This window comes from Thunnus thynnus, chromosome 5 (assembly GCF_963924715.1).
Source record: "Thunnus thynnus chromosome 5, fThuThy2.1, whole genome shotgun sequence".
In the NCBI taxonomy this organism is placed as follows: Eukaryota; Metazoa; Chordata; class Actinopteri; order Scombriformes; family Scombridae; genus Thunnus; species Thunnus thynnus.
In genome coordinates this window covers 6,991,863-7,236,654 of record NC_089521.1, presented here as the reverse complement: position 1 = coordinate 7,236,654, position 244,792 = coordinate 6,991,863, and the positions used below count along the sequence as shown (strand labels likewise).

General features: G+C 39.1%; 4 protein-coding genes and 1 long non-coding RNA gene across 6 annotated transcripts; 4 read left to right on the top strand and 1 right to left on the bottom strand.

Moving 5' to 3' along the window:
* Positions 1-38,546: 38,546 nt before the first annotated feature.
* LOC137182600 (polypeptide N-acetylgalactosaminyltransferase 18-like) lies at positions 38,547-222,462 on the top strand. 2 transcript variants are annotated; one of them, XM_067588927.1, is made up of 11 exons: positions 38,547-39,227; positions 130,070-130,277; positions 130,442-130,608; positions 137,744-137,930; positions 161,742-161,939; positions 164,465-164,579; positions 175,095-175,280; positions 177,530-177,667; positions 187,383-187,478; positions 203,349-203,516; positions 218,002-222,462. In XM_067588927.1, exons 1-11 carry the CDS (start codon positions 38,984-38,986, stop codon positions 218,146-218,148), a joined length of 1,854 nt encoding a protein of 617 aa, XP_067445028.1. In that variant the 5' UTR covers positions 38,547-38,983; the 3' UTR covers positions 218,149-222,462. The 2 variants fall into 2 exon arrangements, with proteins under 2 accessions (XP_067445028.1, XP_067445029.1); XM_067588928.1 differs by having other exon boundaries at positions 38,549-39,227; positions 203,352-203,516; positions 218,002-221,913.
* Positions 116,441-117,850, top strand: LOC137182601 (uncharacterized). The gene is made up of 2 exons (XR_010928353.1): positions 116,441-116,682; positions 117,393-117,850. It is a non-coding gene; the product is annotated as an uncharacterized lncRNA (long non-coding RNA).
* A 7,258-nt stretch (positions 222,463-229,720) lies between the features above and the next one.
* Positions 229,721-231,377, top strand: LOC137182598 (UPF0434 protein Mmar10_2939-like). Its single transcript, XM_067588925.1, has 2 exons — positions 229,721-229,993; positions 231,233-231,377. Exons 1-2 carry the CDS (start codon positions 229,803-229,805, stop codon positions 231,375-231,377), a joined length of 336 nt encoding a protein of 111 aa, XP_067445026.1. The 5' UTR covers positions 229,721-229,802.
* Positions 231,378-231,595: 218 nt separating this feature from the next.
* Positions 231,596-231,885, top strand: LOC137182599 (phosphatidylinositol N-acetylglucosaminyltransferase subunit Y-like). Its single transcript, XM_067588926.1, has one exon. The coding sequence runs from the start codon at positions 231,596-231,598 to the stop codon at positions 231,806-231,808; it is 213 nt and encodes a 70-aa protein (XP_067445027.1). The 3' UTR covers positions 231,809-231,885.
* Positions 231,886-233,000: 1,115 nt separating this feature from the next.
* On the bottom strand, positions 233,001-238,138 carry LOC137182597 (inactive protein tyrosine kinase pTKL-like). Its single transcript, XM_067588924.1, has 4 exons — positions 237,994-238,138; positions 237,530-237,641; positions 234,256-235,702; positions 233,001-233,246 (listed from the first exon to the last, which is right to left on the bottom strand). Exons 3-4 carry the CDS (start codon positions 235,696-235,698, stop codon positions 233,085-233,087), a joined length of 1,605 nt encoding a protein of 534 aa, XP_067445025.1. The 5' UTR covers positions 235,699-235,702; positions 237,530-237,641; positions 237,994-238,138; the 3' UTR covers positions 233,001-233,084.
* Between the last annotated feature and the right edge of the window lie 6,654 nt (positions 238,139-244,792).

Genomic DNA, 244,792 nt, shown 5'->3' with positions numbered 1-244,792 from the left:
ATTTCCATGATTGAGCAAACTCTATCCGCTGAGGAAGACTGTAAGATGCAATGGAAAGATCTGGAAATAGCTAATAAGTGGACCTTGAGCTAGGATTATTTTGTCAACATAGTTTAATTCTTTGAGAAGTGTATGACAGAGAGAAAAACCTCATTGGTTAAAGTGCTGTGTGGAATCATATTGGTGTTTGAGATATTGGTTTTGTATTTGAATAAAATTGTTAAGAAGTGTAATGGTCTGCTTAAAGGGGTACCACCAGCGATTTAGTATTGCACTTCCACACAATGGATTTCCCATAGTGCAACCAAATGCTTGCCCATGTCTTCCAAACTCCATATCCCAGTATGTGACACAGGCTTATGTATAGTCTTCAAACCCAAGCTGAGATAACCCTGATGACATCATTTTTCCGTCTTTAAAATGTTCCCTCTAAAGCCACAGAAGACATATAAGAGGAATCTTTGTTGTTTTTAATTTACAGTAGTAAATGTTTGACAGTGTTCAATAAGCAAAATCATAATTTTGGATAATTTACATAAAAATGGTCATTTGGGAAATTACATTACAGAGTTGTAGAATTACCCCAGAAAGATGCTTTTAAATTATTCCATTATTTTGAAGAACATATTAAGGAGAATTTGGTTTTGATTTTTGCCATCATCAGACAACTGCGGTTCATTGTAAATCTAGTGCAAATAGGTTTTATTGGAAATCTGAAGGCTATTTTTGCAGGGTCGGAAAATCAACTTAACCTTCAAGGAATGGTTTCTTTGAGTGTACAGCTCTGTGCTATAGCAAAGGTTTTGTGCTTTATGATGTCTCAATGAAAATGCTTGTCAGGAGTGGAGTTTTATATTATATAAACACAGCACTGAGACATGTAACAAAAGAATTGTAGTGTAAATACAGGGGTCGGTTAAAAATACTTAATATATTATAATAACAATAATAATACATCTTCCTGTTCTGTATAGAACTGGAATCTAGTTGTTGGCAGGATAATGTAAAGAGCCTCTGCTTCCTGTACGTACATTATATATATATATATATATATATATACTATCCCAGCTTGTCAACTTGCCACCACAATAAAGGGGTAAAGGGTTCAGATTGAGTCTGTAAATTATCACAGCACCTGTATCTGGGGCCAAAAAGAGTTGACATAGAGGAGCAATTATCAATAATTACGAAAAAATAAATTTCATAGATTGTTTTGGCAAAATATTCTTAACTCAAGCATCTCGTGGTCTTCATCAGCAGATGGAGTTTATTAAGCTCTCAACAACTTTCACACTCAAATTATAGAAAATTTAGAAATTGTAGTTTTCTTTTTAACCCTGGCCTGAACATAGAAAAACATAAGCATAAATACATTCCATTTCAACTCTACTTTCTTTTTAAAGTAGACTGGACTATTATTTTTTCATTTCATGTATGGCAATGTCGGTCGGTCCACCACTTTGGTCCAGACTGAAATATCTCAACAACTATTGATGGACTGCTATTATATTTTGTAGAGACATTCATGGTCCCCGGAGGATGAATCCTAATGACTTTGGTGATCCTCTGACTTTTGCTTTAGTGCCACAATTAGGTTTAGGTGGTGGCACATTGCCAGTATGGCTGTAGGGATGGTGATGTGCAACTATCAGATGGATTTCCATGAAATTTTGTAGAGACATTCACAGTCCCTAGAGGATAAATTATAATAACTTTGATTTATAAATTGAATTATAATGACTTTTCAACTAGCACCATCACCTGGTCAAATTTAATTTTGTCCAAATCTTTTTGTCTTCCCAAATACCTTCTGACTCATGACATTCTCATCAGCCTCAGCTGTACTTTGTATTTGTGCTCATTTTTCTCATGACAAATTGTTGATTTAAAAATGTGAAAAAGAAAATAACACACTGGAATGAAAGTAAAATACACATTGCCCACTTCAGCCTTTACACCTTCTATCCAGGGATGCTGCTTTGTGGGACCTCTGATAGCAGCTCATTTGACTCAATTGGCTCAAGCAGGTTGTTCCGGGTCTGAAAAGTGAAGCCAATGCAGAAGTGACTTAAACCTGCGTTCTCTCTAATGGCAAGCAGTAGGCGACTCCACTGGCTCCAAAAAGAAGTCTGATTGTATAGAAGTCTATGAGAAAATGACCCTACTTCTCACTTGATTTATTACCCCAGTTAACACTTTCCTAATGAGTTTATGGTCTCGATTGCTAGTTTCAAGTCTTCCTCAATACAGCATGATGTTGATTTTGTAAATTATGGTATAATTTAATTTAATTTTACAATAAAACAGGGTATGCTTTAGGGTGTGGCTATGTTGTGATTGACAAGCCACGACGACAATGTTGGTTAAGTAACATAACCATGGCGTAACCCCAGATTCACAGAGTATAGAATAGAGCATGAAAGTTAATTGTAACATTTTGGTCACCTAAAAAACTCTTGTTCAGCATTTTTGGTTGTACTAAAATATCCTCTAAGGAGACAGATGTTCAGTTTTTCCAGTAAGTCCATTTTGTTTTAATAGTTTTAGGCCTGTTTTTTGCAAGCAAAAATTAGTATTAGCATTAGCATTATCACAGTTAACAATAGACTGAAAATGCACTGTGCTAACCAAGCTAGCAGCTTGTGTTAGGGTTAGCTCCACTCTCTCATCCAAATATGGTCACTTCTCATCACCTCTGGCTCCAAAAATCCAAGATGATGATGGTCAAAATGCCAAACTCGAGGCTTCAAAACGCAAGTCCACAAACCAATGGGTGACATCACGGTGGCTACATCCCTTATTTTTATACAGTCTATGATTTGGCTGTATACAAATAAACTCAGTCATGTTCTGTGGTCCCTGTGAACCCCTGGGCCCTTCAGGATATCCCCCCAGTTCAGGGCCTCTGCCTCATAACACCAACCCCTGCTGTGTCTTTGCTCTTGTATCACTCAGACATGCCTGCTGTCACAGCCTGTGCAGTGTTTGTGCACCCCATAAGGAGCTGCCTGTATACTGGGAACAACTGGTAACTGTTGTTTGAATCCATATGACAAGTAGTCAGTATGTCTGGCTGAGTTGTCTTGTCTTGTTCGTCCCCCACAGACCTGCTTTAATCCTCTGGCTGCTCTCTCTGTGTTTACAGTGGAAAAGACACACTGCCGACACACAGATGATGCAAGCCCTCACTGTCAGGGAGAATTTCATCTGTTAAGAAAGCTTTTCAACATTTCAGAGCCTGCCAGTTGTTGTGGCTGTCAGTAGCTGCATAGCAACCGGAGGAGCCATTAGACGCTTCATGCAGTACATCTAACTAATAAGGGTGAGGGGCATAGAGAAGAGGGATGTTTGTGCAGTCTTGTCAAGTTCAGTAATGACTGTGTATTTGTAATAAGCAAAGTCATTTGTTTTTGGTGAACCCGTTTACCTCAACATGCCTTGTCCTGTTTCCCAGAATGCCTGTTAACATTGTCCAGAAAACAAGCCTTTAATGGAGAAAATTGAGTCTCTGCCTCAGAAGCTCGTCTGAAGAGGTTACATCAAACCCTGTTTACCGCAGTCCATATGGATCACTGAATCAAACTTAGCTTTGGCTGGATGCATCTGCACATGAAATAAAATAACCTATGTTAGGATATTCAGTCATTCACGAAAATGGGCTCAGAATTGTAAAAGACATTACCAAATTTTAAGTGTCAAAGCAAGCTGAATGTTAGATTTAATAGTAAGAGGAAGTTTACTTTCACAGCATTTCCCCTTCAACAATCTGGAAAGAAAAGCAACACTTTTGCAGGACATGGAGATGTGCCTTTTATTGTAAGATTTTCTCTAAATGATGCTATCAAGGCTCATTTTACATAATGCACAGATTAATTAAATGTAAACATAATGAGTATTGTTTCTGTTTCTTTTTGTTTGGGCCTCTTTCTGTGGTGACACCACACAATATTATGACTAATCCTCGGTTCTATTCTACACAGATTTGGAAGATTGGGATGGATGTGATGGATGGATGTTAAAATTAGGTTTTTCTCATACATCCTCCACCACATAATTTAGTGAGAAAATGCTGTCAGACTACACGTAGGAAATCCTGTAGTGCTTACGCCCCACTAACACTTATTTAGCATTTATAAGCAGCATATACACAATTAATAAATGGTTTATAACACATTATAATGTAGTTGTAAACAGATCTAAGAATATTTGACAGTGTGCAGAGATCAGAGTTATTTATACTTCACTCTCTAGGACATCTGAGCAAACTTCATAAACTGAAGAAGGCCATTAGATGTGAATGAAAGCTCAGACAGAAATGTAGTAAGTGGACCTTGAGTTAAAATGTTAGTCAAACTACTGTTTTCAATGTCAGGAATGAAACTTGAAGCTTTTGAACACATTTATAAACCATCACTCACTGCTTGTGAGTGATTCCAACATTTGTATAAAAGCTTAATAAATCTTTTTCAACACACTGGATTTGTTCATGTGTGCAATCAAAATTCATTAAATATGATTAGAACTATGTTATACTGTGTTATCAGGCAGTCATTCATTATCTGTTAATACACCATTTCTGTACTGCTGCTTCATAGTTCAAGTTATCTTGTGAAAGCTGCTCACAGCACCTGTGTGATCCCATTATAAAATGCACATTCTCAACATGTACCATCCATACATCTATTCTCTGTATCCGCCAGTTGTGTTTAGGGTCACAGAGAGGCTGGAGCCTCTCTCAGTATGCATAAGATGAGAGGCAGGACAGGTTTGAGCAGGGTCGAACACATTTATACTGACAGTGGAAGCAGAGATGTTTGGATTAGTCACGGTTGACAGATGATGGTAGTCTGTGTGAATGTTATTCAGTCTTAAAATACTAGTGTGAAATTGGTTATTATTATACAGGCTTTGGGAAAAAGGTTATTATTACATGAAAATAACACAAAAGTAGCGCTTCTGTCCAACCCTCATAGTCTGGATGTTAATGTGCTGTGTGCTGATTAAACTTGTAATTTTGTCAAACTCCATGAGACCATGTGTTGCATTAAAGTGTAATTTCTGGCCAGGAAACATGATGCTTGTACCAATCTTGCAAGAGATATTTGGGGTAGCAGCTGACCATTTGTAGGCACATTACTCAGCCTTTAGCGGTCCCGGATTGACATGCAGCTCAGAATGTGATTGAAACATGTGGATCTAATGGAGATTTATGAAAGTTAAATATATTTCATGGAGCACAGGGCTGTGGCTTTTACTTAACATTTTTTCAAAAATTAAAGTTTACTGCTAGAACAGCTGATAACAGCAGAGAACAGAAAAAAAGTCTGTCTGTTAAAATGGGACTAGATTTCTTTGAAAAGTTTTGCATTTTTGAGATTATAACATTTACTTTAATGGCATATAATGAATATATTTTCAACATGTGACTGCTTTTATGCGATCTCCTGAACTGTTCTGTGCAAAAATTTTAAGGCACTTTAGATTTTTAGATTATTATCCATAATGCAATACCAAAAGGCATCTGATCCCAAATTTATTCTGCAGCATGACAACGACCCCAAACATCCAGCCATAGTCATAAAGAACTATCTTCAGCAACAAGAAGAACAAAGAGTCCTGCAACAGACAGATGGTCCCCACAGAGCCCTGATCTCAACATCATGGAGTCAGTCTGGGATCACATGAAGAGACAGAAGCAGCTGAGACGTCGAAATCCACAGAAGAACTGAGGCAACTTCTCCAAGATGCTTGTAACAACCAACCTGCCAAGTACCTGAAAAACTGGTGTACCGAGAAGAACTGCTGCTGTTTTAAATGCAAAGCTGCTCACACCAGATGTTGATTTCATTTAGGGTTCCTCTGTCTTCTGAACTTTGTGTGAAGCTAATTGATACATAAAAACTATTCATGGCTCATCATTTATTTTTGAAAGCATCCTCACTTTACTTTTAGTGCCTAAAACTTTTGCATAGTAGCCTTCTGTATATTTCATTGCTATATGCAATTTTACAGTGCTCAGTTTTGAGTTGTGTGTTCAAATATAAGTAGTGTGTGTCTAGTGATTTATAAGTCAAGCTCTTTCTCTCCTCTCGCTTCATAATTAATTAGTAGTCTTCTAATTACAGAGCCAGCCATAAGCTCATGATCCCACATGCACCCGCTTAATCACACATGTACACACAAGCACACACATTTGGCCACTGCCATGGGTTACAGCACACAAATTTGAAGGACTGAGTAGATAAAATCAGTGACCCTCAAGTTTTATTTTGTGTGAGTGTCTGTATGTGTGCATGTAAGATCTGATAGATTTCAGGGTCCAGAGTGCCAGAATGGGACAGTCAATATGTTTCCTATCAGACAATGAAGTATCCCTCCATCTCTCTCCCTCTGACTCTACAGATGTATGAAATCTACTGTATAGAGCTTATATATTATGTAGCATTGGAGTCTATGCCACGTCACACTGAATTATGGGTATTTTAGGGGTTAATTTGCCATAATTGTCAGCAGATGGTGTTTGTTCACATGTGGAGCAAATGATACAGGTGCTATTTTTGGTCACATTTTACTACTGATTGTCAACTGAAGATGGAGAGTGTTTAAAAGAGGAGGCAACACAGATAGAAAGGAACAGCATGTTAGATGTTTCTTGAAACTGCAGGAGAGATTTGTAAAGGTATGAAACAACACATTTGGTTACTTGTTTGAACAAACACGCATTGCTGTCTTTTTTCTAATGACAACAGCCTGCCATTAGTCCTGTTTGTTCTTGGAGACCACTGTTAGCAAACTTGACCTTATTTACCTCCCAACAGTTTACATTACACATTTGGAAAAGAGTGGCTTGCAAACCCTAATCTTTACTGGGATTTAAAACAGCCTTAAAGCTGCACTAATCAAAATTTTTATAATCAAATATTCAAGGGGATCAAATTGTGATGTGAAATATCAGAGGAATGACTCATAATTAATCATTATCACAGATGCTGCTGTTACCCTCTGTGTTTTTTTGTTTTTTCATTTTAGTGTCTTTCAGTTAATTGTTTTTGTTTTACGGACCACAAATTTCTGTTTGTTTTACCTTCAGCCCTCTCAACTTTGTTTGCAGCAGCATCAGACAGCTGTTTTCAGCAAGCCCTGATACACCCAGTGTACACCACCTTGCCAGCACCAAACAACAAAGCTAATAACTAGCTAAAAAGCCGGATATTTATGAGTTGGTAGAGGCCAAAACAGAGCTGAAAGGGGACTTTGTCAGGTGTGCAGAAACATGACCCCAAATGAATAATGTTACTCCTTGCCTTCTATTTGCTAACACTCACCATCACAAATTTAGAAGTTGAAAAATATGTTATAATTGTGTTTATGTTTTTTTTTTCCTGCTGATTCCAAGTGCCCAAAAGAAAAAGAAAAAAAATGTAATTTTGCAGCTCCAGTGTTTCATTCAGTGCTGTCATTTTTCTGGTAATGACCATCTCCACTTACTCCTGTTTGTTAAGACCCAACATCAGTTTTAGCGAACTTGACCTTATTTTCCTCCCAACAGTTTACATCACACATTCAGAAAAAAAGGAGGTTGCAACCCTTTTCTGGGATTTTCACTCTGAATTCATGTCAAGATTTTGAACAAGATTAAAGATGGGAGAACTGTCGGGTATATTCATACTGTGGCAGCAGATGTTTTAAAAAGTCATGTACTTGCTCTTTCATGCCAGAGTTCTCTTTAGTCACTACTGAGTCAAATCTCAAAATGTTGATAAAAGTACTGATCAGATCTGCTTCAGTTAACAGACAGAAACAGGTGACTATAATCCAACATGGAACACATTACCATGATGTAATGGCTAATTGTGATAAGATAATGATGCTACTCAATATTCAAATTACAAACCGAAGGTAAACAAATCAAACAGAGTAGTAATCCAGAGAATTATGCTACTGATGACAGTTTTTCACAGGTTATCAGAATTGTGTTACATCATATTTACACATCAGCCAACTCAATCCTACTGGCACTCTCAAATTCATTTAGCCTCTCCTTTCTTTTCTTTTCATATCTAGTGTCATTTGCTAAATCAGATATGCCTCCTTCTCCCTTTTTTCTTTCATATTTCCATGCTTTGATTGATTGTCTGTCTCATCGTTGCGACATCTACTCTCGCTTTGAGTTTCCGACAAGATGAGGACTGGATTTTCCTTTTACACTTTGGCAGCACCAATTTTCCTCTCCGATGAGATGATGTGAAAGTAATTGCACATTTTCTTCCGCCCTGAGTGTGAATGTAATACTTGGTTGGAATAGCCAATGGGTAGCAGAAAGGGTTGATTGCCTTCAATCAAGTCCCTATTATATAAAAGTTCCCCTGATCAACATTCAGAGAAACTTAATTTCTGGAGTGACCCATGATAGACAGGAAATTCACAAATCTTTGACATTATGAAGAGGAGACCAAGCATTACAGGCCCTTGCTGGTAGTTTGGTATTTTGAAGCCCATTAACTATAAATCCTGTATACTGAAAGTGATTGCTGCAAAGCATAGCATGCAATTTTTAACAGCTTCAACACACATTCATTTGTGTTCATTATTTGTGTTATGACACAAATAATTAACACAAATAAACCCACTGACTGTTTTAATCACATCCTTGACCTCATTCTAGCATATGGCATCAAAATTGAAAATTTAATAGTCTTTCCACAGAATCCTTTTTTATTGTACCATTATTTAATAACTTTTGAATTCCTATTACAGGACTACGCACCATTAGACAAAAATGTCTTCACTAGATGTCTATCTGAGTGCTGTAACTAAATTTAAGGAAGCATTTCCATCAGCATTTAATTCAATGCCATATCTCAATACAACAGAAGACTCTTATGCTAACTTTAGTCCCTCTCAAATTGATCATCTTGTTGATAGGGCTGCAGGCTCATTGCGAATGACACTTGACTCCATTGCCCCTTTAGAAAGAGGGTAATAAAACAAAAGAGGTTAGCTCCATGGTATTACTCCCAAACCAGCGAATGAAATCAAACATTGTGAAAAATTGAAAGGATATGACGCTCCACCACACTGGAATAATCTCGCTTAGTTTGGCGAGATAGTCTTAAAACTTATAGGAAGGCCCTCTGTAATTCCAGAGCTGCTTATTACTCATCATTAAGAGAGGAAAATAAAAACAGCCCTAGGTTCCTTTTCAGCACGTTGGCCAGACTGACAAAGAGTCAGAACTCTATTGATCCATGTATTCCTATAGCTCTCAGTAGTGACGACTTCATGAACTTCTTTAATGATAAAATTTTAACTATTAGAGACAAAATTCATCCTTTCCTGCCCTCAACTGGCACCAATTTATCTCCAAACACAACCTAAGAATCTAAGAAAGCTGTAAAACCTGATATATATTCAGAGTGTTGTCCTTTACCTCCCACATAAAACCAATTTCAAGGAATGCCTTTTTTCACCTACGTGACATTGCAAAAATCAGGCATATCCTGTCTCAAAAAGCAATTCCTTATATTGCAGTTCCTTATTATCAAGCTGCCCTAACTCTCTAATGACCCTCCAGCTGGTCCAGAATGCAGCTGCACATGTACTGGCAAGAACTAGTAAAAGAGATCATATATCTCCCATATTAGCTTCTCTGCACTATAAAATCTTAGAATTTAAAATCTTTCTCCTCAGCCACAAAGCCCTTAATGGTCAGGCACCACCATATCTTAAACAGCTCAGAGTAGCCTATTACCCCACCAGAACACTGCACTCCCAGAATGCAGGCTTACTTGTGGTTCCTAGAGTCTCTAAAAGTAGAATCTCTCCTGTGGAACCATCTTCCAGTTTCGGTCCAGGAGGCAGACACCCTCTCTAAGTTTAAGAGTATGCTTAAAACTTTCCTTTTAGATAAAGCTTATAGTTAGGTCTGGCTTAGGCTTGCCTTGGACCAGCTCATAGTTATGCTGCTATAGGCCTAGACTGCTGGAGGACTTTCCTTGTTAGACTGAGCTTCTCTCTTCTCATGTTGTTAAATTCCCCAGTTTTTGTGCTGTCTCATCTTGCAGGTTACAGGATATGGGATGCTGTGCATGCAGCGACCAGCAGGCACAATTCTGTGTCTGTGTGTTTGTTTGCACAAGTTTTTGTCATTTTTTAAGATCTGCAACTAATCCCATTGAATGGACAATGCATGTGTCAATCTTTTTCCTCTTCTTTTCCCCATTGTAGAATTCTTTCTACAATGGTATAAACCCAACAACATGAGATTTCAGGTGGCAACTCCCCTTAACGACCAGTCTGTCTTCAGTATCCTTAGGAGTATGATGATGAGTATGATTTTTGGAGGGTCAAGTCCCGAAATAAGGACATGGGGGCAGAAAGGAGGGCTATGCCATAGACTGAGAAAATTACGCCTTTCTCAGATCCCTCTACTACTATTATTCTGGCTAACATGCATTCACTTTGAAACAAAACAGATGAACTAAAAGCCACAGTGCCTTTCAAGCATGACTACAGAGATGCCTGTATTATGGCTCTGTTGTAGTCTTAGCTGACTGACAGAGACACTGTGGGTGACTTAACCCACTTAACACTGTACCCTGAAAAAGATGCTGCACGATTTCCATCAGTACGTCACCTACCCCACGCACCATAATAAAACCCTGTATTTATGTTATGGGTCCATTAAAGGTGCATAGGAATCCATAGCCAAGTTACCCACTGGGTCAGCTGATCATAACTCAGTGCTTCTTGTTTGTTTGTAAAACCATTCTGAGAAGCGAGAAAACACACTGCACAGTTTGGAAAGTATTTACTGACTTGTGCTGATATACCTTAGATGAACTCACTGATGTTATTAGTTAGTATATGTCACCTTTTGTGAAGACATGGTAATTTCAGTGAAATCTGTTCAAATGTATCCACATAATAAGACCAGCCACTAAAGGCCCCCATGAATGAGAAAAACAAGGCATTTCACAAAGGGAATTCAGTTGACACAGACTGCACAGACTGCAGCGTGAAATAAAATGTGAAATAAGGAGGGCAAAACAAGACCATAAGAAAAAGCTAGAGAGAGACTTGAGTACAAATAATTTAGGGTCTGCTTGGGATGAAATTCACACAATCACTGGCACGCAGGAACTTAATGAATTCTATCTCAGGTTTGATGTTCTGGATTTTGCAAATGAAATTGAAGCTCTGAGGTTGGAAACTGCGATGACAGGGGCAACAGGACACATCTGTGTCCCCTGTTAGATATAAAGTACACAAATGACTGCTGTAGCCAGTATGAAAACAGACACATTGTTAAGTTTGCTGACGATTCTGTTATTGTCAGCTTATTGGAGGAGGAAGAGACGAGCCATGGTCCAGTTGTTGATGATTTTGTTGCTTGGTGTGATACTGCCTTTTTACAGCTTAATGTAACCAAAACCAAGGAGATATATGATTTTAGATGATTTTCAATTTACATGATTACCGTGATGCCGAAGCGAGAGTGAAGGGGGGTGAAATAATATATCCAGTAGTAGCTGTAGTGTGCACCAACAACCACCAGGTGGCACATTTGAGCAGTCCAGATACAGTGTCTGTCTGTCTCTCCGTAGGATAATCAATACAAACCATCCATGATACAAACTGGCGACCATGCTCGGCAAGCAGATGGTGAGCAGAAAAATGCTGCAAAACTGTTTGGGAATGAGTCACAGCACTTATATTTTCTGCTAGGCCTGTTCAGCATACTTACGTTACACAGTCTTAATTTCATAATGTTATGATATTTAAACCAACCATCCGTCAACACAGTTTAGACCTCAATATATGAAACATGGAAATATATTCAATATATTCAAAAACCAGATCAAACAACTTGGAATAATATGAACATATTGAGATTTGAAATGGATAGCATCCTCCAAAAGAAAGCTTTATTTGCCCTGTTTTGCACTACACAACAATATTATGAACAGGGTGAGAGAGCAGGAAAACTGCTGGCACACAGGGTGAAACAACTCAGCACACAAAATATAATCCCATTGATTGTTAATACGCAAAACAAACTAATTACAATTAAAAAAAAAGAAATTAAAGTTTTTTGGGACTTCTACCAAGAACTATATTCATCACAGGGGGAGGTTTCTATAGACCAGTATGAGCAATATTTTCAACTTTAGAGGTATTTCCTCATCCAGTAGGGACCTACTGGAAAAAGGGATTTCATTACACGAGGTCCAAGATGCAATAAAAAGCCTTAGGTCAGGCCAGGGCCCTGGAGATGATGGGTATCCATCAGATTTTTATAAAAACATTCAGTGATATACTTGCTCCTAGGTTATTGACTGTATTTCGTTCATTGGGAAAGGGCCTATTCCCTGCAAGTATAAGGAAAAGTTTGATTACAATAATCCACAAAAAGGGAAAGATTCCCAGTGGCAGCTATAGACCCATATCATTAAGAAGTGTACAGGGCAAGATACTTGCCAAAATACTGTCAAACAGATTGGACAATATATTTCCCACAATAATACACCTTGAACAATTAGGCTTTGTCAAAGGCCGATCATCTGCAGATAATTTCAGTAGGCTTCTACATATAATGTGAGGAAACCCAAACCCCATTGTGGCCTTGTCACTAGATGCTGAGAAGGCCTTCAACAGGGCTGAATGGGGTTTTTTATTCTACACATTAAAGAAATTTGGTTTTGGGCCATCGTTCCTAGTATGGATTAAGTTATTATACATGGACCCTATAGTGTTAGTACTATGTGATGGAATTATATCCTCTCCATTTCATTTATACAGGGGCACGAAGGAGGGATGCCCACTCGCTCCCTTCATCTTTGCAATTTCCCTTGAGCCTTAAGCTATTGCAATACAAAACAACTCAAGTATTAAAGGGGTCCTAGCAGGCCATCAGAGGCATAAATTGTACTTGTACGTAGATGATATACTTCTGGTCTCATGCAACCCACAAACCACTATCCCGACAATAGGCTCTCTGATTGATAGTTTCTCATACATATCTGGCTACAAAATTAACTGGACCAAATCAGAGGTAATGCCCATATCCAAAACCTCCGAATCATTTGGCAGTGGATAGCTATTCAGATGGGTCCCCTCAGGTATGGTGTACCTAGGTATTAAATTTATGGGACATTAGGAAAATGATGCAGGCTAATCTCAAACCTATCATACGAAACTTGACTTGACTCCCTTTTACATAACTGGAGTAAACTGAATATATCACCAATGGGTAGGGTTAACTTATTAAAAATTATTTTAATACCAAAGGTCCACTACATAACATTTGTTACCACTCTCTCTTCCTGCACAGCTCCTAAAAGAATATAATAAATGTGTTGAATCATTTATATGGCAAGTCTTAAATCTTTCATCATACTCTCTTTAAAAGTTATACTCTGATAGCACGGGACTCTCACTTCCTAGGTTAGATTGGTATGATTGCCCTGTCTGGGTGGAAATTGAAGAGGAGATACTCAAACCCTTTCAGAGTGAAACATTTGTTATGCTGACAAGTTGGTCTTTGGCGGTTCATAACCCAGTGTTAGAATTTTCAAGTGAAAGTTGGAAAATGGCACACAGTTATGTTAAAAGTAATCCCTCATTGACATCTGAAGCATCAGTATGGTTTAACTAAGATTAGAATGGACAAAAAGCCATTCCGGTGGTACCAATGGGCTAAAGCAAGAATCCTGCATCCGAAGGACCTATATGAAGATGGTTATATGGTTACCCTTGAATATCTGAAACAATATCACAACCTGGCAAATACAGATTTCTGGAAATATCTCCAGTTCAGGCACTGTCTCCTTTCAATTCTGAGATCAGGCCCTGACCCAGTCACTGAAATTCAAAGCCTACTATGACATGTAAGCCTTAAAAAGGTGGTGATTCAGTTTTCCATAACCTCATCAGAGACACCAATGTACCTAAACTTGATGGTCTTAAATTGGCTTGGGAGAGAGATATTGGGTAATATATTGAACATGTCCAGTCACAAGTCAAGTCACATTTATTTATAGAGCACATTTAAAAAACAGCACAAGTTGACCAAAGTGCTGTACAGAATAAAAGCAGGCAATAAAAGCAGAATGAAAAACTAACAAAACAACCACATAACATATAGCACAAATCAACAAACATAGCTGAGGCATAGAATAAGAGCCATTTCAAGTGGCTCCAAACGCTAAAGAATAAAAGTCCATTTTGAGCCTGGACTTGAAGGAATCAATGGAGGGGGCAGATCTGATAGAGAGGGGGATGCTTTTCCACACTCTAGGGGCTGCACGAGCAGAGTCGTGGTCATCCCTGTGCTTAAGATTTGTTCACGGGCCAGTCAGTCCAAGTCATGGGTGATGAAAAAGTCATTTAGAATAAAAGTCTTGAAAAGTCTATGATAGAGATCTTACATTGATCAGAGCCATTTTTGCCAAGGCAGGAGTAGATACATTTGAGAATCCCATGAATGAATCCCATCTCTTTTGAAGAGCAAAGCCCAATCCCAGAACAAGTTAAAATTGAGAGCTACATGCAGATTGGAGCCCAGTGTGCAGGCTGAGAATGTGGCTTAAGTGCTCAGCTCAATGTCCAAAGGAGGGAATGGGGCCACAAATAAAAACAGACTTTCCAATGTCCTTTTAAAATGTTAAAAAGACATTAAAATGATTTTTGGTGCGCTCACACTGCCAACAGAAAGTGTCATTTGTCCCCACAAGCAGCACTATTCATGTGATGGAGGTTGCAAGGGAGGGCAGTAAATTCAGCAGTTTGTCCAGAATGACAGGGACTATGGTACCAGGGAAACAGCATGTGAAAGCATTAATGAAACAGATGTCCCTGGTTATGGAATCTCCAATAATTGATGTGGTGGGGGGGATGAGAGGACAAGGAGGTGATGTGTGTGAGCTACCTGGACTGGGCAGCAGGCACTCCGTCTGCGATGAAGACAGCGGTTCAGGTTGAAGGGTCTGCACAGATGGGCAGGAGCATGGAGGCTTGGCCCGAGGAAGACCTCCCAAGCGTCTGTTGACAGCCTCCTGCAGCATCCTACGGCACTTCGTCCCAATTGTGGAGTAACAAGCTGCCCGATCTGTGCTGGCCACAGGTGGAGGAGACACAGTGGTGATGGAAGGGGCCATAGCTGGAGTGGTTTCCACTGGCTCAGGTGGAAGCAGGACTGCAGGGGCATCACCAGGGTGGACCGGAGCGTCAACCATCAGGGATATGAAGCAGTTAGAGAGAGTTAAAGGAGGTGGTGGAGAAACTTTCCCCCTAACCAAATCCCTCCTTCGGCTGCGAAATATGCTTTGCCTGAGCAGTAGCAACGGAAATAAAGCTGTCGATCAGCTGATCCATTTTTGGAAGTTCTGTCTTCAGATGTTGGATATCCTCCTTGAACTGTGAGTATTGATGATTGCAGTCCACACACACAGCCATAATAGCTGAATTCAGTTCAGGAATAACTCACAAAACAACCGATCATTAAGATCATGAAAAACAGACAAGTGCAGAAGACAAGTCCTTAAAACAGCTTCAATCTGTGTCCAGTGATTAAAATCCTTATCCAGTTAAAAGATAAGGTTAAAATGGCCAATATCTAAAAGTGTATTGAAATAGATATGGCCTAAAAAGTCAAATTCTGACAGAGCTTCTGGCGGGTATACACAGACACCAACACATGCATACAATCAATGCCAAGAAACTGTCCAACCCCTCCCAAAGAGGCAAACTGTAACTGAACTGACAACGGAATGAAGCTGTTTTGGGCTGGCACACCCCCGCCCGAGAAGGCCAGACGCAATTCACCAAGTATAAAATCTTAATTGTTACTATTTGTCCCCAAGCAGAATGGCTAGACTCAAATTAAGAAATGATGATTTATGTTGGTGTTGTCATAATGAAGTTGGAACAGTAGGACACATGCTATACGACAGTGACGTGGTCAAGGGTCTATGGAGAAAATGATATATTTTATAAATCAACTGTTCAATGTCTCCCTGGCCAGGAGGCCAGCCTTATGTATGTTGAGTATTATTCCTAAAAACTGCAGATTCATGGTTTCAGTAAATGGTGCTGCCAATTGGCCATGTTAACAGGATGCAGAATTATTATGAGACAATGGAAAACGGTCACACCCTCATCATTTGAGCACTGGATCGAACTAATGTCCAACATAGCAGGTTATGAACAAGTCATATTCAGACTCTCAGGACTGAATCAACAAACAACAATGTCCAAGAACTGATCTCACATCATGCACAATAAATGTCAACAGATAAAGCATTGTCAATATATCTACGTAACTTCTTATTTCTGAAATTTTTTCTCTCTTATTTTTCATTTTATTTATTTATTTTTTAATTAGTCTTGTTTTATTTATTCCTTTTATTATATTTACTCTTTAAAAGTATGCTGATAAATTTACTTTTTTGCATTGTACTGCTGCTTATTATCAGTATTGTTTGTAACATTTAATTAGCTATGGAGACAGAGTTGGGTAGGTGGGTTGGGGTTGAGGGGGTGTTCATAATATGAAACTGCCCTGAGAAATGTCTCAAAATGACAAAATGTTGCACACAAATATCAATCAATTATTAAAAACAGGTTTCATCACAAACAGATTTAATGTGAATTTTGTTGGGTTTTTTACATTTACATTAAAACCACAAACAATTTATTTGCAATTAATTGCAATTTATGTGCTGTAAAGGGATACTCCAGCAGTTTACTATTGCACCTCAATAAAGTTGAGGGACTCACAAGGCACAGATTAAACAAGAAGAGTCCTAGTTTAGCGTGTTAGCATGCTAACATTTGCAAATGAATGCTAAACACACTCTATAGTTGAGGATGATGGGAATCTCAGTTTTGCAAGTGCTGGACAAATTAAAAATTTTACATGGTGGTGGTACAATTCATCTTTAAGGGGAACATGAGTTCAAGACATTCCATCCAAGAGTTGTTGAGACATTTGACTTAAAACCACAAATGTCAACCTCATGGTGGAAAGCCTGTAGGTTTCATTATCTGGGAACCATGAATGTCTTTTGTGCCAGTCCATCAAGTACATGTTGAGACATTTCACGTGATATATGAAAACTCTGACCTGCTGGGCACAGCAGGTCAGGGACTGTTCGTTATTTATCTGACTGTTCGTTATTTATCCGAGAGAGAGGGGTGGCTGGGGTGTGACTTTTGTTGCTTTTGTAACTTGACTCTCCCCGGAGTCACAAATATTTTTCCTTAAGCCTTCCTGAGTAACTGAGGGAAAATATATTCACATCAAAGGCAGGTAGTATTGGGGAAAATAAAAAGCAAAGACTGACCTTTTCCAACCATTATGTTTAATAGCAAACCATGATTCTTAAACCTTGGCACACAGACACATAGATACCTCACAGTGCACACACAGCCAACATTAGCGACATGTACATATTAATAATGACCGTTTCCCTAAATAAACAGTAACATACACAACAGTGACAGCAGCAGCCAGAATATCAGCTGGCACAGCAGCTAATATTAGATTTTAAGAATTTATCCTCTGATGATCACATTAATTAAAATTACTTCAAAACGAAATCCTGTAGTTGAAAACAGCCTTGGTTTTCTGCACCAGATTAGCTCTTGTGAGGGTCTTCCTTTGCCGATTAACTCCAACTTTTCATGAAAAGTGAATCTTAAAAGAGGCATGGATTATCCTCACTAGCCATGGTTACTCCCAGTTTGTTTATCTGTTTTTTTCCTGCTAGCTTGTGATTGGGTCCGCTCCATTTCAGTGTGCCGGTGCACCGCTTAACACGTAATGGTGAAGGCCAAGAGAACTACTGAAATGGAGAGTAATCTGTCATATAGCAGCAGCAACCACATAATTGTCAGCTGAAAAAAACAAAAGCCCTGGTAGCTTTCCTAGCTGACAAATAATTGCCATAATGTTCACAATATCATTCATCAGTTCTCTGTTATCGATCTCCTTTGACTTGTTTGTATTTGTATGGGCCATGTGGTCGTGGTGACGTAAACGCCGCTCTGAACACTGAAATTTGGAGGTGGATCTGGCGTGTCTGTCAGCTACGATAACTGTCCAATGGTGTGCAGACTCTGCCTACTCAGTGCACCATAGGTGTACCAGCATGGTAATGGTGCAGACCCATTCACAGCACAGAGCGGGCTGAACTTATCATAAAGTGGCAAACACAAAGCCTGCACATTTAGGGGGAAGATATGGTTATGAGTGGTCAATTTTACTGTCATTTGAATTACTCGGCTGTCTGTAAAATTATAGCTGGACCACCAATCACAGAGCTGGAAGCAGCATTTTCTTCCCAGCAACTGTGGAGGCACAAAATTCTAATAGGCTGACAAAAAGGGCTTCTTTCATTTAACCTTTCACAATCCAAAACACAAACAGAATAGGCAGGTTTGAATGGTTTATTTCCTCAGAAATGTTCTTGCACCACCCCATCCCTCACATAAATAACGGACAGTCCCTTATACAGCACTCTTCTAGTCTTCCGACCACTCAAAGCGCTCTACACTGCATGCCAACATTCACCCATTCACACACACACACTCACACCCCGATAGCACAGCCAAGAGCAATTAGGGGCTCAATATCTTGCCCAGGGACACTTCGACATGCTGAATGGAGAAGACAGGAATTTCTTTATCCATCAAACAGTCGTTGAAATATTTCAGTGCAGACGAAAGTGGTGGGTGGACCGACCAGCCAACAAACCGAGTGACCAGCACTCAACAGTCTTGCCTCTAGCATGGCTAAAAAGCAGGGTTTTCATGTCCTTGTATGGGTCCAGCTCCAAAAACACTGGCTTGTACATTTTCCATAATGCTTCCAATAACATGTTTGGTTTGCATCTCCATACATGGTAAATGCCCACATCTTTCAAACTCTATATCCTGAGTTTGTAATGCAGTCTGCTGACATGCCCTGATGACATCACCAAGATGTCATCAAGGTTATTTTCTCAGACTTGACAATGCTTCTCCACAACTAACCTATGCGTAAAATCAGTAGAGTCTCCCTTTAATGTAGCTGCAGTGCCAAAGTCAGAAATTTTCAAGTTCTGCAAATAGTGACTTTAACTACATTTCATGTTACGTTTAGAGACGTGAAAATTCAAATGAGACACAAGCTGCAATAATTCCCATTAAAAAATCACTTCTAAAATTTGCAGTTATATATATAATATATTATAGTTAGTTTTATGAATTATCTTTTTATCAGACACGTTTTAATGCTTTTGGTGTCAACTCACAGCTGTGAAATTAAAATCTGATGGGTTTTTAGTACTGTCAAAGAAAACAAAAAGTGTGTGTTGTAATTCTAATTTAGTGATAAAATGTCATTGTACATCTACTTAGTTTCAGTTGCTCCTGTAAGCAGTGGTGGTAATTACACTGGCTGACAGTATAAAGAGATTAGTAACATTGTTTAAATGCGATTTGGCCGTTATATGGTGGAGCTGGGTGTGACAGAGCACCACATTGAATAGGAAGGTGAAGAAACGCTGCAGATCATTGAGCTTTGGTTCTTCTAGGGCTACTGGAGGGGCTGGAATGGGGTTGCTCAAGGCTCAGACAGTGGTCTTAAACTATGGTATTATTGATGGTTTAACTGGGTGCTAGCCAGTAACTTTTTACTATCTGCTGGTAGGTGGCGTATACAGTGGGTTATTTGGGAAGTTTGTTCTGCTGCTACGAGCAACAGCTTTCACATTACACATAGACATTTGAACCATTGGTCATCTGAAAATATTGATTAATACAGCTTTGATGACTCCAAAAAAACCCACAAGACATGCTGAATATTTCTGTTTGTATAGTATAGAGTGCACTTGACAGTCCTCAACCTGCTAGTTTATATGCACAGAAAATAAACATGATGAAATCGTCGTGTGGATGTAATGATTTTATGAATTAGCATTCAGTGTGTGCTCCTCAGATTAATTATTGTAATCCTCATTGTCATTGTCTTAATGTAAACACTCTACACTTCACTTTTAGGACCTATACAGGGTTAAGAGATTTTTGATTAGATTCACGAGTTGCATCACTATGAGTGTGTGTTTGCGTGATAGATAGTTGTAGAATCACGTCACATGAGAGAACAGCAATAAAAGGGGTGAGGGAGAGTTTTAAGAGTGACAAGGGTAGAATAAGACAGATTGGGAAAGACAGCGCAAGAGAGAGAGAGAGAGAGAAGGAGAGTTTTATGTTAACTCAGTCAACCTTTCTATGAGGCTCTAAAGTGCATCTCCTCTGACTCATAACAACTGCCAGTATCAGAGCCTAGGGAGCCAAACAAAGGACTCTCAGTCAGGTGTCTGACTGAGAATAAAGATGGAGAAAGAAAAGAGGTGTGTATGCATGTGTATGTGAGATAGATAGTGATAGAGGGAAAGACAAAGTAGTCCCATGTGCAGCATTTCTCACAAAGCATGAGGACTGTGGGGAGGAGGTTGAGTTTGGATGAGACAGTTCCTCTGCAGGGAAAGTGTGAGAAGAGGAAAAGCAAAACCAGTGGGACCTACACTGAGCTCAGCCAGTTGTGACACACTCAAAATGAAATTCATTATACTGAATACCGTCATGCAAATGAAGGACTGGGGCTCTTGGCAGCGTACATTTGAGATTCTGCACTTGAGAGACGTGACTCGTGTATGTTAAAAGAAGGGTGTGACCACTTTTCCCCTCACTGTTCTCTCCATCTACATAAAATATCTATTGTGCATTTTGTTACCCTGTTCTATTCAGATGAATTTATTTAAAAAGTAAACATCTCGGATGCATAGAACAGAGGTAAAGTTCCTGTCCACCACTGCAGATTCCCAGTAGCAGTTCCTCTAGCTTGGTTGTGCATTTCAGTGAACACTTTGACTGGTGCACAGGTGGGAAGTCAGTGAGGGATCATGCACTTGTCGCTGCCCCAGCATCTCCTACTGGTTGGTTGGGGCTCCTACACAGTGGGAGATGCAACTAAGGGGGATAGCATGAACTGTACATCTTCCTGATGAAGTACATTGTCAGCAGGTGAAGAGAAGCAACTGCATGGTGAGCTTGTGTTAGCAGGGTCAACAGAGGAAATGACAGTTACTGTTACTTGGTTTCTGTTCCCATGTAGAAGGGAACAGTGGAAGATTTACCACTCAAATTTTGAGGTATTTTTTCAAATAAGGGCACTTTGATTTCACACACAAGTAAACAAAAGCAGGAAGTGTATTTTTTTTTGTCGATGACTGTCAGTTCAGCTGGCTGAAATGATGACTGTCGCTAGCACATTTAATCAGCTGTAGCAAGCTAATGCCTACTCTGTGAGTTGGTTTTGTGTTTTTCCAACTAATTCACTTTAACACAAAGCTCTGTAAAAGGGTCTTAGCTAGTTAGCCCTATTATAGTACAGTATTATGAATATAAATGTAATAAAAAAAAGTTATTCTTTCTATTTGGATGCCAGAGGTTAGAGTTATGCTTTGTTGTTTGTATTTTCAGACTGTTTTTGGAAAGGCTTTGAGAATGAGGACTAGCCTATGTGGCAAATGTAACACTATCATGGGTATTGACTTTGTTAAGTTACTGGAGTGTAAACTTTCCTAAACCAATAAAAAGAGCAGCACAGAAACGCTGCCGTTACTCAAAAAACTCTGATATATTGGCATCTTGGTCTTCATTCAGTGGATGTTCCAGATTTTTCTAACATACCCTGTAGTCCTAAAATATAATGTAGTTATCTAATGATATGCTAACTCATTAGTTCGGAAGTAACACTAGGATACTACTGTAGGTATTAAGCTGCTTATCTTAAAGCAGATAAACAAACTGTTTAATCCATTTCTTATGCTTTTTCCCTAATGTTTTTAGTTTTGGAAAGGCTAAAAAAAAGACACCACCTTTCAAACTCTTAAGATAACGAGTATCACTCTAATTACAGCCCCATGCACACCACTGTGGCAAGTGGAAAAATCCAAATCTTGTCAGGCTCGCCACCTAGAAATGATTGAACAATTTTGTTTGGGCTAAGTGTATAGTGAATGGTTAATTTGACATTCTAAATTGGGATAACATATGAAATTGTTAATTTGCAACCTTTTCCAAAACACATTTCAACCTTCAGAGAACAAGCATGAACTTTGCAGTTACATGCAGGTTATACATGAGAGGATTTTAAGAGCATCTTTCATTAGATTTTAAAGTAGTTTAGTTTGGAGTTCAAAGTTCATTCCTAACCTTGGAAACAGCAATTAACAGAACAATTATGTGCACCATCATTCATGTTGTATGTCAGGAAAATGTAAAATTAAGTGGAGTGTAAGAACAAACCACAGATATTGTAACATTTCTGGTGAGGATGGTGTCTGTTTTTTGACTTTTTGACATTAGGCTAATAGGACAAGAACATGATTACTGAGACAACTTTGTCTTTCTGTTTTCACAATGGAAGTCTCTCTGGACTGATGAAAAAGATAGAAGAGACAATCCATTGTGGGTTTCATATAGCAGGTTGCTTTTGCTGGTGATAGATGTGCAGGGTGGGGGCATACTTCACTGTATCTAATTAAAATGACATAGAGTAAAAAGAGGTGTTGAATCATGCTTTTTCTTCTCCGTGGTAATGAAGCTGTCCTGAACCAGTTTTTTTGCCGTCTATGTTTTGACAGCTGAATAGAGAATGAGATTAAAATTTACTAACAATATATCATGAAATTCCCTTTTTATCAAAGATTTGTCTGCATATGTAGATCTATCAACAATAGCAGGCCCCATATTTAGTTATGCACAAAAGCTTCTCTGATTCAATATCAGAGGAAGACTTATTTTAGAAGCCGAGTGAGAAAAATGACATGTCTGAAGGAGATACAGGTATAATCACAGAATATGCAGAGACAAGGTACAAAGTAACACAATCAACACCAACATACAAGGTGCCAACAAACACAAGTATCAACATACTGTACCAAAATACATGCAGGACATACTGTTGATAGTGGATCATATATTATATCAGTAATAACATGAAACAATAGCATTATATGTGGGGCATGGACATGGTTCCATTATGAGTGCTGAAAACTGTGCCAACAACACTTAAAATAAATTGGATGGACAAGCAGGAATCCAGCAACAGTTCCGGGTTTCCTGTCAGTTCTCAGGGTGAGCTGTGGATGGTGGTGGAGTGTGAGCAGGACCAGTTGAGTAAGTTGACAGCTCTTGGGAGGAAGTAGATTACGGTCCCATACCCAGGGTATACCCAGGGTATGGGACAGTAATCACTAATCCTCCCAGGGGAGGGCTTCTTGAACAGGTTTCCTTGCAGTGCTAGACTGACAGCAATCCTGCCAGTCATTGGCTTCATGTAGCTCCATTCACAGAAGCCATTTGACAGCCAATCACCCGCTCAGTGGTACAGACAATAGGCCAGCGCTTAGCTTTTTCATGTGGAGAACCAGATTTTGAAGTAAGATGCTGCTGCTTTCAATGATGTATAGCCAGGAGTTGGACTCTTATTGGTTGGGAGATTTTAGTGTCTTAAGGAGAAGATGTTTTTCTGGGCCTTCTTGATTAGAAAAGAATGTTCTCATCACTTTAATTGGGGTTTGTAGAACATGCTCATACCTTAATGTCAAAATACATTGTTTATCAGTGACTTCCAAATTGATCCATTTGCGCATTTTCTAATTTGGCACCCTATCAGCAGGATGACATGCCCAACAAGGCCTTAAGCTACCTAAAGAATAAAATAGGTAATTTGTCAGGGACTTCCAAAACAACTTCCAAATGAGTGACATGAAAAAGATTCATATGTGTCTGAGTGTTGTCCAATTTGCCACCTCCATGGTTAAGGTCTGGTTCAGTTTAGGTTTGGTTTAAGCTGCTTTTAATCAATATTTTGTATTTATTAGGGATCTAAACTAAGTGGGGGAAAAAAACAAGAACGTATATTGATTTCAGTTTTAGGGCTGTCACAATAACCGCAATATTGCAATACCATGCTTTAGACAAGCCATGCATAGTGGATGGCAAGCAATCACCAAAACCACACTACATTTATGTTTTTTCTTTTTTTGTGAATCTAGGCCCTTCTTGTTTTATACATCAATGTGTGTGTATTGAATATTCAGCGGCTCCCCCAGTCAAGCGTCTCCTCTAGTTTGGCGGCTCCGGAAGATGCCGCCCACCGCGAGCAGCGTTTTGCACACTGAGTCCTCACTTGTGGGGCTCCAGGCTAACAAGCTAACCTAGCACCCAGCCCTCATAACTGAGCCGGGCTCGGGGTGAGCTGACAGGGAGCTGATGCTGGTGCTCAGTAGTTAAAAACATGTTTGTATGAATATTTGGTCCCAGTTATATGTCTAAACTCTCCCGGGTCACCATGCTGCCAAGCAGGCTGCCATTTAACCCGCGAGGTAAAGTAGTTTTCTACCAATCATACAATTTAAAGGCGTGTTCAGCCAGACTGCATTCATAAATCCCAGGTGTAAGGGGACCCAGCTGTAGGCCAAGGTTGTCAGATAACGTAACGTAATGTAATCAGACTCACATACCATGATTTTCACACACACAAAAAAAGGCACCAATACTGCATATAACGGCATACCGCACTGTTGAGCCACCCTAAATCAGCGCAGGTGGTTCAGTTACCACCATTCCTCCTCTGGAAACACTGTGATAAATGGTGAGGTGGTTAGAAATTGTAGTTTTGACGGCAATACCAACATGATCTGTAAGAAATCCAGCAGCATATTTTTTGTTTCATAAAGCAACTATGTTTCATGTGGACAGGACTTTGATGTCATTGTTTTATTGATCTTTTATTGAATCCATTCTTACATTTTCCTTCATTTGTTTGTATTCTTCTCTTTCTGTCAAACAGAAAAACATTCTAAATATGTTGGTATATGTCTGCAGCAAAATCACTGATGCTCAACAGAAAAGTCTGTTGTTTCTGTTTAGTGAACAGCTGTGAAAGAAAGCAGAGTCCATTCAATATGACAGCTCCTATCCTCTACATCCACTCTTTCAGATCTTACCTTCTGGCTCTCTTTTTTAAGTCCCCTAACTCTGTAAACTCTATGGAAAATGTGACTTGAGCACAACCCCCTTTTGTTGTATAAAAGTGTTTTAACTTGTGTGATCTCTTTACCATTCATTCCTGTATTGTATTTAATGTGTTCATGTGGCCTGTGTTTTTATACTGTGTTTCAGTGCTGCACAACCAGCTGCCCTTTGGGCAGAATTAAGTGATTCATTGATTTATTGAACAATGGGTCAGATTACTATGTGTGTAATGTAAAAAGAGGGTGTAACAGAGGATTATCACCTGACTCAGGTGCAGTTCCCTTCAGTGCAGAGTTATTTTACTTCTTCTTCTTCTTCTTCTTCTTATTATTATTATTATTATTATTATCATTATTATTATTATTGTTATTATTATTATTATTAATAATATATATATATATATTTATCATATTGTTGTTGTTGTTGTTATTTTCTGTGAAGAAGCTCTGATATAACCATTGTGCATTGACAGACAAAGTTAGCAACTACCTGGTGAACATAGTGAAGCACAGCTTGTTGTTTACAGCCTGTTGTGCTGCCCCTAAGTGACCAAAAAACCTATTAATGAAGGATTAAGATTAGGCAAATAAAACTACTCAGTTAAGTTTAGGGAAAGATCATTGTCATAATTTAAAAAAAAATAGTGTTGACACTTGGTAGGACCTGTGGCCTCAAGTCAAACCTAAGAGGCACTGTGGCAATATAACTACTTCTGCCATTGAGAAAGTGCAGTCAGTCATTATTCACATAACCAAATGAGATTTTTTGAGGGTTTTTTTTTTTATCATTAAAAAAAACTTAAGTTCGTTTAAAGTTTATGAACAAATGACAAATGCTGTTGTTTTTCTGGTGAGGACAGTCTCTTTTGCCTGAAACAATTCAGTCCTCAATATATGAGACATTAATCTTGAAGTGGCAAAATGGGTGACATATTTCAGACACCAAATGTCATGTAGTTTGGAGTATGTTGACATCCAATCTGGTGGTAAATTGATCTACTAGTTGGAGTCTACTCAGTGCCCAGGATGGTGCCTCTGCCTGCAATCAATTTTACAGATGGTTGATAGGGAGAACAGACAAGATGTATTGAACTGGACTATGGACTATATTGAAAGTTCACGTGGAGAGAAATGAGCATGTGAACTTTCATGAGCATAGAGGTATTTAGGTCTGGCAGTCAAGAATAGCTGTGTGTAAAGAATACATGATAGGTACGATGAAGTTAAAAATGGTGTGTTGAGGTATGAGCGTAGAGATGGTGAAGTCTAGGTGGTAGGACTGCAGAGGGAATGGAAGCTGGAAGAGAGATAGATCCCTGTGGTGCACTGCCCTAAAGCATCTTATTTCAAAAACTCTATTTTTACACTTAGCTGTCAAAGGGTGCAGGGATGATTTGGCAACCAGTTAATGGAGAGCTACAAGGCTTGTCTGCTCACTTGTACTGTACAATTTTTGAGAAAAAGCGGTGACGACAGCAGTACTAATGGAGGCCTGATTCATCATAGGTGAAAGGCGATGATGGCCACTGCTGTGCCACTAGTCATATTACATCCACTGTAGCCAGCACATCAGAGCCGATTTAGAGACGAGGATGAATGGGCAGAGGACGGGAACAGGTAAACAGTCTGCAGCTTTAGTGGGGAGAAGCATGAAGGATGACACACACACATACTAATGCACATTCAGAAAGCTATAATGCCTTGCTCACCCCACAGTCACCACAAACATACACACATAGATGTATACGTGTATACACATACACATTCATGGTGTGACAGGCGTGAAAGCCAGCTGTCTGCCTCTAATGGGCTCTAGTAGAATAAACCTTTCTTGTGAAACAGTGCCAAAGGGGAAAACAAATATTTAAGTTCCCAACAGGATGAATTGCAATCACTTTGATGATAGCCTGACTTTTCCTCTAGTGTCATTATCAGGTTGAAAAATGATTTAGGACCAAATACCTGCAAAACTAATGACCATCAGTCTCTTTGCCTCCTCCGCTATTTGCCTTCAGCTGAAAGCACATTTGTGGCTAAGTACAGCTTTACTGAACTGCTAGCTTGGCTGTACAGTGTGTTAGCATGTTTGTCTGTTTGTGACTTTGAGTCTGAATGTGCTCAAGATATTGTATATGCTGAAACAAATCCCCACTAACTTAAATAGTTAGACATTTTGTGGAATAAGCTTATTCGCTTTCTTGCTGACAGTTAGACGACAAGATAAGCACAACTCTCATATTGTATCTCTCCATTAACTTATATGAAGCTACAGCCAGGAGACGGTTAACTTAGCTACAGGTGGATGGAAACAGGGTGAAACAAGTAGACCTAGTTTCTACAATTTCAGACTATTTCTTGGCTAGGTGCAGTTGGTTTTAAAGGGGCAGATGAGAGAGTGGTATTAATCTTCTCATCTAACTCCTCAATAAAGTAGACAAGTGCAATTCCCAAAATGTCACATTATTTCTCATAAATGAGTACAATCTTAAGCTATCATATATCTTTTGTGCTAAAATGGTACCTTGCAGTTCACTTTAAGAGAAACAAAGATTTGTTAGGATTATCAACAAAGTAGAAAGCAACATCTGTAAATGAATGAAAAGTGCAAATGATTCAAAAAGTGAAAAAGTGCAGAAGCTCAAATTTTTCAATAAAATTGAACATTGTTCTCATACATATAAACATAAAAAAACACTGCACAGTTACCACCTAAGATAATAAAAAGATGGCCTACAAGATCATAAATTGTGGAAGTATCGTCATGTTTTTTTATTCTAAAAAAATATTGAATGATTGAATGACACAATGATGTAAAATAAAAAAATATTATGAATTTATGTATGATTTAATATACTAATATAAGACTTAATTGCCATATAATCTGATTAATATAAATGATGAATAGTTCATTGTTCTCAAACAGTTACAGTATGGTGTGATATCCCAGTTTCCTGGTAGGAGACATGATATATATGAAAAGTTATACATTTAAAAAGTTCAGAACTGGGATCAATGCTGAATAGAAGCAATTGACATAAGTGAAAAGGAAATAGACAGACAAGGAAATATGAGTCCACAGAAAGAAACAAAGAAAGTATGAGAAGAATATCCAGTGTATCATTATTACTGTTTGCAACTAGACTTGATATTTTAAAAAATATGAAAAAATAAATAAGATAACATGAAGAGATCATTTTACATCATTTTTCAATGCTACTATTTCTATAATGTCTCTATGCCAGGAAATCAAATATAGCAGCAGGGCAACATCACTCAACTCAAATACAAATCAAGAGCTTTTCATTTCATTAGACCCCACGACTGATTGCAGAGCTTTCAGCTCCACAAATTACTCTTCAGTATTTGGCAGAGACTCAATTCTTATAAAACAAAGTTCCCTGCAATTCCCGAGGGCCCAATTTCAGAAAAGGCCTGCACGTTAACAAAAGTACAGCTGTCATCACTTTTGATAAAGCGCTTTGGCAAATCTCTTCGATTTATTGAATGATGTTTCAATTTAAAGTTTAAATTGTAAAAAAATACACAGATTATTTCAGAGCTGAATTTAATTTTAGAGTAGTTTATCACTCAAACAGCAATCAGAATGTTTCGTTTGTATATTTAACATCAACTATAGGAACCATTTAAGGGATTAATGGTGAAAATGAGCTATATCTCTCAGTATGTGGAGATGAGGACATAGCGATATGAATACACTGATTAATTATTAATAATAAACTCAAGTGCTCATTGACTCTTTAACCCTGTGCTCTGTGACTGAATGACACTCATTAGTGTAGGTCAACATGTTTACTAGTGGTAATCAGGGTTAAAAGCTTGTATATTTGTTATGTAGCCTATTTATTGAAGCGCGAGGAGCCTTCCTCCACCAGTCAAACAACACATGGTAGGGCGGATCAAATGATTACAGTAGCTATAGCCTTCCAACAATGTGTGTGCATCATTAACCACACACCCTGTTGAACTGTCCTGGAGAATAAGTCTTGTGCAAAAAACATTAGAAAGACTTGAAACAGTTAGTAATGTTAGAGCTCATAGTATGACATTAGCATGAGCTCCGGGATAGCTAGCTAACTGGAAGAGCTGACAGATAACTCAGTGGGGTCTCCACAAGTATTACTCTATTTTACTGTACTTCTCCTCCATACCATGGCAGGTGTCCACACTTATTCTATTGCTATTCACTCATTAGTAGGAGAATATATCATAACATGCATAAAAAACCTCTGGAGAGTAGTGCAGTGCAACTTCACTATAGCTAAGTTATCCACTAGTGCCATAACTAATAGTAAAACAAAACAATAATTTTCCAATGATACATTTTGAATTGCTGTACAGTTAAGTACCTGCCTAATTGTTCGAAGTCTAATTAATTGCCAAAAGGGTAAAACACAGTTATGCACCTATCAGTAAAGGGTTCTCAGATGTCACCATGTAACTTAACATGACAAAGTTAGAAAATAAGGCTTGCAATATTTTATGCACAAATCCCATAAAAAGACCAAAAATAACAATGGATTGATTCTATTAACAAGTATTGTGTTTGTAGCCAAAGCCTGATATTGCTTTTTCCTCTGTGCCATAGAGCGCCATTGTTGTCCAAAACCTAAAAACCACGTCAGTTAGCCACAGTGTTGCACTGACTGACTTGTTCTTTCATTATAATGAACACACACTGTATCTTACTTTGAGTCAATCTCACAAAGACCATCCTGCTGCTGTAAATAAAAAAGTACCAAAATGTGTATTAGTCACCTGTTTAACTAATGTTTGCTCATAATAACAGTGCCCAGCTGTTTAAGGAAATTAGCCTTTTTAAAAATGAAACTGTATACAGTACAGTCAAAAGTTTGGACACTGTTTCATATTAAAGTGAATGGGAAGGTGTGTCAAAACTTTTGACTGGTACTGCATATAATATATATGGGTACACTAAGCCTATATGTAAATTACCATGAGATAAATTCTTATTGACATAGAACATTGCTTACAGTGGGCAGCCACAGTGTAAGAATCTAATTAACCTTTCTTCCATAAGACCAGGCTTGACAGCAGCTATCCCCCTGTCCAGCTGCCTTAGGCAACCAGATCTGGACCACTATCAACCATTTCATGCAGTCTATTTGCCGAGGCAAATGACAGCACAGCTGTCGCATTGATTAACAAATGGTAAACCAAGTCATATTGAGAGGTTAACTTTTAGAAAATACTACAATGACAAAAATAACCATGTTCAGGCTTTGTATAAACATGCATATGTGTAGGTGTATACACATACATACATACATTCTCTTACTGCAGATCAAATATAGATATAACTAGTAAAAATCCGTTGCCCATGTGTAAATTATCAATCCAAATATCAGTGATTATGGGGTATGGGGACCATTGTGTCAACTTTGATAATGATGAGCTGATATCTATTCATTTCTAGCCACGCTGGCAGCTTGGCTCTAGAGATGGCACTGTTGGTTGGTCAGTTGGTCCATCACCAGAGTGTCAATGAAGGTGATGGGAGGCAGACTCAGACACTTGTTCAATGCCTAAAAAAACTGATTTATTCACACTCAGTTTTTCCCCTGTAATTGTACAGGCCTGGTGGGCCATCGGGCCAATGAGAGGCCCCACCGGACCCAAAAAAACTTTTCTTTAATGCCCAAAATAACGCCAAATATCCATTCATTCGGAAATCAATAATCATTTGCATTTGAGAGCCTCTGTGCAGCACTGTTCTGAAACATGAGTCAACCTCTATGTTGTTGCCTGGGAAACTCTTGACGTGATGTGAGTGCCACTGCTGTCGGAGTGCCTTTAAATTACTGCAGAGTAAGAGTGCGAGCGTATGGGATGCAGGTTAGCTAATGGCGCCACCTAAAAAGAAAAAGCTCTGACGCAGGGTACAAATATAACCAAATGTATTAAAGTTTTTCTCCAAAACTCTGGAGTAAAACAAAAATACATATGGGGAAGAAGGGAGAGTGACAGAAGTTGGAGAAGTGAGAGGGGCAGATAGGGGGGGAAGCTCAACCTTATTTTTATGCAATAAATGCAGCTTATTAAGTCATATATTTTTTGGTGCGTACCACCAGGCCTGAAAAAAATTCTAGGGGAAACACTGTTCAGACCCATGTAGTAAGTAACAACACGAGCTGATCTATAACTGAGGAAACTTGGGACTTAAAAGACAAGCATGTGAAGAAATACATCAAAGTGTAATGGGGACACACAGTCTCACCCACTTAACATTTAGGTACCTACTTTCATGGTTCCCTGGAGATGAAGTTTACTGAATTTGGTGGTCCCTTTTTTTATTACTAAATACCTGACAAAGCCTCTATGAGCGTTTATGATAGCCCATATGGCCTGAGAGATTCCAGATTGAGAAAAGGGACCTTGAATTGATCACCTTATTTGGAATTGGAGTGAGTGATCATGGACTGACCTTGTCTTGTGTCTTTGTTATCTCTAGTTTTGGATTAATAATTAAACAGATCCTTGATTAGTCATCATTGCATAATGTACAGTATTTATACAAGCAAAAACAAATGAGGCATTTCGTGATTTGTTGCACATGTTGACATTTTATGTACTGTTACTGGTAAATGAAGGAAAATGTGATCAACACATATTTAGACAACCAAACAAAGTGTTTCACATCAGATTCATGAGCATAACTCTATAAAAACTTCCAACATGAGGGGCAACTGATCTGTTCTTGTTGACTTTTTCCTCCGAATGTCCTTAATAGTGATGCAGTGTTTTGCTATAAAGTGGAGTAGACAGTCTATATCTGAAAGTATGACTCTCCTCTTCTTTTCACCTTGACTTTTCATAGGTAATGACAAAGCTGTTTCTATCTTTGCTGTACAGAGAGCCTCAATAAACAGCTATGCCAGCCCAAGGACTCTATCAAAAATTGCTTGACACTCGCTCTTGCCCTGAGGCTTTTGACAAATTCACCAAAAGACCCTACAGGACGTCCTCTTTCATCTCCAACATCTTGGAGAAAGTCTTGTCCTTCTACTCAGGTAGCAGCACTGCCATTTAGAAAGGAAAGGTTTTTTATCTAACATGAATGTTAAGTGTAGTGGGTTATAAAGAAAAGTGTCTTCTAAGCGCAACAGTGCTGCAGGTTAGGATGAAAGATCTTTTTGTAAAACTCTACTGGGTACAAGATGCCTGGGGAATTTTCTGATAAAGATGTAACAGGGCTGTCTAAAGCATTCCTGCTTTTATTTTAATTTCACATTAAGTCTGTGTTGCATAGCAAGTCTTAATAGATAAGCCAAAACTAATGAAGCACAAGTCAAGTACTTAAAATAAAGCTGGCATTTTGGACCATTGTCCAACCTGGGCTGCACGGCACTACTTGGCCATTCATCTGAGCTGATTGTGCTATTAGCTTGCAGCGCAGGGGGCTGCAGCTCTCATCCTTTCTGTCAGAGCAAACACTTGTCAACACAGAGGGCTTTTCAATTGATCCATCCACAAACTGATTTAATTAAGCCCTTGTTGCAGCCAGGCATGGCCCCACATAATCAGCTCGATATTGTCTGAGCAACTCAAAGAGATGGTGTCCACTGATATCAAACACAGTGCTCCCCTGGCAGCCTTCTTTAAGTCTTCTCATGGTGAAGTGTGTCATGTCATGAGAGATCCAGATGCATGCAGCACTTGCCGTGAGCTTAGTTTCAGCATGTTTTAGCAGTCATCTCTTCTCTTACAAATTGTGGCTTTAAATCTTTAAATACAATCCTATTAGACTGGAAATACTGAATCCACATGAAACAAATTCCCTGTACAGGTGGGAGGATCCGCATGTTTTGTTTTTTTAAAATCTCTGAACTGCTGCTACAGTAGCTGCATAATCACCCAACAGTGTACCAAAGGCTCTAACCCCCTGTTCACACATCCAGACTCAAAGTGGCAGGCCATGTCTTGCCTCTCATTAGCCTGAAGCTTGCATCGTGTTTAGCATTTAGCACATAATTCATATACCCAGCTCCGATGGTATGTTTTTTTCCCCTGCCACTATACAACAAAGTAGTTCATTTCCTGAACAATGTGTTTCCATGCATCACACGTTGCTCTTATTCAAGTCCAGGTAGCTCATTACAGTTATATCATGGGGAATCGGTAAGCCACTGACTGTGACAGTTAGCTTCTCCTTTGTTTTTTGTTGTTGTTGTTTTTGAAGCACTTTAATGTAGTTGAGTAGAAACAAATCTGTGCTTCTGTTTCTGATTAGTTGCAGTTTCCAGTCATCAGGGGACATTAGCAAGTTTGTATCTTTCTCACTGAATTTAATTTCAAAATAACACCCTGGCACAACCTACCAACCATGAAGTTGGAAATTGAGAAAGGATACAATTTTTGCTAATTTTATGCTAGTTTCAATTGGGGAAAAGTTGTTTTCAACTCCAAGGACTTAGCTCCAATTGGGCAGTTATTTTCTCCCTTTTGGGAGAAAACTGCAAAACTATTTGAAGCATTTGAATGCTTCTTTTTTTCTGGATTTTAACTTCCTCTTAGACATGTTAAAAGAAACTGTTAACGGGTGTGTGGAGATGTTGGACTTAACTGAACCGAACATTTGCTTGGGAGGGACACAAACGTGAGGCTGCTGATGATGACAGCTAAGCAGAACCACTTTGGGCCGTGCATCCCGCTTGACTTGGCCAATCACTCCAGCACAGCTCTCTCTGTCTCTCTGGTGTTTTCTTTTCTTTCCACTGAGCCATCGGCCCAATTTGTGTAACGATTCTCGGTTCTCCCGATGGCCACTCCACCATAGCACACAATGTGTTTTGGTGAGAAACTGTGAATGAAAACATAATTTTTGTTTGTTTACAGAAAAACTCCAAGGGCTATCTTTAATGCAAAACACGTCTGTGAATTTAAGGCTCATGAGAAGCAAGAGAGAGTCTCCCACTTTTAGTCTGCATGTGTGAACAAGGGGTAACTCTAGACTTTAGGCTGAATGAACAAGTCTTTTTGATAAAACTGAGCCATGGAAAATCTCTCTTTGATATTCCATCTGATTGCCTTGAAGCTGCTCATTAGGTTCACTTCCACAACTGTGAGCATGAGTTACAGGATGACAATGACTGGCCCTTTTTTTGAAAAAAGGATGTCGTCATGCTGCACATTCTGAAAAACACACTATTTTTGCTTCCTTTTTTGGACAAAAAGAGAGAGAAGAAACATGGAAGTGAGACAAACAGACTGATAGATAGACAGACAGTCAGTCAGACAAGATTGAAAGCAGCATAGAGCAGAGAGCCTTAATATTTCAGATCTAATGCATTATTTATACCGTAGGCAAGTCGGCTGAATCTGCCAGAGTGCTCTTAGGTGAATGGAGAGTTTTCAATTCGGCGCCACATGTGTGTACGTGTGTATTTGCACGTGTGTGTGTGTGTGTGTGTGTGTGTTATTGGCGAAGCAGTGGATGAAAGACAAAGATGAAAGCAGCAGCCCAGAGGCTTTAACTGTGAGATCCATCTGTTGGTGGTGTGAAACTCTGAAGTAACTTTAGCTCTCAGGTAGACACCCTAGGTGGCCAGCGATCGGATGTGTGTGAGTGTATTCATAAGAAGCCAGGGAGGCAGAAAGTGATGCAGATGAGAGGCTTTTGGACAAAGTCATGAAGACTCATATTTACTGTACAGTATATACAAACACATCGAGGCCGCTGATATACTTGCTTTTAAATACGCGTTCACCTCATTTGTCCTGTGTTCCTTGGGAGTGTTGGTTGTGCACGTCCTCAGAAATTAACGCTACATGTCCACAAGATGCAATTCAAGTGAGGTCAGCAGCAGACTCGGATCACCACAACAATGGCAGATAGTTTTGAAGAGAAACTCACAGAGCTCGTCCACAACTGTACACACACAGTTCACAAGCAACTATGTGAACAGTCATGCTGGAATCGTAAGTTATGTCTATGCGTACACCTTGGTAAAAAGCAAGAATACCAGCAAATTTAGGGACTGTACAAAAGTTTATTGAGGTGGGAACGGGAGCTAAATTGTATGTATTACTTTTTTAAAAGCAACATCCTCGCCAGTATTATTCATATTGTTTTTGGACTGTAGAAAAAAACTGCAAAACCAACACCTTTCCCTTTAAATAGGCCCTCCAATCTATTTAGGCAGAACTACATTTCTTGCAGGGGTGTCCTTTCCCTGACACCAATAACTGGCATATGACAGTTTTACTTCTATCAGTTAACATTATTTACACACACATCATCCACACCATAGTCTTCACCATAAGCCAAAACTGAGTACAAAATCACATACATACTAAACCAAACATTTAACTCAATACAATAAATCCCCCCATACTTGAGCCAACTCATAACATCACTGGTGATGTCAGCAGGGAAGTCATTGGGTGACCTTTTTGTCTCCTGGAGAGTATGGTAAAAAACAAAACAAGCTGATATATGAAACTCAGGACTTAAAAGGTATAATATGTAATTATTCCACATTAAAATGTCTAAAAACAACTAGACCTATGTTATGTATTATCCCGAATGTTTCCAACAATTTTCAAACCCAGAGAAATCTGTAATTTAATCAAAATAACGGACCGTTTCATTTGGTCGCATGTCAATTGCCTCATACCTCCTCTACCAAAGAGTAAACACGCACAAGATACATACGGCGGCGCTGTGTTTGTCCGCTACAATGGCGTCTACCAAAGAGTAACTTACACACATACAAGATAATACATCGCGGCGTTGTGTTTGTTCCACAGAAACTGTTATAAATGGACTTTTACTCAGTTTTAAGCCACATTTTCATGATAAATTTAGGTCGCTATTAACTATATCTTTTAGCCGGAAGAAGGATTTTAGTCATTGTACGTCTGGATCTTAAGTTATCAGATGAATAAACCGGGCAAACGTTAGCAGCAGCTCGGCTAACAGCCCCTCCAGGAAGTCCGGTGGTCACCAAACATCGTCAGAGAAATATTGATTTTTTTTTTTAGGTGAAACAGCTCTAATTAGTATTTTTAACGATTTTAATCTGCGTGTACGTTTGTTTTGGAGAGGAGGAGACCTCTGCGGACAATTCGGCTCCCGGGAGAAACCGGCCGAACGTCTGGATCTTAAGTTATCAGAGAAATAAACCGAACAAGTGTTAGCAGCAGCTTGGCTAACAGCCCGTACCGGACGTCCGGTTGTCGCCGTACATCGTCGGAGAAACACTGATTTTTTAGGTAAAACAGCTTTAATCAGTACTTTAACGATTTTAATCTGCATGTACGTTTATTTTTGGAGAGGAGGAGACCTCTGCGGATAATTCGGCTCCCGGGAGAAACCGGTCGAACGTCTGGATCTTAAGTTATAAAAGAAATAAACCAAGTGTTAGCAGCAGCTCGGCTAATAGCCTGTACCGGACGTCCGGTGGTCGCCGTACATCGTCGGAGAAACACTGTTTTTTAGGTGAAACAGATTTATTCAGTGTGTTTACCTGTAATCTCCGGGTCCGTTTGTTCTCGAGAGGAGGAGACCGCTGCGGGTAATTCGGCTCCCGGCAAAAACACCCCAAATGATTAACACTGGAGTAATCCTATCCCGGTGAAGCTGGTTATTTCACACATGGATGTATAAAGAGAACTGGATACAGCGTCAGAGACGGGCCCCGTTCATTCCTATGAAAGTTGCTCAGTGGTGCATGAAGCAATAAAAAATCAACTTCCCGGCATGAAAGTACCCGGATCTTCCGCATTGTGCGGCCCATAGAGCATGCGTACTAGTGACTTTCGCTCGTCTCTTCCATGATTTAACAACGAAGACAACAACTCCCATGATCCTTTGCTACTTCACACCGTCATGACACTCCGTCTTTTGTTATCGCTTTGATTGAGAGACCCCTAGTGGCTGAAATTACATATTGTGCGTTTAAATCAATAAACAGTAAGTGAACATAAAATCATTTTCTGTTTTGATTAAACCATAAATGCAGATCTAGATATAACTAAACAATGTTAAACAAAAACAAATGCAGGATAGTATGTGAAAGCAATGCTACAAACATATGTCATACTGGCTGAAAACAAACAAATTGGAAGTATGGAAAGAAATACATCAAAGTGTAATGGTGAAAAATGGTGTGGTCTCACCCACTTTGTCACACCATTAATAATTAAAAGAGCATAAAGAATTTTAGATCATATCCTCATATTTAAACCTTGTTATGTTAATAGCACAATAAGTTTTCACATAGCCACAAAAATGCACAACAGAAATGAAATTAGCTATTAGCAAAGTTATGTCAAACATAACAAAATGATGTGTCCTTTTTTAACTCAGAACTACTAAATAAACAGTTATTACTGCTGTCACTGAGCTGGCACAGGTGCCAGCTATAAGGCTGCTGAAGGACTTAAACTCCACAATTTTTGTCACCCAACCCCAGATTCCAAATATTAAAAATAAATTTGAATTAGATCTGATGATGTTGTAACCTGATATGTTAAAAATAAAAATCTGGGATTAAAAAAAGTGAAATGTAAAAATGTAAAATGTGGTTTGGGGTCTCCCTAATCCAGTTGCTGAGAGGATGTGTTGAAAAAAGGAACAGTATTAAAGGACGGGTTCACTATTTTTCATGTTTGCCTTAAAACAATATTCAAGTGTCCAAATGAACAATGAAATAGGTTTTTCTTGCTGTAATCATTCCTCCTGTTAATACTGCCAATTAAAAGATCCCCTCCAAATGCTTTTGCAATGTTAAAAGATGTGCTTAAAAGTTTATCTAATGTTAATATGATGCGTCAACAGTCCGAGTTAGTTAAATCAGATGGACATCTTCCAAAGTTAGTTACTTTTTAGAATAAAATTTTCTCTTTATTTCCTTGGACAGTGTTTTCCTGTTTCCACTAAAAAGAAAACAACTTTGAAAGATATCCAGTTTATTTGACAAATTCAGATGGCTGATGCTTCGTATTAGCGTCAGATTAATGTTTAAATACATTTTTGCATTGAAGGAGGACTGTGGATTTTGGCTCCCATCACTGAGGCCAACACTGAACATGCATAAGGAATGGATCTTTTAATGGCCAGTATGAACAGGAAGAATGATTACAGCAAGAAAAAACAGTTTCAGTGTTCATATGGGTACCTCAATATTGTTTTAAGACAGACTTGAAAAATTATGAACCTGTCCTTTAAGTTACTATTTGGTGTTTTGCCCTTACAGGTGCTGTACATCTGTTGTACTACAGAATCTACAGTGTTTGAACACACTTTCATACCACACACAAACCTGTACACATGGTCTAAGCGTCACAAACATACATTAACGCACACAAGACAGTCCACCCTTTACATAAACGCACTTTCATTCCAGTTACCTCACTGTGCCTATTCATCACTTGCTGGGTCGATGCACTTCAGCTTCTTTGCTTTGCCCTCCTCCCTTCCACCCTCCTCTGCGTACTCCAGCTGTGAAGGGGGCGGCAAAGGCAGGCAGAGCCCGCCTCCTCCCCGCCTATTGGGCTGTATGAGGACTACAGGCTGGCGGGGGGCGGAGGGGAGGGGTGGGGGGTTGCAGCGCTGCGTCTGACAGCTTTGCAGCGGCTGAGCGCAGCTTGACTGACCGGCTGCTCAGCGGGAACTCTCCCTCTTAGTGCCAATATCAGAAATACTAATATCACGGCAGGGTGAAGCTTTTAAAGCCTCCGGAGGATTAGCTATACCTCAGCCCGGAGCTGAGAGCGCACAGGCGGACTGACTCCACACATCGCATCGCTGTAGTTTCATTTAGACACATTTCTCGAGTGCGTCTTCTCCTCCATCCACCTGCCTGCGCGCGTCGGGAAGAAGAAGAAGAAGCCCATGGAGGGATGTCGCGATGCTGTGCACAAGGAGAACTAAAACTTTGGTGTCGACATGCGTGATCCTGAGCGGCATGACCAACATCGTGTGTCTCCTGTACGTCGGCTGGATCACCAACTATGTGGCCAACAGCGGTCCCAAAGTTGCGGAGAGCGGCGGCGAGGCGGAGAGAAAGTTTGAGGAGGACAGTAAGGGGGAAACCCTGAGGATTATCGAGAGGCTGGACAGGCTGGAGAGCGTCGTCAACGAGCACATCAAAGGTCAGCACATTGTGGTGTTATTACGGTGAAAGTTTGAGTCCATCACGCACTCGAAGCAGCATCAGATTCTGGTCCTCACCAGCCTCTAGACAAAATACATCTTAGCCTTCTAATACTTACTTTACATCACCAACTTAACTCCCTGTAGCAATATCGGGCTATATATATTACAGTATTTTTCTAGTCATGAAATGATTAGTTAATTAATCAGTGCTTCAATGAATCAATTAGTCGAGCAACATACAATTAATTGACAGTTTTTAAAGTAATTTATCAAGCAGAAAATTCCAACATCCTCTGGTTCCAAAAATGAGCTTTTGCCTTTTCTGTTTTATATCATTGTAAATTGAATATCTTTGGCTTTGAGGCTGTTATTCGGACAAAACAAGCAATTTAAAGTTGTCACCTGTGATGAGCACTTTTTAAAAAGGCGATCGAATGATCAGTTATATAATCGGCTCACCTGATGCCAAAAGTAAAACGTTTATTTAATATGAGTGATGATAGTAGGGTGAAGTCTCCTTTTTTGAAAACAAAAAAATATTCCTTTGAATAGCAGACAGCTGTTGTAACATCCCAAAGAAATATTTAAGTCCTCATAAAGGAATATCATAAGTGAGTTCCTTACACTGGGATATGCTGTAAGACGGCTGCAACTGATAACTTTTTGTCTGAACTCAAAGGTATTTAGTTTGATACAACAGGAGACTGAGAAAATCAGAAAATATTCACATTTTTGAAGCTTGAACCAGAGAATTTCTGGCAGTTTTGCCTAATAAAAGATTTAAACAATTATCAAAATAGTGGATTCATTTTCTGTCAATCAAACCATCAATTTATCAACAAAACATTTCAGCTCTATACTGCATAAAGCCAAAGTATTCACCGGACAAAAGAGAAACACTTGATGATTCTGTAAGATTAGGAATGAGTGAGACGGTCACTGCAGGGCCACACAGACACATAACGTGTTCATAGAGGAGCATTGCTGGTCCAGCTTTATTGTTGTATAGTAGTACTGTTGTTTGTCACCATATTCACAGACACACAATATTAACCACGATAATCAACTCATCAGAACATTAAATGAGGATTTTGATGCGAATGGTGTCTCAATTAAATTCATTGACCTTTAAGTGTTCTATTTGAATATGCTACTTGTATTTGCATCATGACCTATTTACAGCCCTTTCTGGCCAGCTCTTTAAGTCCAACCTAAATTCAGAAATCAGATTAGGTCAATTGTCTAAGAGTTAATCAGGTCAGAGTTGGACCCGGCAAACTTTTTCACGTCACTCAGAATCTGCGAACATCTTCTTCACGACACTACACAAGCACTCAAGATAGTCTGTTTACGGTTTTGTTCATTGATAAAATGTTGCAACAACACACACAGGACTAATAGTACTCCCCCTGAGTCCTCTGTGTTTTAATTACCCTCCTCAGAGCTGTACATCAATGAGTCAACACACATTAAGAAGTGGGACAAACTCTTCCTTTATCCTCAGCTAAATGGGACAGTGCATGATTCACTAACTGAACGTAGGAGAACATGCACTCAAGCGCAGCACTGAGATGATTAACACTGGATCACTTTATGGTGAGAGCTCTTCTCTAATGCCCAATAGACAGTAGAGAACGCCATTCCTCTGTAAGATAAGGACCATAATTTATCAAACATCTCTGAGAAAGGCTGTTGATCCGGGATTAATTTTCTGTTTCAGATGAGCTTGTTGAGAACATGCAGGCGGATGGGCGTCTCTAATCAGAGAGGCTAAATTAATACTGTTCAGAGGGAAAACATCATTTCAGATGCATAGATACATAACTGCTGACATACAGCCATAGACGTCACACTTACAGTGCACATGCTTTGCACGTTTTCTTTTAGATAAGAAAAAGATAAGGCTTTGCATCATAATTTGAGCACAACAAACTTTTAAACATACTTTTTTTGCTATCAATAAGATGGTGCTGATTCTTGACAGAATTCGACAGTGCTTAAACAGTCATTTTAAGTATTTTGAATATATGCAAATGACATACATTTCATTAATCAAACAGACAGCAGCAGAGCCTTGAGTGATATTTCCCTTTCATGTACTTATTAAACCCCCAGTCCTAATTAATTAAATTTTTTGTATGTGCCCAGATGGAGAATAATCTGTATTTTTACCATTGTAAATGAAAATAGACACTTTTTGGACGTCCTCACAGTTGGTGAACCAAGCTGTTACTGCTGCACTTCGACTACCTGCATTCTTTCTGCCCTTGTATCAGTTGCTCAGGTAATGAGGGGACGTAAAATCTACAATAAATCCAAATGTGAACAAAGCCAGCTGTTGGGTCACAGTGGCAGCCTACAACAGGGGGCACTCTGTTTCCACTCTGAATGGGAATTTTATAGTGGTATTGTCCCAGTGGTTCAGCATCAGTGTCTTACAAGTGGTACATATGGATAGAGAACATTATCTTGTCCAGTATGGTAAACAGTCAAATGCAAACTTACAAACTTGTACACATACCTGTACGTGCTGCATGATGTTATGATTGAACCGCACTACTATCAGTGTTTTCTAACACAGTACTTTGGATCCTTTTAACTATGCAAAGTGCAGCTCCCCATTTTGCAGAGATGTTGGTATGATACAAAGGATGCTCATCATTCACATGGAGAACAGCAGGCTGATGGTGTACTGAACTGTTGAGAAGTGCTAATGGAATCTGCATAGGCTCCGGGGTTATAGCGGGTGAGTAAATTTAGCCTCCGGAGTGCTTGGCGCACTCCTCTCCTCCACTCTGCTTGGTCCTCGGAGCCGATGCCAGATTACATTATCAGCCAGGGGCTGATGTGTTTATGTGTTTATGCTTTGTCACTGATACAAAAAGACCAGACTGTGAAGCCGACATGCAGCTATGAATGAGAATAATTCAACGTTACAGGTAGGGAGCACAGAAAATATAAACTGTACTTAGATAGATAGATAGATAGATAAAAACCTTTTTAGTGATACTACTTTCATTGGCTGTGAACTGGAGGCTGACGGACTGGGTTTGTGATGTTTGAATAAGGGTTATATGAGCATATTACTAATAACTCTCAAGGGCTAAATGTTCTTGTTCTTTCAAAAGTCCATGGTGATGTCACCTGTTAATGCAGTAGCTCATGTCGTGTCACTTCATGAGAAGCCAAAACTTTGTGTATTAGATAAATAAATATGACATCATGAAACAACTATTCATTTTAATAGTTTAAAAAAGAGTTTTATTCAAGTTTGTTTCATTACATAAATGTTGATTTCAAAATTCCCTTTTTCACAAGTTTTTATTTAATAATGGCTAACCCTTTTCCCTTTTCCGCTTTTAATATGATAGTGTCATTTTTCATGACAGTGGAGTTATCACCGCCCATTCAGCTGTCAGCTTGTAATGTCCTCAGCCTTTCTCAGTAAGTTCAACAGTTTATTAACTAGCTAGCTCCTGTTGGCTACAACAAACAAAGAGAAAGATTGTGTGTTTGTTGTCCTACAGAGTTTTATGTGTCTTTTTCTGAGGAACACCTTTAGAATCAAAACTCATCCAGAGGTAACTCTGAATTAGCCAGCTGCTGTTAATACTGGTTTTGGTGCTGAGTAATAATCCAATCTCACAAATCTGCCTAGTTAGCTGGCAAAATTTAGTGGTTGAGCCTGCTAGAATAAGCTGTGATTGGCTGAAATATAAGGCTGCGGTGAGAACACCACTGTCGTGAAATAAAACATTGGGAAAAATTCCATTATTAAAAAAAAACATACTTTTTTAAAAATACCTTGCCCACCCTACCCTATGAAAACAAGAAAAATGAAATAACATTTCATAATGATTTGACTTTTAATCATTTCTTAAATAATTTTACAGTTTATTAGTTGAGTTATATATTTGTCTCTATGCATTATTTTCATACATTATTTTCAAGCACAATTCATACAGTAGAGGTCATTCAAAGTGCTTCACATAAAAACAAATAATAATACACTAATAAAATATAGGAATAAGGCAAGAATCAAGAAAAATTAAATTGAAATGAAAAAAATATGCATTTAATTTATTTATGTTTTATTTATGTGCTTTACAAAGGCAGCAAAATAAAACAGACGTCATAAAATCATCAGGTTTTAAAACGAAAACAAAAAACAATCTTTGTGTATGAAAACCAATTCAGTGTAGGAAAAAGCAAGAATAAAAAAAACAGTGTAGGGTGGATATTCCATTCGGTTAGCTAAGCAGAAATGAGACGTCCTGGCTCTGCTGAAGGTATCAGGTGGCCCCTCTGGCTGGTGCCATGTTACATTGCTGGCTATGGCGAGGCCGAGACTCAGTGAGGAAGAGATTCAGGTCATGAAACAGTACATATTTTAACACGTTTGTTTACAGTCATTCATTCCCACATTGCATGACTGTATAATTGTAAGATACACATAATTAAGAGCAGAAGAATACTTATTTCTACAAGACAAAATGGATTCTTGGCTACAATGTCTCATCTGCATCTTCAGAGGATCTGCCTCCTCACATGTGATGTTGTGTTTTGATCCATGTTCTGCATTATTTGTTTCTATCCTGCCAAATACAAGTCTTATTTTTAGTAGTCTCTTTATGAGTCGAACGCAATGAGAGTTGCAAGTTGATCCATGTTGACAGTCTGCTGAAGAGGAGGAGTGTGCAGGGTGGACTTCTGAGACCGTGTGTGGGTGTGTGGGTGTGTGCGAGCGCTCATGGTGTAAGTTGCGTGTCTGGCGTGTCATCAAAGATGTATGGCAGTGGTGTGAGATCTGATGTTGATGTCACTGCCTGCCTATAGAGCCTGTGTATCGTTGCATGAAGAATACTGTCACTGTAAACATTCTGACATCAGTCGGTTCAGGCTGCCTTGACACTGTAACACACAGGTGCACAGGGACGTTGGAACAGAGAAATCAATCCTGTTGCCTTTTTTGGCTCTGTGCTCTTAGTTTCGCTGCCAGTTGCACCCTAAGATGCCTGAGGATGATACAAAATAATGCAATTTAGTGGAAGAGTAAGGAAAGAAAGAAAACACTGATGCAGGTGGACATTCAAAACTGCTGGATTATCCCAGATATAAAGGGGTTTCATATTAAATCAGGGGTGACTTCTGCTCCTGTGAATGTTTAAGACCTCCCGTCCCTCACTTCTCATCTGCACTCTCACACCACTGAAATTGAAAGGAAATCTGCCAGGGAGGGTGTTTCAATTTGGTGACGAATCCGCTTCTATATTCTTGTATGCGTCTGTCAGATGGAGGAGGTGTGACACTCACAATTCCAGAAGTGTCACTTTCTTTGGATTAAAGCTTGATGGCTTTGTTTCACCTCCTCCATACGGTTGCCTTGCTCTGATCCTTGACAGCATTGTGCAGATTATTAAGTTCTGTTTCAGGGGAGCTCATCCCCATCTCTTTCTGGTGGAGATATTTAAGGCAAGATCCAAAATTAACTTCTAGCCTCACCTGTCTACAACTGGTGACCTAGAAAATTGTCCTGGAAAGTGTCTTTTTTGCTGGAAAAAAAAATTGAATCTGAATTAGACAAAATATTGTTGCTTGTTGCTGAGGAGTAGGGCTGTAGTCAAGTTATACTATAGTATAATGTTCAACTAATCAATTAGTTGCGCGGGGGGGGGGATAACAGACGTGATTTCTTGGTCTTGAAACGCTGCAGCATTTACTGTAGTCTGCACTGAGCATTTACTGCCAGACTGACAACTTACTGCTAACCTTTTCTTCTGCTCCGCTCGCATTCACCGCCACTTTTCTGCCACTCACTCTTTCCCAACCGCTACACACACATATTACGCAATGCCGTATTCCTTAACTGGGCTGCGCCGACACAGAGGTTGACTCATGTATCGCTGCATAGAGGCTCCCAAACACTATTGATTTCTGAATGAATGGATATTTGGTGTTATTTTTGGCATTAAAAAAATTTTTTTGGCCTGGCCTCGTTGTTATAATTATAGGAGAAACACTGATTGAATAAATGTTCAGTACGTTCAGTAAACGATGAGTACAGTTAGACCTAGCAGTCTCCATTAGGTTGGGCGAATTCAAAGTTGTGAAAACAATGGGGGTGTTTTAAATATACCCCCGTTTTCACAGGTAATTTGTTTGTCTGTCTCTCCCGCCACAGGAAATAATGGATTAATCCTGGAAGGCTACTGATGTAGCACTTTTCTTCTTATGAAAGTAACACGGTGATTATTCGACCAATGAGAATTTGGTCAGACAGGAGCATATCGACCAACTAATCAACCAGAAAACTACAGCCCCCATCTCTGAGTTTTCTTTTTTTTCAAGCCAGTCAGAGAAATTTGAGTAAATGCACTTTTTCACTTTTCTTCCAAAAAATAATTCATTGTTATACTGTAGATGTAGCACAGGTTTACGACACCAGCATGCACCAGGTAGCTGCGAGGCGCCATGGTTTACTGTCTGCTTATTTACAAACAGCACCATTTGATCTGATATTCCGCCATGCTGTAGTGTTCCAGGCAAGATTGTCATATAATTTTAAGGTGGTGTTGTACAGGTCTGTAAAGTCTGAAACAGAAAATTCACTTTTCTTGTGGGTAGCATTCAGTTTGCATCTTGGACAACTGCAATCTGATTACTTGTCTCCACTCTGCCTTTTTGAAAACAGTGGCTCATGCCTGCACGAAGCGATCCTGACACTAATAATGTCTAGAGAATCTGGAACCTGTACCCATGGCCTCAGCCCTTTCTTAACCATTTGCAACATAAACTACTTGATTGGTAGAGCTTTAGAGGGCAGTGTACCTCCTGGGATTATGTGCTCCATTAGAGGCTTAGTCCAAGGCAAAAAAAAATAGTCCTTCTCTAGAGCCATTGTTATGCTTTGATTTTATTGACCCAGTGTGTCTTTGGTGGCCAGTAGGGACAAAGTTTAACAAGTGAAAGGTAACCACTTAGTGTGATCAATGACCTTTACTGAGTTGTCCATCTAAGACACATTGTAGTGATTGTAGTGCAGAGGAGGTTCATCCATAGAGGTTCTGTCTAACTTGAACATAAGAAAGTAGAGATAAGTAGCCAACTAGTTTAAAATAACATGATGCTGTGGGTTGGTTTTCCTCTTACCCTCCCCATTTTTTTGAGTCACCAGCTGCCACTGTTGTAGTAACATTTGCTGCTTGGTTGTAATGTCAGACCTCAAGTGTCAGTATTCCTATTTCAGTTGCAATCAGGTGTTATCATTTATTGCAAACACAGTCAAATATAACACCTTGCACAATATGATACAGCAATAAACAGGCAGGTATGAACATTTTAGATCAGATTTTACATCAGTGTGAGTAATATAATAGGTGATGTTCAGCAAAAGTCCTCAGAGATGCATGTCAGACTGAGTCAGAGCATTGCTGGAGTGTCAAAGAGATTCTCTACATGAATAAGATACAGGATGGATCAAGCTACACGTCACATCAGTATCATCACCATCACTGCCCTGGAAGCCCACACGGATGACGACAGTTTTAGTTCTCATAAATAACCCCTATGATGCTGTACTGCACATCCAGCCTGTCTCAAAGTAAGAAATGCAAGAAAAGACTCAAGGCCAAGATGGAATTAAAGAGGAGTTTGTGGCTCTGCTGCACTGACACAAGATTAGAGATCAACTCTGTTGACTTTGTGCAGGTTGATTCTCCAGGGATATGGTTCAAAACTGTGAGCAGCTCTTTGAACTGAAACTTGTTTGGCTGAGACAATGTCTGGAATTGGGGATGAGGTCAGAGCAGCTGAATGTTCTTTTAAAAATTCATAGTCATACTGCCACAGAAGGCCACTCACAAGGATGAAAGGAAGGGTGACCAGATCCCAGCAAACCAAAGGTGGGACAAAAAGTATGTTTGTGTGGGTCACGTTATGAATGCTGAGAGGTAGTCTAAAATTTTGATAATATGTCTATCTAAATTAAAAAATAAACATTTTTATTCTTCCCATTAGCTTGTAACATATTCTCTTTGCCCTCTGGTTGATTCAGTAGCACACAATAGACCGTGCAGGTTACAGGTTAGGCGTTTAGCATGTGAAGGATTTAACAAATATATTTTATTTGAATGCAACTTTCCTAACTCCCAGGCTAAGTAAATACAGAAAGCATAAAAGGAAGCTAAAGTTTCATAGTTCTCATGGTCTTATGCAATAGTCTGCTTGCACTCATGTATTCCCTTTTTCTATTCCAATAACCGTTAAAAGTATTGTGCTTCTCTTCAACATTGAATCTGACTAAACTATATAATAAAAGAGAACAGACAGGTTGCTGACATGGGATTCAAGTCATGGCTTCCGTTCTTTCAAGTATACTACTGGTGCTTTAAAAAGAGTATATGGCATATAAAATTGAGGGCGAACCCAGGATAGTATATCCAAAAAAGAAAAGTAATACATTTAGATCAAAGAACTTTCCTATGCCTCATACACTTTGTCCATCCTTAAATTAAACAGATTTTCACTCAGTGGTTTTCCTGCTCTTACACTTTAAGTGACCCTGCCTATATTATCTCTAACAACAGATATAACCAAATGGCATGATTGTGCATTCCAAATATTATTATTCAGACTTTTCTACTTTGTCCATCACTGCAACAACTGCAGGCAGGTCCTCACAAGTTATGCACTTCCAGCCCCATCGAAAGCACCTGGCTGAAACACAAGAATACCCCTGTATTAAAATCTAGCACCACACTGGAGGCCCACAATATTTTATTCTATATTCTAAACAAAGTTCATCTTACCTTAGATGTTCTCCTTGACTTTATACTTTTTGTTTGAGTGTGCAGCTTACAATGAGGCTTTCCCCTTGAGTGCATAGGTGTAGAATTCCTTACAACTGTATCCAAGTTTCACACTTGTGCGTGCACCGGCTCCGTTGGTCAGTCCACGCTGCCTTCATGAGGGAAAACGCTATATCTACAGAAGCATTAGTAAAGGGGATGCTGAAGGGAAAGGATGCAACAGCAGTCATATTTGGTGTCCTTGTGCCTCAAAGCAAGGTTGACCACTTCTCCACAACAGGAGTTCTTCTCTCCACAATATCCTGCTGGTGTGGCAAAGTCACACAGTATTCTTCATACAGTTCATCCATGTCCAGTTTCCCCCTTATCTGGAGGACCTCCACCGCATCACCAAGATGGGACAATATGCACTTGCTCCTCGGTGCCAAGCTTTCAACACTCTTCTGGTAGTTGTTGTCTGAGAAGTCATACTACTTTTCAAGGTAGTTGAGTGCAGCCTTGTAGAAATTGGAAAGATGATGTTTGATTGCTGCTGTCTTTTGGTCTGAAATCATTGGATGATAGCACTGGTCTCCATTCCAAAAAAGGAATCCATCTGTCATTGCTTAATTTTGAGAGTGAACATAATCTTATATAGCTCACAGACAGTCCTGTCCTCTTCCTCCAATAGCAGCACAACATCAATGAAGATCTTCGGCAAATTCTTGAGGAAGGACAGGTACACCTGTAGCTCAAGGGCTTACCCATCACTGTCCTGATCCTTTTTAAACAGTTGTCACAGTGACTTTGGGCACTGATCCTCTCCCAGTGACAAGAAATAGCTCTTGATAGCTATCCAGCCTCTTGACAGCGGGCCATTTTTGTCGATTTGGAATTGAACCATTGGTGTTTTTAATTTTCTCAAACAATTCTCCACAGAGGCAGGTGCAAGCACATCTGTAACTATGAGCGCTTTTGTATGACCACATGACATTTTTTTGAAATCTCTGAAAAAATGACTGGTGCTAGCTTACTACCACAGTCTGCAGACCTGTATGATTGGGAGTGCTGCACAGTGTGGTAAACGCCAGTTATTTCAGCTGCTATTACCTTATCTGTCTGGCAATCATCTTTGGGTTACAGTAGGAATTCATCCATAGATTGGCATTTCTTGTGAGACTCACACGTACTGTGTCACTTCATGTCGCATTCCCCCACATGTGGCAAATTTCTTTGCTTCACACTGTTATAAGTAGTTTCCCAGTCTTCGTTGTAGCTGTATTTCTTTTTCTTAGTGGTAGTTTGTGGTAACTTGCAATTTTCCCTGTTGGGCGTAGCGTAGGCAGCAAAGATGGTGACAGGTTTACCTGCACTTGATGTGTGCAGTTTGATTGACATCAAATACAGCTGTGTGATGACAGCCTTCCCTGCTTTCTTCAGAACCATTGGATAAAAGCCCCATTTTAGAAAAATGTCTGTCATGCAGTGGTTTGACTTTTGAAAACTAGAGCCAATAAAAGTGCAGGACATTGTCTCAATATGTGGGATGTGGGACGCGGGATAAAATTGCTGTGCAGTCTCGCATAAAGTGAGACACCAGGTCTCCCTAATGAGAGGCGACACAATGAGCAGCATGTTTGTGCAGGAAAACCTGACCTTGACCACCTTGAATCTCAGTTCTTGCATCATGACACATTCATAGATTCATAATGACATGACAGCATCAATTATCTGGATATTTAATTTAAATCTGAGAGACTGTGAAATTTTTTAATAAAATTACATTTAATATTAAGACAAACTCATTATGTTTCATTTGGACCTAAATCAGAAAGCCTTCTTTTTTGTTTTCCTCAGAGCTTTTAAAAAATGTCAAGAAATTCCCAACTGCTTGTTTCTTTTTTATCTTTAAATGTATGTATTTATGCACAAGCACAAACAATATTACCATAGTTTTAGGTTTGCATAGATGAGTGCAAGATGGTTTCTTGAAGTTATTTTCCAAGATCAAATCTTGGAAAGGCAATGATGAGTTATCAGGGGGAGCCACACTATCAGCCTCTTGGCATTTTGTCTCTGCAGCCAAACTACCTCTACACAAATACTATATTTGTAAAAAAATACATTATATTTATTCAAAAAGGCTTTGTGGATGCAAAACAAAGCACGTATACCACCATTCGTCAGCTGATTTTACATGATTTGTCTTTTATAAGTTATCACAAACTTATCCAAACTGTCATTTGCTACTCTACACTTTCAGTTCAGATAGTGTCAAAGTCCACTTCAGGCAGCAGCCTGAAGCCAGATTTGCTGAGATTAAATTCTCATTAATTAATTTGCCCACTCCAGCTAGTGTGCACCTGCAAGTTAACCATCATCGGGTCGTGTCAGAAACTTCCAAAATCCACATTCATCCTTCTTGCTTGGTTGGTCACACCTGCTCAGTGTGTTAGAACAAAAGTTTCTTGCTCACTAGACTGATGAAGTCTGTCTCAAATTATGGTGTTCATTTATATTCACAAAGTCAATTCTGCATTAAAAACTGTCATGGATAATTGGTGAACTAAGCAAATCAATGAAATTATAGAGCAGCTTAACACTCTGTTGTAGCTTGAACATGACCACTTCACATATTCACAAAAAACAACCTCCTACCACCACCACCTTCACCACATTCACCCCAACACCACTGTCACTCCTGCCCCCCTCACAGCACAGACCCTTTGTCCTACCACCCCCTCACTTCACCTGCCCCAAATACTGTCAATCACATAGTCACTTATAGTTCTGGATGACCTTGATTTCCACTATCTGTAGCGGTCAAGAAGAATCAAATGGAACGTTCCACATCATTCTGTGTTAGTATTTGTTTATAAATGTCTACAATATATTATAATATTAATATATATATAATTATTATTATACATACAGTATAATTACAGCAGCAACAAATGATTTTTTGGCCACTTAGAGGCAGCAGAACAAGCTGTAAAGGCAACACTGATGTATTATTACCTTATGAAGTGGATATGGCTAATGTGCAAGCATTTGCCTATTTACACATCCAGCAGACATGGAGCAACATTAGCATTCGTTTGGAGTCCTGTCTCTGTCCACCTGGCAAATGTAAGTCCAATATTCACTCTTCTTTTTTGCTCTGTTTTGATCTCCACCAACCCCTAAGAGAAATGTTTTGTTTGCTAAATGCTCCACTATGTTCACTAGCTAGTTGCTAACTTTGTTGGTCTGCTGTTTGGTGCTAGACAGGTAACGTACAGTGTTTATTGGAATTTTTTCACTGCAGTTGCCTGCTGTGACTTGAAATGAGGTTGTTGAGAGTGGTGAGACTGAGCCAAACAGCAAATTGTGGACTGTAAAACCAAAACAACGAGGTGAAAGATGCTAAAACAACCGGTACAAGTAAGGGAAACGGCAAAGTCAGGTGATAATTCTCTGTGGGTTTGTCACTATGAGCGACATCTTTTACATTACACATAGACATCTGGTCCTTCATTCATATAAAGTCATTGATTAGTGCAGCTTTAATTAACTCAAAAAAGATTTAGTGTCAGGTTCTCTTTAAAGTACAAAAACAGTGAGGTTTGTTTGAAATTGAAGTTTCCTTTATTGCTTTTAGTTGTGTAAGGGAATCTGACTTGGTATGTGTTTAAACCATGAGAAATACACATAGGACTTGTCGTGATTGAATAACATGTTGAACCTCATTAGCAGAGTACACATCCTTCCAGTCAGTTCCACTTTTAGCTTCTCTTTTTAGTCGCCCATGTTAAACACATAACGAGTCCATAAGTGCAGGTGCTTTGGTTGGAAATGCAAAGCAGGCGACTGCACTCTTTAATGGTCCTGTGAGAGCCACGAACAGGCTAGTTCATTAAAGAAGGGAACTGTTCCTATGGCGGTCAATATCCATCCCTGTCACTTTACACACATGAACACACACCCACGCACACTCACAGGAGATTTCATAATGGATTTAACCCTCACTGCAGAGACTCTGTGCAGTGGTTTGTGGCTTTGACTTGACATATATGTGCACCCTGGAATGTGAACAACATTGCACATGCACACACACACAGGAGACATGACAAACACACACACACCCACTCACACACACACACACGCACACACACACACACACACACACACACACACACACACACACGCACACACACACACACACACACACACCTCTTCCACATACCAAAAGCAGTAAAGTGCAAGCTGCTAATTCAGCCACTCATGCATACACTTGTCTCATCCCATAAGCAGGAAGTGTGTAAGGAGGTATGTGTGTGCCTAGTACAAAGACTCAAAAAGGCACACAGCCTTTGTGAGCCTGTCTGCTTTTAAATCAGTGTGTGTTCGTGCACATACACACACAAGTTCTCATACAGTCTTTGCCCGGCTGCATACATGTCATCATTTCTAGGAGAGGACTTTCTCATGAAGGAGCCTGTTCACATTTCACGCACAATGTGTCCAACATGGAATTCAACACTTCGTGAAGTTGCCACTGTCACTCACTGTCTTCTAAATCCCATGGTGCATTTCCCTGAGGCTGCATTATGACACCGCAGGGAGGCTTTCCTCAGTGCTGCCCCACAGCTAAATTCCTTCAGCGAGGCTTTGGGAAGACTATCTCAGGCTGTAAGCCTCATAAAGTTGTCATTTGGGGGCTGCCTGACACATTTGGTGTCAGGTCTCTGCTTAAAGTAGCGTTTTTCAAGCAGTGGATGGGCTAAAGGAAAATAAATATGAATGCACAAATTGTAGTGAAGAAAGAAGCATCAAGAGTCAATGACATACTGTAGAGTTAACGTGCAGGAGATGTGGTACTAAATTTAATTATTCCTTGTTTTTGTATTTAATCATAAGGGGCAAAGGTGCACAATTTGCTCTTCACTGTTTCTATAACCAAAAGATTGTCTGTGTTTTGTGAGGACCTTGTTTGAGATAAGCTGCAATATTCAAGTCAAGTCAAATCAAACTTTATTTCTATAGCACATCTCGTATAAAGGGAAATACAATGTGCTTCACATAAAATGACAATACAATCACAACACAATCATAAAAGTGCAAGTGCAGAAGATAAATATGCATCAACAGGTTTTAGTGCAGTTATACAAGAATCAGTGCAGAAAATACAAATGTCAAAATATATAAAACACACACACAAACATACAAAGAACATACCCATAGACTGTTATGAAAAGTCATGTTCTTAACCTGCTTTTAAAAGTATTCAGTGTTGGGGCCTCTCTCAGGTCCTCAACAGGGCATTCCATCTACTTGGGGCATAAATACAAAAGGCAGCCTCCCCTGCTTTAGAGTTAGTACAAGGGATGGTTAAAAGACCACTGCCTGTGCACCTGAGAGTTCTTGCTGGTTTGTAACTAATTAGCATGTCTTTTATATTCTGAGGTGCAAGGCCATTTAAAGTTTTGTGTTGAATATTTTAAAATCAATTCTAGTTTTGATGGGGAGCCAATGCAGAGATTTAAGAACAGGTGTAATCTGTTCAGACTTTTTAGTTCCAGTGAGAACGCGTGCAGCCACACTTTGTAATTAATTGTAGTCACTGCACAGCTGATTTTGGGAGGCCAGCGAATAGACTAGTAGTCTAGTCTTCTTGTTATAAATGCATGGATTAGTTTCTTAGAGTCTGATTTTGATAGAAAGCCTCTTAGTTTTGAAATGTTTTTTTGGCAGTGTCATCTGGCAGCAGGGAACAAAACTTTCGGGTGCATGCCGTATTTTTCAATGAATATCTGCAAAAACCAAAAATGTGAGCCTAAAGATGAGGATGAGGATTTTTGGCGTCATGGAAACACCACGCTCAGCACAGCAGGGAGTGGGGAGTACTGATAATAACTTTTACTTGGGAGAGGCTTTCAGGTGAGCAGTGTGGCAGCAGGTTTAAATTTCATTTTGGGAAATGTCCTTATTAGCTTTCTCACCAAGAGTTATATGAGATACCTGTTTCACATACACTTGGTAAATATTAAGTTACCACCAGCAGCTGGCTAGTTTAGCTTAGCATAAAGACTGGAAACAGTGGGAAACTGCTAGCTGGGCTCTGTCCAAATGTAACAAAATCCCCCAACCAGCACCTTTTCAGTGCACTTATTAACACATTATATCTTGTATGTTTAATCTGTATAGAAACTGAAGTGTAAAAGCAATAAGTTATGGTTTTACAGAGGGCTATGGTTGGACTATTTCCTGGCCCGGAGCAGTGACTTCCTGGAGTGTTATCATACCGTCAGATTACCATATAACACCACGTAAAACCACATCTTATCACTTTGACACTTTGGTTTTTGTACGGATTGAAAAAAACAAAATATAATATGTCAATTAGTGAGCTTTTCTGTCACTGCCATAATGAAAAGGATGTACCGGATAAATGCCGCACTGAGAACAGTATGCCATGTGAGTGTAGCTGCAAACTCGAGCTGACTTTTAATTAGCTCACAAGCTTTGCTTCAGATATGTTTATAGTCAGTGTATCTGACTAAAATGGCTTGTGTGTATCCATCTCTGAAAACTGCATTGGTTATATCCATATTTGGAAAAGAGATGTATTTTCTCAGTCTGTGTTGAAACAGTTTGGGTTAGTTTAGAGGTTTCATATTGGTGGCTGTTGCTCAGTGGTCATATCGTGAGGCTTAGATTGCTGTCTTTGAATTTCAGTGTGCTAGTTAAATGCCTCATTTAATCTGTTTGCCTATGTGTAATTATTGTCTGTGACTTCGGTGTGGGATCAAATGGGGCTGATCTGAGTTGGACTTTATGTGTCTCTCTTTTGAGGTTGCTGTGAACTGGCCACAGCACAAAGTGTGTATGTAGTATGTCAATAGGTGTGTTGCCAATGCAAGCTCTCTACAAATGCATATCATTTTAGCTGTGTAGTGTGTGTCTTATTAAGAAAAATAACAAAGTACTGTGCATTATCATGTAAGTAAACAGGAGTTTGATTCGTAAATGTACCACAGTTCATCAAATCACACATTTAAGTATTGTAGTCACCACGTTTTGCGCTGTTTATCAGATATATACCACCTAAATCATCCTCTTCATTCACTGCCACTTGCTGTTCCTAATTCTGCCTTTCCATCCTGTTAACATCATTGGAGATTCACTATTCATTCCCCAGACTGTAATTGTACCTTCACTTCTGCTGCCCCGCAGCCAAATACCAGCTTCCAGCTCTTTGGGAGGACCTTCACACACAGATTTCTCTCCACGCTGGGATAATGTTGTACAGAAAGTCAAGGAATATGCAGGCAACTTCCCGGGCTCTAACTACTGTTGTCCAATGACAGAAACTTGGTGAAATGTACCCTGAGGCTGTTCTTCAACTTCTCTGTGGGTTACTTCATTTTACAACCTTATTTTATGGCATTTCACCCTTAATTTAAAAAAGTTTTTATTGCATTTATTGCATATAAAAAAGCACTTGTCTCATCTGCTTAAACCACATCTCTAAGCTGAAACAGGATCGTAGTTGTACCTTCTCTTAATTGAAACTGTAAACTAGCTTCAGTTGCTCAAATAAATCTGGTGTCACATATGAACCACCCAGATGAAGTGACAGCTTGAAACTTAAGAATGAAATGCAGACAACCTCCTGAGTAGCAGAGTGCTCCATTAGATCATGCAGAGTGTGAGACAGAAAGTGTCTGAAACCACTGAGCCACCAACATGGCCTGTAGGACACATTCCCTGCTATTGTCCTAGATTTATTCTGAAAAGGGTTTAATTTTTATATTTCTGAAACAACAGGGGTCTGTTGGACATGAAATGTACCATGACACAAATCTGCCTCTGGTCTGAATTTGAAACTGATGTATTTCCCCCTCAGGCTGCTCTGCAGAGACAAAGGCTTTACTGCTGCTTCTCTGTGGCTTACTTTAAGGTTTTTTTTATCTCAGGAAAGAGAAAACTCACATCGAAAACATTTTTAAACATTTGCAATTCTGTTTTGTGAGGCAGTAATCCGCAGAATCTTGTTTTTTATCTTCAGTAAACCACTTCACAAACCACTCTTGATGTTTCTACCAGACACAGGGGTCAGATGTATAAATGATGAATATGCACAAAAACAATGCATACATATGGTTTTCAAGAGTGAGTCTTGTGTGATATAGTGGAATGTTTTTAGATCATTAAATTTCAATGATTATGCATGTATATTTTATGCAGTGTACACAGGGATTAATAATATGTCAAAGTCAAACAGTGGCACACTTATATTGATATATTGATTACTTTTCTGTCATTTGATGATCCTGATTGAAATATCACTGCTGATGATTGGTTACAGGTACATGTAATGAATTAGCCTTGGTATTTTTGACGCCAATACAGATATCAATGTTACTGTTGCAGGCCACAGCATTTCAGGACTTTCTGTAAGGCGTTGCCTCACAAGGTAAGCATAAAAGTTAATTCTTGATTTTGGGAACAATGTCACATGGTCTTAATTAAGATTGAAGAAAGATGTGAAGATGAGGATGATTGTTTTGTCAATGCTTGTCTTTTCGTCCCCACAGCAGGACAACAAACTACCTGTTGCTCATGAAAAAGTTAGCAAGTGTACTTTGCAGGTGCAGACACAGTACAGTCCAAAAATGGACCTGGATAGCAGATTTGCTCACGTTTCTGTTGATACTACAATGGGCGGACATGTTTTTTGTGAGTGTGTATGTTTCACACAGACCAGGAAAAGACAAATGTTATATGATTTTATATGATGCAGTCCCTCACAGCCATGCAGACTTGAAAACTAGAAATTATATAAATAAGGCCAAAGTCAATGCCCTGATGCTTACCTCAAACATATCTTTAGCTTGTCTTTAATGTAGTTTCTTGTTACTCATTATTATTATTGTTACATGTGAATCAACACTGATACCAATTTGTCTGTGCTAATATCTGTAGATCGTTTCTGATGTTGGGTTCTACTATAGTCAATGCTGGGTGTAACAGTCAAGTGTATTCATGACTGCTCTGGTGGTTTTACAACACAGATAATGGCCTGAGGGCTGTTCAGCAACCCCACCTCCCTCCCTTCAGATCCCCCCAGTCTCTCCATGCCATCAAGTTTCAAAAACACGTTTGATTATTGAATGCCTTTAGCCTGAAGGATAGCCTACATCCCAGTCTTTTAATGTACACCACATATCTTTGTGGTGGCTCGTTCTGAGCCTACTGGAGGAGGCTGAGGATTGAGGCAGATTTTCTAAAATGAATTCAGAGGACACACAACACTTCCTCTCTTATCAAAACAGCTGTGTCCTATAAAGTCAAACTGTGGCCGAGCTTTAGTTTTTTTATATAAACTCCAAAGGTAAAGCCCCAAATGCTGTTGAATATTATTGTATAGAGGCCATTTTTGTAGCAATAATAATACATTGTTGACAGAGGGAATTTATTCATTGCTCTTCAAGTTAAATACAGAGACAAAGCTCTGCCCTTAACTCAAAGCAATCTATTTTCACAGAAAGATAAGCAGTGTTTGTATATGTGTGTGAACTTATTATTAGAAAATATCTAAAAAGTTACTTAAATAAAGTTTAGGCATCACCAATGTTATTACAGTTCATCCTGTGGCACTAGAGGAAAAGTCAGGCAACCACCAAAGTCAACATTGTACACGTCATCTGAAGGTGTCTTCTCACCCAATGCTAGGCAAATTTTACTGGCGGTGCAATTGCAAACAAAGTCAAATGGAAAGACGTGATTGGGTGTGATTAGATGTAAATTTGCCTGAGGCGTGGCAAGGACGTGTCCACACAAGTTGAAAATGTTTTAATTTGAGTGAAAAATTCAGGCTTATCCCAGGGTTTTATGAATATACAGTACCAGTCAAAAGTTTGGACGCACTTTCTCATTCAAGAGAATGGGAAGATGTGTCCAAGAAGAAATTGAACAGAGAAGGAAGATACTGGTGAGTTCTGAGATCAGTCAGAGGCTGAGCTGAACACAAACACATGGTTGATGCATCCATTTTTAACTAGTTTACAGCTAATGTTTTCATAGTTATGTTTGTGGTGAATAAATAAGGACTGCATGTACAATTGATCCCCTGTATAATTGTATAAGAAACTCTCAACATTACAATTTCTTAGTATGTGTAATCAGACTGGTATATGTGACTCTGGGTAACTCCTGTTTAGTGGATCTCCCACAGGTGTTGACTCTCTCACTGTGTTCCAGTGAAGTACTTTGTGCCCTGAGGCTGTTCTGTTCCAATGTGCAGAGATTTCGGTGCTACAAAGCAGCTGCCTCTCAGCCAGACAAATGGCAGACTGCTTGGACACCGAGGCCCGCGAACTCTCTCACTTCTACCTTTTAAAGTATGTCTGGACTCACTATATCCAATCATTTTCAGAGAGAAGTGTTCTGAGCATTCCCCGTTTGTTGTTTTGTCCCGATCACATCCGATGCCATGTCTGTTTGCGTTTTCGTACCCACAGAGAGGCCTCTATGTTCACATTCAGCAGAAATAACTGAAACTGCATCAGATTTTAATGAGGAAACGCTCATTTCCATGAAACTACATCAACTCCTTAGTTCTTGAGGTTATGGAGCTCATCTAAATACCACCAATGAGTTATGTGCAGACATCAAAACATTTTCTAATTAGTGCATTAATTAGCTAAATGAATTACCTCATTAGCATAGCTGGTTATGTTCAATGTATCATGGTGATTATAGTGGCATATGAGACAGCTTCAGTGTTTCTTGTTTAAAAAGGACATGGAGAGCAAGTTCCTGGAGACTCAGTATTATCTGCTACATTCAGACCTCAAGACGTTTTTAGAGCATGCTGCCATATACTTTTGAGTCATATTCACATGCTTTTCAGATTGAATGTATGTATTTTTAGACCAATTTACTTGTGGTTCAAATGCATATAGTAACCACTGTTAACAACTCTTTGCAGCTTTAAAATACAGTCAGTCCTTGCACGAAACAATACATAAATCAGACAGTGTATATCCCAGTGGAGAAATGTGCATTTTAGTTTCATAATCTTCATACAGCGAATGTACAGACAGGTGACAAATCAAAGGAAAAACTGGTACAGGCCTGAATGCTTGACCCCTACAGTGAGGGGATCTGCAAATCATCATCAAACCATCACTGCAAATCAAAACAAAGCTGCTCTTGATTCATCACATTTATCCTATGATGGAACATTTCTATCCTGATGGGAGTGGTCTCTTCCACGATGACAATGTCCCAATTCACAGGGTTCAAGGGGTCAGTGAATGGTTTGATGAGTATGTAAATGATGTGAGTCATATGACTGTGGCCTTCACAGTCACCAGATCTCATCTCAGTTGAACACCTATGGGAGATTTTGGAGTGACGTGTTAGACAGCGTTCTCCACCACCATCATCAAAACACCAAATGAGGGAATATCTTTTTGAAGAATGGTGTTCATCCCTCCGGAAGAGTTCCTGAGACATTACAGCAGCTTACTTGATGATCCTAACAGAGTCTTGCTCTCCTGATGGCTTAATTTTTGTCCCATCATCATATTCATTCCCTAATAGGCCTATATTTTGGAATTAACATATTTCTTTCTATCAGATATGCAAATATATTTTTGACCTCTTTCGTTTCCTGTAAGTCAGATTTCACAGTGAGCTGATAAAATGCAGCAGAAGAAAATTTCAGCTCTTCCTGCGGAAAAAAACTCACTTTAAAATACAAGGATATCACTGCATACAGGATTTAAATTACAGAAAGAGTAGCGGGTTTGCCAAAAAAATATTAGGTTATTGCACTCAGTAATTATTTAATTATATACGCACTCCAGACTGATCAGGATAGGTAATGTTAAAATCACCCAACCTCCCTTGAGTAATAAATCCAGTCCAAATGGGGCTTTAGTTGATACACTTAAATTGGGGCAGCTGTGGCTCAAGTGGGGCAGTGATGATAAACTGTAGGCTTGGTTGTTCGACATGAACATAGGATGACCTGTGAATCAAAGTGTTGTTGAGCATGAAACTAGACCCCAACTTGCTTCCTATGTGGGTGTGGTGGGGGGAAATGTAAGTTGCTTTGGAGAAAGGGGTCTGCCCAATAAATGTAATGTAATTCATCAAATTACCAAAAACCAAGTGATACACAGTGTACTTGGGGCTTTTGTGGCTCCAGAGGATCTAGGGAAAGAGGTCAGGCTGCAATTTAGGACTTGAAGTTTTCACAACGCTGCCTTGATTGAGCAGGTCTGGATAAAGTCAGCTTTTGTTTTATGTATTACTGTTCTTAAACAGCATACAGGCCCTGCCAGAGAAGACATACTGTATGTTTGGTTCTGCAGTAGTAAAGTTTCCAATCCTCTTAGCTGTCCAGAGCTGAATTATGAATGATCTTGGCAAAACCTGTTTGAGTTTACAGATTGCTGTGACTTTCACAGAAAAACGCAATCCTTGAATGGGGGGATGACTGAATGTAATGCAACTGAAATGAAGCGAGGTGAGTCAATGTATAGGCTATTGTTGCTGCAGCAGCACTGCTCTGTGCAGCTTTGCCCATTCCAGCTTGACTAGCTGTCACTCACTTGAAGGGTTACAATGCAATCTCTCTGCACACATGGATTCGGGATCGCTGCAACTTCCTGAGGTGTGAGGTGGGGTATGAGCTGTTAGTGGCAAATTGAATCCGAGGTGAAGTGAAATTTAATTCTGTTGAAGGTGAATAGCGTAGAATAGGTCACAGCACAGCACTGAATAGCTCTGCTGTACTTGGAGTTGATTGGCTGCTTTACAAAGTAGCATTTCACGTATGAAACAAGCATGAGAACATCTATTCCGAGATCCTTTTACCTGTTCACAGATATTCTGCCTATTTCCTCTGATAGAGGGAACGAAAGGGCAGCAGAGATTGCAGAATTATTTCAGTGATGGAAATTTCTCAGCAGCAATCATCGTCAAACCACCCAGCCTTTCAAATGGAATGATGAAAGAGAAGTGGAAGGAGAAGTTGAAGAGAGAAAGACACAAGGGACGGAGGAGGGGGGGGTAATTGAGAAAGAATAGTGGGAGGAGGCATCAGGAGGATAAACCGATTGAGAGAAACAGGGATGCGGAAAGAAAGGAGGCGGTATAGACAGGAGAGGGATGTGTGTGCGTGTGTGTGTGTGTGTGTGTGTGTGTAGGGGACAAAAGAACGAGTGTGTGTGCCGAAGCGATCAAGGAAGGAGATAAAGAGAAAAAAAGGAGAATGGAGAAATTGAAAGAAAGAGAGAGTGGGAGAAGAGTTTCAATCTGTCTCTGGAGAATTACCTTTCTTGTTGATGCTTGGGCTCGGAGATAATCAGGTGTTGCAATTCCACTTCCCCAAGGATCCCAGGAGCAGATTACAGAACAATAAGCCCCTCTCTCTCACACACAACCTCTTTCTCTCACACACACAGATACACTCTCACCCTCCAAATCTGAGTAAACAGAGTTGTTTTCACTCCTTGTGTCCATATTAATGTCTAAAAATCTTTGGGGAATATGTGAAAGAGGTCAATGTATCTATGTATGTGTACAGTCTGATTGCTCGTGTGAAGCATGCGAGCACACACCTGCAGCGCAGTTATACATGCAAGTGTGTTCGTGGGCGTGTGTTTGAAGCAGCAACAGGAGAAAGGAGTCGATCAGTGGTGTTTGGTGTCTTCAGGGAGAAAAATCCTGCCTGCTCAGCCGAGAAGAACGCACACACACACACACACACTCCCATACCTCCCCGTGGCTGACTGTGAGATGTGAACAGCAGGGTGTCTTTTTGCCTCTGTAATGCGAGTGTGTGTGAATGTCCATGTGCAGTAATGTGTGTGTGGTTTGAGCACAAAAGCTGTAATATTCCCAGAACTTGTTTGGTCTCCGCTGTGCATCATGTTTTATTCCAGGTTAGAAAACTGCATTGCTTAAGCTCAATAATGAACTGCTGTTGCTTTAATGTTTGGCTGTGCGCCTTGAGGAAACACTTGCGCTCCTCTGCCTCTTCTTTGTTTTCTCCCTGCCTTAATAGACCGGATAAACATTACACAATTTTCTCAATATTCTTTGAAGCAATTATTTGAGAACTTGCAGTCCAAGCCTTCTTTTGTTGCTTGGTTTAAGAAGTAAGAAAAATATTCCAATATTTCTTTCTTTAAGAAAATTTTTGTGACGTTTTGTCTTTTGTGAGGTTGGGATTCAATTTTCAGTTGTTTAATACAGTCTTTTAATTTCAAGGTCAAAGTTTACTTTCCCAGAAGGGGAAGACAGCAAAGGTTACAGAGAGGGAGAGAGACACTGATTTGTACCCAGGATGCCACAGTTACATAGACACCTCAGCTAATTAAGCCACCATGACGCCTTTTAACTGCATCTTTGAAATTTGCGGCTTAACTTGGATTTTACCTCGTAACGTTTCAAACTCTGCAGGGCTTCGCTGCACCATACTGTTTATCATGCCGACACCTCAGAAATAGATATTAAAATATGCTGAATATGAGGGAGGAAAGATCCAAGACATATAATCACTTCAAATTCTTTATCTTAGGTTACCTAACTGTAGGTTAAAATTGCACTAATCAATTCTTTTATATTATCAATAGATCAAATGATTTAGTGTAATGTGAAAGGTTTCACTTGTAGTGATGAACCCACAGAGAATATCACCAACTTTGCAGTTCCCATCAGCTCTACAGAGGTTGGTTTTCGTCTTTTAGCATATTATTTTGGTTTTCCAGTCGCAAACTTATCAGCCTCATTCCCAACAACTGTGTCTGCTGAACATGAAATAAGAATGTTTTCTGACATGTTCGTTTAGTTTGGTATAGTTTTACATTTAGCAATTTTCTTTCTTCTTTTTTCTTTTCATTTTTCTCATTCTGGGACTATATTTCACCCACATATTACTGAAGGTTGTTTTTATAAATCAGAACTCATCCAAAAATCATCAAAATCAAATCAGAAGTCATACTTGCTCCTGAGAATAACTGGAATACATGAAACACCACTCAACGCTGAAACACCACTGTCTCTGTACGAACTCAAACAGCAATGAAGGATAATGAAATCACACTTGTCAGTGGGTTGAAATATGAGGACAAGTTCATAAAAATGAAGTATGGCTAAGTCATCGTCTCAATCATCTCCACAGATGGTGCTGTCTTTTTCTCCTAAAGAGATTCTTATCTATCTAAGACTGAGATCAATGTGAGGAGACCATCCATCTCTCCATCTTTTCATCTGGTGTGCCTGCTGCTAAGGTCAAACTCTCCTGATGATAATCTGTCTGCCTACCTGCCCGTCTGGCCGTTGTTGGAATCCGCCATGGCCTCTATTTCCTCTACCTGACAGACAGTGGATTGTGTGGAACCGCAGTGGTTTATGCGTATGAAATTGGCCTGTTATGGCTGGGAATGTGATTTAAAAGGGCATTTTAGGTCATTCGAGTCTTTCAGATTTAATAAAGTGCCAGTGGAGGAAACTTAAGTCATATGATTCAGCCTTGCAAACTTCACCAACGGAGATCTCTTCTAGGTGAATGGGCAACCCAGAGTACTAATATACTTTACAGCTTAGTAGATGGGGAAAAGACAACAATGATGTGTTTAATTTGTGATCTCTTTCTTCAGGAACTGAATATGTATAGCTCTGTCTTTTAAACAACAAACAGAGAACAAAACGTGTTCCGCTAGAGTGGTTTCTTAATGATAGGCTCAGTTTTTCTCTCTATCTACCAGACTAGCACAAATCTCTGCTACCTCCACGTTCTTCACGTTCAGAATGAGAGCCAAAGTCCACTGTAACTGGAAAACACATTTTACAAGGACATCTTCTGATTTTAAGTGCCATTGGAGAAAGCATGCCTTGAAACATTACTTCAACATGCATAAACGTCACTGAGCGCCATAATTTCTATAACGATGAATATTTCCATCTTAACTTTGCTCCCGTGTGGAACCTAATCGGGCAGAGAGAATGAGGTGACCACCAGATAGATAGAACCACAGCAGGCAGGATGAATGTTCTTATTCAAGAGGCATTATAGGTTAATAGCTTAGCTTTGAGCTAAATAAAGAAAATAAGTAAAGAAGACCAATAGCAGGAAGAAGATAGCATGAAGTTAGTACTTTAGAGACTTAGCGAGTTGCAATCCTCAACAGGTTGGCATACTGAGCACGGAAAACACCTTGCTAATGAGGGACACAGGTTTAAAGGAATAGTTCAACATTTTGGGAAACATGTTTTTTTTTTAAATTTCTTAGGAGACTTAGGTAAGGTCATTGATATCAAACTCATGTCTGTGCGATCGAGTACAGGGCTGGGTATGTTTAGCCTAGCTTAGCAGAAAGACTGGAGGGAGGGGGAAACAGCTAGCTTGGCTCTGTTCAAAGTGAAAAAATACACCTACCTACAGTTCAAGAACAAAATGAATTAGGGTGTGTCTGAAACTAGTGGGAGTGCACTAGTAGCCACAATGTGGGCCGGCAACAGCAATGAAAAATAGTGTAGGTGTTACAGGTCCCAAGCGTGGGAATAGATGGAACATAGCTGGATAAAGCTGTAAACAGTAGTAAGTAAATACAGCGTGTCATGCCTTTTCAGCAACTGTTTGCTTTATGAGTCAGAACAGCACCCGTGCCTTCAAAATATGGTCCCCAGAGGAATCACAGCTAAATACCACCTATTGACATAAAAGAGCATAACAGGACATAAATAGAATACCTGAACAATACTACTGTGGTGGTCCTACATTTGTACATATACATATATATATATATATAAGTATATGTATATATATATATGTGTGTGTGTGTGTATATATATATATATATAAGTTTAAAAAATAAATCCCCTTCTCACCCCCCTCCCATGGGGGGTGGTGGTGTGTCTTCCTCAAGCTCGGGTCCTCTACCAGAGGCCTGGGAGTTTGAGGGTTCTGCGCAGTATCTTAGCTATTCCTAGGACTGCACTCTTCTGGACAGAGACCTCAGATGTTGTACCTGGAATCTGCTGGAGCCACTCTCCCAGTTTGTGGGTCACAGCCCCCAGTGCTCCAATTACCACTGGCACCACTGTTGCCTTCACTCCTGTTCTTGGTACATGCCGTGTAGGGGCTTGTCCCTCCATGATGGTTCCTCCTCCTCCTCTGCATCATCGGGTTTCTGCTGCCTGAGGTATTCACTTAGCAGTTCATCTTTGGGGGCCATATGTCCATATGTGTGTGTATATATATATATATATATATATATATATATATATATATATATATATATATAAATTTAACTCATAAAATCCCTTGTTTTATGAGTGTCACATAGGCTACTGATACAGTAGTATATCAGGCCCAAAGCATGTTGACAGTTCATAATGACTGCTGTTGCATGAACCTTTCAGCAAGTGGCATTAGAATTGAAAGTATATCAGTTTACTGTTATAAATCAGTAGATTTTTCAGTGGGCCAAAATTATTTAACCCATAGTTGTTCTGAATTCACTTGCTCTCTCCATTAACTGTCTATCAAATATTATTTGGGCCATACTAAAATGACATTGAGTCAACAGAAAATATGTTAAACTACATAACTGAAGTGGCGCGTACTTTGAAATGATTTTTATGTTTTGACACCTACCAAGCAAGAGCATTTTAAGTTAGTTTGTTTGTTGTTTGTCAAGTGCTTTACTGAAATATTTTGACCATATGATAATATCTAAACCTTAAAAGGTTACATAAAGGTGTCAAAAAACAGAGAAATGAACAACAAACATAAAGATTCAAGATTAAACCATATGCAGCATGGAAACAGCAAAAGCCTCAAAGGTATCTAATTATGTTGATTTTTAAGAGGCTCAGGTTGCCTCCAGTCCTGTGGAAAACACATCTTGAATGTTAACTTATGCTCACCAAGATGCTAAGACTTTTGAATTTTGTGTGCTGTCACATGCCATAGCCAAGTCTTAGGTTTATACTAGTTGCTCCCTTAACTCCACAGCCAATAGTTTGTCTTCTCAATAAACATGCCACTGTATGATTCAGTCATTCTCCATTCTCTGTTTTATGGATAACAGTTCCCTCCTCAGCTGTCTACCATGCTCTTTTCTCCCTCTCTCATCTCTGCCTCTGTCTCCCCCTCTTCCTTTCCATCTTCATCCGCTCCGCTGCACCACACACACAACTGAGGACGAGGCAGGACTGCACACTTGCTTATGAGCGAGCTCTCCGATAGCAGAGACACAGAGAGAGACATAGAGGAAGGGCTGTGATGGTGGATGTCAGCAGTGATATCAAGCATAGGGTGGAGTATGGCCAGCAAAAGCCTCCAAGGAGGGGGCAGCAAAAGGTGCAGACATCATTACCTTGCAAGCCAGCTGGATTCGCGAGATGCCGACATCACAAGATCACGCGAGAATCCGTCCTGTCAGGCTTCAAGTTATGTGCTTGGGTCCGAACCACCAGTGGTTTGGATCAATCAGCGTCCAATGAGGATTCCCACGTGATCTTGTGCTCTCGCAAATCCAGCTGCCTCACAAGGTAAAACAGTGATAGACAGATGGTTCACCCAATCACCTGCCAAGTATTTTTTGAAAGTGCCTGCCCTTTTCCAAACAGTTTCCAAGGACGACTTCTCACCTGGTTCTGTGTAACAAACCATCTGGTGTGTCAGGTTACATTGACTTCATGGAGTGGAGACAGTCCTCCAAGATGGTGGCAGTGGCACCACAGACCAGGGGGCACAGGACCCTTATTGGACAGAGATGGCAAAGGTTAAACTAAGCCCATAATAAACGATACAGGGCACAGTAAAATAGGATTAGATTTGAAATAGATCAACTAAGCATTCCCCGCTCAGTGGCATAATAGCATTAATTGATCAATAACAACTACAGCTTACTGATGGTATAGGCTACAGAATCATGTAATCAGGAACATAAAACTTACTATAAAAGGCCAACAACAGCAATAAAATCACAAAAGTGATAAGAAAAACTGTTTCTTACCCCCATTCAGAAGAGCTGCAGCCTCCTTGAAGTTGTGTTGAATTTTCTCTGCAGTCTCTTCTTCCATTCTCCAGTGAACTTTTTGGTCCGTCTCAATTGCAAGCTGAATCAAATGAGCTTACCTTTTGTGCAGTGTGCTCCTTTTGTGTTCACTGAACACATTCTTCAGTGTTGAGAATGAATTTTCACATGTTGCTGTTGATTCTCCAAAGGTAGGTATCATTGGGTTTTCATTGGCATAGCTGCCAGAGACTTGCAGTATGTTCTCAAAATGTCCTTTGTTGTCCAGTTTTTATCTGATAAAGCTGTTTCATCCAGCAGAAACCAACATGCCACAGCAAACTCCGCTTCCTTAAACTCTGTCCCTGTTAAGTCCAGCAGTGGTCTCACTTTGTTTGCATCCATGAAATATTCACTCCCTGGGTGTAGGGTGCACAGGGCCTCTACTTGTTGGCTATTTCTTTCGTTAAATCTTGCTGACATTTCTCCCACTACAGCATCCTTGGTACTGAAATACAGTTTTTTACACTCCGTCTTCTCTCCCACTTCTTTCTGACCAACTGTTGTATCCACCACATAGTCTCTCAAGTGACTAATTTGTCTTTGTCATTTCTGTGGAGGGGCTGCAGGAAGTTCTGTGATTTCTCTCTCTTTTGTGAATTTCTCCCAGTCATACTGGCTGTCGCATCTCAGTTCTTCCACACACGCCAGGCCACTTTGGGCCAGTCTGACACCTGTGTAGAGGTCAGTGGCTTGTGGTTGGAGCAGAGTGTTAGGGGGATCCAGCAAACTCAATATTTGATGTGCCATACAGACAATGAACTGGAGGCTGGGTTTGGCTTCAAAAACCCTGTGGCCTCAATTTTCACCTCTGTGCCACTGGTTTGGGAGTCTTCGATTTCACAAAGCAGGCAGATAATGTTGTTAAAGGATTTCATGATCACTGTCACTGGTCACTGTTGGTCAAGCAACCGTTTCAACTTCTCTCCTGTGTAGAGTGCAGCTACAGTAGGTTTCCCGAAGTATTTGTAGAGAAAGTTACATAGACTGAAAAAGTTCTCCAATGTGTTCTTAGATGACATGGCATGCCCTATTACCAGGTGAAGCTGGTGATTAAAATAGTGCACGTAAGGCACTTCTCTCTGTAATTCTTCCTGTAAGATTTTCTGCATCCCTCTATGTACCGCAGACATGGCACTTGCCTGATCAAAACACTGGCTGAGAACCTTCTCTGTACTTATCCCACCATCTTTCAACTGTGATAAAACCAGTATCGTCAGAGACTTGGCATCACATTGCTTACTAGTTGCCATCAATAAAAGTCTCTCTAAAAGTCTCTTTCACACTGTTATCTTATTATATCTTATCTAATTATATTATATCTTATCTGTTACTCTTATCCACATAGCAAAGCACAATCGAGATATTTTCACATCAAGTGGGGTCTTTAGTGCCATCAACTTTTAATGTGTGTTTTAAGTGTACCACATATCCCCAAAGTTCATTTTGTTTTGTATGTGATTCAATATGTATGTGGCATTGGAGGGTATAAGGGCATCATTGCTAAAAAAAAAAAAACCCAAAAAAACACACTGCTCCCCTCATCTTTTGAGTTCCAACACATCAACAGCCTTGGAAAGGCAGCTGGTTTACCGCTATAAATTCAATAATGTCCACAATAGCTGACAAATATGTGTGGTTTCTTTCAAACTGTGCTGCATAGACAAGTGTGGAAATCTCAGTCCCATTTGCATCTCGCACACATCTCTCCTTCCACACTGCTTTTGATTTCATGTGCTCATTGCTTGAATCATGCCTTTCCAGTCCCTTATTATGCACAAGAGCATTGCACCAGTTGTTGTAGCCAGAGGTGGTGAACGCAACATCTGCACTGCCATTTGATCCAAAATTTCCACAAGCGTGGTAAAATATAGCAGTGTTTATGCGGGTATATTCTAGTCTCTTTTTTTAAACCATGAGCTACAAAACAAATGCCTTACCCCACTGTATAAATGAGTTTGGTATTTATTTAGGCACACCTGCATAGGCTCTTCTTTACCTAGGTCGTCTGGCACTTGTTGAAGTTGCGGGCCAAGGGGTGGGGGCGAGTCAGGTGGCGGGAGTGAGCTGGTAGTAGGTGCTAAATTTGAGATGGATAGGCTAACTTTGGCTGGAGTCTTTGTAAGACTTTGCTGTTGGTAATGTTGGTAACAGCCTCCCCAACCATTTTCGAATATCCATGTTATGATATTTGGGCAGTAGAAAAAACTGCATATCACTAGTACACTGAAGTTGTCCAGCCAGGTTAGAGGCATCCAAGCACAGACTGATGCAGTCGCAGACCTGCGCTACAGCTGGGTATTGGTACTCGATACCTTTAAGGTACAGACTGAAATAACCCAGAACCAAGTAGTATCAAAACTTCTCCAGTCAAATGATACCTGCATTCGATCCTTTTTGTACCCAGATCTAGAAAAAAAAGTCTATTTGTGTGGATTTGCTCGCAGCCAATCACTGCAAATGTTCTTCAATTTAATGCCACATGTGATTGGCCCACTACCACATCAGCTGCAACCTATACAGTCTGTGGTGATAATTCTTCATTTTACAGTTTTGTACAGTTATTTAATAAATATTTCAATAATTTGGACACTCTCAAAATGTATTTGTGTAAAAATCATTGGATGGGGAGTGGGGGAGTGCTGGCATTTTATGCAACTGAATGCTTCCATTCACATGATGGGTATCAAATGAAGTAGAAAAAAAAATGCATGATGGTTAGACCAACCATCATGCAATACACTCAGCAAGAGTTCCCACTCACCACTCACAATTAAATGATGACACATTTATTATTCTAATTTCAACTGAGGGTGCAAATTACTAAACTGAGGGTAATGTGCATGCTTTTGCACCCTCATAAAACCAGGCCTGACTACCTTCACCTCTAAAGCAGCTAAGAAATTCAGATTATAAACAACTAAATTACTGGTTAAACAAACTAGATAAAATGTGTTTACATTTAGAATATTTTTAACTTTGGACAGCACCAGGCTGTCCTTTTCCCACTGCTTCCAGTCTTTAATGCTAAGCTAGGCTAAGCTATAGCAACACAAGGATGGATGTCCAAGACGCACATCATGGGCGATGAAATGAGGTCATCAACTTCCACTTTCACAGACACAAACACAACATTTCAACAATGTGTTACTACATAGGGCAAATTCATAGTAAACTGCTTTGTGAACTGGGGGGAACTGAGGTTTTCCATATCAGGCTGTATTATCTACTATTCATTGTTTCTTTGAGGTCAACTTGAAAACCACTGAATGAGGAATCATTTTCATTGATTGTTTTGAGGCTATTTCCTTAGGAATAACTGACCTTCGTTGATTAATATTGAGTTAACCTAAATTTAAGACATCAAATGATACATTTGATCAGCCAACTGTCTCTATGGTAGGGCACATTATTTGAATAGACTGAACACATCTTGACAATCCCAGTGTAGTCTGTGTGACACTAATCAGTCTCTGCTAACCAGAGGAAATGAGAAGCTAAATCCTGCTTAGTGACATATTTCCTTTTATGGAGGAAATATGATCTCCTGTATGAAATTCTCACTGGAAATATGAATCCTCTTAATGCTCCCTTTATCTCACACATTGATTTTTGAATCATTTTCATATTCGAAACAGGATTTTTCCATCACATACACAAAGGACCCTCAAGAGGGACACAGCATGTAGAATAATTGAAGACCTTGGTTTGTGACCGTCCATTGTGAATTTCTTATGAAGAGTATGAACTCCTTATAATGGTGGCACAATGGCCCAGTCATTAGCTCTGTGGCCTTGCATTTGATGTTCTTCATGATATAGTGATACAGTAGTCCTTGGTCATACAACTCAAGTGGAGGATTGTAGCTATGGAAGAAAGTTTGTGTCTATCTGTGTCTAATAATCAAAGACGTGTATTCATTCCTCCTTTTATTTTACTGCCCATTGGATTAATGAATTCCATTACCTCAAGGCCTACTTTCTAGCTGTTTCAGAGTTTTCAATCACATCTCAGGGTCTTCTTCAGCAAATCGAAGTTGGATGTTAGATCATGTGACAACTGAGCCAACTACATGACACTTGACCCAACTTTATGAGGATCTTAAAAGTCTGAAAGCTTAAGTAAGTGGACCTTGAGTTAAGATTATTTTTCTAATTTTGTTGTCCATTTCTAAAGTCTGAATAAGGAGCAGTTATAGCACACACACACACACACACACACACACACACACACACACACACACACACACACAGATAAACATACTTTACAGTTTAATGTTTTGTAACAACACATTTATTCAATGTAATAGACATATTTAAGATAATAATAATAATGATAATTTAATATAATATTTCAACAAAAAATTATGTGTTTGTCACATTCTCCAGTGCATAGCTCAACTGCCTATCCTAATAAATAGCTCTTTTTTTTCTTGATGTTCATCAAAAACTACTGACTCACAGTGAGGGAAAATTGCCCAAAATAATCAGAGGTGTTATTCTGCAGTTACTATGAATGAGCACATCTTACATCTTTTACATAAACTTGATGTAGTATAAAAGAATGTAAAATCATTAAATGTGGCACACTCCAAAGACAGTGATGCAAAAAATAAGTTGCAAACTTGTTCTTGCCAAACTACTTCTACCATTTAATCAGCACAGCAGACATGTTTCCCTGCCAGGACTGCCAGCGGCAGCGGCAGTGCAGCTTTCCTCCAGCAATGCTAACAGCAAGACTTCACGAAGTTCAGCTCTCGTGATGTAACAAACAAGTAAAATGTTGGGTTTTTATGTTTGTCTAAGAACATTTTGATTCATCTGGAGCGACGTGTTGAAACAGTCGGAAAATTAAAGCATAACATAAGAATTTTCACCAGCACCATTAGTAAATACTGACATCAAGAGTACTCCAAAAAAAAAAGGAAGGTCAAAATCTCTGCACCAGAAAGTGAGAAATGGTGACATCAGTGGAGTTACATTATGAAAAAACACAGACAATTTGCTTTTGTCTAAATAAATGGTGTCTGCTTTCTTCTTACGGTTATTTTGAAGGTTCCTCCTCAACACAAAGTTGAAGTAAATCCAACACATCACAATCTGGATGCTAGAATTTTGAATTAATGACTTCCTATCTCTGTCTGTGTTGTGCTCAAATTAATTACTTACGTTACTTTGTCGTTAATAACTGCTGCTTCCCTGCAAAGTGGACTGAAAACAAGGGAGAACATAAAGCACAGCAGTTGCTTCTCCGTGTTACAGGTGCTACTGATCTACAGCACATTCTTCAATTTTTTTTCAAAAGTTGTTGTATTATTATACTATTTTGTATTTAGCATTATTTGATTACAGCCAGTGACAATAAATGCATAGAGGTACAATAATAGTTTAAGCCTCAGTAAAGTGTACTTATCATGTCGACGTACACAATCATGTTCCCAGTCTGCTGTGTCTTTTCAGATGAATTTCTCCCTATTAAAATGTAACAAGATCATTTAAAAGGTAATTATATTCCCCCTGTAGGTCAACCATAATGGGCTCTGTTCTTGATGTTTATGTGCTCTTCTCATACACTGTCATGGGTCACTGCTCAAGCTCATCTCCATGTTTTTCGCTCTGCCTGTAAAATGGATTTTATACTGTGAGGACAGCAAGATAATAATGTGATATGCACAACTTGGAGGATGCTAATGTTGTTTGATCTGTTGAAGTGTGTCGCTGCACTGTATCTTGTTTCCATACAAATTAATATTCATGCTGGTTAATGTATAATGTGATGTCAGTGATGGGCTTTGGATTTCATGCTTGGCTGAAATTCACATCGTAACGACAAATGAGATGATTTTTTTTTCTTCTTATAAAAACAAGTGAGATGCAGATGAACTGCACAGGCTGTCCATCCTTATAGTATACTGATTGCTTTCATACTGTTGTGATAGAATATTTAGGGTTTTTTTTTTTAAGTTTTCAGAGTTGGACAGTAAGACTCAGACTATGGTATGCTGCTTCTCATTGTGAGTTTTTTGTCACACTTTGTGGCCCTGCAGAAAACCTTCAACCTCGAAAAACTAAACAAAAAAAGCTCAGAAAAAGAGGTTGATGTTCTCTCTGTGACCCCCTCTACACCTTGCATTAAAATGTGTTTTGGGTGATTGCAATCAGATAGTGCTTGACCACATGAAAGTACAGGTGTAAATCCTCCCAAGACGCATTCAGGATGGATTGTGATCTGATCCAAACCACCTCCAGAGGTGGTCAGGGATGCATTGTGACCACATTGAATACAAGTGTAAATGCAATTGTGTTGTCAATCCACATACAACTACGTGGGCAGAAATATGTAATTGCACGCAACTGTTCTAAGCCATGGAGGTCGCAGCCATTAGCCAGTAAGCAAGCTAAGGTACTAACAAGAAAGCAGCTAGAAAGCTATGGAAATTCAAGATACTCGTCAGTGAAGTCAAGACAGGACCAGGGCTGTGTCTGAAATCACTCTCCATTTACTATATAGTGCTCTACATTTACCCTTGAGTGTCTCAATGCTGAGTGTGTAAATATATCCACTGTATAGCGCCTTCAAAAATTCCACAATGGAATGAAAAAAGTAGCGTTAATGGCATGTACACTACTTTCTGCTGACATTCCCACAATGCAATGCTCCGCATGTTAAAGATGTGAAAACTACTGTCACGCAACTCTACATCTGATGGTGACAACACAAAATGACGATGATTAGTTAGTGTCCGAAATCTTGATTTGCTGCTCACTATTGAGTAAACTATTTTTGTTTATTATATAGGGAGTAGTGAATGAGTGAATAAGGGAGTGATTTCGGACACAGCCCAAGTGTCGGCTTCTTCCCCCGCTTTGAAAAGCAAGCAAACATCCATAAAATAGTGCAGCTTCACGGATGGCTACCATCTTTTTTTGTTGTTGTTTATTTGGACCTGCAAAATGAGAGGAGGATGTGATGTTCAATTATTTGAGCTGGACAGAGCAATCAGATGTCCCCTGTGTCCACGGAGATCAGATCTCAGGTTAAATCATATCTAGATACAATCTGGATACAACACTCATTTTAATGCAAGGTGTAGAGGGGGCCTGTGAAGCCTATGTATTTTCTGACATTTTGCAATGCATCATAATGCTTAGGTTTGGTCCCAAGGTCAAGGGAGATACTTGCAGTTACAGTTACAGTAAGAAAAAAGAAGGAAGGAAAGGCAAAATTGTCAATGCAGGGTTCTGTTAGAAACCAAGGCCAGTGCCCAGCATATGGGTACCATTTGAAAAGGTGGAATATTGATGGAGAAAAACCATTACTTTATTACTCAACAGCAAAAAGTGATTTGTTACATTACTTGTCACATTTTTTACTTTCTGTGACTTATACAGCATTCTTGCAGTGTCAACAGAATGGACAGAACAAGAAATCCTGTCCTGTTATTTCGACTTGGTAGGAATGGAAGGCCTCCACAACCCCATGCCTTACCCAGCACCACTGATGGGTGTGTTCATAAGTCTCCATTATTGCACTTGTAACTACACCCAATAGTGATGTCACAGGGTCCTGGAGTACACCTGTATGTCACTGCAGCAAGGTGAGAAGTAAGACCACTGGAGGCCAGCAAAACTGAGATGTAACTGTTTAAATAGCCTAAAGTAGCTACTTTTGCTGTTTTATATATTTGGATCAATCCATTAACAAGTAGAACCAGAAACAAGTTTATTATGCCTCTGCGCCAACGACAGCCATGGCCAGAGGCATTATGTTTTCAGGTTGTCCTTCTGTCCATCCATCCCATTCTCATGAAAGCAATATCTCAGGAACACCTTTAGGGAATTTCTTCAAACTTGGCGCAAACGTCCACTTGGATGAACTGTATCGAATTTGTTGGTCAAAGGTCAAGGTCACTGTGACCTCACAAAACACGTTTTTAGCCATAAATCAAGACACTTAAAGGGAAATTCTGGCATTTTTCAACCTGGACCCTATTTTCATATCATTTGGGTCTAAGTGACTTATGAGGACAAAAAGTTTTGGAATTGATCCAGTAATGAGTGAGCGCACTTCAACCGGCAGCCGCGAAACGGGCTGTAATGTAATCCTTGGGTGCATTTGCTCCCATCAAAGTACGTCCACTTCTTTTTGCCACTGACAGGCTCAGATTGTTATTTTAAGTGTCTGACAATGAAAGTATAGACAAGAACTAGCTGCCTATAGCAGCATTATGGCTAACTTTTTAGTTTCCTTATAGTCCAACCACGGTGAAGGTCAGTCTCATACATGTAAACAAACCGGCATGCTCGGATGAATATGTGGGTGACTTACATACTGTAATTCCTCACACAGTTACGGGTTGAAATCACGTTTCAACGTTTTTACCGTTTGGAGCTGAATGTTTGGTCTAGCAAGCCTCGCTCTTTCAGGGCTCTACGCTCAACGTTTTTCCCATGGAGTACATGTGCTCTGAAATGAAAAAAATTAGGGAGACACAAAGAAAATCAGGAGAAAAACATTTAAGTAACACAGAATTTAATTCAGTAATGGGCCGATCTCTGCAGTTTATCTTTCACACCAAGTTATTGCTATGTCTTACTGTCTCTAGCCCATTGCCAGCTATCACCTGCTGCTCTTTCTGCTGTGTGTGGGTGTGCTCAGGTCTTTGTCACAGACTCAAATTTAAATACACTGAGGGCAGCCTGATACCTGATTTGTATTCTGAGGGAACACCATTCTCCAAGGGGAGCATCAATGTGAGAACAGGAACTGAACGGTCATTCACCTTTTTGTGTTGGACCACAGTCAAGAAGTAAATTAATTAATCAAGAACAGTCCTCATTGTGCATTTTAAACTAGACCTGCAAAGATTAGTCAATTAATTGATTAGATGATCAAAAGTAACTGAACTGTGCCACTACCCTCCGCTTTCTTATGGAGGCGGTGAACAGACTGGTGATGGTCAGATGTAGTTGATAGCAAGAACAAATGCAAGCAAAATAACCGGCCATGCGAGCATCTGCTGTCAGACTCTCCGTGTCTGCACTGGAAACACAGAGTCCACTGGAGCTTAGACAGTCACAACAAGCACATTCATGGCCCTTTGTAAAAGTTTCTGTGTCATACCTGTGTTTTAGCTGAGCTAACGTTAGCAGCTAAGCACTGTGAGGCTGTCTGGTGTGTAAGTCTGGGGGAGTGTCAGCTGCAGCCCTGCTGTTTATCATGTTTATGTTACTGTCGTCAGCCCTGAATATCTTGTTAAGCTCTGAATAAAGCACAGCATAGTTAGTTATTGGCTCATGTGTTATGTTTATTGCCACAGAAAACGCTAATGCTACCAGCAGCTCTGTGATGGGCACAAACTGAGGCTACAGTTATAAGTGTGCTGATATTTATACTTGGCGGCATTTCTTTTCTGTCAAACTAATGTACTGTTAATAAACATTGTATATTATCTACTATTAAATACTAGTTTTTGAATGATTAGCAGCGGGGGGAAAAAGATTATGGTAGGTTCTTTATTCACACACTGTACTTGTAAATTATTTTTCTGGTTCACACATCTCTATTTTTAGGGGCAAAGGCGAGTGGAATACTTCAACTGTTGAGCCCTTTCTTTTCATCCAGTTGATTCTGTGGAGATGAGACAGTCTCCAGGACAATGATGTTGATAAACGTTGTAAATCCGTTAGTAGAAGTTACACAGATGGGATTTTACTGTCATCCATGGATGACAGCAACAGCAACAGTCTGGCAGCAACAGCTCTCACTATGTAGAAAAGGTTTTCCTTTTCACTCATCAGGAGGGCAGTGACTGAAGGAACACCAGCAGTTTCTCTGAGGTAACGTTACCATACTTTGTCTTTCCTGATGGTCCTGTTGCCTTTCTGCTTCCATTCTTCATTTTTCCTCTTTCAGTTGTTTTATCTCCTCTCTGTGTATTCTGGCTCAAATAAATATGGTTGGCCAGTCAAAGTGAAATGGCTTCATGATCATCCTCATAATAGTCCTTGGGGTAATCCATGATTGCACCTAGTTTACTTCACTTTAGTTTCCTTACAGTCTGTGAATGCTTCATACATGTAAACAAACCGCACGGATGAATATGTGGTTGGTTTGGTTAGCTGGCAAGCTGTCCTGAATATAGATCCGTACGCAGTTAGCCATAATGCTGCTACAGGAGGCTAGTGTCTGTGTTTTCTTACGTTGTCAGACACGTTTTTTTCTGAACGTTTTTCACTGCGCTGAAAATTTTTTTTGTGTGTTCATAAATATTTTAATTTCAGAGCACATGTACTCCATGGGTAAAACGTTAGTATCAAGCCCTGAAAGAGCGAGGCTGGCAAGACCAAATGTTCAGCTCCAAACGGTAAGAAAAATGTGATTTCACGTAACTGTGTGAGGAATTACAGTATGTAAGTCACCCACAAATTCATCTGCACACACCGGTTTGTTAACATGTATGAGGCTTACTTTCACCGTGGTTGGACTGTAAGGAAACTAAAAAGTTAGCCATAATGCTGCTAGTTCCTGTGTTTGCTTTCATTGTCAGACACTTATAATAACAATCTGAGCCTGTCAGTGGCAAAAACAAGAACTTTTGGTGGACGTACTTTGACAGGTGCAATTGCCCCAAAGGATTACATTGTAATTTCGTGGCTGCCAGCTGAAGCACTCTTGCTCAATATTAGACCAGTTCCAAAACTTTTTGTCCCCATTAGTCACTTAGACCCCAAATGATGAGAAAATAGGGTCCGGGTTGAAAAATACTGGAATTTCCCTTTAATGCTTTAGGGTTCAGGTTAGCTTTGTGGTTAATTTGCCATGGGTTTGTTGCCAGTGTCTAGCTAGCCAGCTAACAAGACACAACATGTAAATAGAACAACTGAGGCTTCTGGTAGAAGCTAATCACTTCCCCTAAGCTCTGCTCTAAGCTAACGTTAATAAGCCTCAGACTTCTTTCCTCCGAACACATAGAGACAATATTCATTCAATCTTACTAATAAACTTCCGGTAAGACAGCAAACAAGACTAAACCGCCTAAATGTGTAAGTAGCCTAACTAGTAGCAAGTGTTACTGGGATTAGTAACTGTACTGCATTTTAAATTGTTTTGCCTCATGCTACTAGTAATTATTAGTTACTGAGTCACTTTACACACACTATTCTACTCCGTCCTCACTTTACAAGGCTTCAATGCAACATTCGACACAACAGACCAAGATGTTTTGATAAACAGACACCATGTCTGGCATACTGTTGCTGTGGTTTTCATCATATTTCTCAATTTTTTCGTTTGTCTCCATTGCAATATTGTCTCCCATTCAAAACCTAAAATTGGGGTGTCCCAGGGTTCAATTCTGGGACCCTATGATCTTCATATCAATAACATAGTAACAGCTACTATTGATATAACAAGAAACTGATCTTAAAGCGCCAACACCACTAACAGCATTATATGGAGTCAAGTGTACCACACAAACAAAAAGATGCAGCAAAATGATTAAACCACAATAGACAGTGAGAGAGAAGTCAAGAGGAGTGATGGAATGGAATAGAGAGAGAAAGAAACAGCTTTAGTCTGTCACATCATCCACACTTTACAGTAGTAATAGCTACAGTAATGTAACAATGAATTTAACAGCAAATCAAAAATGTGTTTGAAGTGCTCTTTACAGGAGCTCTCCATTCAGCACCACAAATCCACAACATAACCCAAAGACCAGTGATTTCAATAGTACTTATAACATGAGAAATACATTAACAGCATCATTTTTCTTGCCCACAGCAATTACCTTCCACTTGAATTGCATTTTTCAGAGTGGTAAAGCAATATGGTTTGCATCATGAGGGTGCAGCTTATAGTAGCTCAACTGTGGTGATGTCTCATTAAGCAGGATGGACACCTTCTGATGGCAAATACAGCTTTCACATGGCTCTCTTGAGAGGGATCCTTGGTTAAAAATCAGGTGATGTAGGTTATTTCAAAGTCAAATTCTGTAGCCACACTTCCTTTTGTTAAACATACAGTATGTTATATTTCATACATGTTAGACTCCATAGAAATATGACATGTATCAAGTACGTTATTTCTTCTTGTGGACTCCTCCTTAGCTCCTTCATCTCTTAGTTAGCCGGCTTGCTCTGGCTTGTTCTAGCCTTCAGAAGGCATGAAGATATGTTAACACTATAATAATTCTTTAATATGTAAATACTACACTATTAAATGCATCATGATTAAATCCGCCAAACATATTATGTATTGGAGATTTTATCTGTTTAGCCCTGTACGCCATCCTTCCGTTAGCTACCTACTAGGCAGATTGGCAGCCCTCTTCCTCAGACAGATTCAGAATGAAGTCTTGGGGGGCGGTTGCTATCAGGATACCTCAGCTCTGGAATGAACTGCCTGAATATCTCAGGCTTGCCATATCAGTATCTCCTAAATCAATTCTCAAAACTCCTTTTATTGATCTCCCTTTCATTTATTTTAAATTTAATGCCTGATCCTTCAAATTGTTTTATATACTTGTGTACTGTATGCTTTTGGATTTAATGTGTTTCTCATGATCTCAATATTACGTGTATTGATTAAAACATTCAGACTTGTGTCTCGCATTTTAATGTGAGGCACATTGAGAGTAATACAGTAACGTGGTGTTCAACTTGAATGCTGCTCTGGTAACATTAAAATATTTGTTTTGGCATCTTAAAGAGGTTTAGATTTAGACTTTTCTGCCTCTCCGTGAATATAATGTCTACCAAAGGTACCAAAATCTCATGCTTTAAAGGAAAATAGGCTTGGAAGATGACTAAGCGTAATGATTCAGGCAATGCTGACAGTTTGACACCTATGCTTTTTCCCTGTTTTCAGTTTTTTTAACGCTGCCAAATGTGCGAACTTTGCTAGGATCTTGAGAGATTGCTGCCTTGTTAAATCAATACTTTTGCAATTTTGCATGTCTAGGTGTGATGAAAAACAGAGGTGTCATCATGCTGTGATTTATTTGGCAAATCCCATTTTACAATAGTGGTGCACTTTAAGTTGGTGGCAGTATAGATTTTATCAAGATGATGAAATAAATCATAAACACACAAAATATTTTTCTTTATTTGCCTAGGCTGCTTGTGTTATTTATCTCTCATAGAAAAACTCTATGTTTGTGAATTTAAAAGTTAGTGTGACAGAAGTTTGGGGATATCAAGTGATGTGATTTGTTGCATAGAAACAATATTTCTCCTTTTCCATTGTAGTCAAACAGCTTTTTTATCAGCCAAGTTCTTGATAAATGAAACATCACTGACTGACTGTTAGTCATTTATCAATTTACTGCAGCCAAGATTTAACCTAGTCCAGTAATGAGTCATTTTGGCCCAAATATAATATATGCAGCCCAATTACCATCTCACTGTAAAGTCTAAAGAACTCTTTTTCAGTGTGTGTGCAAGTGTGCTTTAGTTCCTGTGAGTCCAGTGAAGTTTGGGCCCAAAACACATGAATGCCAAGAACAGATAAGGATGATGTAAGTTTACTTGCCAACTGGACGGTGATCTGGCAAGTGAGAATGAATGGGAGCCCCAAGATTCGCTCTGTGAATAACACATCATGTTCAAACAGCACTGTGATCTGTAGTACAGCACTGGTTGAAATAGATGGAGAAAATCAACAGCTGTGTGTCTTAATTGATGGAGCAACATCAAACACACGGTCCATCTCAGACTGTATGGATGCTCCACTGTGCTTTTGAGACTTTTCAGAAGTTTCCCCCAAACACCTTGAGAAGAACTTTCTGCTGCAGTATTGACTTGGCATTATGGATTTGATAACCACCTCTGGGCTCTACTAGTTTCTCAGCTCAGAGTGTTTTTTTTAATCTTGGTCCTGCTGAGCAGACAGCCTGATAGCCTCGTGTTGCATCCAAATGCACTACTTCTTTTACTAGTCCAAGATTTCATAACAGATTGAAAACAAACTTTTTGACTTGAAGCGCACAAAGTAGGCTAACTTGCCCTCATTTAGATACAGCTGTGGAGTCTTTATAATGTAAATCTGCTAGTGTGAAGTTTCAAGTTAAGCTGAAATCTCTTTAAAACAATCTTTAAGCTTAAAATTAGGTCCTTTATATTTATGATAATTGCACATCTTTTGTACGTTGACACTGGTATTTTCTCTGCCAGCTTCACAGATAGACGAGTCACTTCGTTCTTTCTAATTCATTCTTGAGAGGAATTAAATTATTTTCTCTCTGAAAGCTTGCATTTTTTCTCTTCATGTTGGTGTGAAGCTGCTAAAATAGCAGTCGTCAGTATTAAATTTGTTTTGAATATTTGTGGCTATGTTAGTGGTGTGGCTTTAGGAATGGCATTGTTGGTTGGCCAATCAATCTATTCATCTGTCTTTGGTGCAGAGTGAAATATCTCTACAAATATTGTATGGATTGCCATGAAATTATTGTAAAGACAGTCGTGTTCCTCAGAGGGTGAATCCTAATTACTTTGGTGATCCCTTGACATTTTCTGTACTCCAATTTGTCCAACAGCTTATGACACTTCTAAAACTAATCACTGATTTCTCATCAGATCATGAAAGGTGATCCAAGTGTGATCATGTAGAGCTGAGCCTGACAAGTTTAGTCTTAAAACCCCTTTAGATTTAGGTAACAACAGGGCTTTTACTCCAAGGATCTAGCAAAACTGTTTCTCTGTTTCATTCATCCACTCAATGATTTTTTTTCCTGCTGTGTAATCCCCCCCCCCCCCCCCCCCCCCCCCCCCCCTTCACAAACACCTGCATTATTGTTCATGCATGTTTGTGAAGGGAGGATTAGCTAATTGCTGCTGGGATTCTTTGAGAGCGCCCTCAAAAGCAGAACTTTTTCTGCCAAAACTAACTGTATAACCATTCTCTTAGTGTGATAATGGCAGTGTACATGGGGAAAATAATACCTTTTAAAAACTAGAACCAGATTGGTTTTAATAATGACAATTAACATGAAAATTAGATCTTCCTTACAATTGTGATTGGTGAGTGCATACCTTATGTACACTTGAGAAACCCAGTGTCTTTACTAAAAAGAGCCTGTATGCTTATAAATTACTGGATGCATATAATTATATCCTCTATGCTGGAGGGGATGTTTAATCCCTCTTGGGATATTGAACATTTTCCACCCATCACTTTTGTGATTCATGCAGTTTACCTTACCACAACTCCTCCTCAACTCCTCTCACCATCGCTCTTTGCTATACTGTGTCTTTTTTCTGCCCTGACTGTATTAGCATATATCAAAATCATGTTGCTGTTAAGTTTGTATTACAGACTTTAAGTCTTGTTACTGCACATGAGCATTATAGCCATTAGCTGTTGCTCTTGACCAGACTTTCTTTTACTGAGTCAGATAGTAGATTCATATGGGACTACTTTTGTTTCAATTATATTGAGCTAAATCTCCCTAGAATCAATTTTAAGATTTTAATTGTAACTTGCATAATTAACAGTGTTTTAAAGAACTGTAGCAAGAGAATTTTTAAGATGTCGACTGTTAATTTCACCAGCAACTTAATTTACCCAGCTGCAGTTGATTAAAGAAACGCCTGGTTAATATGCTCTCTCTCTATGCGTGTGTTTGGCTAAAGATGGTTTGGTTTTGTGGAATAAGATTCAGCATCCTGTAATATTTTCAAGTTTGAAAAAATGAGGCGTGTGCTGTGTCTTGTGCTGTTCATAAAAGACCAAGAGAGTGGAGTCTTTTTCTACATAAACAGTCTTGATAATCACCTCTCGATTTGACAACACGTGCAGCATTTAGAAAATGCGCTGCAAATACCACAACACAACGAAGTGTTTCCAGAGGACACTCAAGAGTGATGAACACGTCAATAACTCATATGCGAAACATTGTTAAAACACAAACAAGGCCTCTTCCGTACTGTAGTAAGGTAGACAATGAGCTACAACCTTAATTGCACCAAAACAAGCTGTCCTCTGAGCTGGACAAATAACATTGTTGTCTATGTATAGCCAGCTGTGAGGCGAGTGCGCAGGGACCGTCTACAAAGTGCAACAGCAAAAAGAGATACTTCAAACAATATTCAATAACCCCTAACCCTTTTTTCTCCCAAACTAAGTGTTGTAGTATAACCAACAGCAGACCATTGGTGTGTCAAGTGATTTTGGGGACACTTCACCGTATAAGAGTGAAGTTATTGAATATTAAGTTGCAGTGCATTTTGCCCTTGTTGGCCACCATATAATTATATATATATATATATATATATATATATATATATATATATATATACAGACAGGTGACAAATTAAAGGAAAAACCAACATAAAGTGTCTCAGTAAGGTGTTGGGCCACCACATGCTGCCAGAACAGCTTCAACGTGCCTTGGCATTGATTCTACAGTCTCTGAACTCTTCTGGAGGGATGAACACCATTCTTCAAAAAGATATTCACTCATTTGGTAATTTGATGATGGTGGTGGAGAGTCTAATACGTTGGTCCAAAATCTCCCATAGGTGATTAGTTGGGTTGAGATCTGGTGACTGAGAGGGCCATAGTATATGATTCACATCATTTTCATACTCATCAAACTATTCAGTGACCCCTCGTGCCCTGTGAATTGGGACATTGTCATCCTGGAAGAGACTACTCCCATCAGGATAGAAATGCCTCCCCAGCATATCCCCTCACTGTAGGGGTCAAGCATTCATATACATATATATAATATTTGAAAAAACCTAATTAATTTTAGAGTGAGCGGATATTTATTTTATGTAATTTTATAGTTCTGTTTCTTTTAAGGTAATTTATTTTGATTTCAAATGATTTTCATTCCCTTTCAATTTACTTATTTATTTGATTCTTGGGAGATTTTGTTTGTTTATACTGTGTACTGTGTGTTAACATGTTTAACCTCTTCTACAGCTACATTCCTACAGTCTAGTGAGATGTAAGTGATTTCATCACTTCAAGCTCATTTTGAGTTAGTCTCAGTACACACTGATGGATTATATAAGGAATCTGCCGCAGAGAACATTATCTGTGCTAGCTGCATCTCCATAGTACAGAATTAGTTCTCGTTGGTTGGATCTGCTGAGTATATGTTATGGAAAAGATCATCGCTGATGACAAGTGTGTTTATGTGAGTGTTTGTGCAGCTAGAGGGCTCAGAGGCAAGGATAAGCTTGGCAGGGGTCCCTCAGATCATGTCCAGCACATCAGCTGCCAAGGTTTCAGCTTCCATATAACTCAAGAGGAGATGACTCCTGACAGCAAACTGAGGTCAAGAACCTTCACCAGGCACAGGAGCTCTGCATCCTTTTCTGCTGAAGATAAACAAGAGAGGGAAAGAGAGAAGCTGAGGGAAGAAAATGGGGGAAGGTTGTGATTTAAAGGGAGTGAGATGATGATTTGACAGAAGAAATGGAGGGAAGAGAGAGAGATGACAGGGTAAATACTGTAGAGGGAAGATTAAAGAGGATGTGTTTGCTGGAATACGAAGCTCAGTGTGGAAAGATCTGATGGCTGTATAAGTCTCCACACACAACCCAACATGTGCAGTTTGTCAAATATATGTCTCCTCTTCCATCTCCATAAGATTTATGGTAATTGCTGAGATAAGACATGTACATTTTGTTGTATCAAAGGTATATTTGCCTTCAATTAATTGTAAAAATTTTTAATTAATGATACAATTAATTAAACATATTTAATGCTGATTTACTATGGGAAGAGCTTAACCTTGACCTGATTCCAAATATTTATTTTAATCCAAGGTTATACTTCCTCTATACAGTTGAGAATTCCTCACCTGTAAAGATGAATTTCAATATCCTTTTAGTGTCCTATGATCAAAAGCAGTCCTACAGCCTTCTTCATCTTCTCAATAATTTAATTTTTAATTTTTTGAAAATAGTGGATTTTAAAGTTGCACTTTTTTTCCTAGCCACTTTAAACAAGCTAGAGAAAAACACATACACATTTGACAAACTTCTTTCTGTTTACACATCAATCAGCAACATGCACATATAAACATGAGTTGAATGTAAGTTAAATATTCGCTCTCCTTTTAGCTCCATTTTGGTCTCCACCAGCTCCTGAAAAAATTATCTGGATCTGTAGCGGCTAATTGCTTCACTGTGTTCACCAGCTAGTGGCTAACTATGTTATGTTATATATATATATATATATGATGTTATATATGTTATATATAACTATATGTTATGTTTGCTGTCAGCATTGGGCAGGTAACTTGTATCAGAACATTTTATGCTGAAAACATCTGTCGGCTGTGCCTGGAAACAGAGTTGACAATTTTTCCAAAACACTAAGGGTGCGAGCTGTGAAACCAAAACAATGAGCTGAAAAACACTAAAACACTTTGTAGAGCTGAGGGGAGCAGCAGAGTTGGGGAACAAAACAAAAAAACTGAATATTTTGTGCATGTAAATGTAGTCAGTGAGCAACCCCTTTCACATTACACATAGTCCTTTGACCCCATTGTTCATATCAAAATAATGATGAGTGCAACTTTAAAAATATGAAAAGACTAAATATTGATTATAGACAGCTTTAGATTAAGAACATCAGTAATGGCAGAAAGAAGACATCAGGTATGACAGAGACTAAAGGACAGAGATGGGGGTTTAGAGACAGTAATAGAGACAAAAAGCAATGTTAACAGAGGTTTAGCTCCCTGTAGGTATTCTCAGTGTGACTGGCTAATGAAATATGAGTCAGGCTGATGATATTGGACACTCTGATGTTTCATTTCTCCCAGTGATACCCTTTGATATTTTGCTATCAATATCTGCATCCTGTAGCAGGAGGATGTGATATCTGAGACTATTCTATATTTTATTTGTTATTGCTATCACATTGTTATTGTGCACAGTACTCTACAGGGAAATACGAGTGAAAAGAAGAAAGCAGAGAGACACCAAGAGGTTAGAAAGACGAAGGAAATAAATAGCTGTCTGCTGGAAGTCCCATATTCTTCATTCAGGAATTATGAAACAATAGCCTTCGGCTCAGATTGATTATAACACTCCTCCATGAAATGGTTACAAGTGTACTGAATGTTTTTGGTTAATGAGTGCATGGAGGAAGAAGTAAGCTTTACGTCAAAAAAAGTTGTTGTCATGAGGTTTACTCTACTGCTGTGCTTTCCAGTGACTTCACAGGACATGGTTCACCTACGCTATTTAATCGTCCGCCCAAGGTAGAGGAATAACAGATTAAATGTAATGGATTTACAGTAATCTGCTTTGAAATTGGGAAAGGCACTGTAATCCATTACAGTCTAATGGTTTACTTCAAAGAATGTGGTAAGCGGATTACAGTGTTACAGCAGTGAAAGGGGCTTTTAGTTTGTAACATCCTGAAGATAGTAACATGAATGATAACAGCAGTGATTTTTTTGCTAGCGGCAGAGCCTAAGGATGGTGATGTTGCTTGTTAAATCCATCCATCCATTCACTTGAACCCTAATGTGTTTGTAAAGCCTCTGATCTTCCACACATGAAATATGAAAATCTAATGGACAGGTTGCTGTGAAATCTGTTGATATTGAGTACAATCATTATCTGGAGAGGATGAACCCTTTTTTATTTTAGTTACTTTCCTGTTCTGCCACTCAGGGCAAAATGTCATCTTTGAACTCATGATTGCTCATAATGTTGTAGGCAGGGTGCCATGGAATTTGCAAAAATCATTTTTGCTATTACAGTATTTTCCCACGGGGATAAACTTTTTTCTTTCCTTTAGAAGGACATGCTTGATTACATTCAGTACATTTGTAGCCTCTCTGGCAAAGCTCTAGGAATAGCAAGACTTGAAACACTTTTATGTTGTAGTGTGCTAGGATGCTGCATCTAGCAGAGCTTTTAGTCATCTAGAGTGTTCTACTGGAAGTAGATGTTTCTTACAGAAGACATTTTGACAATTTTCAAATCGCAAGACCCATAATTATAATTAACTTGAATAATTAAGTGTTTTAAAGAGCTATAGCAAAGTGGGCAACTGTTGATTCTACTCACTACAATACTCAGCTGTAGCTGTTTAATGTTAATCTTCTGAGTGGCGAAACAACAACAACAATCAGTACAAACTGGAGAGGTTGTGATATGTAGCACAGCAAGTTAGCGAAGCTCTGTAAATGGAACCATGCACAGTGGTGTCTGCCTTACAAGGAACTTCTTTCCTGAGACTGAAAATGTGATCGCTGTTATTACTCTTTAGAACTATTTCTTAACAAACTACTGTAACTGTTATCTGCGAGGCTAAGTTACATGTCTCCAAGTGCAGTGGTGTGGCTCACAGGCATGTTTTTAATAGTTTTTGGACAACAACGGAGGTCTATGGCACAAAGGAATATGATTTATCAGATTTTGGATGCACACACAATACTTGTAAGGATGAGATCATTGTTGCTTAAGCTCTGCACATGAGATTTGATGACAATAGGAAAAATATAGAAAATTGCCAGACTTATCCTTTAAGGCTTGAACAAAACAAAGTCATCATTAATGTTATTAGCTACACTTGTACTTCTCATATATGGCAAATCAAAATGCCTGCTGTGAGAAAGGGCTATTGTAACAGATAAAATATTCCATTTTGATTTATGACTTGTAATTTATTCAGAGTTGGATATCACATGTTGCTGTCCTTGGAAGTGTGATGACAGTGTAATTTTAATGGAATGACATCACACAGGAATGCTGTTCTGTTCCTCTAGCCTTGGCTTTCAGCTCCCTTTGGGTTGAAAGTGCGAAGATATCTGTTCACAAATGTCTGTGTGTTCATGCGTGTGTCCATCTGTGCAGTCCAGATTATTGACCGTAATCTTAATCCCTCTGCAGATAAACAAATACTGACCCAGTATCTCTCTGTCTCTGTGTCTCTGCGTATTTCCATTCATGTTTTCTCATCACTACAGTGCTGTCATTGTCTCAGACTGAGTGCACTGCAGTAAAGTGAGGAGTGCTGTTTCAGTTGGAAAATATGGAAATCAGAAACTCACAGACAGCTGTGAAGCACATACGCACACTCGTATATGGACACACATGTACACACAATCTAAGAAAACCAACTTACCCAAGCAATCAACCTTTTTCCCAGCAGTTTCTCAAGAATTAAATGATATGTAATTTTTCACTGTAGTACAAGGCGATTGGCAAAGTTTGCTCATGCCCTAAGATCTGACCTAACTCAAATTTTTAAGTGAAGAGAAATTCACTTCATTTAGTGGCAGTGAGGTCACTTAGACTGAGGAATGAGCCTCCAAAAGCCTCAGGACAGATTGGGAGAGGAAAACACTCCTTCGTCTGCTGTTTCTTTCTGTTTCTTTTTAGTGCAATGCACTCACAGACAGATATGCACTGGTCTTCTGTTAGATAGCGTTCTCCACCACCATCATGGAAACATCAAATGAGGAAATCATCTGTGAGAAGCTCTGGGAGTCTATAACAACGAGCACTGAAGCTGTTCTGGAGACCTCATGTTGGTTTTTCCTTCCTTTTTAATGTACTACATTGTTTAAAAATAATATGCTTTCACCCACAATTATGATGAGTTTGATGTGACTGACTTAAAGCAGTTTCATATTCTGAATACTCTGTGTGTGTGTTTGTGTGTGTGTGTGAGTGAGAGAGAGAGACAGAGAGAGAGAGAGAGAGAATGGAGCAGGGGAGGAGATGCACTCTAATTATAGCTGCACAACATAGTCAGCAACTACATCTAGTGCAACAGTTCTGATGAAAACAGTATGTTTGACTGAAGATACTGTTTGAATAAGGGCCTTTCATTATCTCATGTAGTCTTGTCCTAGGTTATAGAAGAGATGAGCATGTGCAGGTTCTGTGAAAGAGTTTTCTATTTTCTATTTAATCTTTCAGTTTTATGGTATTTCTTGCATCATACATTGTGTGATTTCATAATTTGTCTCAATGGGAGGAAATTAAATTTCTGTTTTCATCTGAACTTTACCCAAATTGACTTCAGATAGAACTTCTGCAAGCTCTAACTTGCTCAAGATAAATCTGTAAAGACGATGAGGTGGATATATCAAAGATGTAATATTTATACAATATAATATTTTCATGTTAATAATGTATTAATTGACCATGTATAATGTGAAAGGTTCCACTCAAAATAAAACAAAACCACACAGAATTATCGCCAACTCCGCCGTTGTCCACTTTCGGCTCATTGTTTTGATTTTCAGGCCCATAAACTCACTCCCATCAGCCTCGTTTCCAAAAGCAGTAGACAGATGTTTTTAGTGAAACAGCTTAAGAGCCCAGAAACCTCCTGGTGACAAGGCAAGACTCGTGAGAAGTCAAGTAGTCCAACACGTTTGACTTAAAAAAAAAATAATTAAGTTTTGTTTGTTTTTTTTACCTCAATGGAACCAATCTGTTTCCACCAGCTTCTAGTCTTTATGCAAAACTAAGCTAACCATCTCCTAGCTCTGTATAATGGACATGAGAGTGGTACCAATTTTTCTTGTCTAACTTTCTGGTAAGAAAGTTAGCTACACATTTCTCAAAATATCAAACTATTCCTTTAATTTGAGAGAAAAATCATTCCGCCTACAGCACTTCTACAGAAGACTGAGTCAAGCACAAAAAAGCAAACACTTAGAAACCCCTGAGCAACCAAGGCGAACCCCAAGGTTGTGTAAGAGGGATGAAATGTCAATTTTCATTTACAGAAAATATGAATGATGTGCCCGAGCTGTCCTTTCTTCAAACAAAGTCAAGAAGAAAAGACACTCTTATAATGATTTATCACTGAGCCCCTGACTGGGACTCTCAGAGCTAAACCAACACTGGATTAATGTTGCTATACCCACAGTTCCCACACACACACCTGTACAAATACAATCCCCAGAAGTGTACATACACACATCCTCATAGAGAAATAAAAATAGTCTCAGACACTCACACTGCAATTACTCGCTGGATCTCAAACATGTGTAGTCTGCATAAATAAGCATTCTCCATATACAACCTGTCTTAACTAATCTAACCACTAATATATCACTCGCTTTGTGAGTGTGAAAGTGTGTGTAGACAAACCTAATGTGGTTTGCGACAAAGTAATAAGTGAAGCCCCCCAACACACACACACAAACACACAGAAGAGTGTATGTATCCTTGTGGCTTCCACACATTACCTTACATTTCATTGGTCAGACCATAATATGCTGACAAGAGAACTATCTGCTTCTGCAGTGTTGTGTTTTGCCTGCAGACCCCCCACCCACCAACACATAAACACACACACACACCTACACACACACACATAGTGTCTTATCAGAAATGCTTCTTCATAAAATTGACAGCTCCCTGTAATGTTCTGTTTGTTGCTCCAGTATATTTTCTGGGATTACCTTTGTGTCCCTGGTGTGTTGCACAAACCACCCAGTTCCTCTTCAGATTCCAACAATATTCATCCGTATATGCCCTAAGGTTGTTGTCTAGGCTATATATAGGACCACATGAATCACCAACAGTTGCGCAGCACACAGCACCATTTGGTTTTCAGCTGCATTTGTATGGGAATGTTGGTGTCCAGTAGGCCTGCCTTTAAATATAGCAGAGGAAATGGAGCAAAAGATGCCATTTACACCTGATATTAGAACGCAGTCTGTATCTGGATATTTTGTGAGGATTCGTGATCTATATATAACGCAGGTGTAAAGGAGGTAGGTACACCTCGTGACCACACTCTAAAGTAAAGAAATCTGGAAAAAACTAAAAATAAATAGAACCTAGACACATCGTTTTGGAAGACACACCACTACGATACTCAAGAAGAGGGACACATTATGTTGTGACTAGCCAACAAGCTAGCACTAGTGCTAGCAAGCTTCTGCACTGGCACCACATTACAAATTATATGTCTCGTATAGGTAACGTTAGCCAAGTTAGCGAGTCTACTGACAAGAATCCTACAGATGTTACGTGACCCTTGCCTTGCACATTGGACTCTGTCTCTTGACCAAGGACGTACTATGTTTGTTGACAAGTTCGTCAGCTCTGCTTACATAATTTGCACACTCATTGACACCAGATGTAATGCCAAGGCCTGTGATAAGATGTCATTGATGTCATGACTAATTTCTATCATGTCAAACTTTGCATAAACATTTAGAAACACACAACAGGCATTTTTATCCCCATCTCATTAGACTACAGCGTCTTTCCTTCCCTCCATTTTCAAAAATCACAGGACCACATTTCCCAAAAAACCTATTGCCTCATGTCACAAAGAGAATATTGGTTCTTCTTCCACTCTATTTGTTATGGAAAGAATAAAAAATGTGCCGGTAGTATGCCAATCAGTACTAAACTACACTAAGTACAATACTAAAATCTTAAAATAAATGTAAAAGACATCCTTAATCGCCATCTCTTCATACATTTTGCCAGTAATGCCTTTTTATGTCTGTTCCTCTAATCCCTATAGCCGCATCTCCCCCTCCCCCCATCCCACTTCGCAGGGGTTGTGGGTTGCCATCTGCCCAGGTCAGGTTTTTCTCTGCTGGGCTTGCTCCTCTTCCTTCAGGGCCCGCACTCTAGAGAAGGGGCAAAAGAGGTTAATTAGCCATAATAGCTACCTCAGCTACAACCGCACAGATGAGATGAAGTTAACACCATTCACGCACTCTGGTGGAGAGATTTGCTTAAGATATGTAGAATGAGTTGAACTCTAATTGTGTGAATTGAGCAATAGCACAACTTGTTATGGCTCTTTTTAGCCAGATTTTCTGCACACTACACAGAATCAAGCTGCAATGTGACAATGATGTTGAATTTAATTTGTACTTGAATATGATCAGAGTACCTGCTTATTTTATGATGCATACATATGCATTGAGCTGATTTATCAAGTAAAAGGCGAAAGAGGGCTTTGTCACTCCCACACAATGAGGCAAGTTCCTTTACATGTGAAAGTATTTTTCTCCAAAAGTCAGAAGAGAGGCAAAAAGAAAGGCAGACAGATAAGGTACAAGAAGAAAGAGGAGAGGGAGGAAGAGAAGCTTTGTGTTGACATCAAGTTGGCAGTGCGAGGGAAAAAAGTAAGAGGCACGGAAGGAGATGCAAGAGGGAGACTGAAGCCAGTGAGAAGCTGAGCAGACATTACAGCTGATTGATAGAATGAGAGTTTGTCTGTCAATCCAAGGCAGGGTGTCATGTCACCGAAGGGGAACAGGAGCCTGAAGAGGGAGGACACAGAGGGCTACTCAAACACTGGAGGTGTATGTGTGTGTGTGTGCCTGCCTATCTTCCTGATTGTCCACTAGCCTGTCAATACATGCGTGTGTGTGTGTCTGTGCACTGTATGTCTGTCAGCTTATCTTTTTGACTCTGTTTGACACAGATGGTGGAAGGTGATTGGAATTCGGGTGCTGAGAGACAATCTTAGTTCTGCTCACATGTAATGATGTTCATTTTCTTATCATTAATCTGAATGGCTAGTATCCTACAGTAACTACAATTAACAACATCATACAATATTTGAGTGTTTGCATCTGTGGTTCATTATTTGGCCTTGAAATAAAACACTGTGTACTTAAGACCCCTTGTTGCAGGATTCAGGTGTGTCATTTGAATACTTGTTTGAGGCAAGAAGATGTAAAACTAACCAATGTTTCGCAGAAAAATTCATACATCTTACATTTATATTTATCAATTGGGCAGGTGCTTTTGTCCAAAGCTATGTACAAATGAGGTACAATCCAAGTGATAGTACATCAAGGAGAAGCCTTTAAGAATAAATGCCTGTACATTCCATGTTCCACCTGACACTTGCAGGTGCATGAAGTGCCTAGAATGCACTCTTTTTTTTTGGAGAAAGAGCTAGAGAAGGATCAAGAGATAAAGAAAGAGCATATTAGATGAGTAAGTACTTTGAAAAAAAGGATGGTCTTTAAGTGATTCTTGAAGACAGAAAAGGAGTCTGCTGACCAAATCAACTTTGGAAACTCATTTGGTAACTTTGATGCACTTGGAAAAATCACTATCATCAGTGATGTAACATTGGGTCATCTGGTCTTTTAGGTCTTTCAACATCAGCCACCTAGGCCCATGGTCACCCCTCTTTATCTCTTTCTGTGCAGTCCTGTGATGCCAAGGAGATTGATGGCTCTGCATAGGTACTGGCCGGTGAAGCCTCTGCAGCCAACCTTATCCAGCACACATTGCACATGCCATCCTTGTCTCCAGCATTTGGCTAACAGGTCTGCATACTTGGTTTTCTTTCTCTAAGAGACCTTCTCCATCCGGTATTCTCAGGGGACAGTCAATTACAGCAAGACCACTTGTCTTGATGTTTAACATCAGGACCATGTCCCGCCACCGAATGTGGTCTCTGCGATAGTGTTTGAAAACTTGAGCTGTCTCTATAGTTCAACCTTCAGGTGCCATTCCCGAGTAGTGGCAAAAAGCCCACTTGAGGATCTTGGGTGCTAGTCAAAGCCTATTGCCTTCCTTGTTGGGTGCAGTTCTTTGCTGTTGACAGTCCCTGTGAAGATGCTCTCAGCACCTAGTCATGATGCCACAGTATAAGCCCTGCCCCATGGCCTTCAGACCACAGCTCAAAATATGCCACAGTAAGGTCTTTTATTGGCACAGTGGTTGAGCCAGTGTTTCTGCCAGACCCCAGCAGAAGAGGATGGATAGGCTGGGGAGGGTGTTGTAAACCAACTGGTTCAGGATCTTCATCTAGGGTGGCCAAGTTATCTTGGGTGGTTGATGGCTTGATTCCATCAGGCCCGCATGCCCTGCTACCACATCATTACTAGTCTACTGGCACATACTTCCTCCACCCCTGCTCGTACCACTTCCTGGACGATGTGAGGCGCCTCCTTCCCTTTGGCTCTTTTCTAGCAAGGTCTTGGAGCGCTACTGAGCCCTGCCCATTCTGACACCATTGTATGGATCTCAACCTGCTCAATTCCATCCCCAAAGAGCCCCTATATAGCAACACCTTCCTTGACAAGGTAACCAACAATACAATATAATTTTGTCAAACAGAACATTGTTTATTTTCTTTCTTATCCCATTAATTATTTCACAACCACTCAGATTTATCGTGTGACCCATTTTAGGGGTCGCAACCCACAGGTTGGAAAACCAGTGGTTTACATAAGTCCAACACAACTACTCATAGGCATATTTCTGAGCAGACACAGAAAGGTATACCAGTTAATAAAATAGTTTGCTGAAATGCAGGACCATGATGAAACAGCCCTAATGTGACTCTGACAAACCTCTGTATACTCTGTATACTTAAGAGTGGCCCCTAACCAAGTCAGCACATTTTTAAGAACAGCTTGTAACTGTTTACAGAGTAGCAGCAGTAGGTAGATGTCTGCTCTGCAGTGATACTGATAAACTCATGACAGCCTGAATGTCAGTATCATTTCAAATGTCATTATGAACAGATGAGTTAATCCCCTCTGACAGTGTGGTATGGAGCCACATTTCGTCTCTGAAGATACAGTAGTCACAGCAGGTAAACTCCACCACAGCTGAATCAGATTTTCCATCTCTTGAAGACTGGATGCAGGTTTGACATAAACACTCCACTTTCACAAACCATGCCAGATGAGAGTGTAAATGTGTTCCATCCACATTGCTTGAAAACTAAACAGAGCTAAGTTAATGGTTCCCTTCATGGTTCCCTTCATCTATGGGGATTTGGCTGTCGGGGTCATCAGTGATGGAAACTGTGGAGGAGACACTCCTCTGTGGTGTCCATTCAACAAAACTGAATCTGAAATTCTTTTTTCTGACATGATTAAATCCATCCCTAAGACTACCCACTTCAAGAGAGGAACTGAGCAACCTGACTTGACTTTACCTGATACCCAAGGTTATATTTTTGCTTTATGTCATCCATTATTAAATGTTGTCTTACAATATTAAAGCCACCGGAACCTTGGCTTGAAATAGTAAAAATGCACATATGATGATCAAAGTTGAGTGTCTCATTAAGCATCCACAAAAATCTGAGTGAATATAAACGTTCCTTACTATAAGAAAACCTAGTTCAAAAACAGCTCATTTGGCTGCTCAAACCATTTCTCAAGATTTTCTTTTCCAATCAATCACTAAAACATTGCTGCCATAGAATAAACTACAAAATCTATCAAATGGACCCTACATTGTTAGAAAGCTTGAATAATCCACTAACTAAGAAACTAGGTTAGACCACTCAAATCTGTGTTTTTATTTAACTGTACGTCCTGGAGTATGGCACTAATCGTTTTAGCATTTTCCATTCACTTACATGAAATGGTTAGCATTAGTTTTTCTATTTGAAACTTTTGAGCTCATTATCAACTACCCCAGTAGTCTGCTAGTTATCTTGACTAATAAACTAACTACTAACTATCACGTATGTGTTTCTATTGAACTATACCTCCCGGACTAAGAAGCTAAGTGTTTTAGCACCTTCCATTCACTTACATGAAACGGTTAGCATTAGCTTTGCTATGCTACACTTTTGAGCTACTTATTACTCCAGTCTGCTAGTTAGCTTAAAACAGTAGTTTTCAAACCATGTCAGGCTAATTTGAATTCTCAATCTAGCTAACAGCAAAGAAAAGTGCAGTGCACTGTTTTCCCATGGGCGAAGTCAGCTTGGCAAGATAGCCACATCAATCGTCTTTCTTCAAAATATGATTGGACATTTATTATGTAATTAATGTCCTTGCTTAGCCATGCCTAACTGCAAACCAGTAACAAGGGAAGGGAGAGAGACATTCTAAAGAAGTACATAGCTGTCAAAGGCTATGTTCTCATACTTTTTAGGTGTTTACTATATGCACATTAGATCCCAAATTACATAATTAAGAGCCAATCATGGATTTGCCTTTACAGGGGCTATTTCTGTCTCTTTCTCTCTTCCCACTGGGCATTGTGTATCTACTTAAATTTTCTCAGACAGGTGCATTTTAATGAGGGAGTCGTGACCTCAGAAAATCCTGGCTACAGCCCTGCCCAACACACAATACTTTGTTGGTACATGTTGGGTCCTTGTTTGTCAGTTTGTGTGTTGCTGTTGCACATTTGCAATATAAGTACAGTTGTCTTTATTTATCATTTACAGAATGCATTTCATTTTACAATTAATAATATTGATAAACTACCGTATTTGTAGTAGGTTTATATAGATTATCAATTACTTTTATTGATTCCTGAGTGATAAATCATTTATTTAGCATTAATTGAGTTTGATATCAGTTTGCTAATTTATTGTTTATGTGTGTAAAAAATGTGTGTAAAAAAATGACACATAACCATGCCTCCTCAAAAGTACATATTTTAACTATCTTTTATATAGATTATAAAATGGCCCATTAAGTGTCTCTAATGCTGCACACATTCAGTAATAACAGGCCTTATGTGGCAGTAGTTTATTGATAGTATTACTTGGCTTTTTGATAACCTTTAGTAATGATTGAGTTCACTGTAGAGCATGTTCTAAAACCCTGGAGCTTTCATCAGGTTCAGCTCATGTAAATGTGAAAACCTTTCAGAGTCAACAGATTGGGGCGAGGGGGGTGGGGAGGGAGGGGGGTTCAGGGGGGATTACATCTGTACTCTGTTCTCTCCTCTTCCCTCATTTCTTTATCCCTCTCACTATCCTCTTTCACTCTCTCATCCCTTCATCCTCAATTTAGTTATCTTTTCTCTCAGCCTCATCTCTTTCCCTTCATCTCTTTTCCTCTCCTTCTCCCTCTGTTCCTGTGTCTCCAGCCTCCCCTCCCCTCCCATCCTCCCTCTTGCAGTCTTTGGCATGCTGCCACATTCATGCCACCGGTAGGTCACGGCTGACAGATGGCTGGATGGCGAGGGCCGAGGCTATAAGACACTGGCCAGAATGAAACAGGACGGGACCCATACATTATCAGGACTCAAGGCTGTGTCTCATTTTTAACCTTTATTTTCCTGGGGCAGGCTGACAAAGAACACTGTCTATGTTGAACAAAACCCTGCGCTTCTTTGCTTTAGAAGTGCTGTGACATTTTGAATTCCTGCTCTTTCTCTTCACCAGGGCACTTGTCACATTTTGGGAAGGTGAAGTGTACCATCAGAGGAACTTGTGTTTTTTCCTTTTTCTTCCCCACGGTCTGACAAGTGCCTGCTGAGGAAACAGACCCTAATTCAGAATGTCACCACATCCTATGAAACAAGATTGTTTCTGTGAGGTGGCCTCAGTTCTGTAACTCTCTGAGACAAAATATAATCCTTGTTACCATGAGTACCACTACATAGCAGCAACCGTTGCCCCTGTCAACAGAAAAATAAAAAAAATTCACAAGTCAAACAGATTTTTGAGGAGTTTTTCTCATTTTCTTGGTCTGATTCAGAAAAAAACATCTGCAATGGGATGTTCCCACTTGGTAAAACTCCTCATTCAATCCAATAACAGTTGGATTATGTGTCTGGTACATGTTGCTTGCTGTCTGATTGTCTTTAAGATTTATGACAGTGCAGCCTCACGTCACCATTTATGGACCAGTAGCCACAATAGTGTTTCCGTTTGAATGTTCACTTTGTTTTATGCTACAAAAGAACCCAACTTCATACCCTCTGTATTGGTAAATGCAAATAACACTATCAAGCCTCAGTATCCTAATTTTCTAGTAGGTTTGAACCTATGCAGTCTACATTTGCATCCCTAATTATTATTTAAAAAACACTGATCCATGGCCCTGCTGTTAGCTCTATCTCCCATTACCATTATCCTACCCATCAGCCACTCTCAGCTTTAGCCAAAGTAGCCCAGTCAGGCAGTCATAATCCAGTCCAAACTCCAGCCTGAGTCTTCTCCCCCAGCCCCAATCTGTCCTTCCATGCAGAACACCAGCAGCTATGTTCACATGCACAGTATTATGTCAGCATCAATCAAAATATGATACAAATTGCACAACATAATTATTTACCAAAGTTGGCAGAGTGGAGAAAGTTAAAGTTAGCATTAGCTACCTAGCTACACGTTAGCTACCGTACCAACACACTTGTCGACCAAGTGTAAAAACAGTTGAGAAAAAAAACTGTTAACTAATCATTCAGAAAGGTCCTACTGCATTTGCAGGAGCCTCCCTTCCTTGTTCAGGGTCAGATTCTGGATCAAACATGCGGTTGAACTCTGCATTCCTGTTAGCAGTCATGTTATTTTCATGGGAGGTAAACTCTCACTGTAACCATGGTATCAGTTCCAGGGGGGGATGTGGGCAGCAGCAGCTTTTTTCATTTAAAGCTACAGACACAGAAACAGCTTGTCCAGAAAAGGACTGAAACAGAGGGGTATAGAGGCATTTGAGAATGCATAATCTGAGCGGTATTTTCAGCAAACAACTTCAAAGACATGTTTTGGGGACCTCAAAGACTTATATTAACTTGTTGAAAAGGAGTATAATATGTGACCTTTATTGCATTAAAATTCATAAGCAATCAAACTCAACCTCTCTCAATTTAAGACATTCAGGGTTTTTGCTGCTATAGCCTTACTTGGTCTGGTATGAACAGTAGCTTATGGTGGCTAATCAGGTAGGTTAGGTAGGTTGCTGCATAACTGACATCACTGAGTCAGTTCTCTGACTTTTTGACTACTCACTACCTGTGCTACTGTTACACTACATTTTAGTATGTCACACATAAACATTTTCATGGTTTTATCACAAAAGTAAAACAAGAAGTGAACATACCATTCCTCACCAGGAGACATGTTGTTTCCATCATGTAGCCCCGTTTCAATAGCCATCATGGGACAGATTTACTGTATAAAGACAGTACAAGACAGACTTCCCAATTATCCAATTACTGCAAACACCCTCCATGTTGAGTTTCATCAAGGGTAGCTCAACATCAATCAGGGAAAACAGCAGAGTGGAAAGATTGGAACAAATTTGGTGACTGAGAAGTATTTCTGTTTAAAAGTGAATTTGAGAGCCGCAGAATTGTGAGAATGACTTGACTCTGATGTTACTGATGAAATTGGTGGTGTGAAATGTTCGAGGTAGGCTACAGGGAATTCCTCCCCCTCATTTTTTTTACCCAGCATTTACAGTATAAGTGACCAACACTAATTTGTTTGTGCCAGCACATCTCATCGCCATTATTTTGCTACGTGCTCCACTTTGTTCACTATAGGGATGTCAACAAATATTCTAAACTTGATTATATAATTGAATTGTTAAAAAAGACACATTTGATTGTGAAAATTAATGTTCGATTGTGGGAAAAAAAAGCAGCACTACTGCAGCTGTTCTCGCATGGGCCTGGGCCGCTGCGCTGAATGCACTGCATGACGGACAGGAGTCACACATCACTTTCATTGATTGAAAAGGAAATGTAGGTCAAACTGAAAAGAGCAAATGCTTCAACAGCAACCGCGTGGTAATGATGGCAGAGACCCAGCTGAGTGATTTGCACTCAGCAATCTTAAAAGCCTTGTTTGGAAAGGCATAGGATTTTGCTAACCAGTATGAATATTACCAAACCTGTATAAAAATTAAGCTAACAAATAACATATCAATTACGAATCATTCATTTGATCTCGCTCCGAGAGACAGCACTCTCATTCTAGCACCAACCACAGCGCAGAGAGAGAGAGGGGTCAATGGTCTTTAAATGAAGTTTTACAGCACAGGACATTATTTTATTTGTTTATTTTGTAATGTGTAGTTATGTAGATCTTTTAAAAGACATGTTTATGTTGAAATAAATATCTATCTACTGAAGCAAGGAATCTCTGTATGTCTGTGTCTATATGTCCTTCTGTATCTCTTGAACTGTTCATTCAATTGACTCCACACTTGGCAGGTGCATTACTGGGGAATAAAAGGAGTGTAGAGTCGAATTTTTAGCAATCAGTGAGCTGCTCCGCTCTGTGCAGGGACAGGGCGGAGCCTCAGGGCTCTGCTGACTGACTGCAGTATGTCAGAGAGACAAGAGACGAGGCGTGACACAAGTCAGAGGGCACGGGCAGTTCAAAACCAGTTTGTCTCATATGTTCAGAGAATGTGCGGGCAAAGTACAAATCATTGAAGCAAATATACTTAAATCTGAACTGAAGGCACAGAAAACAGGAATGATCTAAGAGCTCAGTATGATCGATCTGTTATTTTAGGATGCACATTATTGAATCTTAAAATGCAACCCTTATTTTACTTGAAATGATATCAGAGTACTTATTATTTATAACATTTGTATATAATAGAATGTTAGTTTCTTTCATGTTGTTGGTGTATATACTCAGTCACACCTTAAATCTACTGTATTAATTTTTCTATATGTTGAAGCAGCGGCTAGAGGCCGAGCAATTGCCCGTTTCAAAAATTTTGAACAAGCTTGTACCTATACAAGTAGTTATGTCTCTTGTTGTATTGATTTACCCTCTTGTGAACATAATGCGCAGAAATAGATATTCAAATGGTTTGAACCTGTGTTTTTTTAGAATGAATAATCTAACATCATTTTTAGCCAGTTTTGACAGCCCTAGTTCACTAGCTAGCTGCTAACTTTTTCTATCTGCTGTTTTTAGCAGTTTCAAAATAATCAACCAAAAGCTAAAAAGGTTCCACAGAGCTGAGGGGAACTGCAGAGTTGCTGATGCCTCTCTTTGGTTGAATCAGTACGAGTGACAACTTTAACATTACACGTTGTCATTTGATCAATTGTTTATCTGTAAAATATTCAGTAGTGTAGCTTTATAAGGTGGTTTATATGATAAATGATAAATGTTTATATTATCTTCTTGGCGCTTCAGACAAATTTCCTGATATTACAGGCAATTATCATTTTCAGTCTAATGAATCTTGGATGTCAGGAGCAGCAGGTTGTAGCTGCTGGAGATACACTCAGCTCTGGAAATGTGCTGATGGTGCCTGGACTGTGATCATAAATATACCACCAGGCCTGTCAGAACTGCTGGGAGAGAAAGGGTTGTGTTTGAGTTTACAGATGTAGAAGGTTTGGATGTCCCCTGCTTCATTTGCCATGATGTGCAGCATCACAGAGCCTGTAATGCTGTTCCTCCACACACACACATACTATACTGTACATCACTTGCTGTAAGAGTTACACTTGTTTTAATTAAGTCTGAGAGTCGTGGAGGGGTGCATCATGTCGTTGCTAGCCAATTCATAACACTGAGTCTGAAGCTCTGCAGATGGTGAAAACTAAAAGAGACAGCAGTACATTATGTTTCCATGCTACAGTTTAATATGGGAGTGAGCCAGGCTTCTTAAGGAGTATGAGCTTAGTCAGTTTTTTGTGACCTGGTTCTGATCCAGGTTACTTAAGTAAGTGGGTTAAGAAGCAAATTCCCTGTGGATGCAAACAGGATTCCCCAGTCAATGAACCGACCACAACTACTGCTTGAAAGGATTTCATTTAGTGTCAGTTTCATATGGTTAAACGGAACCAGGTTTAAATGCCTTTTTCAAATCCTTTCACATCCCCTCTAGGCTCCCTCAGCTTTGTAAGAAGATACACTACCCCAATTTATAGCTACTTTATAACTCTTTATACTTTATACTTTATACGTCACTCTATTTGACAGGCATCTTCAAAAACCAACTAGATGCACTCTGTTAAAGGTTCAAGTCACACAAATTGCAAAAAAAACATGTGCTCACTTACCTCTTGTAGCATATAACCATGCACATAGTTTTAGTATTATTTACCCAGATAATGAGATATCTGTCTCTGATATTTCTGCCTCCACCCTACAATGCAGGTGAAAGGAATTTCATTTGTGCTCACAACACTGTGTGACATTTAAACAAGACTACGACAGTCATGCTAGCAGCTCTGTACTTAGCCAGATAGCATATGGAAGTGGACCACTTCAGGCAATGTTGCAGCACTGCTGACCTTCTTCTGGCCTGGACAAAATGTGAGCCTGAAATGGCCCACATGTAAAATAGCAAATATGGCCCAAATATCCAAAATCAAATGTGGGCCTTTTTTGGTAAAGATGCGGTGCTCTCAGGTATGTGTATTCTGGATGTGAGCCAGTTCTGGTTTACCTGGTTTGTTCTTGGTTAACATACAGCTTGCTTGTGGCCCAGATCTGGGAAACAGGAGCCCAAGTGCCATCATTCCATGTGGTATGTGGGCCGGATGAAAGTGGCGAAAGTGTTGGTTGTGGGCTGGATCTGGACCACAGCAATTTTGCTATCTGGGTAGGCACTGTGGTGCTTTGAGCTAGATGCTGACATCAGCATGCTAAATGCTCACTCACAATCTTAGTTTAGCATGCTTATATTTGATTATTAGTACTAAACATAAGGTACAGTTGACGCTGATGAGAATGTCATTGGTTTTGCAGGTATTTTAGCAAAAACCAAAGTATTGGACAAATTAAAATTGATCTGATAATGGTGCTAGATAAAAAGTCTGGAGATCAAACAATACAATTCATCATGAAGGGAAAAGTAATGTCAGCCCCAAATTTCATGGCAATCCATATAATAGTTGTTGAGATCTTTCAGTCAAAAACACAAAAGTCAACCCTAATGGTGGTTCTAGAGGAAAAGTCAATGGGTCTTCAAAGCCATTCAGATTCATCGTCTGGGGACCGTGAATGTCTGTACAAACTTTCTACCAATCCATCTAGAAGATATTAAGATATTTCACTGGATAAGTGAAAAGTTTGACCTGCTGGTGCCACTAGATGAAAAGTCAGGGATCACAAGAGTCATTCATTCATCTTTGGTGGACCATGAACGACTGTACAAGTTGTCATGGCAATCCATCCAATGGTTGTTGAGATATTTCCGTCTGGACCAAGAATGGTAGACTGACTTACAGATGGACAGATAAACATTTTCATCTCTTTCCCGATTACTCATGATAATCCACATAATTCACTGTGAACAGCTTTCAGTCCCAAATATATCAAAAGCTGGGCAAAAGGGCAAAGTTTTTAACACCTGCAAATCTTTATCTGTAATGATATTTTTAATTAATTTTCAACTAAAACTTTCAACAGCAAAACTAGACCCCAGTCTGTCTTGTTCCTAAATAAACCAACCTCTCCCAACTGAGGCCTTTTCCCCTCAGAGACGAGCAGTAAATGCGTCCCAGCACCAGAAATGAATAATATATGAATCCCTCTGGACGTGTGAGGAGGCTGCCTGATTGCACGAGTCTCTTTCTCTCAGGAGATATGCATGTTTGTGTGTGTGTGTGTGTGTGTGTGTGTGTGTGTGTGTGTGTGTGTGTGAGTGTGAGTGTGTGTGTGAGATCAGTGCGTATTGACTGTCCAGTCACATCCTCTCTTCCTGCTATCGGTACTGCTGAGGTCATCTGTGTCTGTGCTCCCCCCAGGTCAACACATTATCTAAATGATTTAATATCACTGCAGCCGCCCCGACCCTCTCCTGTCATTGTGCAGTGGAGCAGGGAGACTAAGCACTCTAGGATGAATACTGAATACTTAATAGTATTTTTCATTGCTGTAGTAACAAAGGTATTATGCATTACACAGATCATCAACTCATTTTTCTGTGTAGTTATATATTTAATATTTGCAGTTTTGTCATAATACCAGGGACACAACTGGAATTCAACTGAAGTGGCTCTTTAGTGTTAGCTCAGGAAGTTTGTTGAGTAAATTAGTCTTGTGTGACTAAAACTGATCTGTGAGGATTTTGTTTTTCAACTGTTCCACCGAAGTCACAGTGTGATATGCATATGATAATTTAATATGAACCTATACAACACTGTCTTGAAGATGGGAATCAAAGAGAATCTGATTTTTTATTTCCAAATTACTTTGTGGAACTAGCGAGTGTATCTCAGACCCTGGGGAATAACTGTGAATGCTCTCAGTCTTCTGTTCCCTCTTTTTTTATTCATTATATTCAGTTTTGTATTGATTCAACATCACAGTGCAGCGACTGGGATGAGTGCTGGTGTTTGCTGTTGGATATTCAGGAGTCTGAACATTCAGGTTTAAAATTAAAAATGCTGCTGAACAGGGACTGCAAGCTCCAAAAAGACTAGATCCGTTGATATATTTTCATAAATCGGAAAACATTTTCAATTAATTTATCACAAACCAGTTGATGAAGAGAAAGCCTCAACCTTTCAGGACCCCTGGAGTTCTGATTGCCTGCTTTGTCTGCTAGTTATCCAGTCATGGTCATGAAATTTGGCATTGTTATAATATCAGTATTTGTATTAGTTTGTTATTTGTGCGAATCTATTTTAATTCCATTTAATGTGTTTTTCAAAATGTGAAATTTATGCCTAAGTAAAGTGGATATTTTTATAGCCTATCAATACATTCACAAATTCACTTGTCAGTCAGCGAGCACTCTTGAGTTTGTGTGTTTAGAATGAAGTTAGGGTGAGGAGACAATTATCTTAGCTTAGTGTAAAGGCTGGAACCAGGGGGAAACAGCTACTCTAGTTCGGTGCAAAGTTCAAAAAATACTACTTAGTGATTCCACACATTGTATCTCATTAGTTTAGTATATAAGTACATAAACAGAAATGTAAAACTCCACCAAAAAACATTCCCATCAGCCTCAGCTGTACTTTGTGTATGGTCTTAACTAGCATTTGTTAGCATCCAAATTCTCTAAGATGGGGAACACATTATACCTGCTTAGCATCAGCATGTTAGCATTCTCATTGTGAGCATGTTAGCAGCCTCACAGAGCTCTTTACAAGACTTTATGACTCAATTTCAAGAACATACAAAGAAAAAAGAAAAACTTCTTATTTCTTGTTAGGAGACCTTAAAGTTTCTGTAAAAGATTTGTTAGTCTCTGAGCTTAGTGAACTCAGGCATGTCACCAACCTGCAACCGGCTGCGGATGGCTTTATACTCTTAGTCTTGTTGAACTTTAGACAGGCAGGCCAGCTGCTTCCCCCTGCCTCCAGTCTTTGTACCAATCTAGGCTACTCACCTCCCAGCTCTGTACTGAACGTGCAGATATGAGAGTGGTATCTATCCTCACATCTTAACTCTTGGAAAGAATGTGAATAACCATATTCCCCTGAACTATTCCTTTCAAATATGATTCCAGTTTGCTTCAATATGAGTCTTATTTTCATAGTTTTGACTATCATTTCTATCTGTTATAAAATCGTATCATAATCATAATCTGCATACAGTTTAAAACCTGTTTATCCAACAGCTCGTGCTGCTCCCCCTTTTTGCAAAGACTGCACAGTGAAACAACATATTACAAACAGGAATTATCCTACAATATATATGAATACATTACCCTTATATTACATTTCATCTTATTTCATTTGATTAGCATTTGGTATTAGCTTCTCAGAATCCACCACATTTTACTAAATTAACTTCCTCAAAAGCAAAACTTTAAAAGTAATTGATGTAATTTAATTAAGTCAACTTTTCTTAAAGCATTTCTGACAAACAGTGACAATGCATTCAATGTAAATTCAGTTGAGACATGATATCTAACAACATATTAAGCTCTGATTTTTTGAACAAAGGCTGTCTGCTTGTTTTCTGGTAGTATGAGCCAAGGACATTGTGCTGCCTCGAGCATTTTCCCCTCACCAGCCCACAGCTCCCTCCTTGTCCCTCTCTCTCTGTCTCTCTGTCTCTGTGTCTCTCTCTCTCTCTCTCACACACTCACACACACACACACACACACACACACACACACACACACACGCAAACACACACACACACACAAACACAACACTCTCAGACAGACAGACAGAGCAGAGTACCGGTCCACTGACCCGCAGTGGCTGTCAGATATTCCCTGCTGTCTCTCATGCAGATGAATCAGAGCGAGAGAGAATGAGGAAGGACAGGGACAAGTGACAAGACTATTTGAGTAGACAAGACTTTTTTTCTGAACAGTTCGAAAAAAATCCTGTGGGTACTGAGGAAAATATGTTGGCTCACTAGAAAATCAGTGACAACATTTAGACAGAAGTATACTACTACCTCAGACTGGTGATCAGAGCAGAAGACGAATATCTACACAAACCAAACAAATGACCAACAGCCTGGAGGATGAGCTGTGACAGAAGAGAAAGAAAGACAAGGGCTTTTCAGTCAGAGAAATGATGAAATTTGTGTAGTAATGAGGAGATTTTATTTTCTGAAGGCCAATAGCAGTCACCTTGTCATTGTGCATTATATTGCTGGCTAGCATTACCCTTTTAGCGACCACTTACAGCACCAAGGGACACAACGCAAGTAGACAGAATGTCCTTCACAAACTCTGCATCCCCTTCATGCATTCAGCACTAAGAAATAACACCATGATTCAGCAACAGCCAGCACATGAGAAAGTCTACATCGCTGGGTGTCTTTTTATTACACTTCATAAAAGCCTCCATGGTCCATGCATCACTCTCCATGCTAAACTGTAAAAAAAGAAACATTTTTAACAGATGGAATAGACCTTGGACTGTTGCACAGCTCTGCATTTTAAAAAGCCTTAGTAGGATTTGTTTGGATGCTCTGGTAGCTAATGTCATAGCTAGCGGGCGTCAGCAACACATGAGGAAACTTACTTGGTGCACCAAACAGAAGATCCAGAGTGATATTCAGATCACAGCGGGCGCAGATCATTGTGATGTTACAAAGCCTGGAACCCACCATGGCATTTTCAGTGAAAGCACAAAAAAAAAAGGCACTGCAAATTCCAAAGGAGCATAGAGTGCTCTATAACCTTTATCCAGCTCTGTCTGCAAACAGCAGGATGTGCAACAACATTGAAATACCGCCTCTAGTATCTTCAGGTGTCTTCAGTACACCTTGGCCTACCGCAGCTTGTTATTGACACACATACAAAAGTCATATATGTACCTCAGTTTAAGCTATCTAAAGAGAGCAGAATGCCTAAAGGAACACAATGTAAGAATTGCAGTATTGCTTTATCATCTGGCTTGAGAGCAAAGCTTCTAAGTGTGCAGCTCCTGTGGGGATTCAGTAGCATTTTATTGAATCTGAATCCAGTATCAAATCCACTCATCAAATAAACTTATAATCAAACATCTGAGGTTAAATAGACATCTGTAATCAACTCTGTGGGCTGAGAAAGCAGAAAAACTACAGTTTTGAGTGGTACCTTCAATAATGTCTACTACCTTTACAATCTAAAGATGAGCTGCCTGTAATGCTAACTCAGATACAGTCAACTTACTTTTGCAAACTTTATTTTCAGTAGCAGCTTGCTCCATTAACTGGAGGTCCCAATTCAGCATTTGGAATTCTGACTGCAAACATTAATGAGACCTCTCTGTTGGTCTTGTTAAACTGCAAAAACACACAGTCCACTTGCAATCAAAAAGTGATGTTAAAGGTTGTGTGATTGCATATTTTATGAAGAAGCAAGTGATAGAATAGACTTAAATTACCTCTGAGGAGCGTTAATTCAGGTGAATATGTATCTGTGTAACTTGAAAACGTTTCAATTTAAGAAAAAGTTTGAGCTCATTACAAGACTTTATGACTCCATTTAAAGAATGTACAGAGACAAGAATTTTTTTTTTAATTTTTTGTGAGTTAGTGTGCGGCACTGACTCACAGGTACTGATCAGCCCCCTTTAGATTTAATATGGTCATTTGGTGCCATGGGGAAATGAGCAGCTTAACTTACAGCCGTGTCAGGCCTTTTATTAGCTCCCAGGAACTGTATGTCATATACTACCTTTAATTTATATGCTTGTCTTGCATGTGTGTGGCAGCTGAAATTAGAGTGGGTGTGACTCATGTTGGCACCTTATCAGTGGGATTAGCATGACTATGAGACGCTGTGATGGATATTAGCTTGGAGCGGACACAGCGCACACCAACAGCCTTGTAGCATATTTATGTGATTGAACGGGAAAGTCAAAGGAGAAATATTTAAATATACCAGTAAATGGCGTGCCTGTTTGTGGAAGGGATATTAATTTCATCTCATAGATTCAAACTCCTGACCATGCATTGTGCTGCGGCACAATAATACCCAAGAAGTGGATATGTAAGCTTATTTCAAGTCAGTGTCAGAGTCTGAAAAGCTGCCAGTTGGTTGCTGGATACACTCAGGCTTCACAAATCAATGAAACGGCTCTTGGACAATTTTCTGACAGAAGAGCCTTTAACACAGTTAGTTTGGGTTCTTATAGCCTTATTGTTAGATACCCATGTGAGAATTTTTGTCTCACCCCGGAGCTGTGACTTATATTACTAAATGAGTACATTTATGATGTGGGAACCAACCAGCAATAAGCCTATTGTAGACTTAATAAACCAAGACATGTGGCAGGGTTTGAAAAGACAGCTGAATACTTAAAGCAGAAATAATTAATTAATAATTAATTTGGCAGGTTTTTAGGACAAAAGGGCAAATTGGCAAAACGCACAAAGTGCTGCATTGGCTTCAGCCTCAACAATGTGCGGAGCCATACTGACTGAACTAGTTGAATTTTTTCAGCTTACTGTTACTACTGCCAACTCTTTACAAGGCAGCTATTAGAAGTGTGAAATCAAAAAAAAAAAACAGTTAAGAGCAAAACATAATTAAGTTTGAAACCAAATTAGAACAGTGCTTCTCAACCTTTTTAGATTGCGCCCAGTGGAGTTTTTGACCACTAGTTGTGCTATCCAGCAGTGTTTTTTAGAGCGGGTCCCTTTTTTGTTCATATCTCAACACATGAGGACTCCCATGCTGGTGAGGCGTTACAGTCGACAGTTGGTGGGTGCATATTACATTGGATTATAAACAATCATAGTATTCATTTTCTCACCTGGTACCACCGTTCTCTCTGATTATTATTTGCCATGCAAAATGCGGAATATCGCACTTGTGCATTTGGTGTGAAAACAGGGTTTGTCTTTGAGTTGAAGCCTGTTCAGTCAAAGAGCCTTCCAGGTTTGTTTCATTTGAATAGGTTTTAGAGACATAAAAAGGTAAACTATGTAGTATTTCACATTGAAAAATCAAAGATTGGAGCAAAATCTGAGTAGAAATATGTTGTTTATTGCCTCTTTTCTATCATATTATCATATACTATTCTCACAACCCCACAGATTTATCTTGCGGCCCCCCGGAGGTTTGGGAACGACCTCCTTAGAATCAACACATTAACATTTCTCCCATAGTCTGAAAAGTATTTATCTGAAATAAAGTCACAAGGAGGGTCTGAAATGACAAAAATCCACTCCTAAACAGATTGAGTCTTGAGTCTAAAACATTGTTTAAATGGTGGCTTGTGATGAAGCTTCTCCATTTCCTCCTCTGGTTCACTGTCTTTGTGTACATGCAGTATCTGTGCCAGTACCTTGTGGTCAGCTCTTTCCGTATGAATGGTTTCAGGGGCTTGGCTGGCTGAGCTTTTTAGAGGATTCCTGCACCTTTGTGACAGTCAAACAGCTCCTAAATCCTCTGATTCCTCCAGCCGGCTTTGTTGCTGTTTGCCTTTGTTGTTTTTGTTGTTGTTCACTGAGTTTTGTCACCACTATTTCCACTTTCCCCAGGTTACAATTACCTCTTTAATCTGTATGAACCTCAGCTGCTGTGGATGGGAAATTACCCAACAATACCAAACCTCAGTATGATTTGTATGTGGTGATGTGTTCAAATGTGTCTCTTTTTTCAGCAAATTCCACTTCATTGTTGGCACTGACAGCTCAAATCTTTACTGTATAGAGAGCAGATTTTATGCGGTTTGTATAGAAAGGTTTTAAGTCATCTTCTCCTCTCTCCTTCTCTTCCTTCCTCATTTCTCACTTCCTCTTCTCTCTTCATAACAAACCTGCTGTGTACTAATTGGCTTCCCGAAGCACCAGTAACAGGTTTTTCCTCACAGTGTCTCCAGGGTCTCTTCTTTTACACAACATGCATGCCCTTCTGTTTCTCTGATTATACCCCCAGAAGTCAAGCATATTGTGCTGTTAGAGCAAACAGGCCGCCGCAAATGCAAATGTCTTGTTCGGAGGAAAAAAACCTTTCCAATCTGTTTTGCTGCATATTTTAAACTGCAAAATAGCAGCACACGCTGATGTATATTTCAAGTGAGGGATGCCAGACAGCATTGTTCTGGGGAAAGTAATTAATTTGCATAAAGATGACATTTCTCTGAATCTAGTTTATTTATTTGTTTCAACAAGAAGTATTGTTGTGTAAGAGGTCACAGAGGAAACAATGCAATCTTATTTTTAGTTGGTTTTTTTTCAGCCTTCTTCCTCTCAATGCAGTTGATTGAGATTTATGCAAAATCTATCTTTATTAAAGATCTCCTACAGATATGTATTAAGACAAACTGCTGTGTGTCTGATATATATGACATATTATTACCACGTTAAAATCCTTAAAATCACATCTCTCTCATTAAAAATTCAAGAATCTATAAATATGTTTATATAGGGCTGTGCGATATAACAATATATATCGTGAGACAATAGAAAAATGTCTATTGTTCCATATTATGCTCTATTGTTTATTTCATTGTTTCACAAATCACACCCTTTACAACAATATTTTTCGTCATTAGGAGTCCTTCCATTTTTTGCGCGGATTACATGAATAAATTACTGTTCTTGGCTTTTTATTCGCGAAGCTTTTATTGCACTTACAGTAATGTAACAAGTGTAGTTGTTGTCAGCTCGAGTACTTCACCTGGTTCATTGTCTCTCCTCTGCTGCGCTGTGGTGCAGTACACACAAGGAGGGTTCATCCTCGCCCACAGTGAGTCTCAGAGAGCAGAGGAGAGTACCGCGACTATAAATGACAGAAAAACGCAGTAGAGACTCTCACACTGAGTGTTTCAGTGTATGTGCACTTTCCAAAGAACACAGAGGAACTTTCCACTTTTAGCAGATGAATGAGAAAATAGCCTTTCAATGTCAAACTCTGTACATACATCATTCTGCACAGTGAAGGCCAAACATTCAACTGAGGGAACAAGAAAAAAAAACACATTTTTGAATGGAGGACTTAAAGTTTTAAATTCAGATCCAGACCTCTGAATCAATGTCCACATCTCTGATTTCTTTTACTTAGGGTGACCCTATTTTCACACCCTGAGCGCACCTTTCAACACCATGGACAGCACCTCAGCAGACATAAAAATTGTATTTTGTCTCACAAAATTCCACCAAGGTATTTGTCAATGTACATGAGCACAGGCTGCGCCCTAAATGGCCGACTGTGACATATTCTCTTTTTAATTTATTTTTTTTAAAACAAAACAAGGTACAAATCTCTTTGTAACCTATAAATAACTTAATGGGTTATAACATAAAAATAACTTTAACTTACATCTTCACAACGCTATGCCACGAGCTGGTCACAAGTTTACAAAGATTAAAATCTCAAAACATTTAATCACAATTGCACTTCATTAATAACAAAAAACAAAAAAGAGCCTTTAAAGAAAGTTACCTTCAAGAAGACTGCCGGGTCTTTCTTCCTAGTCAGAGTTTTTTTCTGGAGCTCTCAGCTCTCAGGGAAACCACCACTTATGTTTGGCCGTCTAAATAAGATCTATTATATCAGCATTTCCACTGTGCACAACCGAAAATATACCCTTGCAGTGTGCAGAACGCAGTATTTTTGTTGCCAAGTACTTTACAAAGGAAGGAGTAAGCCTCCTGAAGCTTTTTAGAAAAGACCGACTTCCTCTTTGGCATGACGGCTAACCATTAGCATACTTACAGGTTCTGTCAGAAAGAGCCACAAGTGTCATAGCAACAGCCTTGACAAAAAATTGATTGATTGACACACATACAGACAAATCAGTGTTGAATTCAGATGCTTGGTGCATTGTTTATGTTTTTATATTGGGGCAGGTAATAATGAGTGGGACAGAACATGATAAATGTCTATGTAAGCGCTGAAAACAAGTATAATATAATTATTAATTTAATTGTGGTGAAACCAGGACGGTTTTACAGATATTTGTCGGGACCTGGGGCACCCAGCTTGAAACTGGGACAATCCCAGACAAACCGGGACGTCTTGTCACCATACTTAAACTATTCAAATAGGTCTGGTATTGTGCTCATTAGCTAGCTAGCTAGCTACACTGTTGTGCTTACTAGCTACACTCTACATACTTGCACATTCTGTAAGTATTTCAACTTACAGAAATAACCATTTTTAAATCAACAAATTTCCTCGAACATCAACTTCACTGATGAAGGCACTAGAATTAATTACAATTCTATTAAATTGATTAACTATTTTTTCGGATAATATTGATTGTGATAACCAATAGACCAACATGGTCTATTGGTCTACTGGTTATTGATTGCTGAGATATTGCAATCCTGTTTCCTAGAAATTACGTTAATATACAACTGAATTACAATGGCAAAAATGATTTGCTAGAATCATATGCTTTTTTTTTCAACATGATGAGAAAATACTGTTAATTAATGTATTTGCAAGTTGCAAAAATGTTGATACTGAACATATGAGTGAAATGTTCACAGACAACATACAACGTACGTTCTTATTTTCCCACGGAAATATCCATTCTTGCTGTACAAAATCTGCTGGTAGAAACTACAGCAATAGATGGATATGTTTAGACACTGGCAGCACCTGGTTAAGGTTTGGGAAAGATCATGGTCTTGGTTTAATACAGAAAGAATCTGCAGTGCCTTGAAGCACACCATGTTTATTAACATTTAAGCCACACCACAATCCTTCACTAACCTTAACCAAAGTGCTTTTGTTACCTAAACCTGAACAGACACAGGACTTGGGATGTGAACCCGAGTCTGTGCTGTCAGAGTCCTGCATCTTGTCATTCCCCATCCACCCCGACTTCCTCCCTGCAACAAAGAGCATAATATAAATATAGCGCTTCATTCATTCAAAGAGAGGATGGCTTTGGATCAATAGGTAGCACATGACGTCTATTAACTTTAGTGTTTGCGATTCTATCTCCGGCTCCCCCTGGCTCCTGGCGTTGAAGTGTCCTTGAGCAAGACACTGAAGAATTGAGTGAGAGCCATTGTGAAGCACTTTGTCTTGCTTAGGTAAGAATGTGCTGTATAAGTGCAGTCCATTTAACCGTATTATGTAAAACACATGTGGAAGTGACAATGAGATAAACATGAAAATGACTGCCCAGACAGTCCCCTTCAACTTTCACCTACAGTACTTTGTGACGTTGTGCATGAATGTAGCACACAATAACAGATAACTAGGCTGCGTTCACTGTCACTTTCTCTTCCAAATGGTAAAAACAAGAACTACAAAAACAAGTCATAGGTTCGAAAATACAGGAATAGATTTTTCTTTCCTGTAGCAGACCTGTATTAGTTCATACTACTAAACTGAAATAGTCCAAACTGAAATATCTCAACAAATATTGGATGGTTTGCCATGAAGTTTCATATACACATTCATGGTTCCCAGAGGGTGAATCATAAAGACACTGGTGATCCTCTGATTTTTCATCTAGTGCCATCATCAAGTCAAAATTTCAATTCATCCAATACTTTGGTTTATGACCAAATACCTGCAAAACTGATTACACTCCATCAAACCTAGCTGCATGTTGTGTTAAGTCCTAATCAGTGGTGCAAAGTAACTAAGTATATTTACTCAAGTACTGTACTTAAGTGCAATTGTGAGATACTTTACTTCAGTATTTTCATTTTATGTTATACTTCCACTCCACTACATTTCAGAGGGAAATATTGTACTTTCTACTCCACTACATATATTTGACAACTTTAGTTACTTTTCAGATGAAGATTTGACACAATGGATAATATAACAAGCTTTTAAAATACAACACATTGTTAAAGATGAAACCAGTGGTTTCCAACCTTTTTGGCTTTTGATGTCTTACAAAAACCAGTGTGTAGTCGGGGTCACATTTCACATGTCTATGAGTTGTTAACAGCTCCACCAAATAGTGATTTTTCCCTCTAAACTTCTCACTTGATTTAATTTCAATAAATGTTCAAATGATCCAATTTTTCAACAAAAGTCAAAGATTAGAGAAAAAGTCCAAAAACTGAAAACAGATTTGTGTATCAGAACTTTGTTTTTTCTTTTTTCCTCTCCCATTAATCATCTCACGACCCCTCAGAATTATCTGGTGACCCTGGGGAGGCGCCCAACCCCCAGGTTGGGAACCACTGCACTAAACTAGCTAACTGTAGCAGCTACAACAGCTAATCTAATGATGTCATATATAATAATATATCAGTCAGAGTAATGAAAGGAGTACTTTTACTTTAATACTTAAAATACATTTTGCTGCTAATACTCCACAACTGGAAAAAAACAGCCAAACAAACATTATGCTAGCTAAACGTTATGCACCCATCGAAACACACTTTTTGACTCATCCCAGCCCTCTCATCATGTAAATTGACTTCACTCCCACAAACTGTTTTCCTAACTGATATCACACTGGCTTATATTTTTAGTGATCCCTGTCTGTGTTCAACAGCTCCGATATAATGTTTCAGCAGGAGCTACATTACAGCAAATTAAGGAGGGAAAAAAGCTTTCAAAATGCCTTTAATTGAGCCTCACATCTCATGTGTGCATGTTTTGTAGTAACTAACTTTTCACTCTGTCATCTCACCATGAGAAGGATGCAGTTGTTCTCCAGTAGAAGGAGTAAATTAAGCAGAATGAGATGGAAGAACTTCATATCGCTTCTGTCTGATAAGAGAATCTCCTCTCTTTTCCATTTATTTTTACATCCCTCTTTCCAAGAAATGAGACAATGAAACCATATCAGTAGTGCTGTAACGTAATTAGTGGAGTGGTGGAGCCGTCTGTTGCAGCAGAGAGGCATATGGACTTACAGGAAGACCCATTCAATCTGTATTGATTTCTGCAAGTGGAAGATTTGGTGAATCCAGACTGCAGTCAAGTTGCGATCAAGACATAGATAACCCTTCCATCATGTATGCTGTCCACAGTTTTGTGTGTGTGTGTGTGTGTGTGTGTGTGTGTGTGTGTGTGTGTGTGTGTGTGTGTGTGTATGTGAGCTCTCTTTTCTCTAAATGTGTGTAAATGTGTATGTGGGCATATGTGAGTGTATCTCCTGAGAGCCATGATGGCTAATGTTTTTGGCTGAGCTACAGAGGGAGGCGATCCATTCTCTACACACACACAGACAGTATGGAGAGAGAGAGAGACATGTGCGGGAAGAATGACAGCCATTTGTAGAGGCCATCACACTATGAAGACAGCAAGATGGGAAGAAAATGATTGCTGATGGTTTTAAAAGGTTGTTAGTGTGGTAAAGGAGGGAAATGGCTTGATAATGGAATCTGCCTCTGTGATCTTTAATCTGCAGCCTGTCAAGCTGTGTGTAGAGGAGACAACGCAGAGAGGAGCAAGGAAAAATAACACTGCATTATTCCACTCAGTAAACAACAAGGTGAGGGTTATCAAAGCGAGGGAATACAAATTTAGATAAGTCCGCTTGCACAAGGAAATTGCAGACAAAAACCGTTGTGTTGTATCGTTTCCTCTCTCTTCTTTTGGGAAAGTCAACAGCTGAAAAGTCCCTTTCAGATATGCATTTCATTACATAAATGTGATGGCAATTTTACATGTTGGTCTCATGTTTCAATAAGCCCTCAAGTCACTTTTCATAAGGTCACAAAGGCTATGTCACTCATAACATTTCTGTAATACTTCCAATGTGGTTTCAGGTCCCAATCAGTGGATGAGTTGACTAACATTGTGCATTCTCCACTTCGTTCAGTTTTTTTTCCCCCACACAGAAAAAATTAACAAGAACCAAAATGCATCACTACTTAGAGTGAGGCGTCTATCCACTCCTTCAGCTATCATAACTGACTGATTTGTCAATCAATTTTTCAGCGGTTTGGGTTCACAAAATGCCGGACATTTAAGTGTAATACAGAAGTTTATCAAAAATAAATGTTTCCATACACAAATACTTATGTTTAATGCAAAGTAACAGTAAGCTGATAAATAAATAAATAAAAGTTGAGCCTCTTCTATAATTATTATTATTAAGTATATTCTATTTTCTTATAGTGTTGTAATATGGCTGCTATGATGATTTTCTTTAAATACAGAAAACAGACTTTTAACCCAGGTTAAATAATCTTTGCATATAAATTAACCTCAATAAGGAAAAGTGCTACATAGAAAACTGTTAAATCATATTAAATAATGTACAGAAAATAACCTTTCAGAATTAAAAAGAATAGAAGATAAAGATATGTGATAGATGCACATTAAGGAAAAATAAACGGACAACTTGATCTGAAAAGATAAAAAATTTATTTTCCTTTATTTGTGTTTGATTTCAGTTAATTCTAAACATTTTACGTGTGAGTTTGAGAGGCTTGCTCTGTCAGCCAATCAGGCATCAGTTACATCTAGCGTGCTGACAAAACCTATGCCAGAGTTTCACTTCCTGTTTTGAGTCACAGCAAGGAAGAGGGTAGCCACCGTGACGAGCGTTAACCATTAATCTTGGATAAAAGTTAAAAAAGGAAGTTGATTAAGGATAGCTAAATCAGCCCCGAGTACTGTGTGAGAACGGCCAGAGAGTCCTGTCGTCGCTGGTTACTGAGAAATAACCGCATTGGTGAGATATCTTTTGACTGTTGTGGCGCTAGCTGCTAATGCTAACAGGCACTAGCCGCTAATGCTAACAGGCGCTAGCCGCTAATGCTAACGGATACAAGGGCGAATGCTATTTGCTTGTGCTAAGTGTTAGCTATGCTATTTCGAAATGGAAATATATTTTTGTACAGTGAAATACATAAACTTAGCCGATGTAGTCACTGTTAGCACATCTGTAATACACTGAATGTTTATTGGTGTTGTTTTAAGCACATCTGTCGTCCACTTAATGTTTATTTGCGTTGTTTTTAGCACATTAACCTGTACCTTTGAACCACACTGAGCTGAACCTTTGCTAGTTGTTAAAATGTTTTGTGCAGGTGTCTATAGGCCGCAGGGTGCAGGGCACAAAAGCACATGTTTTTTAGTGTTGGTGTGGACATTTTATGCCAATTGCCATGTACAGGAGGGAGTGTTTTGGTATTCTTTCTAATTGTGAGTTAAGAGGTTATTTTAGTAACCACAGTTCTGTGAGGACACAGGAACTTTAGACTACTATGTTGTTTATGATGGGATTTTACAATTACTAATGTCTTATTAGTTCTGATATTATCCTTTAAGTAATGTAGAGTATAATGAGAGAATTTGATGAGATGTATTCTATCTTTTATTTTATGGTCCACTATTTCAGATTAGAAGCTTGAATGTGAGTTCTGACCTTGCCCACTATAGGTCAGGTTTTTGGACCTACCTGGAGTTTGAGCCTGGAAACTGTTGGATGTTTGATGGCGAGCTACAACGCAATGGAGTGGAACTAGGGACTCAATTGCATGTAGAAGATTGAAATCCCGGACTTAAGGACTCTGTCTCTTCACACACAACTGATGCATTCTACAGTGTGGTAGGACGAAAAGTTGCCACTTCCACAGTGGTTCACATAGAACTATTAGTTAGTTAGTTCTGGATGATAAGTGTGGGACACAAGGACTGAGTTCACATCAGTGACTAATGTGACTGAAAGGGAATAGGATCTGAATGAATCTTGAATCTAAAGACTTATTGTCCAAGTAGAATTTTGTTTTTGCTTTTCAATTACCTGGTTAATAATTGTGTTTTCTTATACATTTTTATTTTTTCTACTTTTCTTCAATACTTTCCATAAAAAGGAAGAGTTGTTCTTCCAAAGGGGAGATATTGTGTCTGAGTGTTGATTCTGGTGTATTGTTTGGTCTATTCTGGCTCTGTAGACAATCCTAGTAACTTCTGATTTTCTAGCTATAGAACACTTTCCCACCACAAACAAACTGCTCCTGAATTTGTCAGACCACTTCCACTAAAGGGCCTGGTGAAGTTGTTTTGTTCTGTGTTTGAGTACAATTGCTGTGTCCAGATCAAGGTTATTAGAGTTAACTAAAACTAAACTAAAAACTAAAACTAGGTGTTAAAAATATTTTTAAGTAACTGAAAAAAAAATTAAAAAACTAACAAACAATATGGTGTACTTACAATATTAACAAAAATAAATTAAAAATATACAGAAAATGTCTTTATTTTTAGTCTTTGTCAATTTGGTCAAATTTGTCAACACAACAAGCATGAGGAGCATTGGTGCATGTGTTTATTGAGACGGGGATTTCTACATGACTGTGAGTCAACTGCCTTCACAAAGTGTTGTGTTTGTATTTTAATACCTATTCTGAACTTCTTAAATCTTGCCCCTGACAAAAGTCTGCCATATTACAATAAATGTCAATTAAAAAAAAACTAAACTGAAATGAGAAAAGTCACTCTGGAAACTAACTGAAACTAAACTGAATTGAAAACAAGAATTAAAAACGAAATAAAAACTAATGAAAAATACAAAACTATAATAACTCTGGTTCAGATCTGCCCAAACAAATTTCATCAAGGGAGAAAACGAACCAGAGTCCGATTCAACCTGAGTGCAGTTACATTGACAGAACAAGGTTAAACAAACAAAGATGAATGTTTGTGTTGTTTTGCCGTCTCAAGAACACTGTCAGACATTTGTCATTGAAGAAAACAGAATCAGTGTGTAACACAAAATTAGCTTTTGATTCGATACCACTGCAGGTCCAGCATCACTAATATTGATGCTATAATAAAAGTGCCTTTTTATTATTATGTAGGAGATAACCATGTGTCACAATTCATGATGAAAATGAATAATTACTACTACTTCTGAGCACATTTTTCATTACCACCAAATAATTTGCCAAACATATTAAGCCATATTTACTATTCTCTGTTAATTACTTCATTACATGCATGTTAAATCATAGAGCAGTTTCTATGGCAAACCTTTCCTTTTCTGTTGCAGCTCCAAATTCTCTCTCAAACAGACTTCATTCTTCATTCACAGCAGTGAAATAGCTCCAAATGATGCTCTTCTCTCGTTCAGTCGTTCAGTCATTCAGTTGTTCAGTTTGGCCAACTATGACGTGTCCTGTATGTGCGTCCCCGTCCCTCTGAACTCTACAGCTCGACTGTCGGCTCTGAGTCTGAACTAAGGGGATGTGCGCTGCCTGCATGCCCACAACAGCGGCAGAGAAGCAGAGTGCAGTGTATGCAAGTACAGAACGTGTAACATCAAATACATCCAAGCAGCAGACGACAAAAGTACGTTGTTTGCAGAGACAGTGTGGCAGAGAGGCGGATCTGCTTTTTTGGGGGGGTTTTGTATCAGTACTGTTGATGCTAGTATCGAAACTCAAAACATGGTATTTGATACTTGAGGGATAGACCCACCCACCCCTATGATAAACCAGTACATACTATGAATGGTTTTAAGTTGTCAACAAAATTCTTATCATGTCATATCTGTCTGTTTTCATTCATTTTATTCCCCTAGTAGTGGAAAAGCATGTGATCACATAAGAATTAAATGAGGTCAACCTGGCATCTTATCATTTTTTACCATGCTTTGGCACTGTCTGACTAGGGTGTAAAGGTTCTGAAACAGCGACACAAACGTCCACAGTCTCAAGACGCAGTTCCATCTTCCATGTCACAGGCAATCTCCGCAGAACTTTGTCCCTGTTTTTTCTTTTTCATCACCACCCACCCCAACCCAAAATAAAATAAAAAAATAAATAAAAAGGCTCAAAAGTCGAGGTCTGAACTGAACCGCTATGTCTGACAGTACAAAACAGGCTAAGTGTTCAAAGTGAGACTAAGTTACTTTTAACAGAATCTCCCTTTAACAAATAAAAGCAATAAAGCTACAGCCTTGCATAGTCTGGTATGAGCAGTAGTGTTTGGTGGCTGTTATTAGGAAACTTCAGATAGATGTTGTTGTGTAACTGAAATTATTCAGACAGTTCACTGACTGTACTTTTAAGCTAGAGATCAGCATTTAGTATTATCTCATAATATACTCATTGTGGCCGTCCTGTCTGCTGTCCAGCAAAAGTTGCATAGACTCATTTTAATAAATGCTGCTTTGGAAAAAAGTCTCTGCTACATGAATGTAATGTATAATAATGAAATTGATAAGAAAATATTGGCATTATATAAGCATTTAAATGCAAAATATTTTTTTAAAATCCATCACTGATGCAGCCTGTGAGAGAGATGAGAACACTCTTTCTTTGATAGCATTATTTTCCAAGTAACAACTGTTCACCAGTAATACCACACTCCCTAGCTCTGCCCATAACCAGAAGTCATTTCATTTTAGAATAGAGCTATTTCAGAACACTTCCGCAACCTTTGTTTGAAAGCCTAAAGGCCATTACTATATCAGCAAAATTATAATTCCACTTCTGAAAATGGCTAACATGTCTCAGTTCTGGCTTCCTGTGTGTCTCCGTCTCACTCTTCCTCTCTGGTTACAGTGTAAGTACAGATTTGACTTGTCCAGGTGTGATCCATTAAACACATTATTCATACCTGAGGGGAGAGGAGGAAGACAGGGATCACCATCTGCTCACCGCTTGATTAAATTAATCATGTGTGAACTTTCTCACAAGGCTGTGAGCCCCGATCTCTCTCTCTCTCTCTCTCTCTCTCTTTCTGTCAGTGTGTGTCATCGTACCCGAAGCAGCAGCGGCAGCACAAAACTTGCAAAAACTAGTTTCCCTTTACTTTGGGGATGTGCAGATGGGTTCACTTTTTGCCCCAGTTGGGAGCAGCAAAACATTTTGCAAATGACTCTTGTGCGAGCATGCTTGTGGCAACGCAGTCAAACACATAGCAAACAAATGAAAAGACACTTTTTATGAGTCATCATTCGCTGTGATATGAAAAGAAGCCGTTGTGTGATTTGAAGGGGCTTGGAGTTAGCACAAAAGGCAAATGAAATGCCTGTGTTGTGTTTTCCCTCACGCCTCTTTAAATATTGGAACACAAAAAGCTTTTGGAGGGAGATAATGTTGCAGGGCTTGCAGAGCAAATGAGATTCTCTCCACGAAAACAAATTCTTTCAAATCCTCGGGTGTGAGTGGGTGTGTGTTTGTGTTACAAGTGCAAAGCCTGCTGGGATAGGTTCCTGCGAAGCAGCAGCCACAGCAAACGCTTCAATGTGGGGCTGATGAGCAACTTTAAAGTACATGGAGGAGGCGCGGAGGTCTAATTGAGTGTTTTTACACCCACACACAGTGTTTTGCAAATTGGGCTCATGTCCCATTTAAGGTCTTGATCAGTTTAAGCTGTTTATGTGCATCTTTCTATCCCACGTGTAAATCAGTGGGACTGAATAAACAGAAGATTCCTGATTTTACTGTGTGCTTTAATGCAGAGAATAACAACAAACAGCTGATATCAGTAAACTCTTGTTATGCTTTCTATCAGACAACATAAGAGCTGATTGCAAACAGGATATGATTTCCACACAAACTCTGAATCCTCTCTCAGCACCAGCATTCAGTTTTCTTGACTTGATGTGATCGAACGTAGGAATATTGTGTATAGAGTATTCTGTGGTGAGTCTTTGGAAACAAGCTGAATTGAGGCCAGCGTCATTACAAAAAGGTGAAAAGGTTTCTAAAAGCACTAAGTAGACGCTGGAAGCATCTGTTGGGCTGACTCACAGACAGCCGAAGATCCAGCTCTGAATCATCGTCACAGCCCCTGAGCCCCCCCCCCCGCACACACACACACCCCAACAGTCCTGTGCTTGCATGTTTATAAATGGCGAGTGGAAAATGTCAGAAAACTCTCACCAAAAAGCATTTGGTTGGAAGATTGGCAGTCAGAGGCATCATTTATAACACATCTGGCACAAATATGCATCTTGCGCTCAGATTGTGAGGAGCTTTGATTTTCCTGAATTTCAGTTAAGACTTTGAAATTATTTTGGTCCCTTTTTTCCCTCCAAAATTCAGACTCCAGTGCGTCTTATTTCCTGCTGTAAAATTGTCATCCAACACTTCATCTCCCCGTCTTCCAGTCAACTGTCAATCAAAACTCAACCGGCTGCCGAGCTGTTACCAATCAAGCTGTTTCCCAGCAAGAGTTTGATGGACAGCGATATGCAGGGGGGTGGGTAGCTTTTATATCAAATCAAACAAGAACTACATTTTTACATGACGTGTAAATCAAAACAGAGTGCTTAGCAGAAATCTTCCATCCTGTTTTCAGAAATGATGCAGGTCTCAACTTTTTTAAGCGTGTCGAAAAACTTTTGTTTTTTTCCACCATATGAAAAATTTTGTATTACATTACTATCAGGATTTCTCCAGCCTGATAGTGTTTTTTTTCACATTCCTGTTCTTTAAGCTGCAGTCTAAAACTTTCACCTCATTGAAAGTACAGCAAAGATGACGGAGCATGTACTGTAGCATTTGTTCGTCTGTGCTGAAAGCATCAACTGACCAGGTAAGGTCTGCAAGCTAGTTCAGGAAATCAACCCGAATCTGCTGCCGCACTCAAAACTTGTCAAACTCGTCTTACTGCAACTTATATTCAACACACTCACGTTATTCCTGTGTACTGAAGTGCACAGGGCTCTGCTCGCTCTTCTGATGCCACGCCGCTCGACTGATACTTACTTCCATCATCATCCTTCATGCTTGTTCCTGGTGTTTTCACAATCCAACAACCTTTATTAAGATGAAGGCAGGCGTTCCACGGAAGAGTTACTCAAAAGCAGAAAATCAATCAATGTCTTTAACACAAAAAGGTTACATCTTATAGAACGTGCTGTTCCAGACCCCATCAATCAATCAACCAACCAAATGCCAGGGCAAGAATTTACATATTTATTTATTCATATATATGTAATATTAACATCATATATTACCTTAAAAATGTGTATTCCACATGGTATTACATTACACATAGTTATTCACCACATATAAATAAAGACTTCTGGGAGTTAACGTTCATGTTCTAAAAAATGGCAAATCAGCGCTGCAAACCACATACTGCACATGTTCCTAGAAGAACGCAAAGAAAGTAAAGCATGTTTTACACAGAAACAGAGAGGCGGAATGCAATATGAAATCTCTGTATACATATATAAATAAACAAAACTGACTTGACTTGACCCACTTCCAACATGCAGATGCACAGCACGTATTTAAGCTATGAGTTCATTTCTTCGACATTTTTCACTTGGAGATTCCTACCTCAGTCACAAAGGCAGATAAAATGGCATTGCAGAGTAAAAAGCATTTACAGTACCCGCTCCACACTTGTTTCTCCACAACACAAACGATGGAAAAAATAGTCTGTGTGTACGGTGTGTAATTGTCTTAAAGCTTTTTTGTATTCATTAGTCGAAACCTTTGTGGTTTAGTACAGAGCTCCTACATTTCTGTTAACACAAAGCTCCTTGCTCACTGTCTGCGGTCTGGAATAGTTCTGGTCTCAGTCTAGACTGAATCAGATCTCAGGCTCTGACTGCGGTGGTCTTAACTGCCTCCCTGTCGTTGTGAGCTGGTCCGCAGCATGTCCAGCCTGCTGAGCCAACAGCATGCCAATGCTGCATGAAGTGACTGGAGGACAAGGTAAGACACTTTGTCACCCAGCAGAGCGGCCCGTTCCTAATCCATTAGCTTGTGGGGAGTCCGGGCCTGATGCCTTCAGATTCACAGAAGGATGTGGGATGTGTTATTGTGTGTGTGTGTGTGTGTGGATAGGGAGCTGTCCTGATGTCTAAGCCAATAAAAGAGTTTGTCTCTAGGAGCTGATGTGACGGAGCTCAGGGTCGCCTAGTTTACAGATGCCCAGGGATGAATACCTTCTGTCACAACCCTTTATTCTCTTGTTCTTTTCATCATTCTCTCTGCCTCTCCTCATTCTCATTACTCCTTCATACCTCACTCCACATCCTGTCAGCCCTTTTATTTTGTCACTTCAAACTCCTCTGGCTTTCTCTCAGTCTCACTCTTCCAGCTTCCAGATTTTTATCTTTCTCATTCTGTCTTTTGTGCCTTATGTTTTGCACTTCCAGGGGTCATTGAGAGTGATGTTTTTCATAATATTCATGTGTTTTAAAAACTATTTTCAATGCAGAAAATATGTACTGCTTTGTATGTAGTAGGGTTTCCTGTTGGGAATATTGGAGAATTTCTTTCTGGAATTGTAATCTCTGTAATGTCATCTCTGTATGTGTGCATTGTGTGTGTGTGTAATCACAGCTGAGCAGACATTGACCGGCAGCCAACTTCCAATCCCCAACAAGGGTATTACAGGACAAAGTAACAGTTTACCGTAACATTGCAGTCCTGGATGCTGCCGGACTGAACAGTGAGCAGCACTTGTGTGGGTTGACCTCTGACCCCCAGATCCTCTGTGTGTGTGCACTACTAGCTGGTCTGTCAGGTTAGGGTCAGAGAGGGAAAAAATATGTGAGCAACTGCATGTGGTTTGTGTGCTGCAGATAATGAAACACTGTAAATCATAAACTGATTCATGTGAAGCTGGGTTAAAAAGTAGGGATGGTCGACCAAAGGGCTGTTGATGAAGACAGCCATTGATTGTTGATCTGTGGATGGGCCCCCACCTTTTGCTGGGTGCTTTGCTCTCAAATGACTGTGCATACTTGTTGTAGACTTGTGATATGCTAACAGAGTTTGCACTGCCTTATTCCTTAACGGAGCTACGCTACTCCTGTACTTTTCACATAGATGTCCTTTGAAGAACGAAGAGAGGGAGGATGACTAAAGAAAATCCACAATAACGTAGGGTGTTATTGTGCTCGCACAGTGTACGAGTGAAAATCATTAGTAGCTTGTTGATATTAATAATCGTCTGAAATTTTAGCAGTGGCGCTCATAATTTTGCAGCGGCTGTGCGCCGCTACTGAATGAATATAGGGGAAACACTGCTACTTACTAGCACTACCATCAGGACAAAATGTTCACTTTTATGCAGGACATATCAAAATCTAGCAAGCAGATTGTCATGAAATATTCTTTTGCTCCCCAAAAGATGACCTCTTTTCATTTTGGCCATTCCACAAGTTTTCCTGTATGTCCACCATTGGGACAGAAGTCAACATAAATATGTCAATAGTCCAAGTTTAAGTTTTTTTTTTTGTGGAGTATAATCAAATTATTTATACTTTCTGAGAGAGAGAGATGAGAAGATCAATATCAATCTCGGGTCTGTGCAATAAGTATGGATTTACAGTCAGGAGTCTTGTTAGCCTAGCTTAGCATAAAGATACACACAACAGCAACACAAGTGAAGTAAAAGCTAAACTAAAGAAAAATATCTTGAGTTTATGCCTTCATTGCTTTTTTATCCACTTGAGGACAGCAGAGAAAAAGAAGCTGTAAACACAACATTGACATATTATCGCCTTAGCTAACATCTTAGCATTAGCATTTATCTTGAGTCATGTCTCTGGCAACCAAATGAAAAATTTAAGTCCAGTATTCACTCTCCTTTTATTTGTGGTTCTCAACAACTCCTGAGAAAAACATGTGGCTCTTTAATTGCTAAGTTTTTTACTCTCTCCAGCAGCTAGTCACTAACATTGTTTGGTGCTGGACAGTTGTATATAGTGTATAATAGGTATCTGAGCTTTTTAGCTGAAAATGTTTTGTAGCACTGAGAGAAACTGCAGAGTCCAGTGATATTGTGTGGGTTTGAGCGACTACAAGTCCTTTCACATAAACTAAAAATATTGATTAGTGCTGCTTTAAAGGAAACTAGTTTAGGTACAAAACTCATATCAGCAATGAAACTGTTCCATGCTTTAGATGCATTGTCACTGAATGGTTTATTGCCAGATTTTGAATGAACTGTGGGCATTAGAATGGACCAGCTGTCATGAAGTTTGCCATGAAATTAGCCCATTCATTCAGAGCACATTTCTACAAGGAAACTTTCACCTTTTTCTTGATTAATTATGATGCAAAGAAGTACTACCATAAAACAGCTGACTAAAACATAATAAAACTTAACTTCAGTTTTGACATTTTATGTACAGTGTGAGATATAATTAAGAATGCCAGAATATAATATTGTCAGAAGGTTCACAAAGCACATGATGCTTTGCATGTTTTCATACAACCTTTCGGTAAGAACAATACACATACACATACATGTATATACTCACCGGCCACTTCATTAAGTTTTCCTAATATTTTGTGCACTCCATTATCATACATGAGGGGGGCAAAATATTAGGAACACTTTTCTAGTACACAACCACCACCCACTATGACCTCAATAATAAACATAAAGTAGAATTATCACCTTTTTGACAATGTCAACAAAAACTGGAAATGTAGAAGCTTTGTAAATGTAGAATATATGGCAGAGCTGTTGTATTGGATTGCATTAGATTGCACAGGTGTTCCTAATAAAGGGGCCAGTGAGATAATACTGTATATACTGTGATGTTGAATCTTATGAATGTGGTTGTATAGGCTGTCTGCTATTGTGCTTAGTTATTTGCTCATTAGTTTTAATTAGATTTTCTATGACAGTCCACAGTAAGGCAAACACACACACACACACTGTGTGTTCCACTTGATTCCCCCTGACTTCTCCTACAGAGGTATGCTCAGCCCTGCAGCCGTGCTGGAAAGGGTATGTGGGTCTGACTACATTAATAATGAAATATGTCGGACACAGTGCAGGGCAGGACACAACACTCTCTGGGTCTGTTCTCAACTCGAACATCAAGAAACCTACACAGGTGTAGCTGCTCTAAGATGCATCTGTCCTCTTCCCTCTCAAGAATTTCTGAAACCTTTCAGAGTACTCAGTCTCATTCCTGTTGTTCCCTAGCGCTAAAAAGCACGGTGAAAAGCATCAGTGATTTTAAATGGCTTTTTCACCCAGCTTTCCTCTTTCTGTCACATTTCAATACAAAAAGGGGAAACCAAAAGAGGCCATTTAAAACTCTGCAAATCTTTAGGTGCATCACAATGCATTTTATATAAGACAGAATCATTTGCAGTGCTTTTAAGGTTGAAGCATGGACTTTTTTTTTTTTTTTTAAATATTGTCACTTACTAGTATTTGTTGGGTATTTTCAGGATTTAATATATTTTCACTTAATGTAAATCACTTACTGTTATTATGCCTCATCGTAGATTCACATTTCTTTGGCATGTATGCATTTTTTTGTAATCAACAATTTTTACTTTGAATGTACAAACACACAAACAACAACAACAGGGTAGCACAAAAACAACAAAGTTTGGTAACAGAGTAAGTAGCAGTAATAAATAAGAATAAGAGACAGACATTCCCAAGCAAAAAGAAGACAACAGTAAAAGTTGTTGACAACAGTAGAAGCAATAAAACACAACCATGTGGCATGTATGCATGTCTGGGGCCTATGCTCTTGTTTTAGTGCCCTGTATTGGTTATGTACTAGGCCTTATGTGTTGGGTTGGGTTTTTTTTGCTGGATCTTGTTTTCTTTGTATTTTCACCTGCTCCACCAAAGAGCATCTGTTGTATAAGCCTTCAGAACCACGCAGCGCTTCCTTCTTCAATTGTAAACTAATAAAAAACCCATTTAGCCCAGGAAGGAGAGGAGGTACTTCACAGTCTCTCAGCAGACCTGTTTGGAGGGCACAGGAGAATAGAAAGAGATGTTTGATGTTTGACAGGCCTGAGCAAGAATCTTATAGTTGAACTGAAATTTAAATTCAGTTTTGTTAAGAAGTCAGCAGGATTTTTGAAGTGTTCAAGTAAAACCTTTTTAACAGCACATATAATGCAGTTTAATGCCGTTTTCATGGTCATACAGGTCAAAGAATGAACCAGTAGGGATAATAAGGCCTATAATCATTTATTATGGAATTTATTGATATTTATATCACATCTTTGTCAGAACCTTGCCAGCTGTATATAATAATTACTCCTAGTAGTATAATTAATCAATTAATGTGATCTGGACCCAGATAAGTGATAGAAAACCGATGGATTAACCACTTACAAAATAATTAATTAATGATAGTTTTTGCTCAAATTGTCACTTGCTCATTATGACTTGCTTCCTAGCTACTGTGGCAGCACTAGTGACAGTGTTTGCTGCAGGTCTGATGGTGTTGACTGAAACTCCACAAGAAAGGATTAAACAGCTTCTTGTCCCACTAGTCTCATTTGTAGTTTATAGATGTAGAGCATCTCCCAACAGCCCACATCCACATACAAAACAGATTGTTACTGCGTACTGCAGGCAAGAAAAAATATTCAAGACCTTGAAAGACCTGGAATTTCATACTTTTTTCAGGCCTTTTTTTTGAGGAAGCTGAATTCAATATTTTTGAAGATTTGCAGATAGTACTTTGTTTAAGGGAAGGAAATTATGCCTTTTTGCTTTCTTGCTGTGAGTTAGACTTCATCAAGCAGCCAGTTAGCTTCGTTTAGCATAAAGACTGGAAACAAGCGGAAACAAAGATAACAACATAGTCGTATCAGCACCTCTAAAGCTCACTAATTAACATGTTACACTGTACATTACTTTGTTTAAGCCTTTTAAAAAACTGAAGTATGTACACAACAAGTTGTGGTTTTACAGAGGGTTATGTGCCTGTTGTGAGTATTTCTTGGCCGTCACTTCTTGACGTCTTGTCTTGTCGTCACTGTGAGACTGCAGAGACTCCATGAAGTTGTTTTCATATGTAAATTTGATATTTCTTTGTCATGAAAGCAGCAGACAGTCTAACAGGAATGTATATGAAGTACGAGTACAGGAAAACACTATCAACAAATGTTGAAATAAAACTAAAAACTTTGCAGTATTATTTCTGTTTTATATAGTGACTTAAAACACATCTATTGAGATGTAGCCACTCTAAAAAAAGAACAACTCTTAAAAGTTGATGTGAAGCTTATATGAGGCTTCAGCAGTCTGAGTTAATCATATCGAGTGGATATCTGACACATTTACAGTCTTTTTAGCATCAAATTCCCTCTTTGTGTTTCCTCACACAGTGTTTCCCTGTTGAGCTGCAGTTGGTGGAAGTATAGTAACAAAAAGAGGGACTTTGGCACTAAAAAGACTGTAATGTTGAAAGATATCCACTAAGTAATCACAAGTTGATCTGGAGTCTCAAACTTAAATTTTTAGCTTCATTTTTATAGCTTGTGTACTTTTTGTTTATACACTTTCCACCTTTTTAATACCTGTGTACCTGGGTCAGGAATTTCAGCATGCCTCAATCTCATGAATGTTTCATTCTCTCGGATGATCCCCCATCTTCCAGCGACTCGGACAAACAACAGACCACCGCATTCAAATTCTGCTGCTGCTTTGCCCCAAATCTGCCACAGAGAGAGCAGGTGACAGGAAGGCTGTAGAGCATCATTTTACATCCGTGTTTTGCATCATGACAAGCTAGAATGAGTGCAGCTTCTCGGTCGGTTTGCACACTATAATTCAGATCAAATATGAATATTTCAAACAACTACACGTATGCTTTTTGTTGTTTTCTTTCTTTTTTTTTTGTTTGTTCTTTTTTTCAAACAGGCCTGAAACATATTTTTTTAATTCTCATTGTTGCTGCACATGTAGCTCAGGACAGTACAATGTGGATAAAGAAAATGTTACCTTGGGCATGTTACCAGATTTGTGTCCACCTCTGCAGAAATAGATCGTCATGGCTGCCAGAATGAGTTATTTGTGATGACAATGAAAATCCCCGTCATTTTGCATCACATTTGTGTTCCAGCCTTTTTTTTCCCGTTGCTGCTGAAATTATTCGTTCAGCCCTCAGCAAACAGGTTTTGTTTGATAACCACACAGTCAGCGCTCAGTCACAGTCATTTTTCCTGCAAAGCTCCGTGAATAGAGCTGAAGGAAGTTCATTTGTCATTAAATGTATCCACAGTGTGTAGCTGTCACAACATCTGAACAACACAGTGATGTTGTAGTGATGAGGCTGGGAGAAAACTCTAGAAAATATTGGAATTTTTTTTTTTTCAAAAAAGTTTGTACAAAATGCACCAACCTCTCCTCCTCTCTCTCCACAGATACCCCACAGAAGGACAGTGAAGACGCCGCATCCTCGTCAGACTCCGCCTCAGACCCCGCCTCCACGCTGTTCGACCACTGGGGTCACGATCTGGGCCCCGAGAGTCGAAGGGTCGCCCTCAGGAAGTTCCGTTACTATGGCTACAATGGCTACCTTAGCGACCGCATCTCTCTCACCCGGCCGATCCCAGATTTACGACCGGATGGGTCAGTCAATCGATCAATGTTGTCACGCTTAATTGATTAAGCATCAGGATGTGAGATGCCTGTATGGATTCAGCCGTTAATGGGATGTTGTTGTTTTAGTCAGTAGTTTTGGTGAATCTTTCTCTTAAGACAGTTGGAGTAATGATTATGTGTTTTCCCTCCAGATGCAGAAACATGTCGTATTCATCAGACCTTCCTCAGCTCAGCGTCATCTTCATCTTTGTCAACGAGGCACTGTCGGTGTTGCTGCGCTCTGTGCACACGGCCATCCAGAGGACTCCGTCACACCTGCTCAAAGAGATCATACTGGTGGATGACCACAGCAGCAGCTGTAAGCATTATTAACCTTCCTGGTAGCTTCATTATTTATAATATCTGTACACCTTTCTTTGGCTGAAACAAAGCACAGACAGTTGGACAGACGCTGTTTCAAGTTTACTGAGCTACCGTGACATGAATTTAAAGCTTCTAGCCTCGAACACACTAGCTCACACTCATTTATACATACATACATCCACAGGGAGCAGTTCAAGGTGGGATTAAAAGGTGTATCCCGTTTTGATTTCCCTATTTGGCAGCAGTAATTTTTCTTGATAGCAACTTTTCCTTAACCGTAGCCTTTCAGGGGGAATTTTACAGCTTTATCAATATGTATTTTCCCACTGATTGATTTTCTGCATTCTAAATTTGATATTTTGGTTCTGGGGCGCTAAGTAATTCAGTAGTTAATGGAAAGTTTTCTTTTGAGAAAAACATGGTATACTTAAAGGCATATACCGTATTGTACCAAATTTAAAGGACGAGTTCACAGTTTTTCATGTCTGTCTGAAAACAACAGTCAGGAGCCCAAATGAACATTAAAATAGGTTTTTCTTGCTGTAATCATCCCTCCTGTTCATACTGGCTATTAAAAGATCCCCTTCAAATGTGCTTTCGATGTAAGTGATGGGGAACAAAATCCACAGTCCTCCTTCTGTGCAAAAATGTATCTGAAGCTAAGATGAAGCTTCATTCGTCCAAATGAGTCAAATCAAGTAGATATCTTTCAATGTTACAGTCTTTTTAATGCCAAAGTCTCTCTTTTTGTTACTCTACTTCCACCACAGCTCAACAGGGAAACACTGTGGAGGAAACACAAAGAGGGAATTTGATGCTAAAAAGACTGTAAATGTGGCAGATATCCAATTGATATGACTAACTCAGACTGCTGAAGCTTCATATAAGCTTCACATCAACTCTTAAATGCATTTTTGCACTAAATGACTGTGTGGACACACTGTGGATTTTGGCCTCCATTGCTTACATTGAAAGCACATTTGAAGGTGATCTTTTAATGTCCAGTATGAACAGGAGGAATGATTACAGCGAGGAAAAACCTCTTTCAACTGTTCATATGGACATCTGACTGTTGTTTTAAGACACATTTGAAAAATTGTGAAGCTATCATTTCACACACGTTCACAAACATTTTTCAACAACCAAACAAAAACAAGTTATGACTGAGTTAGAAGAAAGATAATCTGCTATTTCTGTTTGAAAAGTTCAGTGGTTTGGGGACTTTATATGCACAAACCACATAGGTGCATTACACCAAGTGCTAAATAAGTTATTCTCCTTCTAGTTCTATTTTAACTGTATGCCCTCTAGCTTTACAGGAGTAAACTGGCAGAAATGGCCAATAATGCCACAACAGATTGTGTTCAATCTGGTGAGAATCTCATGTTTGTGCTGATCGACTCTGCCAGGCTGTGTGTGGTGATCCAGATGTAGGTGCATTACAAATAGGTCTCCTATTCTTTCATGATATCTGAAGAGGCTCTGTATGGCAGGCACAAGCTTGAATAAAATATATAAGTAACTGTAGGAATATTATCAACATTATAAAGAATGTAAAGTATGTTAAACTCTCTGTAGAGTAGCTACACCTCAACAGATGTGTACTTTTTTGTAATACTTTTTTCCCGTTTTCCTGTAGCCTACTTTTACTTCATATACATTCCTGCTAGACTGTCTGCTGCTTTCATGACAAAGAAATATAAAAATTACATATAAAAACAACTTCTTGGAGTCTCTGCAGTCTCACAGTGATGACAAGACGTCAAGAAGTGACGGCCAAGAAATAGTCATAACAGGCACGTAACCCTCTATAAAACCACAACTTGATGTGTACACACTTCGGGGTTTTTTTTAAGGCTTAAACAAAGTAATGTACAGTGTAACATGTTAAGGGTGATGCTGGTAGGAGTATGTTGTTATCTTTGTTTCCGCTTGTTTCCAGTCTTTATGCTAAACGAAGCTAACCGGCTGCTAGCCGAAGGCTCACAGCAAGAAAGCAAAAAGGCATATTTCCTTCCCTTAAATGAAGTACTATATTGATGGTGTAGGAGACACATTTCTTTGTTTTTATGATGATAAAACATGTAGTAGCAGTAACAGTAGCTTATAAGAATAAAGAAGAACCCAATCTCTGTCCATATGACTGGGTTAGGGTTCAACCTAAGGGACCAATAAAAAAATTGCTGTTGACTGTTGTGGTGGAGGCTGCCTTAATTGGAGCAAACGGATGTGCCAGTGAATGTACAAAGACAACATTTATGTCAGTAAGAGACAGTACCCAGGGAAGTTAATTAGAAGGTTAATCAGTAATATAATAGTTTGGTTGTCCATGTGAGGTGACTGAAGGCCACAAGGCTCGTTTTTATTTTGTGAAATATGGAGATGTTGAGACAACTGATAAATTTTAGAGAAGCCTGAAACACCATTGTTTCTAAGATGAATTATACTTGGATCATTACCAAAGTGTCAAGGTCAATAATGAACTTAGCAATAATGGTAGAATAGTTATAGTTTGGTTAAAAGCGAGGTGGAGCCTAGAAATAAGCTCCACATTAGGAGGGGTTATGAGAGGTATATAATATGATGTTTATGATTTTACATTAGGTTCTTTATCCCGGGATCAAGGCCTCGGTTTGCTTTGTATTGCTCTTTATGCAGAGTAAACCTATTCACATTGAACTCTACTAGCTTCAAGTGTATTTGTTGAGTCTTTCTCTTATAAGTTTAATGCTAAGTTGTGGGTGACCTTAAGATTTATTGGCCCATCTGAAGATTTCCCTCGACACTGTTCTTACAACAATGAAATAAAATAATAGCTAAACTGAGAGTTGTTTTAATTCACAGTACTTTGATCAAGAGCTTTCCCTCACATGATAGGGCAAAGATCCAGAGTGCAATAATTAAGTACTGATTCATGTAGGTGAGCTACAGCCTGGACTGTCTGTATTTTATGTCCCACTTATTTTATATTTTGCTTTGGACAGCGCACAAGATCTAGACATGTGCTGGCATTAGCTGCATCAGCGGTGTATGGAAACAGATTAAAACTTACTACAGCAGTCATGGTTGAGGCTAAGGTGCAACTTGTCTGTTGGAGGACCAGTATCAATAATTGCATCACGTAGTATGGAACATATTTCACTGCTGCAAAATCCATAATTACCATTATAAGAAGTCTGTCTCTGCTACCATCGCCAACAGATTTTATGGGTCTCTCGCTGCTCCTCTGTTGTTTAATAATACAGTATATCAGAGTTTAGTTACGCTACAGTAGCTGCACAGGGTTGAATGCTGATTAGTGAAGTAACCACAGGGATAAATAGATTCCACATTTACCTCAGATTATTCCCTCTCCATGCATTACAACTGTGCAACTTAACAATTCTGTGGGAAATATGATTTAATGCGTTTGGCATGCTGAAAATAACAATTGCATGGCAGCAATTCATAATTAAGGTAATTGATGGAGGGTAACTCAATGAAAGTGCATGACCATTACTGTTGTTTATTGATCGTACATGGTGTAATTATGATCAATGAGGGTCAACTGGGGCTACATGAGGACAAAAGTGGAAATGCAGTCACACTCATTACATTTTGCCACCAGAATAGTAAATTAGCTGAGACATCAGGGGTTGTATGATAAAGCTTCAAAGAGCTGATCAAAGATCATTGAGCCATGTAAACCTCCATTGGTGTCACAATTACATTATTTTGAATCAAATGTCTTTATCATAACTTTGACCAGTTTAACAATTTATTCAAAACTAAGGCTGCAAGAAACAATTATTTTCATTATCATTTAATCTGCTGCTGATTTGTTTTTCTGATTAATTTTTTAGTTAAAATGTCAGAAAATAGTGAAAATACAAATCCCATATATTGCTTGTTTTGTCCAAACAATAATGCGAAACCCAAAGATATTCTATTTATGATAGGAAGAAGAGAAAAGCAGCAAAACCTCACTTTAGAGAAAATGAAACCAGTGAATGTTTGGCATTTCTCCTTGAAAAACTGGCCTCAGGCATTCTTATCCTAAAGTTTACTTAATATTTTTCTGTGAGGTTTGTTTGTGCGAGTGTTCCAAATCACATTCACCAAACTCTCTCAACTGCACACTTGTCATAAATCACTCTCTTTATCCTGATGAATGTCACCTGTTCATGTGAGATTTGATCATTAGCGTTATCAACACCACTAAAATTGCCACATTAGGCAACATGTTCCGGTTCGTTTGTGGGCAAATATCATTCACAAAAATATTACCAAAGATTAAAAATATTTTAAAACTGTCAAAAGACAGATAGACAAAAGAATTAGTCAGTTCTTTGAAAAATATTGACACTGTAAATTGTTAGTTACAGCTTCACAACATCAAATAAGTGGCAACCCTCTGTCTTTTTTAATTAACTTTATGGTAGCTCTAAATTATGCACAAAGCCCTGAGACAACCGATCTGATGAACTGTCAACATGAGGTTGTACACAGGTATTTACATGTAAATGTCATTTGATTTCCTCAGGTAATGAGATTACATACATTTTCTAACCATCTCACATAGTCAAATTGAGCTCAGCAGTTCTCACATCACGTCCCTCAGATTAATATTTTCAATGGACTGATGGCAAACAGAGTTGTTCAGATAGTCGGGTTGCGTTTGGTTAAAAACATCCTTCACAGTGTGGTCCAGACATCTGAGAAATTAATTGGGCAACTGGAGGTATGCTTGATTTGATGACTTGATTTTTGATATTTGGAAGTAATCTCAAATGAATGTGTAACACAAAAAGTGCTCTTCAAATACTCCCAACTCCAGCTTTAAATGAGCCCATCTTTCTTCCAGGTCAGCAGCAAACTGTGGCTCATTAAAGGAAAACAGAGAGACCAGAGAATCCAGGCTGATGGTAATAATGAATAGCGAGGGGAAGGCAGCAGCCGGAGCCTGCGGGCAGGATTACAACATAGGGAAACCACAACGAGGAAACGAAGATGTTCACTGTTCCACTGTGGGAAGTCTGGGGGAATGTGTGTCTGAAGCAGTTTGTGTATGTCTATCTGTCTACCTGGATATATTCATAAGGCATATATAAAATCACTCATGAAGAGTGACAGCAGCAACACTTAAAAATATCTTAAATCCAAAGAATGTGTGTGTACCGTATGTGTTGATGGATTACCCAACAGTACAGTTTTTATTTTAGAATATGAACCTTCAGGCCTCTCAGATCATCCGGGAGCAACAGCTTAAAACAAAAATAATGAGTCAGAGTTTAGTCATATATCTACATTTATTTACAGACTGAAAGATTTCTGAAAATCGGGGCTGAAAATTCTGTATGTTCCCACTAATCTTTTATTCCATCATACCTTTGTTTGTTATTGTAGTTTTTTTTGCTTTTTTCCTTGCTCGTGGCAGCACTCAAGTTATGGCAGAGTTGGTCAGTCAGTAGGTTAGTTGGTCATTCCACCACTTTGGTCCAGACTTAAAAATCTTAACAACTGCTAGATGCAGGTGATTCTTTAATTTTTCCTTTACCACCATCATTAGCTTATAATGTTAATTTGTTCAAAACTTTAGTTTACTACCTGCAAAACTTCCTTCAGCCTTAGCTGTTCTATGTATTTAGTGCTAATTATTAATGTTAGCATGCTAACATACTAAACTGATAGCAACCACAGTAAAGACTAGGGTGCTAGCATTGTCAGTGTGTCACATTTAGTTCAAAAACTCACCTCTGTGCCACAGCACAGATCCACTAGCATGGCTGTAAACTTTGGTTTTCATATTTTTCTCCCCCCTTTTTCACTCATTTTAATATTTTCTTCCTCTCTAAGTCACTTTGTCAAATGTCACCTGTCTTTAATAATAATAATTATCAATATTGTCATTAAGTTTATGTTAAAGAACAACCTGTTTTTTATTTTTCTAGCTTTGTCGTGTACCATAAGTCTTACCAATTATGATAACATGTTTACCAGCTTCATTGCTGTAATGTGGGGACACAGCTTTACAACAGAGTGCAGGGGGAAGCAGCTGAGTGATCAGACAGGAGGTCTACACTTAACCTTAAGTAGACCAAATGACCAAAAGTGTTCAGACACATGTGATTTTTGAACACCTCATTCCAAAACCATGGGAATTAACCTGCTGCCATAACAGCCTCCACTCCTCTACAAAGGCTTTCAAACAGAATATGGAACCTGGTTGCATTATTAATGAGGTCCAACACTGATACTGGGTGACACAGTCTGGCTCGCAGTTGGCTTTTGAGTTCATCACAAAGGTGTTGCATGATGTTGAAGTCAAGTCTCTGTGTATGCCAGTAAGTTCCTCCACATCAAAGTGGAAAAACCATGTCTTTATGGACCTGGCTTTGTGCATGAGGGCATTCTCATATTGATAAAAGACAGGACCTTCTCCAAACTGTTGCCACAAAGGAAACACACTATTGTCCAAAACATAATGTTATATATGCAATCATAAAGATTTCCTTGAATCATAACTGACCAAACAACACAGTCCCAGACCAAGTACAAAAAAATATGGCAATGTGTGTCTGAAACTTAGCTACTAAAGTTAAAGGTTTGCCCTGACTGATCCTTGTAAACTTTCATGTGATCTTGCAAAAATGTACTCGTTGGCTCATCTGCGTCCTTGCTGCATTTGTAAATTTAGTATGTTTGTCCATTCCGTATGGGCTTATGTTTATTTAATTGTTATATATCCCCAGCTCTGCCAGAGGGGCCATAAAATTTAAATGTGTATTATTGCTACAACACATGGATAATAATTGAATTTAAGTGTCCATACTGAAATAAATTTGTTAGTAAAATGTGATCAGCCAATAAGAAGGATGGTCAAAACTCAGGTTGTAAAAAAAATATTTAAAAAAATATAACTTTAAAATGTATGTGTTTGATAGTGGGCCAAAAGTGTTAACACACGCCATATACAAGCATTCATGACATGCACACACACTCACATAAACTGATTTCTTTTCCTTCATCCAGTGGAGCTTTAGGAGTTTCTGTAGAGCTTTGTCGATAAGATCAATGCTGTAACAGGCTTCAGTGAGTTTCTTTAACATCTAAATGTGTGTGTTTGTGTGTGGGTGTCGCTCTCTCTCCAGTGGAGCTGAAAGATCACCTGCAGAGCTTTGTGGATGAGACCAATGCTCAGCACGGCCCAGGGTTCATCAAGGTGGTCCGCCACGACAAGCAGGAAGGGCTGATCAGGTCCAGAGTCACCGGATGGAGGGCTGCCTCAGCTCCTGTCGTCGCTCTGTTTGACGCTCATGTGGAGTTCAACACTGGATGGTGAGCAACAGGCTTTGGTTTATATTATGTAACTTTAGGAGTGTATGCAGTAAAAAGTTAAAGCTACACACAAGGCCTGAAAATTCAGATGGGGTAAAAAAAGGTGACAGTGGGGAAACCAACCCCACTTTTTTACTCAGAAGTGTGCTTATAGTACCCCTCCACTCAAAAATATGTTTTGCTTTTTGTTTCTTCACTTGGATATTTGAGCTTCACTGTGCAGAATGATGTTTGTGCAGCGTTTGAAACTAGAAGTTTGTTTTCACATTCATCTGCTGAAAGGGGAAAGTCTCTTTGCTCACCTTAAATCTCAATTTGATGGGTGTACCTACAAGCAACAACTAGTTTCATAAGGCAATGATGGTCCAGTATGCAACTTACACAGATGTGATGTGGAAACTTTAAACCTCTAGTGCACATAAACTGAGAATTTGTAAGGGAATCAGCAGAAATAATTGTTATCCAGCATGTGCGCTTGCATGTATGTGATTTGCCAAACCAGCACCTTGCCAGATGACATCATGTTGCATTGCAACAAAAATTGATCATGATTCAATTTTATTGGAGCCCAGATGGGCGTTGCACTAATAGCAACCAGCAGAAGTAGCTGCATCTGTTGTTTGTCGGTTTATGTACTGTTAATCATCGATCCATGACTGCTTTTCAGTGTATGAATGGTGATCTGTCATCTGTCGATCATGGATGTGGCACATTGTTTCCTGGTGTTTCTGACACTTTGTGGCTGTGTTCACCCTGCATGAGTTCGACCAACCTCATGGACTGAAGTGCAGCTGTGAGTTTCTTCTTCAGTGCCGCATTACTAACGTAGCAGCACTGGAGCCTGGAATTGTAATTCCACCGGCAATCCGGAAATATTTTGGAGAGAATGTCAACTCTATTAGGAACAAGACTGTTCGACTGAGGAAGTGAGGAAGGAGGGGTGGAGTGCGTCAGAGACTACGGAGACAGCAGCTGCATCGTATTCCTCTGCCCTCCATCAAACTTCCCAACATGCAGTCATTAAGGAATGAAATAGATGAACTACAAGCAAGTGCAAAGTTTCTGTCAGAGTTCAGACATTATTATATCATTTCCCTTGCTGAAACCTGACTTAAAGACCACGACTCTGACGCTGATCTTGAAATTGAGGGTTCTGGCCAACCCTGGCGCCTGAATTGTGATTCACGCCTGACTGGCAAAACACAAGGCGGGGTGTGTGCCTGTATGTAAACACCCAATGGTGTTTTATCTGCCACATGAATTTCCACAACTATTTGTCACAGTTGTTTATAAGGCAAACATGGATAATGCAACAGCAACAAACTGTGCAGCGTCGACAGACTATATGTCCAGATGCACCTAATTTTATCATGGGAGATTTTAATCATTGTATTAGGACTAAGTCCCTGAATCATTTCCTCCAGTACGTCACCTGTCCACCAAGACAGGGTAAAGTATTGAACCAGTGTGATGGCACCATTAGTGGAGCTTATAAATCTTATGTGATGGCTCCTCTGGGTTTGTCAGATCACAGCAATGTTCATTTGGTCCCCACTTATCAATCAACCCTGAAGAGAGGGAACATCGAGCTCAGGGTTGTTCTGGTCTGGACTGAAGACTCTACACTGGAGCTGAAGGACTGCTTTGAATGTACTGAATGGGATCTATTGAAAGACTCCTGTTCTGACTTAGATGATCTCATAGACACAGTTTCTAGTTACATCTCTTTTTGCGAAAATATGTTGATTCCTTGTGAAACGTACTATTTTCCCCAATAATAAGCCCCGGATTAGCAAATTGCTTCAACATGCTCTTAATCAGAAGAAGCTGTCTTATTGTTAAGGTGATAACAATGAAAGAACGGAGGCATATAAACTTGTTAAAAGAGAGATAAAGTTATCTTAAATCAGGAATAAAAGAAAAGTGTAGGGTGAGCTAATTAAAGGACGCTCAAGGTTGTCTCGGAAAGGAATCAAGTCCATGGTTGGGATGCAGAACAAGGACAGAAGAGTATTGTATTCTGAGAAGCCTGATGCTGAATTGGCAGAATTCAACAAATTTTACTCTAGGTGTGATATCTATGATTTTAATGATGAGTTTTCTAATTTTAGACATGGGCCTGCAGGCTGTAAGATTAAAATTGATGAAGGGATTGCGTGTAAATCTTTTGGTGGTATATAAGAGAGGAAGAGCCCTGGTTCAGATGGCATAGGGGGAAAATTATTGAAGTGTTGTGCCTGGCAACTGTGGGGTATTTTGTCATATATTTTCCAGTCCTCCTTGGAATAACAGAACGTTCCTAGCATTATGAAAACAATCAAACAGTCAAATCTGAAATTTTACACACAGTGGATGACATGTTGGACCCCTCACAGTTTGCCTGCGGGTGAGGAGGGGAGTGGAGGACACTACAGCTACTCTATTAAATCTTGTACTGAGGCACCTGGAGGGAAATAAGAACCATGTACGTTTGCTATTTATTACGTTGACTTGTTCTTATCTAATTTTAATAAAGATTTTAGCACAGTATGTTGGTCACTGACTTCTTAACGAACAAATCTCAGGGGGTCCGGGTTAATAGAACCCTATCCAGTAAACTCTCATCTTCCACTGGGTCCCCTCAGGGCTGTGCTTTCAACACTTGTATTCATTTTATATACAAATGAGTGTCAGAGCAATCATGTATCAAGATTTGTCCTTAAGTTTGCTGATGACTCTGTGATTGTGAGTCTTCTGCTGGGTGTGGATCAAGATCATGGCCCAGTCCTTGATGAATTTGTTAAGTGATGTGACCAGTCTTTCCTTCAAATTAATGTGGCTAAAACCAAAGAAATGTACATTGATTTTCGGAGGAGGTCCTTTTCCTTTGCCCCTGCACCATGTGTGATTAAGGGTGAACCAGTGGCAGCAGTGCAGTATAAGTATTTGGACACTGTCCTAGACAAGAAGATTAAATTTGAAGACATCACCTTGAGCTTAAAGTTTTAATGTGGACATTACACTGATGAAAATGTTTTATTCTTCTTTTGTTGAGTCTGTCCTTTCTTTTTCTACGATTTGCTGGTTTTGCAGTCTAAGTCCTAAAAACAGGAACAAACTGGAAAAAATTGTTAAGTTTGTCACAAGATTACTGGTGCTACCCTTAATCACCTTCAGCACCTGTATGAAGTGAGGGTCATCTCAAAGGCACAGACTATTGTTTTGGACCCTCAACAACCTTTACATGTTGAGTTCCAGTTGCTTTCATCAGGACGAAGGTTTAGTCTCCCCAAAGGTAGTACTAATAGATACAGATTGTCCTTTGTTCCATCTGCTATTGGTTTTTTAAACAAGCTATAACCTCGGATGTCATCACGTCTTTCTTTTTCCATGATTCATGGTGACAGTGTAGGAAATATGGATCTTGTGTTGTGTTGTGTAGGATTATGTTGTATTTGTGTTGGACTACTGTCTATAAAGCAAATTGCTCCTCAGGGACACTAAAGTTTTTTAATCTGATTCTGAATCTGAATCTGGTACCCTATGAGAGGGCTAATGATGGTCTGAATGTCCAATTTACAAGCTGAATTTCATAAAGGTTCATAAAACTGAATAAACTGTATAAATAACTCGTTTGTGGCTGTGGTGTTCCTGCTTACCATTCTCCCAGTGCTTCCCTACTTCCTCAGCAACCTATTAATACCACTAGCAATCGGATGGGAGACAGTATCAGAAATAACCTACACTAATGATCAGCTGGAATCGTGACACGCTGTACCGCTCTGTCATGGTGAGTGAGCACATAGAGCAGAGATGTTGAGAGAGTGAAAGAATTTATCATTGTGCCCTTATACTGACAATAGCAAACGCGCACAAAAATATATTGAGCACAGGACAGATTTCTGTCTGCTTAGATTAAATTATTCTTTGCATGATCATAATTTCTCAACAAAATATTATTTATGCAAATGCAGAAAATATTTTTCCGTGCTCAAAATATGGCATCACACGCTCAGGATTGAGGCATAGATATAATGCCATAATGCCTTCTTGTCCCATAGAAAACTAACAGGGGTTCATCATATTACAAATATTAAAATATTTCCAATTATATCCAAGGAGGGTTGAATCGAGGGCAACTGCTGTTTTGCCTCTCATCGAAGCGGCTTCTTTAATTCTAACTGACTAGCTGTGGAGTCTGACCCCACAGATGACTAACAATCTTCACAGACATTTCCAATTAAAGAATAGAATATAGCAATATATTGACAATAAAATAAATGAAGATATATAAATTATATTCTATTAAAAAGACAATTACATCTGATTAACAAGAGCCGTGACACTGTTTACATAAAAGTTGGTAAACTCTTCAAGTAAAGGCGTGGACTGCCCGTCCACCTCAAGGTGTAATTATCAGTCTTTACAGCTTGAGCACCTGGTGTGGAAGTTAGTATGCACACAGACTATCTCAGTGGGCTTTTCAGTGCAGTACAGTGCATGTGTCAACCTGTCCCTTTATTTCATGACGAAATATACCAAAATAATAAAGGAATATAAGAATAATAAGTAAAAGTCTGAGACCACTTTCTCATTCAAGTGAATAGGAAATTGGCTCGGACTATATGTATGTAGCTTACATTGCTCCTATAGTTCATATATATATACATATATATGTACTGTACATCTGTCAGCAAACTATAGGAGCAATGTAAGATACATACCACAGCATCACAGTCCAATACAGCAGGACTTGCTCTTGAACAATAAAATAATTTCATCATAATTCAAAATGTCTGTCAAATCCTTTCCAAATGAAAGAACAGATAAGCTGTTCAGTTGGCCTGTGGGTATAGTTGCCTTGTTGCTTGTTTTGATCTGGTTAACAGTGGAAAACAAGCAGTCAACTGTGTAGCTTGTCATCAAAAGAGTAATGAGTGCCCAAAGTAAACAGTTCATGTTTGGAAAAATGTCTTTGGGAAAGGAATCGAGAACCTTGGTTAGGGGGAAAAATTAATCTCTTGGTTTGTATTTTGGTCTGGCCAGAGCTTTCAGCAAACTCAGCCAGTGTCACTAATATGGCATCATACAAAGTTAAAACTCTACCTACTGAGTCAGATTTTGAGTTCCATCTGTGGACCGTCCCATCTGTGAAACGTTCAAGTTCAAGGCAAGGTCTGTTGGGGTGAGGTTCTTTCTGGATCTTTAAAAACTGCATGCCTGTTCACTCCTGTCATGAAGTGATGTAGCAAGTTGAGAACTTAAAAAATCATGGCAACAGTGGGAGATATTCTGGATGCAGAGCAAAGCACTATATATAAGCAGTGTGAGTTACAATGTATGTACACTGAGCAGACGCAGCCTTCCAGTATCGCTTGTACCTGACCTTTACTGCCAGCCATGATGGAGGCGCTGCCAAATTGAACCCCACACACAATTCAGGGTCAAGATGCAACGGTTCCAATATCACCAAAATCTTATTTGATATTCCACATGATGTCAGATCATGTGTGTCCACAAATCCCACTGCTCTCTCTTTGAGGGTTCCATTATGAAGGTATCTTATACATACGGCAATGAGCTCTTTCTTAGAAAGATCTTTGCATTTATCAGCTAAAATAGCATAATAATCATAACATAATATAACAATAATAATAATAATAATATTGGGTTGGCGGGGCCTAAACCTCCCTCCCTCATATCAGGGGAAAAACAAAACAAATCAAAACAAAACAAAAATAAATACATTAAAAAATAAGTCCTCAGCGGACACTCCCTCTCAAACAGTCTGGGAGTAGTCCCAGGCAGGACGAGGCATACAGACATGTTTATAGTTCAAAAATCATGATCTAGTGTGTAATTACTCACTACAGATAATATAATATGCAGCATAGGCTAGGCTTATATAATAGTTTTATACTTACTAGGTTTTGTGTGTATGCTTCACTGCAGTCGATGCAGATATCTACAGGAACGAGTGGGCAGTCCCAATGCAGTGTTGAAAGCCTGGCATTTCTAGTGCACATATGCTTGGAAAAACAAAATTGATTATGATACTGGCGTTAGGTATGGAGAGCTAGTCTTTCTAAGGAAAAAGAAAAACACGTACCTGCTAATTGTTGGCGAAGGGAGTCCATCTCCTTGTTCAATTGCTTCATTTTTCTTTTCAGAAAACCTTTTTTCTTAGCCTTCTGTAGCAGCACTGATGCTGTTGGAGACATACTGGTAGACATGACTGGAAATAAGCGAAATAAAATTGAGTGCATATAAAATGAATAATGTCAAATATATGTCATGATTATGTGAACTACTGGCTAAGTGGGTTGGAACAAAAATAGGATATTAGAACATAATGGGAGATTGTTTGAACATGATTAAGACTACAGGGTAATGATACACAAATGTCCAGATTCTATATGAATTCTGATTTTGAAGTCACAGTTCGATTTTTGATTGTTTATATGTTAAAATGTATTCATAGTACAGCACTCTAGGGGTGGCTGTGGCTCAGGAGGTAGAGCGGGTCGTCCGCTAATCGGAAGATCGGCAGTTCGATTCCGGGCTCCTCCAGTTCGCATGGCGATGTGTTCTTGAGCAAGATACTTAACCCATAATTGCTCTTGATGGCTGTGCCATCAGTGTGATAATGTGTGTGAATGATTAGATTTCCTCTGATGGGCAGGTTAGGACCTTGCATGGTAGCCCCTGTACCCATTCAATGTGTGAATGAGTGAATGTGATTCGTAGTGTAAAAGCGCTTTGAGTGGTCGGAAGACTAGAAGGGTGCTATACAAGTACAGTCCATTTACTCTAATTAGAGATAATGTATACTAGACAGCTTGGTTTGGCTCAAAAAATAAAATTCTTGTTCAAAGTAATAAACAATGAAAATTAGCCTTAAAGGTATAATTTGTAATGCCGTCAAACAGCAACCTTTAGGCAAAAGAACCCTGCTTGGTATTGCGCTTTGTTTACTTTTTTGTTTTGGTGTGACGTGTGGGTTGGAGTTTAGTAACTTATTGTGCTGTGAATTTCTCCAGACCTCTCTCAGAAGAGCCTGAGGTGTGACCAGCAGTAGCAGCTCCTCCCCTATATCCACTGAAATCCAATCCACACATCAGACAAAAACAAAAACTATAAACAAAGCGAATTACCATGTTGTAATCTTTTGCCTAGAGGTACTATACCACCAGAGAGACCTAGTGAAGAGTGTGTGTGTGTGTGTGTCATTTTTAGGATAGAAATCGAATTCAAAATGTAACTGAGTAAAAAAAAAAAAGTTAAGAATCAGTGTATATGTTCTTAGACTCTTTGAGCATTATAGATACTTCCAAATCAAATTTTTGATTGCACAGGGTCTTTAAAGACTGATTATGGGTCAGCTCTAAGAATAGCCATTGCTGTGGGTTAGGGTTAGGAATATTTTTTTTATATTTCAGACAAATCTCTATTATATCTTCATATAAGATTCATTTTATTTTAAAGCATGACACAATTAAAGGAAAACACAAGTAGTTTGAATAGATTTGGATTACTGACTAAATACAGTGATTGAACATGCAATGTCGGTGTATACATTAGTGTGTGAACCCTTGGGATCTAGCAGTTGCTGGCGCCTATGACTTCAACTAAACCTTTTCTAGAGTAGCTTATTAACCTCTTGTATTTGCTTGGAGGGGATTTTGGTTCATTTTCATCAACTCCCTCAATTTACTGATATTTTATGGGTTCCTCACATGAACACCTCACTAGGGTCCTTCCACAGTATTGCAATGTTGTTTCTATTCAGCCAAAGGAGTCATGCAGTTAGACGAGGATACTAAATACACAGTGCTGCTTGAAAGTTTGTGAACCCTTTAGAATTTGCTCTATTTCTGCATAAATATGACCTAAAATATGATCAGATTTCCACTCAAGTCCTAAAACTAGATAAAGAGACCTCAGTTAAACAAATGAGACAAAAACTTTACACTTGTTAATTTATTTATTGAGGAAAATGATCCAATGTTACAGATTTGTGCACGGCAAAAATATGTGAACCTCTAGGATTATCAATTCATTTGAAGGGGAAATTAGAGTCAGGTGTTTCAATCAATGGGATGACAATCAAGTGTGAGTCTGGGAGGCCCTGCCTTATTTAAAGAAGAAAAATCTGGGTCTTCACTGTCAAAGTCTGAGCTTCACAACACAGGTTTGTGGATGTGTGTCATGGCTCAAACAAAGGAGATTTCTGAGGACCTTAGAAGAAGAGTTGTTGATGCTCACCAAGCTGGAAAGGATTACAAGACCATTTCTGAAGAGTCTGGATTCCACCAGTCAACTGTCAGGCAGATTGTGTACAAATTGAAGACATCCAACACCATTGTTGCCTTCCCCAGGGGTGGTCGAATAACAAAAATCACACCAAGAGCAGGTGTGTAATAGTCCAGGAGGCCACAACAGACCCCAGGGTAACATCTAGGAAACTAAAGGTCTCTCTTGCAGTGGCTACAGTCGTTATTAATGAGTCCATCATCAGGAGAACATTGAACATCAATGGTGTGCATGTCAGAGTTGCAAGGAAAAAAGCCACTTCTCTCCAAACAGAACATTGCTGCCGTCTACAGTTAGCTCAAGACCACATGGATCAGCCAGAAGGTGATCGGAACAATGTTCTGTGGATGGATGAGACCAAAATCGAACTTTTTGGCTTAAATGAGAAGCGCTCTGTTTGGTGATGAGCAAACACCGCATTCTAGCATAAGAACCTTATCCCATCTGTGAAACATGGTGGTGGTAGTATCATGGTTTGAGCTGTTTTGCTGCCTCTGAACCAGGACAGCTTGCAATCATTGATGGAGCTATGAGTTCTGAGTTGTACCAGAAAATTCTACAGGAAAATGTCAAGGTATCTGTGTGTGAAGTGAAGCTCAACAGAAAGTGGGTCATGCAGTAAGACAACGACACTAAACGACAAGTCATTCTACAAAAGAATGGTTAAAGCAGAAGAAAGATAATGTTTTGGAATGGCTGAGTCAAAGTCCTGATCTGAATCCTAAAGAAATGCTGTAGAAGGACCTGAAGCATGTAGTTCATGCAAAGAAGCCCACAACATCCCTGAGTTGAGACTGTTCTGTAGGGAGGAATGGGTTAAAATTCCTCCAAGCTGATGTACAGAGCTGATTAACAGTTACTGAAAACGTTTGGTTGAAGTTATTGCTGCAAAAGGGGGTCACACCAGTTACTGAAAGCAAGAGTTCACATACTTTTGCCTCCCACAAATGTGTAAGATTGGATAATTTTCCTCAATAGATAAATTAATTTTAATTTGGTTCACTTTGTCTAGTTTTAGGACTATCTGATCACATTTTAGCTTATATTTATGCAGAAATGCAGAAAATTCTAAAGGGTTCACAAACTTGCAAACAGCACTGTATATATTAGTTTCCTGCATACAAATGCCACTGTTTGTCAGAGGGCCAACAAAGGCTGCTTTTTCTGGCCTTCAGTAAATCCTAATGAATTTATGAGTTACTTCAGAGTCTGCCAGTATGTTGTTTATATGGCACATACAGTGCAGTCCATAAGTATTCACTATATACTATATATTCAAATAAAAGTAAAAAGAGGATGTTCCTTCACACATTCATTCACTTACCTCATGCATATGGAAGAGAGCCGGCCACTTTTGCAGTCACAAATTGCTGTGATAAATTGAGAGAGATCAATCAATTAACATCCATAAAGGTTAAGTTAGCAAGTAATCATTGACAGACCTGCAAACTCTCAAGTAGTGAAAAAGGAATAAGAAACTAAATCACATAAGGAGATCTGAGGGTATTCTCCCCCTGGAAGAAAATTTTCAGGGTTGCCAACTGGATACCTGGCTGGAGTGAGATTTTGATGCCATGGGCTTAATCACATGTACATGCATGCGCACGCGCACTTATTCACATGCACATATTTTGACTCAATTCACCGTCAGGATTTATATGGTGAGATTGGGAGCTTAGGTCTAAGACTTAATGATATAGCTTGACTACACCACCCAGGGCCTTCCACCCAGGGAAATAGTCACAATTTCACAATATTAGACATACACTAACCCAATAAAGGGCACACAGGTTTGTTTATTAATGAAAGTCAAAGACGCGTTGTTACTGATATCAAAACTACAATGTTTTATTAAATGTTCCCCAGTTAAAAAGGCAATAACAAGGGTGTACACACACACACTCACTCACTCACTCAGCCAAATACTTTATATACATCAATTTTCTTCACTATTTTTTTCATGTGTGCCACACTGGCAGGATGAAGAGCCGCACTAACCATGAAGTAAATCTGCCTACAAATTTGTCATCTTACGACATACAATATGTAATGCAGCCAATGCAGTCTGAATTAAAAACAGGTTTACGTTAATACAGGGATGAGCAGAGGTGCACATTTCCCTGACTTTCTTCATATTATATTTGTAGTGTGTTCTTGCAATCCTTGTGAATTATGTATATTGGCTACATTATCATAATTAGGGATAGGTAAGATTAGGATTTTATCAATACTACTACTCTTATTGATATCCCTTATTGGTCCGGTATTAGCCTAACCAGCACACTGTAGTTATGTAAACACAGGCAGTGGATGGACACTGCAGGCAAAGCATTTGGGAATATCGCTTTTCTATATATTGCTTGTTGAAGAGGTGGTTTGATAAAGTACTTATTGGCTTTTTACTTGCAACTTTTGATGCGAGCATAGTCGTCGTCGACTCAAAACTGAATCTTTCACTTCACCTGGTTCACTCATCCCTGTCAACATTGGGCTTTGAAAATAAGGGAGATTTTCCAGGACTGCACCTGACAGTAATTTTTACATTATGAAAAGGGTTTCCTCTCTCGGCTCCAGAGATCTAATCACCGGGTGCCTGTACTGCCTTCCCCGCTGTAATTGAACGGACGGTTAATGTGTTCTTTGTGGCTTCTTGGGCACGCTTATGTTTAACAGACCTTCCACCATGATCAACACCAAAGTCCAGGTACTGAGGTCAACAACCTTTTAACAGCTTAAGAAAACATCATGTTAATAGAGTTGTGTAGCGTTAGTGCCTGTATTAAAAGCTCTGTAAGTACTTCTATAGCAGGTTTCAATTTTGTGCTTTGACTTTTGTTAGTGGGGATGCCCTTTAGTTTACATTTGGATAACAGATTGTACCTAATATTTACCAGAACAGTATTCATCTGCATAGTTAGAGCTGTAAGTTCCTTCCCAGCACACCTAGAAGCAACAACAGAAACTGCGGTAGGAAGCCAGGCTGAGCTAACAGCTGTAAAGTGATGGGAAGTTTGTGGAAATGCTATTTCAAAATTTGAGAAGTGGGTAAACGGCGTTTACGTCTGTTTAGTTTCCACTACAGCCCTATGTATAACTGTAAAAATAATTCACTTGGTTTAACTATTACTTTATACCAAAAAGACTCTGACTTTGACTGTTCATCTATGTTGCTGTCGCAGTGTTTTGGAGTGAGAATTGTTTGGGCAGCGTGAGAGTGTGAGACTGAAGGTGAAAGCGTGTGTCACACGCCAAAAGCGTGAGAGTTGGCAACCCAGGTGATTTTAATATGCAAATGAAGCCTTTTGGAGCCTTTTGAGATTAGAATACAATGAGAAAACATCTTGTTTTAATAAACAAATGAGTTTTATTGCATTTCGATTCTTTTAATCACAATGTCTAACTGCAGGCAAGATGGGCCTCAGGATAAGCTGGCACACTGGTGGTCAAACACACACACACACAGAATGACATTTCATACCTTTTCCAGAAATCTACTAGGGCCACAGGTTTGCTCCATAGTGCTGATGCAGAATCTCTCCTTAATTATTCCTAGTGCTATAATTACATAAATGAAGTAATCAATGTCGAAATAATGTATTTATGTTTACATTCAGTTTGTTTGACTATTTGTGTGACTGTCTGCTTTGCACAAGGCAGAAAACCTATTAAATATTTAAATTGCACAGATATATACAGTTAGTTAAAGTGAAACTACATAGCTATCTGCATCTAAAGCACCATGGTCAACGCCAGTAAATAGTTGTTGCCATCAAGTGGGTTGAACTGAATTAGCCACCAGCTAGCACTACTTGAAAGTAAAATTATACATTCTCTAAAACAGTGGACAGAAATACAATTCGTCCTATGACAAAAAGAAAGTAACGAAGACATACAGAAACAAGGTGCCCGTCCAAACCTGCTCATACTTTTTTCTGTAGCAGCACAACTGTGTCATTAGCTGGTGGCTAACGGCTGCTTGTGCAGTGAAGGCCGCGTGCATCAAATAACACAAACATGCATGCTCACTTCATCTTGTAAAATACAGCAAACAATGCACACATAAATATGCTGCAAACCCAACTTACCGGCAGTTCACCCTTTTAAGAGTAAAATCCCAAGGATTGTGTTACTCCTCCCAGTGAGTTTCCCACTGTTGTACTCATTAAAGCAGCCAATATGACGAAGAAGAGGCCATTAGTCATGCACATGGTGAGGGTTGGCTCTTTAAGTCTGATTAAAAATAACACTAAATAACTAAATAAACTATTGTGACCAAATATCGTTGAAAATGATGGACTAACAGCTGATGACATTTACACACAGTATATCATTTGCATTTAGATGGCTCATAATGGACTTCTGCTTACCTTGTTCATATGCACGCCAATGATCTATCTTCTAAACGGTCTATTTTCTCTTCTTGCAATGTCTGCCTTGATTTTCCTACTTATGTGTAGAAACTAGATTATCTCAGTTTATCTCAATATGAATGAATCTAATAAATGTTAAGTTGTTGAATTTAATGCAAATCCTATATGATTTGATCACGTTCATCTTGGAAACATGAAATTATATTGTACAAAATACATTACACTTTAGTAATATAACAGCCAGCCAGTTTCCATTTTTTGAGTGTAACTTTGTGTGTTTGAAAGGTTGCTGATTAAATGAGAAAAGAGGCATCCTTTCACTGTGCGGGCATTCGTTGTCCTTCAAGACACATCAGTTTAGAGCCATGGTGAAGAATTTTAACACAAAGTATTTAAAAGCTGGTTCATGAAGGGATCATTCTCTTTGAGCACTATTAAGAACTGGTGTAGCTGTAACCCATTTTCCTCTAAAATCATCATTCAAACAGGTGCAAACGTTAAGCTGCAGAGAGCCACAGAGGCAGCTGTGACATATTTATAAGTATTTTGGGTCATGGACTAAGTTGATTGTATGAGAGGCTGGCAATGAAGTGATTTAATTCCAGACTCCCTGGTGTAAAAGGAGAAGGAGAGGTGATTGAGAGATTTTCTTAAGTAGTTGAGGTTGACTGTGGTTCAGGAAGGCCTAATTAAACCTGCTGTCCTGCACTTATTCTCTTTGACCGTCTTTCCTTGTGGCACCAACCTGCATCACAAAAACACTCTTTGTCCAGATATGAATGGAGTTCTGATCATTATAATGAGCTATAGACTTCATAAAAGACACATTTTGCCACTTTGACTACAACATAGAAAGGTGATCCAACTTCTCTGTTTTGATCATTTGACATTGAATAATGATACAACAGCCTGCACCAGAGCATTAAAATGACTCAAGCCTGTAATCTATTATCTGTCATAGCGTTTACCTCCAAGGTTTCATAAAATTAGAGCCCACAGATCTTTTTGTGATTTATTTGTCAGCTTAAATTTTTTTTTTTCAAGTTCAGATGGGCTGAGGCACAGAGCGTAACAAGGGTTAAGGCAGAACATTTCACAAATTGTCCATGAACTGAAAGCATGCAACAACAAATCATCAAGATGCGTGTTCCAGTGGAGCAGCCAATCACAATGATTTTGTGGTTGAGTAACTAACCTGCTTGAGCATGAGTGATTAAGGCTGTAGAGACCGCAGTGTTAGCGTCGTTCGCACTGTGTGGCTCACTACATCTGCATTGCAGTTATACTAATGTTAGTCAATGTGAGTTCAATATTCAGCACCAAACACCAAATGACCCACCACCCCCAACCACAGGAACAAATGTCACTCCAAGCTGAAGTCATTAGTTAAAGAGCCAGATATTTCCCTCCTGAGTTGGTAGAAACCAAAAACACCTAAAGGAGAGTGGCCAGGTGGGCAGAAACACAACTCCAAATGAATGATGGTGTTTCTCCATATCTGCTGATAACAAATTTGTTTCTAACAAGTTCAACATATCAACTCATTTCCTCTGTCCCCAAGTCGGCAAAAGATCAGTTACCGCAGGTTTAAACAAATCTAACCAGAAATGCAAACTGAAAGCAGTAGGAAGTTGGAACAGTGACATAATTATGAAAAATGAACTGAATGCTGGAATCATTTGAGAACAAGAAGAAAAGAGGAATCCAGTGTAACGCCTTCACAGCCGATCCATTTAAATCTGTGTCACATACAAATACAGTGCTGTACAACTGCTTTTTAGGTGTTGTGTGTCCCAGCAACAGAAAACCAGAACAACAGACAGCCTGAGGTGTTTGCTTTTACTTGAGATTCACACCAAAAGTTACAATTTGATGCACAATGCTGTTTAAATAATTACAAATAAAACCAATTGAGTTAATGGTTCATTGACCAGGTTTGTACAATAAGTCCAAGTCTCATCTGCTGTTATTCTGTTCTGCTAGTTTGCTTTGGGAGTTGGCTCAGGTGTGTGTTTTTGGGGGGTTTTTTGAAGCTGAAGAAAAGAAGCTGAGACAAAAACATTACATGAACAACATTCTATCATCACTGCCTGAAAAAGATCAACACGATGGAGTGTCAGTAAATTGCAGTGTGTTTTTGTGCCTTGCTATGCAGCAACATTCATTGAATGTCATGAACCGCTGCTTTCATCAAAGTTGACATTGTGTTGAACAGGGACTGGACAGACTGTGTTCATTTTTGATGAATTTGCTGTGCCGTTGTACTCTGAAGAGTAATTACTGTTCAAAATCACAGTGGACAGCCCAATCTGCTGTGGAGTACAGTGTTGCTCATGATTCATGTAGCTTAATCAACCCTGCAGTCCCTGTGAGAAACTGAATGGACTGAATCTCTTTCAGTCAACTTTTGGTTTACGCTGCAGCAATTTTTTCCCCCTTCTCATTTGTCACAGACCTTATTTTTATGCATCAGCATGAATAGCAAAAACCTGCAATGAGTCATATGATTTTAGGTTCATGTGTGTTCCCCTCTAATCTGCAACTACATGAGAATCTGTCAATATCATGAGAATATAAAATGTTTGTTTCTCTGCTTTCACATTTTCACCATCACATTTTTCTTTCTCATTTTGCAAAGCAATACTTAGAAGATGGAGGACAAGGCAATGTTATCTTTTTTGCTTCATTTGGATGAACACTGCAACATCCCAGAGTCAAAAGAGAAGATAACAGTACCATCTCTGTGTGCAGAGTATTTTAGGTCCAGGATGTGTTTTCTATGGTGGTGCAAAAGTACTGCTCTCATGTTTAAATTTTTTTTCTAACTGAATAAATGCATCAAATCTTCAAGAGTTTGTTCCTTCACCATCTGCTCATCTTGTTAAATTGTTTTTGAAGCTGGCACATCATCAAACAGTTGTGCATTTTTTACCATCTCATACTGGAGCTGACAGATTTTTTTCTGTCGCAAAAAGCCAGGTGACCCTAGGATGTACTAGTGATTACCAGTGGTGGAAGAAGTATTCAGATCATTTAAAGTAAAAGTACCAATGACGCAATGTAAAATGCTCAATTATAAGTAAAAGTCCTGCATAAGAAATCCTACTGAAGTAAAAGTACATAAGTATTATCAGCATGTTGTAGTTAAAGTATTGCAGTAAAAGTAGTGGTTTGGTCCCTCTGACTGATATATTATTATATATGACATCATTAGATTATTAACACTGAAGCATCAGTGTTAGAGCAGCATGTTACTGTTGTAGCTGCTGGAGGTGGAGCTAGTTTGAACTGCTTTATATACAGTTAGCTAATTTAGTCCAGTGGTTCCCAATCTAGGGGTCAGACCCCTCCAAAGGGTCACTAGATAAGGTAGGTGGATAGGTATTTTGGAAGCTTGTTATATTATCCATTGTGTCAAATCTTCATCTGAAAAGTAACTAAAGCAAATAAATGTAGTGGAGTAGAAAGTACAATATTTCCCTCTGAAATGTAGTGGAGTTGAAGTACAGTACTTGAGTAAATGTACTTAGTTACTTCCCACCAGTGGTAGCTTGCTAACAAATAACATGTAAATAAGACTGTTGTGAATTTGTTGAAAGTTGTATTTTTTGCCAAGCTAGTGACATGGTTCAAGAGATTATATTGTGGTCCAGAAAGAACTCTCCCCCCCTTCCCTCTCTGTCCTAAGCCCCTCCCACAAGACAAGCACACACTTCATACACAGGCACAACACAATAGTGTTCACTACTGCACTCACTCACACACATAACTTCCTCTCAAGGCACAACAACCTTTAGTAAACAGGACTGCCTCTCACCTATTTGAAGTCAACCACAAAGATATGAGTGTCCCATCTCCCTGCGTGAATTCAAGTGATATCACGTCTCACTTCAGGGAGCTGAGTTCATTTCCATTGAAAGTCTCTCACTCCGGTGTTGTTGATAAGATTCGCTGTTCATTTTCCCCCGCACTATAGGCAATAGTCCGATGATCACACGCTGCTTTTCATTCTGTATTCTGTTGATATACCTGTCTTTTTTCTCTCTCCTTCCACAAATCATGCAGTCCCGTCACTTCCTTTCTGTTGGTGTCCCGCCGCTCATCAGGCCTCCAAGCTCTCTGTTTTGAAGATTCCGGTCATGCGCAATGAATGCTCGGGCAGGCCTCCATTAAAGCTTTCCCTTAGCTTTAATGGAGGCTAGCTGTTTTCTTCTGCTTCCAGGGTTCAAGTTAAGCTAGGCTACACATGTCCCAGTGAAGTGTACAGTATATTTCATTCCTCCACAATAATATGTTTCGCCTTGACAGCAGAGGATCATAGATTAGAGTTTTGAGCTTCTTCTTGAATTCATTTGCATTTTGATGAGGAAATGTATGTTTATTTGAAATAACTTCAGCTCCTAACCTTTTAAGAGATGGGGTTCATATAATAGCAACCATGTGTTATGTCAAGACAAGCATGTTGACACTCCGTAGAAATTTAATGTCAATAAAATTTAACGTCAATCTCTATGAGATGTAGACACTTCATCACCTCAGGGTCCCTTCTTTGAAACACTCTGATACAACAGCAGCGCTATGTACCTGTTAATCATTCTGACAGCCTCAAAAATATCACACACTCACACCTGAATGACAGCACACACAAATACAATACTGATTCACACAGGCAGGTAACACATTTGTGTGTTCTGTCTTGCTTTCTTGCTCTCTCACACACACACACTCACTTCATTATGTCTGGATTGGATCCAAAATAATATTTGTTGTTGCTGTGTTCCATATTAGACAAGAGATACTCACCAGCTTCTTAACCCCTCCACTCCTCCACCCACTCCAGCCCAATCCCTTTCTCTCTCTCTCTCTTTCTCTCTCTCTCTCTCTCTCTTTACACACACACACACACACACAGAACCCACACAAACCTCCCACATAGTACCACAGAGGGGCTATTGGTCTATGACTAATGAAATCATTCTTGGCAGAGACACAAAAGAGCTCAGCTGGAAATAAGCACTTTTTTGTCTACTTGCTCCTCTCTCTTTAGACACACACACACACACACACACGTACGTTTTAGAAATTTGTATTGGTGTTTAAATGTTTCTTGATTTAACTTGAGCGCTCACTGTAACACATCTGATATCACGTGTACTAATGTGAAACTGTATGCATGCCTCCCATTTCTCTCTACTTCCCTTTTTTTCTTCCTTACTCACTCCATTTTCCTTTGTCTTCCTCTGCTAACACTTTCCTCTCAATCCTGCTTCCCCTGTTTTTTCTTGTCCAATCTTGTTCTTTGAATCCCACCCACCCTCTCACTGATTTCTTTTTTGTAGAAATTGAGAAATTGCTGTATAATTACCAACAAAGCACTGACTGCTCGAGCTACATAATTGTCTCTACCATACATTGCAATTATCTGCCATGTTGGCTATTTTGAGTCAAACACAAGTAATTATAGGGTTTTCATGTTACAGAGATTATCTGACTGTAATCACAATAAACCTCAGTCATCTCCACCTACTGTACATGTGCTGGTCTATTCATCTCCTCGGACATGGAGAACATCTAAAATAACATAATTACATGATGAAATATACTGTATATCTCAGTATTGGGCGATCTGCTGAAATAGGAGCCAAATTTACAGACTCCTCTGCTTCTCCTAGTCCATGTAGCCAACATAACAACTGCAATGTAAACAAGACCAGACGCAAACAACATAATCGTTGTTTTTTGAAAATAAATCTTACATTATAAGGAATTGTTAGGATTAGCCAATACTAAAGACAGAATGTAAGACAATTTAGGCTCTCAGTGGATTTTCTTGACCACAGGTGCAAATTAGTGCTGACCTCTGGAACAGTGGTTTCCAACATGGGGGTGCAGACCCACCCAAGATGTCACAAGGTAAATCTAAGGGATCACAGGTTGTCACAGGTTAAAGCTGCTCTGATACATACTAACGTTCTACTAATTTTGGTGTAAGGAGTAGGGAAAAATGTATTTGTGCAGTACAAAATGATAGGTTTCAGTTCAACACACATTGGCCACATATGTAGCATTGCATCATTTGATGTCCATAGCACACAGACAGACAAAATTCAAGGTATAGTAGCTGTATCCATGCTGTGAGCAATTGTGATAAAATTGCTTCTTTCCTGGAGAGTTACGTTAAAAATGTCAAACACAGTAAGTAAAACTACTGAAAAAAACACCTACTCAGTTGTCTGCAATGTGTAATTATCAGTTTTATAAATGCTTGTATGCTTCTCTACAGTTTAAAAATTTTGCCATAAGTCACATCATTGTCATTCACTGAGGTTACACTTCCTCTAATCCAAGATCTCCAATAGTCCCACAGTGTGTTTCAGAGCACCTCTCACATTTTAGGATTTAACTGTGAGAAATAATTTCCTTCAGGTTGCCATGAAGTCTAACTGTGTGAACACTGTAACCTTTACCTTGACTGGCTTTGATGTGGAGGTCTCACTAATTGGGCTGCTACCCAATTTTAATTTTACTCCAATAACTAGATTTCTGTGCTTTCTGGGTGGGCTCACTGTATGTATTTATGTACAGTTTCAGTGTTTATGTGTATATAAATCTAAGGGAATTAAACCAGAGGCGAGGTTCACGTCTTAACGAACAATCAGTGTGCAGGATAAAAGACTCCCTCCTACTCTCTGATGTTGGCTCTTTGTGATGTTATTATCATATACCTCTGTGGGGCTGAATTGATAAAACATGAATGATTGTGAGGCATGGTGCCTCGTTTATGTTTTCTCTCTCATGGGACAGTAAGGGTAGTTTGCATTTAAACAACAGCCTCTGGAATTTTGTCCCACAAGACTAAGAATATGAAGATATTATTTTTCTCTCACCAGTCGCCCACCATGTCTTCTATAGATCAATAGTATCATTTTGAACCAGATGAATGGCTGTCTTTGTCAGAGTGCTATGATGTAAATTCTCTTATCGTTCCCATTAACCAGACATTGGGTTTTTTTCCATTAGAGAAGGAAACCAAAGAGTTTTTACCTTGCTGCTCATTTGAAGGAATTTTCAGGACTGACCTTGAGCTTTTTTTGAATTGCAAATGTCACAAAATATAAAAGACAACACTGAGAATTAACTTAGCATTTTGAATGGTGTGCATATTTCAACTTCAGAGCTTTTGTCTAATCCCAAACCTTTGTCTGACCTCAAAAAGAACTAATTTGACAAAGATATATTATTATGAATATCGTGAACTTAGAATTATAAGTTATTATCTGCCTTTTTTGGTCAAAAATGAGCTCACATGGCAAAGTTCTTTGACAAGTTATTAAAGGGGACCTAATATGCTCATTTCCAGCTCTATATTTTTATTTTGGACTCCACTGGAGTAGCTTTGCATGATCCACAGTTCAAAAAACTCCCTATTTATCTTATACTGGCCCTTTATGCAGCCCCTCAGTTCAGCCTCTGTCTCTAACAGGCAGTCTTACAGTTTTAGTCCAGTAATTGGGCTTCTCTGACAAACACACATACATACACCTACATACTATTTGTCAGAAGTTTTTAAAGTCTGGTAATTGGTTGGAGTTTTTTGTATCAAACCAACTCCCCAGTGAAATGACTCTATTTTAAATCATCATTACACTACCATCTTTCCCCAAAATGATAAATCAATGTCTTCTAAAGTCCCTTCAAAGGGGACCTATTGTGCTCATTTCCAGCTCTATATTTTTATTTTTGGACTCCTCTAGAGTAGCTGTGCATGATTCACAGTTCAAAAATCTCTTTATTTGTCTTGTACCTGCCCTTTATGCAGCCCCTCAGTTCAGACTATTTCTCTAACAGGCAGTCTTAGCTCCTGTCTCTTTAAGGCCACCTTCCCAATGAGCCCACTCTGTTCTGATTGGCCAGCTTTCCAGAGGCCTGCCAAGGGGCAGCCATATAAGAGTTGTGTTAAGTTACTGCTGATGCAAACCCAATATTTCCTGCTTTATTGCTTCATATTAAAAGCTTTGAAATGACTAAATAATGGAAGACTTTTATTGTGAAGAATTTACAATAAACGTGTTCCTCACCGAATTAGCAGAGCTTTGTTAGTGGTGCTAAAAACCAGTTGACAGAAGATATGGAGATATTAGGAGCTCGTTGTTCAGCAGATCAGTTAGAAATAATGCAAGGACACAGCCACAGTGATGATGATTTTTGATGAAGAGCTGCAGACAACCAGCACACCTCCAACTGGTTAACAACTTATTTTTCTTTGCCCTGCTGTGTAATGGAAAAACTACCCCCAAAACAACAGAAAAACACCAGAATGTTAGTGGAGCTGAGCAATGAACAGATGACCATATAAAGAAATCCGTCACAAGCCGACATTAGCTTGGGCTGAAAGTAGATAAAAACATTGGAAACCGAGCCTTCAGAGCAGTCTGAAGCCGATGCTATTTGCTCACAGATATTACTTCTACATATGTTTACCTTGTTATTTGACACTTTGGCCATATTTAATATGAACATCTGACAACATTATATATATGACTGATGATTTTATCAAAACCAACAATGTAATTTTCTGTCTTGGTTAAACTTGATTAAATTTGGTTAAAGTTGACTTTAGCCACCATGCTACATAGCTAGCTTGCAAATGTTTTTTGTTGCTTTGTTAGTAGAACAACTTTTATTCGGTTTAAATCTCACTGAAAATTGTTGATATGACCAAATGTTTTTCAGTTCTGAATACATCAATTATGTAGGCTACATTTTTAAAAAGTTAGACTAAACTGTTTACTTTTCTCAACAAAATCATTGCTTTCAGTCAAGCCTCAATAAACAGAACCTTATTATTCCAAGTGAAATGAGAATCATAAGGCTGTATATCTGAAATCCACCTGATCTAGAAAAACCCATTTGTGATAGGATTTTAATATCAGACATCATTAAGTGTGTTATTTTGACCGATAAAAGATAACTTAACTGTATATCAGTTTTGCTTCCTAGGATAAAAGCGTTGATCCTCAACATCTCAAAACCACCCAGATCACACATAGAGTTTTTGAGTTGTACTGGAAATCAGTGGATGACTCAACATGGTTTAGGCACTATGACGGCCGATGAAGTTACTCTAAAGCACATGTTTTGAACACCCACACCCAGATCTAAAGTCCAAACTTATGAAAACGGCATTTTGCTTGTGTAGCTGTTATCTGTGGTCTGCCTACTCGCTTCATCCTCTTTGAATTAAGTGCTCCTCTCCCTCAGCACACCCACCTTCAGCAACACCTCTATATGGACACCACCCCTGTGTTTACTGCCCAGACTACCAACAAGCCCCATGTGAATCTTAAGAGCCATCTGACAAGAAAGGCCATTTGCACAGCCACAGCCCTGCTGGTTTTTGGTATTTAGCATCCACTGAATCCTGTATTACCCAATCAAGGGCCACGCTGAGTTTGTAGTCCAGGCTCTGGTTTTCCGTCTGAACTCTCTGTAGGCCCTCTCAACTCTTCATGGCTGCAGCCAATCTTGCCCTGACCAAGCTCTGAATTCTCCCACTTCAACCAGTTCCTCTCACGACTAAATTCAGAATCCTGTGAATGGCTTACAATTCTAAGTAGGGTGCAGTCCCATCTCTCCAGGACTTTACACTTTGCTAGCACTCTCACTGATTCTGCTCTACCTTCCCCAAGGAGTACTGATACCTAATCAAGACTCACTCCCTAACTTCCAGCCTGGACTGACAGTCCTCCTCACTTTCTTATTTCACTCCCTCCTCTTTGCTACATTCTTTCATTCAGGTGATCATGCTCTTGCCATTTTTGATTGCCATTTGTCTTACTCTTGTTTCTTTATGAGATTTAATAGACCCAGGAATACAGTTGTTGCACTCTCATAGATTTCTTTTGTTTTTCATTTTGATGAAATGTATCCATATAAGTATCGTCAAAATGCAGAGGTCTTAAAAATTAAATGTTTTCACTCTATTTCTTGAATTAAAGTTGCATTAGATTTTTTGAATAGTTGTTGAGGAGAGCTGACAGATGCACAGTGACCACCATATTCCCAGCCTCTAAAGTTGTACGACTAATGTGTTAGCAAAAAATAGCCTATTTACACATCCAGTAAACACAACACAAATATCTGGCTTTTTATCTGCTAAATGCTCCACTATGTTCACCAGCTGGTCGCTAACTTTATCGGTCTTTCAGCTTTGATCAGGTAACGTGGATAAGTGGTGCTGTAAACAGCTGTCTGCTGTGGCTGGAAAAGAGGCTGATGAGAACTGTGTCTTGTCTGTTGGTGAACCAAAACAATGAGCTAAAAGAGGCTAAAAGGCCCCATCGATGTGAGGAGAACTGCAAAATTGGGTGTTAGTTTTGATCCATTGTTTATGTATAGTACATACTGTATTGATTGGTGCAGCTTTATACCAGCAGACATTAAGCAACATCAGCATTTATTTGGAGTCATGTTTGTGACCAGTCTGTTTTCTTAGCTAAAATGATCCACCAATACCCAATTTTTCTCCCTCATCAGCTGTAACTTTGTCTGTCATTTGGTGCTAAGCAAGTAGAATACAGTAAGGGTTTCAATTTTATTTATTTATTTTGCTGAAAACAGGTGTTGGAAACAGTTAGATTGAACCCTACGGCCAATGTGATGTTAAAACAAAAAATTAGGTAAAATAGGCCAAAAAGCTCAGAGGAGAGATTTTGGCACTGAATGACCCCTTTTACATTAAACAACATTTGATTTGTTGTTAACATGAAAGATATTGGTAATGTTGGTCTTGGGAGTGAGTCCTTGGGAAATTAACCCATTAAGTCAGAAAAACATTTTGTAGGAGCCAAAGTCATCCAAATATCCCTCTTAGATCATTAGCTGCCTGCGCTACCACCTTGTTATAGATAAGGTCATAGTTTTTAATGGATGGTGAGGTCTTGTTTTAATTAATGGAATCAGGTTTATTTTATGAGATGGTTTCTGGTTGAAATTGTGTATTATTTTGTAGCATGTAGCATGTATGCATGTAGGAGCATAATGCCATGTGTTGGCAGTGAGCTCTGGAGCCAATAATGTACCACTAACCCATGGATTCATATGTTATCATTGCTTAAACTCATTTTATCTGTGCTGGGTCATCCCACAGGGCAGAGCCTATTCTTCAGCGAATAAAGGAGGACCGGACCCGGGTGGTGTCTCCCTCTTTTGACAACATCAAATATGACACCTTCGAGATTGAAGAGTACCCGCTGTCTGCTCAGGGTTTTGACTGGGAGCTGTGGTGTCGATACCTCAACCCACCAAAGTCCTGGTGGACACAACGCAACCACACTGCCCCTATCAGGTAAATACAATGAGAGCTATAAGACTTTGTTTTGAGCTCAACAAAAGGGATAAGCATTTTAAAAATAATGAAAAAAATAAAGAAACCTGTTACACAGTTTCATTTCATTGAAGAAGATGTCTTGTTACCATGAAAAAAGTGAGACACCAGCAAAATAATCTGCCAGTGCAGTTTTAATTATTAATAATTTGACTAGAAGCATATTGAAGTAGGTTTGATAAGATCACTTACTAAGCTCATTATTTTTACATTATAATTTCTTGAACACTAATCCCCATGAATAATTATGTATGTAAATTCTGGTAAGTGTAGTGTCAATATTCCAACCCTTGTAAAACCTGGGGGATGCAGCACAGTCACAAAGTACATTAAATATAACACATCCAATTCTTAGTCTTCAACACACCAAAGGAGAAAAGCAGGTATTTTTTCCCCACTATAACACATCGCATCACATTTGATGCGACCCACCTTGTATACAGTCATTGCACATACTCTGGATATAATGGTACAGAAACATTGCCAGTATGACAGATAAAGACTGCTTGGAGACACTGCAGAAGCTACTACAATAAAACAGCCCAGCAACAATAGCAAAATTGCCTACCACCAATATCTGCAAGAGGATAATACATCTGTTGTTGTGGCTCATTGCAAGCAAATCAATGATGCAGTGTTTATAGATTCAGACAAAGACAAGAGGACATATCTTGCTCAATATTGTAATGGAGGAAGATGAATAGCCCCAATTATTTATTTTATCTTTTTTAGTACCTTCTCTGAAGTGCACTTTGTCACTGGCTTTGCTCACAAACACCCCTTTAAAGTATTACCAGTGTTTATGACTTTCAAGGCATTTTGTCAAAGAAATTACTAATTTTTGATGTAAATATGTATATTTCATTTCATTACACATTTCACTGATTAATTGAGAAATAAATATTTATGTACTGTGTCCATAGTTTTACTGTATGATTTGTTGCTCATAGGTGATCAGAACCGAAAACCTTTCCCTTATTATTAACCAGGCAAAACAGGCAACTGCCGAAGGTCTTAAATCCCACGTTCACTAATTCATTTGGTTTTGGTAATTTGATTATCTGCAAATTAAATTTATGCAAAGGGAATTTGGACCACTAATGAACAATATCAACTATAGTGAGTTCTGCATTATTGTATAGTGAGTCCTGCCTAAATTTTGTGGTCTTGTCTTTGAGAGGGGATCTGTGTTGAAGTCGAGTTTGTTATTCTAATATGATATGTACTCTATTCTGGTGTCAGTGCATGGCATGGGATGTAGTGTCACACCAGCAAACTGGTATTTTCCTGGGATACGCTGAGGACATGACCTCAACTACACTGGTTTGGTATATTGGATAGTCACTCTTCACCCCAGGGCAGGAGAAGTGAAGCAGAGGGTTTGGCGATGCCAATCCAGTAGCGCACTGCAACCTTAGCACCAAAAATGAGTGTCGGGTGAGCTGACATGAGCTGGTCTCGGGTTACATGCCCAAGACCAGCTCATGTCAGGTCTAAAGCTTGGTGCACTTGTGGTTCATAATATATGTATAGAACATGATGTTACTAGCCTCTTACTAGCTCCTTAAAGCATTACTAAGCTGTACACTATAGCGTCTTGGCTAAGTGCAGGTCAAATGTGCATACGGAATGTCTATGAAGTATTTTTAATTTGTACATCATATAAAATCTTATTGTTTTCACAATAGAAACCTGAAAAAGCTGCATGTGAAATGTTCTGTCAGCTCCACAGCCTTTATCTTGTGTATTTTCCAGAGATGTGCAAGATTTGGCAAAATATGCGACTACAAAACCTCTTTTCCCTCTTAAACATGTTAGATATGATGCAGCTACACTATAAACATGCATTAAATACATAACCAATATTTGATGAATGAATTATGATTGTATTGTGCCACTATATGGAGATTGTAGAGAAAAGAATGTGTTCAAAGTCAGAGGTGGGAGGGCCTATTAGCATTTTGGGTTTCAGAGTTTCTGGCTGTTCGCCAGTCTGTGTATCCACAGGGAGGAGAAATTCACCCAAACAAGCTGTTTTTGCAGTGGTGCTGTATTTCATATTGATAAGAGGAGATGTGTGGGACTGACAGCATACTAATAGGAGTTATTTTTCACTCCTGTTGATTCAGTTTGATGTTGATGAAAGATCTGTTTGCTTTTTCCCCTGAATTTCCTCCAAATGTCCTGAATTTATTGTGTTAGGCAAAGGCATCATTTTGACAGCTGGATCATTTGTAAGTCTAATGTACTGCATAGGTTTATCATGAAGGGCTAAGGCCTATGTTTAGAGCATCAAATGTGCAGCATACCTGAAAAAAACAGACCTTCAGGGCCTTGATGCCCAGTGTGGGGCTAACTGTTGAGTTAGGCCTATTTTTGTTGTGTGTCTTGAGGAGAATTTTGCATTTAAACTCCCTAATTTCTATTTATTTAGTTCAATACATTTTTTTCTCTTTCCTCTTTTCTCATTTCGCCCTCTATTTCAGGAGCCCCGCTCTGATCGGCTGCTTTGTGGTCGACAGGAAGTACTTTGAGGAAATTGGCCTGCTAGATGAAGGCATGGAAATTTATGGAGGAGAAAATGTGGAGCTCGGCATCAGGGTGAGTTGGTTTGAGAAACTGTATCTTATTAGCCGTACATCCATGGCAACCACATGCCATAAGTATACTGTATTTGTCTGAACCCATACATACACTAAAAATATCTGTAACGCAGTGTAATTTGTGTCCTGTACGGATGCATCAGCAGTCATCTCCGTCTAAATAGAAATACTGAATAGTAAACATGTCCAGCATACAATAAAAGAAGAATGACCTTTCCTTTGACAGAATGGGCGCTTTGTCAGTCATCCACATTATTCATTCAGTCTGACTCACGCAAACTGAGCTGATTACTAATGATGTAATGATGTGCCAGATAACATAATAATTTAATTAACCTACATTCTAGATTTTTTTTCTATGAAATATAACTATATTTGTTACATTATGACAAGTTTAATTTTCATATTTTGTTGCACTTTCTGGCATCATTTAGCTTTAACAGGTTTAGAACATTTTCAGTGAGTTTAACTACAGATATTAAGACGTTAACAGTTACTGCAGGAATTCTCTTACTGGGTCTCAAGAGGCAGAGGGCTCTTAAGGCTGCAAATCAGTCCCATGAGAACACAAATGTTGGAACAGCTTTGAGACTGAAAGGACACAGGAGACATCCAAGAGAAACTGTTTATTCAGGCTTAGTGCAGAGTGATTTACAGTGTAGTGTAAGTGAAGCACAGGTTTGATTATAAGCCCAGGCCCGGCTGACGATGATCCAAGCCACTGGGTTAAGAGCACATCATAGTTGAAAAAATGTGTAATTCTCTCAGGCTTGACCAGGTCAAGTTCAGATTTAGTGGACAGTTGTGGACAAGTGAGCCTAAAGAGGAGATTGTTGGGTGATTATTGCGCTGTATTCTCTATCTTCTTAAAAAAGAAAAACTCACACTGCAATGCAGCCCTACTGTCATTTGCTTTTCTCTTTCTCTTATCATATCCAGTTGTGAGGTGTTGATAGCTGTTGCAACCAAACACCAGTTTCCCCTATTCCAGTCTTGTAATCCTCTACAATAATATAAAAATATGAAGGAGACACATGCATAGAGCCAGAAGATCACATTTTGGCAAATGAGAATGAAGCTTGCATGGAGCTACGGTTGGACAAGCAGCAAGAACTACAGGTCACTATTTTTGTGACTAACACTCTCCTTTAATTTAATATTTCACTCCTAATGTCTCCTTAATAATGTTTCTGAAAATAGAGTAATTACCTGTTGTGACCTGAAATTCTTGTAGCAAAAAAACCCATGCAGGGCACATGTACATTGGTATGGGCTACACTGGCTGTGGTGTTTGGCTCAATCCCATACTGGCCCTGTCTCCGAACCCTCAAACACATTAGTGTAAAGGTTTCACCATATTAAAAAGTATTCCAGACCAGCTAGTGTGGAGTGGAAGACAATAATAAAACCCTCCAGTAGCAAGACTGCTGTCTCGTCATGCTCTGCTACTCCTAACCTGTAGCACAGCTGTTGAATAATAGAGGAAAGGTAAGTTTTGTCCAGCTACAGCCTGAAGTGTTTTAATATCCGTCACCAATCCATCTCATGAAACAAATACACTTCCATTCCATCAGATGTAAAAATCTACTCTAACTCCGAAAGACCTACACCAAGATATAACCCCCTGTATTTTTTTTTCAATCCTGTTCCAATCGCCAGACAAGAACGTCAAAAGAATGTTTCATTGCTTTTTTTGTGATTTATATTTTATTGATTTTTCTGTATAATCCAACACCAAAAATGTCTGTTAAGAAAATCATACAAAACAACAGTAAAAATATACACCAGCATACATACAGTACCAGTCAAAAGTTTGGGCATATTTTCTCATTCAAGTGAATGGGAAGATGTGTCCAAACTTTTGACTGCTACTTTATATATATATGTGCATATATGCACATATGTACCTACCCACATATGCATACATGAAAGTAGTCCACAGATTTAACATTGCAGGAATCAGCTCTGTATGAACTGCAGGAAAGGAGACCAGGTGTTGTGGAAAGGGATCAGATTGTCCTTTAGGGTTGATGTGAGCTTTTCTGGGTTTGAGTGGTCTGTTAACAGATTGAGCCAGTGGTTGATTGATAATTTCGTTGTGTCTTTCCAATTGAGTAATATGATTTTCTTGGCAGCTGTTAACGCTATTAAGATGAAAGTTTGGAGATGTTTTGGGATTGTATGTTAGGAGAGATCACCTAACAGAGAGATTGAAGGGGAGGGCGGGATGCTGAGGCTGAGGATCTCAGACAGCATTCCCATGTCCTCCGACCAAAACCGCCTAACTGGTGCGCAGAGCCAGAATGCATAAAGTGATTGTCTATTCCAGTGGGACAGTGTGTGCAGGTGCTGCTGTCTGTGAAGCCCATATGGTACATTTTGTGAGTGGTGATGTGTACTCTGTGAAGGACCTTGTATTGAATTAGCTGATTTTTTGAGTTGTATGACATGGAGGATGTGTTGTTGCATATGTTTTTCCAGTTGATGTCTGATTGATGAATATTCAAGTCTGATGTCTATTTGTCTATTGGTATTGAAACATTATTGTCATGCTGGGAAAAGAGTTTGTAAATCTGTGGTAGTATTTTTTTGGGCTGAAATGAATATAGTTGTATATGCCAAGTAAGGTAAAAACATTTTCTTAAAAAAAAAAAGGGTTGATGTTAAGAGGCTACGGAAGTGAAGAGAAAGTAATGTCAGGATGTTTAATCAGTGTCAGTTTTGGTTTTATATAGATGAATTATGTTGAATAGTCTTCACATATTTTCTGAGGAATGTTTCCCTTTGATGAAACCAGTCTAATCCTGGTGCACAAGTGATGAAATTACAGATTCCAGTTATAATGCCAAAGCTTTGCTTATAATTTTAACATCAGTATTTATTATAGATATAGGGCGGTAGGTGGAGCAGTGTGTAGAGTCTTTGTTTGATTTAAGGATAAGTAGAATCAGGGCAGTATTCATATGATGGGGAATTTTAAAACTATGGAGGCTATCGGAGATCATTTTGAAAAATAAGGGTGAGAGAAGGGACCAGAAATGTTTATAAAAAAATATACTGGGTATCCATCGAAACCTGGGGACTTGTTGTTGGGCATGAGTAGTAGTGCTTTCCTCAGTTCATCTAGGGTGACTGGTTTATCCAAATTCTCTGCCTGGGTTGTGAAGAGTTTTGGTAGGGAGATATTCCTCAGAAAAACATAATCTTCTGTAGATGTGGTGTCATGGTCAGGGGTGTATAGTGTTTCCAGAGATATCTTCCCTTGATGTGATGTTAGATTTTTCAGATTGTTGTTTCATTTGGTTAGCCAGTTTACCAGTTTTATTACCAAATTTAAAATGTTGTTGACAGAGTCTAAGGAGGTTGTATTCACTTTTTTTGTTAAGAAGACTGTTAAGTTCATGTTTGGTTCATGTTTGGTTTTGAGTGATTCTTTGCTGATTTTGTCTGTAGGTGTTTGAGAGACCAGGGTGTCCAGTCTTCAATTCCTGCTGTAGAAAATGTTCTGTTGCAGTTTCTTCTTTTTTTATTGTTTGTGGAATATGCTATCATTCTACTTCTTAGAGTTGCTTTTGCTGTTTCCCAGAGAGTGCTTGCAGCATGGTCTGAAATAATAATACAGTGAATGTTGTATTCTATTGCTCTATGCTTGAGTGAGTTGTTGATCAGAAAAAAGTCAATGCAGGGAGTATGTTTTGTGGTATGAGGAGTAGTAGGAATATTCTCTATTGTCTGGATTGTATAGTCTCCAGATATCCGCCAGTCATATATTATTTAATTGTAGATGAGGATTGGAAGGGCTTGTGGGAGGTTAAAATAGAGGAGCAATCAAGATCTGGGTTCAATACAGAATTTCAATCACCTCCTAGAATAATATGAGAATTGGGAAAGTTGGCTAATTCTAAAAAGATGGAGTGAAAGAAAGTGGGAGAGTCAGTGTTGATGATAATGAAACATCCTTCTGGATCAGTTACAGCTGATTTATGGGGAAATGGTCTGTTTTTGCTAATCAGAATGAAAGCACCACGTCTTTTAGAGTTGTAAATTGAGTGGTAGGTCTGGCTAATCCATCCGGCCCTGAGTTTCTGAGACTCTGCCTCTGTGAGGTGGGTTTCGTGTAATAGACACATGTCTGATTTCAGTTTATGTAGATGGTTCAATACTCTTTTTGCAGGGGAGCTGATTCCTCTTATATTCCAAGATGTTATATTCTGAGGCAGTATGGGTAGGACTGGGCAAGGTAGAGATACTGAGGGTATGGAGATACTGAGTAATGCTTGATGGTGATGAAAGGTAATGGGTAGTGGTAATGTGATTGTTGGTAGGGGAGGGGATGTTCGGAGAACCACAAGTTCATGTTAGTGAGGGCGAAGGGGCAGAAGGTGTGGAGTACAGTATACATTTGGTTACAGTTAACAATTTATGTAGATATATAGTATATCAACTGGGATGCATAGGTCTTTTGATAAGGCAGAGCTACTTAATAAAAACAAAAGAAAAGAGTAGAGAGAGAGTAGAGAAGGAGATGTAGCCACAGAATAGGGATAGAGAGTTGGGTCAGTGATGGGAATGGTAGCAATTACACTTTGTTGTTGAATGGGGTGAAATGGGGAGAGGAGTATAGGAGGGATGGATAAGTAAAAAGATAACTAGGTATAATATATATACCTTATATATATACATGGGAGGTTAAGTGTTATCTAGTGTGTGCGTCCGTGCATGTCCACACACATGAGAGAGTGAGACCACAGCTTCAATTCTTATTATATTTCTATAGCAGGGGTTAATAGCAGCACCTTATGAGACATTTAAAAAAGTAATACTAATTGAAAAATGTAATTAAAAAAAGAGGAAGGAAAAGTTAATTAATAAAAAATAATAATGACTTGTAATTTTACATAATAGACTTCTGCACTGAATATACATATAAACAGCAAATACTTTTTGAATTAGATATATTCCTTCATTATCTGTGGGCTCTGTGTTTAACATCATCTTAGTTCAGAAAAAAAAGAAGTTTTGCCAACAAAAAAATATGAACTTTTCACATTAAGGCCTTCAGAAACATTCATATAGGACTATGAATTCTCATGAGTTATTTCAACAGGATCAGTCATTTTCTATCTTCTTTTATTAATACAACCAAGGAGTGAGACTGGGGTCCCTAAATAGGGTGTTATAGGGTGTTATTAGTGTTATTGATTATTGAGTTTGTTGCGGTTCAGACTCACCTGATTGTTCTTGGCCTTTTTGGAGTGGAAAATGGGGAACAACACTTTCCTTTTGTCCATTATCTCCTGTGGGTACTGTTCATTTATTACAAAGGGCTTGTTCTTTAGTCACTTGGTCAGACTTCTCACCATTTCACGCTGTTTAAAATGTTTGAATTTCACAACGATTGGTCAAGGTCTTCTTGGCTTGCAGGAGGATGAGGTGAGTGAATGATTTTTTACATTGAATTTTTCATATTCTAGCTTTGTACAGTATCTGTGCTCGGTGATTACTGTATAGTTAAGGTTAGGGAAAGATCATACTGTAAATAAAAAACTGAACATCATTGCATGTCTGTGAAAGGATGCAAGTTCCGGTCTTCTACATAAAAGACAGACTCACCATACAACCATCCACACCCCTTATAATCCACCCTGTTATACAAAGAGCACACTATTTCCTGCATTTGCACCGAATGTTGGCATTGAACATAAATAATGAACTGCAGAATCAAATAATTCTATGTGTATTCAATAACCAATTTGTTGGATACTAAGCTACTTTATTTATGCTCTTGAGTAAAGGTCTTCAGATCTGAAATGGAACTGTGGATATCCTACCCAAACCCAACGTGCATAATTCATTTTCAAAAAAGAGACACCCAACTCAAATAGACCTGACCTGACCAGATCCAAAATGCAGAGAGAGAGAGAACACAAAGACCGGCAGCAGCATGAATCAATTAATTCAATCAATTAACAAGCGGCCCCGGTGGGAAAATAATGCCCTAAGAACAAATGTAAAGTCATAGAAATGAAAATAAATTGTTTATATGCTTCAAACACAAATTTATATAAATAACTGGAGGTCCTATTCCATCTCCTGCACCAACAATAAAATATTCTGTAGCCAACTGAGCAACAAAAGACAAAAGACAATGTTCTAGCCTGTTTAATATCTGTGAATCAATTTCTAAAAATCCAAAATTCATTTAACAGCATAAATCTTGTAGATTGATTTTCTTAAAATGAGCTCAACTTCATTTCCCTTGAACATTTTTCGCATCTTAGTCAACTAGTTGCATAAAACAGCAGAAAACAGCTGATGTGCCAGTGGGTTTTACATCCTTGTTCTCCTTTTGCTTTAACTTGTTCTTCATATCAACAAAGAACACCTCTTCACTTCCTCTTCACTTCACAGTTTACATTCTCCTGTTGCCTCAAAACACACCACATGATCAGAGCTGATTCATACGCTTGGATCACTCAGATATCGGACATACATACCTGAGACTCGCAGCAGAAAAACGAAACCCTAGAGACCTGATTAGTGGAATTTGGTCCCGGGTCGGGTCTCAGCTACTCAGAGCCAAGTGGAAGTGAAGTCTTCTACTCTTGAGTCCATTTTTTTGCTCTGCTGCGCTTAGTGAGGTGTAATATCTGCAAGCAGCCTGTCGCACAATCACACAAATCTACCACTTTCTATATGTTGTGAACTTATTAACTATATCTACAGTGATCCTCAGGAGCTGTGCTGCTTTTGACAGGACAGCTTGTTCTGAGTACAGTGACGACCACATGATGGTCAGATACAGTCTGATACAGTCTCCCATCAGCCTACAAGCTGCTGGCATCTTGCATTTTATCTATTCAGGGTACTTTTTCACTACACAACAAAACCAGAACGCACAGTAAAGTAAAATAAAGAGAACCATAACCTGTAACAAGACTGATTTGATTTCATATTCAGGTATCAATTTAAAAACAACGTACCACCAATGTAATATCACATGCTGATGTACAGGTAAACAGTAAGTAATATAAATAAACCGCAGAACAAGCAAGGCATCCATCAGTGTCCACAGTGACAGATGTAGAGTGGCATCCAAAGTTTGCCTGGTACTTTCATGCCCACGCCCACCCCACCCCCCCATAATAGAGCATGCCCTCCACAGCTGTGAGTGTGACTTCATGTGGAGTGAAACCGCACTGAGTAGGCATCAGTTTGGGTCAGTCATGTTGCAGTGCCAGCGGGAGATGCTGGGTTCAGCTCAAACAAGGAAAGGATACTCATGATATGAATTACGGCACACACGGCTTTGACCTGATATCTTAAACATATGATGTCATGAATATAAATTGCTAAATCTGCCAAAGGCTTAAAATGTCCTTGTTTCTGCACAGTTTGGGTCATTGTCAGTAATGTGTCTTTCTTTGGCTCATAAAAAGCTTTTTGTGCGGGGCTCAGCCTTGACTTTCTCCATATGAGGCTTGAATGTCAAACCTCTACAGTCAAGCATTACAAGTCTGATAATGGCTTTCTCCATAGCTGCTCGCAGTGCAGAGATCATGAGTGCCTCTGGAAACGTCCATAGAGGTTGCTCTCCATTATAGAGCTCTTTTGGCATATAATTATTCTGTATAAGCCCCTACTGTAGAGACAAACTGCTTGAACACCTGTTGACATTAGCACAGAGGAGACTTGGATGGCGTATCCAGTGTAGCATAAGTAGCAAGGCTACGAACAGCCGGTCCCTCTGCAGGAGGAGATCTCACCATCACCAAAGCGACCTCAGGAGGTCATGTTTTTCTGACCCACATCAGATGCTGCCTCCAGCTGTCAGCCGTTCTGCCCGCATTACATTTTAGCCTATTCAGTGAAAGAGGGGCCAACAGTCATGCACAGCGCTGCAAATCATTTGCCCTCTGCAGCTATGACAACAAACACTGAACTGAAATGAACCCGTTTCGGTGGAGAGGCACTTCAGAGCTACTGTCGAGCTCACTGTGTGGTTATTCGCACAACATGGTGGGCTGGAGCTGGACAGGTTTACCCGTGTCCATCTGTCCGTCTGTCAGGTTTTTAAACGGTTGAAAGGCAACAAAAGGTTAGCAAGAGCATCAGTCAGAGTACTGACATTTCATTTCTACAGCCAACACTTCTAGTGCCAGGGGGTATTAGAAGTCAGAACCTGACATCAAACGTAGCTCCAACAACCCCCGACTGCACACACACACACACACATCATCGTCAGTGATTTCATGCCACATAGTTTTGACTATAAACACATCAAGGCTGACAGGGAAGAGTCAATATTTCCATTTTTTGCCAACTTCACTGCAAAAGACCCCTTTGCAGATCAATGATTATGTAACTTAGCAGTGATATTTTGACGGAATCAGTTCTGTACATGTGTCTCAAGGGAATTGCTCTTTCTCTAACTAATTCATCATGTGTTGACTTCAACCCATGGTTTAAGTCAGAAACCAGCCAGTTTGTTCTATTTATATTCATACCAAACACAGCGTCTTTTGTTATCAGCAAATTTTTTTTTTTTCCACTTTCTGCAAAAGCGCACCATATCTCTGGCCTGCACACTCCTATTGTGATAAAGATTGTTTTTATGAAGCTTCATCTGTGCCGTGGCGTAATATTGTGCATATTTAATGCTCATTGTCTCATGCCGTCTTTTTTATCACAACGGGCGGTCGTCTTCTGCGTGATTTATAATTCACAACTTCATTTGTTGTTGCCTTTCGCCTCTCATTTTCTCATTAAAACTTTTAAAACCACTACTCCACAAGCGAGATTTGTTCCGCGTTAAACCGGAGAAGACAGACTGAGAGACAATTAGGGATGTAAATGTGCTGCATTTTGTCTTGGTGACACACATATAAATCAGGCAGACACAAGACCCAGACATTGTGTGTGCCAACACACATACACATGAACCGTAACTACCCGGTGTCAAAACAATGTTCCGCGATGTTTGCTGGGTAATAGTTGGTGCATAACTCTGTTTTATCCCACAGGAGAAGGCTTTTTATTTAGAGAAAGGATATGAGACCGAAAAAGAAAAAGACTTATGGAGAGGATGACTCAAGAAGACGAGGAGACGCTGTTATCTCTCTCCCTCTATTTCACTTTCTTTATCCTCTCTCTATACTTCCCACTTTATCTCCCTTCTCTTTCATTCCTTCACCTTTCCTGTTTTATGTTTCCACACTCTTTTCTGAATCTCTCCTCTTTTTTTTCCTTTTTTTCTCACTTTTTTTTCGCGTCTCAGTCTCTATCTCACTCTGCACACCCACATGCTCAGACATAGATTGTTATACTCGAAGAATAGCTCCTTAAACTCCCACCCCATGTTTTAAATCCTTTATAGAGAATGTTGAGGTATTTCTGAAGGAAGCATGTATTATCTCAGAATTTGGCTGGAGTTTGTGCTCCTGCCTGGGCGCCGGGCCAGTGCTACAGTTTTACTGCTGTTCTGCGGTAACTCTTTGCTTTGGAAGGAGACAGGGAAGGAGGCTGGCCGGCAGGAGAGATTATAGCGCGCACGCACAAACAAAGTGAAAGACCGGGATAGAGAGAACAGGCGTTTCCATTCAAGTCAGCATTCTCCAGCGCTTGTTTGGTGGATAAACTCAACTCCTAAAGTGGTTGAAATATGCATTGGTTTACTTTTTAAAAGTCAGACATTTGTGTTACCATTGCAAAGGCATCAGTTTACTGAAAATAGTAGTAGCAACTAAAAAAGGCTACATTTCCCTGAAAAGATTTGAAAGAAGTTTAAATGGCAATTAGCACTGAAAGTTTCAATGTAAGCAATAAATGAGTTGGAGTGTTAATGTAAGTGTAAGACTTAATTTGAAGAGTAAGAAATGAAAGCAGTTGTAAAGTTAGTTGACGTGTGCTGGGGACAGTTTAAGTGTGTGCATTGTAAGGATTGTTTCAGAAGTTGTTTTATATTTGCTTTTACCATGTTGACTGAACACTGTAGTGGCAATGATTTTAAAAAATGTAATGTCGGCTGGTGCCTTAGCCACACATGGAGCTCATTTACCTGTAACATGCTCTTATACCTCTGATATAGTTCAGATACAAGTAACATAGGCCTAATATAGACACAACTGACAATGAATGCCAGGGGGCTGCACACTTGTGTTACATTCATGGTGAACCAAATGAGATATTTATTCTGTATTTGATGGGCCTGTCATGATGCTAGCAAGGCCTGTGCAGACTGTGACATATTTGACAGTTTTCACTATCAACAAACTGCAAAGTGGGTAAAAATAACAAGCACCTGGGTGGGCATGCTCAGTGTTTTCCTGTGATACCTTTCTATTCATGCTAATTCTATCAAGCAGGTTCAGTTGCTGCAAGCATTTAATCCCCTATTTAAAGGATTCAGGTTTGACTGGCATGTACCTGGCAGGCTCTAAAAATATCCGTACCTGTACTTTTGAAGTCCCTGCAATTACTGATGTGTGTGCATTTTTGTGTGTTTGTAACCAAGGTATGGCAGTGTGGCGGCAGCGTGGAGGTCCTGCCCTGCTCCAGGATCGCTCACATCGAGCGTGCCCACAAACCTTACACTGAGAACCTGACAGCCCACGTGCGTCGTAACGCTCTGAGGGTGGCTGAGGTCTGGATGGACCAGTACAAGAGTCACGTCTACATGGCCTGGAATGTTCCACTGCAGGTAAACAGACAGTACACACACATGTGTTGGGAGTTTGATACTTTGACAGTTCTCTGTATGTGGGAGGGTGTGTGTGCGTAATTGTGGATATGCTTATTTTTGCACAGAAGCTGTGACACAAATCTCCTAGCAACCATGAGTGGTGACATCATGGAGGTTAATGGGATAATTAGTTGGGAACATAGAAGGTTTAATTACACCTGAGCAAGATTGTAAGTCAGTTTATTAAAGGAATAGTTTGACATTTTGGGAAACGTGTTTATTTACTTTTACGCAGAGTGAGATGAGAAGATTAGTACCACTCTTATGTCAGACAGTGGTATCAATCCTCTCATCCCCCTCGGGGGGAAAAAAAAGCAAATAAGGGTACATGCCCCCTCAAATATTTGAGATTGGATGGCTTCTATTTTCACAAGTGTTTTTAATTAACCCTAATAATATAGTATATAAACGTAAGCCGCTTTTCTGTCTGTTTTAATTTGTATTTAAAGTCCGTGTAAAGCAAATAATAAATATGTGTTCTGAGTTTGTCACACCACAGAAAAATGTGTAATTACCACCCAGCCAAATTTGAATGATTAGTAAAAATGCCAAGTACATCAAATTTGGTTTCAAAATTGTGGAAAAATAAGCAGTATTCTCTGCTCTGAAAGACTGGGAGCATGTCCTCTGAAGGCGCTGAAAGCATGACCCATAGGCCTTGTTTGTAGGTGTAAGGCAAGCAACATCTAAAAATAAAGTAACATTAGAAGCCATTGTTTAATTCAGCACATATTTTGTAGGTAAATGTGGACTTGTTTTCAACTTAAGAACTTCTATGCACGTTATTCACTTCTCTGCTGAAAAGTCCTTGGCGGCTTCATTGTGGCCGTCACCCTTGGAGCGTAAGCCTCTTTTGGTGGAGTGCTGCCTGGCAAATGTTCTCCCTCTGGCTGGGGATCTTCCAGCCGTACAGCCGGTGCTGAAGCTGAAGCCATGGGCGTCAACCCCCCGCCTCTCTTTAGGCTACTTGGTTCCTTCAATGTAGAAAGCCCATTGAGCCGCTCAACTGCAGCTGTCACAGTCATGTAGAATCATTGTTAACCGTAGTGTAAGGTATGAATAACCAATCTCATCTCACTCCATAAAACAGTTTGACTTGAACGAATTTCAGAATTTTTCTATGTAAAGTGACTTTAGCATCAGAAGTTTTAACTGTAACTTGCTTGTTGTCCTTTGCTGTTATTAGCAAAATTATTTTCTTGTCAAAACAACTCTGCAGTGCTGAAATGCATCTTAATAAACAGGGGATGGAAACTGTGACACAGTTAATTGTGTTGTCACCTACCGTATGATCCATACTGTAAAAACATCTGCCAGGTCCAACAAAACCCTCCAGCCCAAAGTCCTCCTAAAACCTGCCTGATTTCAGCTAAAAGTAATTCAGTTGTGTCAAGAACAGGCCATTGATTACACCCCTCAGTGTAAACACATAATTTAGTACATTAGTAATTTAGTTATGCATTCAACTGTATTTTTCTACAAAACAGAACTGTTGCCTTACCAGCATTACCACTTTCCCTTCTCTTCTGTGCCCCAACTCGTAAGTATCTAAATACAGTTGGATAAAGTCCAGATCTTTTGTTATAATTTAATAACTATCTGTATCTTTTTCTTACTCTCTGTATCATCTTTGCTGCTTACCTCTTAAACACATCTCTCTCCACTGGTCCTCCTTTCACTCCTGTACGGACAAATCCTCTATGAACCATATCAGTTCTGGTGAGACACCTAAGTTATACCTTTTAGAAACAGTGCTCACAGTAACATTTATTTTCAATATTGATTAATCTATCAATAATTTATTATGATATACAGTGTATAAATAATTTATTATTTTCTATGAAATGTCAGAAAATAGTGGAAAATGCTGTTCATTATTCTCACTGCCCAGGGTGTTGCTGTCTTTTCCACTGTGAGCTTGCAGCTATTCTTTTCAAAATGTCTCCTCAGTTCACAGTCTCTCCACCAAATAACACGCCCTACTTTTCTCTCTGTGATTGCTCTTTAAACATTTCTTCCTGTCTTCCTGCTCAGTTATTATTTCTAGCTCTTGTCATCCGAAGGACACAGTGGTGCTGAAAGGATTCTGAGACCCCTGAAATCTGCACCAGTTATTTCTTATTTCTTGCAACACTGGAGATAAGGAAAATGAAGCTCACTGTAAATCAAAAGTAAACTGATGTGTTTGTATTTATTTCCTTCTCTAGAACTCAGGAATTAACATTGGGGACATTTCTGGGAGAAAGGCCCTGCGATCCAGACTCAAGTGCCGACCGTTCAGCTGGTTCCTCTCCAACATCTACCCAGAGCTCCGATCCTACAGCAACACTGTAGCTTATGGAGTGGTGAGTTCAATTTTGTCCTAAATTCTCAGTTTCCAGTCTGGAACCTCAATTTGACTAAAATAATTTATCGCTACTCTAAAAGATATGTTCATTAATTAAAGTACGCTGCTATTCATCTGATATAAAAAACCCACCGGAGCAAATCTGCAAAATTTAGATCTCAGTCGGCACTTTTAAAACACTACACCGTACGCTTCCACAGTCAGTCCCCACTGGTGGCTACACGTACAGAAACTATTCAAAGCAGAACATAAAGTATTCAGGAGTATTTGAATTCATTATGAAATAGGAACAAGACACTCCTTTTGCTTTATCAAAAATTAATGTGCCTTTGTTGTGGTGTGTGAACACATTTTTTCCGTGTGTCAAAAGGCAACCATGTTTTCAAAGACTCTTAATGGTGTGCACCCATAATTAAGGTGCTTTTATTTAGATAAAGGAACAAAAGTGTTGCTGTCATATTTTTGAAGGCTGGGATCTCTCTTTTTCTTTTGATACTATATATATATACATACATATACATATACACACACATACATACATACATTTTTTTTTTTTTTCTTTACTTATTTATTTATTTTTTCTCCATTCTTGCATTACCCAGGTTTAGTTTTTTTGTTGTTGTTTTTTTGTAGTATTTGATTGTGTGGCCATTTCCAGGGTTGTCCGTGGTTCATACAGAAACCAACCAAAAACCATTCGAAATAGCATAAACAGCTAGTGGAAATGACAAAACATTTCCATCAAAATTAACTCCTAAATATTTCAAGCTGTAGAACTTTAATGTTTCCATTAACACTGAGACTAATTTCTATTTTTCATGTCGCCTATATTCCTCTTTTTTCCAGGGTTGTCTGTGATTTCCCAACAAAATCTGAATCATATAAACCACTCATGTGTTTCATTGTTTGGCCATTTCCAGAGTTGTCTGTGGTTTACTGGCAAAAACCGAAACCAACCAAATATCATGAGGTTATAGTCCCTTCATAAGTAGCCAAATATCACAAACACCTCCACATAACTAAACATTCACATTAAAATTTTACTTTTCCAACTATTTCAAGCTGTTAAACCTCAACTTTTCCATTAACGCTGAAGCTTAATTGCACGCACAACATGTGATATACTGTATGCTCTGTGTTAAGAGCTCACTTCAAATCACAGCAGCAGGGTATTGAAAGAGTGAACCTTTTTATGCCATTTAATTTCTGCATGGCTATTTCTCTCTTCAGCTAACGGTTGTCGGAGGATTTTGCATAATTGAAAAATGACAGTAATCTGTTGAAAGCTGAGCAGAATTATCCCACCGCTCTGACTGCGCCTGCTGATAGAGGAAGAAAAATGACTAGTTCTAGGCTGAGTCCCAGCATTAATAATATATTTCCATTTTTGATTGTGATTTTTGATCATGGTCTCTTTTTAACATTTTAAACTTACAGCTCGAGTGCAGGTATAGTTTAAGTCATCTATCTTCTTCAAGCCAGACTGCAAGAGTCTGAAAATAATCATCACTCAGAACCTTTTTCCTGCAGGTTGAAAAGGTCATATTCTTTCAGCTTTATTGACTCTCTGCATGACTTCAAGTCTGTCACTGAAAAGAACAAAAAAAAAAGATTATGAATTGATGAGGGTAAAAAAAGGCTGGTAACGTTCCACGCAGACATTAGCAGCAGCAAATGAGTCTCTAGCTCTGAAAACTGCCTCCGTGCCACCTCTTGTGTTTGTTGTTCAATAAACACTTCAATCACTGTGTGAGCTGGATGGAGTTATTTGTTGACACTACTGAGCATGTGCGGGGGCTCCGCTTTGAGAGCGTGAGATGAAAGCGTTGCCACAGTGACATCTGAGAGATGTAGATATGAAGTTTACATATTTGACAAAAACAAACTCTCACAGGAGATAGCAGTTGGAGTGAGTGCAACAAGTATTCTGGTGTGATACCATCTGTGATGCTGTTTATACATTCATCTCTTTTTTAACATGAAACAAAAGCTGGAGAAATGCAGCGTTCACACAAGGTAAACAATGAACAAAGAGGAAATATTACATCAAGGTTCGGCAAGTTGTTTCAAATGAAACATAATCTCTCACTGTCGTGGACTTGAACTGTCTCATCATCTTTCACTAAGGCTCACTGAGGTCATAACAAGTCCACACCAGAGACACCAGAGACACCAGAGAGAAAGGGTTTGAATTATTTACATTTTTCTCATTTTCTTATGACATGACTTTGTAACTTCTTTAAATATTCAATTATATTTTCTACATTTTTTTCCAACATGTAAATGCTGTCAAAAACTTGTTGACATTGTCAGGAATAGATTTCTTTCGGAGAAATAATTAATGATCATCTTTCTATTCATTTATAGCTATATTTGTTAGAAATACTGAAAAACACTGGAATCACCATATAAAACATCCACCATGTGTAATTCAGTAGTTGTAGAATGTAAATTCCCCCCAAATTGCTAAAAACCCCACATTTTAAGAAAAAATAGCAAGGACATGAGCATTCTCAAGCCTACAGCCAATTAGCTCTGATCCAATCAGCGGATGAGTTGGTAAACTTGTGCGTTCCCCTAATCAGAAGGTTGTTGGTTCGATCCCCAGCTCTTCCTGGCCACATGTCAGAATGTCCTTGGGAAAGATACTGAACATCAAATTGGTTGTGCCAGCACCTTACATGGTAGCTTGCTGCCATCAGTGTGGGAGTATGAATGGGTTAACAAGCAGCAGAAATATTGTAAAGCACTATCAAGTGAACCAAAATGCATCATGTCATCACTCAATTCATTGGTTAGTTGTTTCCGGGGCGGGCAGGGACGGCGCTAGGATCTCAGCACAGGGGGAGCAGAGCATTCTCAAGGGGCCTTTCTGATAAAGTCATTTTAAAATTCACAACTGTAAAATAGCTGATATATCCTGTCCATAATCACAAATTGTCACTTATCGAGCCAAGCAAGCCTAAGAAAACATACAGTGAAGCCACTTTGTCAAACAAGCATGTTCTGAAGAACAAAAGAAGAAAAGAGGCTGTCAGTCGCGTTCCAATGTTTCAGCACCGAAGACAGCACGCAGCACTCTACGTGCATCGATTGACAAACAGTTCAGCACCACCGCTGATAGACAGCGACAGGCCAGGTGCACTGTCTCAGTACCATATCTTTCTTACACAGGAATAACATAAATATAAAATTAACACAGCGGTCTACATCACTACAAGACCTATTCTAGGCCTATAATATAAAGTTGACAGTCTACAACATCACAGACAGTGACACAGACAGGTGCTGACATGCAGTATGCATGGAGTTAAACAACAGATCAATCTAATATTCTGACTGATTTCTTCATAACCAAAATTTAAGTTAATAAAGACTAATTATGGATGTTTCACTAACTAGTTGTTGTCCTTGCTCAGCCTGCTGTAGTTTAGTGTAACGTTAGTCCATTTGTGTATTTCTCCATCCTCCATAGAACAACATAATCCGAACAGTTTAACAAACTTTGTACATATGACGCTCCCTTTTAAAAATGTCATCTTCCTCTCCCTCATGATGTCAATGTTTATGTCCTGCTCAACACACAGCAAAGTGAGGTTGGATAGTTTGGCCTCATCCGTGTACAAACACAAAAAAATAAAAGACGTGAATATCTCAGATTTTGGATTTTCAGCAAAGTTAGTCATAAACTTTAAATCGCTGCCTCTGCAGTCAAGAACAAGCGGAAATGCGGACAGCGCCACTCTGTTAATGCAACCCACATTGTGGTCAGAGGAGGTATTACACCCATAGTGATAAGCTCTACCATAGAAGATGAATAGAGGAAGTTGAGAGAGTTAAGCTCTGCTATTCCTGCTGCATGTGAGGGGTTGTGTGCTACGTCCCCAGAGGGGCCCTTACTGAGTGGGGGCCCTGGGGCGGCCATCCCCCCTGACCCCGCGGTTGCTCTGCTTATGGGGGTGGGAGTTAGATCTGAAACACAGGAAGAAGGTCTTGAAGAAGGTCTTCTGGCCAAATGCAACATACTTTGTTGAGGTAGTCCAGCTCAGATCTCAATTCACTCTCCAGGTTAGCTGCTAGCAACTTGCTTTCACTCATCCACATCCCAGCATGCAAAGCTTACTCAGCACTAGCACTTGCATTAATGTTTCCAACTTTGAATATCAGTAATAAAGTGAAACAAAAGTCAGATTACCAAATACAGCAATTTACCAAATATACTGTAACTCAGCTCACTTCTACTGTACCGTACTTGGTAACACAGACATTTCAATGAACATACATACAGGATAGAGCACAAACTACAGTGCCATCTGTATGGTTTTCCCATAGCACTATTCCACACTGTCGCCTTGCTGTTGTGCCTTTGAGCAACACACTGGATCCCTACCAGCACGGGGGCTGCTGCCGTGTAGCTGAGCCTGACCTCTGACCTCTCTTTGAAAAGGGGCAGGAGGAGAGAAATACCCTCTGGGGATCAGTAAAATACCAAATGATTGAACCAGTGTAATAAGTGTGACAGCAACGTGAGATATTGTGAAATAGAAAGCTAAGCTCAGGCCGTGCTGAAACCCCCGCAGGACTGTATGTGATGTGACTGCAGAGGAGCACAGGGAGGAGTGGTGGGATGCAGCAAGTACTGAAGTAGAGATATAGCGAGTGATCTATCTAAGCAGCAAGTGGGATGAGTGGGCATTTCAATGAGACCAACCATTCAGCAGATGGATAAAAAGCTTTATGTAAAAGACATTAGGAGAAAATGAAGGTCTCCTCCTGTTCACTCATAATAAACTCCACATAATGCACCTAGAGCTCAGTTTAGTATGACATTGGATCCGACAGAGATGCAGCCAATAACCTTCTTCATTCATCTTTAAAAATTTTTGCATTTTGCTAACATTTATCAAGAATGGTTGAGATCGAGTAAATAAAAAGACATTTGTATTCGAATCACCACTTTTTGAAGGTCACTTGAATGGCATATTTAAGATGGCTGCAGCTGAATGTGTACAAAGTAAAGGTGTACAATGTTAGACTCAGAAAGCTGAACATTTACTACAACACATTATGAACATTCAAAGGCAACTATAACATTCAAGCTCTCTGAATGTATCTGTGAATTAAAGGAACTGTTGTCACTGACATCAATCTCCATTTCAATATTACAATACTGTAGCTGCACTTAAAGCTGCATAATCCAATTTTTGGGGGGATAATTCTCCACTACAGCTGTGTCAAACTAGAGCTGACTAAGTCTGATCATGAATATCAGGTCTTAACCTAAAAGTAATGTGTGTTTCTGTTTCGAAGGAAATTGCAGTGATTTCCCAAAGTGGGACCATTTCTACAATTCTAACTGTAATTTGAGGAAGTCTGAGTCTGAGTTATATGAGTCAGTCATATCAAGTGGATATCTGTTAGATTTACAGTTTTAGCATCAATTTCCCTCCTCGTGTTTCCTCAGACAGTGTTTCCCTGTAGAGCTGTGGTTGAAGTATAGCAACAAAAAGAGGGACTTTGCCACTAAAAAGACTGTACGATGAAAAATATCTATTGAAGCTTCATATTAGCTTCAGATAAACTTTTAAAAACATTTTTGCACAGAAGGAGGCTTTTGGATTTTGGCCTCCATCATTTACATTTTAAGTGCATTATGAAGGGATATTCTAATGGTCAGTATGAATGGGAGGAATGATTACAGCAAGGGTATCTGACTATTGTTTTAAGACAGACTTGAAAAATCATGAACCCGTCCTTTCAGCTGCCTTTAAAGGATAATTCTGGTTTATTTCTACACATAATCGGTTAGGGTAACATTGCACTAACCACGTAAATTCCTGAGATTTAGGAACTTTAGCAACATTATTTAAAAAAATGAGATCACCACAAAAGTGGAAATACACTTGAAATTCCCTTTAAAATATGAATTCATGACCCTTGTAAATATTTTCAAAGAACAAGGACAAACTGAAGTATATTGATCTCCTGCACTAATTTACATATATTGTACAATTAGTCTGTAATGTGGAAAATAGCCAAATTAAAAGTTTAACCTGCAATCTAAAAAGTACAGATGATTTTCCTTTGTGAAATATGACTTTGCAGCTGTCAAAAAAAGGTGAAGGTTAGTTTAAAGTGTTTGTATGACTTTCTCCTGGCAAGCAGTAATTAGCCTGCTGTGGCTCCATTTGTCTTCAATTTAGCTACACAACCAGAGCGGTGTAGTGTACCACTCTTTCATAATGGATTAACTCATAATGCAGAGTCAGAGAAAGAAAGACGTGTAGGCTAGAGGGGAGAGAAGGACGCAGGTAGGGAGAGAAACAAAGATCTGTATGTCATAGACCAATAATGTGCCTTAAACATCACATCTATAGAATAAAACCATATATATCTGTAATTAGCTTAAGGAAATACTTCCACATTTTGAGCTACACTTATTTCTTCCTCAGAGTGAGATGAGAATATCAATATCAATCTCATATCTGTGCATTAAGTACACGTCCGGAGTCAGGATGTGTATCAAGCTAAACTGGCTAAACAGAGGAAGCAGGGAAACAGCTAGTTTGGCTCTGTCCAAAGTGCCAGAGTGAAAAAATAAACTCACCAACACCACTTATGTATTAGTAAAACAAAAGATGTACAATTGTGAATACATCAGCTTGTGTTGATAGCCATGTTTTTTAGCAGCTAGCAAAGCTGTTTTCGTCTAACTCCAGTGTTAAAGGACAGGTTCACAATTTTTCAAGTCTGTCTTAAAACGATAATCAGATTCCCAAAAAATGGACATTGAAATTTTTTGAATTTTTTTGCTGTAATCATTCCTCCTGTTCATACTGACCATTAGAAGATCCCTTCATAATGCACTTACAATGTAAGTGATGGGGAACCAAATCCACAGTCCTCCTTTTGTGCAAAAAATGTATTTAAAAGTTTAACTGAAGCTAATATGAAGCTTCAGCGAGTCAAATCAAGTAGATATCTTTCAATGTTACAGTCTTTTTAGTGCCAAAATCCCTCTTTTTGTTACTATACTTCCACCGCAGCTCAACAGGGAAACACAAAGAGGGAATTTGATGCTAAAAAGACTGCAAATGTGGCAGATACTGTATCCACTTGATATGACTAACTCTAGCCCCTTTTAAATAGAAATCCCACAATATTGCCGTAAAGAAGACCCCTCATTATGCCCGCTTTGCTTTTTTACACTGAACCAAACAAAGCCGGCGTATAGCTGTCCCCATGTGTGATGTTAGATAGCATGTCCACATGCCAGAATCAGAGGCGTGACATGTAACACAACAGCGTCAGCGTCTAGTTTTGACTGTTCCGCCATGCCAGCTCTCCCTTTTACACACATGTCGAATCTGCAATGTGACTACCTCCACTGCTGGCTTAATGGCGGGACAACAATGCCCCCAATGTTCATACATTTTATACAGAATGGCTAGGTGGAATAACAGTGCAACATTCCCGCCTTGAACAGGTTGTATAAAAGGGGCTTCAGACTGCTGACTGCTCAAAATGAATTATCACTTATATGGAAAACACATTTGAAGGGGATCTTTTAATAGCCAGTGTGAACAGAAGGAATGATTACAGCGAAGAAAACCTCATTCAGTGTTCATATGGACCCTTGACTGTTGTTTGAAGACACATTTGAAAAATTGTGAAGCTATCCTTTAATGCAAAGCTAGGCTGAACATTTCCTGACTCCAGCTCCCAACTGAATACACAGACATGTGATTGAAATCAGGCTTTTTCATCTCGCTCTCAGAAAGCAATCTAATAATGTTGAACTATACCCTCAAAGATATAAAGCATAAATCTACAGACGGTTGAGAAATCAAAGGAAAAACCAACATAAAGTATCTTAGTAAGGTGTTGGGCCACCACGTGCTACCACAGCAGCTTCAATGCAGTTTGACATTGATTCCACAGTCTTTAAACTGTACTGGAGGGATGAACACCATTCTTCCAAAAGATATTCACTCATGTGGTGTTTTGATGATGGTGGTTGAGAGTGCTGTCTAACATGTGTTAGACAGCACTCTCAACCACCAAGGTGTTCAATTGGGTTGAGATCTGGTGACTGTGAAGGTCATAGCATATGATTCACATCATTTTCACACTCATCAAAACATTCAGTGACCCCTTGTGCTTTGTGAATTGGGGCATTATCATCCTGGAAGAGACCACTCCCATCAGGATAGAAATGTTTCATCATAGAATAAAGGTGATCACTCAGAAAAACTTTGTATTGATTTGCAGTGACCCTTCCCTCTAAGGGGACAAGTGGTCCCAAACCATACCAGCAAAATACCCCCAAAGCATTACAGAGACACTGGATCCCTTCACTGTAGGGGTCAAGCATTCAAACTTTTACTGGTTTTTACTTTAATTTGTCACCCATCTGTAGTTGCTATTAGTCTGTAAAACACAGCATTAGTTTTATTGAGGTCCTTTCACAAGAGACAAACAAAATGAGACTAAAGATGAGGTGCATTTTCTTTGCCATGTTTTTATGATTAAATAAAAGACTGCTGAGCAACATTAAGAAATACTGGGTGTTCGTGGTTATAAAGTAGTAATCTCCAGTTGAATGCAAGGTGTTCTAGAAGTTAAACTGGTCAACTATAGACAAAGGGAAGCCTCTGATCTTACTTCAGGCACACTCACACTGAGCCAAGGATGTAGTTAAAATGCCAGAGTGGAATGTGACATTCTCCTTTTGGTGATATTTTTAAACTTTGATATGCCCTTACCAATAAAGGCATTTTAACTACATCCTTGGCTCGGTGTGAATGTGCCTGAGGTAAGCCCAGAGGCTTCCCTTTGTCCAAAGGCTGCTGAGCTCTGACAGCCTGAAATTGCATTGAGGAGAGAAATAGTGCCGCAAATGTGATGACCAAAGCCAGAGATATACTTGTTTTTAACTACGCATTCACTTGCACATGAAGGCTGCCTTGCGTATCCTACGCACATGAACGGTAGGAGCAGTGTAGGGGCAGTATGGCTGGAGAGGCTTGTAAGCTGATGCCTCTTGGTAGAAAGTGGAGGGTGACCACAAGCCGCCCTGCTGAACTGACTGGCTCACTGCATGTGCTGTGGTGTATAATCAGTGGGCTAATCCAACGGGGAAAATCATCAAACATCCTGGCAGACATTTGAAATTACTGGTGGTGTTTCTCATCATCAGTTTCTCGCAGAAACATATGCACCATTGTCATAATGTGCTTGATTTAGGGCCTTACATACCACCTATGATGGCGCCACTGTCGCTTTTTCTGTCGTGATCTCAGAATTAACAAAATAGTCACCTCCTCGAGTGTCACCATGTTTATTGTTTACATCATCGAATCCATAAGTTCTATTTATATCCTTAGTTGTCTGGTGTGCTCACTAGTGGAATCCTCCAGTAACACGCAAAATACATAGGCAAGTATGTGAACAATTCCTTTCACAACGCAGAAGGCGTGGTTAAAAAGCAAGTATATCTCCAGCCTAAATGTGTGTATGAGAGAGAGGTGTCCTCTTCTTCTTCCTTTTTCTTATGTGTTCTACAATCTTAGACATATGTATGCCTGTTAAAACCCATCAACGGAGAGTTTTAATGGGATACATTGAATACGTTAGATCACTTTTTCATTTTTTTCTCTCTCCTACTCCTTCTACCCCCCTTTTCCCTGTTTTACTCTCCCTCATTTTTCCAGTTGAAGAACAGTCTCAGAGATGACCTGTGTTTGGACCAAGGACCGGACACTGACAATGTTCCCATCATGTATGTCTGTCATGGTATGACACCGCAGGTCAGTGGGCTCTCTTTCTATTCTGCTTTGTTTTCTCCAAACACATGAAACACAAAAACTAAAAAAAAAAACCGATCACACAGGAGAGGTTATCAGCAGTACATGATCTGACTCCCTAGCAGCCTTTGTTATTTTAAATGAAGGATTTAGAGTGAGAAAACATTGCATAAAGTTGCATTATAGTAGGAGAGATGGGTGAGTGATATCTCTTTGTTCTCTACACAACAATGTATAATAGTCTGTGTAAGACTAAAACACATACAGTATGTTGTCCTAGTTCTAAACTTCAATCCACAAAAATATTATTACATTATAAAATAGTTTTTTTGAGAACATAACATATTGTCATTGAGGGTCAGGCACCCACAAGGTTACGTACATGATATGAATATAAGGGGTCATCAGATAATTACTGTGTTGGGAAACATTAAAAACAAAATTCTGATTTTTTTTTCTCTAATCTTTGCATTTTTATTGTGAAATACTGGATAGCTTGACCCCTTCAGGCCTGTAAAAAATCGAAAATCACTCTTTGACTGAAATGCTTACAACTAATGGATGCAACCTGTGATGAGGAGTCACTTGTGGACACAACTACTGTATATTCCCCCAGAAAGTTATTACATTGAACATGTTAAGCTTATTAACACATCCATAGACATGGAGCAACATTAGCATACATTTGAAGTCATGTGTCTGTCCACCTGATGAATGTCAGTCAAAATTCACTCTCTTTTTAGCTGTTTTTGGTCTCCACCAACTCCTTAGGGAAATACCTGGCTCTTAAACTAGTAAAATTCTCCATGATGTTCACGAGCTAGTCTCTAACTTTGTCTTGGCAGGTAGTATACAGTGGATTTATCAGAGCCATTTGGCTGAAAACAGCTTCCTGCTGCTGGAAATGATGTTGATAAGATCAGAGTTGCCAGCCTGAAGCCAAAACAATGAGCTAAGAGGTGCTAAAAGGCTCTGTAGAGCTGAGGGAGAACTAAAGGTTCGAGCAATAATTCTCTGTGGGTTTGTCCCTATGAACAACCTCTTCCACATTGCACATAAACATTTGATCAATTGTTAATATGAAAAATATTGATTAGTGCAGCTTTAAATATCCCCAAGTAAGGAGGAAATTGCACTGTTTGTAGTTAGAGTAGATTATAAATTGTGGTGACTTTCTCCATATACGGATATCAGTAAAATGGAGTTATGGGGGCCGGTAATTTACATAAATGGAAAAGTCACATTTCCATAATGACTCAGCTGGCTAATTAGAGGGGGAATGCTAGCAAAAAGCTAATCTATCACCATGCTTTAATAATACTGCTTTGGCTTATGCTGTTTTGCTTGTAGAGTGAAACTGTTTGGCCTTTGCAGCTGAAATATCTGAAACTAATCCTTGAGTCACTGAGGCAAATCAACAACTCTATCAGCCCTCTGCAGATTTAAGGCTATTTGATTCTAAGGGGCAGTAAAGTCTGCACTTGTTGCCCCTTTAATGGCATTACTGAAAACACTTCAAACACCAAGGGAGTGTGACTGTATATTTCCACTTTTCACCACTTTGAAATATTCTCCATTTCGACAAATTAAAGATTAATATTTTACTGTCCGCATTATATCACGGCTGCCATAAAGAAGCCTGCATAATCACCACTAGACTTGACTACATCTCGGGCCCGGCATCTAGAAGAGCTTTCTCAGGACACTCCAAGCCTCGCCTCCACTGTTAGTAAAGTTAATAGCTTTGACCGGCGCCTTGACATCTGAAAAATCAAACTTTCTATCTGGGTCATACTCAGCAATACAGCATCAGCCGCTGAAACAGCTGTGTTGGCATTTCTCTTGTCTCTCCTGTCTTTTCCTTTTCACATTTTCTCTCTCCTGGAGACAGCATAATCAGCAGGTGCTGATAAAGAAATTTAGTTGTATTAGTACATTTTCTCCTTTACTGTCTTTATTTATTTAAATTCAAATTCAAATTTGCTTCATTGGCATGAATAACACAACAACCATATTGCCAAAGCATCAAGAGTCAATGATTAAAAATGACATTAACATAACATTAAGATTGAAATATATTAATTATATCTAGTATATCTATGTACCTATGTGTATATATATATGTATAGTATAGACAGTTTGTGTGTGTGTGTGTTTCAGGTTATGTTGATACATATTGGGCATCAAGATATGCCCTGTCTCCTTCTCCTAGGAGTATTTTTTAATTTTGAGAGGTCATTAAACTCTTTGAAATCTGAAATTTGAGAGTTGTTAACTTGTTAAAGTAAATGTTCCTTATTTTATTGAATGTTTTATATTGTAAGAAGAAGTGCATCTCTGTCTCAACCTCACCTGTCCAACAGTGACCACATATTCTGTTTTCTTTTGGTTGCCATGGTTTTTTGTGTCGTTCTTTTACGATTGCTAATATGTGGTCAGTGAGCCTGTACTTGGTGAGGATCTGTCTCTGTTTTCTAGCTCTGACAGTAGAGTAGTAGATATTCTGCCAATTCATCATCTCTTTTTAGGGCCAGATAACCTTCTGATCTACTTTGGCTTTTAGTTTCTTCTTTCCAAGGTTCCAAATAGGTTTCTTTACATTGCGTTATAATTTGGTTTCTTCTGATTGGTGTTTGAAAAGCAGTGTTGGTGTGAGACTGGTCAGAGTGTGTCTGAGAGGGGGCAGTTAGTCTCAGCACCAGCTGACATAGGGGACTTTTTCTGGGCTCAGCTCTTGAGTTTGGAGGGTTTTGGAATGGAGGATGTCTACTTTTCTTTTTCTTTCTTTCTTTATGTATTTATTTATTTAAACACAAGAAATAGAGGTGTGGAAAGGGTCTTGAGCTTTTTTACTTTTAAAACTTAATTCAGAGTGTGCTGGTTTGGCTTGAGAGGCACTCTATGAAAAGTTTACACATTCACAACATGGACCTGGCTCAGACACACTGGGGATGGGAAGGACAGATAGCAGGTAAATGTATTCAGCCTGTGGCGGAGCAGATTGCCCTGAGTACCAGCCAGAACTGCCCAAATTGAGGCCTGTGGGCCAATTTTATTTCCCTCCCCTGGGACACAGAATGATGCAGTATTATTCATTTGGCCTGTATGATTCTAATTTGTGAAAATATTAGAGGTTGTTTTGATGCTCTGAACTCTGACACAACTACTTTCAAAGCTCAGCGTGTGCTTCTCCAGTTAGTGGTAGCGAAGCAAGATTTAGCCGGCAATGGAGTTATTTGGGGGTATTAAAGGCAGAACAAATGAACAGATAATTTGTTCGCTCATATTTGTGGAGGAATTCCATCTTACCAAAAAGGAAAATTACTTCTAGCAATCCATAATTTACCCACTGCACTGTAACATATCTCCAGATAACAGTGATATATCTGGGCTTTACTAGGATAAGTCAAGATAACAGCAAAATATCATTACACAGTACAGGATCAGCAAGGGGAACTAATCACTTGATAGACTGGAGATTTGGGCTTTTAGAATCATACATTACGCTGCACATAAAAGGAAATTGAAGTTATTATCTGTCCTGTACCTGCTGCTGTAATCATCGAGGGATTAGAGAATGTTAGTATATAATAGATAGATTCATAATCTTTGCTGTTAATGGATATTCTCACACACATACATGCACAAACAGCCGCTCTGTGCATTAGCCAAATGAAATTTTAGACCTTGGTGACAAACCCTACTCAAATTGACATATGGTGAAACAACACTAACCCCATTTTCACTATCAGATCTGGTGTATATTGATCTTGGACTGCCAAAAAGATGCTATGTGTAATAGTTCTGAAAAATCAGTGATAAGCCGCCTGAGGATGCAGAGCAAAAAGCAACAGGAACTGTTTCATAGCCAACATCAAAGACTCAAATATTCTTCAGGTCTTCTGTCATGCCGTTATCACTTTTCACTCTTTATTCTTTATTCATGTGGAGTATCTTTTGTAATGTTATTCCCACCAGTACTTCTTATTTCCCATTCAGATCCTTTTATTCTGATTCGTCCAATCCTTTAGATTACCTCTGAGTCCTCTTCTTTCTGAAGAGAATCACTCCATTTCTGTGTGTGTGCGTGTGTGTCCAACTGGATGGTGGATATGGCTTTGAATACCTGATGAACTGTTGAATGTCAACGATGCATAACGTTCCTCAATTTCCGTGGCAGCCACTTGACACAGACGAGGGGAGGGAAGCCTGGAAGGATATGCAAGACAGGCAGAGAGAGAGAGAGAGACTTTAACAAACTGAGAGTGAGAGAGATATCACACAGAGGAAGGAATTCATTGCCAAGTGTTCAGCTAAGCACTTCTTTATATATGCCAGTAAATGACCACAGCTATCGACCTCATGTTGCATTCATGTCACATCCGCTGTACTGTCAATAGAACCTGTACAATAAAAAAATGTTCACCTGAAGGTCCTGATAAAAGTGTTTTTTTACAGACTCTGATCTCCCACTTGGAGTCAGGAATTGTGCAAATGTGTCAGCTCACGTGCAAAAGAGATTTTAGAAGTTTTGACGGTGCTCATACAGTATGCACTTTAGGGATTCATGACTCATGTGTAGAATACCAAAAAATAGTTTTGCCATAAAGTGGGTGTTTGTCAAGCATGCACTCACAGGGAAGAAGTATTGAGATTCTTTACTTACAGCTGCCCTAATCAATGTTTTCATAAGAACACTGGATCAAATGACTAAGGCCATATTCAGACCGAATCAGGTGGTGCGGCGAGAACGGCAGCCCTCCCATTCATTTGAATGGGGGTAGTGCGTTTAGACTGCGGGAGTTTTGGCTGTACTGGCCTGTGGCGAGAAAGTTGATCCAGAGTCAACTTTTGGAGAAACACAACCCGAAGTCACGCTGCGGTGGCCAATCACAGCCAGCGATCAGACTGATCAGAGCTAAACCCTGCCGTAGGGGAGTACAAAGACATTGCTAATAGGAGGGGAGGACATTTCTCTTGGTTTCATAACGTTAAAAGTAAAGTTAGACTTTGCTGTTGGCTTCCCGACTCATTTAAAAAAAAAAGACGAGAAAGAGAGAGAGAGAGAGCAGCTGTGGTCGACGGAGCTAGAGAGTGAAAGAAGAGAGCTAAATGGGCTCTGTTAGAGTGTTACATATACTATTAGATTATTATGCATTAAAAGCAGTTTTAAAAAGTTGAATGAGTGATCAAAATGTTAATCAAAACTCACCTTTTGTAGAACTGCTTCTAATGTGTTAATAATGTCCTGTGCTACCTCGCTTGCTTATAAGTGTGTTTTTGTAGTTAAGGATCTTTTTAACTTGTGTAAAGCATCTTTGAATATCTTGAAGGGCTCTACAAATAAAATTATGCATCTATAAAAATGCGTAATATTTCATAGGCTCATCATATGTTCTACAAATAACATTTTAATTTACAGAGTCACTAGTAACTATAGTCCAATACATGTATAAGTACTGCAGGTATATTCATGACTGATTTCTTGAATATAAATATCAAGTAGCAGAAAATGGAAATACAGGAATAAAGTAGAAGTACTTCAAAATTGTGCAGTTCTTGAGTAAATGCACATGCAAAAATGTAAATGTGCACACATCAGCAATCCATTCTGCTCTCTTAGCCACACTTCAATACAGAATAAGCTAAAATAAGAATCTTGTATACATGCAAAATAAATGTAGCTTATGCTAATTAAAGTTAAGTATAATCCTAGCTTTGATTATTTGTGTTTGAGGCCCCTTTAAATAACCTGACATAGCATAAGTGTCCAAGGTGTGAAAACCATTGCTGCTCTTCAAGCTGCTGCATGGTTCAACAATAGTTCTTGCCCAATTGGCTGGGGCAAATAAAATGCCACCTCAGGCTACTAAATCTAGCAACTCACTTCCCGACTGGGCAAGTGGTAAAAAACTAAAAAAAATGAAAAAAATTAAAAAAGTTTCAATGATTTTTTCTATCATCATCATATCATAAATTATGCTTTCGTTCTCTGGCACACAGCATAGCCCCCTCCCCTTGAACACATCAGAGAATATTGGCCAATCAAGAATTGAGTAGGCTAGTAGTGTAATGCGTGTAACAAACATCCCTCAGGATTATGTGAGCACTGTCAAATAGAGGAATCAGTGGAGCATGTAATTTTCCACTGCCATAAATACTCTCGAGAACGAGAAACATTAAAAAGGCAAATCAGGAAGCTTGGAGTGGAAAAAATTAGTCTAAAAAATGTATTTGCCATCGGGTTAGGGAGTCTATTCCATTATTTGGGCTGATCAAAAGAATTTAGTGTTCAGTGAAATATAGGGGATGAGTCATACCATTTTTGATTTGCAAGAATGTCTGTTGCTTTGCATCTACGACACTCTGTGTCCTTGTTCTGTTTCATTTACTTAAATAAAGATTAAACATGACAATTAACTTTAGTTTTTGTTGTTATTTGATAACTGCTAATAAATAAAACAATTTTCATAGGGGCAAGTAAAAATTGGCTTCAGACAAGTAGATTTCTTCTAACATTAAACCCTGAAGCTGCTCTGCTTTGGTTTTCAGTTTGTCACTGCCAAAAGTAATTTACTGGTGTGGTTTGTGTTAGCATTATTACTGCTACTAGCAGCCATTTCTCACTTGATTTCAATGCATCTTGTTAGCTAGCGACAGCCATCAGTTGTCTCTCAACATGCACCTCTAAAGAAATTTTCTACATGATAAAAATGTCCATAATAAGTTATCATGACATAGTACCAATGTCTTCTGCCTCCTTGCTGCATACATATCCTCCACTGTTTATGAACAGGAAACCAGTCTCTATATCACATTTTGTAGTTTTCTAAAAATTAATGTGGCTGTTGAATGAGTGTCTAATTTCAGGCCTGCAGAAGGGTTGGATGACAACATTTATTCTCAATATTGGAGCCTGATCTCTATAATCAGATATCTGCATATGAATGCAGAATCTGTAAGCAGCAGGACAAGGTTTTGGTACCATTTGTAGTCCTTTTGTAGTCCGAGTAGTATTGACCAATCATATTTGAGCAGGCTTTGGTTGCATGCAGGGAAACAGTCCATGTGGAAAGCAAAAGAGGCAGAGCGCATTGGCCGAAATGCAATCTCAGAACCCATTGGCTATCATGTGACGATGAATTAACTTTTTATTTGCTTTTTTTAAATTAATCTGCATTCATATGCCTACATCTGTTTACAGAGATTAGCCAAAATGTCGTCTGGACCATCTCAAGTTGCTAATCGGACTGTAAACAACAACCAGCACACAGAAAAAGCAGTCTTAGCCCAGATATCCATTATCCGTGATCCGGATATCTGCTTGCGACACCAGAACCCCCGTAATATTGGCTGTTGTCCCAGAGGCTAAATCTTTGTCAGACAGATAGCCAATGGGTTCCAAGATCCTTGCTAAGAAGATTGGTGTGTGGTCTGAAAATTAGACCTATTATGCTTTTCCTTATTTCCTTATTTGTCATGTATATAATGTCACAATGTCAGATGTTCATATTAAATGTGGCCAAAGTGTCAAATAATGAGGTAAACATATTTAGAAGTAATCCCTGTGAGCAAAAAGCACTAGCTTTAGACTGCTCTGAACGCTCGGTTTCCAATGTTTTTTCTACTTCTACAGTCCAAGTCGAAGTCAGCTCATTATGGATTTCTTTATATATGGTCCTCTGCTCCACGCACAGCACGCAAGTTCACTGCTCCGCTCCGCTAACATTATGGTGTTTTTCCATTGTTTTGGGGGTAGTCATGCTGAGCCATGACTGAAGTCGAGCTGGCACACTGTGAGTGTTTTTCATTTACACAGCAGGGCAAAGTTAAATAAGTAGTTTACCTGTTTAAAGTGTGCTGGTTGTCTGCAGCTCTTCATCAAACATCATCACTGTGGCTGTCTCTGCTTGTACTATTCCTCCCTGCATTATTTCTAACTGTTTTCTGCTGAACAAAGACCTCCAAATATCTCTATATGTTGTTGTGTCAACCAGTTTTTAGTGCCACTAACAAAGCTCCACTAATTTGGTGAGGAACACATTACATTTCCTGTAAATTCTTCATGATAAAAGTCTCCCGTTATTTAGTAATTTCCAAGTTTTTAATATGAAGCGGTAAAGCAGGAAATGTTGGGTTTTCATCAGCAGTAACTTAATAGAAGTCTAATACGGCTGCCCTCGGCAGCTTCCAGAAAGCTGGCCAATCAGAACAGAGTGGGCTCATCAGGAGAGGAGCCTTAAAGAGACAGGAGCTAAGACTGCCTGTTAGAGACAGAGGCTGAACTGAGGGGCTGTATAAAGGGCCAGTTTAAGATAAATAGGGAACTTTTTTGAACTGTGAATCATGAAGCCACTCTAGTGGAGTCCCACAATAAAAATATAGAGGTGGAAATGAGCATAATAGGTCCCCTCTAAAGAGACTTAAGAAGACATTGATTTATCATTTTGGAGAAGGATGGTGGTGTATTTATGATTTTAATGATTTTAATGATTTTCTTAAATTGGAGAGTTGGTTTGATACAACAAAACTCAAATTACCAGACTTCAAAAACTTTTGGCAAATAGCACGTGTGTGTGTGTATGTGTGTTCGTCAGAGAAACCCAATCACTGGACTTTCTAAAACTTTAACCTTTTAACAAAATTGTTTTGTGAGAAGGTGTTGTCAGTGTCTATTCATCAGCAGGAAAGAAAATACATTTCTTTACACAACCTCCCAGTGGGATCAAATGCTATCTTTTTTAGAGAAATTCTCGCAAAGGTGTGAATTTCCAACAAGCTTCTATTTTCACAGAGAGAGAAAAAAAGAAATGTAAGAGGCATCACGAACAGGAAAAGATAGAGGAACCCGCTGGTTAATTTTGCGGGTCATTAAAAAGCGGTGGTTATAAAACAGAGATATTGTAATGGTTGTTGTTTCACTGAAGTAATCCATTTTGAAAATGACTGTGTCTGTAAGCCTATTAAAACCGGCAGCAATCTGATCAGTGTTAGATACTGTAATGAGCTCTCTCTCTCTCTTTGTGTGTGTGTGAGCTGCAGAGTAGTAGAAACAGGAAACATTTTTTTTTGTCAGTTCATTATATGATCTACAAAAATAACAGCTTTTCTCAAGTTAACCTCATTGTCTGCTCTCTCTCTCTTTAACTCTCCTCCTCTACCTCTTTCTGCTCCACCCGTCTGGATGAACCTCTTCATTATGTACTGAGACAATTTTGCAGCTGTTGTGTGTTGCTTGTGTGTGTTTGTGTTGTCTTCTCGCCACCAGAGCAGATGGCTGAGGGAAACATCAGTGATTAGCCTGTCTAATGACATCCCCTGTTGTCAGTAATAAGCTCACCAGGAGCCTCAGTTAGAACATATAGTCACTTTCACAAGGCGTCCAGGTAGCAAACAAGTTTGTGTGTGTTGTAGCTCAGCACCATCAGGGGTTAACTGTGTCATTATCTTTGAAAGATCAATTAGGGAAGGGCAGAACAGTTACCACTGCTTTACAATGATCATTTTATAAATAATAATTTTCATATTTTAAACATCAACTGTAGTAGAATGTTGATTCTCACAAAGGCTATGAATCACAGAAGGTCACCGGGGAAAGTGCTGTATGTTAAATAGTCTCTCTTGTCATGAATCTTGAAAGGTTTATAATTTGTAGCTATTTAGGGTTTTTTTACACAAGCTTGTTAAATTGAGACCACAAAATAACAACTACAGTATATCAAGGTAAACACAAAGATACTAAGTTAGTGATTATGAAGAAAAACTTTATATGTGGGAATCACATCAAGTTGAATGACAAAGGAAGAAATATGTCTTTTGTAACTGCCCTCCAGAACACCAATAAGCATGACGGCTGTTGCAAAATTAAAAGTGTTTTCTGATCCGACACTCCTATGGTTAAAGAAGAACTTAAAGGACGGGTTCACAATTTTTCAAGTCTGTCTTAAAACAACAGTCAGGAGCCCAAATAAACATTGAAACAGGTTTTCCTTACTGTAATCATTCCTCCTATTCATACTGACCATTAGAAGATCCCTTCATGATGCATATACAATGTAAGTGATGGGGGACAAAATCTACAGTCCTCCTCTTGTGCAAAAATGTATTTAAAAGTTTATCTGAAGCTAAGATGAAGCTTCAGTCGTCCAAATGAGTCAAATCAAGTAGATATCTTTCATCGTTACAGTCTTTTTAGTGCCAAAGTCTCTCTTTTTGTTACTATACTTCCACCTCAGCTCAACAGGGAAACACTGTCTGAGGAAACACAAAGAGGGAATTTGATGGTAAAAAGACAGTAAATATGGCAGATATCCACTTGATGTGACTAACTCAGACTGCTGAAGCCTCATATAAGCTTCACATCAACTTTTCAATGCATTTTTTCGCAAAATGACTGTGTGGACACACTGTGGATTTTGGCCTCCATCACTTACACTGAAAGCACATGAAGGGAATCTTTTAATGTCCATTATAAACAGGAGGAATTATTACAGCGAGGAAAACCTCTTTCACTGTTCATATGGACACCTGACTGTTGTATTAAGACAGACTTGAAAAACTGAACTTGAACTGAACTTTTCCTTTAACATCACCTGAAAAATCTTGTTTTTGTTGACCTCCAGTGATGTCACTTCTCACCTTGCTGGAGTGATGTACATATGTACTCCAGGACCCTGTGACATCCCGTCACTGTGACAGCTTCACCCATCAGTGGTGCTGGGTGTAGTCAGTGCTGAAACTTTCAACCAGAGTGGGCAGCAAAACACAGCCTGGCGTTAAGTATAATCATACCGTCACAACTATAAAATCTTTATAGTTTTTGTTGATAAATATATTAAAAATAATTTATTAAAATATCCCTTTACTTTCCACAGTTGAGGGTTCAATTATTTTTAGTTAGTCTGTCCGTCCTTTTAACACTTCGCATCAAGTAAGATATCTTAACAGCGACAGGTCAGATTGACAGATAATGGGCTGTGGATATTCATATTCTGAAACAGGTTGCTTACTGTAAGTTTTCGGTGAACCCCTGACATTTCATTCATGACTGCTTTCAGGCCAAATTTTCCACTTGCGCCAAAAACATCTAAATCTAATGCAATGACATTTTCTGAGTGCATTCATGCTCCCCGTTAGACAAATCTTTGAAGGCTTTATGAATTAATTATTTATCATTACAAATCCTGCAGCCTCAGGGGCCTCTGAACTTCGAGTCTTGTTTAACATGAAAGCTGCTGCTGACAGTCCAACTATGGTCCCCTGTTAGAGGACCCCTCTCAACATGCAGCATAATTTGTACGGTATGTGCCTGGCGCTGTACTGTAAGTTCAGTTTTTATATCGAAAATGTCACACAGCACTTGAAATGACAGATTAGATCACTAAACACTATGTTTTTTTGTTTGACTTCACAAAGATTTTCCTCAGATCGAAATGTCATCTGCTAAAAGTACGCATTAAACACCAAAAAATCAGCCTAGCTTACTGGCTTTCTTCTGTCCACGCTTGTTAAGTCTGTCAGGAGAGATTGCTATCTGTCTAACACAGCACTGTGCTAATCCTTCTATTAGAGGTTTTAAGAAGCCGTGACAGGAGAGGAGATAGCATTAAGCCCTCTGTTGGGAGCCGAGCATCAATGTATTGACAGATGCAAGTTTAACCGCTCTTATTAGCGCACATGTAGACAAACAAATCCTCACTCTGAAGCATTCGCGCATACTCAACACGCTCATACACGTATGCACGCGCATGCACACATCTCCTGCGCTGTTGTCTGTCTCGGAGTGTTTTTAAACAGAGGCTTAAAAGCTCTGTGGTTGGTTCACAGTGTGATAACGGCGACTATCTAGAGATGTCCTGTTCCTGCAAGATGGTCATCATTCTCATCAATGACCTCCTCAGTGCTTGCACGCACTCCTCTGGAAACACGCACCCTCACAGTTGGAGCACCCAGCAAGTGTTTAAGTTTGTTCTGAGAAATTCCGTTTCTTTGCTTTCTCCTCTGTTACTCCTTGATCTCAACTTTTTCTGCTTGTTTGGATTTCATGTCGACCTTGATCCTTCTCGTTTGCTGTGCTCATGCCAGACTGTCTGTGATTCTTTGTCTCGTCTTCCTCTGTTCTGTCAGACTCGGGGAAATACATGTCTGAGTTTATGGTTTGAAATTCCTGAACTGCTTAAGGTGTGTTTGATTTACCTAGCTAGACGTTTGTGCATGCTTAAAAACTGGGCCAACATTTGCATTCATTACCATGTCCTTGTGTTTTCCTTTTTGTTTTTTCAGGTATGCAAAACCTCCTCAGTTAATAGTTAGCCAGAATTTACATTTCTTTCCTTGACCTCTCTTCTTCCTTCTTCATCTCTTGCCACTGAATATTTCCTCCTCCTTTTCTTCTTTCTTTCTGTTTTTCTATTTAATTAGATCAGTTACAGGTGGCCTGTTTATTTCTTGCAACATTAAAAGTGAGAGTGTTGTTCAGAGACTTGGCAGGTGCAGGTGAGGTAAAAAATTTAGAAAAAGCCTATTTTCAGGACTCCCAACTGCTAATGACAGAACCCACCATGAGTATAGGCTACAGCTTGGCATTTGCAAAGGTGCATTATTATAAAATGCAGAGGAGACCGTTGTCTCAGAGAAGAAAGAACCCTTTTCTGACATTTCTGTAAAACACACAGTATGAATATATCAAAGATACATACACAGTAAGAAAATAGACATACATTCTAAATTAAAAGATAAAAAAAGAACAGTAGAAAATAAAACGGGAGGTGCGATGCGGTTACAATCTTGATGAATGAAAAAATGCATAGAAAGGTCCATCTGTGCCACTATGTTACAAATGTTAGTATCAATATTAATTTTATTATTATACATCAAAGCAACATGGGGCAACCACGATGTTTTATTATCATAGATATGTGATTCTGCCATGAATTCATGTGATAAACAACAATTCTATCATTTGCTGATCGTGAACTGCCAAGGAAGCTATCATATAAGCAATCTCAATGACAGATACTGTATCATAGAAAATAAGATACAGCGCGCTCAACTCACGATTAGACCTTGAAGACTGGCTGCTGGATCCTCAGTGTAGTTAATCATAGAAATTAGAGACTAGGACAGCACTCCAATTTGACTTTTTTAATATTTAAGACTTTTTAATATTTAATGTTAATATCCCATCCACCATTGGTATGTTTTACACAACCACAGTGTGCTGGTTAGGCTATTAGCAAATTGTTATGAACAAGCTAAAACAAAAGCTGTCTGTATGTAGCCTAACTGTTTATCACATATAGTTTGCCACCTATCTTAAAATTTGGCAAACTCTTGTAAATTTAGCTGCTGGCTAAATTTGTGCCAGCAGCTGTGTTCTTCATCCTTTCTAAACTTCAATCAGTATTTTGATGTCAGAAGTATATTATTTATTTTATTGACATTTTAGATTTGTTTCCACTGAGATATTATTGAATTTAAATTGTGAATTTGCTGTTGTAAACACTGCTGCTGTTTCTCTAGAAACAATATTTACTTATATTTAAACTATAAATCAGTTCTAATCCTGTTCTGAATAAGGATTAGGCTACTCCAGGACATAGTGTTTACTTCATCAGTGTTTGTTTGACTTTTCTACTTGCTAATGTCTGAGTGTACTGTGAAAGACTACAACCTACAACCAAATAACATCAAATTGTCTTGGTGGAGAACCACATTGGTCATTAGAGTCCACATGGCAGTCTTTCAATTTATTCAAAAAGTCTGTAGTGTCTTTGAAATATGAAGGCAATGCATATACCAAGTCTTTGATATGAGAGTCAACAGAGAGTGGCCCTGTGAGATGTCCTTCTACAGACACGATCAGTCAGCCTGGGGGATGTAACATGTAACAAGTCCTCATGGATTTTTAGGAAGAGTTGATATAACAGGTCATATCAGACTGTGTTGAATCATTCATTTATATTCATCCTCACTGATTTGTCCCTCCCTTAAGACCCGTTTCAAGACAATCTTGCTTTAACCAAACTTTAAAGTAGGGTCTGAGCGTAGAGGAATATAAACATCTCTGTCACTTAGTTGTCTTTCAATCTCTTGTATGTATGGGGTTTTATCCTGGACCATGATGGCCCCACCTTTATCTGCATGGCTAATTACAATGTCCCCATTATTCATCAACTCTGCTAGAGCTTTTCTCTCTGACTCTTAAGAGATTAAAAGGCAAAGTATTTTGTTTACTCTGGGTACACAAGTCCATAAGATCTCTTTCCACTAGCCGACAAAAGGTTTCCACTGATGGATTATTTACTTGTGGTGTAAATGTACTCTCAGGTTTGAAAAACTTTTTACCAGGGGAGACAGGTTGTGACAGTATCCTTCTCATGCCTGTAAAAAAAAAAACAACTTAAGGGTAGGGGTATTCAAGTTGTTGCAATCTACAACCTCACCACTAGATGCCACTAAATCCTACACACTGCACCTTTAACCCAACTGAACACCTACAGTAGAGAGATTTCACACACTGGTATTGCACATCATTTTTTGCAAAACTCTGCATTATCTCATCCAAGAGGAGGTTCCTTGTTTATCTGTAGACCCCATGGGATTCTGCTGTTGCACCAATATTGGGATAACGCTGTTCTGTGAAGTAGAGATCTTGTTTCTTTTTTCCGAAGCTGCTCAAACAGTGTGTGACTCCATACAGGCCTCTGGAGTGAATAGAACCTGTGGAAACAATATCCTCCTGGACTCAGACTCCGAGAAAGTAAACATAGTCGCTCCTGCTTCAGTGAGTCTGTTGACATCTCCGTACATCATTTTGGTTACATTTTGTTCACAAACAGTTCAAACAAAATAAGATACAAAGCACTCAACCAACGATTAGACCTTGAAGACTGGGTGCTGGATCCTCAGTGTAATTAATCATATAAAAGACAGACAAGGACAGCACTGTAATTTGACTTTATAATACTGCCATACAGACGTTTCAGGCAAGACACCCTTCTTCAGTGTGTATTCTGGCAATTTCACAATCAATAGACACAGATGGGGTTAACTATATACAGTATCATGCAAGATTATTCAGTAACCATGGTAACACATTCAGTATGATACATCTGGAAGTGAAAAGGAGTTAAGTGGTTGAGGAGGTGTGTTAGCAGTTCCTCATTTAAAACTTACCTTCCTCATCATATTATATTATATTCATGATATTTGAACTCCAGTTGCAGTTTTGAGTATTGTTTGTTTCAATCAATCATCAGTCTCTTTGTTAGAGACGATAATGAAACACATACAGTAGGGCACAGAATGACTTGCTGTCAATCACCATTTGTTTTCCTTATGTGGGTTGTAATGGTGCGCTGATGATGGGGGATGAGTTACCTGTCAGTCTGTAAAACATCAAATTTACTCCTCCTGGTTCATTTATGAAAAGCCAATGTGAGCAGGAAATAGACCAGAACTAAAAGGCAACAATGGGCCTTTTTTTCTCTTGGTCTGGACCGATTGAAATGACCCACTAGTGTGAAATCACTAGTAGATCGGTTCTTGAGCACAAGCTCAAGTTTGAAAGTCTCATATACTGTGATACAAAGCTGCAAAGAGGTTTTGATTGTTGCTGAAATTCATTTGCATACAAATAAGACTATATGACATTGAAATAACAACTAGTCTGTCAAGACATTCTCCCAAAAATACACCTTGATTTTGTGAATTGTACACTGCACAATAAAGATGACAAGAGCCAACAAATTATCACCACATCATGATGTTTTTCCACAGCTAAGGAGGAATGAGGTATGCTCTTGAGGGCCATGCCATCATCAAATGTGTGTGAAACATCTTCTCTCCTCACTTCCTTTTTCTGTATCCCAGCAGAATGTGTATTACACCAGCTCCCAGCAGCTTCACCTGGGAGTGCTGAGTCCGACAATCGATGACGACGACAACAAATGTCTGGTGGACGTGAACAGCAGACCCAGACTGCTGGAGTGCAGCTACGCAGCTACCAAGCACATGAAGCTCACATGGACGTTCACTCAGGTAAAAAAAAGAAAACACCCAAACAAATGAAGACAGTTACATAATCACAACCAGAAGCTCAATGAACAAGACAACAAACTCCAGCTGTGCACAGGTGTTGGCTATTTCACATCGTCCATTTAGATGTAGACTTTGATCTCAGTGGTTTGCTAATTGGTATTCTGTATGTAGCTGTAATGTCCTGCTTTCTCGGTTTGAGTGTGCTTTTTCTTTTTTTTTTTTTAGAATTAAGTGGATTTCATGCGTCTTCCTCTCCACTTTGTTTCTGACTTTTAAGAGGCACCTCTTCTGGTTTTGTTAGAGTGCAGATCATTCTTCCTCTATTTTATGTGATAGGTGTTTTAAAAGCACATGGATAATGAGCTTTCACACATCCACAGTTTCTGACTTTTAACAACCCTCTGTCTTATTTTTAATCTTCACACTTTTCATGTTGTCCTAAAATATGACAGATAAGTAGAGGGAGCTGGATAATTAGTATAAAGGAGACACACTATTGTATTCATGCCCAAGGCATCTCTGGTCTGTGTGTGTGCATTTGTTCGCTTCTGTGCGCGTGCGTATGTGTGTGTGTGTGCTGTTTTTGTCACAGACTTCAGACTGAATAAGAGGCTTACTTAACTACAATTTAGACCCTTCCTCTCTTTCTTTCACCCATCGTCCAGTGTCCCCAGAGACCAATACCTTCAACTCTCCAGTTTCCTCAGTATCTGTAGCTACTGGGCACACTGGCAGCAGATTCTTCCTCTAATTAGCACCGGCCAGAATCAGAAATCTCACTTTCAACTTATGTCAGAAGTCAAAGAGATGAAACCCATTAGGCACATACCCATGGGGGTTTGGAATAGAGAACTCAATTTTCTTCATAAAAAGTTTGGGAGAGAAGTCAAATAAGGCCTGAGATTGAACTACTAGCTTTTCTAACAGAGCAGATGAAATGTTGGATGCATGAAAGATTCAAGAGGGATGGAGCAAAGTGAAATGAAATACATTAAGTTCAACATTTTCTTTTCTTAAAATAAAGACATAAAAACCTACAATACTAAAAACAAAACAAAAATAAATTAATAAAAAAAGCAAATAAAAAATAAGAATACTTTAGCGTGTTGCACCAGTAAGGAGGTGAAGGCCAGAACATCTTGTTTGGTTTTGGGCAACGTCAGTTCTAGTGGGAGAATGCCAAAGACAGCAGTCAAAGGGTTAGGCTCGATGGGGCATTGTAAGATTTCAGAGAGTTTGGAACACTGACTTCCAAAATTTAACTAGTCAAAGGCATGATTGCATCATCTGCATTTGTCACAGATAGGATCTACCTCAGGGTTAAATCTAGAGACTTTTGTTTTGGAAATATGAGTACAATGTACTACTTTGAACTAGGGGCTGTCACGATATCAGATTTTCACAGCATGATCATTGAGGCCAAAAGAATTCATGATAATATTATCGCAATATCTATAGAAAATTTGAAGAAAAAAAAAGCTATCAGTCAAATCATCTTTAACTTTGTTTATTGTGTGTTTTGCCTCTTTTCTGGTAATTGAATTACACTCGAGTAATACGAGAAAATACGAGTGCAGGGAGGTGGAGAGAGAGAGTTGGTAACCATAACTATACCCTGATAGCACATTGCCTTTCCCACATTTCAATCAGGAGAGACTCAATTTCTTATGAAGTAAATGATGTTTATTGAACAAGCATGATAGATGTAGTTGGAAAAGTCTTTGGCGATTAGACCCCATCATGATGTCACTGAATATGAAGGAAGGAGATGAATGTGAGAATAGAATAGGATAACTCCCCGATGGAGTCCAGACACTGGTGGTGGTGATGAAGAGGCGTAGATCATGGTGGAGTGGTAGCGGCCTCTGGTGACCTCAGGCCTGGTGCCGAAGTCACAGAGTGGAGAAGGTGAGATGGTGATCCGGGACGAAGGGGAGAGGAGCTAACTTCCGTGACGTGGCCGTGGAGGTGGATGGGATGAAGGAGGGTCGCGATGATTGCTCTGGAATGAGAGCTGACAGCGACATAGAGGGAAACAGATTTTAAAGTTTGACAGCTGAGCCGTGATTGGCGGTTAGGGATCGTGGAGGAATCTGATAACTAGGAGTGACACCTCTAAACAGCTGATGTGAAAGTGGGAGGAGCAGGGGAGAGAGAGAGGAGTGGGAAATGAATGAATGGTTAAAGATAGTCTTCCTGTCTGAATTTACCCTAAGCTCCATTTGGAAGTGAATGACGAGCCATATCTGGCTCAAGGGTACGACAGCTATAACTGAATCATAACAAAGCCAGACTTCTACCAGGACTAAGCCAAATACAAATAGTTGATATGGCTCATAGCTGGGCCTGATATGGAATATCTGTATGGCTGAGTTCTGTCAAGGCCTTATGAGACACACATATGGCTGACAGACCAAAATCCGTACTTATCCCAGAATTGAACCTAAACTACACCATACCTATGATCTGGCCCACATTTGGAAATGAATGATAGGCCAAATCTGGCCCAAGACTATGATAGCCTTAACTGAACCATAACATAGCCATTGATATTATCCCAGAATTTTAGCAAATGGTCTATACTTTGAATCCTAAGGCAAACAGAAATCCAACAATTTTAAAATGTCAATTTAATATGTCAAATTGGCAGTTACCTGTTTCTATATGATTTTCCCTGATAAAGCAAAGGTTAATAAAAATAGTAGTTTATTAAGCTTTGGTTAATAAAAGTATTTTACTGCCAATTTGGCAAATGTGGCATTTTGTGACAACTTTTATAGGCTACTAATACAAACGTAACAAAAACAAAACATATATTCTTTTTTGTAATTTATTTATAAAATCCTTTCAACACGGGTCTGTGAAAAGTCATTGCCCCACTGGCAAGTGGGACTCAAATTAAAAAACCAACAAGAACAACAAGAACAAAGTGTTAATTTTCAGCTATGTCAGCTTTTTTTTTATCTTTGTTCCCTCTTACCATCTCTGTCACCAGCCAGGCGAAGCCACTTTACCGTCAGTACTTCCACCTCCTTGTCTGAAAAGGTTACCGTCATAGGGTTTCAACGCCTTGAGAAAGTAGAACACATGAGACAACAGCAGTGTTATATTTCTATTCATATCTTTGTTATATCTTCCTATAAACACACTCACATTTACCCAACTATCAACAACTGTCTTCAAGATCAGCCGCTGGACAGATATTTTTTCATTCACCCCCCTCCGGTTCATCTGTTTTGCAATAGCAGTTGAACATACAGGTGCAGCAGCAGGTGCAAACCATTTGGATGATGTTTGGGGAACATCAATGCATGTCAGTTCACATGATTGCCAGTACCACGCCACATGTGGTCCCAAGCTGTCAGTTCTTATCTGGGCCAGGTACCTAAATTTCAGAGGTGGTCCTGAAGTGAAATTCCCTCCAATTTTGAAGGTATGGCGAAAAGTACGTGGTTATGATTTGGCCTTCATGTATTTTCCCATGCCTAATCTCTGTCACATGTGCCAGTTGCATACCACATGCGGCCCAAAAGTCAATGCTTTTATCTGGGCCAAGTTCCTCAATTTCAGAAGTGATCCAGAAGAGAAATTCCCCCAATGTTGAAGATATGGTGAAACATATGTGGTTATGATTTGGCCTGCATATGTTTTGCCATACCATCTCTCAGCCACATGTGCCAGTTAAATACCACATATGGCCCAAAAGTTGATGCTATCAGGGTAGTTTGAAAGAAGTTTGAACACACTGAGTTTTTATTTTTTTGCAAACAGATGCCTGCAGATGACCCATAGCTGTGACTTGTTAGCTGGAAAACACAATGGGACCACAGCATGGAGCCTTACCAAGTCCATGTTCCAGTTTAATAACAGCACCACAGAAAATGACTATTTTACATGTTTTTCTAAGGGTGTGTCTAGGCATCTTCCTAAAAAGGCCATTTAGAGACACCAAATAACTCGTGCTTCAGAACAACTGAAGCATAAACATATTATAATGCTTTGTTCCCGGTTGAAACTAAACTTTGCGCATATAAAAGAGTCAAAACAAGAGCTATGGTGGAAAAGCAATGCATATAAAAAGTAAATCATAGCAAACTGTTTCTGTTTACATCATTTCCACATTTACAGTAGTTTCCATGTTTCCACCACATCTGTAATTTAAAAATTACAGCGATGCTTGAAGCGTAGCGTTCATACATGAGGAAAAAACAACAAAGATTTGTTCCTTTGTTCTTTGTATTTACTGTTGCATGAGTTGGATGTAATGAATGAATGAAAAAGAGAAATGCCCCCCACCCCCCCCCCACCCCATCCCCGGTTGTAGCTGTTGTAGAGTAACAATGTCATTAATTCTAATCAGGATGTTAGCAGCTCAAGTGCAGTTTTATTATAATTTAACCAAGAAGAGGAATTCAAAATGATTTTAATAGTAGAGATGCTAACCAGACACCCTAATGAGTTAGCAAATCAACTGAATGGATCAATAAAGAGAGGATCAGATTCCAGTCAAACAGTCAGAAGTCCTCCCTACCTCAAAAAAGACAGATGGAGAACAGACAGAGAGGAAACAGAAGGAGGCAGGAAGAAGACATACAGGGTGAAAAATCACAAAGAAGAAAGGTGTAGAGATACAGACAGAAGGAAACAGAAAGATACAATATATGAGAGCTAAAGAACGGCAGGTGATAGATTAAAAGGAGGGAAGAACAAAGGAGTAAAATAAAGAAGAGAAGAGTTGTGGGAGAGAGGCAGCGCTGGAGAGAAGTGAAGCGAAGAGAAGACGGAGAGACAGAGGGAGGCAGCGTTTCATGTGAAGTGGGCAGTCAGTATTTGTGAATTATTGATAAGTAGATCTTTTACAATATTGAACTGAGTGTGACCCTGAGGGAACAGCCATCAATAGAAAGAGAGAAAGGGGGAGTAGTGGAAGGGAAGAGAGAAAGGAAGAAATTGCCAATTGCCTTACAAAAATCTGCCCAACAGCAGGTAGTATGTTCTGGTATAGCAGGTAGTGTTTTGTCATAAAAGTGGATTTTCTTACCTCAGCTTTTTACTTTGCTGGACTGTTTTTTATTTGTGCCTTTATGGGTGCCACTTAGCTTAAGGTAGCCCAATAAAAAGTTTCATTTCGCAAACGCTGAGCACATCACAACCGTTCATTAGATTCACTACAGACACGAGCAAAGACGAATCGTATCACCAGCGGCAGGTCGACTCCTCAGGCTTCCTTAACGAGAAGGTGTTGCTAGTAGATGCAATCAAAGTTGAGACATCAAGAGAAACAGCAGTTCTTGGTATTGATCAGTATAAATCCAAACTGAGGGTGCTGAAAGGCAGCACTGAAAATAACAGCTAATAAGGACTAGGTCATTTGATGTAGCTTACATACTTTCTGCGCTGCTCTGCTGTTGTTTTTTCAAATGTAACATTTTTTATAATCATGCGTTTCTAGCGCAGGGTAGATGCTATTTTAAACGACATTATTTATGAGACGTCTCGCTATAGTTTTTCACTGATGTTGGATCATGTTCAATTCATTCTAATCAGAAATTATAACAACCCAGATGAGCAGCTACTTTCTAAGAGATTGTGAACACTGCAAACATCAGCTCATGTTTTCCTTATGCTCTACAAATACAGATGTGGCTTATGTCACTAACATTTCTGGAACATTTAATTAGAAGATTCCGCTTGACTTTGTTATCAAAATGGAGTTATTGACGTATTTGCGAACTGCAAATATTACTTTCTGCTTGTGCAGTGTTATATGAGGTTTGAATATTTAGAGGGTACATAACTGTTTTTCAAGCTGGTTTGTCAAATCTTCTAAGTTTAATATTGCAGAAGTGCATTCCCTGCAGAATAAACTTTATATTTCCTACCTCATGATTTCTTGAAGTTTGCCATTTAGCTTTTATGAGAGGTGTTTTGCAGTGCTGTCTTTTCACACTGAGAAGGTGAACACAGCTCACAGAGCACATGATTCATCGGTGTATTAATACATGTCGTCTTAGTCAATAAAAAGCCTGTGGAGTAAAATATTTACAGTAGCTGGGATGGTATTGCATACTGAACAAATATTGTATTAATATCTAAAAACCCTAATAAGGGGATTTAAGGCTGCACTGTGATATCTCAATCCCATTGGTTGGTGGTGCCCAGTTTGAAAGAGTGTATTATGTAATTCTTTGCGGCAGAGCTCAAAGTCGACGAGGTGATTCAAACAAGAAATGAATATGGTGATTTTGACATTTCACAATGACATCCTACTGACAACAATCCTGTGGTTACAATGATATGCCTGTTAGCTGGCGTCAGTGAAAAGATTCATGTCACCTATCACGTTTGTGGAGAATACACTATTTGTTCAAAATAAACATGATGTTCTTTAAGGGAAAAACTTTGTTTGAACCAGACCTCAGTGTACTTGAAACCCAGCAGATATCCTTGGACTGTTGGTGACTGTTAACGTTGGGCTATTGGAGGCTGTATGTGTCCTCCGGGATTAACATTTGTGATGATGTGGCTGCAGTTTATCTGATGTGGATGTGGAAGTGTTCTCATCTATTGAGGCAATAATGTCATGTTCAAGCTGTATGCCTCTTTGGGGCAGCGGAACAAACTGGAAAACACAACATTATGATGTTATTATTTTGTTGTTATGGCAAATGTGTTGATGCCTATTTACACATTCGGCAGAAATGGGGACATTATCACTCAATGATACCTGATGAATATGAGTCCAATATTCATTCTCATTTTAACTCTGTTTTGGTCTGTGCTAACTCCTGAGAAAAATATCTGGCTCTTTAGCTCCTGACTGCTCTACTATGTTCACTGGCTTGTCCTTTACTTTGTTTGTCTTTGTATGGAATTTGTGAACCGAAAAACCCAAACTATGGTCCAGAAAAGACAGAAATGCTCCAAAAAACCATTGAGGGAGGGGTTGTAGAGTTGGATGGTAATTCTCTAGTATGTCACTACAATCGACTTGTTTCATTTGACATGTAGTCATTTGATCCAGTGTTAATGTAAAAAAAAGAAAATTGATTAAAGCAGTTGAATGTCTTCACTTTTCTGCTGTCTATCCTGGCATTAAAGGTGCTGCTGGCCTGTGGGTGTAGCTTTGTCAGTGTTTTTTCAGTGTCATCTACTACTAACAGTTGCTAGTTGTTTTCACAAAGTGACAAAACGCACAGCATGTGGGACTGATGGTGACCAAATACCCAGAAATTATGTAACAAAAGGAAGTGCTGTAACTAAATATTAAGTAAACGCTTGGAACAAAGCACACAGCATATTTATGTACCCCACTGCTCTGTGATGCTTTATACCAAACCCTGCCAATAGTGGGACAGTTTTGCTTTGTTGTTTAGTTATTATCTGCAGATGGAGAAAAATAGAGATTAGTCACTCAGAATTTAATCATGGCAAATGGAAGAAATCTGTGACACCTCAGTTGGTGGGGAGAGGGTGTGCTTCACTGTCGCTGCTCCACTTATGGGTGTATTTCAGCATGAATCGCATAAGCACAAGCACTTCATGCTTGCAGCTCCAGCATTCTATGCTCTTTGTCTTTGTGCAGTGCTTTTTACTCACCACACCCTTTGAGGTGAATGACTTAATGATTGAGCGTCTGGCTGACAGATTGCCGGTCAACCAGCTGAGTGGCTGTCTGATAGCTTTCTGGCTGACTGGCTGTCTGACCGACTGATTAACTAGTGTTCCCGCCTTAATAGCAGGGAATCAATAGTGCGGTCCAACTCTGCACTTTGCAGAATGACAGGCAGACTCACTGCTGAATTGAGGACAAGGTGCTGGACAAATGCCAAATATTTGTCTGTGTGTGTGTGTGTGTGTGTGTGTGTCGCACTGTCCCTGGTTCAACTCCGGTTTTGGTCATACCCTCTCTCTCCCCCTTGTTTCCTCTCTGCTTCTACACTATCAGCTCTCCATTAAAGGCAAAAAATGCCCAAAAACAGAACTTAAAAAAAATAATGTGTGTGTTTTGCATGTGCTCTACTCAGCTTGTGTAAAGCTTGTGTAATCTGAGCTGTACTCTACAGGGGAGGCAAGAGGTAAAGCACAGACTTTTAAGTACACTGGTTGGAAGTCACTCAGGTCGTACACTTAGAGAAAGCCAATTGACTGGTTTTCAGCGGAGGAGGTAAGAAAGATCATTGTGATTACTTTAATGGATCTTAAGTCTGCCTCTACTGTACAATATATAGTGAGAGCCATCGGTGATGACCACTATGAGGAGTCCCTCCAGCAATAATGTCCCATTAGCGTCCACTGCAGCTGGCAGCGTAAAAGCTGAAAATGTCAAACCCAGTGTTGCAGAACTCCTGCTGTTTCTGACGGCTGTTACAAGAATGTGGAAGACTTTGCAGTGCAGTAAAATAAGGCTGTAAAGGCAATGGCTATAAATTGATATGGAAGATCATTATCACCTTTTAAAATGTATTTGGGGAATGTGTTAGGTAACAGTGGCTTATTAACATCCAGTAGGGTTCTGGCTATGATGTTTCATCTCAAGTTTTTTACTTGGTGAGCTCCCAACTGCATGTAGAGAGTGGGGAAGGGCCATATGGTCACAAGCAACAACTACCATGGCTTGAGGCTGAAGCCAATGTGTAAGAAACTGAAACTGCAATGTCAGCGGCCGCCACTAGATGCTCCAATTGACTCCCATTCAAAAAGCATCAACTTCTCTCTAGAAATACTGAGTCACTCTTTTTTTTCAACAAGTCATTATGGTCTTAATAGCTATAAGGCCCTCTAATAAGTGTGCTGGTGGTCATTTTGGAAATTATTGCTCTGTTAATAAGATTTGAAGCCTTATAGTAGCTTTGATGTCGGCCGTGTGGGCGTTGATTGACAGCTGTGATTGACAGTTGGCTCACCTGCTGCTCTCCCCGACTCCAGGACTCACACTGAGTCACACTGTTGTCACACTGTTGTCGCAATATTTGACTAAGTTTAATGTTTCTTGATTATGATACCTGCCCTGTTAGCAAATTTAGCTGAAGTAGCAAACGTTAGCCCAAGTGTGAAGTCCCAGGTTGCAGGCGTGTTTCCAGAGCGTGAAAGGCAACACTCCTTATTTGGAAGGTCCTAGCGCCAAACATAAGCTGCAACTCTGGGCTTGCCAACGAGTCAACCAATGAGTCACATCTCCCTACTTACATCTTCATATCCAGTCCATGTATGTTCAGTGTTAAGAGGCCAGCATACCCCACAGGAACAGCTTTTCGGCCAGTCGAATTGTTTCGGAAACCCCGTGTATCAGAGTAGGGGGGGCTGTGAAGGGCTATCTCTGTAACTTTCCAAAACTGAAAATCCGTCATTCACACCGACTTCATGTCATGTTTGGACAGTCATGCTAAAGTGAAAAAGGAACCATTCAACCATTCATGACATAACTATTTCTGTCGCTTTTCATGTGAACAACTGAGTGCAACACTATGAAGGCCCTCCAGGAAAGACTCCCCCCTCTTTATGACTTTTCACTCTACCTTCAATTGTGGCCATTCGTAACAACTAAAACACTTGTGTCATACGAGCTAGTTCTAATCGACCATAAACCAACCCTTAAAGAGCATATATTCAGAGTGATAGGGGCTTCAGAAACTTCAGTGTGTTGAAACACACCTTTTTGGTTCCTGTCAATGAGGTTCTTTCATCCTTCTTTGAAAGATCATTTACTTGCTGATTGGATTTTGAGAGGCATCATATACCTGTCGCACATGAAAGTGTTCCTTATAAAGACTTGAACTTTGTAAATAGGGTTCAGCTGGTCGATCATTAGAAATCAAATAGGATTTAACTCTGTTCCTAACGCAGCGTGGTCTAGTATTTCACTGATTAGCCTGTGATCAATATAAATTAGAGGTTAACTGTTGTAAATCCAATATGTGACTCTCACAGACACAGATAGATTCCCTTTCCTTCCCCCTGTCTCTGTCCCTCTATCCGTGAGCGCCAATGTGTGAGTGTGATCACGTGCATGTGTGAAAGTAATGTAAGTGTTTGGACACTTCTTTGTTCTATCAAGCAATCACACGTACACATGCTGGCCAGCCTATATGTGGGCAAAGTGCTCCGTGCAGAGGCAGCTGTGCACGCAATCAAACAAGCTGAGAATATCGACATCTTCTCCAGAAGCTGAAAGCCAAAGAGAATGTGATTGTTACTGTTGTATAAATGTCTGTTTTTTTATTGTATTTGTATTGTAGTCAGTCACTCTCAAACGGAACACAGAGAGAGCAGCAAGATTCAGCGTGTTTAGATACACTGTGGTGTGCGTGTGTGTGTGTGTGTGTGTGTGTGTGTGTGTGTGTGTGTGTGTGTGTGTGGTCCAGGTATTCCTCATGTTGTGGGGACTCGCCTCCCTTATGGGGACAAAAAGAAAGTCCTCTTAACGTATATCATTAATTTTAGGGTGAAGACTTGGTTTAAAGTTAAGGTTAGTTTAGGGTTATGTTAAGGTTAGAGTTAGGCAAGTAGTTGTTATGGCTGAGGTTAGGATAAGTCTCCAGGAAAGTAATGTAAGTCAATGCAATGTCCTCTGAAGTGATTGTGTTTGTGTGTGTGTGTGTGTGTGTGCGTGTGTGTGTGTGTGTGTGTGTGTGTGTGTGTGTGTGTGTGTGTGTGTGTGTGTGTGTGTGTGTTATTGTGGGAGATCTAAAGCATATTGATTTTAAAGCAAAGCAGTCCTTCTAAAGCACAGCAAGTTTGATGCAAATGGGTTTAGTCTCCTCTGCCAGGGCTCAGGCTCATTAAAACATATTACTGTTCTTGCCATATAACCAAGGACCTACTTTGGGTGCCAACCTATTGTTCAAGAAACTAAGATGTACACACACACACACACACACACACACAATGGAGAGGTAGGGACTCATATTAAATGATAGTAAGGCAAGCCTCTTATTCAAAGTGGCATTGTTTTGAACAAATACGGTGCACACACAAACGCACACTAAAGCACAAACATACTGTGCATTCATATGCCGTCTGGCTCTCTCCCTCTCAATACATTTCACTTCAATCTGCTTTACTGGAACAAATATCAGATTGCCAAAAAATCTAAATACCAATGAAATAATACAATACAATGGTGCACAATAAACACTGAGCATCTACTGAATTCATGAGAGCAAAATTAAATAATTTGGGCAATGTAACCAAAGCCAATATGTTCCAAGACAATTGTTAGTATTATATCTTATGACCATATTGTATGCAACTTGTATTTGCAGCTTGTATGTTATAAAAGGAAAACACATAATGAGTGCATTTACATGCGCACTAGTATCCTGGTTATGTTTTGCTCATGGAAACACCTTATCCTGGTTTCAGAAACTGGATACCCAGAACACTGTTGCATGTAAACACCATATCCAGGTTTGTGAACATTCTTCGTTGGTACAGAACATAGTGAGAGATGTTGAGGAATCAAGACACAACAGGATAGAGACGATCAGAAACCTGGATACTGTTAGAATCATGTAGACAGGGATATGAATAACCACATTTCTCATGCTCCATGTAAACGCCATATTCCCAAATATGATCAAAACCAGGATAAGACTCAAAACCGGGATACTAGTGATCAATGATGAGATCATGTCCGTTAGGATTTCAAGGGTCATTTCTGATCTGATTACGAAAATCAAGCATTTAATCCAGAGTTTGTACAAATAATGAGCAATTTGAAAACATACATAGAATTTTTTACCAGGCTGGTCTAAATGTAAATGTCTAAATGTACATTTTATCCACATATAGCATATACAGTACATGATGGGAGACAATGGAAAAAAATATTAAAGCTTGAAAGTGTTTTCCAACCAATTCTTTTTTTGCAGCCTTGTTTAATAACAAATCACATCTCCTGCATCCTTCATGAAATATATTCAGGAACAATTTTTTGGTTAAATAAGCCACTTAATGAAAAGAGATTCAAAGACAGTGTAGTGAACACATTTCCTTATTTTAAGCTGATGGAGTGGGTGTTTCTACTCAGATGTCTGTCAGCAGCTGGAGGCAAATATTTATTTGGAGGCTGATGGATCTCAGAGGTGAACTGAATTTTTTTCTAGATAAGTTTACATCAAACTGTGATGAGGTTCTTGATAAGTTGTTGCTTCACTACGAGCCTCCAGTACAGCTTCAGTGCTCTGTGGAATATATTGAAGTATGGACACCATTCTTCTAACAGATGTTCCCTCATTTGGTGTTCTGAAAGCACTGTCTGACACAAAATCTCTCTACTGTAGGTGTTCAATTGGATTAAAGCTGCAGTGTGTAGAATTTAGTGCCATTTAGTGGAAAGGACTTGGCACAAATGGAATATAATATTCATAAGTATGTTTTAATTATTATAATTACCTGAAACTAAGGATCGTTGTGTTTTCATTACATCTACATAGGGAGCAGGTCCTCTTCCTCAATACAGTGCCTCCACAAGTACTACAGAACAGTACAATACATAAATACATTACAGAGATATATAAAAACAATGAGAGTATGGAAAGGCAGTGCCAGTGATGAGGTAGTATGATTATTCATGATTGGTTTGTTTTAAGCCATATCTTAAGTTCATGTTTAAAGGTTAGCAAATCAGTGCTCTCTCTTAATTCATTAGGTTGACTTTTCCAGTAGTGGGTGGCTCTGACTGAGAAGACTGTTTGCCCATACTTATTACGTCTGTATGTACAACACAGTCGTCCTCTGGTAGTTGCCCTTGTGGCCCTGCTGCTACTATTCTTCTGCATTATGAACTGGCTCAGTGTGGGAGGTGCAAGCCCACGTAAGACCTTAAAGATAAAGCAAGCATCTGCAAAATGTTCAAAACTATCTAAATTGAATAAATTGTACTTTTCTACTATATGGCAATGATAGTTTTTGGCCTTTCGCTCAAGTGTTTTTAGTGTCTGTTTGTGAAGGGACTCAATTGGTTTCAGGGTTGTCATGCTTGCTTGTGACCTGTTTGTAAGACAGTATGCTATGTGGGAGAAGATCATAGCATGCATAAAGAGGTTAGCTGCCTCTATTGTTTGGTATGGTCTTATATGCCTAAAATTAGCCCGGTTGAATTTGATAGTATTGGCCACCTTTTTAATATGCTTTTTAAACAACAGAATGATTCCGAAGGTATTTAGAATCAGACACCACCTTGAGCTTTTCTCCTTTAACGAAAACATCAGGGTGGTGAGTCTCTGCGGGTTTCTGATATTCATGAGTAGGACTTTGAAAGTATTGTGTTGCTGTGTCTTTCCACTTGCTTAATTTGGTTCTAATTTGTGATTATAGGCTGTGAAATTCAAAACACAAGGTCAAGTAAATACTGGCTATGCCTGACAGATGATATGCTTTTGTAGCTACGCTGTAAATCGGCTCGTAATTTTTATAGCATACATCCAGCTGCTGGATGGATGCATGATGTGAAAGATTCGGAAACTCAAACTTTAGTTAAAAAGGTTATTGGCTGTTATATGCCAGCCGGTCAGTAGTCTTCATACCAATGGTACATCTGCTTTTTAGTGTAGTGCACTTAATAAGTGGCGCGTTCCACTTAATACATGGTATGTTCCTCCATGCTTTGTTGTGTGGCTGTATCCAGATGTATACATTTATTTTTATATTCGGCTCCATTTTATATCAGGGTTCTGTAGCCAATAGTGTTTTAACTGAACTGAGGTTTTTCTGAGGTCTATAAATGTATGTGTGAGAGTTATTCATATAGTGCTAGCAAGCCACAGGCAGAGCAGTAGGCGGTAAAAGGGTAACTAAATGGTGAAACTAATCTGATGGTTTAAAGCTACCAACATGATATATATAAAAATTGCTGATGGTTTAAAGAGTTGGCCTTTCAGTCTGTTACCATCTATACATTTAAAAATCAACCAAAATGGTATGAGGAAGTTGGGGGTTGTTAACTAGTAGCACCTCCAGCTGACTTGGTAATACTATGAAGAGTATCCAAAGTAGAATCCCCTCATATATGTAAATGAGGTGGACAAAATATTAGAAACACCTTTCAATATAATGCACACCAGTACAACACCATCACCCTCAATAATTAGCAACTTTCTGACAGTGTCAAGAAAAAAGCTTCATAAAAGCAGTGTAAAAGTTCATGGCAAAGCTGGATTGCAATAGATTGTACGTATATACGTAATAAAGTTGGCAGTGAGTGTATGACTGTGTTAACAGCTCAAAAAACATTTGCTTGTGTTTGATTACACCTTTACAGCAGCCTTTTTTTCTTCCTTTATAATTGGTCATGGAATAAGTGTAATAATGCACTCAGATGTGTGCCAATATCTGAAAATAATGGATTCAATGGAGGGAACACAACGCCAAGTGGAGTGGCATTCCTTAACTGTCTCGTTCATTATTTTCTTATAACAGAACACCTTGTTGAAAATCTTACTCATCTCTCTCTCTCTGTCTCTCTCTCTGTCTCTCTCTCCAGGGCGGCTCCATCCAGAACACGGAGTCTCAGCGTTGTCTGGAGTTGGTGGAGAGCAGACAGTCAGAGTTCAGTTTCCAGCTGGCCATTCAGGACTGCACCGATCAGAAATGGACCATCACTAATATACTGACTGTCCTGCCACAGTGAACACAGTGAGACAGCTTGCTCACTGCGACACCTTTGTTGTGATGGAAAAGTGTAGTTCAAGCGAACACTCCACAAGCCGCTGCAAACTGCAAAAACCAAACTGAACCAGATGATGGATGGACTGTCACAAAGTTGTGGCGCACCTAAAAGGAATTAGAGTCCAGTTAGAAAAGGACTAACATGCTGGCCTACGCGGTGAACTAAGTGTCCAAAAAATGAGCTTCAATATCAGACCTGTTTCTACCAAGAATCTGCACAGGAAAAGATGTGTTTCAATCAGACATGGATCATCAGTAACCTAACAACCGTTTTATACCAATGACCTGAGAGAAGAGACACTCACAGATGGAGTCTGGGCTTTTAAAATTTCCCATTTTGCACTTGAAATGAGAAATACAGTGGCTTGTTCCAGGGGACGGGCTTGTGAAATCACGTAACCACTCTGGTTATAGCAGGAGCAGGCCTGTGATGTATTATTGGTCCCAATCCACAGTTTAAGATAGAGCCTGTACTCCCTCAGTCTCATCGCACAATCACCATAACAAATTGAGTGAGCATGGTTCCAATATGTTTGTGTGCAGAGGGAGAAACTCAAGGTGAGTGACTGCCCGCATTCCAGGAAAATATAACAATTTTATGATGGAAACTAGCTGAATTGTAACGCAAAAATGTACGGAGGAGACAAGCTTTGAGTTGTTACCATTAAATGCCACTTGACTCAGAGTGTAGGCAGGACAGATGCTGGAGATTACGTCAGTATCAAAGTGTAATGGAGTATAACCACCGGGTGATTTAAACAGGCTCAGTGATTGAAACACTATCCTTCAAAAATTTTAGGAGTGTGCTTTGGAATTAATTTGATCAGAAGCAGAGCTGTCGATCATGATGGCATACACCGTATTTGTGGGTTCAGAGACAGAGCAAAAGAGTCATCTGGAAAAAAGAATTTTAGGACTTCCTGTTCGCTCCTGTAATACCAGCACAGTACATCACTCTGGCTAATGCAGCATTGATACATCTTAAACAGACCTGAAAGAGTGAAACTGATGTGGCAACTGTTGGCGTTAGAGAAGATGAAGCATACCTCAAGAACTCCTGCCCAGGTCTGATTTCAAAGCAAACACATTAGTCCTCTAAAATCTGGCAAAGACTCCACACTGACACTGATGTGAATTCAGAGCAGTGGGTCAGTGATGTATAGGCTGCTGGTTCAGATCTTGTGTTCATGGGGTGCTCATATGAGAAATGAGGAGTTAAAGGAAAAATCCGTCTTCAAATTCTGTCAATTCACACAGGTCTCCTCAGTTATTCAGATGAATTAAAGCTGTAGTTGCTCTGCCATAACAGGTATAATAAACAGGAACATGTTAACTTAACACAAGCTGTATAAGCCCACACAGTCCTGAGAAGATGTCTAATCAGGCAAAATAATTGAAAATTCCTGTGTGGGTGTAAGATGACTGCAAGAGTTTGAATAGAGCAAAAGGTCTTGTTTGAAAATTTACTTTCCTGTTTCAGGAGCCTCCTCCGAAGTACTCCTTTCATTAACCAGGACCAAGGCTGTCGTCTGATATACAGCTTCATAATCAGAGTTCTTTTAGGCTTTGTCACTGTGTTCCCAAATCTCTGCAATGACTTAGTAAAATGTGACTGTATTTAAAATGTTGGCCAAAATTACAAAAGTAAGGCCCAAGTTGTAATACACCAAACTATCCTTCAAGCATCACAACTCTTGTATCATGCAAAGTGCCGGATTTTACAGCCAGTGTTTACTGCTTTGTTGGCTGTTTGAGTGCAACTTCTCGGTGGTAAACTCCAAATTGCTGACTTTATGAGATGTTGAGGACAGCACCAGTGGTTAAGAGGCAGATCTCCCAGTGACACTATGATGAATCCTCTGTTGTCTTATTTCTGGAGGAGGTGCAGATACAGACCAGCCTTCAGTCCTCCAAAGAACATATCTCCTTTGGAGGCGGCCCCTCAAATTTCCATTCTCCATTCTCCACCTACACATCTACAACAAGGTCGAGCACCTCCTGTGTGGGATTTAAATGGTATTTAGAGAAATGTAGGACATTACTACTGAAATGTGCAAAAGCAGAATCAGATGATGAGTAACATAAAAGGAATGGATTGAGCATGACAGATGGATGTTATATCATCCATAACAGATGGATGGGATCTAATAGTGGACAAGCATCCAAGAAGGGATTTTTCCTTTAAAAATGTGCTTGAGCAGTAAAACCAGTACACCAATACACTGGTGTGTGTATGTCTGTGTGAATGTGTGTGTGCCCTATTACTTTGCTTTATTCTGTAAATGCTGAGTTCCCTTAAAACTCTGAATCATGAGTATCCACTGGGTAATAATTTGCACAAATTCAACATTGGGGGATTGTGAGCAGGTAAACTGGCATTTCTGCACATTTCAAATCTACAGCTGACCATGGGGAGCATGCAAAAAATTTGCAAACAAAGAAGAGTACCTCCATTCTCACTCAGTTTATCCCAGGAGGAATTTTGGCACCCAAAGACATGTAATTAATCAATATTATACATGTATATGTGTCTGAGTTATGGAGTTATATTTGTGCCGCTATTTTGAGCGCACTCAGACAATCTTAGCACAGAAAAAGATATTTTGTAGAGAAAACATTGTCAGGCAGAGAATATCTTTGTGTAATAATTTCTCTACACAATATAATTTATGTGCATGTAAAAAAAAAAGGAATTTGGCACCAAAAGACATGTAATTAATCAACATTAGATGGGTTTGACTTATGGTGCATCTGTTCCTCAGTTTTGAGCACGCAATAGGACAATTTCAGCACAAAAAAAGATATTTTCTAGAGAAATTATTTCTTTGCATGATAATAATTTCTCTACAAAACATTATTTATGTACCCACATCTTTTTCTGTGCTTAAAATGTCCCATATTGATTAATTACATGTCTTTGGGTGCCAGATTCCTCTGTTTTGTATGCACATAAATATATAAATACTGACTGGGCATTTGTGGAGATATTGGAATGTTGGGATGTATGTTTGCTGTATGAGTACATTTTGCTTTTGCTGATTTGACATTCGCATATATAGTACTGCTAAATAATGTGCCCTACATTTACAGGTCTCCAAAAGTTACACACTGTCATAACACTTTTAATTAAATATAACTGCTTTGCAATCAATCTCCCAATTATTCAAAGTCCCCGGATTCAACAATCTCTATCAATAATTCAACACAAAAACAGGATGAACCTATTCATTATTAATCCGGCTATTATGTATTCAAAAGTTTCTTTTTCAATCGCAGCCCACTGAGGTACACGTAATATAGTGATAATGCAGTGGTAACTTGTGGAGGACTGGAACTGTATGTCTCCTATCAGCTACTGTGTAGCAACTGTTACCAAACCTTCTGTTGATCTTCTGTTCTTTTTGTGGCTCAGGTTTGTAGATCCTGAAATTTTAAAGGTATCTCAATTTTTGGGAAGCTGAAAATGTCCAAGCTATTTTATTAGTGTATTTAAACTTAATATTTATAAGAACCAACAGTAAAAACAGATCATGGCAAAACATGTCCTCTGTGTGCGTCTCTTTTCACCTCTGCTAACAATGAATATTCAGCCAGTGGTCAACAGGCTAAAACACACGCTACATTGTTAGGAAACATTTTCCTATTTACACATCCAGCATAACTAATAACATTTACATTAATTTAAAGTCACCAAACAAATTTAAGTCTAATATTCATTCTCTTTTTTGCTCTGTTTTGATTTATGAAATAACTGGGTCTTAGCTGCTAGGTGCTTGGCTTTCTTCACCAGATAGTCACTAAATTTGTCAGTCTGCTGTTTGGTGCTGGGCAGGTAGTGTAGAATGGGTTTATCACAACATTTTAGCTGAAAACTGCTGTCTGCTGCAGCTGGAGACCAAGTTGAGGAGAGTGGTGAGAGTGAAGCAAAAACAGTAAAGTTGCTGCTGTAAAACCGAAATGAGCAGCTGAAGATGCTAAAACGCTCTGAGCTGAGGGAACTGCAGAGTTGGGTGATAATTCTCTGTGGGTTCATCACTATGAGCCTTACACATAGTAATTTGATCAAGTCGAAGTAAATAAGCTGAAAGTACTCAAGTAAAGTACAGATACAGAAATTGAGCAAATGTACTTAGTTAATTCACTCCACTGTGTAAGAATGCACAACATACTGGTTCTGTAATATTAATGTAATGTGTGAAAACACAATTGATGATGCATTTTAGGATTTTTGGTCAATGCTTTCACTATTTTGAACAGCAGCAGACACTGAATTACAGAAAATATTTCAGTGATTTTGATATTTGACAATCCATAAATATGTAAATTAAAATCACAATAGACAAAATATTTGATAAATTGTAAATCCCTAACCATCTATCATCTCTTCATCTGTTTTCTAACATCTTCACAGTCACTGTGTGATCTGTAAAAGTCTATCAATAAAAGACAGATTACAAAAATGTCATCTGGTAAAAGAAATGAATGAAATTGCTACTCCAACCACCTTGTTGTCCCACAGTCTCACCACCTTACTAGTGAGGAAGCAGTTCTCCCATTAAACATGTCTTGAAGCGGGTGAAGAGAGAAAACACTGTACAGCCAATCAAATCAATAAGCTGAATCTGAAATGATTAAAGTTTAATTCAACTTGTGTCCTTACAATCTTGCTCGGCTACATCTATTAAATTCTATATTTATTTATTTATATGTATTTGCTTCAAAGCTGTAGGCTGCTAAATAAGAGCACAGGAGAACACATTTTCCTGTGTGTTTGGGTCTCTGTTTAAAGCCTGGCATCATGAAACATGTATGAGATGGCATCAACATCAATCCCAGTAATGCTGCTGTTTACTCTCCCACTGTCTCATAAAAGCCGCCATTTGCATGCGCACACACATATACAAACACACACACATTGTGCATTTTATTTCACCGTTTTTCAATAAGGGAATGAGACAGAAGTGGATGCTAAATATGATTCATGATATCCAAGGCGCTAACAGTGTTGGGGGCAAAGTATTCCATGTAATGGATTTACGGTAATCTCATTATAAAAGGTGAATGTGTTCCACCATGTTACAGATTAAACTGCACATATTCAGATCACTTTTAATAACTAGGCTTTATCATTTTAACACTATTATATTTGGGGGCAACAAAAACAAATGAGGGGATTGATGTTAATTCATGTTCATTGATTTGATTTTTTATTTTTTTGTCTGATTAACCTTTCAGTGTTGTATTTATTTTTTATATAGGTAAACAAACTTTCCGATTTATAAACTGGTATGTCAGTTTTCAGATATTGGAAGAATATTGAGCTTTTATTAATTATTTATTTGAAAGGTCATTGATGTGCTTCACTGATGATATTGTTGAGATTCCTGCTTTAATAGACCTGTAGAAAAAGTCTATAAAGCTTCACAAAATTGGTGAGACTTCACTTGGACTTGATTCTAGTTTAGACTTGACTCTATTATGACTTGATACTTAAAAGCAGCAACATTCAGGTTTCAAATTTTAAACTGGTAAAATCCCAGAAAGAATCAAATATAAGCAAGACAGGCCGTGTATCACCAAACACCTTGATTATTTAATTATTAGATCAATGCATTCAAAGGATCTGGTCTTAGCAATGTAAAAACACTGTTGACACAGCCGTGAAAGGAAAAATGTTGTGTCATCTTAATGGTATTCAAGAGACCTGAAATATCAGAGCTGGTTTGTAATTTGCTGAAGAAGACTTGTGATTAGATTTGGTCTTGCTTTCAATAAGCTTGACCTGGCTTTGACTTGTAACTTGATTTGAGACATGACTTTGATTTGTCTTATTTGACTTGGGAGACTTGCTTTTACTAGATTGGGACTTTGACTTGTCATAGACTGAGACTTACTTTGACATGACTTAGAAATTGTACTTGTTTTAACTGACTTGAAACTTCACTTGACCTTTGACTTTGACTTGTCTCGGTTAACTTTAGACTTGACTTGAGAAATACTTTGACTAGACCCAGTACTTGGGCCAGTCTCAATTGACTTGAGACAAACTTTAACAAGACTTGGACATGAAGTTTTGAACTTGAGACTTTACTTGTTTCAAGTGACTGGAGACTCGACATGAGTCTTACTTTGATGTGGCTTAGGACTTGGACTTGTTTTAAATGATTTGAGACTTACCGCGATAATACTTGAGAACTGACTTGGACTCACCCCAAAACAAATAGAAACATCCCTGTATGAAGCCTTTAAATTAAAAAAAATGAAAGGTGCTAATCCTAAAAGGAATGTCACTCGCCTTGATTTCAGTGGAGGGTTTGAGACTATTCATGAAAGCCTGAATGCTCCTGAATATTTTCCCTGACAAGTATAAAACTGATGAAAACACTGCAGACCAAAGAAAAAAATAAAACCATACTGGTGCAGTTTGTGCTCTGTAGTTCAGTCATACTGGGGGCAGATGTGTGGGCCTCTGAAGCCTCAAAGCCTCTGAGGATATACTAATTATCACCCTCCAGGCAAAATCTTACTATCTCGTTAGTCCACTGAAGAGCTGGCTGGACTCTCTCTTTCTCTCAGTCCCACTCATTCCCTCCTTCACTCTGTCATTATCCTCTCTACTGTCCCTCCCTCCTCCCTCTCACTCCTCCTCACTCAGGCCTCCTCCTTCCCTCTCTTTAATTCACTTTTTCTCCGCTGCCTCCCCCTCTTTTAATAGATACCATTATAGAGAGAGTGCATCTTCACTAAAGAGGAATCCATCCTTTAACACAGTGCCTTCTTAAAGGATTACAGTGATGCATGAATATACCCAAGCATCAAAACAGCTTTATACTTTGTCTCTAAAAGCGATAAAGCATTTCCACGGATGACTTGTCATAAATGCTGAAACCCTGCACCTATATTGTTTGGGGGAGTTACCATGAACACCTCATAAACAAGTCTCTGACACACTCATAACATCAAAGGCATTGTAAACCTAGCGTATTAAATGAGCCGTGAGCATGCACAATAATAAACACACATACATCCACGCAACAACATAGCCCTAAACAGCAGCTGAGTGATTAGAGCCAGCGGGACATTCTGGGGCCTTGGAGGGAGCGGTAATGATGCAACGTCAACCTTTGCTCATGTCTCATTGGCTCACGCTTCTGCTGAGTAACCGCCGAGACTTAATTGAAGGGTACACTTCGTTAACACTGTTGCCAGGTGACCAGAGAGGCCTAATTGAAGGGCAACGCTTCATTGGATCTGTGCCTGTCCATCAATCAGGTGTATTAGCGAGAGCTTAGCTTTTTATCTTTGTTGGCAGAGGAATATGTTGACTGGAAGAAGGAGGAAGTGTGCGAGGAAGAGAGAGGGGCAGAAAAGAGGAAACAGGGAGAAGATAAGGGGTGCAGAAAGAGAAGGAAAGGGCAAGACAGAGAAGGATTAAGGATGCATGGCAGACAGAAAAAGCAGCAGGAGAAGGAAGTCCTCGGGGATCTGATTATCAGATTAAGCAGTAAATGCTACATCAGCAATATTTCAGGATGGAAATGAAAGCTCTCCTGGCAGGAAAAAAAAAGCCTAATCTTCTGTTTCTAATTGGATAAAACCTACGCTTTAGCAGGGAAATGATCAGAACTCAACTCAGAATGACATTGAATTCACATGCACCGTTCAATTTCACAAGAGGATTCTTCATTAGAGTACATTATATTAACATTTCATTCTAATTCTGTGTCTAGAGCAGTGATGAAATTTAAAGTATTAGTTATCATTGCAGTTAGGCAAACATAACTCCAGCTAACTGAGTCCTCAGGCAGTGAAATGAGTGAAATGGGCTTGTAAGTGGATTCCTACAAACAAGATGAGATAATATAATGAGGAAATGAAGGCTTTTACTTTGTTAATATAATGGAAACTGAGGAGGGATAATTTAGCATTATCATAAACTCAGTATATGGGTCAGTGGTAATTAGACTAATGAGTAGAAATATTCTATTATGCATCGAGGCCTGTATAAAGGTGTGACGAGTTTACTCTATCATTATAAAACATATAGGATCCTGTCTGTGCACCATGACAGCTGCGTGGGGGGAAAATGGGAGAAAGAAAAGAAGATTCAAATATCACCACCAGACTGTGAAAGCTCTGTCAAGTCTGTCACTGTTCTTGACTCTTGAAGATGTCTCCTCAATACAAATTAGGGGAGCAAAACTGAAAAACATCCAGCCTGAAGTGGTTAAAGAAGTCATCACCAAGAACTCTTGTTGCTCCTGTGGGCGCCGCTGTCAGCGAGCGGGCTCTAAATGTACAGGTGAACGACTCTGAAAAGGTCAGCAGAGGTGTGGGATTGATGAAAGCTCTGTCAGATATCACTGATGAGGAGGTGGCTTGATGAAAAATGTGTCAGCAGACACCATGGAGGAGAGGAAAAAGCTCCTCGCTTTCGTTGTTTCTGCTGCTGCTGAGTGCACAACGCCCGCGCTGCTGCTTTCCAAGCACGCCTCTTTCTCCCACATGGAGAGAACTACAGAGAAGCATGAAAAGAAGCAGCTGTGAATTGTGTATCATCTCACTGTCTCTGAGGATCTCCTGCATGCAGAAAACACACTATGGATAGAAAATATAACACAAGCACCCAAACTGGGACAAGAGGCCTTGTTCATACATCCATGAAGGTCTGAGTCAATTAAAGGCAACAATTCTGGTGAAGTGCTGAGTAGCATTTGTGTTGATGGCAGACAGATTATGAGAGATCCTTTTCCCTGTCCAGAAATCTTAGACGTTATTAGTGTTGTAACAACCCTGGCAGGGACCCGCTGACTTTCCTGCCAAGTACGAACCGCCTGTTGGTGAGGGGGCTGTGCTGTCAATGGAGAAGCGTGAGGCCTTTTTGGCTTGGACTCCAAGTCAAGTTTGCTTTTAAAACACATTAGTCAGGACACTGTGACCACTGGCTTGAAACCAGGACTGTCCTCAGTTACTGTACTCTGGTATATGTCATTGACGTCAGGCCAAAGCAGTGATTCACACAGTCATCCTTGACTCAGCATCCACCCAACATGTGCAGCAGCGTGATCCTGGCAGCGTCACACTGTGTGCTACATAAACCTAATTTCCATTTCATTTTTTGGCCTAATGGCTGAAGGTTATCATATAGAGAGGACGACTTATAGGAAGCAATGTGCAAACTGCAAAGTCCTGACACCTGTTAGCCATCTGTTTGTTATTTTCAAGTTAGCCTCCGTTCTATAAGCCTCTGTAACTCAGTGCAATCTCTCCTTGAGGGTTTCAGAAACAAGCTCTAAACACAACAGGCACTGATTTATATATCCAGGAGATACAGAACAACATTAGCATTCATTGGGAGTGTTCATTTGGAGTGGCGTTCATTTTAGTGCTTGTGTCCACCTGATGAATGTAAGTCTGATATTCACTCTCCTTTTAGCTCTGTTTTGGTCTCCACAAACTCCGGGGGAAAATCAGGCTCTTTAGTTGCTAAATGCTCCACAACGTACAGCTGCGGGTTTGTTACTATGAGCATCACCATGACCTTTCAAATACACATAATGATCGTTAAAAATTAATGATTATAACAGCTTTAACAAAGTTACACAACAATTTATTCACACAACAGCTCCCATGAGGTTTTACAAGCATGGCAGCGCGTGAAACACATCATTGCAACTGTTTGTTTCTCAACAGTTCACTCGAAGTTACGTCTGCAGAACGGTAAGAACAGTAAAAGTTCTGACTTGGGAGAGTTCACATTATTCACATTATTAAGTTAAGTCCATTACAAGCCTTTTACCATTTAATTAGTCCAAATAAGTTACTTTTGTTGTGTTACAAATTTGAAGTTTGTTAACAACTGCAACAAATGAACGCAGATATAAATAGCTTTATAGCTATTTCTTATTTGCTAAATGGATTGAAACAGTGTTAATATTTGAATATATTAAACTCTATCAAACGTGGTGGCTTTGCAGCCATTTTGCCAACGTTTTGTTGCATTTAGTTCTTTTTGTCAAGTGGGAGATGTTTTAAATTAGGGTTTCTTACATCTGGAACTTCAGGTCTCGATATTGAAAATCAACTCAAAAATCAGAGTTATATTTATCAATCTAAGCTTTGTTGGTATTAATAATGTTCCCTTCTAATATCTCTCTCATCACCACTATGAAATTTCATCAGTTCTTCGAGAGCAATGTTGTGTTAAATTTGATCAGAGCATCAGGACTTGCACTGGCTGGCTGGTTATGTCCAGATGTTCCTCAGAATGCATCAAACAGCTCTTTCTTCCTGCATTTGGCACTTTAATGAAGAGATTTCTTAATGTCATCTAACATGTATGTCATCTAACATCTAACAAGTATGGTGCCAACTAAGACATCTAAAATGTCGGCACCAGATAATCTGCAATGTCTCTGTTAGAGTGTTTACTGTTGCACCAACAGTAAAGTCCAAAGCATCTTGCTGTGAGTGTGTGTGTGTGTGTGTGTGTGTGTGTGTGTGTGTGTGTGTGTGTGTGTGTGTGTAATTATCTGGTTTATTGTCAAGTTTCCACTCCAACATCAATAATAACCATTACTAAATCACTTAATAATTTTTGCTGCATCTGCAGACATTTAGACTCCAGCACGTCATCCTCTTTTGGTATTATTTCAGCCTCAGTGCTCAGTAGAATATGTCAGAGATGATGGATAACGCTCATGAGTAAACGGACCCAATGAAAAAAAGCTACACAGCTACTATGCTACACTGCTGTATTCAAAGCCTGGCAGCTAGAGAAAAGACAAAAAGAAAAAAAAAAACTATATTAGCAGGTCTGTCATGTACCAAGCAGTGGGATATATTACAGCTTGAAGCAGTTTTAAAACAAGTTGGGGCCCTGCCAAGAAAGTCTCAGAGCAATATCTTCAACCATATGGATGGGGGAATGCATTCTGTGCTAGCTGGCACAGGGCTCTCTGACAATATTTAATATTGTATAGATATAACCTGTTGGGAAATCATGTTCAGGACATCTATGAGGCTTAAATGAAACCAAAGTTCAAACAGTGACTTTTATGAAATTCACAAAACATGTACCTGTAATAGTTTCTTCCTTTTAATATTGTTAATGTGGTGTCTGATTTTATTATACTGGGAAAATTGACCAAAATACTCTACAATCCTTGCATGAAAGGTGTAATCTATTAATGAAAGCAATGGGTGGAAGAAATTTAGAGTTTTTTGTAGTCCACCGCCACAAATTAATGCAATCCATATTTTTTTTAATATTCTTTGTTATAGTGTGGTTTCATGTCCTGGTCAACAGATAGTTACCTTTACTGAGATGCAGAGCAACGCTGCCACCATGTGGACAAATGAGGAAACTGTTGAAACAACCTTCTAACTTATATTTATGACTATGGCAAATATGATAAAATATCTTTAAAATTGTATAAAAAAATAACAATCAAGATAGTGTCAAATATACACTAAAGTCGCTAAAGAAGTCAACATGCGGAACTAGTGACAGGCATTTCCACTTCACCGGAAGTGGACTCGTATTTCGGTTGCACAGACCCAGGCGCTTCCTGTTGCGTTTGAGAGTTTTCGCTGGCTTGTTGAGCAGGTTTGGTCATGTTTCGGAGTGCTTTGGTTCGGCTGGTGACAAAAACAGTCGGTGTTCACCACAGTGTGAAGTGTGCTCCTTTAGCAGCTGCCTCCGTGTCCGCGCGGAGCTTTGCGGACGTGAAGGACGAAGTGACGCCGCCTTTTGACGGCGAGCTGCTGCACTTCCTGGTGTGTCCGCTGTCCAAGAAGCCGCTGAGGTAAAACAGACACACACACGGGGTCAACTAAAGGTTTCACATGTCAAAACATTTATCACTGACTATGTAACGCTACTCCATGTGGTACTTCAGTGTCGTCCTCTGAAATCTGGAAACATCGTTTTGTTCCACGGATAGTGAATCTTTAAAGTTAACTACGTTAACGACGCTGAAGTTAGCTTCCGAAACATAAACAATGATATTTAGGAGCCGATTCTCCGTTTTTTTCTTACGCTTATGAAAGAGTGTCAGACATCGTAGAAAAAGCCTCAACGCTGTTAAAACCCACTTTCAGATTTTCCTGATGAAAACAGGAAAAAGGGCGATTTCACTGATACGTCTCTATCCAGACCACATTATCACACCGAAATATCAGTGAAATCGCCCTTTTTTTCAGTTTTACATAAGCAAAATAAAGGTTTCACAAATCTGAAATCGGGTTTAAACAGCGTTTAGGTTTTTGCTATGACGTTTAACACTTTTTCACAAGTATAAGTAATAGAAAAACAGAGAATCAGCAGCTAAATATCATTATTTATGTTTCCCTTTATTTTCCCTTTAACTTTCCCCTTAACCCCGAATTGGAAGATAACTTCAACGTCATATATATTTTTAGCTTTACGTCACATTTAACCATTGTTTTAACAGCAGTTAAACCACTTCGACAGTACACAAAATCAAGCAGGGCATAAATTCAGGTTGAAAAATAGTCACTGAAATGCATATATTTGTGACCATTCAGATTCTGACAATAGGAAGTTAAAGATCCCCTCCAGACTTGCATTAAGACATATGAAAATACTTAGCTTGGAACAATGTTTGTCTGGTATGTGTTTTTCCACAAAAAAGTATAATTACTACTTTAAAATCCTCAAAATGAGCTATTCCACACTGAATATGCAAATATATTTTCATTCTCAGTGTTTGTGCACTGCAGGCTTCAAGTGTCCGCATCACACTTCTGTAAATTGAATATGGGACCAGTTATCAGCTATCAACATACGTTATATGGCGGAAATTGTCTGTTTCACCACAGAGTCTGGTAGATTGCAACACCAAATGGAGCACAGCCAGCTGTTACTGAGTAATGATTGTTGTATTCAGGTGTTGTGGGAAAAACGATAACCTCAGCTTTTATGTAGTAAACATTACACAGTGAGAAAATGGCTTTTCATTCTAAAGATAACAGTTTGCATCATATAAAAGATCTGTGTTGCTGTTGTCCTCGTCCTTCTCCAGGTACGAGGCGAAGACCAATGAGCTGATCAACGAGGAGCTTGGCATCGCATACCCCATCATTGACGGCATCCCCAATATGATCCCTCAGGAAGCCAGACTCCTTCACAAAGACACAGATACCTCAGCCACACCCACACAAGGATAGAAACTCCATCACGGTATCTTCAGCTGACCCAAGCGAAACAAGAATTACCACTGCGGTGTTTAAAATGCTGTTGGACTGACCTGCTCAGCACTGATGTTCATGTTGTGTTGCTGCAGCGGAGAAAGTTGCACTGCATTCTAGGCTAAAGATACATGTGACATATCAACTCTCTGATATTTATTTAATATAGTATGCTTTATTAGAACCCATCTGCAGGTATGTTCTCCCTGTCAGTGATGGTGGGACTGGTCCCAATAGTGTCTCTCTTTGGTTTGTTCTACTCTGCTGCAGTGGATGATAACTTCCCTCAAGGTTGCACCAGCAGCAACAGTCTGTGTTTCTACAGTCTGCTGCTGCCGGTCACCATACCCGTCTACGTCTTCTTCCACCTCTGGAGCTGGATGGGGATCAAGCTCTTCAGGCACAACTAGGTCATCTTGACTCTTCTGTTCAAGCAAAAATGGAAACACTTTGATAACATTAAAGCATCTACCACTGACACACTGTACCTTGCATATCTGGGGTCATTCTGTTACTTGGTGTATAACAGGCCAAACAGACACGATTTAATTTAATAGCAGCGTAATTTTACCAATTTCTCCACTGACACTGGCATCAACGCACCAGAATGAAATGCAGCTGTAAGACATGTTTTTATCGAGATACCAGTTTAATGAACCCATCTTACTCTTCATAAACGTGGTGGTTTGTCTCTGGGAATGATCAAAAGACTAACAGAAACGCAGGACATTGCTAAGCCAGGCAGGACTCTATCTAAAAATAAGTCAACTTTATTAATTAAGATCATGGGTGGACTTTAATATAATGTATGTTTTACTGGTTGTTAGTTTTTCAGCTTGAGGAGGGCTAATCTGTATAGTAAGTATGAGCTATGAATAAACATTTTCCATTTCAGTTGTACTCAATGTGCTTTAAAGACAATTACAGTGTATTAGAGGCTACTGTGCAACTTGTTGGCAAGATATATAAATGTCAAAGTAAAATAAATCAACAATTGTTGGTACAGTGAGCTTCTTCTAGTGGAATGTTTACACTGTTTATGTCACATGGGATATTACACATGGAAATGAAATATAGGTGAACAACTCAAAAATGTAACTTTACTCTGTAATTTGCGAAAAAGTGTATCTTCTAACTGCAATAAGTGGACCACTCTTCCTTTATAATCAACTTTAATTGATTTTCATACAGCTATGAACTACAATTTGATGTCTACAGTTTTTGATAACACTCAAAAAAGATCTGCCACTGAAACTTATATATAAATGAGTGAATCACAGGGAACTGTGTGTATGAAGAACCTTAAACCAACAACACTCTAGAAAAGTTAAAATCTTGAAAATTAAAACAATTGACTAATACAGAAAGTTGTCACTTATACAATAAGGAATGTGTTTTTTATTTCCACAAAGTTCATTTCGGGATAGAATTTGTGTTGACTGTGAAAGACGACGTCCATCATAAGTGCTGCAGCTGTCCACTGTATATCAAACAGGGACTGAATGTTCTGACAGTGACATCACACCCGTCTGCTCAAAGGCACTTCACCGCATTAAGGGTTGAATTACATTAACCTGCTAATCTGACACCTGGTATTCTTCAGCACAAGCTACTAAAACACTGAACTCATCTTCCAGATATTAAATGTTGTCAAGAAGAAAGTGGCAGCCTAATGATAACTACAGGTTACTGTCCACAAATCTTCATATAACCACAGTGTCCCTTCCTGCTTTTCATGTTTCTGCCCTTAGCCAGTTTCATCAGTGGGGACTCTGGTCTGGGCGACTGTCCTTCTCCCTTTGTCTTGAAAAAGAAGGACTCGTTGAGTCTCATCTGGACCGCTCTGACCTGAAGACAAACAAAAAGTCATTTTCTTATTGAACAGTGACGTGCATTTCAAAGGAAAGGTTCACAATTTTTCAAGTCTGTCTTAAAACAACAGTCAGGTGACCATATGAACAGTGAAAGAGGTTTTCCTCGCTGTAATCATTCCTCCTGTTCACACTGGACATTAAAAGATCCCCTTCAAATGTGCTTTCAATGTAATTGATGGAGGCCAAAATCCACAGTGTGTCCACACAGTCATTTAGTGCAAAAATGCATTTAAAAGTTGGTGTGAAGCTTATATGATGCTTCAGCAGTCTGAGCAGTCTTTTTCGCATTAAATTCCCTCTTTGTGTTTCCTCAGACAGTGTTTCCCTGTTGAGCTGAGGTGGAAGTATAGTAACAAAAAGAGGGACTTTGGCACTAAAAAGACTAACGATGAAAAACATCTACTGAAGCTTCATATTAGCTTCAGATAAACTTTTAAATACATTTTTGCACAGGAGGAGGACTGTGGATTTTGTCCCCCATCACTTACATTGTAAGTCCATTATGAAGGGATCTTCTAATGGTCAGTATGAACAGGAGGAATGATTACAGTAAGGAAAACATGTTTCAGTGTTCATTTGGGCTCCTGAATATTGTTTTAAGACAGAAATGAAATGCTGTGAATCCGTCCTTTAATTACCTTCATGGAAACAAGTATATACTCACATCATTAAGACAAATTTCCACAAAGAATTCAGTTGAGATGTATAAAAAACATTTGAGAGAAATAAAGACAATGAACCAAATGTAGGCGTCTTTTCTCCTCTATAAACTCAAAATGGTCAAAAATTCTGAAGGAGAAATACTGAATCATTTATCTATTTGTTGGTATACATGTAGTCAAATTTAAATATAGTGAGTCTCAAATATATTAATATCAGCTAACCATGTGTATGTTTTTAACTGTACAATTCAAAGTCCTCTCTGGTTGCTTAAACCTCTAAATCTCCAGAAAAAAAAAAATACAGATCTTGTGTGGTGTCACCTGGGTCAGGTCCATCTTGCTGCTTCGGCAGGGGGGCTCGTTGTCCTCGCTGGAGGTTGTCGTGTCAGCAGATTTGAGCTCTGACTCTGACTGGGGGCTTGGGGTGGGTTCAGCTTTACTCTTGGCCCTGGCAGACCTAAGCTGTGGACCACAAGGCTCTTTCCTCACCTCTGAAGAACAGGACAGCCACGCACCATGGTCTTTCAGTAAGCATGACGGTTTCTTGTCACCGCACTTCTCTTCATCATCTTTGAGCTCAGTCACTGACATCTTCACTGACAAACAGCTGCAGAGGTCTTTTCTCACCCTCTGCGGCAGGCTCAGGTCCAAAGGTTTCAAGTCCTTAGAACTTACAGTCGATTTACTTTTCTGACAGAAGTTGAGGTAGGAGGAGAGTTCAGTGGTGAAGAGGTTTTCTGTCTGGGTGGAGGTACTTGCTGTGGATATTAGGGGAAGCAGGGACGGTTCATGTGTGTAGGGAAGGCATGAAAAAGCCTGTTGGCTTGAAGTACAGGAATGTTTCTTAGATTTTGCAACATCAAGGGATGTGTTCACCACGATCGGCTTGTCCAGGTAAGGATTCACTACATTGGGCCTTACATGAGAAGGACATGACACGTCTTTCTCTTCAGTGAGGTTTAACTCTTTCCATGTCTGAAAAGGCCATTTTTCCTTAATGGGATTTCTATTTGCTTTGTGTGACCCCTCTGATAGCTCCATGTCTCTCTGTGTGAACATTTGTGGAGTTGTAATAACAGCTTTGTCGCTGGCTTCACCACTAGAAGCGTAGGAGGGGGATCCTCTGAACGTCTTCTGGGTGATAAACAGGTCCTGGCTGTTCATATTGTCACCGCTGCATTGAGAGTCATTATCATGTGGCTGATCCTGGCTTTGTCCTGACTCTGACACCTGTGAACACCTCTCACCGTCTCTCACAGCCTCGTTCCCCGAGAGGATGCTCTCACTGGGTGACTGTGGAGATGAAGAGACGAATTTAGGACGTTTGGCTTGAATGTAGCCGGGTGATAAATCGAACATCACTTTCTTTTTTCTTTTGGTTTTCTTCTTGGAGTCTTGAGTCAGCTGATCAGAGTTTAGCTTCTCAGTGCTGCTTCTCAGATTCGATGCTTCAGATTTTGCTTGTGCAGTAGGTACAGTAGCACTGCTGCCACATATAGATACAAAGCTATCATCTAAATCCAGAGACAATTTCTTTTTCTTTTTCTTCTCTTTCTTCTTGTCCTTTTTTCTCTCCATTGCTTCTTTGAATTTGGGGTTTTTCTTTTTCTTCTTCTTCTTCTGGACGCTCTCAGTTGTCTTCATGGTTATGTTGTTTTTGCGTTTTTGGCCTTTATTATTCTTCTTTGATTCCTTTTTTCTTTTTCTTTTCACAGGTGAAGTCCAAGACTCCCAAAAGAAGTGGGCCTCCTCACAGTCACTCATGAGTCTGTGCAACAGAGAGAGGAGGGTGTATAGTTTTTTAAGCGCTACATACAGTACTGGAAACAAGGAGAAACAGCTAGCCTGGCTCTGTCGCCTACCAGCGAGTCTAAAACTCATTCATCAACATGCTATATCTTGTTTGTTTCACCAAAGAGTGAAAAAGTCAATCTGTGGTTTTACAGTGGGGATTACTGTGCCAGACTATTTCTTGGCCGGGTTCAGTAATTTCCTGGTGTCTCTGCTGGTTGCCTGGAAACCTCACAGTGATGAGAAGAAAGCGAATAAGCATTATTTCCCAAAACATTGAACTGCAGTAAACTTACTACATAGCAGACCAACAAACACTGAGCCAAAACAAAATGGTAATGTGCCATTAGTTATAACTTGCAATACAACTTGCCAACTTATTGTAACTTTAGACACAAATAAAAACTGATGAAAGCAATCATGTATGCCACCACAAATACTACTGCTTTCTCCTGCGGTATTTTCCTGTCACTTTTATCTAGTGGCTCTACTCGCTGTCTACTTGGATGTTACTTTGTGTGATCTATATGTAATGCCCGTTTGATTTGTCTTCTTTATAGTTGCATCACCTGTAATTGGATTTTTATTGATGGATCTTTTTTTTTTTAATTTGGTGTTTTGATGATGGTGGTGCAGAGCGCTGTCTAACACATTGCCCCAAAATCTCCCACAGGTGTTCAACTGGGTTAAGACCTGGTGACTGTGAAAGCTAGATCATATGATTCACATCATTTTCATACTCATCGAACCATTCAGTGGCCCCTCGTGTCCTGTTTGGAAGTTCCTGCATTCAATATGTTTCCCCTCTCCTTTAGTCAGATCTTACTTTTAATTTGTCACCCGTCTGTTTATATAGATGCTTTAATATTTGCCCTTAGTATCTACTTCTATGTATTTGCTTGCTTGAAACATCATTTTGCTTTGTCTGTTATCTGTATTTGCAGACATTTCAGTTGTGACTGTGTGTGTGTTTGAGCAAGTCTTTGATTCATAACTTCTTGAGACTTGTTGAGAGTTTGTGTTGGTGTGCTCTGTAATGAGGTTTTAAATAGAACTATTTTGTTGATCATTTTCATGGTTTAACATCAAGGCAGACATGATGAATGTGCACTGCCTCTGTAAAGATAAGCTCTGTGAAGTAGACTGTTCTGAATACGTTAATAGGATGGCAAGTCAGAGGGCATGTGCAAAATACCCTTAACAGCTCCACTGACTTTAAAATAGCACTGATATCTATGATAACACATTTTGTATGAATTACAGTTTTAATCCAAAATGTGTAGGCGGGTTTCAAAGATGAAGTACAATCCCTGCATGCAACAGCAGCATAGCCTCGTAAAATGTGTTATACAGTTTACTTAGTCAAAGTTCATGTATGATACTCGTAATTTTTTTTAATTACACTTTCTTGTCATGAAGTGATTAACAACTTGACAGTGGTAAGCAACAAAAAATGGCGAAAAAAACTTTTTTGCTAACAGAAAAGTGGCAACATTTCGATTTAGGTTGTTAAATACAAATGGAGTGCAACAATGTAACTGTGTCAAGTTGAAGATGTGATATTAGTTGCAGATATTAGTTGCATTTATTTACAATTATTACATTTTTGCAACATTTTGTAACTTTTTACAGTTAGCTTTAGCAAAACCTCTGAAGACCTGACAGGTTTAGCGTAACTTTCTGTCGTTTTTCGCGGTTCGTAAAGGTGACTACGTTATACTGAACAAGTTATTTTGACCTATTTACAGGCTCTAACATGATACATCATTATACAAAACCTTTTATGCAATAACTGAATAATTACCTCAAAAAGTTGGTTCAAGTCCAGCCGGCAAAGTCAACTTCAAAGGGACCGCATGTGCCGCCTCGAGTTAATGTTGTATTCACTGCTTCTCGAAAGGTCCGACTTCTGACAACTAGAGAGAGTACGTCACAAAGTTGGAGTTTATGAGTTTTACAACTACCAGGAAATTTGAGGAAAAAGAAACAACCCCATTCCTGGTCTATTTTGCCATAAAGTTTTTATACAGAAGAGAAATCATTGAAATATATATATATATATATGTAAGATAAATAACAGTGTCAAATCTTTTTATTTAAGACACAACTAGCTTGTATAATTACTGTGGCAAAAGGAAGATGAACATTTTTACTTCTAGAAAACAACACACTAAACTCATCATCTTTGTAAATTAAAAGCGGTACATGCAAGGTTTTACCAATTCAAACAATTGTTTACATGAATGACTCAAGAGACATAACCCATACCGATTTGTTAGTTGATAGCTTTCACGCTCTTCATCTCATAAATGTCACCTCAGTAAAATTTTGATGGGTCATTGCAATTATAACATTTTGTCAGCATGTGAAAGCAACATCGAACTTTCTCCAGGTTGCAGTGTTACTGTCGTCAGGTTCATTTCCTTGGATAAAATATTTGTTTCATGTGTTTTGGCTGAAAGGTTTTTAATTTAATTTTCGATGAATTCATGTTTTAACAACTGTTCAAAAGTTGACCACTAGATGTCGCACTTTACCATCAGCTACCGTCAGAACTTTGAATGGGATCATGAGTGTGGGCAAACATTAGGCCTAATAGCATTATTGAGGTTGCAGTCAGTAAAATTGACTTACATTTGAAGATGAATAGTAACCCATACGCAACTAAATGTACTAAAATTAAATGATATTTGCTGGTATTCACCAGAAAGTGGTAAGTAATAAGATTTTAGAAGTAAAAATACAATAATAAAGACATTTGATACTTCAGTCCTTCCTCCATCCTTCCATATCTTTTGTTCAGTCAGTCTTGTGCCTCCCTATGCAAATAATTGCTTTCACAAACTCCATCCACACCCATCCTCTTCATGAACATCCCTCCTGTTTTCACCATCCATGACTCATTCTCTCTCTCTCTGTTTCTTAGTTTAAACCTCTAATCTCCATGACCAAAAAGGGCCTAAGGGTGACCCAGAGTTGGCTGTGAAACCCTCCAACAGCGCAAACTATTAAAATTTGAGGATTTTCCGCCTCTACAAAAATATTTGATACAGGCTGGCAGGCAGGGACTTATTTTAAAATAATTCTAAATAAATTCTAAATACTTTGGCTGTGTGATGATAACTAGACAATCTCCATTACCACTGAAAAAATGCTGATGAAGGTCATGCAATTTGGCTGGAGGCTTCAGGAAAACACCAAATCAGTGGACCTTGGGATGATAATTATGAAAAACTGCTTTTTTCCAGATCAAGAACAAACCGGCAAGCTCAGTTTTACTTAATTTTCCTAAAATTTTTGTTCAGAAGGTATCCCCTTCTAAATAAGCACATACAGTAAGTTCTTCCAGTAACTTTAGGAATGTAGAACAGTAATATTGTTCTTGAAATTATAACGACTATACTCCAGTGTTTTTCCAAACATTTTGCCAGAACAGCAGCATTTTCAAAATCTTTTTGTTTCAAACAAACCTGATATTTTTAGGGTTATTATGTAGGCCACAGATAGCTATAAATGTACCTCATACCACAGACCAGCAAGATTACAGCATTTCCATTACAGAGCCTGACTGGCAATTTCTCCTAAGCAACGCTGTGACCCATTTCTGTCCCGCCATCCCATTAGTTTGACAAAAAATGGTCCCGTGCTGCATCTGTACCACCTGCTTCCTCACAAGAACGTCCTTTACCGCTGTTAGTTTGAGGAGTGATGCTTTTTATCAGATGGGTTATTAAGGTGTGCAGTGAACTGTAGGGAACGGCTAATAGGAAGCTGGATTCCATGGAGCACCAGTTTCGTTGATATATTTACACAATGAAACTCTGTGAGGGATGTTTTCTGTTCCCAACCCAGAGTACTTACTGTACCTTAAATAACCCCATTTATCCATCCAGCTTGGGGACATCATCTGTTCCTGGAAAGCACATTTTAGTCAGTTTTTTATCAATCATTTAACCAAGTATAAGTCAGAATCAGATTTTTATTGTACATTTTTTATTCAGGTCAGAGGTCTAATCAGGTGATTATGTGGGAAAGACTTCTACATGTGTGGATCTTTGTCAGCAATCAGACTGATTCAGGCTCGCTGTTGCTGAGAACAGGATGTATCAGACACATTAAGTCAGTGTCAGTCAGTCCACACATATGATCGAGGTGATAAATAACATTATATGACTTGCAGATGGGGACCATCCTCATCTGCTTCCTCCTTCTTTTGACAAATCATTCATCCAAGGTGCTGTATTACTCCTGCCTGCAAATATCCAACGGTGAAATCTCTGAGGATTTAATCATGAATGAGGGTTATATGGCTCATTCTGGGAAGCAAACATTACCCCTTAAAGATGCCCTCCCCTCAAAAATGTGTTTTTCCTATTATTACTTCACTTGGATGTTTGGCCTTCAATGTGCAGAATGATGTACAGTATGTGCACAGTTTGATGCTAGAAGGCTGTTTTCACATTCGTCTGCATGACGGAGTTTCTCTGCTCACTGAAAATCTGAGTTTAAGGCATCTACCTATGAGCATGATTTGTGACATCACAACTAGTTTCAAGCCAATCCTGATCCAGTATGAAACTTATACAAGTGTGATGTAGAAACTTCAAACCTCCAGTTCACTGAGAATGGACTTTACTGTGAAATATTAGTATATTCATAGATTCTGGATTTTTAGATTTAATTTTAAGAACTTTTAACTAGTTAACTGAACTTTTTTGTGGAAAAACCACATCAGACAAAAAATTATTTTAATTTATGTTATTCCGAGCAGAGTATTTCTAGGTGTCCTAAAACATGTCTGGAGGGCTTTAACACTTAAAGTATTAGAGCAGTTGTAGTAATGCCTGTCTTGGGTTTCTAGTCTTAAATTTGAGGTCTTTGAATTGTGAGGTCAGGGGTCAGGTTAAGCAGAGGTCTCTGCCAGACTATGGAATACACTGCCCTGCCCAGAAACGGGTAGACAGTGACTCGTTTTGTGACTCAGCTCTTTATTAGATGTGACTAAACACAGGCAAGCCTAAATAATGGTTCAATTACCCTGATCAGCAGTGTTTGTCTACCTGAGTAGTAGACTGTCTAGTTTTTTGTATTTATATTATATAAAATGCAGTGCAACTCTTTTTATTTCACAGCAGGATATCTTGGTGACTACTGAAAAAGAGGATTAAAAATGAATGAAATTTGCTGAGCATGCTGCCAGAGAGGATAAACCCCTTTTCTCCTTTTTAACACTAATGGATTGTTGTGTGTTGCAGCTTCTCGGTTCCATTAGCAATTATTTCGACTTAGCCTAGTCTTGCTATGATAAATTGAATGAAATGAAAGTGACATACATTCCTGATGTCATTTAGCAGCATGAGCGGTGGTTGTATCTTACCCCGTCATTGCTATGTCAGTGCTGAATTGACATTTAAATGTAATCACAACATTTGAGACGAGATTTTCAGATCAGATCTTTGCCTATGAGTGGTTAAACACGAAGAAGTTGATATCTGTCCCACAAAAAACTAATTGCGAAATGATATTTTTAATAAAAGCAGTGCAATTGCAGCGTTGACATCAGCAAAAAATGTTGCTTGTCATGAAATCCTTAAAGCTGCACCAGTCAGTGTTTTTATTTTATGTATTTTTATTTTGGGGTGGGAGGGCATTTTATCCCCTTATTAGATAGAGAGTTGACAAGAGACAATGGGATGGAGAGAGATGGGGAACAATAACAACATGTTCCTGACATGAGCTAGGGACATTGCGGTTCATGGTCAGTTCTTTAAACCCTACTCCAGCTAGTGAGTGCCTAGCTGGTCAATTAATACAGATTTAAGACTGAATGTTCAGTAAGATGTAAAACAGATGAAACTTTAAGGACAAAAACTTTATTATATTTAAGTTTAAACACCCTGAACCTTGGATTTATATAGAAATAGAAAAGGGAAACCACAGCAACAAACAAAAAAGCAAATATAGTCACATTCTAAAACCTTGCCATTTTTTGTTATGTGGAGGCTCAAAATTGTTGGCTATTTTTGGTATCACTGGGAGTTTAAGGAGGTTATGAGTAAGACTTTGATGGCCCGCAGCACTAAATGACCATAGTGGGGGTGGATAGGGTGATTAACACACATGAGTCAGGAACTTCTTTGCCAGGGGCTGAGATTTCTACTCCTTCAACTCACTGTCAAGCCTGCACTGTGTTTTGGGAAATAATGTCTCATTATTATCTCAAAGCTTCCCAAGTGAGGACTATTAGGGGGATATTGTATTATCTCCCAAAACCATTAACATGTTTGGAGCAGTAATAAGATCTCTATAAACCCTTGTCTCAATGTTCCCATTGTGCTCCTAGATTACTCCTGTTGGGGGCATTTCATTTCCATATGTGGGGAGTTCTCCGTTGCCATGGTGATCATGTACAGACAGCAAGGTAGCAAAACTGTGAAAGCTCAGAGAGAGATAGAGGGGGAAGGGAGAGGTAGTGTGTTGTCTTATGAAGTCAACTTTTCATTTGCACAAGGAAAATTGTGTCAGACTTTTCATAGTCGCTTTCTTATATTAATATAAAAGTGTAAAATAAAACTGATGAAATACAACAAGTGATGATCAAATAGCTAAAGTCATGCTAGCAACTCTGTGAGACTGCACTTTTAGGCACAGCGGTGCAAACATCATCATGCTGACATGCTCACAATGATAACGCTAATATGCTGATGTTTAGCAAGTAAAATGTCTGCCATGTTCAACATCTTAGTTTAGCAAATGTTAGCATGATAAGGGGCATCAACATGTGTATCATAATTCCTCCTGTGGAAATGTTCATGTCTGTGCCAAATATGACTTCAAACATTTCTCTCAAAACCAAAATGTCAATCTTATGGTGGAGCCACAGGATCACCAAAGTCAATCAGACACATTACCTAGGGAACATAAATGTCTGTACCAAATTTCATCCATCCAATAGTTTGTAATCCTGAGTCTTGACCAAAGTGGTGGACAAACCAAACTATATTCTATACACATTTCTGTCAGCACATAAATAAAATTACTAAACAAAAAGCAGGTTTCAACATTTCTTGGCAAGAATGTAATGCCTTCTTTTCTGTGCCTATAAATGGTGGATTAATCTCATTCAACTTGTGTTCAAATTTTACAGTGATCTTGAGAGTTTGGGGACAGGGTTCATACAGGTTTCATAAGGTCTATTAGTCACTGCTGACATTAACTCAACAATAGGAATGCAATTTGCATGAGATTTATTTCCTAAGAGAACTCTGATAAGGATTGTATTTGATGAAAGCTCAGACAAACTGATAACAATACTAAAATGTAGAGGACACAAAAAAACAGTTTTGGTCATTTTATCATTCAGACAGCATGTCTCTGCAAATTTAATAAAATTCCTGAGGCAGATGGTTTATGCATTTTAGGCTTATGGCAGAGTTATTGCTTGAAAGCAAGCTGTGTGAAGCCAAGAGGAGAGTTTGATGGCTTGTATTAACCTACGTTACAACAGTCAGACTAGTTCAAATTGCTATATAAATCATGTGTCTCTCTGCATTTGATGATCCACTTTAGTGAAATCAGTTGAATTGGTGGATTGTGCAAATGCCTGATCAAAGCAATCAGTCCAGCTGAGTGAGAGGAATTCAGGCAGTGGTTATGGTCTGGCAGTTAAATGATGGTGCATTGCCTTAGGAGGCAGCACAAACCTGTCTGTATTTCCGCGAAAAGAGGGTCAGACTGGAGTGATGAACTTCCTGTAATGCCCATGAGCTCACTCACTCTTAAAGTTGACCCTTCACCCTGCATCGTAAATCCTGCCAGTCACAATGGGTTGTAAGGGATTCCTACTCATTGTCATATTTAAGTATTCTTAAATATGCTGTGAGAAAAATTACATTTATGTAACTGCAATTATGTTAAGTATGTACTTGCTCATCTATAAGCTATCTCAGTTATTACCTGCTCTCTAAATCATATACTTACACAGACAGAAAAGTATATATATTTATATGTACTTTTCAAATGCATTTTGGATGTGGATGCAGTTTAGGAATACAGGTCTGCAGATGTGTTTCAAGATTTATTTTCCCCACCATACTTAAACCTGCAGTGACCATTATTTTTATACTAACAATAGAGCAGATGAGTAAATGTACTGTGAAAAGTGTCACTTGTACCAACAAACCCACAGATAATTATCACCTGACTCTGCCGTTACCCTCAGCTCCGCAGAGTTTTTAGCCTCTTTTAGCTCGTTGTTTTGGTTTTCTGTTCTGCAATCCCCATCAACCTTGTTTCCAGTCACAACAGCCAGGTCTGTCAGCAAAAAAGTTCTGGTAACCCACTGTGCACTACCTGCCACTACTAGAGCATTTAGCAGCTAAAGAGCCAGTTAAGTTTCTCAGGAGTTATCGGAGATCAAAACAGAGCTAAAAGAAGAGGGAATACTGGACTTAAAGGCATCAGGTTGACAGAAACCCGGCTGCAAATGATACTAATAGTGCTACTTGTGTTTGATAGATGTGTAAATAGGCAATGTTTGGTAACATGCTTACCACGACAACTTTAATAAGGTGATAATATGGGTATATTTAAATATCCATGATTTCTCTCTAAAATGTTTCATCATATCCTGAAAGAAAATCCTGAATCACAACCTACATCTGTCATGAACAGCACTCTTGTTTCTCCATACTCTCTTTCGAGTGACATGAGATGAGCAGCATCTGTGCTATGTTATTCATCTTCTCTGTCACCCGTCTCAGGACATGCCGTCACCCTCTATAAAAGTCAAAGCCTAACCTGAAATAGCAGTCCCCTTCTCCTTATTTTCTCCACTGTAACTATTCTTAAGTTTGGGGGACCAGCTTGGCTTACTGATGCACCTGACTTGCAATAGCTGTGAATGTCAAGTTAATGATGATGCCCAGCAGGTCAGAAATTCCTTTGTTTACTGCTCCACTGAGCACAGTGGCTCTAAGCATAAAGATTAATCTTTATAAAATGATAGAGTCTTGTATATTGCCTTTCTGGTAATGGGGCCACCTTTTTGTGTTGTTGTGGGCTTACT

Excerpts from the sequence above, each read along its gene's own strand:
- LOC137182597 (XM_067588924.1), bottom strand. The coding sequence starts at position 235,698 with ATGAGTGACTGTGAGGAGGCCCACTTCTTTTGGGAGTCTTGGACTTCA. Across the intron at positions 233,247-234,255 it reads GCAAGATGGACCTGACCCAG|GTCAGAGCGGTCCAGATGAG; the intron begins GTGACACCACAC and ends GTTTGTCTTCAG.
- LOC137182598 (XM_067588925.1), top strand. The coding sequence starts at position 229,803 with ATGTTTCGGAGTGCTTTGGTTCGGCTGGTGACAAAAACAGTCGGTGTT. Across the intron at positions 229,994-231,232 it reads CTGTCCAAGAAGCCGCTGAG|GTACGAGGCGAAGACCAATG; the intron begins GTAAAACAGACA and ends GTCCTTCTCCAG.
- LOC137182599 (XM_067588926.1), top strand. The coding sequence starts at position 231,596 with ATGTTCTCCCTGTCAGTGATGGTGGGACTGGTCCCAATAGTGTCTCTC.
- LOC137182600 (XM_067588927.1), top strand. The coding sequence starts at position 38,984 with ATGCTGTGCACAAGGAGAACTAAAACTTTGGTGTCGACATGCGTGATC. Across the intron at positions 39,228-130,069 it reads CGTCAACGAGCACATCAAAG|ATACCCCACAGAAGGACAGT; the intron begins GTCAGCACATTG and ends CTCTCTCCACAG. Across the intron at positions 161,940-164,464 it reads AACCACACTGCCCCTATCAG|GAGCCCCGCTCTGATCGGCT; the intron begins GTAAATACAATG and ends CCTCTATTTCAG.